The sequence below is a fragment of the Artibeus jamaicensis genome, unplaced genomic scaffold, assembly GCF_021234435.1.
Source record: "Artibeus jamaicensis isolate MK-2021 breed Jamaican fruit bat unplaced genomic scaffold, CSHL_Jam_final contig_3109, whole genome shotgun sequence".
Taxonomy (NCBI): Eukaryota; Metazoa; Chordata; class Mammalia; order Chiroptera; family Phyllostomidae; genus Artibeus; species Artibeus jamaicensis.
In genome coordinates this window covers 1,492,363-1,736,155 of record NW_026521716.1, presented here as the reverse complement: position 1 = coordinate 1,736,155, position 243,793 = coordinate 1,492,363, and the positions used below count along the sequence as shown (strand labels likewise).

The 243,793-nt window shown below is 60.9% G+C and overlaps 3 protein-coding genes and 1 long non-coding RNA gene across 6 annotated transcripts in view; 1 reads left to right on the top strand and 3 right to left on the bottom strand.

Moving 5' to 3' along the window:
• Positions 1–1,403: 1,403 nt before the first annotated feature.
• On the bottom strand, positions 1,404–2,827 carry LOC119041934 (uncharacterized). Of its 2 annotated transcripts, none has more exons than XR_008391113.1 (3): positions 2,202–2,827; positions 1,751–1,867; positions 1,404–1,620 (listed from the first exon to the last, which is right to left on the bottom strand). It is a non-coding gene; the product is annotated as an uncharacterized LOC119041934 (long non-coding RNA). The 2 variants fall into 2 exon arrangements; XR_005081126.2 differs by having other exon boundaries at positions 1,404–1,615.
• A 13,493-nt stretch (positions 2,828–16,320) lies between these two features.
• Positions 16,321–26,288, bottom strand: FADD (Fas associated via death domain). Its single transcript, XM_037135306.2, has 2 exons — positions 25,816–26,288; positions 16,321–20,834 (listed from the first exon to the last, which is right to left on the bottom strand). The coding sequence occupies exons 1-2, from the start codon at positions 26,093–26,095 to the stop codon at positions 20,479–20,481; spliced, it is 636 nt and encodes a 211-aa protein (XP_036991201.2). The 5' UTR covers positions 26,096–26,288; the 3' UTR covers positions 16,321–20,478.
• A 5,005-nt stretch (positions 26,289–31,293) lies between these two features.
• ANO1 (anoctamin 1) lies at positions 31,294–154,151 on the bottom strand. Of its 2 annotated transcripts, XM_037135266.2 has the most exons (29): positions 153,912–154,150; positions 153,591–153,722; positions 99,655–99,827; positions 93,234–93,566; positions 82,898–82,996; positions 82,077–82,228; positions 80,647–80,701; positions 77,581–77,632; positions 75,400–75,465; positions 74,857–74,912; positions 71,476–71,517; positions 66,295–66,359; positions 65,323–65,457; positions 61,668–61,828; positions 57,138–57,220; positions 55,218–55,229; positions 54,565–54,636; positions 52,572–52,649; positions 51,574–51,648; positions 48,283–48,484; positions 47,995–48,106; positions 46,953–47,010; positions 44,945–45,045; positions 44,162–44,301; positions 42,403–42,555; positions 37,623–37,675; positions 36,003–36,187; positions 32,977–33,082; positions 31,294–32,790 (listed from the first exon to the last, which is right to left on the bottom strand). In XM_037135266.2, exons 2-29 carry the CDS (start codon positions 153,646–153,648, stop codon positions 32,554–32,556), a joined length of 3,114 nt encoding a protein of 1,037 aa, XP_036991161.2. In that variant the 5' UTR covers positions 153,649–153,722; positions 153,912–154,150; the 3' UTR covers positions 31,294–32,553. The 2 variants fall into 2 exon arrangements, with proteins under 2 accessions (XP_036991161.2, XP_053518881.1); XM_053662906.1 differs by lacking the exons at positions 55,218–55,229; positions 75,400–75,465 and having other exon boundaries at positions 153,591–154,151.
• Positions 154,152–242,421: 88,270 nt separating this feature from the next.
• Positions 242,422–243,793, top strand: part of FGF3 (fibroblast growth factor 3) — a 6,113-nt gene continuing 4,741 nt past the window's right edge. The window contains exon 1 of the mRNA XM_037135222.2: positions 242,422–242,638. Within this exon, the coding sequence (XP_036991117.1) occupies positions 242,422–242,638 (217 nt within the window). The remainder of the gene's footprint in view (positions 242,639–243,793) is intronic.

Below are 243,793 nucleotides of genomic sequence, written 5' to 3'. Positions count from 1 at the left end.
AGGCCCCAGGGAGAGACAGGCCTCAGGCCAGGGCTCCTTCCCCTGGCTTCTCAGCCCTGCGCCCCCAGTTCCAAAGGAAAGCAGTCAGGAAGTGGAGAGAAGGGCAAGTGCCATCCTTCCGTCACACTCGGACAAAAGGTAGGACGGCGGGCAGACTTCTACACAATCTGCGAGGTGCTGCCCTGAGAGAAGCAGGGCCCACCCGGCACCACCCGATGTTGTGACGACTGTCGATTGTATCGCCCACGCTTCACATCCCCGGGACTGTTTTCTAACAACGTGGAATTACCTTTACCTTTTTGTAAATGATTTTTGTTTAGTATTTACCTCTTATAATTCTTTGGAGAAGTAAAGTTACCAACCGACACAAGTTGGTTACTGGTTGGAAGGAAGCCATCGATCAAGTCCAAAGCGAGGGCAGGAAGTGCAGTCGTGTGGAGCTGAAGGTCCAGGTTGGCATTTCGGGAACCAGGATGGAAGCACACGGGGCAGGAGCAGCCACCGCGGGGCAGTCCGTCGGGCCATGGCCGAGGCAGGTCAGAAGGGCCCGGCCGGGCCCCCGCCCCTGCCAGCGGTGACCCACCCCCGCACACAAAGTAAATACTAATGGGTTTCTGCACACCCCGCGCTTCGCACCGGCCCTGGGACCGGCGTTCTCGGGAGCAAGTGACAGGCTCGAATTGTGCCTCTGACATGTGATTCCGCGTGGAGCTCCGAGGTTTGCTAACAGCTCGATGATATTTGAATTCCACTCAGCAATACTTGGCGGCATTTTCCAGTGAGGTTTTGTTTTTGGAAATTCTGTCGACATTTCATTTTTTTTTAGTTTCTGAATACAAGTCGACGTGTGTTGTTGTTACAGGGCTTGGGGTGTCCTGACTTCTGGTTCCCAAGCCTCGAAGGTTAGCATCTGCCGGGAACCGGGAACCTGTGGCTGATGACAGGTCGAGGGAGGAAGGTCACACTGGGCGGCAGTGCCCGCCGGCACCTGCACCCACACCGGGCTGGGAAGGGGAGCCGCCCGTCACTGGGCTGTCCCAGTACCTTCAGCTGAACAACCTCAAGTGCGAGGCAATGGCACTAACCCCAGGAAAGCTTCTTTCTTTCTTTTTTATACATCCTTAAAAATCACTGTAGCCCTGGCTGGTATGGCTCAGTGGGTTGGGCATTGACCTGTGAACTGGAAGGTCGCTGGTTCAAGTCCCAGTCAAGGCACATGCCTGGCTTGCAGGGCAGGTCCCCAGTGGGAGGTGGACGAGAGGCAACCACACATCCATGTTTCTCTCCCTCTTTCTCCCTCCCTTTCTTTAAAAATAACTAAATAAAATCTTTGTAAGAAAATCACTTTAATGGTCACAGATGATGGACAGCTGTTAAGTGATGCAATTTTTTTCTACATTCACGCCGCGAATATTTTGATCTATTTTCATTCATTTTTTTCATCGGGCATTTTCTTGTTGAGCCACTGTAGGCCAGACACTGGGCCAGGCACCAAAAACACATCGATGAGTCGAGACGCCAGAACTCACTGTCAGGGCAGAGACGCAGGCAGGCAGCGGGAAGTTTGCGGCCGGTTTGGAGATCATCTGCGCTGTGGCCGTTGACGGCTCTTCACCTGGGCTTGCATCAGCGGGACCACCGATGGTGAGAAGTAGCCTTGAGACCGCCCCCCCATGGCCTCGAGCCCCTCCTGTCATTTGGGAAAGGAGCCCAGAGGGAGGCAGACGAGCAGGCGCTCAGGGTCACTCACCACCGGATGCACGTGACCGGCCGAGAGCCCTTGTGCGCAGTGGGGTCTCTGTCCGGGGCCGCTGGTTGTCAGTCTTCACTGCTGGGACCAAGTTTGTTGGGAATCCAAGTTGTATGACTGTGTAAAGAGAAATTGAAAATGCTGGCAAACTTTGTTTTCGAGATCAGAGCGTGTGTGTACGAATCTGCTCATCGGGGGGCTCTACCAAGTCCCCCACATAGGCAACTGAAACCACAGACGCTCACGTCCCTGTCCTGGAGGCAGGAACCTGAGACGCAGACGTCACAGGGCTGGTTGCTCCCAAGGCCTCTCTCCTGGGCGTGCGGATGGCCGTCCCCTCCCTGCGTCCCCACACAGCCGTCCCTCTGTGCATGTCTGTGCCCTGATGTCCTCTTCCGGTGAGGACCCCCGTCACAAAGCACTAGAACCCACCCCAAGGACCTCACATTACCTTTGCCACCTCTTTCAAGACCCCGTCTCCACGTGTAGTCACCTTATGAAGTCCTGGGGGTTAGGACGCCAATCTGTGACCTTGGGGGACGCAGTCCTCCCTAGTGACCCCGGATGACCGGGGCGCAGACACACCAGCGTTCTCCCCGTCAGTGCGAACTTCCTGCCTCACTGCCACTGTCAACGTGGACGGTGGACCGGCCGCAGCTGCAGCGGAGGGAGGCTCAGGGCTCATGGAACAAACTTGACCTCTCGGAGAGCCCTTGTGTTTGGGAGCGAGTCTGAAGGCGCCCCGGCAGTCCGTCGCTCTCCACACTCCATTTCCGAGTTCCGCTTTCCACTGCCACTCGCGCAGACTCCCTGGACTCGGGTCTGCTTCCCGCGTGGCTAAACCTGGGAGCTGTTGGTGATGACGCGACGAATGTGCAGCTGGAAGCCGATGGCCTCGCCCTGGCCGTGGGCCTTCTCCGACTGGGGGCGTTAACACTGCGTTCAGGGTGCTGCGTGGGTTTCCCACAGGTCGCGTGCTATGGCAGGCCAGGGGCAGTGAACTTAGGTCAAAATAATTGGGCGGGTCAGACCAAAAGAGAAAAGAAAAATGTCCCCACCTCTGAGGTGACCTTGCTTCCCAGGAACGGAGCCTGGGCAGCCGGCTCTGCCCCCCCCAGCTGCCCTCCCCCACCCGTCCCCCACTGTCCCGCTTCCCCACTCTCCATGAACCTTCTCCTGGCCCTGGGATCACAAATGACGACCCACAGCCTGGCCGGGACTGATGAGAACATTGTTACATCCCTTCCAGCCTCCTCAGAACCAGCCGGCTGGGACTCGGACGGAAGAAGGAGCCACAGCGCGGGTTTCGTGGGCAGTGGGGGTGGGGATTTTTAAGTTTGGGTTGAAATATTTAGCTCTGAGCAATGCGTCCCTGAGCCAGGCCGGGCCACAGCAGCCTCCACGGTGCTGGGAAGCGGAGGGCTCGGGCGGAGCCAGGGGTGCAGCGTGGAGAATGAGGCCCCGGCTCCTGGGAGGCTGAGCCCTGATGCAGAGTGGGCTCTGCCCAGGACGGTGGGGAGACCCACGGCAGCGCTCCCGAGGCGGGTTTCCAAGAACGGTCCCGGAGGAGCGGCTGGGCGGGCTCTGGGAGCCACACGCTCCCGTCTCGAGGCTGCTGAGGCGCCTTTCCGGTCGGTGCGCAGCGCTCCGGAGTTCAGCCTTCTCACGGTCGGTGGGATGAGAACGTGTACGCCCTCCCTGGGGGGACCCCCAGGAGCTCCCCACCACGGGAAGTGGGGGGGGGATCCTCCGCACGGAGCCCCAGAGCCCGCCCTCCCCCAGGTGTGTGCCCTGAGAGGTTCTGGCAGGTGTGGGGGAGGGGCCAGCAGGCAGTCTGTCCCTCCGTCTGCCTGTCTGTCCGTCTCTCCATCCCGGCAGGTGCTCAGTCACCACGTGCCGCCCGCAGAGCCTCTGGCACCCGGTCCGGGTGGCAGCCGGGGACTGCGCTTGCCCCGCGCTCTCAGCTGCCGTGGGGAAGGCCTTCCTCATGCGGCGGGCGCCTCCCTGGGACCCAGCCTGCCCCTCAGGCCCCCGTGCACCTGCCCACAGGGCCCGCATCTCCCTGGCGGGACCTCATTCTTTCCGTCCTGATGATCTCTGGAGGGCCGACAGGAAAGAGGGGACAGGACAGGCAGGCTCCTGGGGAGGGGATAAGCCTCCAACAAGCAGTTACCTGTCCGCCTTTAATTACAGGGCGAGGCGGGCCCCGAGCAGAGGCCGGGAGGAGAGCTGACGGTAGCCAACCTACCGCACTGGGCCCCGCACGGGGCTAGTCTCCGGGGGGAGGGGAGGGCCCGTGTGCGGGTTGGGGGGCTGTGCAGGGCAGGTGCTGGCCACATTGGAACGCAGCTGCCCAGGCTCCCGAGGAAGCGTCCAGCAGCCCGCAGACGCCCCCACCTCCACCGCACTGAGCGGCAGGGAGCGGCAGTGCCAGAAGCACCCCCATCCTGCGGGGCCTGAACCTCGTCTCAAGTTCTCGGTTCACCGACTCTCATGAGAGCCGGCGCGGTCCCCGCCCACCCCCCACACAGTCACTGCAGGGTCTGACTCCTGGTTTGGGCAGCAAGTGGGCCGGCCTCTGCGTCCCCGACGTCCTTTGTCCTGTTCCTGCGTTCCTGTCCCTCTGTCCTCGAGGTCAGCTGCTCCTCGCGTGGCCGTGGCGCACAGGGTTCCGTCTGGGTCCGCATCTCTGCGTGACCCCAGGGCTCGTGGAGCCTGCCAGGCCCAGCTCTCGCCGCCGCCAAGATGGGCTCTGCCTCCAGACACAAACGGGACGTCTGGTGCGGTCGGGTCACTCTGGCCCATCCCCCTGCATTTCTGTCTCAGGTGCTGTGGCCTTCCCAGGGGAAGGACGCCAGTGACCATTCACTTCTGCCGAAGTCGTCCGTTGGCCGTGAACTTGCTGGCCCAGAGAGTTAATGTGTCCTTCATGAACGCGGCCCTGGACTTTGAGATCAAGCATCCCGATCACTCAGTAACTTTTGAGCACCTTCCTCTCTGCAGAGGGTAAAAGTGGTCCCTAAAAGACACAGCCACGTCCTGACTCCTGGGACCTGTGAGGGCAGTCTTCGTTTGGCATGAGGGTCTGCACTGACCTGATCGAGTTCAGGTATCCAGGTGAGAGGTCCTGCCTGGACCTGGGGTGGGCCCTGTGCAGAGTGGCTGTGTCCTTACAAAGAGAGAGGAGAACACACACACACACACACACACTCGCACGCGTGCGAGCCTACACGTGGGGCGAAGGGTGTGTGGAGACAGAGGCAGAGGTTGAGGTGACACAGCCACGGGCTCAGGGGCGCCCAGGGTTCTGTCAACTGCACGAAGCTGGGAGGGGCAGGCCTGGGGTCTCTCTCCACCTCCAGCAGGGGCCAGCCCGGCCCACTCCCTGAATTCGGACTCCCAGCCTCACAGAAGTGTGAGCAAACCTGTGCCTATGTTTTCAAGCCAACCAGTGTGTTAGTCTCGGAAACTGACACTCCCTAACACATGTATGCATTTACGCATGGAACCCATGCCCCACATTACCCTCCTCTGTCCACTCTGGAGCCACCATGCAGCTGGCGCAAAGCAGAAGGCCTGCAGGGAGAGGGGACAATGAAGGTGGGCCCCGGGGACCCAGGCTCCTGCGGGATGGGGTGTCGGGGTGCGCTGGGTCCGAGGCGATTGGCCCCGGCGCGCTGCATTTCTCCAGTGGGCGCCGGCACGTGGGCGCCCTGGTGTCTTATCATTACTTCCGCCTCCGCTCTTTGGTTAGAATGATCCACACAGCACTCGGGGCTCGTGTTTTGCACGCTCTGGCCTGTGGCTGGGCTACATCTCCAAAGTGCTCTGAGCCTCAGTTTCCTCATCAGTCCGGTGGGGGTTGGTGACAGTGCCCACTCCCAGCAGGGGACAGATGGGAGCGTCTGGCTGTGGTGACCGTGCTCACCAGGGAGAGGAGCATCCAACACACCACTGGTGCTTACGGCGGCGGTTCAGGAGTTTTCGGTGGGATAGAAAGAGATCAGCCCTTTGGGTCCGACAACGCAACACTTTTTCTTAATGTGACTTACACCTTCCGGGCAAGGCCTTGAATCCAGAGGAGGGCCGGCCACGCTGCTTCTGCTCCAAGTCTGGAAGTCTCATTGCATGGTGTCTCCATCCCCGTGGGTGACGGAAAAACAGGTTCCCTCGCCCTCTGCCCCATTTCCCACCCAGTGCTGTCAGCGCAGGACACCGGAAGGTGACAAGCACTGCTGTGGCCCTTTTCTCTCTGCGCTGCTTTCTGAGACTAGTCCAGGCATCTGCGGAAGGGCGAGGGAGGCCACGACCACCCCCAGCCCTGTGCCTCCCGCTCAGCTCAACCAGAAGCCTGGCTGCCAGGAGAGCTGCCCCCGCATGCCGGCCGAGTCAGATCACGCTCTGCCCTGGCTCCTGACACACTTGGAATGAAACTGCTGCTCGCTGGGCCCCGCTCCAGCCGGCCCGCTCTGAGGCCCTCCACCCCGCCGAGCTGGTTCCTGCCCCAGGGCCTTCGCACTTGCTGACCCTCCGGGACCAGAACAGGCAGGCCTGGCTCTTCTCACAGCTGACATCTCCCAGTCACTGAGTTCTCATGCCATAAATTCACCTCTCCTGGGAGGTCACCCCGCCAGGCAGCCCCTCCCCCCGGGCCCCTCTCCTGGGGGTCACCCTGCCGGGCAGCCCCTGCAGCCTGGCCTGCCTGTCCTTCTGCCCTCCCCGCATGGAGCTCTGTGCTCTGCTCCTCACTGGCCTTGGTCCTGCGGGAGAGGGAGAAGCCAGGAGCCTCAGGCAGTGGGGCAATGGGCTTGGTCCTGGGAGGGGAGGGAGGGAGAAGCCACCAGGCAAACCGCAGTCCGCTGCTGTGAGTCCGCCCCATCCTGTGAGGCCAGGTGCCCGCGACAGGGTGGGAAGGTGCTGCCTCAGGCCCCGCAGAAGCAGGGCAGCCTTTCCGGAAGAAGCAACGCTGAAGGAAGGACAGAAAGAAGGAGACTCTGTGGTGCGGAATGAGGGAGGAAGGTCCGGGCAGAGGGCAGAGCGGCCTAGAGACTTGGGAGGCAGGTGTTCGCTGAGGCCAGGGCGTTCTACCTGCCCTTCGCCCCCTCATCCCTGTGATCTGGGGGCTGCAACAGGCTCCGCCTTCAAAGAGATATTAAGCAAGAGGGAGGAGGGAGGTCCCCCTGCCGGCCCCCTCTCTGGGGCACGCACTCTGAGTGCAGCAGAGGGCCAGTCTTTTCCCACGGCCCACAGCAGGCTCCCCCTCCCCCCAGCTCCTGGGGGTGCAGGTGAGGGCCAGGTGCCACGGCCCCGCCCAGGGCCTGGCAGCAAACCGCCTGGGATAATAAGCTTCGGTCGCTCACGAGAAAGGTAATGAAGACCTCCAATAAAAATGGAAAAAACAAACTGGAGCACCTTCCCGCTGGTACAGGGGAGCCAGACAAAGCCCATGAGGACACACAGGGAGCCGGCCACCTGCCGCTGCAGAGGCAGAGGTCACAGAGGGCACAGCGGTGAGCTGAGGACCCCGAGGGAGGTGGGGAGGTCGGAAGAGGCAGGAAGGCTTCTTCTCTGGCACCTGTGGGAGAGCACGGCCCTGCGGACACCTTGAACTAGGGCTTCTGGTCCCCAGAACTCCGGGAGAGTGACTGTCTGGCTTTGAGGCACCCAGTCTGCAGCCCTTCTCAACCTGAGGACCCTCACCAGGGCCCTGGTCTGCGACCCGTCACCTCCCCACCCGCCTCCTGAGCTTCACACCCGTGCCTGTTCCCCCCCCCCCTCCGTGAGCTCTGTCCCCACTCTGGGACCCCCCCACACCAGAGCCCGGCCATCGCCCAGTCCTCCCTGCCTCTCACCCCACCACCCAGGGACTCAGCCCTGAATTGCTCCCGAGACCAAACAGAGCGACAACCACAAGGGACTCCCAGAACAATGGGGGAACCCGGCACAGACCGGGCAGCCCTGCCACTCCCGCGGGACTCCCAGCCCAGCGTGCCACCGGTCTCGGACTGACAGAGGAGATCCCAGCGGGAGCAGCGGAGGACCCGGGACAAAGCATCTCCTCCTCTGTGATCCTGCCACGGGGTTCGGCAGAGGACAACCTCCCTGTCCTGCTGTCTGTCCGGTGAGAGAAAGCAGAGGGAGCCGTGCTAGTGCCCTGGGCCCCAGGAGGACACGGTGGCCGTCACCCTCCCTTCAGGGTCCCTGCAGGGTGCGGCCTTCCTGACCAACCTTTGGATCTCCCCTGTTCTTCTGACCCCGGGGCCCGTGCCCCGCCCCACCTGCCTGGGTCCCGCGCCTTCCCTGCGTGTCACTGCTCACGCCCACGCCCTCCACCCCAGCTCCTCGTGCACCCGAGGCCAGACTTCTCTCCCCAAACTGGAGCGTTGCCGGCTTCTCCGGACCCAAAGCCCCCTAGGCCCATGCGAGCTTAGAACAAAGTTCACATTCCTTCACGGCCCACGAGGCCCTCTGCTGCCTCTCTGGGCCTGCGCCGCTCCTGACCCCACGCTCAACACCCCCTCTGCGCTCCTCCCATTTCCCTTCTTCCCTCCGCCCCCTCCCAGGGAACGCCCCCCTCGTCACCCGCCCGTTCCACCTGCAGGTCTTCACCTAGATGCCTCTCTTTTTTTTTTTTTTAAGATTTTATTTATTTACTTTTTAGAGAAAGGGTAAGGGAAGGAAATAGAGAGGGAGAGAAACATCAGTGTGTGTTTGCCCCTCATGTGCCCTCAACTGGGCACCTAGCCAGTAACCCAGGCATGTGCCCTGACGGGGAATCAAGCCAGCGACCCTTTGGTTTGCAGGCCCGTGCTCAATCCACTGAGCCACACCAGCCAGGACGAGATCCTTCTTTTCTGTAGGTCATGTGTCTGCACCGGGCCTTCCACGGAGCACGTTTAAGCCACACACTACTTACCAAAGCTCAGGTGCCGTGGGGTCAACTCAACTCTTTCCGACGGCATCTCTCCCCCACTGGACTGCTGTCTCCATGAGGGGAAGGGCTGGGACAGCTGTGTCATTATCTCCTATCCCGCCCCCCCCCCCCCCCGGGCAGAGGACATGGCACATGGCGGGTGTGCAAAAGATAACTGGTGAGCGGATGACTCTGTTGGGGCTGGACAGATGGGTGGATGATGGATGGACAGATGGGTGGATGATGGATGGATAAATGATGGATGGGTGGTTGGTGGGTGGGCGTGGACAGGTGGGTAAGTGATGGCTGGGCGGGTGGATGGGTGGGTGATACAGCACAAACAGAGGCGCCATGAGGACCTGGGGGCAGGTGTCACCGAAGGCGGTTCGCCGGAGGAGCTAAGAGGACAGCATTTGGGCGCTGGCTGCAATTTACTGCGCTTCCCTCCCCGCGGAGCCCCGGGCCGGGTGCTTCGCTGGCATCACCCCTCTTCCCCACGGCAGCCCTCGGCGTGAGACATCTTCCCCTTCCTAAGTCCCCTTCCTTGCTAACCATTCTTTTAATACAAAGTGTAAGGAAGTAACCCTTGCTTGATACAGCATTTAAAAGGTGCAGCAAAAGTACGCTGTCCCCAGGGCTGAGACCGGCTGGGGGAGGACGCAGGAGGAACTCAGTGAGACACACTGAGGGGAGAATGTCACCACAAAGAGGCCGAGACTCAGAGAGGTTTGGGCACCCGCCCCGCGTCTCAGCATCGGCCACGTCGGAGTGTGTCACCAGGGTCCTCTCCCGCAGAGCCACCCTCTGCCCTGAGGGGGCGGGTGTGGTGCGGGTGTGGGCCACAGACGGAGGCTCAGAGGCAGGAGGGTCCCAGCACATCCTGGGGACAGGGTGGAGTCTGGCCAGAGCAGAGGGTTGTGTCGGGAAAAGCTGCCCTGGGCCGGGGTGGATCAGTGGGCTGGGCTCCGCCTTGCAAAGCAAAAGGCCACTGGTTTGATTCTCAGTCAGGGCACGTGACTGGGTTGCCAGATCCGTCCCGGTCAGCGTGGGTACGAGAGACAGCTGATTGGTGTTCCTTGTTCCCTCCTCTCTAAAAAAATAAATAAATAAAATCTTTAGAAAAGGAAAGAAAATATGGTGAGGCCGAGGCTGGCAACAAGGCCTGGGACACCGGGCTGGGGAGCAGGCAGAGGAAAAGGGCTGGTGTGGTCGTTTGGGACCTGGGGGGCGGGCAAGACCAGAGAGCTGACACGGCAGAGGGGGGAGCAGGCCGCTCGCCACACCAGACTGGGCCGGACGGGCTCCCAGACAGCCGCGGTGTGCACCCTGCTTCCCGCTGCCCTTCCTCACCGGCTCCTGTCTCCCAGGAAGAATGGGTCCCCGCTCAATGCTGGGCCTGGGGGCAGAGGGGACAGAGAGGTGGCTCCGAGCCAGCAGGGGCGGTGCTCTGGCGGGTGCTGGGAGGGGGGCAGCCTTTATCCTAACGCTCTGTGCGGTCTGCCCTCGGAACTGTGCCAACCGAGGACTTAGGGGGCAACGGTGAGGAAGGGGTGGGCACCAAAGAGCGTCGAGTCTCGTGGGTGGTGAGAAAGTCGTTCCCTTTCCCATCATCCATCCACCCCTAACCAACTGAGATTCAGCCTCAGGCCAGTGAGGACTAATGCTTTCATTTTGTTTTATTCTTTTAAACAGGAGCAGGCCTCAGGTTCAGAGCCTTGAAGGGCAGCAGAATCTAGCAATAGTTTCAGAATAATGCTTTTTCACTATGTTCATTGTTACAGTCACCTCCTACTTATTGAAATTCCCAACTCACAGTGGCTTCTATGGGAGCTTATTTCTGTCACACAAATGCAGTCCTGAGGTAGGCCTTCCAAGGACTGGGAGAGGATCCATGATCTAGGCTCCTTCTAGCTTGTTGCTTTATCTCTCATGGTCCAATATAGCTGCCAGTGCTCCAGCTCTCATGCTTGCATTCCACCCAAAAGGAAGGAAGGAAGGAAGGAGGCGCTAAAGAACACATCTCTCTCCCTTTAAGAATCCCTGTAGGAAGTTCTATATGGCACTTCTACTCACATGCAGAACTTCATCAGATGACCAACCCTGGCTGCAAGGGAAGTTGGGAAGCAGCCTGGATTCTGGGCAGCCGTCCGCCCACCCGAAAATCAGGGATCTCACCGAGAGCAAGAAGGTGCCAACAGCTACTGGGGGCACTAGCAAAGTCTGCCACAAGCTGCTTTCCTGTCCTGATGGCACATCAACTCCCGTGCTGTAATGTAAAGTTAAGTGAGGAAAGGACATCCCTTTAAAGGAAAAGCTGAGTCAATAAAAGAACAGGTGGCCCTCGGCTGGCCCCGGGCTCTCTGACGTTCGGGAAGTGTGCTGTGACGACACAGAAACACAAGAGATAACATGAGGACCCAGGCGGAGCGGGGTCAGATTTCATTTTTAGGGTGAGATTCAGGCCCCGTGTGGAGAGCGGGTTGGAGCAGAACAGAAGAGCTCAGAGGCAGGGTCCCCGGGAGGGGGGGCGTGGAGCAGGTACCTGCTCCAGAAGAGAAACAGAAAGGGCCTGAGCCAGGCCGGGGAGCTGGGAGGCGGGAAGTGTGGGGAGAGGGGAAAGGTGGGCCACTTGCCTGCCGAGAAGGGCCCAGGGACTGGCCCCCAGGAAAGCTTGCCAGGCCCGGGGAGGGGGTCCTGCCACTTCTGTTTGCTTTGGGGAGTGGAGAACACCATGGGGTTTAAGAATCAGAAAGATCTGGAGTTCGGGTGGTGACGGGAAGGTGAAGAGGTAAAGGTCACAAGGTCAGAGGCCACTGTGAGGAACCAAGCCCACGGAGGTGAATAAGCATGTGGACAAAGCCCTGACCGGGGCCTGGGGAGCGGGCCCATGAGCCCAGGGCTCATGTTGTCGTCCGCACCCTCTTGTGAGGACAGAGCAGCAAACCGCCACCTGTTTGTCCCCACCAGGCACTGAGGGGAAGCTGCTCCCGTGGTCTGGGGCTCGTGAATGGAAGAGCGGATCCAGAGGGGGTCCGACTGCTTCTTGCCCTGTGCCTGGCGCCCAGAACGCAGCAGGGTGGTCCTGAAGGATGAGTGGGTGAGTCAGCGAGTGAGGGAATGAATGAATGAGTGAATGAATGAATGGAAGGGGTGTTCTCCTGTCTCTGTGAGCCAACGTTCTCCGGCAAGAGTCTCGTGGAACCAGCCACCCGTTCCTCCACAGGCAGCTCCGGGTGGGGAACGTTCACTTTTCCCAAAATAAAAGGGTGCGGGGACCGGAAGTGTGGCTCTTTGGGCTCCACCCTGGCGGCTCTGGGCGGGAAGCCAGCAGCCGGGCTCGTTTCCAGCCCGGCCGAGCTCCTGGTGGACTAAGTCTGGAGCACCACCAGCCTTATTTAGCTGGGGGGGTTGCTCCACGCCTGGCCACTCCTGCGGGTGGCTGCCTGTCCGTGGTGAGCCAGGACAATCTTCCTGGGAGGCCCAGACGGGCAGGGTGTGGGCTGGGCTGGGCTTCTCCCCACGCCCCGAGCTGGGCCACTGTCCGGGCCTGATGCACCCTGGGAGTTAGAACGGCTTGCAGGGCAGGCCAGCTCCGTCCACCTGCAGACTGCCCTCTCCCACCTTCTGCTGTGAGGCCCCGCCCACCACCAAACCCCTCTGCGCCCGTCCCTCCTTACCTGTCAGAAATGGGGAACTACCTCCTCTAACCACAGTTCCAGATTCCCATGAGGCCAGGCCAGGAGGCGCGTCCTCGGCGCGTGTGAAAAACCGCAGCCTTCCAAAACACACCCGCGTTCTGCCGAAGCGGTATTTCTCCCCTTGTAACTCAGCCCTTTAAAGTTCAAGTACGACGCTGAGTAATCTAGCGCTGTTCTGTTTTCTCATTTTCTGATAAACAAGCACGATCACTAGGTCTCTAATGAAATGAGCCACACGTTTAGTCCTGTCCTTGTCCTGCTTAAAATCTGCTGCCGCTGTTTTGTCTAGGAGATAAATCCAGGCCCTCCCTTTCCTCGCAGGCCACAAACAGTCCCCTAAACCCACTGGGCCCTGGCCCCACTTCTCTGCTTCCTGCCTCTGGAACCAGCCCCCCACTTTCATGCCTCCTGGCCCTTCACCTGCTGTTTGCTGTGCTGGAGCTGCCCGCCGTCTGGTGAACTCCTACGCATCCTGGGAAACCCAACTGAAAAGGCCCCTTCTCGGCAGCACGTTAGGTGCCCTGGAAATCGCACGGGCCTTGGAGCCGGAGGCGCGTGACTTCAGCTCTCAGCACGCCGGTTTCTCCACCTGTCATTGCCTGGAGCTCCGGAATGTCAGGTACCACACGGCATTCATCCCCAGTCCTCTCCCTCCTCCCCATGCCTAAGGCAGTCACTGTCCCAGAAAAGTAATACGTCAGCAACCAGCTTCCTGGTGCTTCAAGTTCTGCACTTCGTCCCCACCACGGCCCTGGGGGAAGGCGGGGCTCCCCCATTTTACTCACAGGAAATGCAGGGCGGGGCTTCCACACCAGCAGGCAGGGCCACGTCCCCCACATGGGACCCAGCACTGGGTGTGGTGGTAAGGGCCTGGCTGTGGGGACTCAGTGGGTGTCAGAGGCAGCCTGAGGTCACCCCCCCGGAGGCTGTGAGTGCCAGGCTCGCCTTCCCTGAGCCCAGGCTGGGAGAAAGAGAGGTGAATCAGGCCCCATTGGTCTTACAAATTGGGTGACAGAACCTCTCAGATTAACCAGAAGACAAAGCGAAACCCCAAAACCCAGATCCACCACTCACGTCATCCCTAGCCTGGGGCAAAGCCAACTGGAAAGACAGGGCTCAGCCCTGGGCATTCTGCTCAGAGGCCCCAGAGGCCACAGTGGCGCCTCTGTCTGGGAGAGGTGCCCGCCCTGCTCCCGGAGCTTCGAGGTTGGCCAGCTGGCCTGGGAGTTGTCCTCTCGGCCCCAAGCCCCACTCGACCACTAGGAGGGAGACTCGGGCGCCGGTGAACCCCTCCTGCCCGTGGCCCCAGGTTCCCCATCCCCATCACTCAGCCCGTCCTGAGGCTGGGCAGGCCAGGCTGGCGCCTGGGGCAGTTCATCCGCTTCACAGCGGTCGAGGGAGCAGTCAGTCAGCCCCGGGCAGTGCGGGGGGCAGTTTCGGGGCTCCACGCACGGCCAGGTCAGACTGTTTGGGGCTGGGCCTCAGCCTCCTGCAGTTTGAACACATCTCCAAAGGGTCTTCCTTGGGGGCAGGAGCTCCTGCTCTCTGCTCCCTGGCCAGCTCTCTCTCCAGCCCTGTGGACGCCCCTCCGTGCCCGCTGGACCCCTCCCGTTCAGTGTCACCAGAACCAAGCATCCCTTTATGGGCTGTTGCCACTGTCCACACCAGCCACTAGGCCCCCTTCCCAGGACACCATCACCTCCCTGGAAACCCCGCGCCCGTCCCTTCTCTCTCCCCCTGTTGTGCATGCCTGGCCCTACACCCCGGGGCCCATTCCTGCTCTTCCCTCTCCCACCAGCGCCTACTATCCCACCCATCCCAGGCCCCCCCCCCGCCCCCGGGCCCATTCCGGTCGGCTCCTTCTCTGGTTTCCACTCTCCCTCCTCCAGGCCCCCTGAAGCCAGAGCAGCTCCTGGAAGATGCAAATCTGATCATACTGCCTCCCACCCGTGTCTCTTCAGGGCCTTCCCCTTGCATCTGGGACAAAAGCAAACTCGTAGCAGGTTCTAGTTCAAAAGCACAGGCCCACAACTAAGCAAAGGTTGGCGTGGTCAGCGCCGCCACAAAGCGGGCTGTGAAAGGGCGGCAGACTGCTCGCTCGTGGGGGCCACCTTCTAGGGAGCTGCTCCGGGGAGCCGAGGCTGGCCCTGCCACCAGCCACCAGCAGCCCGGGCGATGGTGTCCCCGGAAGTCCTGCCTGGGCCCTGGGCAGGGTGGGTGCCTCTGCCCTGGGCAGCGAGGGTGGGCTCTGGGCAAGAATGTCTTAGGCGCCTGTCACGCGATCTCTGGAGAGCAAGTCGGCAGCAGAGCGAGTCGCTTTGGCCACTTGGTGATGTTGGTCTCTGGCCTCTCCTGTCGGCCACACATGTCCCTGTGATGCTGGAGCGGCCCCAGGAACAAAAGAGGTTGACGCGTCCTCACTTGTGTACTGATGCTCTCCCGTGAGCAAGTCCCAGGGTCCTCATGGCACCCCAGGAGGGGTGTGCCGGGACGGTCCATTTTGCAGGCAAGTTCACTTGCCTGGTATCACGTAGCTGCTAAGCAGCAGAGCTGGGCGTCGAACCTGGGTGGTTTGCTCTGGAGCCAGCCATCCCTCAGGGCTGCAGCTCTCTGGGTGTCCATTAGGTCTGCCTCATTTGCTGATGTCCATTGTGTCCACAGGGCCCCCCCGCCTCTTGTTGGCTACTGGAGGTCTGGTCTGTGCCGAGAAAGGCGAGTCAGGCTCCTGGTCTCACTGACCCATGCACACGGATTCCTTTCTTCTCTTCCCACAGCCTTTGGGGCTTGGTCGGGGCTGCGCACGCCAGTGCTGGGGCTGGGTGACCGAGGAGTCTCCTTATACACAGGTTGACAGGGCCTGTGGGCCCGGCCTGGGTCACGGGCTTCTCAGTGCGAGGCGTAGGGCTGGTCCCCCAGGGGCTCCCCAGGGCCCATGAAGTTCTCTGGGAACACACACCTGAGAGCTGCTTGCACCCAGCAAGCCGTTAACGGTACCCAGGCAGGTCGTGCAACATAGGCCGGCATGCGGGAGTAATTAAAGTGGTTACATTGAGTGACCTCTGCAGCGTACCAGTCACTCACCGCACCTCATCTCAGCAACCTGGGGGGGGGGTTCTTACCAGGTGACAAAGGAGGTTGGGGAGGCGGAGGTCCAGTGTGGGGTCACCCAGACAGAGGTAGGTGAAGTGGGCAGTCCCAGGCTGAGCCCTATGCTAACAGTCCACTGAATGAATGTAAGGATGGATGGATGGACGGATGGGTGAATGATGGATGGGTGGACGGAGCATACAGCTCCGATACCCGAGCAGAGGTGTGTATTCTTGTGTGCGTGGCATCTACCTTGCCTGGGAGAGGGCACCTTCCTGGGTCCCTGGCTGGACCACTACACGGTGTGAAGGGCAGATTCTGGGTCTTGGCCACCACGGGGAGTGCTGGCTGGGGCACTGGCCTGCCCATACCCACCCAGGAACTCTTACAGCCTGACCAGCCCCAGGCCCAGCAAAAGCAAAGCGCACTGGGGACTCCTAGCCCCGTGGATGACACGTTTTGCCCCCGACCCCCACCTGGGATGCCCGGGCCTGGCCCTTTACCGCTGTCATTTTACTTATTCGCCTGCACATCTGCTGGGCGGAGCTGGAAGCAGCAGCGAGAAGCAGCTGTAGGCCGCGGGGCCCAGGCCTGAGCCTGGTGGGATGGGACCGGGCAAGCTGCCGTCAGACTTCGGGTGGGAGAGGGGACCACAGCTGGGGCAGGCAGCCAGTGTCGCTCCTGGGCATAGTGACGCCGCCAGCTGGGGTTGGTCCCGAGGGGCCGAGACCCTGACTCCGCCGGCAGGGAGGAATTCCCTGATGCCGCTGCCTCAGTGCCTTTGGACTGATGCTTGGCTGATGCTTGTAACCCTCACGAACTACAAAATGTCAGGACAACTGCCAGTTAGAGAGAGATGCCTACAAAATGAATACAATTTATTTATTTTAAAAGACTTCATTTATTTAGAGAGGAAGAGAGGGAATCATCCATGTGTGGTTGCCTCTCATGGGCCCCCAACAGGGGACCTGGCCCGCAACCCAGGCACGTGCCCTGACCAGGAACCGAACAGGTGACCTTTCCACTCACAGGCCAGGGCTCAATCCATGTTTGAAGAGTCACAGCACCTTCTCCACACAATGCACAAAGCTCTTCTTGTGCTTCAGTTGTGTCTTTATCCTTCTTGAAATAATAAAGCATAAAATAATTAAACTGTTCAGTATTCTTCCATTTTCAATATTAAAACGGCTACACGAAAAATCACCAGTTTTGTGAAGTTTCACACTGGTAATGACAAAGACAATATTTAGGAATCTAAGGCATTTCTGTGCACCAACAACAAAACGGCAGAAACAGAAATTAGGAAAAAATCCCATTTGTGGTAGCAACAAGAAAAATAAAGTATCTGGAATAAACCTAACCAAGGAGGTAAAAGACCAGAACTCGGGAAACCACACAACACCACGGACAGACGTTAAGGAAGGACACACATGAATGGGAGCATACAGTGTGTTCATGGGTCACAAGAATTAACATCATCAAAATGTCCACATGACCGAAAGCAATTTATAGATTCAATGCAATCCCTATTAAAACACCAATGATATATTCCACAGATATAGAGCAAACACTTAAAAATGTGCATGGGACCATAAACGACTCGGAACAGCCCCAGCAACTCTAAGAGGCACAAAGTAGGAGGGATCTCAACACCAGATACCAAACTGGATTACAAGGCTGCTGTAGTCAAAACAGCCTGGCACCAGCATAAAAAGACATATGGGCCAATGGAACGGAACAGAGAGCCCAGAAACAAACCCACGTCTCTGTGGTCAGTGAATGTTGGACAAAGAGGGCATGGACATTCAATAGAGGAAAACTATCATCTTCAACAAATGGTGTTGGGAGAGCTGGACAGCTACATGCAAATGAGTGAAACTTGACCACCAACCTACACCACACACCAGAATAAACTCAACGGGTAAAAGGCTTCAGTGTAAGCCACGACACAATAAAAGTCCTGGAGAACCTAAGAAAATCTCAGGGATTCCACACAGCAGTACTGTCGTGACACGTGCAGGCTGATGAGAGGTCAAGTACAAGATCGTCCTGAACTGAGTTGGAGATGGCAGAGCCCCATGCAAGCATCTTGCAGAGAAAACAGACCTTTTGGCCGAGCCAATCGGATGTGACCCTTCTGCCACGTTTGAATGTCACTGAGCTTGCCCGTGACACTGCAACCACCACCAACCCCTCAGCTGGTGCCCCACCCATGGTAAGGGAGTTTGGTAGTACAAAGCTGTCCCCTCATGCCTACACTGTCATCAGGCAGCTTTGGGACACTGGGAGGCCTTGTGCCCACCTGGTACTGGGGTGATGCAAAGGGTCCATGGTGGTTTTCTGGTCAGGGGAGCTCTGGCCACAGTCACGTGGCTCCTTCTGTGAGGGGGGACCCCACAGAACTGGTCCGCATTCCTTGGTGATGTGGTGGGTAAACATGTGACTTTAAAAAATATATATTTTTTAGAGAGGGAAGTGAGGGAAACAACAACGTTCCCCTCATACTGCTAACCAGGGACTTGGCCCACAACCCAGACGAGTGCCCTGACTGGGAACCAAACACACGACCCCTCGGTTCGCACGCCGGTGCTCAGTCCACTGAGCCGCACCAGCCTGGTCACGTGCGGCTCTCGCCAGTGTCTTCACCAAGTTGGACTAAATACTGAGGAATTCTTTGACAAAACAGATTTCAATGGCCAGTGCTCCCCACGCCGGGCAAGTCCTGCCCTTGTGCCTGCCCACGGAGGGACATAGCATTACCTTGGGAACGCATGTGGCCCCACCATGCCTGCCTGGTCCCAGCAGGATGCACGGCAATGCTTGTGGTTGGAAGCAGTCAGCACCATGGCCTTTGACAGTGGGTCATGGAACAAAGTGGTTCAGTTAGAAGTAGTCAGCACCATGGCTTTCAACAGTGGTCATGGAACAAAGTGGTGCTAAGGACAGTCAGGGGTCTGCAGGCTGGGCCAGAGGGGTGGGAAGGGCAGAGCCTTCGCTGCCGAGAGGCGGTGAAGCTCACTGCAGGGGAGGAGGGCTGTGGCTGGGATGAACCAATTCACAGGGACCACAAGTCCTGTGGAGAACACGCTGAGTGAGGGCCCTGCGCCCACCTGGACAGGCTTTTCTGGGCACATTACATTGAGGCTGGTTCTCGTTTACTAGGCACAGGTTCACTTGAGGTGGTTCCCTTTTACAGGTAACAAAGGAGAGAATGCTGCTAAGTGCTTCAAACAAAAAGGGTGTTTGCTAATGCAAAGAGAAAGGTGGCTGAACTTGCTCCACTCCCTACTTGGGAGGTTTAGCACATATTTTAGGAAGTTTAAGACACAAAGCATCTGCTGCCTCAATCCAGGGTGAGGGAATTTAAGGAAGCCTCAAAGCAGCCCAGGTTCGATGCAGGCCTGACTCCCCCCGGGAGAACCAGTCCCTGGGCTGGGTTCCTGTGTGGCCACTTGTTCCCTGCCGGTTTTCTGAATCAGGGGCTGCGCGACATTCGCCAGGCCATGGGGACAGGTTCCCTGCAGGAACTTGCCGGCGAGGTAGTTGTGCCCGGGACAGCTGGTCCCTGCAGGAGGCAGCCCCGGTCTGCATCTTGCACCAAGGGGCAGATAGCAGCCTTGGGAACAAACTGGGCAGAGGTGGGGTGGGGGGCGTAGACTGGGGTCTGTGGCAGGCACCGCATCTGCCCTCCAGGGCCTGCAGCTCAGGCCCTGGAACCTGGGACTACGCTCTCATGCAGCAAAAGGCCTTGCAGTGAGCCATACAGATTCAGGCACCTCAGGAAAAAGGGGCCAAACCAGGGGCCTGTGGTTGGGCACCCAGAGAGGGGGTGTGCAGGGGTGGCCGAGAGAGTGGACCCAGACTGTTTCATGCAGAAGGGTCAAGAGAAGTGCCCCACGTCCCCAGGTGGAGCGTGGCTGAATAGGCACACTAGGGGTGTGGCAACCTGTGACCTCAGCAGTGTCGGTGGGGGAAGAGGACCGAGGCCAGGGAGTGGGTGGCTGTGAGGCTATGGCACCTGCGGGGAGGCAGGCAGAGGGCAAGGGAGCTGACCCTGTGCGCCAGGGACTGCTCAGCCTGATGCTCCTTGATCAGAACCACAAACATCATAGCTCTGATTGGACATCAGTCACACCTGTCAGGAGAGACGACACTCGGGACGCGCCACCTTGGAGCAGTCTCCACGTCCCTGGCAGGGAGGTGATCCGCACTGCAGGTCGGTTTAGACCTGAGACCAGAAGTGACAGACACCTGGGTCCACAAGGCACAACGGCCTTCGGACAGGCCTCCGGGTGAAACGCCGTGGCTTGTTTCTAAAGTACCTGAGAAGCAAGGCGCCTCAGGTGTGGCGGCACTTAGTGTTTCTGGAAGTTTCCTGTGTATGGGCAGGCACCCAAAAGCAAGGCCAGGACTCAACCTGGGTCCGGCTCGGAGGCCCGCCCGCCTTTGGGGACATGCCAGAGCGCACAATGGGCTGGCGAACACAGAAAGGACAGCGAGCTTGTCACCAGGACACATCGCCTGAGCCCACCTGTGCCTTTCCTGTGTGCTGCGTGTTTTCCTGTGCTTTTCCTTCCCTCCCAGAGCCTGAGTCGCTGTGCCTGCCCTGTTCAGATGGGCCTCCCGGCCCGGCCCAGGAGCAGTCACAGGGAAGCCCCCGGCCACGGGTGGGGGCTGGTGGAGTAAGTGCAGGTTTCCATCCAGCCTGGAGGCCCTGGAGCACAGGCAGGAGGCACGCTCTCGCTCACCACCTCCTGGATCTTGCAGCTCAAGATCCAAGCTTTGTTCACGTGGGATTAGGTCACATGGTGGGTGAAGGAGGCTGCTCTGGGGGGCCCAGGGGTAGCAGTGCCCACCCGGGGCAGGCCCGACGTTATGTCACACGTGGCACTGGGTGACAGGCTACCAGAGCAGGCTGGCAGCCGCCATGTGCCATCAAAGCCTCTATCGGAGCGCCTGGTCGACCTTGTGGGGAGGAACCAGAGCCCAGCCTGTGCAGAGGCCCCTGTCCCTGGAGAAGGGCAGTGGGGTCAGGAGGAGGCTCCCGAGGCAGACGCATCTGAGTCCCACGCCATGAGGGACACAGTGCCACCACCGCTCTCGCTCTGGAGCTGGAGGCTCCGGGCCCGCTGATCCTCCTCCACAAGATCCGCCAAGAGGTTCAGGCGGCAGGCCCTGAGCGCCTGCACCAGGTGGGACACGGAGGCGTGTTCCCGCGCCGCCTTCTTCCAGACTCTCAGCGACTCCCGCACCTGCTCCGTCAGGTTCCGGGGGTACTTCACCTCGATGGCGTCGATCTTGGAGTCAGACACTCTCAGCTGGCGCGCCAGTCTTCTCCAGTCCTTGCCCACGTGGTCGCATATGATGTCAAAGGCCGCCTGAAAGTCTAGGGAGAGAAAGAACAACGTGTTCCGCCAGGGGCTTGGGCGGCCCCCCAGGAGACAGACGACCCAAGCGCTGGGCCACAAGAGGTCCTCTTGGGAAGACTGAAGCCACCCAGGAGCAGAGAGGCTGGGAGGTCACAGAGGCCCAACAGTGGCTTCTAATCACACCCTAGCCAACCCCACCCCAAAACACCACCCAAGAGGTGGGGCCCGCTGACACCTGAGGGCTGGGGCAGGCTGCAGTGGAACTACCTGCTTAGGACAGGAAACTGAGGGAGGAGTGACCGGGAGGAAGGAAACGGGCTGCTCCCCTACCCTGAACCATGGCTCCGAAAGGACAAGTCTACGTACGTCCCGTCCCTGGAGCCATGTGCCGCATTACAGAGGCCTTTGCCGACATAAGTTGAGGATCTTGAGAACAGACCACTCTGGGTTATGCAGGTGGGACCTATCCAGCGGCACGTGTCCCTGTAGGACATACACTGAAGCCATGTGATGACAGAGGCAGAGACTGAAGTGATGAGGCCACAGCCAGGATGCCTGGAGCCCCAGAAGCTGGACAAGGCAGGAAGGATGCCACCTCACCCTGCCCCCACCCTTCACAGGGAGCGTGGGTGGCCCTGCGACCCCGGTTTCTGACTCTGGCCCCAACCAGTTGTGAGGGCACCCACATCTCTGGTTTTAAGCCACCAAGTGTGCGGTGACTTGCACAGCAGTCCCGGGAAACTGACATGCGCCCCAATGCTCATTTGGGAAGCTCCCCTGACCTGACCACCGGTGTTCAGCCCCGGGGCTCCACGTCCTCACCTGCTGAAGTCACTCTGAGATTGGCAAGCTGGGGATGACAGACCACGACAGGCTGCCTCTGGAACCAGGGGGCGTGCGGGGGCGGCGGAGACAATGCTGGGAGGGCTCCTGCCAATCTGCACCTTCGGCTACAGGCCACCGAGGCGCTGTGGGCTGTGCACCCACCCGAGCCCCGACGGCCCTGAGAGGTGGTCATTTGTGTTGCTACGACCATTTGTACAGATGAGGAAACTGAGCAGAGAGAGGGCCAGTGATTCCCCTGAGGACACACAGCCAGACAATGGCAGAGCCAGGGTGCAAAACCCTGGCAGTCTGGGGCGCCAGCCCACTCTGAATCTTTCATTATGCTAAATCGCCTTCTGGAAGAGTAGTAACAAAGCACCCCCATGACCCTCCCATTAACCTTCGCCTGCGCTCCCCCCGACACACGGCATCTACACAAACAGAACCCAGCCACACACACAAACCCCCGAACTGCTCCCCGTGTTGTGCACACCCCTTCTCAGTGCACCAGGCGAGCACCCCCCCCCCCCACTGAACAGCCTCGAAAACACGCGTCCTGTGTTCACTCCGGTTTGTCCGCTCTCAGGCAGAGCTGTGCCTTCAGCTTGCCACCAATAAGTGCCAGGTCTTGCGGAGTGACACCATGGCGTCACACTCATGTCCTTTTTGGGTTCAGTGACCAGACGACCAATTCCAGGCCACAGCCTGAAGACTGTAAAGTGTGTCCCCAAAGCACCTCCTACCCTCCCACTCCCAGACTCTGAGAACATGGCTGGTGATCGAGGGACCCTGCCAAACTCAGGTCTCACTTTTACCCCGGAAGCTGCTGCAAGCCCCAGGTGCAGGTGGCAGGTGCAGTGCGCGCGAGGTGCCGCTGAGGGAAGCCACTACAGGACGGACTTGACCAGAGACAAAACAGAAAGAGAAGGACACTTCATAATACTGAAGGGGAGAATCCATCAAGAAAACATGAATATTGTAAACATACATGCACCCAACACAGGAGCACCCACACATATAAGGAAAATCTTGGGAGAGAGTGACACACTTACACCAGGGGGTTTTAACACCCCGCTGTCAACCACGGGCAGATCCGCTAACAAAATATCAGCAAGGATGCTGTGGACTGAACGTTGTGTGAGGTCAGATGGACGTAACAGATCTACAGAGAACCTTTCACTCCAAAGAAGCAAAATAAATTCTTTTCAGATACACGTGAAATATTTTCAAAGATAGACCACATGATGTAGGACACAAAAGAAGCCTCAACAAATTCAAGAAACTGAAATCATATCAAGCATTTTCTCAGGCCACAAGGGCTTAAAACTAGAGACCAACCTCAGGAAGAAAATTAAGAAATATTCAGACTCATGGAGACAGAACAGCCTGCTATTAGACAACGAATGGGTTAATAGTGAGATCAAGGAAGAAATCCAGAAGTTTCTGGAAACAAATGAAAATGAACTCACAGGACTTCCGCCAAGATGGAGATATAGGTGGAGACACTGTGCTTTCTTACACAACCAACTTTAGAGACAACAAAATATTAGCAACAGAAAACACAGCCACAACACAGAAAATTGAACTTTTCGGAAGTCTGATAACAACGAATTCTTCAGCCTGACTGGTTAAGAGGGGCGAAGCCAGCAGCTGGCAGAGCATGGATGCACAGGAAAACGGTCAGACGGACTCAGGTGCGCGGATTCCAGGCGTGGGGTTGCAACAGGCGGACCCAGTGAGCAACTGACAGACCCAGCAAGGGCGCAGGGTGGTGAGAGGAGACTGACTGAGCAGGCCCCAGTGGCCAGAGGCAGCAGAGGGGGCCACTACTTCCCCGCCCCCACGTACAGCTTCACAACTCAGCAACCTCAGTGGCCCCGCCCTGGTGAACACCTAAGGCCTCGCTCCTCATACATAACAGGTGCAAACAGACCAAAAATGGCTCGAGAAGATCTCAAAGCCCCAGAGCCCATAACTCTTAAGTGACAAAGAAATAGCAAAACTTTCAGATACAGTTCAAAACACTGGTGATAAGGATGCTCACAGAACTGGTTGATTTTAGTCAGAAATTAGAGGAACACACGAAAATGAAACTAATTGAAATGAAGGGAATTGCACAGGAAACCAATAGTGATGAAAAGGAAACTGGGACTCAAATCAAGGGAGTGAACCAGAAGGAAGAAAAAAATGGCCAAACAGGAAAATATGAAGAAACAAGAATTCATAAAAATGAAGAGACTTAGGAACCTCCAGGACATCTTTAAACGCTCCAACATCTGAGTTATAGGGGTACCAGAAGGGGAAGAGGAACAGTCACGAGCGGAAACCTTATTTGAACAAATAAAAAAAGAGAACTGCCCCATTCTGGCAAAGGAAATAGACTTCCAGGAAATCCAGGAAGCTCAGAGAGTCCCAAAGAAGTTGGCTCAAGGAGAAACACACCAAGGCACATCATCATCACATTAGCCAAGATTAAAATGAAGGAGAGAATCCTAGAAGCAGTAAGAGCTAAGGGAACAGTCACCTACAAAGGAGTCCCCATCAGACTGTCAGCAGATTTCTCAAAAGAGACCTTACAGGCAAGAAGGGGCTGGAAAGAGGTATTCCAAGTCATGAAATCCAAAGACCTACAACCAAGATTACTCTATCCAGCAAAGCTTTCATTTAGAATGGAAGGACAGATAAAGTGCTTCTCAGATAAGATCAAATTCAAAGAGTTCATCATCACCAAGCCCTTATTATATGAAATGTTAAAGGGACTTATCTAAGAAAAAGAAGACAAAAAATATGAACATTGAAAGGACAGCAAACTCACAGTTATTAACAACCACACCTAAAACAAAAGCAAACTAAGAGGACAGCTAGATCAGGAGCGGAAACACAGAAATGAAGATCTCATGGAGGGTTAGCAACAGGGGAGTGGGAGGAGGAGAAGGGGGGAGAAGGTACAGAAAATAAGTAGCATAGACAGTAGGTAGAAAATAGTTGGGGGGGGCAAGAATAGTATGGGAAATATAGAATCTAAAGAACTTGAGACACATGGTCATAAACTAAAAGGGGGAATGGTGGGGGTGGGACAGTGGAGGAGAATGAAGGGGGGGAATAGAACAACTGTAATGGCATAATCAATAAAATTTTTAAAAACTAAAAAAAAAACAAAACAAAACAAACAAACAAAAGAAATAAAGAAAATAAACTCACAACAGTCCCAAACCTTGGGGACACAGCGAAGGCAGTCCTGAGAGAGAAGTTCACAGTGATACAGGCCTACCTAAAAAAAGACAGAAACATTTCAAATAAGCAGCCAACCCTACAGGGACAAGAATTGGAGAAGCAACAACGAAGACAGCCCAGAGCAAGGAGAAGAAAGGAAATAACCAAGATCGGAGCTGAAGTAAGTGTCCTGGAGACTAAAAGGACAGTCTAAGGATCAATGAATCCAGGAGCTGGTTCTCTGAAAAGATAAACAAAATTGACAAGCCTTTAATCAGATTTAAAAAAGAAAGAAAGAAAAAACCAAAACGGACTTGATCAGAGGGACAGTGTCCTGGCTAATATCACCCACTCGAGGCCATATTGCCTTGGCTTCGACCCTCGTGATCCGTTAGTGATCGGCTATGCAAGCCGGTAAACATCCCTTTCAGCCAGTCCCCTCGCCTGTAAAAAAGGAACAACGATAAAAGATAGTATGTAACGAACGAAGTTAAGGCGAAAACCAAGTAGGCACCGCGCTTTAAAACAGGAACGGCAGGCCGTAGGCCCGTTATTCACTATCATCGTTAATCTCCGAGGGCGGCGTCGGCGAATAGGGAGAACGCCGGGGCCGTCAGCAGCACCGGGTCACGCCATTCTTCTCCACCCAGACATTAGCAGCGCATTCCTCTTCCGAGTATTTTCTAATTTACTTAGACAGAGTGAGTAGTGGAGAAAATACCGGATCTGGGACTTAGCGTGAGCTCACTGTTCCGAGGTTTGATTCTCTCACGGGTCACCGGGGTTGTAGAAAACAAACGCAAACTCAAATTTGGCGAAGGCTCGGTGCCTGGCAGACTTCCAAACGCGCGCGACCGCTGGGCAAACTGGCTCCGCCTCCCCCGGCTCCCGTCCTGGCCTGTGTCCCGCCCCCCCCCCCCCCGTCCCTGCCTCCCGCACAGCCCCAGTCCCCCGTCCCACCTTGCTGCTCTTCCGGCCCCGCTCTGCCCTCCTCGAAGTCGTCTAGGAGCCGCAGCAGGTCCTGGCGCCGCAGGGAGGCCAGCAGCTCGCGCAGCAACTCGGGGTGCTCGCGGTCCAGCTCGTTCTGTTCGAGCAGAAAGGAGAAGAGATCGACGCCGCTCTGCACGCGCTCCAGCTTTCTCTTGCCCAGGCGACCCTGGCACAGGAACTTGAGGTCGCTCAGCTCGCTGCTCGACAGGCGGGTGGACACCGAGTGCAGCAGCACCAGGAACGGGTCCATGGCAGCGGGCGACGGCAGACAGCGGGCGGGAGCTAACCCGGCCTTGGGTGACCTCCTTGGCCTCAGCCCACCACGCGTAGCCCGTCGCCCGCTCCTTGATCTGGGGACCCGGGACCGCCCGGGTTCCCTCCTCACAAATCCTTCCTACTCCACCACCGGAAGTCACGCAAGGCCACCGGAAGTCACGCTCCGCACCTCGCGAGAATTACGGGGCTTGCGCATGCGCCCGGAGCCAGATCGTAGCTATTTCCGCCTGTGTGGCGCAGATTCGCCGTCGGGGGCGCCGCAGACAGGCTCCGACGCGGGGCTGGGCGGCCTATGCGCCTGCGTCCTTCGGACTCTTCCCCAGCCGACTAGAACGTGGAGGCCTCGAGAGCGCCGGCGCGGGCTGGTTGGGCGGGTCTGCGTTTTCCGGGAAATGCAGCAGTAAAGATGCTGATAATACAGGCTTTCGTTTGTGAACATTTGCGATGATTCACGTCCTTTAATGCCCCCTGGACACGTGGTCGGAAAAGATGACTCAGAGGTTTATTTAGGTGTTGAAGTTTAATTGATAATTAATTTTTAAAGTAGTTACTGATGCTTTTTAGCGTTTATTGAGCGCTTACTGAGTGCCAGACAGTAGGTGCTGGGGTCAAATTCGGGAAGTCCCCGCCCGCCAGAGCTTAGTCATCAGTACACAAGCTTCCGGAACAGATAAGGTGCAGTGTGCCGGAAGTCAGCACAGCCAGAGCCCAGAGGGGAGGGGAGGGGTGGGATGGGCAGGTTGGGTGCCGGGGGGTGTGGGGAGGGGGGCACGTTAAGTAGGTGTGAGCGGAAGCGTGTGTGCTGGGCAGGGCACGGCCAGAGCAGGGTCGAGGTTCCAGGAGCAGCAGGCGGAGGCTGGGACAGATTAGGAGGGGCCTCAATTGCCAGGGTGGAGCCCCTGCAGAGGGGCAAAGGCATCTGAGTTACCTTTATATAGATGTATGCTTTTTTAAATTGAGAGGTAACTTATTCTCCATATAACTTGCCCTTTTAAAGTGTACAATTGTTTTTTAGTATATTGCTAAGGTTGTCCAACCCTCACCATTAGCTAATTTAAGCACATTTTCATCACCGCAAGTAGGAGCCTGGTACCCATTAGTGGTCACTTCTTTTCCCTGTCCTTCCCCCAGCCCCTGGCAACTGCTGATTTACCTCCTGTCTCTTTGAACTTGACTATCCCGGACAGTTCATATAACTGGGACCATCTACCACGTGGTCTTTTGAGCCTGGTTTCCTCTCATGGAGTAGGATGTCTTCAAGGTTCATCCACGATGTGGCAGGCGTTGGGGCTCCTTGTCATGGGCCAACAGTCTTCCATTGCCCGGATGGTCATCGGTCATCAGCTGATGGGCATTTCGGTCGTTCCCACCTTTTGGCCACTGAGTTTAGTGCTGCCCTGAACCCTGAGGAGCACTGTGAAGGACTCACCCCGCCTCATGAGAGGATCCACAGGACCTCACACTCATCCCGATGAGGGAGGAGGGTGCCTGGACCAAGCGCAGCAGAGGGGATGAGGAGGGTGCGGCCGTCTCTCCATCGGGGGTGGAGATGGGGGTGGAGATGCTGTGTGCACGGGCTGACCGGGGAAGGTGCAGGCGGGTGGGCTGCGGGAGGACCCGTCAGAGATGCTGACTGGACAGGGGGATGCACTGGGCGAGGGTTTGGAGCAGCGACCTGGGCAGAGATGTGCCTTGGGGAGTATTCTGCAGACCGATGGTGCCTGTGATGGTCCATTTTACCTCAGCCTGACTGGGTTGAGGGTTTCCTGAGAGAAGGCGAAACATTTCTGGCTGTGTCTGCGAGAGTGTTTCAGGAAGATTGGTATTTGAACCAGTAGACAGAGTCAAGCAGACGCCCTACCCGCCACCCCCACTATTGCGGGTGTGTGGGCATCATCCAATATGTGGAAGGTCTGTGCAGAACAAAAGGGCGCAGCAGGGCAAATTGCACTCTTGGCTTGAGCTGCCCTCGGGCCCCACGGCAGTCCTGGTTCCTGGTTCCTGGTTCCTGGACTCAGACTGGGACTCACACTGCTTGCCCCCAATTTTCCCACCTGTAGACTCACACCAAGCTGCACCACTGGCTTTCCTGGTTCCCCAGGGAGCTGATGGCAGGGGGAGGGACTTCCTGGCTTCTGTAACCACACCAGCCAATTGGGTTAACAGATCTCCCTGTTTAGGTCTCACTGGTCCTGTCTTTCTGGAAGAATGCAGTGTTGAGTCACTATGGAGGGAGGGCAGAAAGACGAGGGGACCAGGGACTGAGAGCCCTGGGGGTATCCACTCACCTGACTTGTCTGTGGAAATGTCTGTTCAAGTCCTCTGTCCCCTTTTATTTTATTTGGAGGTTTTATTCATTTATGTTTAGAGAGAGGGGAAGGGGGGAGAAACAGAGGGAGAGAAACACTGACATGAGAGAGAAACACTGATGGGTTGCCTCTCGTCTGTGCCCCAACCAGGGGTTGAGCTACAGCCCAGGCCCTGGCACGGACTGGGAATCAAACCCTTGGCCTTTTGGTTTGTGGACGTTGCCCAAACCACTGACCCACTCGGCCAGGGCCCTCTGCCCATTTTTAGTTGGGTTGCTTGTCCTTTTGTTGTTGAGTTGAAGGGGTTCTTTGTGTATCCTGGATGTGAACCCCATGTCAGATATGTGACGTGCAGAAATCCCCTCCCATTTTTCAAGCGGCAGCCCCACTCTCCGGGCTGTGCCCTTTGATGCACAGATGTGTTAGGTTCTGACGGAGGGCAGGGGAGGTATTTTTGCCTCACTTAGCACGTGTCTTTAAAGGGAGACAGGAAAGCCCCGTTTTGCTGGTTTCGTGGCTGCACATTGGCCTTATTTGTGCAGCTGATCCGCAGTTTATTTTCCCATCTTTTTCTCTTTGGGTCGTCTCCACGCTCCCTCTGCTCTTTTGTTTTCCCCTTCCCGTTTGTTCCTCTCCCTGTTTGTTTCCAGTCCCTCTCATTCATAATGGCTGTGGGCTTTGCTTGGGGGTAGTGTTTTTCCTGCAGCAGAAGTCTCCGTGCTGAGGCACTGGGGTATATGGTTGCTAGAATAATGCCCGCCCCCAACCCCCTCCACAATGTCCACATCCAAATCCCCACACCTGGGACTAGGTTAGTTTCCCTGGCAGAAGCAGCTTTTCAGGTGTGATGAGATTAAGGATTTGGAGATGGGGGGTTATTCTGGCCTAGTCACGGCGTGGGAAGGACTCCTCACCATGCCGGCTGGCAGGTTGTGGGAGGGGCCCAGCCCTGCTGGCACCCTGCCTCTCGCCCAGTGAGACCTGTGTCAGACCTTCTCCCCGTCGAACTGGAAGTTGATAACGTGTGTTGTTCTAAGTCACCGCACTGGTGGTAATTTGCCACGTCAGCAAACAGAGAGCCAGCCCCTGCGGACTGGCCAGGGCTTTTCCGGGTGCTTTCCTCCCAGCGTGCTGCTCTCACAGGCAGCCAGCAGAGGGCAGCAACCACCCACGAGCCAAACCGGAGAGGAGCGTTCCAGAGATTGGCAGTGGGGATCAGCTCAGCTGGTGGGGACCCTGGTTGCAGTTGGGGGAAGAGGGGTGACCAGAAGGGAGCACCAGCTGAGGCTCCTGAGGTGCCACGACACTCTGCTTCTGAGTCCTGGCTACACGGCAGTGGTTTCTTGGTTTTTGTTTCTTGGGAGTTGTACGCTTAAGGCATCCAGTTTTCTGTATGTTATACTTCCATAAAGCTGGGAGGGGGGAGAGGGCGGGGATGCGGAGCACAGTGAAGGGGAGCATAAGCTGGGACACAGGGAATAGATAACGGCAGAGCGGGGGGAGCCAGGCCTCAGTTTGGCGAGGCTGCCTTTCTCCCAGGCCCATCCTGCAAGACACAGGCCATCCAGCGAGTGGGGCTGCAATGCCCAAGCTGGGCCAGACCAGGGCCCCTGGGGCTGAGCTCCTCTGCCCAGCGCTGTGGGGGCCGCAGGGGCAGAGGCCCCACGCCTTTCCTTCCACGTGCCCCCTGACCTCCGCCCCAACTCCCTGGCCAGCTCCCACCCAAGGTCCACTTGGCCGAGGCAGAACAGATCGGCTGTCTGTTTGCCTCCTATTCACCCATTCCCTTATCCTTTGGGGACTGAACCCACAGCCTTTTGGTGTTTGGGGTGACGCTCCAGCCAGCGGAGCCAGCGGCTGGGGCCCGTCTGCCCTCCTTGTGGACGTTGTGTGAATGAATGTCCGTGCCGGTCTCTAGATAGTCTTGGCTTAGGTGCTGAGGAGCCTTGTGATGTGGGGCCAGTCACTGCTCTGGCTCTGATCCTGTTTCCTCACCTACCACGGTGGAGGGGCCCACTGAGAGCCCTCAGGCTCCTGGGAGGACCCAGGAGGGGAGAGGGCCCTCCGACGCGGCCCGGTGCTGCCCTCGGGTCAGGACTAAGGACCATGTGAATAAGCACGCAGGGAGCTTGCGGTTTGCTGAGGATTTCTCGGGGCTGTGTGGACACAAGTGGGTGCCTGAGGCCTGCTGCTGGTTGGCCAGGCTCTGGAGGTGGGCCACCCCAGCCACCTGGGCACTCAGGAGGTCGGTGTCCCCAGCTGACAGGGCTGTGCTGCCTGCTGATGTCCCTCATCAAGTGTCCCTTCCTCCAGGAAATGCTGGTGATTCAACTGAGTGGTGGTGTAGAAATGGGTGTCCCCACTTACCCAAATGAGAACGCTGGTGACTCTAGGTTGTCCCCAAAAGTCTTGGGGGAAAGTTTAGGTCCATGAAACCCCAGGACTACTCTGTTGGGTGGGTAGGATCAGGGGTCCAGAGTTGAGGCTTATGGAAGAGGCTGTCCGGGAGGTGTGACGCCCCCCACCCCAACACACGTGGACACACACACGTGTGTGCACAGACACAGGCCCAGGCAAACACGCCAGCAGAGACTCAGAGAGGAAGTGCCAGGAACACTTCACATGTCTGTTACCAAAGGAAGTGGATGTCTGCAGGTCCCTCCTGAATTCGCAGCTCCACCGTGGGGCTTGGGGACACTGGGGACAGCCTCAGGAGCTTCCTGGGGCAAATGCGGAGAGTGTTCAGGGGGGAACGCCTCGCGCACCGATTCATCCGGCGAGATGTCTAGCCACGGCCCTTTGGGTTTGTGCACGTTCACTTAAAAAATGGTTTCCATAAGAGGAGTTTTGGTAATCACCTAATCTTTAATACAATATTCACACACAGAAGCCCCGTTCCGGATGGCTTCCTGCACGAGAGAACAGAGGCATCGGGTCGCAGACTGCGGCAGACCCCGGAACTGGCTTGCGGACTCCACCGGGGCGGCAGCTCGGGGGCGTGTCAGCATCAGGCCGGCAACAGCACGTTCGGGGCCATGGCCGTCTGCCTCCTCCCGCCCGCGCCGAAGCGGGTGCTTCTAAGCCTCCCTGCGCGCCCGAGCCGCTTCCCAGCGGTATTTCAGGTTCGCCTAACGGCTGAGGTTTTCAATCACCCATCTCACCCGCGAGACCTGTTCGCACAAGCTTTTAAAATCATAATTGTCCAACAGTAACATTCCTGTAAGTAAAAATATAGAGAAGAGTTACCAAAATAGAAGCCTTTATTAATAAAAATCTTTGGTAGTAACAGGATTTTAAAGTCCTCTCCATGATATTTGGTTAACTAAAAAATGAGAAATTCCTTCCACCTCTGAGCTACAGAAAAAGAAAAAAAAACAAACAAAACCCCCTCAAATCCACTGTAGAACTGATTTAAAAAGACGACTCAATAAATATCCTATGGCTGCGAATGTACCCCCTGGGGGGAACCCCAGACTTCTCAAAACCCTTGTCCCCCCTAGAAGGGCCCCCGGGGGACCCCCTCATTGGCAGCCTGGCTTTGCCCCTTGAGGAAACCCAACAATGGGGAGGTCAGCTCATGGCGGTGGGGAGGGGCGTGGCTGACTGTGGGGACCCCACACGTGCCGCTCCCACGCCCTCTGGCGGCCAGGCCTCCCCTCTTTCTGACCAGAGGGACCGGTTGACTCTGACCTCACCCGCCTCTCCGGCCTCCCTCCCGGTCACAGGTCCCACCAGCGTGTGCCCGGCACCTCGGAATGCCTGTGGCTTCACTGGGCACCAGGAGCACTCGAGGGGTGGCCCTGCTTGCCGATGTCCTGGGAGGAGACCCGGTTCCCCGGAGCTGCCTCCGCAAAGGAGAGTAACCACCCCACCCCCAGCAATCATTCTGATTAACCTTGAAAAGGAAAGATTAAAAATTCCCTGCATATGGTTTTGTGCAAAAACAATGGGGAGGGGGACAGACAAAACAGAAAAGACCAAACAATAAAAATAAAAAAGGTTGTCCTATCAGAAGGTGGCCTTCAAGGTTTGCTGCAAACCCAGGAGCCACCGGGCGTGGAGGGTGGAGGGGGCCCGTGCTGCCTGCCCGGAAGAGGTGTCCGTCGGTCGAGGCGCAGCACCGCTACAGCGCGCCTGCGCGGTGCGCCGGGCCGGTCGGGTTGGGGCTGTGGTTGCTGAGCGGCTTGTCCTCCGCGGGGCCCTTCTCCATCCAGGTGCCCAGCAGCTGCTGCTTGCCCTGCTCCTCCCTCATGAACAGCTCCACCAGCAGCACCTTCTCCTTGTGGGTCTGCTGGCTGATGTCCTTGGGGATGTCGGGGATGACCCAGTCCACAAAGTCGCTCATGAACATGACCAGGTTCTGCGGGGAGAGGCAGCGTGTGGCGGCGGCAGGCCCGCCCGGGAGACCGCCCCGCACCACTCTCAGGGCGGACTCTGCGGCCTGAATGCTGAGGCTGCCAGCCGTGGCCGGCCGGACCCCCGTTGGAGCCCACCACTCTGGCCCAGGGTCCCACTCTCAAGATCCCGGACACAGGGCCCGTCTTACCTGGAAGACAATGACGAAGGCCAGCCGTGCCGCCAGGACGGCCCAGAAGTCCTTGGAGATGTCGTACTTGTGTTCTGACCACGGGGGCTCGCGGTAATCTTTGTACCTGCAAGTGCCGGTGGGAATTGGGGGTCTGCGAGAGGAGCCTAGGGCTCTGCTCGGTGCTGTGAAGCTGCTGAACCCCGGGGAGCCTCAGCTGGGCAGCTGCCCAGGGGGACCTGGAGTCTCTCTCTGGGTGGGAGGGAGGTGGCCAGGAACCCAAGGGGCCTTGTGGAAAATGAGCACCCCAGGAAGTGTTTCACAGAAGTGGGCTCTGGGACCATCTGGTGAACCCCTTTATTTAAAAAGAAACTGCCAGTTGGCCACCCAAAGCAAGTGGGTCCCCCTGGCTGACATGGGGGGACGTTCTGGAGGCCTGGCTCCCCCAGATCCCAAGCCAACCCCTGCTGCTCAGAACTGCAGATGGGGTGCCTGGAACCAGTCTGTAGGCCACCTGTCCAGTTTCTCCCCTCTTTGCGGGGAAACTACTGGAAAAAGCTAAATGTTTTCTCAGCGAGGTTTGTGGAGGAGGTTAAATGGACTATTGGTGTGGTCGGGCCCTGCCCGGCAACTGCCCCAGGGGTGTAGTGTCCCAGGCACCCCTCTCCCCGCTGTGACCTGTTAGCCGCCACCTCCCTCTCTCTGCACAGTGCCAGCCCCCTCCCGGACACTCAGGCTTAGATGCTGCTGGGAGATGCCAGCTCCCTCACACCCCTCCCCCCAGGCCCCGCCTCTGCACCTCTTGGGGCTGTGAACACGATTTCATTATCCGTATTTACTCTGTCCACCCCACCACCAGAGGGAGCACTGAAGGGCTCCTCCTAAGCTTCAGGTCTCTTCCACCCCTTCCTCCTCCATGGGGGGGCCACAGAGGCCCGGGATGGAGCCTGAGGTCCTGTCCCACCTAGGCCCACCAGACTTCTCCTTAAATTTGGGGGGATGCTTGGGTTTAAGGGGGCTGACCCCCCTGTGCATTGGAAAATCTGTGCAAATCAACCCCTGGTTCCCAAGTGTGGGGCTGCAGGGGTGTCCCCGCTGGTCCCTGAGAAGCTGCTGCCCAGGGGGAGACCAGGAGGGGTGGTACCTGGCTCTCTTGGCACAGCAGCCCAGGCCTGGACCCAGGACCAGCCACCGCCCGGCCTCCCTGGGCCTCTGTCACTGTTCCCTCCCTCCCTCCCTCCCTCCTTCACACCTCGGGCACGTACTGAGCAGCGGCCATGTGCCAGGGCCCAACCCAGGGTGCGATTCCACAGGGGACACACAGCCCGGGCCCCTCCCCCACACAGCTTTAAGTCTGGGCTGAGCTGGATGGGAGGCCGAGCTGCCAACCCCGGAGACGGGACTGGGCTGGGGACACACGGCCAGTGCCAGCTGCCAGCACAGTGACAAGCAGGTTGCACAGCCAGAGTCCGAGAGGAATTGGCAGCCTGTGCTCTCCCGGAGCCAGACAGCACACGCATGCATCCTCCCTCTTCCTCCTGTGCGCAAGGTCCGCTCTATCGGAAGGGGCAAAGTGTGTGGTCACCGGGCAAACTCCTATGCATCCTGCAAAGCCCACTTACGGGCCCGGATGCCACCCCTGTACCGACCTCTATCAGAGAGGATTGTATTTTTTTCCCTTGCCTAGCTCCCCGTGGCCACCTGCCGGCTCGCCGGGGGAGGGGACAATGTCCTCTCTGGGAGCGGCTGTGGATGCTCCACGAGACCAGGCCTGTTTCAGTGCAGGGACAAATGGTGGCCAGCAGCGCCCAGGCTCTCCGCCCTGCTGGGCCAGCTCCCTCACACCCACTGCCCCAGGCCCGGCTCGGCGTGCGGCCCACTGCCAGCTCCTCCTGGAGCAGGGCAGACGCAGGTGTGGCCGCTGGAGGGTGGCATTCACACACCTGCAGCCAGTGATCAGGTGATCACACCAAAGGCTGGGGGAGGGGAGGCCTTGGCTACCAGCAGGTTCCCAGGAGCAGGGTGGCTTGGCCCACCGTCTTCCACCTCCCTGGGGGTGGCAGCCACTGGACCCTTAGAACAACGGGGGCCCTATCTTGTTGGCCTCTCCCCAGTGTGCCCGGTGCAGCCCAACCGACCTGCGGCGTGGGAAGCTGCTTTCTTAACCGAGAGCTGCGACCCAGCGCCGTCTCGTGGAGCCCACCGCTCTCCCTGGAAACATCGGCACAGACACTCCTGAGGGGGCTCCGACCTGAGGGCCCTGCACCCCCTGCCTTCCTTCTTCCTAATCACGCTTCCCCCCGAAATTCAGTTTTAGTAAAGCAGGTCGAACCAAGTGTGTTCTTGGTGCCCCATTCACACCACGCCAAGGTGTTGTGCACCTGACCAGTGGGAGGCCCAGGGCTTGGCACCCAGTTCACGTGCCTGCGGCGGGACCTTGGGAAAGGACTGCTGCCCCTCTCTGTCCCCCAGCTCCCAACGCAGAGTCCTCCCCCAGGGGGATGGGGGAGCGGGTCCTCCTGCTGTCCCCGGGTTTACATGTCTACCTGTGCACGTTCAACTGCAGGCCCCTCCCTGACACAGGGCACAAAGGCCACCACGTCACTCTTCTCTGTCAGTCGGGGCCCGTGGGGAGAGTCTCCTGCTGCCACGTCCTCAGTAGTACCCACAGAGTCCCATAGACTTGGTCCTGGCGCCTTTGCTTTGACGACTGGGAAAGACATTTTTGCCACTGGGACTGCTATGTGGAGAACTGCTGGGGGACCTCTGTGCCCCGGGAAAATGATGCCTGCATGCAGGAAGCCAAGCTGGGAGGCAGTGCCCCCATGGAGCCTGATGGCAAACTGTGGCACCTGGATCCAGCTGTGCCTGAAGCTATGTATATCAAACTTCGTAGTTAAAGAAATGAATAGATCAACTCCTATCCCCACCTAAGGACCTTTTTTCTGGAAGGTGAAGCTGTTCCGTGGCTCGCCCCTGAGAGAATTCCGCCCCAGTCTGGCTCTCCCAGAAAGCCAGCGCACGCAGCTCCCCGCTGAGGGCAGTACCTGCAAATGTGCACCTCGTAGCCCAGGTCCAGGGGATCGTTGGGTGCCGTGCCCTCCTGGAAGTCGCTGACGTTGAAGGAGGAGAGGGTGTGGCTGACGAAGCCGTGCATGGTCCCGTTCTTGCTGTACATGTACAGGTATACCAGGCGGGGGATGAAGTCGGACGTGAAGGAGATCACAAATGCCTGGGTGGGGACGGTGGGGACAGCGGGTGAGTGCCGCCTGCTCCGCTTCCTGTGAGGTGCCCTGGGGTCAAACGTCCAGCAAACACGGGAATGGTGGGGGGTGCTCCTGCCAGCTGCTGAGGCAGCCCAGGGGCCTGGGGACACGTGGCCCCGAGTGGGGAGGAATGCTGGCAGTTGCCTACTGGCTGTGTGGCCGTGGGCAAGTCACCCAACCTCTCTGTGCCTCCCTGTTCTTCTCGTCACATGGGGCTAACGACAGCCACTGTGCACCCCTGGTGCCTCGCTTTCCTGGCTGTGTGAGAGGGATTGAGGGGGCTGGCGGGACTCTGTCACTGGAGCTTGGCCCCGGCCCGGGGGCAGCCGGTGTGGGGCCGCTGTCAGCACAGGGTCCCGGAGCCTCACGCCTGGGCTGCAGCCCAGCTCCGCCCCTTTGTGGGCACGTTGCCGGACCACTCTCTGCCTCAGCTATCTCACCTGCAGCATGGGCAACACCTCCCGGCCCCTGAGGGCCGTGTGCACACTAGTGGGCGGGTGGGCTGTAGGCACTCAGGAGGGCCTGGAACCTTCTAGATGCTCAATACATGGTAGCAGTCGGCATTACCATTGTGGCGGGGCCCAAGAGTTCCCGCTCCTGGGCTGAGCGTTACATTCTGTGCACTGGGGAGCGAGTCCCAGGGCCTCACTGTGACCCTGACCTGTCCCATGAGGAGCCGCCTGCCTCGTCAGCTCCAGGGGCTTGGGCTCAGACTGTGGATGGAGGGGGTGTCCCAGGGTGGCACTTGGGGTGCACCATGGCTGCCTAGGGCTTTTGCATCCAGGACACAGCCTTGGGGGGTTGAAGCACCTGGTGGGGGCCCACCAGACAGAACTCAACCCAGGGGGTCCGGGCCCTGGCCATCAGAGGGACCTCGACAGGAGGCCGGGGGTCGGTGGGCTGTGACGCCCCTAACCTGCAGGTCAGAGGTAGGGGAGGCAGCGGGGGGGGGGGGGGGGGGAGGCAGCCTGTCCTCAGCAAGCTGGGCCTGTGTGTGCACGGGGGAAGTGCTGGCAGGTCCCTCCCCTCCCCCTGTTTCAGTATTTCCCAAAGCGGGAAGTTAAATTTGAAAAAAGAGCAGAGCCATTGCCTATGAGGAATCTCTCTCAATGTCTGTCTGTCTGTCTGTCTCTTATTCATTCTCAGGACTCTGGGGAGAGAGTGGACTCTGGGTCAAGGTGGGCCTGGTGGAGAATTTTGCTCCAGGTGGTAGATAATTTGTTATCCCCACCCAGAGCCCCCCACGACCCCCAATATGACCAAGGGACACTTCTGAAGAGGGGATGCTCCTGCCGCTCTTGGCCGCCCAAGGTGGGAGGCAGAGGCCAGCCCAGTGCCCCGGAACAGGGGCCGGCTGCCCGGCAGCCGAGCCAGGGAGTCCGTCTGCCCGAAGCCACTTACGTTGATGATGACGGCGAGTTTCCCAATGCCTCTGAGGATGTTGTACCAGATTCCTGGGGAGAGAGACGCAGGGCGCTGAAGGCCTCCCGCCGGAGGGCAGGGTGGACACCTGGCAGCGCCGGAGCCCGTGGCGGCCGGTGCGGGTTCATCGGCTGTTTGTAAAGCCATCACGGCTGCCGCCAGAGGTGCTTAGCAACGCTGGTCCCTAAGAGGCCCTGAACCGTCTCCCGTGAGCCTGTTTATGTAACTAATTGGCTCAGGTGATGCCTTTTCTCTGGAAAGACAAAGATTCCATTTGGAGGTGGCTCCTGCCCCAAAGGGCCCAGGACTTTGGGGTCTCGGACTGTTCCATAGCCGCTTTTCTGTCCCTATACTCGGGGACAGGCCAGAGGTAGTGCCGCGGTCAGCGAGCAGAGCCAGGGACCCAGCAGGCAAGGCCGGGTCCTGTCCTAGGCGCACTGGCTTGGCAGCAGTGGGGGGTAGGCTGTTCCCCATGACACCTGAGCCCAGGTGAGCGCCTGGAGAACCCCAGGTCCCTCCACGGGACTCCTCAGCAGCTGGGCCCAGCAAGGGAGCCCCTTAGCCGAGGACCAGAGCAGGCTCTGCTTGTCGGGGCCTCAGTGCGCGCCTCCAGGGAAGGGCCAGCGCCCCCCTGACCCCACCGCACCCTCACCGAGTCCTATCAGCGTCGCTGAACCAGATCTGGGTGGGTCGACTCGCCTTCCCAGAAAGGGTACGAGAGGGCCGAGGCCCGTTCATGTGTTCGTGTCATTATGCAGAAACAAGGCAGGCGGAGGCCGCCTCTGACCAGGAGAGCGGTGAGCCCCAGGGCGCCTCCGTGGCCCCGTTCTGGGGGTGCACACTGGTGGTCTGCAGAGACACACATTCAGGCCTGTGTGGCCCAGAAGTTCAAAACCACAGGCAGCAGCCAAGGTCAGCAAGCGAGGTGCCGGGTTCTCAGTCCCCAGCCCTGGCCAGTGAAGGTACGGGGACAGCCACACCCATTGCCCACGCCGGAGCAGGTGGTCACACCCTGAGTGAGCGCTGAGCTAACCCGAGAAAACAGTTCACTGTGGTTCCCTCTGGTGGGAACCATCACGTGGCTCGTGGCCGGGAAAGCAGCTCTCACGTGCTCGGCCCACCTGCGAGGCCTGAGTGGCAGGCTCACGCTGGGGTGCCACAGGTGAGCCCGGGTCGGCGAGGGCCCCCGCGGGAGGGAGCACCTGAGCTCAGCGGGAGGAAATGGGTCCGTGGCTGGGCCAGGGGGCCGCCCAACCAGCTGAGCAAGCGATGGGGGACTCAAACGTTGGAAACATTTTAGTTTCAGGTGATAGCTAACAGGCTGAGTGAACAATGCACGGGAAGGCTGTTCTTCCAGGAACGGAAGGTGGGACCCGCCTGGACTCCAGGAGACCAGAGGCAGTTCCGCCCTTGTTGGCAAGCCCCGAGACGGAATCTGAGCCGCTGGGCTCCAGGGGGACGTGTCCCAGCCCAGGACACAGACAAAGACTACAGCCCAGCGCACAGATGACCCAATGCTGCAACTTTTATCTGATTACCGTATTTTTTGGACCATAAGATGCAACTAGGTTTTAGAGGAGGAAAAATAGGAAAAGAATTTTTTAAGCAAAAAGTGTGGTAAAATATTAAATAACATAAATAACATAATATTTCACCAATGTAAATGTAAACAGAACTCAACGGCAGTGTTAACAACCATTATTCCTCCCAAGTTTAGGAGGGAAAAAGTGCATCTTACAGTCCCCAAAATACGGTAACTTCTCCCCTGAATTCCAAACCCCTTACCTACACTGACTTCTCCTTATAAAAAGGGTCAGTTTACAGCGGAGTTCAGGATGTTCGGGTACAGCACAAACGCACCGTCTTCTCAGCTCCTGGCGTCTGAATAAAGTGCCGCAGAAATTCAACCCCCCCCTCCACCCCCGTCTCTGCTTATGGGTCTGGCGAGTGACAGGCAGCATGACTGCTGGCTTTTCTGGGTTCAAAGGGCACGGTGGGGACTAGTCTGTGAGGGTCCCCCCGGAGCTGAGGGCTCAGCCAGTCCCACAGGGACTGCCTGTGTTCACGGGGTGGTCGGTGGTCCTCAGTGTGACGCCCGCACCAGGACCACAGGGCTGTGTTTCAGTAAGGCAACACTGGGGACTCCAGAGCAGCCCCTCTTCCCGGATACTCGACTGCACACTCCACGGGATGGGGGGGGCGTTGCTCCGAGGGCCTCCAGGAACTGAGTCAGTGGGGAGAGGGGGAAACATCTCCGGGAGCTGTGTCCTTCAAGGCACCGCTCCCCCCAGGGACGCTGAGCCCCATTTCTAAGAACATGGCAGGAGATGCTGAGTGCCCGGTGCTGAATGCGGGCAGAAGCCTGTTACAGGGAGTTGGGGGGGGGAGGCACTGCAGAAAGAGGCTGAGGGCAGGAAGCATGTTAATCCCGTGTCAAAGGTCAGGGCCGGAAGCTGCAGCGGTTCCCACGCACAGGAGGACAGGGCTGGGTCCCCTGCAGGGACTCGCCACACCCCTCTCTCTGTGCCCGGGCAGGGCCATTGGGCCTTTGTGGTGGAACTTCCCCCTGCTGCTCCATCCCGGGGGTGCAGGTCCAGGGGGCCACCGAGTCCTCTGGGGCCCCACGCAGGTCACAGGAGGAGCACACGAGCCTCTTCTGGAAAAGATTACAGCGAAGGGGCCGCAAACGGCGATGGGAGGGCAGACTGCGCCTCCAACCGACTGTGCAGGAACCAGGAAGCCAGGGCCAAGCCACCAGGCCCGGGAAACACGGGCAGCCCTGAGCCAGACCGGAGGATGTGCATGCCAGCCTGGCTCTCGGTGGGAACACGGCCACTGTGGACCGTGGGGGACACAGTCTGGCCCGGCTCCCCTCACTGCGGTGAGTTTGAAGGTTTTAGGATGTGGCCGCAGGGGACAGCGAGGGCTTTGCCAAGCAAAGAGTGCCAAAGCAAACCAAGGACTCGCCCGGGGCCTCTGGGCGCCCAAGAATCGGGCCTTTGTGAGGCTGGAGTGGCAGGCGGACACGCTCTTTTCCTGGCTGTCCTGGGCACGCACGGAGCTCCAGGTTTCCTAGGCACAGTCCGGGGCACGTCCGGCAGCCACCCTCTGCCCCTTTCAAGGCCTGGGGTGCAGTGACCCTCTCCTCACAGAGGTGTGCGGCCCTGACCCACATGAGGGGGACAGGCCTAGAGTCAGGGCCAGGAGGGCTCAGAAGGCCCGCTCAGCAGCTGTTTAAAGTCACACGAAACATGGTACGGGAAATTCCAGTGTGGAGGAGCTAAAGTATCCAAACACAGGACGATGGCTGCCTACTTCAGTCCCAGCTCCAATGCTGCTTCCTGAGAAAAGCTGGGTTTCCAGGCTCCTCTCAAAGCCCGGCCTGCTGGCCTCACCCCAATCCCACAGCTTAAACACAGGGCTGCGAGTGAACCAGGCGAGATCACCGAGATAGGACCACGTTTGAGCTACGGCGATGGCGATTTCATGCAGCTCAACCCCACTGACCACAAGCATGATGGAAGCTGGCGTCCACGGCATCTCAGAGGGGGACAGTGGGGGTGGGGGTTCTGGCCACCATTGGCTGGCCAGCAGAGGCCAAGGCTCGGACCAAGGAGCCTCCTGCTGACTCGGGGCTATGAACAGGGAGGGGACGGCCAGAGGGGCCTTTGCAGAGGCCGCCCCAAGGCCTGGGGCTGCAGGAGCGCCCGAGTGTTAGCCAGATGGCCTCTGGGCCAGAGCAGCCCGTCACGGAGGGGCCCTTACTTGCAGCCATGCACGAGCGCCCTCTCTACCACGAGACTCAACCTCTGCCTGCCGAGAGCTTCCCTCACCACTGCCGTGTGAGCCAGGAGACAAAACGTTGTAATTCCCTGTCTCGTTTCAAGATAAAAATCCCAATACCTCTTTTTCACCCTGAACACGGGGTCCCCATTTCAGTGGATTGACTTTAAGACGAGATGGGCGGAGTGCTTGTTGGGGTGGGCTGGCCCTGAGCCCTGCCCCTCGATGTCCCCACCTCTCTTACCACCCCCGGATGGGCACCCACCTCTGCTTAAATGCTGCTGGTGACAGGGAGCTCACCACTCCACAGGGGAGTCTGCCCCCTGTTGTCACCTCTGACCATTAGGAAGTTACCGCCCCTGCTGCCGTGACACCTGCCCTCCCCCCAGCCCCTCGTCCCCGTGGATGAGGAAGGGACCCCTTAATGGCCTGGGTTAGAAGGCCTGGGCCCCTAAAGGCCTCTGCCAGTGGACGGGGTCATCTTCCTTCCTTTGCTTTCTTTCCCATGGACATTCAATGATTAAATGGCTCCCGGTGCGAAGGCTCTAGTTAAGCAGCTGATGAATGGGTCTGGCTCTGTGCTCTGGCCGGGGAGTGGGGGTGGGGCGAGGTGAGGGCGGCGTGGGCACAAATGCCCTGCGTGGGGAGGGATGTGGAAGACCCTCCTCCGGCCAGTGCAGCCTGCGGGCCTCCTGGGGCAGTGGGTTGTAAGACAGATACCAGGACTCTTGCCCAAATATTCTCGTGGCTGATACATCCTGGGGGTTAGGAGCTCTGGGCTGGGGGTGAAGGAGCCTCGGGGTGTTACACCGCTCTGCCCTGGGTCCCCGAGTCCCCATGCAGGCGAGGCATAGCACGGAGGGGCAGGGACCCCGGGCCAGGCCCCACTTGGCCGCCTCTGGCTCTTGCTGCCACAGAGCAGGGTCCGGATCCCAACCCCAGCACGTGCTCAGAACCCGCCACTCGGGTCACTCACCGATGTCCTTGGCTCTGACGGCCACCGGCCTGCGCAGCTCGGTGACGAACTTTTTGGCGTCCAGGCGGATCTCGATGATGTTGTTCAGCAGCGCGAACAGCGGGGCCAGGGGGAAGGACGCCACGAACAAGGTGACAAAGCCAAACTGGATGACTGCGGGGAGAGGCGGCGTCAGCAGGGCCCCTGCCCAGCGAGCCGTGGGTCCGGCCGGCGCCTCCTGTGTGCTCCCTGTACACGCAGGGGGTGGCGACCCCGGCCGGGAGGGGCCTGAGGAGGACACACACTTTGCCTGCATCTCACTGTGAATTGAACGGCAGGCATGAACTCACTTATCACACATCTAATCTTAACGTGTAATACAAAATGATACTGACTGTGACCTGCGATCGAAAAATAACCAAAATTGACACTGGGAGAAAGGCCCCCGAGAACAGCGAGGCCCAGCCTCCGTCGCCCACCTCCTCTCGTGGGCCCCTACACTCCCATCACCCAGAGGTTCCTGGACTGGGTGTCCTGCCAGCGTCTCCCAGGGCCCCCAGAGTTCCCGTCCCTCGGGCCTTGGGCAGCCAGGCAGGGACCACTGTCCGGGACGAGATGGCCCCAGCCCCACCTTTTTCTCCGAGTCCTAGTCCCGGGCAGGGCACCCTTGCCGCTTCTTTGCCTGGGACGTATGGCCAGCACAGGGCCAGCGACCAGGAGGGGACAGGGACAGGCCGCCGAGCAGAACCGAGCAGGGCGGCTGGCTCAGAAAGTACCCAGCAGGCCCCGTCCATGGCACTGGGTGCCAGGCAGTAAACAAGGAAGTGACAGAAAGTCACCGTGTGCCTGGTCAGCTGAGTGTGACCACTGCCAGCACAGTGGGTGGGGCCTCCGTGTGGCCTCTGGACCTCGGGGGTGTCTGTGGACAGCGGTCCCCTCTGAAGGCTCTGGGGGTGACGGGGCCCTCGGATCAGCTCAGCAGGCTCAGCGGTGGGGGTGGGCGCTGCTGAGGCCAAGGCTGTGGGCGCCCCACTTTCCTAGCACTGAGGGGCCAGGCTCAGGGATCGGTGGGGGGGGAGCTGGAGCCTGGACGGGGCTGGGGTGGGGGGGACACTCCTGGCTGGGCCTTTCTTCCCACGCACGGGTGCCTGTGTGCACCACGTGCCCAGCCGAGTTGGTCTCGAGGAGGAGATAGGTGGCGGGGTGGCGGGGTGGCAGCCATCCAGCCCAGAGCGCGCCCTGGTGTGAGGACGAGGGGAGAGGTCTGGGACCCTCCAACGGGGGCTCCCGGAGCGGATGCCCTGGCCCATCCCTGGTGGTACCCACTCTGCGACTCCCCTTTCCCTCAGCCGTTCACTCAGCAAACACACACTGAGCGCCCACTGTATACCCGGACCTGCTCCAGGTGCGGGCTACGCTAGAAGAGGAAGGAGGTGAGCGGACGGCGTCAGAGGGTGATGGGACACAGAGCAGGGAGGGCGGAGGGCAGCGGCTGTGCGGGGGAGCGGCTGCCCTTTCTGCGCTGTGGTCAGGGAGGCCGCTCTGGGAAGGACATTCGGAGCAGAGCCCCGCGGGAGGGAGCTGGGCAGGTGTGAGGGGACAAGGGCAGCAGCCGCCGGCTCTGGGTGGCAGTGGGGGGCCTGCGTGGCAGAGGGGAGGGACAGGGCAGGAGAGGGGGACGGAGTCGGGGAGGCCCCAGGTGGCTGCCCTGTTCCTGGCTGTCCCTTGCTCTGCCCCTGGACCAGGGCGGTCCCGGGCCGCCCCGCCGGGCCACACTCACTCATCTCCATGTACTCTGGCGTGAGGCCGGCGAACGGCTCCAGCGTGAAGTCCACCTCGTACCGCTGCTTCCTCTTCACGTGCTCGTCCGAGGGGCTCTGCTGCCTCAGCCTCAGTGAGCGGATGAGCTTCTTCATCTTCCTGAAAGAGATGCCGCACCCTCAGGCAGCCGCCGGGGGTGGGTCCCGGGGTGGGGCCCGGGGCCCGGGGCCCCGTGCCACACGCTGGCTCTCCCAGCCGCCCCATTCGCACCCTCAGCGGTCACGCTGGCCTCGACTGCCCTGGCCTCACTGAGCCCCGATGCCCTCTGCCCAGAGGTGGGGTCGAGAGTCATCGCCTTGTTTGTGACACAAGGAAACAGAGGCGCAGGGAGGGCAGTGGCCACCCGACATCTCGGGGAGGGGGGGGCCCGCAGGGGTCGGGCCCGGCCGTGCCCAGGTGCAGTCTTCGAGGCAGGAAGGACAGAGTGGATCGGGGAAAACTGCTCGGAATGTCCCTGGCCCCGGAGGGCTGGCTGCCTGGACGAGGGAAGGGGCATGGTCCCTGAAGGGTGCCAGGTGCGCACCTCCACCCGCCAGCCACAGGAGGTGACACATGGGCTCGGGGCGTCAGTGACACACAGGCCCGCTTGGCCAGTCAGGAACAGTCGCCGGCCCCTTCCCCCCCTTCCCCCCACGGTGGGGTGGTTGCTGCCCCGGCCTCCCCTCTGTTCTTGCCTCCTCCCTGTGTCTGGAGCCCCCATCTCGGTCCAGGCCCTGCCCCCCGTGGGCCGGCGGCTACTCACGGGATGCCGATCTCGAACAGGTTGTTCTGGATGAGCTGCTTGCCCAGCATGATGATGCTGAGCTGGATGCAGAGCTCCATGAGACAGCCCCCCGGGGCGCACTGTGGGGGCGGGAGGCAGGTGCGTGAGTCCACGGACCCTGGGGGGCACGGCCACAGTCCCGGGGGGGGGGGCCTCGCCCTCATGGGGGCGGCTGGAATGTCTCCTGACAGGTCCAGGCCCCCGTCCCGGCCCCTCGGAACAGGGCCCCGTTTGGAACCAGGGTCTTTGCAGGCGTGAGCGGGTTATGGTGAGGCCATCCTGGGCGGAGAGGGCTCGGAGCCACCGACCTGTGTCCTCATAACAGGGGTGTCGAACCCATTGTCACCGGGGGCCCCATCAGCCCTGCGTTCGAAGGGCCGAAGGTAACTTTAGGATTGTATAAGTGTAACTAGTCCTTAACAGAAGCCAGAGCCAGGTAGAAACAAGGTGTAGGGCCAGATAAAACAAGGGGGGGGGGTGGATTTGGCCTGCGGGCCTTGTGTTTGCCACCTGTGGCTTATAAGAAGAGAAATAGGCTCCCACCCCTGGCTGATGTGGCTCAGTGGATTGAGCGCCAGTCTTCGAACCAAAGGGTCGCTGGTTCAATTCCCAGTCAGGGCACATGCCTAGGTTGCGGGCCAGGTCCCCAGTAGGGGGCGTGTCAGTGGCAAACACACTGGTGTTTCTCTTCCTCTCTTTCTCCCCCCCTTCCCCTAAAAGTAAATAATTACTAAAAAAGAAGAGAAACGGGCACCCAGAGGAGAAGGCCAGAGCGATGTGTCTAGGTGCAAGGGCGCACCGAGGGCTGCTGTGGCCACCAGGCACCGGGGCGCGGCCTGGCAGGAGCCTGCGCATCCCCACGACTCCTTGCCTGCGGACTTCAGGCGTCCACAACCGCGAGGGGATTGGTTCTGCTGTTCTGAGACAGCAGCCCGCGTGTGGGGTTTTGTCGTGGCCCCCAGGGAGCCGACGCCCTGGCCTGCAAGCTTCGGGGCCGGGACCAGGCTTGTGAAGGGCACGGGCTGCCGGGAGTGGGCAGCGCCCGGGCGGGGTCTAAGGGCCCATGTGGCCTTGGGCTTGGGGCCGGGCAGGTACGATGGCGGAGAAGCCGAACTCGTCTGAGGAAACAGAACTCGGGGTCACGTGGGGTGACGCCCTGAGGACAGACGGCCCCTCTGAGTTCCTAGCAAATCTTCTCATATTGTTACTTGAAAGTTCATCTTAGCCATCATCTCATGAGAAAAAATGATGATATCCCTCACTTTATTCTACAAAGGCATGTCCCCAACATCTTCAAACGGTACAGAGTTTGGCAGGGCGCCATCTGTGTAAAAGGCGTGTCACCACGAGACAGCACTTGCCGGGCTTTTGAGGACACTGTGGACGAGGCCGGTGTCCTGGGAAGTTCAGGGCCTGGCATACACATTTAACCTCTAGGCCACGCCCCGCGCAGCCAGACCACCCTGCCTGAACCTGAGGCCCACCCAGGTCCTCTCTACCCGGGCCCACAGGGTCTTTATCGGGAAGACCCGACCCCTTCTTTTCCAATAAAGCTGAATTATTCTAGGAGCTGGAAATGCCCGCCGGTTCCCCTGAGACCAGAACCGCCGACGGGCTCTGCAGCCCCGACTTGGTCCGGGGCCGGGGCTCGGCGCCGTGGGCAGCGGGCCCACTAACCAGGCCCGCGGTGGCCAGAGCTCTGGGTAAGAACCTGAGGTCACCGGTGTGGTGTTATGGGGGAGAAGTGTTTTAACTTTTCCATGGTAAAGTTAAAACAAAGGGAGCTTGGTGGAGCTTTCTCCTTACCTTAACCAAAGAGGAAATACCGGACGTCTCACACGAAAGGGAAAAACCCTGTCATTGTTTTGGGGGGAGTAGGGGGAGCCAGGGGGAGCCTGTCTCCTTTGGGGGAATCTGGAGGGCCCACACCTAACACCCCGAGAGCCGGTCCACCCTGCGGCGGAGGGAGTCCCCGCGGAAGCCTCACCTCTTCCATGCGGAAGGATCGGAAGATGTAGACGTAGTCGCCCGGGCGTCCCACGAACCTGTGCGGGTAGGGGGGCAGTTAGAGAGCAGAGACCCGGCTCGGGACCCCAGGGCGGGGGTGAGCCGCGCTGAGGGGCCCGCCGTTGGGGCCTCGAGTGTCTGTGCAGGCTTCTCCCTGCCTGGTTCATCTGCAAAGCCCGACTGCGGCGTTTTCCGTTGGCCGAGTGCGTTCACCTGATTCCCAGACCCACTCGGGGTGAGAACTGTTAGAGGAAACCAAGCAACTGAGGGGTGGGGAGCAGGAGGGAGCCCAGGAGGGGGCTAAGGCCAAGCTGCTGGAGCGCGGACCAGCCACCCACCCCGGCAGGGCCGCAGAACCCGGGGACCTGGGACAGGCTGGGGTGGGGCCGTACTGCGGCCGCCTCTCTGCTTCCTGTGGGATGTGTAGGGTGGGGGCCCTCAGAGGGCCTCCCTTGTCACGGATGCTCTCAGGTGGCCAGGACCCTCGGCTGGGCTCTGGGGCCCTGGGCTGGGCAGGCAGCTACAGGACTTGCACATCACACGATGCCAAGGAAGGAGCCTGTGGCAGGGGTCTGGGGATCGGACCTGCCAGCCCCAGCCAGCAAGGTGGCGGGAGCCTTAGTGGGTGGGTCCTAGGCCCTGCCAGGCCCAGGGTGGGGGTGCAGGCGTGGGGGTCAGCTGGCCACCAGCCTGGAACAACGAGCCGGTCAGCAGATGTACTCCTTATGCCTTCTCCCACGGCCCGCCCCCTCTCGAGGCACCCGGGCCCCCGTGGGAGCACCTGGAGCTCGCTGCCCGGGGTCCCCATGCCCAGGGTCCTTGCTCCCTGGGGTCCCTGCTGCCTGGCGCCCCCACAGGAACTCGGACCCTTGCAGAGTTTGGCGGCCGTGAGAGCCACGCTGATGGCTCTGTTCTGGGCCGGAACGCCCCCACCTGTGGGACCTGGCGGGGGAACCTCCCCTGGGCTGGGGGAGCCAGGGGTGGGGAGAGGCCGAGAGGTTCCGCAGCGGAGCGGTGCCTACCTGCCTTTGAAGAAAGCCACGTAGAAGATAGGGGTATAGGAGTTGACGAACTTCAGCAGGAAGGCCTTGAAGATCAGTCTCTCCTCAAAGCTCTTCTCGGTCTTGGGGACCTCTGGAAGGGGCAAGGCGCATGCTGCCGAGGGCCCAGGCCGGCCACTCCACTCGACTCGCACAGGGACAGGGCTTAACGGGGCATGAGTGACCAGCCCAGGGCCTCGCAGTGGGAGGGGGGCGACCCAGCTCCAGGGCTCGGCTGGGGCCGTGGCCACGGGGGCGGCAGGTGCTCACCAATCTTGGTGAGCCAGCGGGCTATGCAGCCGTACACCTCGTCCAGGAGGATGATGACCACCAGATTGATGATGACTGCGGTGGCTGTGACCGTGACCCGGATGTTGGACCGCACGGACGGGGAGGAGTTCATGGCTAGGGCGGCAGCCGTGGAGATTCTGTAGATGATGACGCCAAGGACGATGGCGAAGGTCACCGCTATCTGCAGAGAGAGGGGCACCTTAGCAGGGCCACCAGGGTCTCGCTCCAGCCCAGCCCCTCCCGCTTCAGCTCCGAAGCGGGGCAACCATTTGCTGTCCCCCACCGCACGCCAGGGCTCTGTGGCATCAACTTCCTAGGCACGGACGAGGGGCTCGTTTCTGTTTTACAGAAGAGACTGAGGGCCAGAAGGGGCCAGGTAACCAGGTCCGGCCGCCCAGCCCACACGCTGGGACTGGCCAGCTCTGTGCGATGGCAGGTGGACCACAGCTCGGGGTGTCTCTGCAGCCTGGCGACGGGGCGGAGGTGACATGGTGGAGCACTGACTGTCTGGGCGGAGTGCTGACTACAGGAGGCGCTGGGGGTGTGGGGCGGTCCGACCAGGGTGGCAGTGCCCCAGGCCTGCCTGGGACAGGCAGGTCGGGTCCCGTCTCTCAACCTCCACGGGGCCACCAACACCCTTGTCCCCAGGAGTGAGCCTCTCATCTTGCCAAACCCACTCACGGGCTGGATCGGTCCATGAAACTCGGGCTGGTGGTTGCCTGAGAGACGGGTGGGGGCCATGATAGGTCTCACCCATGTGTGCTGTCTGGCGGCCTGGGTGCCTTTCCCTCTTCCTCGAAGACCTCGGCTGGGCGGGAAGAGCCCATCCTCACCCTGCCCCTGCCCTAGGAGTGAGGCCGCCTGCAAACCCCAACCCCAAGGACACACTGTGGGGTGCCGGCTCCGTCCTCTTTCCGCTCCCTCCCAGTGTTCCGTGTCCTCACACGGTGGCTCCCGTTAAGGGTGTGGCAGGCAGGCCCGGTCCCTGCTGGGAAGGTCCCTCGAGGCTCCCAGAACAGGCCTGGAGCGGCCTGGGGACGTGCCCTATGTCCTTGCAACTGGGAGAGGCTGTGGGCGGTTCGCCCCACAGGGGCCCCGCGGCCATCGGACGTGTCCTAGGAAAGCTCTTGTTCTGAGCTTCGGGCCAGTGACTCTGCTCCTGCTGGTGACTAAAGGGGGGCCCCGCCCTGCCCCAGAGAAGGTCCACGGCCACACCACGCCCCCTGGAGGGGCGGCTCGTTCTGAGGTGCGGGTGCCACTCCCCGCCCGCTCTGGGAACCAGGGCTTTCCTCAGAAACCCTGGGCTCCTGCCCAGAGGCCCCTCCCAGGGGAGACGCCGCCCTGGCCTGGGAGATGGAGGTGCAGACAGGGCGGCTGGCTGCCCCTCTGCTCAGCCAGAGGGCTGGCGAGTGCCCACGGCCCTTCTGGGTACGATTCCCCTCTGGAAGGAAGGAGCTGTCAGGGCTGAGGCTCGGCTGGTGGATTTGCCCCGGGGGGTACATGGTCGGCGCTCAGCTGAGGCTGGCTCAGTGAACGGAGCTCCTGAGCGCGGGGGAAACACTGATGCATCTGCCGGGCTCGCCAGGACATCAAGGGCCAGCTTCTTCCCTACCCACTCTCTGCCTTTGCTGGGGGTAGCGATGTGCCCACGTCCCAGCTTCCCTGAGGCCAGGGTGGCCACAGGAAAGGGTGTGACCAATGAGATGCAAGTGGAGGTTGTGGACAGGCCTTCTGGGAAGCGCCTTCAGTGAGGGGCTGCCTCCGCTGGCATCGCCTCCTTCCCCTGGGCCCTAACCCTTCTTCCTGCCTGGAACGTGGAGGTGATGTTGGAGGTGGAGCAGCCATGTTGTGACCACGAGGAGGCACAGGGTGGGTGGGAAGAAGGTCATAGGAGCTGGGGTCCATCAGCACCGCAGAGCTGCCCGACCAGCCCGACCCTGCCCACCTCCTCCCGTGGCATCGCATGAGGAGCCTAAAACTCCTCAAAGTGACAGGGAAGTGACCTGTCACCATGGGCTCCTTGCAGTGGTGCAGAAAGGGGCCCAGCCAGCCCCCAGCCTCCTGCCACTCCTCACCGGTCCTTCTGCAAGGGCACTGCTGCTTGTGTGCCAGGAGCCTACGTCTCCTGTTTCCCACACCCATCCCCCATGAGGTGAGCCCTGGGGGCTCTGGGTAGGGACCACGTGTGCCTGGAGGGGACACTCATGGGTGTGAGGGGCGTGTGCTCCGGGCCCTCAGCGAGAGCCGGGTCCACTCACAGTCTCCAGATGGCACAACAGGGGCCCTGTCGAGTTGGCTCCCTGGTCTTGGGGGTCCCCACCCTGGGTTTCTTTACATTGGCCGAGGTCCACCTCTCACTGTGTGTAAGAGCATGAGGGGAAACTGAGTCACTACTTCGCCTCTGAGTACTCGGATTAGGGGGCCTGCCCTCAGCCCAGCACAGAAAACCAAGACGAGCCCCAGCTCCCTGTCTCCAAGTTCAAACAGAGCAGCCCTACAGGCACCTGGCCCCGACACCTGCTGGCTGGTGGTCTGGGGAGAGGCCAGACCTTCGGGCCTCAGTTTCCTCACCAGCTGCAGGGGGGTGCTGCCGGGACAGGTGGGTCGTGAGGATGCAGGGAGATGCCCCCTGGGAGGCCCTCAGGCCGGCCAGGCTCCTGCCCAACCCTTGGCCCACAGCAGGGCCCCGGGGGCCGGGAGCCAGGTTACAGGGCTGGGGCTGTGCAAGACTCTAATGCAAAGATCTGGGCTGGATGCAGGGACGGTTGTGTCTTCAGTGACTGCAAGTGGCCCCGGCCTCTCGGGGAAGGACGGGAGAAAGCGCAGCTCGGCAGGGGCGGAGGCCTCCCAGGCCAGGGGCCCGTCAACATCGAGCTAAAACCCCACAGAGAGCTGAGGGGTGGCCCCGAGTCACGGCCCCAAGTCACCTGGGTGGCATTGTCCTGAGTTTTGTCCTATCTGCGCATTATTCTTTAATATTGAGTCGTTCTCTGTAAAAGCATCTCAGCTTTGTCCGAAATGCTCTCTGTGAAATCTGGGTTCGAGCAACGTGTCACTTAAACGTGCCATGAAAGGTGTGCATCAGGGACCCCACGATGTCACCTCACAGACCCCACGGCACGTGGAGCCGCCTTGGGGTCACTGGGGAGCCCTGGGTCCTTCCCATTCTCGGGGCACCGTCCCACATGGATCCACCTGCCACGGTGACGGCCAACCCCCAGCCAGGTGCGGCTTCCCTGGGGCCCTCCCGCTGGGCCTTCCGGAACTTACCATGAAGAGAATGGACACCAGGTTGGTGAGGTAGGCTGGGAACCGATCTCTCCAGGTCAGCTTCACCCTGTCGGTCTACGACAGGAGACAATGCAGGGTCACCCATGGGAGCCACCACGGTGGGGAGAAGAGTGTGTGTGCACATGAACTTGGACACACTTAGCAACACCTTAAAAAAAGGTGGGCAGGTGACGAGAGAGTGCAAACATCCTGTGTTCCGAGGAACAGTGGGGTTCTCGTCACCTGGGGAAGGAGGTCCTGGGGTAACAGCAGTGACAGCCGTTTAAAAATGGGAGTCTTCCGTGTCACAAGAGTAATAATGCCAAACAGCCACGCCTCTGAATCAGATCCTTAGACCCTGTCGGGGAGAAGCCTGCACCTGGTGCCCCTTCATTTGGCAGAAAGTCTCACTTCTAAGGCTAGAAGACCCAAGGCGCTTCGCCCACCGCGCCCCGGGGAGCCCGCCGCCGCCCACCACAGCAGCCTTTTTTTCCTCGGCTGAGCGAGTTGAAACAAGCAACCCGCACCAGTTCTAAGGCCGGCCGCCGCGCAGCCACGGCGGACCGTGGCGCACCCTGGTCCGCGGGCTCTCTGGGTCTGGAGGGACCTTAAACAGAAGCTTGTCCCTGACCCGGGACGGTTCCAGAACCGGGTGGGTTTTTAAGTGGGAAATGCAAGTATTCGGTCAAAGAACGCTGCCGAGGACATGACCCGGGGGCCGCTGGTTCCGGGGCGGGTGGCATGCGTGTTAACGAGAAGACCGAGACCCGCTGGCAGGCAGTGGTGACGAGCACGGCTGACAAGCTCCCCCGCCCACGGCCCCACCGCCATGCAGTGACATCTCCGCACGCCCCGCAGCTTGCTGGGTGTGGCGGGAAGGCAAGAAGCATGGTGGTGAATGTTAACAACACACAAGAGTCAGGGTGTGTCCAGGGGAACGCAGCGGACCGGGCGTCGCCAGCAGTCAAGAGCGGCATCGCCCCAGGACAGAGAGGTACCAATTTCACCCCCGCCATGGCTGTCTTAACCCTCTGCTTCCATTTGTTTGTGGACTCTTCTGGAGCATTCCGGCGCTTCTGGGGAGGGGGAGGGAACAAGAGAGCACCACGGGTGAGGCATGACCGCCCCAGGCCGCTGTCGCCCCCTTCCTTGGCTGCCAGGGCTGATCTGGGTTCTGGGCGTTTTAAACCGGGGCTGGCAGAGCCCCGGGTCCCAACAGAGAGGCCGTGACACAGGTGAGGGGAGCAGCGGGCCAGGTCTCAGGTGAGACCCCACGAGCTCTGTCACGCCCATGCTCCAGCCAGCGGCTGCTGGGACTCACATGGTTCGTTTGTGCAAAGACTCCGGGTGTGCCGGGCACTTGGTGCCGACACGGAGGAAGCCGCAGCCCGAGCGGTCCATTCACGTACCAGTGACGTGGTGGGTCGATTTTACCAGAGGAATCGGTGCCCCCACTGGGGGGAGTGGAAACCATCAAGACAAAGAAATGGAGGAGAAAAGGAAGGGAGTGCGGGCCAGAGGCAGGCGGAGCCTGGGGGCTGCACAGCCTGCAGAAATGAGCCGGCACCCTGCGGCTCACACGTGATCAAGGGCCTCTGGGCAAAGCCGCGAGACCCAGACCCACAGCTGGGGCCTCGTGAGTCCCTGGTCTTCAGCGGAGGGATGTGTGCTGCTCAGCCTTCGCTCCCCCCGCCCAGAGGAAGGCAACACCTTCCACGCCCACACCCAGCGGAGCCGCTGCGAAGCCACGGGGTGGGCTGTCCTGGGGCCACACCTCTCGATACCCGCGTGGGGCTGAGGATGCCGTGCCGAGCACACAGTAGGGCTCTGAGGCATGCGTAGCCTCGCCTGCCCCTCAGGAGGGGTCACAAGGCCCAGAAGGGGTCACGGAGCCGTTCACGGGCACACAGGGGCTGCTCAGGGGGCAGCACGCACTGGGTGGCGTGTGCATGTCTTCCGATCTGCTACGTGAAAAAGACACCCTCCTGATCTGGGGTGATGACGAGCTTCTGTGGCTGTTCTCTTTGCACCCCTGAGCCCCGCTCAGACTTGGAGCCTGTGTTCAGAGAGGTGCACCCCCTTGCCGGTTGCAGGAGGGCTCAGCCGAGTCCGAGACCGGCCGTTTGGAGCACCAGCCTTACCCCCTAGGTGGGGAGCTGGCGACCGTGGCCCCCGGTCACTTTGAATCAGCAAAGGCTGTCCATGGGACACAATGACAAGGCAAGATAAACCCAGGGGACTATCCTGACCAGCCGCAGAGGCCGAGGGCAGAGGGGACAGCGCACACTGGTGCTCAGGCGGCACCCCCGGCGCCCTGGCCTTCCGGCACTGAGGTGCACTGCCCCAGCCGCCGTCAGGGGCCCAGGTCCGGCACCAACGCCTCTAGAGACTCGTGTGAGCTCAGGCCGCTCACAGGAGACCACCGACTCGAAGGACAGGTTCGGGGAGAAAGAGAGGCATTAACGCCCACAGCGGCAGGCCTCGCGGGCATCACCCGCACAGCACCGCTCACCCTCGCTCTCGCTGTCTGAGAGTGAACCAAGGACCCCATGGTGGGTGCCCCGGGCTGGGCAAACCCTCCCGTGCCACCAACACAGGACGCAGCGGGTGGCCCTGGCGAGTGTCACGGGCACTGCGAACCCGCAGCAGGGCCCCGGGTTCTGGGTGTTACAAGGTTGGCTGAAGCCGGAGGCCGCTCTCAGGACAGATCCGGGAGGCGGGGCTACCGCAGGTTTGAGGAGCTGTGGTCTGCGGCCGACCCGGCTCCTCTCGTGTTTGTAATCACGTTTCATGGGCACACGCCGGGCCCCCTTGTTACCCTGTTGTCTGGGGCTGTTTTCGAGCCACAGTGGGGGCATGACTAGCTGTGACCGGGGCCTGTGGGGTCCACACGTTTACCGCCCGGCGTCTGCAGGCCGGATCCCTGTCCCCATGGCGGACGGTCACCCAGAGCCTCACCGCTGGGGAGGCCACCAGCAGTGGCCACCGTACCTCTTTGTCCTTGGACTCCTTTCTCAGCGACTTCTGCAAAACTCGAGCTTCGTACTCAGCTCTGGGATGGCCCTGTGAAGGGGACCGAGGGAATCGTGAGTTTGGGGTGCTCATCATGGGCGCGCACGGCCAATTCAGTCCGCACATTTGCCCTGGGTGCCCCTTGGGGCCAGTTCACAGCTGGCTGTTTGTCCCATTTCCAATCCAGAGCCCGCCGTACACGGTCTGGCCAGGAGTGTGCCCCTCGTTCGGGACCCTGGCCCCTTGGGAAGCCCGCAGAGCTGGGCTCTGCGAGCTGGGGGCAGGTTGGGCTGTGCCCCGCGGCCCGCGTTCCTGCTGTGAACACCCAGCCGTGAACTGGCCCTGAGAATGTCCTATCAGGAGCCGTGGGGGTCAGAAGAGGTGGCAGTAGGTGGCAGCAAGCGCGGCAGACCAGAGGCACCAGGCCTTGGGGGAGATCAGAGCAGGTCAGCGAGAGGCGCTAGAACGGAAGAACGGGGTTAAGGGCCCGAGGGCGGCAGAAGCGGAGACCCCGGCCGGTGGAGGAGCTGCGGGAGCTGAACTGGAGAGAGAGGTGGCGAGGGGCGCAAGAAGGTCCCTCGCCCGGGGAGACAGGCTACGGGAAGACAGAGGAGTGACAAAAAGTTCCAAACCTTCACCGCCTCCTTCGGGGAACCAGACACGTAGAAACAAAAAAACAAAAAGACCGTGTTACTCGTGCTGTTTAAGAGACAGGCCGCACCCTGCAAAGAGACTTTCTCATGAACCAGGATGGAACCGACCGATGTGTGTGGACAAGGAGCCCTCGGGCTGGAGACCCACTGCTGGGCGTGGCCACCTTAGTGTGACCGTGTGGTCGCTTTTGTGGCCCAGGGATTTTGAAAATCCCCGGGTGAGTGCCGCACAAACTGCCTCCATCTGTCTCGGCCAAGGGGCACCCGGGCCGAGTGAGGGCACACGGGCCCCTCTCTGCTCCCAGAGCCAACACCTGGGGCTCTGGCTTCATGGATTGGCTGCCTTTTTGACTCAGGGGGCTCCTTCCCCAAAGGGTCCCCAGTCAGCCACCCCAAGGTGGTGGGGACACTCACCCTGGGGACCTCATTCCGTGCCCTTGGCCTCATGCCCAAGGGTTCCAATGGCCGCCCCAAAGTCAAGTGCCTCATCCGGGGCAGGGTGCAGAGCTCAGGGAATGGGTCCCCCAGGGCCTCAACAAATGGGACTGGCCCCTCGCTGCAGCAGTCCCCAGCCACAAGGACATCATGAAAGGGACATTCTAAGCCTTCTTCTAAAATGAGATGACAACTGCTTTTTGTTGTATGGGAATTTCCTCATTGACACACAAGGAAAGAACCTGCCCGGGAGGGAGCTGGCTGACCCAGACTCCGCCTCGGGGGACCAAGGGGCTCCACGCCCGGCTCACCATGGAGAGCTGCGTGTCCAGTACAGGCTGCACAGGTCTTGGTGTCGCCATGTGTGACATGGGACACTGTGACCTCTGCGGAAGAGGGCTGAGCCCAGAGGCGCTGGCCCTGTGACCCGCCATGGGGGGCTTGCTGGTCCTGGGCCCTCCTTGCTCTGAGTGTGCTCTCTCTGCTGGCCTGCTGAGACCCCTCCGGCTCTCTGGAGGGAGAGCGGTCCCACCATCCGCACTTGAGAACATCGAGGCACAGAGAGGTTAAGCAACTGGCCCCAGGTCACACAGCACAGGCAGGGCCGAATCAGGATGGAACCCAGCAGCCCGGTGCCCTGAGGCTCCTCCTGCGGACCACCCCAGCCACCCCGCCCTGAGTGCTGGGCCCCGTCCAGTGGAACCCATTCCCCTCAGCCACCGACGGCATAGTGGGCCCAGCGCCCGCATGCCGACCTCTCTGACTGCACTGGGTTTGGTTAGAGTGTGGCCAGCAGCCTTAGGAGAGAAAGCGCTGCATGGGGGGTGCGCCCGGAGTGTTAAAAACACGAGGGGAGAGACGTTCACATTCCAACGAAAACCCACGAGGGCTTAAAAAAGAAGTGTGGCATTTGATACAATACAGTGGCGAGCAGCGGGGCCACGCCTTACAGCTGGACTCTGCACAGCTGGCTGTGGGGACTGCCCTCATCATTCCCACTCGTCCCAGGAGGGGCGGGGCCAGGAGCCCCGGGGAGAGGGCTCACCCCCATCCGGGGGCCCTGGGTCCTGACCGGCCCCCTCCCGGGCGGTGGGTTCCCCCTCTATTAGGAAAGGCTCTGCTTCCGTTCCCAGTCACACCAGGTCACTGGCTCTGAGGAGTCCGGCTTTGGCACTCGGGGCAAAGGCTCCCAGCCGCTCTGGGGGACCTGGCCTCGTGAGCGGTGGTGACTCCCTCCCAGGCCCCCCCGGCCTCCCCCGGATTCGATGAGGTCAGGGCGGTGAGCCATCCTGGGCTGTGCAAGTGGGCGGCACGTCCCTGGGAAACACTCCGACAGACATCAAACAGTCGCCCCGGCAACCAAGGGTGAGTCAACCGCCAGGGTGGTGAACCAGGGGAGCAGCTTGGTCTGGGCCTCAGGACTGCGGGCTTCCTCTCGGGGTGGGAGGGGGGCCGCTCACTCACCTCCTCCTCCTCGAAGCCTGTGAGGTCCCAGCGGTAGTTGAGCCGCATCTGCTTCCGTTTCCAGTGCTCCATGAAGGTGGCAGCTGCAGGCGGGTGGGGGGGGGGAACCACAGAGTCAGGGGCTGGCGAGCCCCAGAACCCCGCACGCTCCTCTTCTGCACCATGTGCTAAGTGAGGGTGACAACTTGCTGGACTGAGAACATCACACAGATCAGACCCTTCAGCCCTCCACCCCCCCCCCCGATGCAGAAATGGCCACGGTCCCATCTGATGGATAAGGACACCGAGGCGCACGGAAATCTCATTCTTGCAGAGGGTACTCCTCCAGCTGGCACGGGGCCAGACAGGCCGGTCCCACAGCCCGTGCTATTAACCGTCCTGTCCTGTCAATCCTGGGGACCCCCAGGGCACAGGTGGAGGTCCTTCAGTCAGAAAGTGTGAGGGGTGGGCCCAGGCCATTCACTCAAGCTTCACATGCACACAGATACTCGCCGCTACATCCTGGTTTGTGTTCCCCACAGTTCAAATGCCGCCTCCTCCAGGAAGCCTCTGGTCATCCTCCTCAGTGTCAGAAGGGAGCTAACTCCTCTAGGAGCCTCTCCTGCTTATGGCATCTACACTGCCTTCCACCGCCACGTCCAGTGGCCCTTCTGGTTTGTGGGGCAGGGCCGGGGCCTCATTCCCTGGGACCCCAGTGCACAGCCCAGCGCCTGGCAGGGACAGGAGCTCCATCGAGAGCCCTCACTGAAGGAGGAAATGGCTGTGGGGAGCACACGGCCTGCTTGTGGAACGGCCCCAGGCTACACCCTGTACCACGAAGCTCCTCCCCAGCAGCGGCCGGGGGCAGAAGGGTGGGTGTCCTGAAGTTAGAGCCCGGGGATCTTGAGCTGTCACGTGTCAGGCACATGCAGACAAGCTGCCACACGAGTGCGAATCTCATTTCAATCTGCCAGTGACCGAGGGGTGGAGGTGGGCTCCATTCTCCCTGTTACAGAGGAGGAGACCCGCCTGGCCCGGTAAGGGGCGGCGTCACGTCGCAGAGTGACGGGGACAGACCTCCCTGTGTGTTCACCACCGTGCACCGGAAAGCAGAGTGGATGGGCTGGGTCGTGCGGGCAGTCTGTCCGTGTCCCTCCTGGGTTTCTTGGGGCGCAGGCCTGGAACTCGGTGCCAGGATCTCCCGGGGAGCATGTTAAAGTGCAGCGTCCTGGCCCCACGGACGGTGTTTGGGACAAGCTGTGTGGGTCGCCCCTGTGCACAGGCGTCTAGAAGGGCTGACCTGCCCACCCCTGTCCGTCCTTCTGTCTGTCCCTATTCATCCCCCCAGGTGCACCCTCTTCTGCCCTTTGCCTGGGCCGGGCTCCGGTTTCCCTAACTCCGACTGCCTCCTCACTGGCCATGGAACCTCTTTCCTGAGCTCCTCCCCATGAACACTGCAACCCTGACCTTGGCGTGACCTTGCAGGCTCCATGAGATGCCCTTGGCTGGGCCTTCCAGCCACCTTCTGCTCCAGCGGGGTCTTCCGAGCCTCTCAGCGGCCCCGACCCCCCGGTGACCCTGGGAGTGGGTGGGGCTCAGCCACTCGAATTCCGTCAGGGCCGGGGCCCCGGCCTCCTTAAAATGCAGCCCCGGAGAGTGGGACCAGCTCCTTGTGCACAGGCTCCCAGCAGTCCAACGCCTGCTCCTCACACGTCCCTTTTCTCAGAGTCGAGAGCAGGCACAGGTCGACTCCAGAACCGCCAGCGTGGGGCCGGATCCTGCCAGCCAGCGCCACAGGGTGGGCCCAGGCACAGAGGCCTCTAGCCTGCCCTTGTCTCCTGAGTCACCAGGCACCCTCCTCATTTACCCCTGAACACGCGTTGGCTGGTGACCCTGCCCCTGGCCTTTTGACTCCAGCAGAGCGTCACTGTCCCTCTGTCCCCACCTGGCTCAGGGCGACTCAGCCAGGCCGCCTGTCCACTCCACTCGACCCCAGGGATGGGTCTCAGTCGTGGCCCTGCCGTTCCATGGAAGCTGGGACCCCCTTTCTCTGGCCTCCAGAGGCAGGGCTCAAATCAGACAACCTCCTTTACTCTGCGACACACCGCCCAGCAGTGGAGAGACCCCTTACTATGCCGTAATCTCAGACAACAGATCCTGGAGGACAACTCAGTGGGGTCATCCTTGCTCCATGTGACACCTTATTTGAGGCTTTGAAATGTCAAAATTCCAGGAGGCAGGGAGCTGTGGTGTCTGGGGACAGAGCCACCATGGAGTGGGTGCGAGATTAACGCAGCGGGCAGCAGGCCCTCCTGCTGGGGACACAGCCTGCTCCCCTCCCGGCAGCGACTGGCTTGGGGCTGCTCCCTGGCCCTGTGTGGACAGGCGGCTGGGGGACAGAGACGGAAAGGACTCGGGTGGCCAGGACACCAGTGGGGAGATGACTGCTAGTTACCTTTGACAGCGGGAGTGAATGGCCGGGGGACAGAGGGGCCGTCCCCCCTCCCCTCCTCCCTGCGCAGGGGCTGCCGGGGAGTGCCGCACGCACACCTCAGCCCAGCAGGCTCTTCCCTGCCGCTTCCACAATAACCTCCTTTTTCCTAAAGTAAGCGCTCTGGGGAGTTATTTCTTAGCCCCGAGGGGTAACGCGTGGGCTGCACTTGCATTTGACTTTGACAGACAGCGAGTCTGTGGTCTCCCGTCTGGCGGTGGAGCGGGAGGAGGCCTGGGGCAGACAGTGAGACAGCTCTGCCTTTTCCCTCCTGGGGGCCGGGGCGCGGGGTGGGACCACTTATTTTTCTCCCAAAGATGGGACTGTTAGTAAGGGCTGGCCAGCGTCTTTGAGGGTGTGCCGTGGTACCGCCTTGCACACGGTAGGTGCTCAATAAAGAAGTGTGACATGAGCACACTGGTCGCATGGAACTGGCTGCACTAAGTTTAACACATTTAATCAAACTTCTGCTGGCTGGAGGGCAGCGTTACTGCCGGGCGACCCTCACTGCTGGCTCTGGGCGACTCTCTGCTCCCCAGGAGGGCACAGAGCTGGGCTTGGGGGAGGTCTGGGTGGGCAGGTGTGACCTTGGGCATGTCCCTTAACCTCTCTGGGCTTCTGTGTCTGCCTCAGAGAACACGCACGGAGGCCCCCGCCCCCACTGCACCTGGCGTGGACTCACTGGGATAAGCTGTCAGAGCCCCGGCCACAGCCAGGCACACACTCGGTCCCCGGCGCAGCTTCCAGAGGGGAAGGCAGGCGTAGTGGGGACAGATGAGGGAGCTAGTCCCGCATATATGTGAGGTGGCCCTGACAGGAAGGAGCCAGGCAGGCATGAAGCTGCGTGTGGCCAGAGCCAGCCAGGGCCAGCAGCGCAGGGAGCAGGAGGCGGAGTATCTGGGGGTGGGAGCAGGCTCTGGGGTTGTGTTTCACTCTGCCTTGTATTAGTGGGGTCAGTTTGGGAAAGCCCCCCCCCCGGGTGTCCACCTGCCCACCAGGGTCATGAAGATGCCACCTCTTACAGCCACTGGGGGTGGTGCTTACAGTGGGGCCCAGCACAGCGCGCAGCCCCGCTTGTGAGGCTGGTGCTCTTTCGTCAAGACAGAGTCAGGTGGTCCACAGAGGGCCCCGGACATACCCTGGAGGCTCCATCTGGGCTCTGATTTCCTGGGGTCTCGGCCGTTCTCACATTTTCAAAAAGCAAGCGCTCACTGAGCGGACCTCCCAGCCCGCACGGCATCACAGCTAGCTCCCGGCGCGGCCCGAGGGACGGCCCGGGGGGACGCAGCTGAGGTTCCCAGCCAGCCTGTGAGGGGCACTACCACTGTCTCCACTGGACAGGGGGAACCTGGGGCCCGGGGAGTAGAAGTCCCTTGCCAGAGGTCCCACAGCTGCAGGGGACAGGGTGGGGGTGACACCTGAGTCTGGCCCAGGGATGGGCACTGTCCTGTGCACGGCCAACCCAGCTGAGCCGGCCAGGGGTCTGTACTGCCTGGTGGGCCTGTGCCTGGCCGGAGGCCCTGCCAGTTTGGCAGGGCACCCAGAAGCCTCAGCTGGGCTTCCTGGGCCCAGACCAGAGAGGGGCGGGCAGCCTCTGCTCCGAAAGATGGGGGCTCGGTTCCTGGACCGAACCTCTCTGTCCTCGCCTTGGCCGCTGAGGAGTTGAGGGACCCTGGGCACCCCAGGGCCCTCCGAGGGGCACACAGAGCCCACAGGGCACTCTGAAAGGATCTACTGAGACATGCGCGTGGGGTCAGCTGAGGTCAGGGAGGAAGGCAGAGCCCCAGGCCCTCCCTGTTCTAAGCAGCTGCCCTCCTGGGCCAGCAGATCCTGCTCCCGGGAAAGGGGTCTGTTTCCAAGAGCAAAGCACCCTCCCAGGCGTTGGACGGGGCCTCCCGGCGCACACGTCTGCATGTGCAGCACAGCCGAGACCCTGGGAACGGCAGGTAAGTGGGGGTTTGTTTCCACGCCCCCCTCCCTGTCCATCCCCAGCACACACTGCCCGTGGGCCTCCCAAGAAGGAAGCGAGGGGCCCACCCGTGGGCGGGTGCTCTGCTCACCCCAGAGGGCCATGAAGATGGAGAAGAAGACGGTGGCCGGGTTGTCGAAGAGGTGGCTGGCCCGGGCTGTGGCGCAGGCCGAGCTCATCCTCCAGTAGCTGCAGGTCTTGTCGCACAGCGGGCACATGGTGATGTTGTGGGACTGGTCGCACATCTCCCTGCTGGAAGACAGGGGGCGCCGAGAGTCCCGGGCAGGGAGGAGCAGGGGCTCGGGGCCCACAAGGACAGGACGCCTCCTGGGAGGCGTGCTGGGGTGAGGGGAATTGCTGGGACCGAGCTGGGGGTGGGCGGGAGCCCCTTGGTCCCCACCACGGTGGACACAGCCATGGTCATGGCCTTGCTCTGTGCCCGGGGCCAGCCTCAGAGCCTGGCCACATGCGCCCTCACACTGGGGCCCACGCTCGGTTTCACACTGTGCTTTACCGCCTTAAAAGCCTTCGTGACTTTTGAACAGCGGTCCTGCCGCTGCTGCAGCCAGGCCTGGGTGTGACCCGCCCAGAGCTGCCGCCTGGCCAGAGAGGGGCCGGTGGGTGAGCGGTCACCTCGGAGGCGGACCCCTGGGCTGCGGCACCCACAGCCTGCGCTGGGGTCCCCTCTAGGAGAAGCTGGGGTCCGGGCCAGCTTCCCTCGAATAACCGGGTGCCGTCAAGGCTTGTGCGGTTCCCACAGTGAGGGCTGTGCCAGGCCCTGACACTGAAAGAGAAGGTGGCAAAGCTGCAAGGACGCCGCCGCACCTCCCCGAACCCCTGCCGTGTGCCGGACTCCCGGGCAGGGGCTGAGCCGCTGTGGACGGGCGGAAGAGGGGGCTCTTCGGACCCAGTGGCTCAGCTCCTCCCCACGCCCAACACTCGGGCTCTGCCCTGGTAACTCTGAAAACCCCCCACATGGAAGGCCATCGGCTGGGTGAGCAGCAGCCCGAGCCTGGCTCGGAACAGCTTCGGAAACCACTTTCCCCGCTTCACAGGTGAGGACACAGCCCAGAGAGGGTTAGTCACTTGCTCAGGGCCACACAGCAGAGCAGAAACTGGGCCCTGGTTCTGTATTCTCAAAGCCCGGGGGCCACGCAGCTGGTCTGCTGCTCAGAGGCCACAGGAGGGCTCCCTGCTGAGACCAGGAGGCTCCAGGGCCTGGGCCAGGCCCTTGAACCCCAGACTGCTCCTCCTTCTGGAAGACGAGGGGCGGGGCCAGACGAGGGCCCACCAGCTCCGGCCCACCAAGCCCTCGCCCAGGACTTGTGGACTTGGACCGGGATTGGCATCATCAAGGAACCGAGGCAGGAGCGCCCACCCCCTGGTGGTGGTGGGGCGTCACCTGGGAGAAACCTGGCCGGGGGGGGGGGGCGGCGAGGGTGTTGTTTTTTGTTTGTAATTTTGATGCCTGATTTTATGGGCAGAATCATGCCTGGCCCATGACGGTCGGTGTTTAGGGAACATCTGCTGACCGGCTCTGGGGGCCTGGTCTCCCGGCAGAGTGGCCATTCCAGCCAGGTTCTGCCCTTGTAGTTGCTTATTAAAAACTGTGCCAGTGGACGGCAGGCAAGGCTGCTGGCTCGGAGCCCCTGGGGAACCGTGTGTGCGCATGTGAGTGCACATGCAAGTGAGTGAGTGTGCAAGGAGAGGGCCGGGTGCACGTTAGCAGTGCAGCGTGGAACCAGCCAGCTCTGATTGGAATCTCAGCTCCAGCACTTGGGGTCTCTGTGCCCTCGGGCCTCAGTTTCCCCATCTGCAGCAGAGGGTGCTGAGAGCGAGGAGTGCCCAGGTTACTGCTTGTCGGGAGGAGTACATGGAACACACATGAAGCCTGGGCATCCTGCTGGCACCGGGTGCCACGCTGCCGTCACAGGGATAAAGGCACCAGGCAGCGGCAGGGCATTTGGACAGGAGGCCCAGGAGTCTCCCCGAGGGTCCATCTCTTGCCCTTCCCTGAGCTTCCTGTCTCCTGGGGGCCCGTGGGAGGGGGGCAGAAGGAACCCGTGTGTGAGGGCCCAGGGCCGCACCTCTGCCGCTGTGAGCCCCGAGACTGCCAACGACCTCCTCCCGGCCGACGTGAATGCCAGCCAGACAAAAAACCTTTTTCCTGTTGGTTTGAAACCTTCTGCCTCCCCCTGCACCACCTTCAGCCAAGATAAAGACAAGGAATATGATGGCCTGCTCTTTGGAGCCAGCGGAGGGCGGGTCAGACTCCCAGCGGGGCGACACCTCCCTCAGCTCTGAGACACCGACCGGGCGGGCGGAGGCTGCGGTCGGACGGGCCTCAGGGCTCCCCAGGAAGTGCTGCCCACCTCTCCATGTGATGGGAGGCCACGCCCGGGCAGCTGCTGGCTCTGCCCCCTGCCAGGGGAGGTGGGGAGGTGCAGTCCCCAGCAGCTACCAGGGGGACCTGAAGGCTCCCCACCTTCCGCTGGCCATATCCCTTGGGGTGCAGTCCTAACCATGCCTTTGCCACTGTCGCCTTTGCCACAGTCCCACCCAAGCACAGTGACCTCACCTCACATTAGCAAACAGAGGGACAAGCTTCCTCCCGCCTGGGCCCAAAATAGCCCTGGAGGGGACGTTAGCCAGATTCCTTTAGCGTTTGATTCTGAGTGGGCGGAATATTTTAGGTGTTATTCATGCATTAAAACACTATTTACACAGAGGTTCCCCGGGTATGACTTTTCTGCGCTGCAGGTTCCAACGAGCCAGCCTGTTTGTCAGGGGAGACTCCCGGCTCCTCACACACTAGAACGGGGGATGCCTTTCCCAAGTCAGGGCTCTGCTTTGGAGCCTCGGGCTGAGTCGTCGCAGATGGAGCCGACCTGGCGTCTCAGGACTTTTCCTGAGAGACCAGCAGCTCCTGCCGTCGGGGGGCCAGCAGGCTTCCCCCCTAAACTTGGGTTTGCCCCTGGGCACTGGGGCTCACCGCCCTCACACACAGCACACTTATCTTGGGGTCCACAGTGGCGGGTCTAGGGGACAACTAGAAAGGACAGGAGGTGTCCATGCACACCAGGACAGCATCTGGACAGAGCCTGGGCCTTCACCCTGGAGCTCCGCGCCTGTGCAAGCCCTGGGTGGCCAGCCCGAGCGTGCACTCTGTGTTCAGAAGCCTGGTCTGCGAGCCCCAGGGGTCGAGGCCGAGAGGCCCGGCTGACTGAGTCCCCCGACCCAGGCTTCCGAGTGTCACTTGTCTCACTTCCTAACATCACAAGGAGGCAGTGAATTTCCCCGTCACTTTGAGAAAAACTTCGGAGGACGAGAAGGGGCTGGGTGTCTGTGTTGTCTGCTTTCAACACAAACATGTCTCCCAGGGCAGGGTCCCTGCCCTCTGGGCCTCGGGCCAGTGCTGGTCCAGGTCTGTGAGGAACTGGGCCTGTCGGGACCAGTCCACACAGCAGGAGGTGAGTGCACTGGACTCGCTTTGAAACCATCCCCGACCACCGGTCTGTGGCAAAACTATCTTCCCCGAAAATGGTCCCTGGTGCCACAGCGGTTGGGGACCGCTGTCCAAGGGCGTTCGTGCCAGAAAAGGAGACCCACTCTTTATAGATGGCTCTGGGCCCCTTGTCCTGACCGCACGAGCTGGCCTGCCGCATCCTGTCCGGGCTGAGCTCCGTGCGGAGGCCTGACGCCCGGCATGGAGGGATGGGGTGTGCTCTGGGACAGGGCTCGCCTACCTGGGGATGTTTTCATCAACGGTGGCACATCCGTACAGGAAAACGATGACACCAACCACAGAGGCTGGGATGAGCATTTGGGTGTACACGCCCAGCCAGGCGAAGTACAGGCCGATCTTCTCCCCAAAATACTTCCTGCACCACGGGGCAAAGCCAAACAGAGACACGCGTGCTCTCAGTCTATACCTGTGGGGAGACATGTCCCATCCCCTCCCCCTGCAAGGAACAGCTCAAATCGGGGCCACTAGTTCTCTGGACCAAGAAGTGGGGAGTGGTCGGGGCTCTGAGCTGACCACCAGGTTTGTGGGTGCGCTCTGCTCTCCTACGCCCACCCCTCGCCTGTGCCCTGGAAGGTGGTTTGTGGCGCCCATGCCGGTGGGCATGAGGGACAGTCTGCGAGGCTGCCCACTCTCTTCCAAGTCCCGTTCAGCTACGAAGTGACCCTACTCCGGGAGGGGTCAGGAGAGCGCACCGCTCCGCTTACTCAGCACGTCTGGCACTGTGATGGGCTTACAGGAATTTTCACGGGCTGGGTTCTGGTCTGCATGTCCCCAGAGGACACACATTTCTTAATCTGGTCCTTCCCTGCTGCTGCCCTCGGGACAGAGGGCCCCTGCAAGGGGACACGTTCTGAGGCAGCTCTTTTCTGCCTCTCAACTCAGCAACCGGAGACTCAGCCCTGTGAGGTCGCCCAGCTGAGTCTACCCCGGCTGCACATTTAGGAGGAGCCGGCAGGCGGGAGGGAGGAGCCCATCCTCCGGTGAGTGTGAACAAACTGCTTACACCAGGGCCCCCTGGGCTTGCCGAGAGGACAGGAGTCCTCTACACAAGCCCTTCAAGTTCAAGCGGGTTCCCAGGTACTGGGCAGTCAGTGCAGTTGGAACACGCGGGGACGCTCGTCCAACTGACGCCCAGCTGGGGCCTGGCCTCCCACAGCCGTGGCCTGAGGGGCCAGGCTTGCCCCCGTCTCACCTGACCAGGTCGATGGGCTGGTACTTGTAGAAGACCCCATAGCTTGCCCACTCTTCGTACAGGAGCTGGGGAGAGAGTGAGGGGTGAGCGGCAGGCGAACACCCGCTGCCCTGGTTCCTGCCCCGGAACACGGGGCCGGTGCTCTCAGCTTGCAGCGGCTGTGTTCATGCCTTCGATGAACATTCACTGGGAGTTGGCTGAGGGCCACGTCCCGTGCCAGGTGCTGGGTTCGCCTGGCAGACACAGCCCTGAGCCCCGGGCTCCCGTTCTGGTGGGGGACAGGGATATGGAAAGACTGGGCCCCAAAGAAGCCACCCTTGGTGGGCACAGAGCTGGCACTGTAGTAGGCCAGCGAGGCGGCAGCAGCTCCCCGAGCAAGAGCACGCCTCCGTTTCTGGGCGAAGGTGGGGCTGGGAGGGGCGCCTGGCAGCTTCACGGGATCCTCACCCTTCCTGACCTGATCTGGAATCGCCTAAACTACCTGATACCATACTGCCTGGCTGTTCCCCGCAGGGTTCCCAGTTGCCCCTGTCACACAGTGAGCCGTTGCGACAAAGGACAGAACCCAATGGGCTTTGGAGCAAAGAAATACAAGTGGCAAGATTGGTATTTGGGATACAAAGAGGTTGCCGTTCATCTCCTGAGATGGGCTGCCTGATTAGCCCGCTCCGTGAAATAAATGAAGTCTACGCACACCCCACCTGCCCCCGGGGCTCTGGGCAGGGACGGTAATGAGAGCAGCGGCTGGGAAGCCTTGCACGAACACGCACAGGGTGTCCTGGGAAGGCACCGTGCTGGGGCTGCTGGTTTAAGAATGAAATCCCAGGCGCACGGGTAATCAGCGCTTTTCCTACTGTCGCTCACAGCCCAAGGTCACACGCTGGCTGGCGGGGAGGCGGGACCCACTAGGGCCTTCCCTGCCTCAGCCCCCCCTTCTCTGCTGGACAGGAAGCAGGGTTGGGGACACCCAGGAGCACTCACCAGGGTCCCCTGGTCTCTCCCGTACACCAACTGCTTGCCCTGCATCCGTTTTTCTTTTCTTAATATTTAAATAGAACAAATTTGGGGGGTGTTTCCTATGCCCAATTTAAAAAGTTTAGGGGTCTCCTACGCTTCGATTTTGCTGTGGCCCCACAAACACATGCACCACCTTCTAGTATCGCCCCAGAGCTCTGCTACCGACCCAGCGTTGGGGAGCCCACAACCCTGTTGAAGCCCCACCCCCAACATGACTCCTCCAAAGATGGGCCTGTTCAGGAGGTGATTAGGGTGACAGGGGGTCATGAAAGGGGGCTTTTGCTGTGATAGGACTGGTGGCCTCGGAGGAAGAGATACCAGAGCTCCCCTTCTCCACGCACACACAGGGCACAGGGGCCACACAGCGGGAGGTGGCCGTCGGCCAGCCAGGACGAGAGCCCTCCCGGGACCCTGCCCCGCCGGCGCCTCCATCCTGGGCTTCCCGCCCCCAGAACTGGGAGGACAAACACACGTCTCCTGTCTGCGCTCCCAGCTACAGAGCCTGGCGACAGCTAAGGCATCCTCGCCCACCGACTCTGCGTTTCTGCCCGCAAACACGTCCTCACGTGCGCCTTTGAAGGTCAAAAAGGTGGAAGAGGCTCGCTGGGCGTGGCCAGCTTCCAGGGACCAGTGGGTGAGGGGCCCTGGAAACCTCGCTCTGGCGAATGTCTCCGTCTCCTTGGGCTCCGTCTGCAGCTCAGGGGACACAGGCCCTCCCTGTGTTTCGTCAGCGGTCAGCACTCAGGCCTGCGCCCGGGGGGGAGGGAAACAGCTCAGAGGAGCGAGACGCAGTCTCCATGACTAAACGTGGGCCCGGCCGCCAGAGCCCTGTGCTTCACCCGCGATGCTCGTTGGATGAGGAGCTGCCTTCCGACCTGAAGTCCCTCAGGGGTGCCACAAACAGGATGTGTTTGGGCCTCAAGTTCGGACCCCGAGTTCTAACAGGGTGAGGGCAGGCTTGCTGCTGGTGGCAGGAGTCTCTGAGGCTTCCAGAAGGGCCTGGCATGCCCGGGCTCCCTGGCTGCGGGGAGGGCTCAGGGCCCAGCAGTTGGCGTGTCCCCTGTCCTGGGAATGGTGGCTCTGCTGAGTCTGGAGCGGCGTCCTGGGCAGGCCCCTCTGAGCCCCTCGTGGGTGGCCCCAGGCAGACCCTAACCACCGTCCTGACTCCTAATGGGAGTCCTGGGTCAGGCTGTCCCCTGCGAGACCCGGGGTGCATCCAGGGCCCTCACCCCCAAGCCCCATTGCCTCCTTGACGCTGAAGGACGCTGTCCTTCCTACGAGGCACAGAATGCAACCCGCAGGGCTCGGGCGCAGGAGAGAGCTCTGTGACCGGCACAGTGCTGGCCCTGAGAAGGGACGAGAAGCCCATGGTGCACTCTGTAAACGGGGTCGGCTCCGCCAAACCACCAGGTTCGGTGGGATCCCACGGCACCTCTGAAAAACCCAAAGGGCCCGGCTGTCCCGGCAGCTTCCTCCCTGAGACAAAAGTCGAGTGACTGACTCATACCACAGACAGGCTGGGAGGTGCATGGGACAGAGGGAGGGGGGGACAGGGAGATCCCGGGAGGGACGGAGGAGGAGGACTGAACTGGGAAGGGAAGGCAGGCGGGGAAGGAGCCATGAGAACCTCCTGCAGGCAGGACCGTGTCACGCCGGTCACCGTGTTCCCAGACCTGCTCGGGGGAACTGGGCCACCGCCCACTGACAGCCGTGACAAATGGGGGCACACCCGGCTTTCTACATAAGCCACTTCTCCTCGGCGGAATTTTCTTCCTGCCAGGGATGGACGGACCATCAATCACGTCGTTATAGCTGCCACAATTCTGAGGGTGCCTCCCAGCCTCGAGAGGGGGCTGGGACGCACCAGGGCCCCAGGTGGGCCCAGTCACAGTGACCCAGCGCCCAGCCCTCTGTGAGGTCTCGGCTCAGCCTGCCAGTGTCCCTCCGGCCCAGACCCTCACTGGGCCCCGTGCTGGGCGCTGACACCTTCCTTAACGGCTGTGCACATCCTGGCCCCTGGCCGTGTCCCCCCAGAACAGGGGCCCCAAGAAGGACAAGTTGGTCTGGACTGCTTGCTCTTCCCTGATACCTCGACCACGGCCTAGAGAAGCCGACAGGTTTCCAGTCAGGAACTGCTGGAGCGGGGGAGGGAGGGAGGGAGTTGGATTTGGGGCCGGTGGCTCAGTCCAGCCCAGGACAGACCAGCTGCCTCCACACCCAAAGGAGGCAATGGGGCGCGGAGGGGGAGCCGCACCCACCCCGCAGCGCGGGCTCTGCCTGCCTGCGCTTGTGCCCCTGCTCCTCCAGCGCGGCACAGGGCAGGCCCTTGGCCTGCACGTCCCCCTTCCTGTCCTGTCCCTGGGGTCAGGCTCCTGGGGCCCCTGCCTTGGACGGGAAGCCATGACTCGCACTGGAGCAGCGACAAACTCAGAGACGGGTCAGGTGAGGCGGAGGCTTCGTGGGAGAACGAGGAGGTCTCAAAGGTTCTGAATCAGGTCCCAGACACCTGTCTGGGGTGCCCCCCTCCCTTCCTGCCACCCGCCCACTCACCCATCTAGTACTCCCCGACCACCCCCACGGGCCAGGCCTTGTGTTCATTGCCGGGACATACAGTTAGAGAGGGGGTGGGCAGAGTTCCAGGCAGGGAGCCCCCGGGTGGGGTGACCCTGGCCCTGCATCTGCTGGCCTCACACGCAGTTCCAGGGGAAGGCACCGAATGGGGTGGTCTTGGCACTGACGTGCCCACCGGCCGAGTGGATGAGCAAGGCACCCGCTGTGGTTGGAGCGCGGGGATTGGTGCAGGGCCTGGAGTGGAGGGGCCAGGACCTGGAGGGTGGACTCAGGCCAGAGGAGGTCTCTGGGGCCACAGGGGAGCAACGAGAGGCCACGGTGGGCCAGGCTGGGCCCGTGGATGGGATGGGGGGCTCTGTAAGTCGTTAGGGTCTCAGACGAAGACCAGATGTTCCACAAAAAATAACCAAATCTGCTGACACCGAAAGCATCTCCAGCTGCGTGCCTGAGCAGACAGGTTGTGTCAAGTACCAGAGGTTTGAAACCACAGACGGGGCTGGCCGGAGGCGGCAGCGGAGAGCACGCCGGCCCCGCGACCTGGGACAAGGCCCCTTTGTGAGGACCTCCGTCTGGGAGGTGCCTCTACCCATCAGCTTGGAAGGACCCGCTCTCAGGGGTGAGAGGTGGAACGCGGGGCTGACAGGGACACAGGGCCCGGGGTGGGGGGCCGCTCCCCGAGTGGAGGGAGGTCCGAGCTTGTCTGGGGAACCCGGGGGAGTGATAGGAGGGCACCTGGGCGTGGGCGCCCGTGCGGGGTGGCGGGACAGAGCCTTCCAGAGCAGGGTGTCCAACTGGGGCCTGTAGCCCCATGCAGCCAGGGTGGCTGTGAATTCTGCCCAACACAAAATCGTGAATTTACTTAAAACATTATGATAGTTTTCTCGGGATCACGTGTTGCAATGTATTGAATGTGGGGCCCATGACAACTCCTCTTCCGGTGTGGCCCCGAGATGCCAAAGGCCGGACACCCCTGACCTAAAGTGTGGAGGGCAGGAGGAGAAATGGCTGTGGGGGGAGATGCTTACACGGGGGGTGCGGGCACAGAACTTTCTGGAAAGCCCAGGGGGGCTGGAATCAGGAACCCCCGCAGCAGAATACAAGCATCACTTGGTGTTGCCCGAGGTGCCGCCCGCAACCTCTAGCTCAGTAACTCGTCCGTGAGGAAGGTCAAGTACGTTTGGGAAGCACTGGGTGGACCGCCATCCAGCAGTTTCCCCAGGGTGCTGCTGGGGCTGGGCCTCTCCGGGCAGGTGGCCTCCAGGTCCCCAAGCTCATTGGCAAGGGGGTAGGACAGGATAGGGCTGGAGGCCGACAGCTGGAGTGACTGTCCGGGTTAAGATGGTTGAGATGCCAGATCCACGGCCTCTGGGGACACACACAGCCTTTCACACACACACACACACACACACACACGATGACCCACTGCCGCCACCGCCGCCGAGAACCAGGGGCACAAACACACTAACCGCACGGAGCTCACGCGACCGACGCTATCCCTCACAGGTGCGGGCAGACGCTGGGGACCGCAGGTGCCCCTCCCGGGGCCCCTCCTGGCTCTGCCAGAGCACCTCCTGGCCCTCCGCAGCCACTTACCTTCCTGTCATTGAACTCCACGTTCTCGCCTTCATAGTCTCCCTGTTGGGAAAGAGAAAAGGCACAGTCTCATCCAAGGGAGCTCTCGTGAGGCTGACTCCCCGTTCCTGACATTTCCAAATGAGCTCGCCAGCAGCAACACGGTTAGGACGACCCTGAGACGCCAGGGCACTCGGCACAGCAGGCGGGCCCAGCCTGCCCCCTCCAGGTGGGTCCTCTGTGCCGCCTGCCCGGGTGCCCTGCCCCACCTGCCCCAGAGGCAGAGTCCGGGAAAGGACCCCAGTTGGGTCCTTGGGACCGGCCTCGGGGTGGGAGAGTCCCACTCTGCAGGGCGTTCCCGGTGCCACGACCCCAGTGTCCTGTCCAGGACCTTTCGCTCTCAGGTGGCCCAGGAGGGGCGATAAATGACATGGTCCCTGCACACGGACATTGGTGAGCCCAAGTCTCCCATTTCACAGACAGGCAAAGTGAGGCTTGCTGACTTCACTGAGGGCAGAAGGCTGAATTTGACCCGACCTGGGACTCGGGTCCCGTCTCCAAGTCCAACGGAAGAGGAGGGTCTAAGGGTCAAGAGTGAGTCTCACGTACCAGCACTGACACCAGGGAATCAGCAGCGGCCTCAGGGGAGGGGCCAAGTGAGCGCCCAGTGGGAGTAGCCGCGAGGATCGCCGGGCAGACAAAGCTTGGAGGCCTCGGGGTCTGCCCGCTGCCCATTCCACTCACCGGCTGCTTCCACAACCCCGGCAGCCTGGCCAGCCCGCTCTGGGTAGGGAGGGCCTGACCACCAGTCCAGCAACCCAACACCCTGACCTTGGGATGGAGATGCTCCGAGGATCGTTGAGACAATTTCCTCCAGAGTCTCCAAAGAGCCTCCCGCCCCCGGCCGGCACTCTGGCCTTGCCCGGTGGTTCTGCTCTTGGCTGAGACAGCCACAGGGGTCTGGCAGCACCTCCTCTACCCAGAGGCCAGTCAGCAGGTGACTGCAGGGGGGGGTAGATGCCAACCAGGAAGGAAGCCCGAATGCTGCTGAGTGGCCAGCTGAAATGCCGAAGTCCTCCGCCTGCAGCGGACATGCCGCACACAGCCCTCCCAGCAGTCCCACTCAGAGCACACGCCTTCTTGGCAGGTGTCCTCCGGCCGGCACCGGCACCCAAACCTTGTGGACACCTGTTCTTGCTGAATGAATGGATGAGTGAATGAATGTGAATGAATGAGTGAGTGAGTGAATGAATGAGTGAGTGAGTGAAGGAATGAATGGATGAGTGCAGTTCAACCTGGGCTCAGCGGGTGGCAAGCAGTGACCTTGGACAAGGAGCCGTGAGCGACATGGGTGAGGAGAGATTCAGAGGTGGGGCTACCTGGCGTCTGCAACCAGGAGCGAGGGTGCGCCCTCGCTGTGGGCAGCATTCTCTGTGTAAGAGCACAGTGCGTGCCTGGCCCCGCTCAGGGTGACGTGTGGTCATCGGTGTCAGTACGCAAGGACATGGGTGTCCCCCGATGGCATGGAAAATTCACGGAGCTGAAATTCTGCACTCCCTCAGGACGCCCCAAGTCCATAATCTGTGTGAAAGGAACCCAGAAGTCTGGGGTCCGGGCTCCGCTCCTTGGCTGTCCACCCCAGTCACTCCTGCCTCAGTTTCCCTGTCTGTGAAGTGGGAGCAGTCGGCTTAAACTGCAGACAGGCTCGACTACTGGCCAAACGTGGTGGAGACGAGACGAGGGCCCACTTGGCCTCCAGGGACAGAAGCGAGTGCAGGGTCAGGGGCTGGCTTCTGGCCCTGGGCCCCTCCCCCCACCCAGGGGCTGTGTGACCTCAGGCAAGTTACTAAATCTTTCTGAGTCTCCAAATCAAGTAAGATAAAGCTCCTACTAAATTTGGTTCTCTGCGCACAGTAGGTGCTCAGAAAGGTTGACTTCTCCCCTTTCCCTTTCAAGACTTAAAGGCTGGCTCAAAACAACAGGGAGGCTGACACAGTTGAGGATGGTGCTGGGCAGGGCTGTGTTCCTGCAGCCCGTGGACTGAGCTGCCCAGCTGAGCACCTGGCCACAGGGCGGGTCAGTTGGGTGAGCGAGACCCCTCCTGGGCCGGCTTTGTGGGAGGAGCCAGGAGTGATGGCAGAAGCTGCTGGGCTCTAAGCCCCGCCCCTCAAACATTCATCCAGCCAAGATGAGGCAGCTGGACTTCATCCGGCCCCACATCCACAACTCGTTTATCCCGCACTCACTAGATGCCAGCAGGGGGCTTTCATGAGACGCACATGCAGTGAATGGTGGCCACTAAGTGGTGTCTTGGTGGGACAGGGCACATCAGAAGCCCAGAGGAGCAAAGGAGAGACTGAGGGTGTGGGGGACAAGGGGAGCAGGAAGGCTCGGAGTAGACATGCTGGGTACGCCTGGGGAGGGGTGAGGTGTTGGCCAGGCTGAGGGGACGGGCAGAGCGTGACAGGCAGAAGGAGCACCTGCACAAAGGCACACGGTGGGAAGGCTGGTCAGCCTCAGATCCCTGCTGTGAGTGGCAAGGGGACCAAGAGCATGTCCTCACCCTCGGCCATCTGTGGGGCCAGCACCCTCAGCTTGTCCACTGCTGCTGAAAACCCTCTCATGTGTGTGTCCACCCTGACAGCCACACGAGCCCCGGCAATGGGCAGGGTGGACACACTGAGGCTGGGGCAGAACTGGGGACTGTTTCCCCTGAGGGCTGCAGACGAGTGAGGGGCCCGGCCTGAGGTCTGGCCCCTGGCACCCCAGGCCCGCCCCCTCTCTCTCTTGCTTCTTGGACCCCAGGCTCTGCAGCAGCAGACATTTGGAAAGTTCGAGATCCTCTGTCCGGGGTTCCCACACTGCTCAGGCCCCACGGCCCGTTCCCAGCGCCCCGCTGAACTCCGGCCCCCGTTTCCGTGGCGACAACAGGAATCATCCTGCTCCCTCCACCCCAGCCAAGACAACACGGGCCTCGGCCACAGGCTATATTTGTCAGGGGCTCCCAGGGGGACTCGGAGGTCCAGCTCAGGAAGCTGGCCGCCCGCTCTGCAGAGATAGACACGCACGGAGCCCTGGCCACTCTGCCAGAACCGGGCGGGGCGGGGCGGAGAGACCGAGGCAGGGGGACGTGTCGTGGACCAGCCGGCCGCAAGGTTCAGACAAAGCCAGGCCAGTCTCTGCCACAGATGTTTCTGGTGGCACTGGTCCACAAGAACAGAGGGTCCCGTCACTTCTTGGCCCCCACTTGGGGGAACAGAGAAGGCCTGTGCGCCTGACATTTAAAGAAGGGCCCAAGCAGGAAGCCCAGACCGCAGGATAATTAGAGCTCCCAGGGGCGTGTCCCATAGGGATTTGGGGAGTCAGGTGACGCCAGAGAGACTGCATGTCAAGGTCACTTACGTCGTGCAGGGGGTAGGCCGCCGAGTAAACGCCATTGGCCAGCAGGCTGGTGATGCCTTAAAAACAAAGGCAGAGAGAGGATTATGGATCGAACAGGTGTCCCGCCGCTGGGTGTCCCGTCAGAGACTCCGGGGACTGTCTCGGCCACCGGGGACTTTCTCAACTCGAGCCACCGCCACCTGGCTGCACAGCGCCCCGCCACCTGCCGCGGGGCTTCCTCCCCGGGTCCGACTAGATGACAAAAACATGCTCTATTGGCAGAATTAGGGAGGGACAGAGGAAACACCATGAGGAAGTTACGTGGAGGAGGGAGGGGGAACCCCAAACCTGCAATTCACCGACTACCCCGCCTGCTGGAAGGCAAGCCTGCAGACCGGAAAGATGGGTTTTAAGTGGTTAGAAAAGCTGGATCATGAGGGAAATATGGACGGGCAAATGGACGGCGTCAGAAACACACATACAATTTGGAATTAGGTTTTAGGTTTGATTGGAAAAGCCAGAGAGGAGGCCTGCAAGCCCCCGCGCGGGGGCGGAGGCACTTACCGTACTGACCACATTTTCGCCTTTTACTTAGAAGGGCAGAGTCCTTCTTTCTTCCCTCTCCTTGCCCTGTTTACACACCGACTATTAGTTACATGCAAAAGGGCCTGGGAGGGTCAGCTCAGAGGTACGTTTGGGGGAGAAGGAGCCCTGCGGGCCGGTGCTCCTGTTTGTCTATTTGCTGGCCCCAGGCCCTGCTCCGCCGCTCAGGAACAATTACTGCACCTGGCCCTCCTGGACTCCGGCTCTGGGAGGCGCCAGGGAGATGGGAGGGCAGAGCCTGGCTGTGCCGGGGGGTGGGGGAGTGGGGGACAGGGGCGCCTGGCACTCCGGCTCTTTGCACGCTTCTGTGGGATCCTGCACTCCTGAGAGGTATCCATGAAGTCCCTTGCTGGTCACAGAGCCATCTGCCTGGCCCAAGGGGCTTTGTAGGTGCTAGATGGGTCAGATTTTTCAGTGGTCCAACTAGCCTCCCTCTGACTTAAAGCTGACCGTGTCCTCCATGAGTGATCTGAGATGGTCAGGGCGCCCAAGGGACGTTTAGGAGTCGGGACCAGGGAGAGGAGGGAGCTCTTGCGTAAAAGCCCTTGAGTTCATCTCAGTAAGGCAGGGACCTGGAGTCTGGTCCAGGACACGGGCCTCGTCCCTCGCCCTCACTGCCCGCAGGCCTGGGCCTTCGCCAGCATGCCCTGCCCCCACCCTCCCACCCAGGCAAGGCCCGGAGACCTGCCGGTCTGGTTGATCATGCCTATTCTCTCCCCCAGAACACAGAGCCCTGGAGGCAGGGCGCACCTGGGACCCGGCAGGGACAGACTCCTCACTTGCTGAACCGGTGACTTGGAGCCCAGCAGGGCTGCCGGAAGTGATAAGGGGGTACAAAGGAACCCCCAGTTCTTCTGCCCGGACATCGGGGGCTGGGAGCTAGCTCAGAGGGCCCACCCCAGGGAGCACCCCGGTGGGCGCCCGGGGCCCGTACTCTCTTAGCAACCGTGTGAACTTCCCCAGGGAGAGTCCCTAAGGGAGACCGAGCTCGGGGGGGGGGGGTTGGAACCACGGTCCTCCCCCGACTGGGGTGCCGGGCCATTCTGGGGGCTCTTGTTCTATGGAAGCCTGGCTGGGCCTGTGGGGAGGGCTCTCCTGGGTTCCTCCGGGCCCGGGAATAAGGCCCCAGTCCCTTTAACTTAGGACACGGGCTTAGAAATTTCAGGCCCAGAAGGGTGTCCCTGAGGCTGGGGGACCTGAGTCAGCTGGGGGACCAGGTTCACCCTCTCCGCTCGCCCTGCAACCTGGGCCTGGCCCGGGCCATCACCAGCCAAACATTTCACTCTTCTCCTGCCCCTGCCCCGGCCCTCCACGGTTCCTCCTGGGAAGCAGGTGAGCCCAAACTCTCGCTCCCGGATGCACAGACTCTGCTCCTACACAACCTGCCCAGCGGCCCGAGCCACTGCCTCGGACCTCAGGAGCTCGTCCGGTGTGACCCTCTGCGCTGCCCGCACAGCTCTCGGCGGGCTCGGCGCAGCTTGAGAAGGGCAGGCGGCTCTAAAATGCCGCTGGTTGTCAGCTGGGCCTGCAGCTGTGTGTGGGGGGTGCCCCTCCCCGAGCTTTAATCAGTAAGGTGTCCTATCTGTGGCCTGGGGTGTTCTGTGTGCTGGCCCCAGGAGCCCAGCTGGGGTGGTTCTGTGGCAGATTCTAGAATCAGGCACCCGTTGAAGGGAGCGCCTTCCAGCAAGGCCAGGTGTGGGTTTGCGTGGGCCCGGTGGGTGCCTTCCACCTTCGGCCAACTTTGAACCTGTCTGGCTGCCCGTGGCCTGGGGTGCAGCTTGGGGCCAACTGCCCTGCTGGACCCCTAACTACGTCCTGCTGGGCTGTGAGGGTCAAGTGAGGGTTAAGACGCCTGGTCAGCCCACAGCAGCCAGGATTACCTCCGGAGGGGGAGGCCGCGGACTCCACCAGAAACGCCGGGGGCCAGAGTCAGACCTGGGTGCCGAGGAGTGGCTGCACGGCCATAAAACTGCCCCTCGGGCCCAGGCCCGGGACGGGTCTCCTTTTGGAAACAGTCACCCAGGCTTAAATCAAACCCTCTGAAGACGCCCAAGCCGGCCGGCCACCCCCCACGGAGACGATGCCCAGGCGAGATTACCGGCAGGAGCCGGCGCTGATGTCAAGCCCCGGGAATGTCCTTACCCATGCTGTACTTGGCTTTGGTGCAAGTCGTCCTTTTCAGAATTTCGTAGACCTGGTGCGGGGACGAGAGGAGGGTGGGCGGTTACTCCAGCTGCAGGGGCGTGTGGGAACGGCTGTGTGGTCGCCGAGAAGGGACGGGGCCCAGACGGCCACCCGTGGCGACCTCCTCCCTTCTCCAGGGGCTGCCGCCCGCCCTTCTGAGGATGTTCCGTGGACAGTGTCGGACTGGTGTGCTTGGGGATGAGCAAAGTGCTGCAAAGGAGCCCCATCCCTCACTTCCCTTCGCAAAGCACCGACTCCCTGCCATGCTGTCCCCTGCGCCCTGCTGTCCGGTCACTGTCCCTTTAGCTGAGAGCTGGGCTGGAATTCAGAGGCATGAGGATCCAGCCCATAGGACTACTCCTGGTGTAGCCACGAATGTTCCAGAAGCCGGGTGGGCAGGTCTCAGGATGCCACTGGACCCAGTCAGGATGCAGCAGAGCAGGGGGTGCCCTGCAGAAGCCGCCCCGAAGGTCCCGCCGCACCCTGGCTCGTGAGACGTTTACTAACAGAATGCTTCACTTGGAGGCCTCAGGAGCCCCTGCCTGAGTCTAGGTCTAGGCCCTACCAGTGGCTGGCTGTTGGGCAAACTACCTCACCACTGCGTGCCTCAGTTTCCCCAGGTGCAAAATGGGATGAGAACGATGGGTCCTACGGCACAGACGTGCGGGGCAGAGAGCACCAGTCGCCCTCCCAACCCTCCTCCATCCCACTCCCTCCGGGCAAGGCCAACAGCAACGCTCCAGCGGCCCCTCCGCCTGCCCATCGGGCCTCCTCTTCCCATCCTGTCCGTCCCAGTGAGTCCGGCCTCCCGGCCGCTCCTCTCACCCACTGCACCCTGACCCACAGCCCCAGGGCCGCCACCCTGGCTGTTTCTCCTGCCACAAGCGCTCGCCCTGAGATCTAGATTAGAGGGACCTTAACCACAGGCCACAGAGCACCAGCCATTCCTGACACTCTGCCTTCTCACCGCTGTCTTGTCCCGGAGTGCATTTCGCCGCCGGCCCTGTGGCCCTCCCCCTGCCTCCCAGTCCTGGGGCGGGCGCTTGCTCACTGTCTAGTGAACAAATAAACGAACGAATGAATGAAGGCCCAGTCAGTGGGCTCCCTCCCTTCACCCCCTAATCTAGTCAGTGGCCTCTTCCTGACCGAGTGGATTCTGCTGTAAACGCCTCCTCCCATCCATAAGCCCTCACAGTCCCCGTTCATAGCCACCGCTGAGACTGTGCAGCCACTTTCCATCTGCCCTCCCACGGCAGCCACGGGCGGCAATCTTGGACAAATCGACCTCATCTTAAACCGTGCTCCACAACCTTCTGTGGCTCCCTTGGGCCCAAAGGCTAATGGTCCAAGGCCCAAGGCCAACACAGCGGCTCCTTCCCTGCTGTTCCCAACTCCTACCCGCCTACCACGACCTCATTCCAACTCCAGATACAGTTGGCACTCAAAGACCACAGAGCCAGGCTGACCAAGGGCAACATTTTGAATCACCGAGGAGTTCCTCTGGAGCGTGGGCAGCTTTCAAACTGACCTTCGAGGTCTCTGGGAGAGAGTGACCCCACCCCAGAGGTCACTGGAGTGGTGGATGGTTCATTTAACACTAACCCCTGTCAGCATGGCTTCCCCGGCCTTGGGGACCAGGGATGGAACTCAGTTCTACAGAGATCCGCAATGAGATGGGAATGAGGGCTTCTGATTCACACGTCCCCCCACCCCCACCCCTGCCCGGCCCCACCACGGCCGCCTCCCCGACAGAGAGAGTGAAAGCACAAATCTGCACCTGCCCTGTGCCCCGGGGCATTTTGACAGCCCCAGATAATGTACAAAGTCGGGGTGCACGTGCGTATTGAAACACAGGTGCGTGACTCAGTTTACCAGGCTGCTGTAGGAAGGGAAACCGTCCAGCTTAAAGCTGGAGGGTCTTCCCAAACAGTGGGCGCCCCAGGGTGGGGGCTTCCCTCTGTGGACACACGGCAGCCCGAGCCACACTGGTGGCTGGTGTTTTTAACGACAAGATTTAACGGCTGAAACTGACCAGTGACGCAGTGTTCTAAATAGATCAGGACACCAAAAGTCACAGCGGTGGCTCTGTCCCCACACTGGGGGCCAGTGCCCCTCAGAGGGGGCTCCCTCGGCCCTTGGAGCAGGAAGCCGGCGCGGACCTGGCTCCCTTGTGGCCTCAGTGACTCCCGGAGCCACGAGTCTGGGAGGGAGAGGAGGGTGGATGGGACTGGATCTGCAGCCACCTAGCCCCTGACGCCAACGTGGCCTGCAGCACTGTCTGTCGCCCGGCCACCTTCCAGTTTCAGGGTGTGTGGGGTAGCTCTCTGGTCAAGGTCAAGCCCTGCCCCTCCCCCCCGCCTGGCTGGGCTCTCTGGGCAGGGAGGAGCGGCAGAGTGGCCAGGCTCAGCGGTGCTTGGCTGAGAGGCTCAAGTCCTGTTTAGATAAAGGTCGGGTCCCAAGTCACACAGCCCAGCTTGGCTGGCGGACTGGTTGGCGGCCTAAGGAGAAACACTCACCCAATACCTTGAACAGGGCAGGGTGGCCTGGTCAGATCTCAAACCTCAGTGCGCGCATCTGGCAGAGAGTCCGCTCTCCACCCCAACCAGCAGTGCGGTGCCACCACCGCCCGTCACTCCTGCCTGGCCTGCCGGCTGGGCGACCTCTGGGCCTGGCGCCGGGTGACCGCCAGGAACTGCCATTCCACTAAGGGGGGTGGCCAGGGGCCAGCGGGAAGCCACGCAGGGAACTGGGGCGAAGACCAGACTCACAGAGGGGTCTGGAGTCCTGGAATCCCCCTCCCCTCTCTCCTGCTGGTCCCCCCCCAACACTAACTGCTGGGCTGGGCGGTCCCTCGGGCCCCCAGCAGCCCTCTCGGTTCTATTATTCTAATTATTTCTGTCGCAGACAATTAAAGCCTCTTCCACCTGGGGAGTTTTTCCGAAATGAAATTACGGTCGCTTTTCCTCGGGCCACCTCGCTGGCCAGCCAGCGACTCCCCGATGCCCGCAGCTGGAAGATACTCACTATTGTGCTTCGGGTTTTGCTGTCGAAAAAGGAATCCTTGTCAGACAGGTCAAATCTGCAGGAAAGGGAAGGAGAAGAGACGCAGGTCACTGGGGTCGGCTTGCCTGCGCTCGGAGACCTTGCGAGCCGCATGCGCTGTCCCTGGAGCGGTGGCCGGGAAACTGGCACAGCTGTCCGCAGCCCAGGTGTGACCGGACCCAGGGCATTTGACACAGTCAGTCCCCCAGCCCCTCATAGCACCCCCACAAAATCCTCCAGGAGGCTGGGAGACCCCCAGGGATGGCGATCTCCCCGAGGGGACCCTGCTTGGTTTTGAGGACACCCTCTGTGTGCTGGCTGCGGTCTCTGCTGGAGCTCTGCTGGGGGCGGGGATGGCATTGTTTCACTGTGATGCTCAGTATTTAAGATCACCTCCCTGCACCTTCCGGGTGGCTTTGGTCCTGGGGTCTTGGAGACCACCTGGAGATTGCCTAATGCTCTGAAGGCATGGAGCCGTCTGTGGCATAGGTGAGCCACTCCCCAAGCAACAGCTGGGAGGGTGTGGGGGGCTCCCTCCCCTCGGAGCCTGGAGGTGAGCCTGGGCTGGCCAGGCAGGGGGTGCCAGGGAGAAGCAGGGCAGGGGGTCCTAGGAGGAGGGGTCCCCCTCTTGTGCCCCGGAGCTCTGTCCCGAATCTGGCAGGAGTTGGACTGGGAGTCCTTCTTCAAAGAGAGGAGTTCTCTCTTTGTTCTTGTTTCTTATCCCCGGGAGTGCGGCCCTGTGACTAATACATATGCCAGGTGGAGGCCCAGGTCTCCATGCCCCATGAGGACAGGGGTGACCCGGAGGCCTCATGCTTCGATAGCTGGCCACCAAAGCCCCACCGTGTTCCCGAGCCCCCTCTCATGCTCTGCCCAGCGAGGTCTCATGGAGGCCCGGTGGCTACACCCGGAGGGAGCGGAGGGGGTGGGATTTCCAGAACAGGTGCTGCACTGCCAGGCAACCCCGCTGGCTGGGGCTGCGGAGTCCCCGGGGCCTGGGGCCTCCAGCTGGGGCTGCTTTCCAGTTTCTGCCTCCCAGAGAGACTCACAGAACCTCCTCGGCCGGCACACCCTCTCCTTGGCCACGTCCGGAGAGGGACCAAGCGGGTGGAGGGAAGGGTGCCCAGACCGCTGCTTTGGGGCTGAGGTCCAAGGCCCACAGGCCCTACTTGTGACCTCGCGAGTATTCCTAAGTGTCACCAGGCAGAGTGACAAGACTCTTTGCCCCCTGATTCCTCAGTTAGCAGTGACCTTAAAAGGCGTTGCCCAGGGTCTCCCTGTGCTGCAGGCCCCAAGCTCTTCTGAGGACAGGCTCTGAGGGCGGAGATGCGCCTCCTGGAGGCCATGGTCCCACAACCCGTGTCTGCCCCATCCTGTGCCGTGGCAGGGGAGGGGCCGGGGTCCCCACTTACAGGTGCTGCTTCTCCCTGGAGAAGGGGTAGGACAGCCTCTTCACCGTCTGCGGTCTGTGCTCCGCCACCCGGGGCTGGATGGGGGCCGTGATTTTCTGGAGCACGGAGTTGATCTTTTTCAGGAGGCCCCGGGCCTCGTTCATGTGATACAGCTGCAGACAGACCAGGGGGCGGGGGGACCCGCGTCATTGGCTGAGCCGTGACCCTCGTCTCAGCGGGTCCCAGAGCGGTCCCACCCTCTGGAGATGGCCCAGCCCGAGAACGCATGCCGGGACCCACTCCTCAGCACGCCCGGGTTCCAGACAAACCCGGAAAGCCTGAGGTTCCAGGGGAGGTCTGCCGAGAGAGCGATGATGACAGGGTGCAGAAAACCTCCCCCGAAGAAGTGACCCAAGGACCCCCGTGGATTTGGGGTGCCAGGGCAACTCGGTCCTGGTGCGCTTCCCCTCCTCTGTCCTCACCCGGGAAACCCCGACACCCAGCTAAGCTTCAGGAGCTCCCCCCCGCCGTTGGAGCTGCACAGGGGCTGAAGCCTCAGCGTTTTGAGATGAATGAAAAAACGCCCAGCCAGCTGGGAGGTGCAACCACAATGATTCTCATGGACCAGCTGAGAGACCGTGCACCCGAGACACCAGAGCGGACGGTGAACCATGTTCGAATCACACACAGCACGGCCCGAGGCGCCCGCCTGTGCCAGCTCCGGGGCTTGGGCTGAGGTCTCTGCAGGGACGAGAGGCCACTGGCTTCCCTAGGGACGCAGAGCCTCCTGCCGCGCAGCCCTGACCCGGAGACCAGACGCAGGGCAGACGCGTCCCACCAACCTTCTTGGTCGGCATCTTCAGCTTCAGAAACTCCGCCTCTCTGCACAGCACGTTCCAGGGTGCGTGGATCTTCACAAATCCAACCCCGTGGATTTTCGTCTGGGAGAGGAGAGGAGGCCTGAGTCAGCCAGGATGGACATGGCCGGACACCATTCTTACAGTTGCAGGCAACTGCAGTTGTCGGGAGCTGCCACACCGAGCGGCTTCCTCCTGTCCCCTCACTGGCCCCTTTGCACAGTGCTCCCAGTCCCCTCTTTGCAGGTGGCACAAGAGAGCGCGGTGGAGAAGTCTCATGGAATGACTGAAGGAGGGCCAGGAGGGCCTGGAGGGAGGTCCCGGACCCCAAACACCTGGAAGAGTTTCAGGGGGCTGAGCCAAGGACCCCCAGAGCAGTGGCCACAGAGGAAGCCCTTGGAGAGCACAGAGCCCTCTGGCCCCCACCCATATGGACTCAGAGCCCTCTCTGCCTGGAGCAGGGACGAGGAGGTGGCGGGGAGGATGGCTCCTCTGGGCACCTCCCCTCCCTGGGGTCAGGCCACACCTCTCTCTGCACGTGGCCTGGCCTGTCCTTCTGAGCGTGAGCAGCCTGGTGCAGGGCCCGAGTTCAAGGCTGCTCCCCAACTGAACTGCTGTGAGCTGGGACAAGCCCCTTCTCCTGGGGCAGTGTGTCTGAGTGACAGGGATGACCAGAGCTGCCCAGCCAGGGGCTGGGAAAGGCCCCACCATGCATGGCCCCCTTCACAGATGGGAGCACTGAGGCTTGGGGAGAGCGCATCGCGGCCTGGGCTCCTCCGAGCATGAGAACGAGGAGGACCACGCGAGCCGGCAGCCCCACTGCCGGGAACGCGCGAGAAGGATGAGAATCTGGACCATGAAGATGTACCCGCACCGCCATGTCCACAGCAGCGCTACTCATAGCAGCCAAGAGGTGCAAGCCACCCAAGTGCCCACCGACAGATGAGCGGATGATAAAGTCTGGTCCATGCACACGACGGGGTACTTCATAAAAGAAGGAGGAGCTGCCCTCTGTGACAAGGTGGGTGGGCCTGGGGGACATGATGCCTCAGTGAGATAAGCCAGAGAGCGAAAGGCAAATCCTGTACGATCCCACTTATACGTGAAATCTCAAAAAGCAAAACAAAACGAAGGCCGATTTCCTGGGAACAGAACGGGGGTGGAGGGGGAGAGGTGGGAGCGGGGGGGGGGGGGGGTAGAAACATCTGAAGGTCAGTTACGAGAAGGTTAAGGTCTGAGGACCTAACCGGCAGCAGGGTGACTGGAGTTACTGTGCAGCATGCGTACTTGACTGTGGTCGAAAGCCACACACGCGTGTGCACACAGGCGGCCTGTGCACACGGGCGCACGCACAGCGACACTGTGGGAGGCAATGCACACACTGATCACCTGGATCCCAGAAATTACCCCACGACGTGTGTGTGTCGAACTGCCAGGCCGTGTACTTTAAATGCACACAAATCTGTGTCTAGATGGCCCCCCGGTCAGGCTGGCGGGTGGGGCCAGCGTCGTGCGGGCAGCAGACGCGGGCGCCCCTGTTCCCGGCAGGCCGTGCAGCCCGGATGCCCTCCGCACCTCCGCTCTTCCTTTTCCCTCTGTCCCCCCATGAACTGCATGTTCAGGTGCGCAGCGTCAGCCCAGCGACGACACGCTTTCTCATTGAAGGCGCCCGGAGCACACACGGACCCCCAGCTGCCACCGGAGAAGACCGGGGTATGCACAGCACAGGTGTCCTCCCAACGAACCGCAGGGAACCACGAGGCTCCCCTGGGCCCGAGCCGGGTCTGTGGAGCCCACCGGTGCCTGGGCCCCCGGCTGGCAGGAGAGGTCAGGCCGTGAGGGCGCTGAGCCCCGTGAGTGCCCTGAGCACGGAGGTGACCTGGCAGTCCACATGCGGCGGAGACTGTCCTCTCCGCTGCCGACCAGGGTTATTTCTGTGCACTGCTCGTCCGCCCGCACGCAGAGACCCAAAATACACCCCGCCGGCCGGCGGAGATTTCTCTGGAGGGTGGTCGGGAGCTGGCGCTGTGGCCGGCCTCCCTGGGAAAACACTTGCCTCTGTTTACGTGAGCCACAGGGTCCCTCCCAGGGAGACCGCGGGTGGACTGGGAAAGGGGTCATGGGACCAGCTCACAGGCGCACTCACAGGCGTTCGGAAACGTGGTGCCCGGCTGCAGCCTGCCCCTGACTCCGGGTGACGCCGTGAGACCCGGAAGGGTGGGGGGCCATTTTCCCACAGCTGGAGGCCCCAGAGGAGGGAGGTCGTCGGTCACGACTCAGGCCCCTCAAGCTGGGGAGTTTAGAGGCCACTGACTGGCCACGGCCAGAGCCGCGGTTGTATGGGGCTCTGTAAGGGGACAGGGTCAGGGCTCGGACAGGGCCACCAACCAGATGGGGTAGGAGGGGGACAGGGTGCTCCCCTCGGCACAGCACTCTCCAAGCACAGACCAAGCACGTGCAAACCTGCATTTGAGCCCCGTCGAGGAGACTGGCCTGACCCAAAAGGCCTCGGGCATTTTCCTTTCTGGAAGCAGGACTTGTCCGTGGCCCTTTTGTGGTGGTCGAGGACACCCAGCAGTCCCCTCTGCATTCCCCGGACCTTCTAAGTCACTGGCGGGACTGCATGTTCCTGGACCCATCGGAGGCCACCTACCATGGCAAAGTGCGGCTCAGAAATTGCTGGAAGGTTCAAATCAATAAGGGCAGAGCCAGACCCTTTCTGGGGGCCCTTGGAGGCCCGGGGCACCAGGCAGGACTGCCTCCTCACTCCCATCCTGGCCCCGCAGGCTGCCTTGCACCCCAAGTGTGACTTTTGTTGTAGGTGCAAAGTCCTGAACTCAGGGAATCAGGAGCCCCCCAGGGTTCTCCCCCCCCCACTGACCCCGGGTGTGACTGCCCTGGGTTAGGGTCAGGTGGGAGCCTGGGGGCGTGTGCGGTGCACTCAGCAGGGACGAAAAGGCCCTGCCGAGGCAGGAGCAGGGGCAGCCCCGGGGTCTTGTCCCCGGGGCCCTGACCAGGCTGGGGGCAAACTGCCTCTCTCGCTGTCCTCAGCTTCCTTAGTTCCCATGGAGACATGGCCACCGCCTCAGGGGTCAGGAGGCCGGAGGAGGGGGCACAGGCCTCCTCTGGACCCAGCACTTGGAACCCCCGGACCACCTGCCCGGAAGGTTCACATTCCCTACAACAAATAGGTTTTCAAGTTCCAGAATGCTCAGTGCCTTGTCCCCACTGGTCCCTCAGGACCAGGTAGGTTGTCGGTGACATTGGCATCTAGACACTGACACTGTCTTCTCCCTGACCTTGTGGCGGGCATCCTGAGCCCACTTCAACATCAAGACAAGGCACAGGGAAGGCCCGCAGTTCCCCCCTCCCTGGGGGGCTCAGAAACGCCCGCGCCACTCTGCCCCCAGATGGCTTCCGGGGTGGGTGACAGGAGATGGTCCCAGCCGGGGGCCGGGGTCTGTATGGAGAGGCCGCCCGCTGGCCTGGTCTACGCTGCCGAGGCGAACCAGCTCCCCACCGCCCAGGCACTGGCACACCAGGCATTGCCACGGCGTCATGGCACCCTCTCAGCTTGTCCCAAGAGAAACTGGGAACTGACAGCCACTGACTCTGCAGGGGCCCAGAATGGGAGCAGGGACCGTCTGGGGCAGCTTCACCCCCCTGCCCTGGGCCCGTGGTCTGGCCCCTGAGGCCTGGCTGGTTCAAAGAATAAACGGTAGGCAAATCAGCAGTCACTACTCCCTCACGGCCCTGCTCTGGGACAGGCCGGTCAGTTACCCAGATCCACCTCCCACGGCAAACGATAAAACATGCTGGGCCGAATAAAATACATAAATGTAACCAGTGTCGTGGCCTTGATGTCACTGAAGGGCTGAGAAGACAGAGGGCTGCCACACCCCGAGGACGGACCCAAGGGCAACTGGTGACACAGCTGTCCAGCGTGGGGGAGGGGACGGAGGGTTCAGGCCCAGGCCCACGAAAGGTGGGGCGTCTAACAGGAGACCCCACGGAGCTGGGCCCGACGCGATGATACTTTCCGGTGACCCAGGGGATTGTAAGGAGGACAGTGGTCCTGGTGTGAGCAGACCAGAAAGGAAGGTAGAAGAGGGGGTGACAGCCACCCACGAGCCTTAACCCCCAAAAGCCATGGCCCCACTATATCCAGAACCTCGGCTCGAGGTGGTTCTGTCTGGAATGCCCTCAGCGTGGGGTGACTACATGCCCGAGTCTTTCTGATCACGGGCACCTTCCTCCCGGGCTTTGGGGACGTCCCTCGGGTTTTGTGAGGGTGGTGACCAGTGGACAGGAGAGCCAGGGCCACCCGGAGCCGGGAGACGGCCTTGGGTTCTGGAAGTGTTAGGTGGGTGATGAATAGAAAGGCTCTATGAAGGGCGGGAAACCAGGACAGCACACAGCCAACTTGCAAATGCACCTGACAGAACTTCCAGAAATAAAGTGTCACCACAGACAGGAATGACAAACCCAACAGGCGCGTTTGAAAATACTCAGCCCCCCCCCCCCACAAGGCCAGGGAGACAGGAGGGGTGGAGTGGGGGGTGGGGTCACCTTCTTCTCCAGAGAGGAGAAACCAACCCCGGCCCGGGTCCCCAGTTGCTGCGTCTGCCCATTTCTGTGGTGTAAACAGTCTGGTGGCCAAGTGCAAGCCACCAGAGGGGGAACAGTCAGCTGGCAGAACAACTGCCACCAGAGTGGCCCAGATTTCGTCGCAGCTCAGTGGGGACCTGAGTGGAGCAGCACAGCCATCTCTGAGGGGCTTTGAAGACTTGGCTTTAAAAAGAACGTCCAGAGTTCACTCTAAGAGAAACGTGTTCCCACAAACCAAGACTAGCCCAGAGGAAGTCAGGTGGGTGTGGAAAAGCCTCAGCAGAAGACTCAAAAGACAAAAAACCTTCAGTGCCAAAGAAATGAATGTGTAATGGTGGAATTAGCAGTGGTGAACTGACAGCTTCAGGCCTGGACTAGCCGCCCCTAACATCCCACTGTGGGAAAGGCCCACCAGGGAGGCTCGGAGCCTGGCAATGCGGGGGGAGCACGAGGGGGCAGCTGGAGACCGCTCGGTTCGGGGCACAGAACACGAGCTTAGCAGCTGGGACCCAGGTGCCAGAGCTGGTCCCGCCCCTGGCAGGCCCTGTGGGCTCGGCCTCCTTGCTCCACCTCTCACAGCCTCAGCTGCTTTCTTTCCATCTTTACAGGGACCGGCCCCTGGACTGCCCACTCACAGTGGGGTTAGGCAGCTCCCACGGGGCGGGGTGGGGCTTACTTCCAAAGTGACAAGTCCCCCCAAAACGCTTGTCGCTCATTTGTTCTTATGGATGGAGATGTTGGGATGAGACCAGGCTCCTTAAAGTCGAGGACCCCCTGACCCCCAATGCTGGGAGGCTGTGAGGAGGGCCCGCCCCACCCCCTGTAGTGCGGAGGGCCTGGCTTGTCACCACAGCCAGACGAGTGCCAGCTCTGCCCGGGGCTCCCGCCCTTTTGCTCAAGGCTGGAGACTTGAGCCAAAAACAACCCTGCCTGCCCCTGCCCCCTGCCCCTGCCTGTCGTCTGGCGGTGTCCCCACCTGCAGGGAGACCCTTCCCCCAGATCTGTCTGCCAACTCCAGACAGGAGGGAAGGAGGGCCGCAGGGGGAAGAGGCCCTCGCCCGCCGCTCCCTGAGGAGGGACGCCCCTCACCTCCGCCTCACAGATGGGGGAACCCAGGTCCAGGGTGGGGGGAAGCCCCTTGTCCGTGGTTGTTCAGCCAGAAAGTGGCCGAGGGGGCCTGAGACCGAGCGGGGCCTCCAAGCCCGCACTGCACCCCACATGCGCCCGCACACGAGGCTCGGTCTGGCAGCCGCCCCACTCTCTCCCGCTCGGCTCCTCACTCGTCCCTGAACAGGAACGCCCACCACAACAGAGATGAAATGTAGATGCTGCCCAGGGGCCACGCCGGCTCGGCGGGGGGGGGGACCCCGAGCAGCCAGCCGGGCGCCCACTGGGCCCCGGACAGCAGCGTGAAGGCGGACAGACTTCACAGGGTTGTAGTGTCCGCGCCCTGTGCGGTGCTGCCAGAGCGGGGGTCAGGGTCACCCTCAGGGCAGTGTGGGCCTCGCCGCCCCCGGCACCCGCGGCCGGGGTGTCGGTGTGTGGCCTTCCCGGCAACGGCCCGCGGACATAAATAACGTCCAGCGGGCTTTGTGGCTGGACTTGGAAAACGCTGATGGGTCCCAGGTGTGAGCAGACAGGCTGGCTGCACGCTGTTCCCGTCCGTTTCGGGGGGCCCCGCTGCTGGGGGCGCCGGGCAGGGGCAGCGGGGGTGCTTTCCTTTAGGAGGGACGCGGGGCTCCTGCCTCAGCGATGCTTTCTTCCGGGCATTCCCCATCGGGCATACTGTCCTGGGGGGTCTCTATGTGCGACCCCTCTGAGACCCTTCCTGTGTGAAATCTTTGGGGGCTGTCCTCTGGATCAAGGTCACAAAGGGCCACCCAGGGTCTCTGTCCTCCAGGTGTCTGGCTTCTACGAGCACACAGGGCCTGGGCAAGAGTGGTGGGGACAGGGCGGATGGGGGACCCGTGGTCACAGCCATGGGCCAACCTTTGTCTGCACACGGGGGCTATCGACAGTGCTGTCCCTAAGTGTCCAGACACTGTCCCTCCTACTCCACAAACTCTCGGCTCAGGGCACCCAGGGCCGGGCTCTGGGTCCAGGCCACCTCTGGGTGCCGACAGTAGGTTGGGGGCTTGCATGCCAGGAGGCGTCTGATGGCACGTGCAGAAGATGGCTAGCACACTGCTCACGCTGCCGAGTGTGGCCCGGAGGGGGGTGGGGCAGCGGCCTCCCTGAGCCCTGGGAGCTGGCTAGAAATGCCGTCCCAGGCCCACCCCAGGTCTGCTAAGCAGTCCTGCACTCTGACAGGGCTGCAGGGAGGTCCTGTGCCCTTGCTGGGTCCCGAAACCAAGGCTGGACCCCACCCCTGGACCACCGTCCGGCTCTGCCCCCGACCACGACCGCCTGTCCTAGACAGCGCGCCGGGGACTCGATGGGACCTGATTTGGAAATAGGGTCCTTGCAGATGTAGTCACGTTAAGATGACATTGTGCTAAAGAGCGTGGGCCCTAAACCCGACGATAGAGACCCTCTGAGAAGAAAAGATGAACACGGAGATACACGCGGAGCAGTGTCCCCATGTGAAGTGTCGAGGCCTTGGCCCGGGGACGCCTGGAGCCCTGGAGGCTAAAGGAGGGAGGCAGGAGCCTCCCCCAGACCCCGGCCCTCAGAACTAGGAGAGAATATGGAGAGTATACCCATGCCGTCCTGCACCTCCCTCCCCAGTCGGTGGTCTTGTTATGGCCGCCCTGGGATGTTAACAGTGTGAGCTCCTAAACACCAGGCCCCACTGCACCCTGGGCCAGCCTGTCTTCCTTCATCACGGATGCCTTTGCCACACCTCCTGACTCAGGGCAAAAGGCTAGCACGGGGCGGGGGGTGGGGGGGCCCTCTGCAGGGGTCTTACAGCCCATCCTACTCAGGAGCAGCGGAGCACAGCACACCCGGCCCCTTGGGGAGTGAAGATGGTCCCGTCCATGCCTCCGGTGACCTGCACCACGCTGCCAGGACTCGGCCACAGAAGGCAGGGCCGGCAGACAGCTCGGAGGGGCTGCCGTGGCGCCCCGGGGGCCTTCTTGGTTGGTCCCACTTCTTTCCTCTCAGCTCCCCCTTTCTGCTTTGTCCCCTACCCCCAGTCTCTAAAGCAGGGCTGCTCAGTATTAGCCCCCAAGGAACATTTAGCAATGTTTGGGGACTCCCTGTGTTGCACGATATGGGGGTGCTATTGGCCAGAGAGAGGCCAGAGATGCTGCTAAATGTCAGATGCTGCTAATAGTGTGGAGGGTGAGACACCCGCTTCAGAGCCCTATGCGCCCTCGTCTGCCGGCGTCCCTGACCGGGTGAAGACCTCCCAGATTCCACGGATCTTCCTCCCCAGGAAAGTGAACGGAAGCCCCAAGTTTCACTGCGCATCAGGTGAGACCGCGTGAGCGGCTGTCTCAAGGCTGTCTGGCTCCCCAGACCGCAGAGCCTCTCGGTCTTTGTAACTCGAGTGCACCAGGCGCTTCAATGCCAAGGGCGTCTCTCCCTGCCCCTGAAATAAACTCAGCATGGCTCCCCACTAAGCATGCTGGCAGGAGCCCGCACACACCTCAGAAGCTGCTGGGCTCAAGCCTTGGCCTTTGCGGGGGCTTCCGGGGCCCTGCCCCGGGGCAGCTGGTGAGAGCAGCTGATGAAGGCATCTCTCAGCACCTGGCCTGCTCGTCTCTGGGGGCCCCTGACACTGCGGCTCACAGTGGGGCGACCCCACGGGGCCAAGGCCCGCACTCAGCTTCGGCCGCTCTGGGAATTCGCACTGCCTAGGCTGCGCCGCCTTGGCGCTTTCATTTAGAAATAGCCAGTCGGTGGTGGAAAAGCCCCTTCCAGCCACCGAGGTAAATTACGGGTGACATTTTGGGGTCCCTTATTGGGAAAATGGGATCGTTTCTTGGCGTCAGTAACCAATGTTTGCTTTTGCTTTTCACTTCTAAGTCATGGCGGAGATATGGAGGTTTTAAGAGATTCGGCTCACTCCTCTTCTCCTGCGTGGGCCCGGCTGTTTCCTGGCCCGAGGAACCGTAACCCCTGCTGGGATGTTACTGTGGGTCGGTAAGAACTTGCCACGCGCCGGACTCCGAGTCGGCCCTTCACTCATGATAACGCAGTGATGTAAACACCGCTCTACCTCCACCTGGCACTGTCCTGCAAATGGCAGGTGGGGGGCCTGGGATGGGGCCTGGGTCGGTGTGGATCACCCGACCTCGGCGGGTCCTTCCGAGTCTGAGATTTCATAGCCGTAGTGAGAGCGACAGAAAATCCCTCGGTGCCCAGACAAGGCACCCATTGCACAGAGCCCAAGATGGCAGCCCTGCACACCCCGCCCCAGCGAGCGGCCTCTCCCGCCCCATGGAGCCCCAAGTGTGTTCCTCCCGGTGGAGGGAGACGGGTTGAGGTCGGCCCTGCACAGCAGCAGCATCGTCTCCATGAAGAGCCGCAGGGCCGGCCGGGCGGAACAGTGCAGGAAGTCGGCAAGAACGACCGCCCCCCTTCGAAGGGCTGCCTAAGACCGAGTGAGCCCCCAAACTCAGAAGGGCAAGTGCACGCCCATCTGCTGCTGCTGCCCCAAGTCAGGGACAGAGGCGCTCGGCGACCTTGCCAAACCCTCGCTTCCCAACTGTCAAAGTGTTTGAAGGCCCCTCACGTGTTTTTGCAACATCCCTGCCACGGAAGTCTCCCACGCCAGCAGGCAGCGCAGCCTCCGAAGATGAACAAGACCCAGATGCTCCGTGTTGAACACACGGCTCCCGGGCGGGTCAGGGTAGAGAACGGCCCCGTGTGTTTTCATTGCTTTCAGGGGACGTCCTACAGACTTGTCACGAAACAGCACACTTCGGGGTCCCTAACTGGCCACCACAGGTGTTCTCGTCCCTGGACCCACATCATTCATTACTGATCATGGCTCTCATCAATAGCAGGTTGCTGTCGGCTTTATCTTGGGCACTGCTAGCCTCCTAAGGTAACATGCCGATGCCGTGTCCCGTCCTTAATGTGTTGTACAGGCCTCGCTGACCCCTTAACCTCACAGGACAGCTCTGCGGGCTAAGGGGCCTGTCCCTGGTGTTCATGGGAGGCAGGCCCCGTGCACAGGGAGATGGAGGGGTCGACGGGGGCGCCCCAGCAAACCAAGCCGCCAGGGCAGCCTTGCTCTCCAGGTGAGTGCACTTCGCGTTCTGCGCTGAGACAGGTTCTCGGGCTTTGCCCAGGAGCAGGGCTCCAGAGTCCTGATGGGAGAACCTGAGTCTGGAAGAAGGAAACACTCCCAGGAGGGCGCCATCCTCTGTCCCTTGACTGGAGCCCACCCATCTTCCCGGGGAAGGGAGTGACCAGAGCAGGAAAGGCCTGCTCCCCGAAGGTCATCACTAGAAAGTCAGCCCTGCCCCAGAGCAGACTTGGCCTGGAGGAGGGTGGTTCGGGGCTCCCCGGAGCCACCCGGAAGCGATTCCTACCCAACCTTAACAAGACTGGCGTTAGCATTGCCCTTCCTTAGAATAGGTTTAAAGACAAGAGAACAGGTCCCACACTTGCTTCTGAAAAAACGTTAACTGCACAGACCCACCCAACCACAACCCGGCCACCTATGCCACGCCCAATGGATGCCCCGCCCACCCGTAACCAGGCCCGCCCTCCCGACGCCCCGCCCACCCGACGCGCCAATAAGAAGCGGGATAGTTACATCCTCATCGCGCTCCAGCTCCAGACCCGCCTCCAGGAGGTTCCCTTCATATTCGGCCCGCCGGAAACGTTTGTCATCCTCGTGGAAGTCCTGCGGAGACTCCGGCTCGCTCACGCCCTCTGGGCTCCCCAGCCCGGGCAAGGGCTGGTCCTGCCTGCCGCTGCGGGCGCTCAGCGCGGAGTCCTGGGACTGGGACCTCCTGGCCAGAGTCCTGCTGCCCGAGGGCCTCTTGTAATGGTACACAAGCACGTAGTCCACCTTGCGTTTGCCATCCCGAAAGTACAGGCCATATTTGCACTTGGCGTCAGGGTCCACGGACAGCGAGTTCAGCAGCTGCGGAGCAAGAAGAGGAAAACGCACTCACCGTCGAGTTCTTGGTGACGGGCCCTTGGAGGGAGTGCGTTTCAAACGGAATCTGTCATCCACTCGATCCCTCAATCATTCAACAAACCCGGAATGCAGGCAGGCGCTGGGGCAGCCTTGACCGCAGGCCCCGGGGCGGGTTTCAGTGCCGCCAACCCTCGAGAAGGAAACAGGCTGCTCAGGACGCATGACGATGCCAAGCAGGCCACCTGCCCTCGGAACACTTATTGGTTCCAGGAGCGGGAGCAGACTGGCTCAGTGGGACCAGGTGGCTTGCCAAAGGCGACCGAGTGGACCCCAAGAAGTGCTTTTCACACAGGGTCGCAGGGAGAGCAGAGGCCCAGCGAGGTGGGGGCTTCCAAGGTGACAGACCAGCCTTGAATCCCGTCTGCATGCTCGGGGCACTCCATCCCTCCACAGTGACTGAGACTTGAGGTGACACTCTTTTTTAGCATGGAGTGAGGAAGGGGCCACGGGGGACAGCGGCTGAGCACCGGCCAGGCCCTGCAGTCAGCCAGACCCCAGCTCTAAGTCTGGGCTTGGACCCTTTCCATCTACGGGGCCTGGGGAGGTTCTCTACCTGCCCTGGGCCTCAGTATCCAACTCTGTAAAATGGGAGGGTAATAGAAGCTGCCCATGGCAGCCGGCTGGATTTTCTGAGTTCAAGAATGCCTGTGCTGGGCACAGTCTCTGTCTAAGTCCCTGGACAGGCGCCTGGAGGCCGCCAGGAGCCTGTCACCCCGCCCTTGATCCCAGTGCCATCGGCAGAGGCTCACTCCCCTGGATATCTTGGGAATGTCAGAGAAGTGCAGAGTCACAGTGAGCTAGCAGCTGAAGGTGGTTTCTCTTCCCCTGGCGAAGTGGGCAGGACAGGCAGACCCGAAGGCAGCCCGGGGAAGCCACCAGCCGGCACTTGGAATGAACCACTGCCAGGCAGGGCAAGAATGCAGGACAGGGTCAGACCACGGTGGACACGCGATCCCGGGGGGTGGGCAGGGCGTGAGGGCACGCGGCCTGCTGCCAGCATCCGGGCACTCCAGACTCTCAGTGTCTGTACGAGGCATTCACCCCTGTTTCCCGAATGCGGAACTGCAGCTTCAGAGCTAAACCAGGTGCTGTGTACAGCTCCCACTGGCTTGGGTGTTCATCCTTGGGTCCTGCGAACACCACCTTCCCTCACTTCCTGACCCCTCGATGCCCCCTCCAGCCTGCAGTGGGGCCGGGACATCCTCGCCCCCTTTGCACATGCTGTGCTCCCCACCTGCAGGCCCTCCTTTCTCCATACTTGGTGATTCTGCCTAGCAGGGAGAACTGCCTGGGCAGGGGACAAATGCCCTGTCCTCCCTGATCTGGGGGTCCCCGACTGTGCCTGGTCTCCTGTGCTAGGACTGCCTGGGAACCTTCCGTCCAGGAGCTCTTAACTCACAGGGGCCTCCAGCCAGGTGGCAGGATGCCCGAGACCAGGCCAGGAACTGCCCCCAACACATCTCCATCCAGAACCTGCTGCGCACGCAGCGGGCCCGGCACCTGCAGTGGGCCCCTACTGGCCCCTGGTTGGCTGGAACGATCTCTCCTGCCGAACAAAGTGCGCCAACAAAGCCCGAGAAACTGGGAAAACCATCCAGGAAGCCAGAGGGCGGGAAAACGGCCCTAGGGAGTAGCCCCAACACGAGACAGGAAGACTCCGGCCACTAAGGCCTGACGGTCTGGGGAGCATGGAAATACCCCCAAACGCCGCCTGCCTGGGCCGTGGTGGCACAGCGGCCCGATGGAGCAGGCGTCCTCCTGCCTGAGTTCAGAGACCGGCTCTGCGGCCACTGCCGCCTCACCCCGGGCACACTGTCCCTCTCTTTGTCCTCTGGGTCCTTCTCTGTAAGTGAGGGCCAGGCGGCCATGAGAGCTCTCCCCTCTGTCCCACTTCCCTCAAAGTGTTGTCACAGGATGAAACATGTTACTGTCTGTAGAGTGGTTACTCCCGAGTGTGGACAAAGACAGAGCAGGGGGAGGACAGTCTCATGGCCAAAGTGGACCACGAGTGGAAGATGGTGGCAGGGCCAAATCTGATTTTAAAAAGTTGTCGAAGGGAGCTGGATGCGCCGCCAGGACACGCAGACGGCCGCGCCCAGCACTGGGGCGTGTCCCGGTGCCCTGCCTGGGCCGGGCACGCTCCCAGGGAGAGTTCTTCTTTTTTTTTGCATGTTAACTTGGTAAAATGGGGGTGATCCCCTGAACGAGGGGGAGGGGTTAGCAACCTTTAAATGGAAAGCGTGGTCCTACTACACTTGACCTGGGCTGGGAGGCCCTGGGTCTGGAGAGCAACTCGGAGCTGGGCTTCGAGGGAGCTGGGGAGGAAGCCCCATGTGACCCCCACAGAGGCTGCCACAGTGGCCCCATGATGCCGCAGGGCCCTTCTCTGGAGCCGCAGAGTGGGTGCCTGTGTTGCGTCGGCCAGCACAGAAAGGTGGGTTTCACCTGCAGTGCCAGGAGGTGGGTTAGCCTGAATGCAGAGCCTCCCACCTCAGCGGCTGGGGAAAGCTCCAGAATGTTCTCCTTTCCCCTGCTTAAGAAAGAGCCAGGTGCGTCCGCAGGGAACCCCAGCTTCGTGGGTGGTTGCAGAACGAACACACGCCTGAATGAGTGACCAAGGCTTGGGTTTTACGAACTGTTCCTGGTGAGGGCCCCCAGGTGAGAGACAGAGCTGAGACCCAGCCAGGCCAGCAACTTAAACAGGACACCTCCCCCCACCAACCCCCCCTGCCCCCCCACCCCGGCTCTGAGCATCAGTTTTCTCATGTGGGACCCGGGGACAAAACACCTAGACAGAGGTCACGGGGTTCTTGTGAGGACACAGGGTGACTGACGGGAGGCTTGAACGTGTTTTGGTCACCCCCCGAATATTTAGGGGGAAGTGCTCCCAAAAGGGGTTTCCCCGAGGAAGACAGAAAAAGTGGTGGGAGAGAAGCGGCTGGCTGAGGTTCTGTGGGAAGGGTCGGGACAAAGGCCCTGCACAGCAGGAGTGTCCTGTCCCCAGCCCACACACAGTGAGAGGGCAGTCAACATCTGGGCCACACTGGCCTCTTCAGAACCCCCTCCCCAACCCTGAGAACCTGTGTCCCCAACGGGGCCAGGTGTCACCGTTTATTTGGCCTCTGACCTGGAGTTGGTGCTCTAGGAGCGGAATTCACACATTTGTGCGAAATAGCCAAAGCCCTGACGAAAGTTTCAGGGGACTTGCATATATGCACTTTATTTCCCCCTTCTAAAATGGGAAAAATGAAATCAGTGACCTGCCAAATTTCTTTTGGTTTTGAATTTCAGATGCAAGGGGGTATCACTCTGAACTTCATTTTATTCCAAAAATTGTTTAAATTCCCCCCCTCACCCCCCAATTTGAAAGCCACTAGCACTGTCTATCAGTTTCTGATGATTGGGCAACTTCTGTAAATCTCCAAGCAGATCACCTCCACCTGCAGATAAGCAGGGAAGCGCTCTTATCTGGCAGGCAGGCGGGTTCCGGCGTCAGGTGCCTCTGCGGGCTGCCTGAGCTTGTCCGGCCCACAGATGGGGCCACCGACAGACAGCCGGCAGTGTGCGGGAGAAGGTGGAAATGGTGAACGTGAATGTGTCGTTTCAGGCAATAAATTGCACTCGACTTGGCCTCTAGCCTTTGAGTCATTTCTCACACCTCATTATACAGAAACAATAAAGCCACTTTCCCCTTTGAATTTGGGAATGAGAGAGAGGCTAGGCGCCGGGAGCATCGAGTCCCAGGCGGAAACGCAGCCTGCACGGGACAGGCTCATCCTGACAGCCGATTAAACTGCGCCAACACCTCTCGGAGAGGGTGCAGGTCTGGGAACCCCGTAGGCACTTTTCGAAAAGCAGCCACGCCCTCTGGCCTTTGCAAGCACAAAGTCACTGTCACTGGCCTACTCAAGATAATGACTGGGCAACAGTGATTGGCTTCAGCTGTTCCAGGGATGCCCTGGGAGGTTCCCAGCGCCGCCCCCCCTCCCCGGCTCCAGCTGCTACTTCCAGCTTGTCTGCAGTCACCTATCCTACCCGGGGTCGGAGTCACAGCCCTCAGGCCAGTGATGCCTGAAACCTGCCCACAGGCAGAGGGGAGTGGGAAGGAAGCGTCAAGAGTCTGGCCTGCGCCTGTCTGCGTGCTCCCAGACTGAAAACCCTGCTGGAAGGACCCAGCAGCCTCTCTGCAGATTTTGTGATCTTCCCTGGGCAATGGGGCAACCTCCCCCCCCCCCCCATCCCCCGGACGTGGATACGCAAGGGGAAGGCCCTGAACTGAGACTCCGAGCCAGGGCCCGTTGGGTGAAGGGCTCCACTTGTTACTTCAAGTCCAGCCCGGTCTACCAGTGGGAAGTCTGTTCTGCCCAGGTCCTTGAATGGCCCCTCTCTGTCCTGCCCGCTGACCGGTGTTCTCCGTTCCCACCTCTGGGCCCTCTGTCAGTTGAGTGCTTTGACACCCCTCCCCCACCACGGTTCGGGGGTAACTAGCTGCTTCTCCAGAATGCCCATTCCTTCAGGAGGCCGCCTGCTTTCTTGTTTTGGCCCTTCGCAGCCCTCTTCCCCTGGGCTGCGGGGGTGCTGGGGGCAGCTCATCGGGCCCTCCCTTGGCGCCAGCTTCCCCATGGGGAGCAGCCGCACCTACCCCACAGGGGAGTCGGAGAGTTACATGAGCTGATGGGCAGCGAGAGGCCCAGTGCTGTGGCAGTGTCCCTTGCCACTGCCCCGGGTACTGTTCCCTTACTGCCGGTTCAGGCCCAGATGGGCGAGGCGTCCCTGTCTCGGTCCCAGGGGGTTGGGGGGTGCCCGGGATGCGGCCGGGCCTGGCACAGAGCTGGCACACAGGGTTTGCTGAGATGATGACTCCGGGGCTGCCAAGACCAGGGGTGCTTATCACAGGCAGACCCCTCCCTGTCCGCCCACACTGGTTCCCAGTGCTCCCCGCGCCTGGCCTCTGGGCGAGTCCAGCTGCAGGGGGACCTGGAAATGCCCTGGAGGAGGCCCAGTTGTGTCCCCAGGACGTGTGGGGCCTTCCAGTCTCTGCCCTGAGGGAATTCTGCCTGGCCGGCACCTCCCTAGACGCTAGTGTTCAGCCCTGAGGCTACAGGCAGGCCAGCAAGATTCTGGACTTGGCTGGGGCAAAGGAATGGGCCCGGGGCATTGGCACTGCCCGGGGGAGAGGGGGCCCTGGCCCCGCGGGAGGGGGCGTCTGTTCTCTGATGAGTGAGCAGTCGCCAGGCTCTCCCAGCTGGGGGTGTGGAGCTCAGACCTTCCCTCTTTGGGCAAACTTTGTCCTAACATGAAGCCATAGTCCTCACGAGGGATCCCTGTGACTGCTGGGCCCCAACTGGACAGAAGGTGGGGGCAGCGGGGACCCCAAAGAGGTCTCCAACCACGTGGCCAGCTCTGCACTGGCTCACGAGTCTGGGCTGACACCCCAAGCAGCCTGGGTACTGGGTGGAGACGGGGACCAGCATGGAAAGATGTCTCAACCCCGCCGCAGAACCCGCCTGCTGCCCCAGGCGTTGGGAGTTCCCGTTCCAGCTGCAGGCTCTGGGAACTCCCTGCGTCTTGGACAGGTGAGGGAGACTCCTGCAAGTCCAAGGCCAGACGGTGGCAGTGCGGGGTGGGGTGGGGGGGGGGGGGGGGGGGGGGGGCATATGCCTGGAGGCTGCCACCTTCCTCCAGCGAGGTGGCTCCCCTCCACCCCCACCCTGGCTGCGCCAGCCAGCACCAACAGGAAGGGAATGTCCCATCCAGGGCCCCAGCCATGCTCTCGGGCTTGGGCTCCGGGCCCGGGGCGAAGTGACTGTGAACCGAGCCGCGGAGCCCCAGGGTCTGGGAAGAGGGGCGCCGCATTGGCGGGTGGGTCCCCGGATCCTCAGACCGTGTGCTTGCCGGCGGCTGCACTCCACGTGTGTGGTGGGCGCCCCGCACGCGCCCCCTCCCTCCCCGGCAGCCCTCCCCCCGGCGCGGCACAGGTGCCTGGCCCTCCAGCTCGGTCGCGGTCGCGGCCGCGGCCGCTCGCACTCACCGTGCCCTCGGAAGGCAGGTAGCCGATGTCCTCGATGGCGCAGATGTTGATGATGTGGACGCTGCGGTCCTCGGCTGGGAGCGTCGAGTACTTCTCGTTGACCCTCATCGCGGCTGCCTGTTCGCCGGGACCGCCGGGCGGCGCGCCCTCCCCATCCACGGCCCCGGCGGCCTCTGCAAGCGGACACGGCAGTGTTCGCGGCAGCGCGCTCTCTCGCAGGGGGCCGGGCCTCCTGCTCCGCCCGCCGCCCTCTGCCGCCTGCCGGCCCCGCGCCTCGCGCGCCCACCCTGCCGCGCCCCGGGGCCGCTTGCCCTGCTCTCCTTTCCTTAAAGATATAAGCTTTCTGCGCCCGCTCCGGGCAGGGGCGGTGGCCGCGGGTCAGATTTTCCGTAGAAATTTAAACACAGGAAGAAAGTATTGCATTCCTGCGGGCCCCCTCCAAGTTTTATTTTTATCCGGGGGGGAAAAAGGCCCCTTGGATTTTTTTTTTTCTGAGGGTGGCCGAAGTTTCAAAAGTGGGAGGAAACTCCCAGCAGCCCCCACCTTAAATAAAAGTCTCAGAACCACCGGCGCACTTCTGTGTCGGCCGCCTTGCAGGGGAGAGGCGTCTGAGAGTGAGGTCAGGAATGCACGGCCTGCCCCTTCCCCCTCCACCCGCTGTCAGACTCCTGCCGTCATTCAGCCTCACCTCCTCCACCTCCTCCGGGCAGCCTCCCCAGCTTTCTGCAGGCCCGCCCCTCTGGGCTCACCCTGGCCTCCTGGGCGACTCCCCCCGCCCCTCTGGAGCCCCCTAATGTTGCCGGCAGCCCCCATTTATAGAATGCTAAGCAGTCTGTGACCGGGCACCATCAGAGTGCCTCATACAGCCCCTCTCACTTAACCCTCACAGCCTGGTCCTCCGTTGCACCAGGGGCAGGGGGCTGGAAGGCCAAGGGAGGGGGCGGGGTTTGCCCCCTTGACTGCACTCCATGTATGACTCTCTACTGCCTCCCTGAGGGAGGGCCGGTGACTCCGATCACTCTCCTCCCAGGATGAGCAGGAGCCTGGCACATAGTAGGTGCTCTCAGGACAGGTCTTTAATCCTCTGTCCCAGCAGGAGGAGGACAGTGGTCTCCAGGGGCAGTCACACCCAGGTTTAGCCTCCAGGGGCCACACTGGCAACCCTACCCACTGGGAATGAAGCCTCCTTTTGCTCTGCTTCCCTGCATCCTATTAGCTCCTCACGGTCTGTGCTAGGGCCACCTCCTCCAGGAAGCTGTCCTGGATTGTCCCTCACCCAAGCACAGGCCCCTTTCTGTACCTGCCTGTCCCTCAGCTACGGCACTTCCTTCCTTTACTCCACCTCACTCTATGGAGGGTCCACACAGTCAGCCCTCAAAAACTGCATGAAGAACGGCCACCGAGGAACACTCAGGGCCTACAGAAATGAAGGTAATGAAGCTGCCTTCCAAGGTCGTGGCATCACCGGCATGCAAAGCGTGGGTTCTGGAATCAGACAGAAGGGGGAGGGGGAGGTGGGATGGAGTCTGCTGCCAGCTCTGGAACTTCCCTGCCCTGCGACCTTGGCCAAGGTTCCTCAGCCCCACAGAACCTCTGTCTTCTTCGAGCCTCAAGCGTCCATGAAGCTGCAGCTCTGGGCCAGGCCCGGGGACAGGCTGGGCCCTGGCGGCTGCGGGCACTACTGCTGTCATTCCGTCATTGTGCTGACCTCCCCTTCCCACCTGTCCGGCTCATTTAGGCTCAAGTTTGTTTCTTGAATTCGGAGAGGGGCAGGAAGGTTACTCTGTCCTTGGGCTGGCCTTGCCCATGGGCGCTGGTGGCCCTGAAGGAACCTTTGTCTGCACCTTGGACAGGGATAACAGGTTTGGAGAAGTGCGCGGGGCGGGCCAAGTCCCCGCCGGAAGCTGCCCTCCCCATCTCTGCCATGCCCTGGAGAGGGGGCCCTAAAAGTTCACGCCGTTTAGAGCTGGGAGGAGTCAGTCCGGCCAACGCGCAACTCCGTTCTCCTTCTCGTCGGTAAACAACCACCATGGTGCGACCCTCACGCCGTCTTTCTAAATTTATTTTCAAGACCGAAGGGTCTCGAAGCTCACAAGGCATAATTTCTGAAAAAGAGTGCCTATGCAATTCCTCAGTCCTGGGCATATTGGCATTGCCCACTAGTTTGGGAAGCGACACTTGACTTCTGACCACGAGAGGGTGCTGAGCCCTTTGGGGGCCTCCAAGGTCCAAGGTGGGGGCAGCTCCCTCCCTCCTCACCTCCTGCGCCTGCCCAAGATTTTCGCCCGCTGTTCAGGACGTCTGCCCGCCCGGAGAGCGTCCCTTCTCGGCCACACGATGGGAGACGTCATTGCTGTGCCCCTCTCCCGCCTCTGGCTTCCTCCCAGCCGCTGTCCCTGCCCCCCCAGTGGGCGGTGTGGAAGTGCTTCCCCTGCCAGAGGGGAAGACTGTTTATGGTCTGGGCTGGGGGGGGGTCCTTGGATCCCAGGATGTCAGGGACCAGCCAAAGGAAAACCAACAACCTACCCAAAGCTGGGAGGGGCGACGGGATTCTCCCGGGTTGAGACGGCTTCCCAGCTAGTGGACTGGAAACGGCGGGGACAACTCCAGCTGCCTCCGTGGGGACACCTTGTCGGGTTTGGTCTCTGCCCTGAGGTGCTAACTGCTGACAGGCTGGCCCCCCTACACGGACCATTGGGTTGATCTTGCACTTTCTGGTTCTCCACTCAGGGAGTCCCATCATTTACAAACCCAAAGGGACAGACTTTGGCAGCAGGAGGAACTCCCGGTTCATGAATTAGTAAAACCCCATCTCATTAGCCTAAACCGTGCATCTGATTAGGAGAGTCTAGGCTCGACAGCTCGACATTTTAATGTCGGGTGAACAGGCACAAAGTGACAGGGGACACGGGAGCGGGCTAAGCGAGCGTCCGGGGGCGTGGGAGGCTCGGTAGCGCGCACTTTCCGGCCTGGTTGGTTTTCAGTACTGGCCTCACCTCCTTGCCTGCTCACGAGAGAGGACCCCTCGCTCTCCTCTCCGGAGCAGCGGCGCACGCGTGAGTCTGAGCGCCCGCCTGGCCCTGCGCACCTCACTGACGACGGGGCGGCCCCCCCGGGGTCTGCAAAGTGCAGCGGGACCCGGCCCTCTGACCCCCCTGCCTGGCCTCCCGCCGGGCAGGGGCTATTCCAGGGTGGTCTCTTCTAACGTGCCCACCGCTGACGGTGGGAGCTTCTAGATCAGTCCCGCCCTGGGGACTGGGCCTGTGAGCTGCAGGGGGTTTAGCAGCATTCCAGGCCACAGGTCCCCAGTGCAGGCAGCACCTCCCTCTCTCAGTGTGACAACCACAAGTGTCCCCAGACAGTATCGCATGCCCCCTGGGGGTGTCTGCAGCCTCAGGGAAGCCCTGGGGGCTGGTCTTATCACCCCCGTTTCTCAGATCAGAATGTGGAGGCCTGGGGGAGTGGAGTGCTGCGTGGCATCGCCACCCAGAAGGCCCCGTTCACTTTAGGACTTCAGTGTGCACACTCTCGTACACTCACACCCTTGCACACAGAGCTATGAGGCAGCAGGTTTGGTTTGCTCTCACAAAATGCACAGATCCCCGCCATGGCTGCCCCTGGTTGGTGGTGGGGCTGCTTCTGGGCAGTGGGGCTGCGCTGTTCCAGGTTCGGGCCACCGGGGCCCGGGGCAACTTTCTCCCCAGGACAGAGCTTCAGACTCCGGGTGCTAAGTGCATGCCGTTGACTCATGGACGGGAGAGCCCGGGTGGGGAGGGAGCATGGAAGAAGTGAGCGGCTGTGACTCAGGGCTATTGTGAGCACCACCGGCGGTCCGCCCGCTCCCGTGCTGGCTCCACGCCCTTTCCGAGTCTCCGGTGGGCAACACCAAAGAGGCAGATGACTTAACTCGCTGAAAGAGACTCGGGGGTAATTATCCCGGGGAAGACGTGCCTGGGGGACTCATAATGAGAGCTGGTGGGAGGGAGAAGGCCACTGTCATTTCCTTCCCTCGATGATGTCAGGCCTCTGAGCAGAGGCCTGTGAGTTGCAGCTGGCGGGGAGACCCCTGCGGGCATGGAAACCGCTGTCCCGCGTCCTGGAACACGGCCAAGGCGTGAAGCCCTGTATGGGGGATTGTTTTCCTCCGCAGAACCCACGCTGCTGTCTCCACACCCCGGTTTTCAGAGGCTGCTTTCTGAGAATTCCTAAGAACTCTGAAAACACGCCCGGGGTGGGTCGGCGGAGCCCGCCAACGCCAGCTCAGCACGCCACCTCCTCCCGGAAGCCTCTCTGGTCCCGGGTCACTGGCATGACTCATTTCAGTTCCGCCACCGGCTCCTGGCTCCGGCCCGGCGGCGGGGCTCATTTCTGCCCCGTCGCCCTCCTGTCTCCTGTGTTATTTCTGCGCCCAGCACCCCTTCCTGTCCTGCACATCACAGAGCACGCTTCTGTTTATGTTGAACACGCCGTGGCCCCGTGCTCGCCAAGCCAGTGCTGCGCACCATCCTCCACCAACACCGACTCGAGGTCCCGTGTCCCGAGGGTGATGGCCACCGGCTGCAGGTGGCCTTGCACCGAGACCCCGCCACCTGCCACCGCAGGCCGGGCCCCTTTCTGTGGGGGTGCAGGGGAAAGCCCAGGCTGGGTCTCAAAGAGCCCCCTCCTCCCCATCAGGCAGGAAGCACAGCACTCACCCCGACACACAGACAGACAGACAGACAGATGGCCGCCCCTCCTAAGCAAGCCTGTCCACCTGCCCAGGGGCTAGGGGACGGGTGACAGGGCTGAGCCAGTGCTGGACCAGCCTGCCCGGGACGCCGCGGAAAGCCCGAGTTGGAAAGCCTCCTCCGCTGGCTCAGTCCTTCTTCCCGGGGCTCGGAAGACCGAGAGGACTGCAGACGGCCCTGCTCTGGGGGCCAGGAAGTCCTCTCCTCGAGGCCCCACAAGCTTGAGGGCTGCACAGCCCCAGGAGAAGGGACCGCCTCCCTGAGCTGAGCCCAGCCGGGTGGCAGCCAGGACTCCCTGCCCCCGCCGCTAGGTGCTAGGTCCGTGGAGCCTCTGACAGCAAAGGACCAGGTCGCCTGGCTGGAGGCCGCGCGGGGCCCCAGGCTGTGAGCCGGGTGGAGCTGAGCTGAGCTGTTCTCACCATGAAGCCCAGTGGCCCCACACCCTTCGTGCATGCGTGTGTGTGTGTGTGTGTCGGTGTGTGTCCGTGTGAGCGCCCCACACCTAGGCCAGGAACCGTGATCAGCCCTTGGTTTCCCTAGAGACCCCTCCCCAAAGAGGTTGGACCCTGATGTCATAGGCACTGGCTGCCCTGATGTCACGGGCCATGTCACGGGCCTGTCACGGGCACTGGGGGGACCTTCCTGGACTGCATGGCCTCACTCAGCTTCCTGGAAGATCACATGAAGACCGAGCCCCTGGACAGGCTGAGGGTTCTTTATGGGAAGATGCCAATGCCTTCCTGAGCCCCTGGGGCTGGAATGAAAGGCTATTTGTGGGACTGCGACTGGCCTGTCCTGGCAACCCTGGTGCCCATTCGGTTGGGTCTCCACGGCTGTCCGACTCGGTGCCAGCATCTGTATCGAGTCAGGGCCTCTGCCAGGGCTGGGCTCTCTGTCCTGAGCCGAGCTGCCGTCCAGCAGGTTCTCTCAGGGACACACTGTGCCCTGCACGCCCGCTGGGTGTCCAGCCAAAGCAGTGGCCCGGGGTTCTCAGGGCTCGTGAACGAGCCAACAAATTGGGGGCCTCACCAGCAAGTCAGCGGATCTCCCTGACCCAGGGAGGGGGGTCATGACCTTGAACCCCCACCAGCTGCCACCCCTTGGGCCTCACACTCCTGAGAAACTTTCCCATGCGCTCACAGAGGGGCTCTCGGACCCCGCAGCGTGGCGCCACCCAACAGGACCGGTCCTGAGCCGTGCAGGTGACCCGAGGTGTTCCATCCGCAGCCACGTTACGGAGTGAAAATAACCCGGGGAAGTACTGATATATTTTAAGTCGCCTAACGTATGAAAATACACTATCTTCCCGGCATGTAATCAGTGTGAAAATTGTGCTGAGCCCTGGGACAGTCCCTGCTGCCTGGCGTGGGTTTGAGAGCGGGAGCGGGTTCTGCACCGACAGCACATCCCGGCGCAGGCCAGCATCCCAGCCCCGTGCGGCAGGACCACGGCCGCCTCGGGCTCTGCGGCCGGCAGCCCGTTGGATGGCTTTCATTCTCCGCGGCACGCAGTTCTGTGTGTCCAAGGCCTGAGCACAGGCTGAGGGTGACCTCCAAGGGCCCCGCATCATGTGGGCGGCACATGTCCACGGCTGCCTGACCGTGTGTACATGGAACTCCATGCTGCCAGCGTAGTCCGTCTGGCTTGCTGTGCCAAGGGCCACCTCCCCGAGGACCCCTGGACTCTGGGGTCAGGCCGGAGCTCCAGCACATGGGGGGCCCCACGAAGCCCAAGAAGGAGCTGCCTCAGGCTCCTGCCTCTGGCCCTTCTGAGACCCCCAAGCCGGCTGGCCGGGGATCTGTTCATTCACTCACCCACAGTTCACTCGCACATTCACTAACTCACTCATGCACTTGGCCCACTCCCCGGTTTGCTCACCACCCACCATTGGTTTGTGACCAATGGCAGCAGCTGGCCTCCCACCTGGTTACATAGCCTCTCCTGGCTTCTGGGCCCCTCGGAGTGTTGTTCTCGAGGGTGGGCAGGTGTTTCCCCCCGGAACTAGCAGCGTCCAGGGCCAGGGCTGAAAGGGCGTCTGTGATGTGGGTGCCTCCTCCTGCTGCGAGCCTGGGGGCTCAAGGGACCTTGGGTTCCCCGCACAGTGGACTGTCCCAGTGATGGGCCGGCCTGGACCCTGCCCTCTCCACTCACCAAGGAGAGGGGGTGGTGCCCTGCCTTTGGCCCTGACACATGGCAGTTGCTCCCAGGTGGACGTGGAGGGAGTCATCCCAGAGGCCTTCAAGAAGTCTCTATCATGGGAACGGAACTTTCCAGAGAACCCAGTGACAGTGCCAGGCACCGGCCTCCTCCCTCTGAGCCCCTGCATGCCCGCGGCATTGGACACATTACGTAGGGTCTGGGCAGGGGTCCCATGTGTAACGCCGGCTCGGCGCCCGGAGGTCACCTCTGTGAGGTCACCGCTGTGATGACGGGAGGAGCTTGGCCTGTGGCTGTCTGCTGGCCATAGCTGTTTATCGGACGGTCACCACAGATGTGGGGTGGGGGGCTGCACCCAGCCACCCGGGCCAGCGACTCCCAGCCCGGCCGTCGGCGCTCGCTCCGTCAAGGAGGACATTCGTTCATTCTTCGACCGAACCCCTCTGAGCAGCGGGCGCAGGGCAGCCTCTGAGAGGCCGGCGGAGGGAAGAGTCCCCAGGTTCCCACGGGGTTTACTTTCCAGTGGGGTGGGGGTGGGGTGGCCGACAAAGAACAAACTCACTGGTAAACAGGAGTGTCAGAGGCGGGGACTGCGGTGGGGGAGGTGACGCAGGAGGCAGGCTCTCTGTGTGGGGGTGGGGCTCGGGGTGTGCCCTTTAGCCAAGGGCCCCTCAACCTGGCAGGCTGCCCCCAAGGGGCCCCAGTCGGACAGAGAGCGCATGGCCTTGGGGTTGGCGGGGCGCGGCTCTGCTCGCCTCACGGGGAACCTGCTGCACAGCACCGGCCCTCCTCCTGGGCTCCAGCTCCTGACATGTGACCGGGAGTCCCCAGGGCAGCTGGAAGGACCGCCCGGAGGGCTGTCCAGGGGTTTGTGTCCCCCCCTCTGCAAGCCGCGAGGGGGCCGGCCTGAGCGCCACCATACCGACCATACAACAGCCCACGTGCTGGAAAAATGGCGTGGGCTGCACCCCCGCGCACGCCCCAGCCCCACTCCCAACTTGTGAGAACCGCTCTCGGGGCGTAGAAGAAAGGAAGCCACAAAGGCAAGGGGAGGAAACAAAGAAAGGAGAGGAGAGGGAAATAAAGACAGAGCAAGATTCACGGGGAGAGAAGCCCCTCGGGCCGGTTCGGGACCCTCGATGTCCTACCTTGATACTGGTGGTGGCCTGATTTTGATTTATCAGAAAATGACCGAAGGGGGGAGGGTGGGAAGACTTGATAGGAACGGGTAGTGTTTCCCCAGAACAAACGGGGCTCTGAAGGCCGGGGGGCGGGGCATGCGGTGCCCGCTCCCAGGAGACTCTCAGGGCGCGCTCCGTGGACGGCATTCTCCTTATCACGGTAAGGGGACACCGAGAAACCAGCGGGGGAGATGCCTGTGGCCGGCTGGGTTTCCCCGCCACAGGCAGAGCCTGCCCGTTGGGACTCGCGTCGATACAAATTCAGCCTTATCTTTAAGAAAGGCAGGAACCCCTCAGCTGAAATGCCTCTGTTTGCTGCAAGGCCACTGGTCAGCAGCCCAGTGAAGGGCAGTGTGTTGGGCAGTGTTTATCAGACGAGGGTCCAGACAGTCCTGCATCCCGGGGACGCTTTAAAACCGCAGCTGCCGGACTTCGGGTGCAGAGATGGGCCGCCACCCCCAGGGGCTCCGAGGCAGCCAGGTTGGGACCCGCCTCGTGCGGGTGCACAGGAGGAGACATGCATGCAGGTGGCTGTGGTGCCAGGGGACCAGGAACCCCTTATCTGGACAGGCGGGGAGTCCGTGGAAGCCCCCAGGACAGGATGCTGGACAAGGCTCAGGAGAGAAGGCAACTTCCTGACCCCCCACCCGCCTCGCTCCACCTGACCTTCCGCACACACCTTCTGTGCACCCTGTTCCCAACTGTCCCGCCTTTGCGTGGTGGGACAATGGCCTTCGGGTCCTCTAGAAGGCCCCACTGCATTTTCTCTGTTATGAAGGAGGCCACTTCCTGTCCTTTCTGCACCCTTGGATGTGTCCCAGCGGCTCACCCTCCCACGTGGCCTATGAGGCGCACGACTCAGGTGGCATCAGACCCACTTTGCAGATGAGGAAACTGAGGCCCCGGCAGGTCCGGCCGCTCGCTCCAGGCCATGCGGTTGGGAGCAGCAGGGGTCGGGACCCTCCCCTGTGCTAGGCCCCAGAGCAAGCCTTCCCTCCGCAGCTGGCCTCAAGGTCCAGCCCTCACAGGCCCCCTTGGAAGCAGGAGGGTCCGCAGCACAGGAGCTTCGCTTCCACACGCAACGGAGCAGCAACTGAGTCGGCCACTCTTTCTGTCCGGAAAAACCAAAGAGGCCGGAGGAAAACAAAAGCAGAAACATGTGGGTGTGGGAAGGACTTGGATGGCAGCCACGGCGGACCGAACTCAAGGGCCAAGATCCCAGGGAGGGAGGAACCACGGAAGCGTGGGCTCCAGGTCCTGCTCAGAGGCCTCCTGACGCCCAGGAGGCAAGAACTGTAGCTGAGGGCCCGCCGGGGGGCTGGGGGCTCCGGTAAATCCTCCACCTTTTTATCGAAAGCCCTAAAGCTACCATCCGGAAAGAGACCAGCCTTCCTCAACCCTGAGGTCTAGCCTCAAATCACCCCCAAACCCGACAGAAGCAAGCTGCCCCACTGTATTCTGCCCGCCAACCGAAACGAGACCGTCTCTGGGGGGAGCAGGCATCATCCAGAACCCCTCGCCCCATTTTCACCCCAAGTTTCAGTGAAAGTTGACCACGAGAGCCGGGGAGCAGGGCCAAACAATAAAAAATCAAGTGAAACGAGCGAACGACAGTCGGAACAGACGGAGAGTGGGTTCGGATGTGCGTTCCTGTGTTGGAGAACCCGATGAACGGGCGGAGCATTTCACCGGAGACCCGGGACCTGCCACGGCTGTCGAGTGGAGAGTCTAAAGTCAGGCACAGAATTCAGAAGATGGGCAGATGGCTGGGGAGGAGACCGGTCCATCGGAAACGAGTTTGGGAGAAAATACTCGATCTAAAGCACGGCGAGGACAAAAAAGGACACAAAACAGACGAACAGGGTCACACAGACCTGGGTGGGACTTCTGGAGGAGGAGGGGAGGGAGGGGCAGAGGCAATACCGGAAAAGAGTGTGATCAAGAACTCCCCCCACTGGCGAAGGCTACCAGGCCCTGTTTCATTTGGGATGTGAGGAGCTCTGAAAGCGCAAGTGGACACATGTGCGGAAAACCACAGGTCCTCACTGGTGTGGCTCAGGTGGCTGGAGCCCTGGCCTGCAACCAGAAGGTGGCAGGTTCGATTCTGCTGAAGGCACATGCCTGGGTTGCGGGTTCTGTCCCCAGTCCGGGTGCGGGCGTGCGAGTGACTCCCCATCTGGAGGCAACCAATCAATGCCTCTCTCTCACAACGATGTTTCCCTCTCTCCCTTCCTCTTTCTCTAAAAGTGATGAAAACATGTCCTCGGGTGAGGGTGAAAAATAACTAAATAAATAAATGGATAAGAAAACCACGTGGAGGCATGTCACAATGACACTGGTAAAAACAGAAAAGAACCTTAAAAGCAAACAGATGGCCCTGCCTGGTGTAGCTCAGTGGATTGAGCTCAGGCCTGTGAACCAGGCAATCGCAGTTCGATTCCCAGTCAGGGCACAAGCCTGGGTTGCAGGCCAGTTTCCAGTGGGGGATGCACGAGAGGCAACCGCACACTGATGTTTCTCTCCCTCTCTCCTTCCCTTCCCCTCTAAAGATAAATAAATAAACCTTTTTTTAAAAAGCAGCCAGATGGAGTGAGAAGGAGCAACAATCATGGCCGACTCAGCGCTCCGTACCCAGAGGACGCCTCCTTCAAAACCGAGAGAGTGACTATGCAGGCAACTCCAAACCATTGACTGTTCAGAATGGCAACGATAATGCCTTGGGCGGGGCCGTTAAAAGAGAAACAGAAATGATACTTGACAAAGGGTAGGAGGGGCCTCGGGGAGGGGGGGGAACACAGTTAGGGTGTGGGCATTACCCAAAAGCAAGTGGTAAAAACGCCATTTGAAGACACACTCTAAAACGATGTGTTTGAGCAGAATAATAAAGGCATGCATAACTAACCAGGCAACAGAAGACAAGTTGGAATTAAAAATTGGACTAAAGGAAGAGACGTTTAAGTTCAAACAACAGTGGAGACAAATAGGAACCAAGAGTAAGATGAAGGGTGTAAACTCAGCTAGAAACAAATAATTATATTAAATGTAAGTGGGCTAAATACTCCGATTCAGCGACACAGATGTCAGACCAGATGTTTAAACGCTTGAACTTTATGCCGTTCACAGAAGACACACTTTGATATAAAGACTCTGAGGACCAGCTGGACGGTGGAAGAAACACACAGAGGGCAGACGTAATCGAAAGCTACACTAATATCAAACAAGGTGGATTTCAAAGCGTGACATTTCCCAGAGATAAAAAGGGATGTTCTATAATGGTACCGCGACTCAACAGAAAGACATAACAATTCTAAATTGTATTTACCTCCAAAAGCGTAAAACAAAAATGGACAGAACTAAAAATCCATAAATCATCATCATTGTGTAGTTTACCTGTCGAAATTTAACACAACTCTTCATAAAATGGTAGAATTGCAGGCAAAAGAAATCGGCCTGAGTCACAGACTCCAGACTCCAGAGCACGCTGACCCTTCACCTCGACCGCCAGCGTAGGGGTCGGCAGGTCTCGGAGGACCGAACTCGGCCCTCTGATGGCAGCGGAAACAGAGACAGTAACCAAACATACCCATAAAAATACCCGGGTGTTTGGGAATGAAGTGTGACTCTTGTAAATAACCAGAGATCTAAGACGAGATCGCTGGGAGAATTCGAAGGTCTTTTGAACTGGGTGTAATGAAGACACGGTATCTCCCACCGACTTGTGTTTCCATACACAGACAAGCCTGTGCTCAAAGGTCCTTGAGGAGAATCGGATGCACCCATCAGCAAGCAGAGGGCTGAACACCAAGGATCTAAGTGCTCAGGTCGAGAAGCAAGGGGAGAGCAACAGCATCTCAAACCCAAAGCAGAAGGAAGCAAATCTGCTCTAAACAATGGGCGTCGGTGACTTGGAGAACGAATGTATCGCGGAGAAATTAGTGACACCAAAAGCTACTTCTTTGAAAAGACTCGTAGTATTGATACACTCTCCGAGGACCCAGGTCTGCCCCTAACAAGAGCGGGCCACACGCCCCGCACCGCATACACAGGTCATACACCAAGCTTACGAACTTAAGTAAAATATTCTCTGTTCACCTATCTTGAGAAACACGCCTTCATATAACAGGGGAGGAAGGCTCAAATTTAGAGGCTGGGGACCCCTCGGAGATCTGTGCCCGCAGCTGGGGAGATGGGGGATGGTGCCTGCCCCCCACCCTTGCCGCCCCAGCACCACCGTCTGGCACCAGGAGGGGCCTGTGCACCCCGCTCCGAGCACAGCCCCACAGGCTGCAGCCCCTCAGCCGCCCACGGGGCCTACATAGCGCACACAAGCTCTGCCTCCGAGAGGGCGGCCCAGGATGTGTGGTGCAGGCTCTGGACCCGGCCGGGCCGGGCTTTTAGGTCCCGCGTCTGGAGCGGAGTGTCCAGGCACGGCGGAAGCTAACAGGGCGCGGCATGGGCAAGGCCAAGCGCAGCACCACAGGGAGGCCAGCGACAGCTGGGCATGTGTCCCGTTATTTGACACACTGCAAAGTCCCCACTGGGTGGAAGGATTGTCTCTGGAATCAGTGACTGAGTGGCCCCCTCCCTCCCACCATACACAAAGCCAGTCCCAGGTACGGCAACTCAGGCGGCAAGGCTTCTAGAAGATACCACAGGAGAGGGCCTTCGTGACGCCTGGAACAGGACACAGAAAACGTAAACCACGAGGAAAAGATTCATGGACTCCGTCAACCTTTGGAACTTGTGTTGATCCAAACGCATCACCAAGTGCGTGCCGAGGCGCCTTGCGGCACGGAGAAGACACTCACAGCACCTATACCTCCAAGGACGTGTGTCCAAAGGACATGTATAAAAAACCCTTATGAAGAAATTAAAAAAACACAAACCCGATTTTAAAAGGGGCTTGTTCAAGCAGCCCCCCGAACAGGCCCTCCCAGTGCCCCGTGCGACATGCTGACCCGGGGGCAAATGACAGCCCGGCTCGAGTCCACGGCGCACTCACCAGGCCGGCCCCGAAAGCAGAGCGAACGGGCAGTCCAAACTCCACAGTTCCGCGTGTCCGGAGGGTGCAGGTGCCCTGCTGTCTTCCATGCCACCCACAGACACAAGTCTCAAATCGGACATCCACTCTGGGAATGCTGGCTGTCACGGCTGATTTGGGGGAAGTGGGCACACACAGACACACCAGGGGCGGCGGGCATCCGAGGGGACACCGGGTGTCCGTGGGGGCACCGGGCTGGGCTCAGAGCTGATCAGGGGGGACCAGAGGAGGGCGGCTCCGAGTGCCGGCCAGGCAGGACCCGGGGCCCTGCCTTCAGAGTAAGGGGGGGCCTGCAGCTGAACTGGGAGCTGCCCTGGCTCCACGGAGGAGCCGGGCCCTCCCCGCCCCGGGCCTGTGCTTTCCAGAGCTTCTGTGTCAATAGCCCTGCAGTTCAGACCCCACCTGTCACGGGGACAGAAAGGGCTGTGTTGTCACAGCTGCCACAGACCCGAGGATCAGGCAGGTTTTGTCCTTACGTCTCTTGCAACCCAAGCACCTTACTGCTGGTTTCCACGTTCAGGGACCGGGGCCTGGAGGAAAATCTCCAGGTCACGTTCAGGTGATTGTCCCAGAATGCAGTCCGTCCTCCGCAGGGACGGAGGAATCAGCCCGAGACGGGCCGGGCGCCGAAGCTGCTGCTCACAGTACGGACAGCGTGTGTGTTTGCAGGAGACCAGGCGGACACACTGCTCATTCTCTCACACGCTCACTCCTTCCCTCCCTGGAATAGTCGTCCCGCCCCGACCTTTTAGCATTTGTCTAGTGAGGTAAATTCAAGACTAGTATTTAGAAACTCCACACCCAGGGCCCATAACAGTGTGTGGGACACTGCTGGTTCAGAGAGCCACCTGCTCAGGGAGCGAACCAAGTACCATTCACCGAGTGCCTACCACGTGACCAGCATCGCCCCTATACCTGTCGCTGGTCATCTTCGAGAGAATCTTTAGGCAGGGACTCTTGTCCCCATTTGACAGATGAGGAAACCGAGGCACAGCGAGGCAAAGGAACCTGGCCAAGGTCACCCGGCTGTAAACAGCCGAGTCAGGACTTGAAATGGCAGAGCCAGAGTGCCAGGCCAGAGGCCGCAGGGTGCCTGCTGGGTGGCACGGGGCGCGGCGACAAGTCCAGGCAGAGGGACTGAGGTCCCCGATCCCACTGCACGCTGGATCACGGCTCACTGTGCTGCGCTGGGCTGCGCTGGGCTCTCGGCACCTTGGATTTCCACCTCCCAGGTGCCGCAGCCAACTCTCACCCTCCGCCACCCGAAATCCATCACAAGTGACGGCTGGGACAGGCGGTCGTGGTTCAGGAAGAAAGCACATCCTGCTGGTCCGGGAAGCGAGTGAGTGAGGGCGTTCATGAGCACACATTCCAGCCCGAGGAACAAGGCAGAGCCCTGCCCTGCAGGAAGAACCTGTTTCCCCTGGCAGACCCGGGGCCAGGGTCCTGCCCGCCCACTTTCTGGCATGGCCTCGAGTCCCAGGTATACCATTTCCTGATGAGCAAGAGCCAACTGCCAGGTGAGAGGGCTAGGAGGTGCGGAACAACACCTAGTGGCTGGAAAGGGAACTGCGAGTCACCTCTGGGGTGGGGTCCGGGGACGGAGGGAGGGAGACAAGAGAGAGAGAGAGAGAGACAGAGAGGGAGGGAGGGAGGGAGGGAGAGGGAGAAAGAGGGCAAGAGAGCAAGAGCAAAAACCAAGGACAAAGTTTACTTCAGATCTTGGATTTCCCGGCATTCAGCCCTACATCTAATCAATAAACCACACCCCACTCTCTGCCTAAGCTCAAGACCTTGGTTAAGCACAAGCAGAAACGGCTCCTGTAACCGTTTTTGAAGCAAGATGGGAAAGAGAAGAATATAAACTAATCTTTAAAACAATATTCTCCATGAACCTTAAACTTTATTCAACCTCAGAAGAAGCTAAAACATCTAATAAACTGATACAGTTTAGAGAAACTAGAAAGATGATTAAATAGGAAAATGTTTACTATGCTTCAAAAATTCAAATCCACCAAGTTCATCCATTGGGTAAATGTTTAGCCGAAAGTTCAGGGGCAAAGTTAAACAGTTGAAATAAAATGGAATTAAGCCTTAATATTTTGTTTTACTTTGAGTACAAATGGAAGACAAAAATAATATCTCATAAAACGGAAAGTTTCTATTTTCACCAAAATATTTGGGAAAGCGATTTTATTTTTAATGTGGATACTTCGATTCGACGTAACTTTTTCAAGGGAGGTTTCAGTAGGACCCTGAGCTGGGCTGTACCTGGGAACTGGCTTTGGCTATTATTTAAAACATTTATTCCACGAAGATACATTTTGTTTCAAAAAGTGTCAGACCAGCCAGAAAAAGCAGCGGCTTTTAAACCAGACAGCTCAGGGAGAAAATTCCAGGCCTCTCAGTTCCTCACACCAGTCCCCAGGAAGCAGGCAGGGCCTCCGCCCCGCACCCCGGGTGCTACCCCTGCCTGTCAGGTCCTCCCCATCTGAGGGTTTTTTTTTTTTTTTAATGAGAATGATCTTACACATAATCATCAGAATTATTTTAAAGAACGCCATTGAGAATGTTGAGTAACAAGAAAATGTCGTTAGAACTCCAAACTGCTGACAATTTTATCTTTCGTCTTTGTTTCCAGTGTAAGAAAGTCTTCGGGGGACTCAGGAAGTAAACAGAAGTGACTCCTAGGAGCCCTCCTGTGGTCTTTTCGTCCCCCTCCCTCAACGGCAGAGAAAGCTCTCTCCCCCTTTTCTGTTTTCTTCACGCTCCATCAGGTCTGGGACTCTCCAAGTCAGTGTCCTTCCTCTCTGGCGGTCGGCAGGTTCTTACACGATGCGTTTCAACCTGTCGTGGCCATTATTCTGATTTTTGTAGAATTATCTTTTTTAGGATAGTTGTAGCTTTATACAACCGCTGAGGAGACAGGACAGAGTTCCCCTGTCCCCAGAGCCCCACTCCCCCTGTTACTGACACCTCCCATTGTCGGGTACGTTGGTTACAACTAATGAGCCAGTATTGACACACTGTTGTTAAACGGCGTGTCAGATTTTAGTATCGTTGTCACTTAATGTCCTTTCTTTTTTAATATATATTTTTATTTTATTGATTATGCTATTACATTTGTTCTATTTCCCCCCTCCACTCCCCTCCACCCTGCACACCCCTCCGCCACCATTCCCCCCCTTTAGTTCATGAACATGTGTCTCAAGTTCTTTAGATTCTATATTTCCCATACTATTCTTACCCTCCCCCTATCTATTTTCTATCTACTGTCTATGCTACTTATTTCTGTACCTTCTCCCCCCTTCTCCTTCTCCCACTCCCCTGTTGCTAATCCTGCACGTGATCTTCATTTCTATGTTTCCACTCCTGACTTAGCTGTCCTCTTAATTTGCTTTTGTTTTAGGTGTGGTTCTTAATAACTGTGAGTTTGCTGTCCTTTCACTGTTCATCTTTTTTATCTTCTTTTCCTTAGGTAAGTCCCTTTAACATTTTATATAATAAGGGCTGGGTGATGATGAACTCCTTGAATTTGATCTTATCTGAGAAGCACCTTATCTGTCCTTCCATTCTAAATGAAAGTTTTGCTGAATAGAGCAATCTTGGTTGTAGGTCTTTGGTTTTCATGACTTAGAATACCTCTTTCCAGCCCCTTCTTGCCTGTAAGGTCTCTTTTGAGAAATCCGCTGACAGTCTGATGGGAACTCCTTTGTAGGTGACTGTCCCCTTATCTCTTGCTGCTTCTAAGATTCTCTCCTTCATTTTGATCTTAGCTAATGTAATGATGATGTGCCTTGGTGTGTTCCTTCTTGGGTTCAACTTCTTTGGGACTCTCTGAGCTTCCTGGATTTCCTGGAAGTCTATTTCCTTTGCCAGAATGGGGAAGTTCTCCTTTATTATTTGTTCAAATAAGGTTTCCACTCATGACTGCTCCTCTTCCCCCTCTGGTACCCCTATAATTCAGATGTTGGAGCATTTAGAGATGTCCTGGAGGTTCCTAAGCCTCTCCTCATTTTTTTGAATTCTTGTTTCTTCATCCTTTTCTGTTTGGTCATTTTTTCCTTCCTTCTGGTCCACTCCCTTGATTTGATTCCCAGTTTCCTTTCCATTACTATTGGTTTCCTGTGCATTGCCGTTCATTTTAATTAGTTTAGCCTTCATATGTTCCTCTAATTTGTGACTAAAATCAACCAGTTCTGTGAGCATCCTGATCACCAGTGTTTTCAACTGTGCATCTGAAAGTTTGGCTATTTGTTCGTCGCTTAGATTTATTGGCTCTGGGGCTCTGAGTTGTTTCTGAACCATGTTTTGATCTGTTCGTGCCTGTTACATATGAGGAGGGGAGCCTTAGGTGTTCACTAGGGCGGGGCGACCCAGGTCACTGGTTTGTGACGTTATGTGTGGGGGTGGGGTCCAAGAGGGAGCAATGGCGGTCCTCTCCGCCGGTCAGGTTCACCTCACCACTTGCCCCCGCCTGTTTATCTGAGCACAAACATGCCAGCCCGCGGCCCTGCACCGGGGTCTGGGGGTCTGTCTCAATGCACGTCTCCTCACTGGTTTATCTGCGCAAAAATGCGCGACCAACCGCAGCCAGCCAGCCAGCCGCACCGCACCTTCCCTGGGTCTGCCCGTAGCTACCCCGCACCTGGGATCCGCGCCCTCGGCTGCCTGCGCACCGCCCGGGTCGGGGGATCTTTTTTGCCCGACCCGCTCCGCTGCTGTCTTCGCCCCTCTCACCGGTTTAGCTGAGCGGTTCGTTATTTTCGGACTCCGTATTGTTCGATTTTCTGTGTGGTTTGGTTGCGTTTATTGTTGTTAAAGCTTTATTGTTTTTAGATTTGGTTGTGCGAGGATGCAAAGTGTTTCCACCTACGCCGCCGTCTCGGCGGAAGTCTCTTCATGTCCTTTCTTAGGTTGATTTTCTTAGTCTTGCTCAGTGTCCTTCCTCTGCTCCAGGGTGCCCCCAGGACCCCATGTAATATCATGTCTCCTTCCGATGTCCTGGTGGCCTCATCTCTGGCCAGGGGCTTGCTGACGCACCCATTAAACTGAGAGCACTTCTTTGCCATGTGGCCCAACCAGGTGCTGCAGGCTTGTTTGGGTCCTTTCTCACGCGGACCTGGAATCAGCCAGGTGGTCTCCTGGCCCTTGAACCGCCACGTCCCCAGAAAAGATGGAGATGAGAACACGCCACGTTGTGCTCCCGCCTCTCCAGTGTCTGAGCTGCTCTGACGCCTGCTCAGCGCTTTCTCGCCCCCGGGGACGAGCCACTCAGCCCTCTGGGACGCAAAGGGCCCGGAGCCACAAGCCCCGTTCCAGGGCTCCCAGATGTCACCTGATTGTTTTGCTTGCTGGCTGACACTGGAGTAAGTCAAACAGAAACCGGTCACCTGCTCCACAGGCGACCCCAGAAGGCAAGGCAGCTGGGCCCCGCCACATTCTCCCAGGTGCCCATCACCCCTTTCTCGAGCTCCGGTCCTTCTGCGCCTCCTGCGTGGCCACGATAGCGGGCATCACGGCCACACTCACTCGAACAGAGGGTGCCAGTGATCTGGGGGCACCAAACTCCCGGTCCCCATCTCACTCCTGGCTTCCGAAGCGAGCCGTCTAAGTTAATGCCACCTGTCCCTATCGAAGGACCGGGGTGGGGGCGGCCAGTCCCCGGGGGAGCGAGGACCTCACGCCTCGCACTGTCCGGTTCCTGTGACGTCACCCACGGCGCCCCGCTCTGCGGCTTTGCCCCCAGGAGGGAGAGGCATCTCGGGGTGCTGTTCCCGTGTGGTGGGGGGGGGAGGGAGGGGGACGAGAAGCTCTCCCTTCAAATCCCTCTCACGTGACGTGAAAAAACCTGCGTGTCTGTCGTGGACGACCTCACACCAGGGCCTCAGAAGCTCTGTCCGTTGACAGGTGGCTGAACGCCCACCCGGCGGCCTGGCCTGCAACCTCACTCATTCTTCAGTGTCCCGACCCTGGGGTGTCAGGGCCACGCGGAGGGCGGCGTGACCACCTTTGCTCTCAAATGGCCTATTTGTTCCTCAGCTTTGCTTTTGTTCTACATGAACACGGCTTCCTAACGTGCAGGCAGCTCCAGAAATTCTGCTTCCGGAGTGCGTTTGGGATGAACTTCCACGTACAGGAAAGGGAGGGTCAGCTCCGAAGGCTTGGGTTGTTTTTTTAGCCTCACCTGAGGACGTGTTCTTCACTGCTTTTAGAGAGAGAGGGAGGGAGGGAGGGAGGGAGGGAGGGAGAGAAACATCAGGAGTCAGCAGCCCCCCCATATATATACTGGGACCAGGGGTTGAACCCCCAAACTAGGTATGTGCCCTGACTGGGGATCGAACCCGTGACCTTTTGGTTATAGGACGATGCTCCAACCACTGAGCCACACCAGCCAGGGCTAGATTTTTTTGTTTGTCTTTGTTTCACTTTGAAAACAATTAATATTTAAAAACTTCACATACAGAAGTGGCGGGATGGTTCCAGAACGGCGGTCGCCTTTGCCCCAGACCGACTTCTCGGCCTCAGTGTCCCCTCTGCCCTCACCGGCACCCCCGTCTCTGTCCCTCTCACCCCTCCGCGAGCACCTACAGTGCATTTCTTTCCTGAGCCAGATGGAGGCCAAACGCACCAGGAGAAAAGGCAATCCCATCCACTGCCACAGCACGGTGGCTGACACCAGGACGGTGGCCGCCGACACCAGGCCACCGTGTCACCCACAGCCTCCACTCGAGCTCCAGCCACTGGCCCCGAGACCCGGAATCCAGCCTGAGAGTGAGCGCTGAACCCCGATCCAACAACCCCCCCCACTGGCTTTCTCCATCCCTCTGGGCCGTAACCATGACGCTGCTTCTTCCTTTGTAACCCGCAGAGATGTGTAAGGAGCTTCCTTACCCTGTGTAAATGCTAGTCCTCATCAAACGCTCTCTCCCTGCAGTGGCTTGGCTGCTTCCATAGTTACTGTCTGGTGTGCCGTGCATCCTCTCTCTCTGCCCCTCCCGCAGTGGCCTCGGAGCTCCTGCTTTATTCCGTGACCCGCGGTTGCTGCTGTCCCACTGACTCTGAAGCCCCAGCCATCTCAGACGTGGCCCACCGAGAGGCCCCTTTAAGCCGCTCTGCTCGCCTGGCTGTTTTTGATTAGACGCCACACAGTGTGGCTGCACACAGCTGGCTGCAGGGTTCTGTCCTTGATTCCTTTACCGAGTCGGACTCTGACCCGGGGTGCAGCTCTGTCGCTTAAATCGGTTGCTGCCTTCCAAGATTTGACAGCGCAGGGCCAGAGCAGCCCTGAGTCCAGGTGACTCCCTTCGGAGGAGCCCGCTGTGGCGCCCCGTGGATTGCGGGGCCCCCGACTTCAGCTGGTGGGAATGTGAGCTGCTCCCCGCCACCTGTGGGTCCCCAGAGGCGTCTGACCCAGTGCTTTCTGGTGGTTTCCTCGGAAGCCTGGGAAGGTCGTACTTGGCCAAAGACCGAGGGCCCTCTGCAGGTCCCTGCGCCTCCTCGTCTGTCCGTCTTTCTTCTTTGACATCCTCCACTCCACAACGGCGACCCGCCCCGGCCCCCTTCAACTCTGATCTTTGCATCCTTAACTCGGCGAGGCTGCTGGGCTGTTGGGTCCCCGCTCTGCGCCCTGAGCCGCAGCCTGAAACGGTCTCTAGGAAGGAAGGCGAGGGACTCAGCGGGTTCCCCTTTGTTCGCTTCCCTCCGACCAGGAATCCGAGTCCTGAGCTGTCCTGGTCCGGGGTCCAGCGTCTGGAAGGCAGTGTCCCCCTGCTCCGGCCAGCTTTCCAGGCACGTAAGGCCGGGCAGGGCCGACTGGTCCGGCAGGCCGCTCCACTGCCGTCAGAATCACCCGCCCTCCCTCATCTCCCCGGAGCCCGTCTCCCTGTCCCAGCACGGGGACCGGCCATGTCTCTGAGAAGCCAGGTCACCGTGAGTGGGGAGCGGCCTTAAAAATAGAGAGTGAAGACCCAGGCAGGGGACACCACCAGGGGCCTCCGGAAGCCCCGCGTTCCTTTTCCTGAAAAGAAAACCCTGCCGGGCGGGAAAGTTTCTTCGGCGTTTGTTCTCCGCTGACAGAGGAGGAGGAGGAGGAGGAGTCGGGGACCCTGCGCCCCACAACTCCGCTTGGCGACCTGCCACGCCCAGGTCCATCCGGGATGCAGAGGGCCCTGCGCCCACGACCCCCACGTCCCCACCGAGGCACTCACACAAACAGCTACTTTGTTGCTCCTGAGTGTCCCCTTCCTTCCTTGACAGCAAACGTGGCCACTCTCAGCCAAGTTAACCATCGCCGAAGCACGTGAGCATTGAGCCCTTGGCTGCGAGGCAGCCGGCTGGGCGTGTGCGAATAGAAACTTCAGATTTCAGGGTTACATTTGAGAAGGAGTAAGTGTAACTCATTCTGGGGACTGGATCCTGAGCGAACAGAGTAACCATGGTCGGTCCTCGTGAAGAGGACCTGGTCGGGGAGGGGTCAGGGTTGACCCTGGGCGTCGATAAGCTTTCACTCCTGTTTGTGACCGAGGCGCTGTGCCGACAAAAAGCCCTGTTCTGTGCCATCAAAGGGACAAGTGAACGCAGGTGACACTGGTGACCGAAGGAAGGGGCATCTGGGGTGGGCGCCCCTCCTCCACAATGCCACAGCCACCGCCACGCGGAGTGAAGCCACCCACCTGGACGCTCTCCCCAGGGCCCTGGCCCCTGGCCCGGACCCCCACCCAGCGCCTGGGACGGCCCCGCTGACCGAACCCCCGCCGCCGTGAGGTTTAGAAGGTTCCTTCCCGGTTTACTCACGCATTGGCTGACGGCTCCTTCATAAGGTTTGCCTGCCCTCCGGCGTCCTGCTTTCGGGGGCCAGGGGGGCACTGGCGGCTGGTTCACAGTTCATCCTCTGGGCGTTCCGTCCCCTCTGTCACGGGGGCTGTGTCGCTGAGACCCAGCAGTCTCCGCGGAACCTGGTTCTGAGTCCCCCGTGTTCTGCCTTCGGAATGTCGAAGTGCCCTGACCAGGCTCCGGGCAGCCACACCAAGGCACCCCCCCCCCCCCCCCCCCCCCCCCGGCAGCACCGGAGGCACCGCTGCTTTCTCCTCAGGTTGGAGCCTGAGGCTCTGTGACTCAGACCAGTTTCTTAACTGCCCCTAACTGCCTCAGTTTCCCCCTCTGCCAATGAGAGGGACCCTGCTCCCGCCCCCTCCGCAGTAGGCGCTTGGCAGATTAGGCTCCAGACGCTGTGCTCTGGGTGTGTTGCTTCGAGCCTCCAAACGACCTGTCCAGAAGCAGCTGGACCAAGGCAGCTTGGTGGGCGGGGCAGCGCCCCACAAACCAGAAAGTCCCCGTTTCACGCCCACCCGGGCGCATGCGGGGGTCGTGGGCCACGGCCCGCTGGGGGCATGTGAGAGTGGAGACCAGTGCTTCACACATCGGTGCTTCTCTCCACTCTCTCTTCCACCTCCCTCCCCCTCTCTCTAAAGAGAAATACGTCAAATCTTTTAAAAAACAAAACAAAAAACGTGGTAGCAGGCTCAGAGAGGCCAGGCCACGTCCCCAAGGTCCCACAGCTCACCTGACCCTATTTGACCCTAAATCTCTTGCTTTTCCCACTAGGCCACAGCCTGGCAGTGTGGCTCTTCCCCCGTCCTTCCTGGACGTGGTGCCCCCAGGGCTGGCCCTCCTGTCCCTCCCTTTGCACAGTCTTTCCGGGGACCACGGCTCCCCCAGGGGCCTGGCCGCCCCTGCATGTGTATCACACCAGCTCCAAACCCTGCGTCGGCATCTCTAGGGCTCCCGTGACCCCCAAGCCGAAGTCCAAGGGTGGACTGCTGAGAGCCCTCCTCCGGGTCCCGGCAGGGTGCTGGGACGGAGGGTGACAGACGGGAAGGGAAGGAGCCTTCCCCATCACCCACCTGCCCATTCACTTGTCCACCGAACAGGGGGCCAGCAAGTGCCAGCCACGGCCCTAGAAGCTGGGACACAAAGGTGCCCACAAGGTGGCTCGTGGCCGCTGAGAGAGAAAGCAGGTCAAAGCCAAAGGCAGCCCCAGGTCAGAGTTGGTGCCGGACTGGCCCTTTCTATCTTCATCCCCAACAGAAGGAGTCACTGGCTGTGCCTCACTGATGGGGGGGGGGGCCAAGGGTAGAGGCAGCGGGCTGGACAGCGGCCCCCCAAAGAGGTGACACATTCTGGCCCCTGGAACTTGTGAAGAGGACCTGAGTGGGAACAGGGGTCTTTGAGGATACAGTTCAGTTAAGGATCTTGAGATGAGACCATCCTGGACCATTGAGGTGGCTCTGTGTCTGATGACGGGTGTCCTTATGGGAGACACATGGGGAAGACACGGGAAAGGAGAAGGCAGGGTGGCCGTGGAGACAGAGGCTGGGTGACGTGGCCACGGCCCAGGAGCTCAGAGTCCCTGCTGCAGGGCGGGGCAGTGGGGACCCTCCCCTGTAGCTTTCGGAGGGAGCACAGCACGGAGACACCTTGGCTGTGGGCTTCCGGGCCCCAGAACCACGAGGGGATAAGTTCCTATTGTCCCAAGCCCCTCGGTCTGTGGCCAGGGTAACGGCCACCCCAGGACTCTGACATGGAGGCGTCATGGTAAGTGAAAAGGTCCCCAGCGGCAAACTCTACGAGAAGTGGACACGAACCTCGCGCAGACCGGCCCCTGGACACCTTTCCCACCCCGTTGCCAGGCAGCTCCGCGGGGGCACAGCCTTGGGCCGGCTGGAAGGTGGACCCGGTTCCCCTGTCCCCGCTGTCCCTCTGCACAGCTCACCTGGAACTCACAGGGACAGAGGAGAGGAGAGGCCAAGGGGGTCCGGGCCCGAGGGACCCCGGCCCCTCAGAGCGTCTGGAACCCCTGAGCCCCACAGGGCCTGACTCTGGAAGCTGAGAGGTGGGTGTGGCCAGCAGCTCCCCTGGCCCTGCCCCTTCCTGGTCTGGGATGAGCTGAGGACATACATTGGTCACTTCAGCAAATATTGACTGAGCAGCAAAGGATGCTCTCTGGGCCCAGCCCCGCCCACGGCCGGAGCTTTCCTGGCTACGCTCCACCCCTGTAGAAATTCACCTCGGGGATGCAAAAGCCCCAGTATTTTAAGCCACTGCCAGTGCCGAAACTCAGGCTTCTCCGGTGCACCTGTTGGGAGGAATGCTGCCCGCTCCTCCTCTGGGAGTGGTCCCTTCGTCCCGTCCTTCCTTAAAAGCAGCCCCTGTCCTGTGGCGAGACCACCCCTGCTGGTGGCTGTGGCCGCCAAATAAATGCCCGGGGAGGATGCGGAGATCAATGCGTAATTGCTCTCCTTTTCTTTGGCCATGAATAATTTACGCCGGGTTTGGACACAGCATTGATCAGGGGAGAAGGGAGGCTGACTCCAGGCTGACGCTGTCTGGGACCACATGCCCCCCCACCCCCAAACTCTGGAGGCTGCAGAGGCCCGGAGGGACTTCTCTGCCCTCTGACCCCTGCCACGCTGTGCCAGCCCTCCCAGGTGGCACCAACGCTTTCTCCCTGGAGTTCCTCACGAGTTGGGTGCTCGTCTTATTTTCCACACTGGGCCCCAGCCACCGTTTTCTGTAAAGGACCAGGCTGTCAGTAGGGGGTGAGGCGGGGCAGGTCGGGGTGAGTGGATGGGGTGCTGCTCAGATTCCCTGGGAGGCCAAGGTGCTGCTAGAGGCAGAAATGAAGTCTCCGGACCCGCACAGCCCTGCCGGGCAGCGGAGCTGTGAGTCCGATGCATCCCAGGCTGTGATGCCCAGGGACCGCAACGCCCCAGAGTTGGCCGGGCACCCTGGCTGGGGCTCAGCACCGCGTGGCTGCTCGACAGACGCCTGTGATGCCGGCCCCGGCCACCCAGGGCAACGAAGGGCCTTCGGAGAGTCTCTGAGTCCCCAGCCCATCTGCTCGCTCCCCTCTGTGCACGACTTCCCGCTGTAAAAAATGAGAAAGCACACCTTCCCCCTCTGCTGGTCTCGGCCTCCTGGGACTTCAAACCCTGGCTTTTGAGAGCTTGCCTCAGAGGGGCCTTTCTCCTCTGTACCTCTTTCTCCTGTCCCCATGGGTCCCTTCCATCAGGAGCAGTGGCTGCAGCAGATACTGTCCCTGAAAGTGTCTCTGTCCTAATCCCCGGTCCCTGGGAATATGTTCCCTGATACGGCAAAGGCCCTTTTCAGATGCGATGAACCTAAGGGGTTGCTCTCGATCACCTGGGCCTTACTCGCCACCACAGGAAGGTCTGTGAGAGGACAAACATCTGCTGTCCTCAGGCGCCAGTTTGCAGTCGCTTGTTCCGGTGGCCACAGGAAGCCAGTGCCCAGTCCCAGCAGAGGCCCATGCCACAGCCGTGACCTTCGCAGCTGTGACCTTGCGGGCTGCGTCACAAACTGCCACTGTGGTTGTGACTGTCCTCTAGGAGGGTCTGCTGGTGGCCTCCGGTGGCCTTCCTGCCCCTCCCCTCCCATGAGGGCTGACCCCCATCCCCGGGCCCTGCTCAGGGCCCTGTCCTCTTGGGCCAGGGGTCTGTGTGCAAGGGAGGGGCGGGAAGGGCAGAGGAGGAGTTTGTGAATTTGAAGGAGGGAGCACCGCACCCCTCAAGTGCTCCGAATGCTGACCTGAGTCAATCACCCCACCATGCACACATCGAGCCGGAGGCTATGGGGAGCGAGCACTCCTGCCCCCAAGAAGTGGAGCACTGGAGGGCCCCAGGCCCCGCACGCTGCTCTGGCCGGGAAACAGACGTGATGCTGGAGACCCACCTGTGTCTTGGAATGGTGCCCGGGGCCCACGGAAGGCGTTCATTGAGACTAAACTCTGGACTGTACTGCATTTTGCAAATTTTTAAAACAACCCCAAGACAAAGACACAGGGGGCACCCTGATGGGTTCCAGCTGCTCGGGGACATGCGCATGTGCAATGTGCACACACACATTCACACTCTCACATGTGAACTTGGCCCGCTCCCTGCCCTGCAGCTCGGCCCAGCACTCTGGAAGCCAGAGAGAGGGGGCGGTGGGCGGGGGGGTGGGGGGTGGGCGGGAGGGCAGTGGGCCCCGCAGGCCCCGCAGCCGAAGCCCAAGCCCCGGCCAGCCCGCGAGTTGCCCGGCTCTCGGGCCGTCATGTCTCCACCCCGAGGGCTTCCCCGCACGTCCGCCTCTCTCCAGCAAATGGGTGTATGGTTCCGACACAGTCCTCCCGAGAAAAGTTAGTAGTGCCTTCCCTTTCGATGAAACAGTCTATTTTTTTAAGCAGAAAAATACTTTCTATCCTAAACAAACTGACCGACCAGGAGAGTGTTTCATGACTTTAACTGCACAGGAAAACCACAGAGGCACAGAAGCCAGACGCCCTGGGGGGGCCACGAAGGCCAACGTGACGTTGTCCGGAGACCAGACTTTCACAGCGTGTTTACGACAAGGTCCGGGCAGCGTGCAGCACCCGGAGTCCAACCGGTTTCATCGGGCACAGCATCCCGAGGACCCGGAGGCCGTCGGTACGTGCACCACCCGGCCACCGCCCATCCCCACAGGGGCCATTCCCCAGCAAGGTCTGTGGGGTCTGCCTCCTTGTTTCAAGGTTACAGAAGCGACAGCTGCTGCTGCTTCCACCACAAACTGTGGGCCTACTACGTGCGAGACACACTTCCATGTGCCAGGGAGCAGAGCCCGACCTCCCTGCACTTGCGAGTCTATTGACAGACAGCCGACCGGTCACCTGCTCTGTGGCCGTGTGGGGGTGAGGACCCCCCTGGAGGAAAACAAAGCAGGGAAAGCCCGTGGCAACTGTTCAGGGGGGCGCAATTCGGAGTGTTGCTGTCACACCGAGAGGTGTCAGGGGACACCCTGCTGAGGAGGGGACCTTTGACCAGAGACCGGAAGGAGGGGTGGGCATGAGCCACGTGGATGACTTGAGAAAAAGTTTTCCTGCACAGAGGGGACAGCAGGTGCAAAGGTCCTGAGGTGGGGACACACCAGTATGTCTGACGGACTGCCAGAAGGGAAGACGTTCTTTCCCCGTGGGGGGACCCGGCCATCTGTGTGGGGCCCGCCGCCTGGCCCCTGCTCCCTGACTCCTGCTGTTGGCGCTTTGCTTCCATGAGGAGCTACCGCTGTCCCCTGGAGACCCATGTGGCTGAGGGACAGTAGGTTCTCCCTGCGCTCAGGAGTAGCCCCGGGGTCTGCTCTGGGCCAGTCACGGCTGGGCGTCCCCCCGGGCCATGGCGACTCACTGAGAGATGGCCGTAGCCCCGTGTGCACACGACCAGGGCCAGACTTGGAATTCCCACTGGAGGGCCCAGGACACAAGTGCACTCTGTCCACTGGGGCTGTGGTGCAAGGTGGAGGCCAGGGAGTGTGCCAAGGGCGGGCCCAACCCAAGAGACAAAGGAAGGTGGGAATTTGGAGACATTGAGCCCCTGGATCCAGCCATGCCTGAATTGGTTTTCTGCTGCTCATACCCCTAACATTCCTGAGCAGCGTGCACGGGTTGCCCCGGGCCACTTGCACCTTCTCGTTCAGTCTCCGCATGGCGAACTCCCCAGAGTTAAGCACAGACTTTAACCTCGGGCCCGTTTCCTTCCTCATCCTCCTCCCAGACACAGCCCGCAGTCAGCCTGGGAGAGAGACACACACTCCTGTGTGAATTCTGGGAGGTCAAGTGCTACGTGGCTTCGTCAACAGAGCCTTTATTACTGTAAGGCATCTAGCAATGGTTTAAATATTTGGCGTTTCTTAAAACAAACCGAGACCGTCCCAGATGGGTCGTCTCACAGTCTGGGCGCGAGGCTGTGACTCCAAACCCGGAACGGGACCAAAGCTGACCCCCACGTGCCCTGACATCGGCAGTGACCAGGTCATTGAACCTGTCCAGCCTCCCCCCTGGAGGAAAGCCAAGGGACCCTCCCCCCTCCCACAGGGCCCTGAGGTCCCCTACGTTTGAAACAGGCTGAACTCGGTCTCTTCCTCATGGGCCTTGACCGCGCACATAGCAGTGAGCTGTGCTGCAGAGAAATGGAAGCCAGGCCCCCACCCTGGCCAGCTCCCCGCGGTCCTGGGGCACGAGGCACTGCAGGACCAGGGAGCCTGGGGCGCCTCTCCCCTCCATGCCCGATGTTGCGTGAGTTTCCTGGGCCGGTTAACAAATCCCAGAACCTTGGTGGCTTAAAATAACACACATTTATTGTCTACGGTCCCGGGAGCCCGGAATCCGAAACGGGCTACAGTCAGGGCACCGGTGGGCCCGGTTCTCCCAGGAGCTCCCGGGGGACCCTTTCCTGGCTTTCTCCAGCGTCCAGAGGCCCCTGCAGCCCTTGGCTCGCAGCCCCTGCCCCCGTCTGCACAGCCAGCCACACTTCAGGGTGACCCCTGCTCCGACTCTCATCTCGGACCCCGAACCCCCTGCCACACGAAGGAGCCTGTGGTTCCACTGGACCCGCCGAAGCATCCTGGGTAATCTCCCACGTCAAGGTCAGCTGATTAGCCGCCTTTTATCTGCAGCCTTAACTCCCCTTGACCTGGGGAGTAACAGAGTCCCAGGCCCCAGGGCTGGCACGTGGGCATCTTTGGGGACCTCATTCTGTCTGCCACACCTGCCAAGTGTGACCGCCTCCAAGTGGCGGAGGAATGAATGGGGTAGAGGCTGGGCAGGGCCAGTTCATTCACACATTCGTTCCTTCAACAGGTATGTATCGGGGAACACTGTGCCCTGGACCACTGTGGGTCCCGGGACACACAGCAGGGAAGAGGCCAGATCAAGTCCCCACTCTCCTGGGGTCTTTTGTGAAAATCAGGAGGTGATGTGGCCCCGACCTGACTTCGGCCCCGAGGGCCAGCTGCCAGGCTCACTGTCCTGGGCCAGCCTGGGAGGTCCGAGTTCCTCTCTGGGGGTTCTGCCTCCGAGTGCAGTGGCCGAGGGCCCAGAAGGGGTGAGTGGAGGGAGGGGGCGCCATCTGGGGAAAGCAGTGTTTTCGCAGGTGGGGTTGGTCAGACACCGGGCAGCTCACCTGTTCTAGGTTCTGCCCTGTCCTGTTTCCTGACATTCTGGGCTTGGGGGAGGAAATGAACCCTGGTGAGATGGCAGCTCGGATTTAAACTCCCGGAGCACTCCTCCCGGTTTAGTTCACACGCTCCCGGCTCGGGATGTCAGCGTGGCGGGAGCAGAGATGGCGGCCGGACTTGGGGTCAGGGTTTCACGGGCTCTCACTGCGAGTCTCCGGGGCCTTCCTGGGCCAGCGCCCGGCTCCCAGGCCTCGCCCGGCCGCTGGCCGGTGTTTAATCCCACTCACCGCCCGGAGTTCTCAGGCTATCGACATGGGAAAAACCGAGGGGCGGGTGGGCGGGCGGAGGAAATGGATGCATTAAAAATAATGAGGCTGCTTTAAACGGACACAGGTTCCGGGGAGAATGCGAACCAAGCCGTGGGTTTATTTTAAAATACACTTTCTTTTCCATCCTGTCTCTGTTTAATCTCTTCTGCTATAGCTAAAAAAAAAAAAAAAAAAAAAGTCCAACCCCCTTTTTATTCTAAAAACTGATTTACAAAGAGCTTAAAAAAGAAAAACCGGGGGCCAAAATATAGCTCAATATAGCTCAAAATAGAGAGGCGCTCCCTCTGCACACAGAGCGGAGCGAAGGTTTGTCGGGGCAGCGAGCAGACCGGTACCTGTAGTTTATGACGAGGCCCAGAGCCTGGGCCCCACACGGGACCCGCGCATTCCAGAGTCCCATCGTTTCCCTTAACCTTTCCCCGGACCGGTGTTTTTAAAAAGTTTTCGAGATAATTCTGTGGCGGCACGGTGAGCATGAGCGCCAACTTTGGAACCTGGAAGATGAGGGTTTGCCTCCTGCTCCCCCGCAGCCGCCGAGAGGGCCTGGGTGACTCTTGCTGCGTCTCTGCCACACCACCGCCACTTCCCACGGGCGCGCCCTGGTGCCGACAGACAACGCCCTGGGAAAGGAGGCGCTGAGCGTGTGACTGCGGGATGCTCATTACCATTAGCAAGGATTGTGCTGGGACAGTATTAATAACCTAGCCTGTTTCCTGATGAAGATAGCTTTCAGCTTCTTTGAAGAGTCGAGCCTTCTCGAGCACAGATGACAGTCTGTTTCTGGGCCTTGTCCCGACTCACACTGGCAGCCTCCGCTCAGACACAGCCGGCTGAGCAGGTGACCAGCCACAGGTGGATGACCGGCACCCAGACCTCCAGAGGCTGGCAGAGACTCCAGGAGCCTCCTCAGGGGCTTGGCCCCATTTCCCGGGTTGGCGGAGGGTGGGCCAGAGAGGAACTTGTGCTTCACAAGTGTCCCCGGCAGGAGGCTGGCAGGGGCTGTCCGGGTGGTGGGCACGGGCTGGGCTGAGCAGGGACTGCCCCCGATGATGACGGCAGGAGGGCGGACGCGGGAAGGCTGTCAGAGAGGATCCTGTAGACCAGAAGACGGCCCTGGGAGGGAACGGCCGGGGTGAAGAGACCCCTGCGTCGCTAAGGCCTGCCTGTGCCTGGGGGCTTCGGGTGGGATGTTTTCATTGCACCCGGGTCTAAAAACCCTCAGAAGCATCCTCAAAAGAGCAGCTTCAAACATCTACCCCAGCCGGGAGATACCAGCCCACCGAGCTCCTGCCTCTCGGCCCTGCAGGCTCCATCCCCTCGACCTGCCCTCGAGGGTCCAGGGGCTGGAGACCCGGTGGAGTCTCCACCGGGAGAAGAAGCACAGCAGAGTCGGGAGGGCAGGGGCCGAACGCCGGTCCCCGGGGAGGTCCCAGCCGCAGCTGCTGGGCTGGTGCGGGAGAAAATGCTGCCACCACACAAACTCTCACCCAGAACGAAACGTTTTATTTCTCCCTGTGAGAACTCATGCTTTTGTGACCGTGCAGGACTGGGGGAGCTTTTATTATGACAGTGACCAGAAAGTCACGGGGCCTGCCCTGGAGTTACCCAGGGGCGGGGAAGAACCAGCTCCAGACAGTGGTGGGCGGGTCTGCTGGTTCTTGGGAACAAACAAATCAGATCTGATTTATAGTGTTTGCGGGTTACGTGATGTGCACATTCCCACCACAGCCGAATTCAGGCTACCAGTGGGACATCGAAGGGGCAGAGATGAGCTGGTGCAAGCTAGTGTGAGCTGGTGTGAGCTGGTGCAAGCTAGTGTCAGCTGGTGAGAGCTGGTATAAACTAGTGTGAGCTAGTGTGAGCCAGCGAGAGCTGCTATGAGCCGGTGTGAGTTGGTGTGAGATGGTGAGAGCCAGTATGAACTGGTGAGAGTGGGTATGAGCCGGCGAGAGCTGGTGTGAACGGGTGTGAGCCGGTATGAGCTGGTGTGAACTGGTGTGACTGGTGTGAGCTGGCTTCAGCACACCCTGACAACGTGGGGAGAGAGCGCGACCTCTCTCGCTGGGCCTCTGGAGTCCTGCCCCTCTCCTTCCTTTCGGAACGCTCCCACCCACGTTTCGTGCGTGCGTGTGTGTGGGCCTCCGTTCTCCGCCCTGCTCCCCAAAGTGCTGGAGAGCAGGTGCATGTTGTGGTCCCTGACTAACCCTCCTGCACAGGCTGCACGAGCCCGGCTCTCAGCATTTGTTGAACGAATGACTGACTGAGCAAATGGGCCACCTCTCCGAGAAGCCCTCCCAGACCCGCCACGGGCCTTCGAAGCTGCCGCACGCCGGCACAGCACCGTGCCTCCGCGGCGCCTGGTGTGGCAGTGTCCGGCAACTCCGCGGGCTCCGGGTGTGTCCGTGCTGCTGTGAGACCTCAGGGGGCGGAGGTCACGGTGGCCGTTTTTCAGCCGCATCCCGGCGCGGGTTCTGTGCCCTGCATTTCGCAGACCCCCACGAAACACCCCTGAACGGGCATAAGTGACATGTTAAGTGACACGTGGCCTTTCGCTGGCATAAACCCGGCTGCGGGCTTCCGCCTGAGCCCACGTGGGCCCGCGGTCTTGCCATCGCCGGGGCTACTGATCCGACGGGCAGATTCTGCCGTGTGATGAACGAGCCGGCCCCTGGGGCTGCGCACAGTACTTCATTCTCGCTTCTGCTACCAGTGCCCAGCACGGCGGGGGCTCTGCTCACAGGAGTCACGCAGAGTTCAGGCGGGCGGGGCGGCCGACACCCCAAATGTGCGCCAGAGGGACGAGAATGCGGTGCAGTGTGGAATCAGCCAAGGAATGCTCCTGTCTCTAAGGGCCCGCTGTCACTGTCACTTCCCCTCACTACGGGGGAGCCAGGCTAGTCACTGCCCACCCCCCAGGAGGACCCCGAAGTACGCCCACCCCCGTGTCCGGGAACGAGGGAGACCTGGGAAGGACCGTGGGACAGCACCCTCGCTGTCTGAGACCCAGGCAGGCCTGGAGGGGCCCACGGAGGAGGTCTGCTCGTGGGGTCAGAGAACCGCAGGGCCCTGCGGGGCTGCTCACGGGCGCGTCCGGCGCAGGCATGCGGGGCCCTGGATTTAATCCTCCACGGTTGCCCTCTTTGAAATTCATCCTAATGTTTGGACAGAACCCTACATCTTCACTTTGGAACGGGCCCCCCAAATTATGCAGCTGGACCTGAAGCAGTGACATCGCCGTAGCGTCTGGTGTTTCAGGAAGGGGGGGCCATGGTGACCCCGCAGCACCTGGGCCTCAGCTGCACCCTGGGCAGGGCGGAAGGGCTGGCACGCAGACCGTCCCTGCCTGGGAGCCGCTGGCACACGGTTTTACACAGAATCAGCTTCATGAAAAATGGGAAACAGCCCTGGCTGGTGTGGTTCAGTGGACTGAATGCCAGCTTGTGAATCAAAGCATTACAGGTTCGATTCCCAGTCAGAGCACATGCCTGGGTTGTGAGCCACGGCCCTGGTGGGGGCGTGTGAGAGGCAACCGCACATTGATGGTCCTCTCTCTCTCCTTCCCTGCTTCTCTCTCTAAAACTAAATAAAGAAAATCTTTTAAAAATGGGAAGCATGCTCAGAACTTAAAAAGAGGCCTGTCTGGCTCCTGGAGAGCTCGCTCTCAAGAGTCAGTGTGTGGGGTTGGGTGGGGCAGCGAGAACAGACGGCAAAAACACTCGGCTCAGGTTTACCAGGAAACACCCCTGGGCGCCGGCCTCTGTCTCGCCGCGCCAGGACCCACGCACACCTTGGACCGCGTGCGGCTCATCCCCCGAACAAGGGTGGGCTCAGCCCAGCGCACGTCCGGAATCAGGCCGTGAAGAACACGACTCCGGTGCCCGCCTGCCACAGGCGGTGCTCTCGCAGTGAGAAGGACCAGGAGCAGGAAGAGGGAACGAGGTGAGACGTGCCCAGCGAGAGGCAGGGACAGGGCAGGGCGGGGTGCCGTCCATCCAAAATGGGCGCCGGGAAGGGCCTGACTGCTGGGGGAACGCGGCACAACCCCTGTGTCGCCGGCTCCGTCTGCGCTCCTTTGCCTACCATGTCCAGGGCACAAGTCACTTGGAAGCTCTCAGCCCTGTGGGGGGGCCTGGCCTGGGTTTTGTCCCCTTTGATGCTTCGGCAGGCCCGACGGCCCGGGGAGAAGAACATCGTGCGGAAGACAACTGAGGCTGCCCTGTGCCCCAGGTGGTCCCACGCGGGAGCTGCCCAGCGGGACCCTAACGATGTCCCACTTCTGCTCTGTGCAATGTCCCCTCCTCAGGCCCAGGCCTGCCTCCGTCCTTCAGTGGAGATCAAATAAGCAAAGTGGGACGGGGTGGTAGGGGCTCGGGCTCCCTGTCCTCTCTGCGCCTCTGAAGCCGGGGACTGGATCCTCCCAGACGTCAGCCTTGTCTCCGCTGGAAGGCACATCGGAAAAGCCGTGAAATAAAGCCAGCCTTCCTCTGCCTGCCTCGGACAGAGGCAGGCCTGGGCCTGAGGAGGGGACATTGCACAGAGCAGAAGTGGGACATCGTTAGGGTCCCGCTGGGCCGCACCTCCAGGGCAGGCGGCTCGGAGGTGATATTCTGCCACCTTCCAGCCACCTCACGAAAAGGGACAGGAGAGAATGTGTCCTCGGAAGGGTCCTCGCCACTGTGTGGCCCTGCACACATCTCCTGACCGCTGTGGGGTCAGGAGGCCCCACTCTGTTCCCTGTCCCATGTCCTGCGTCCTGGTCCTCAAAGGGCTGCAGGACGATGGGGACCCCAGGGTGTGACAGCTGCCGTTCCCCTCAGCGCTGGCACCTTCCCTGTGTGAGCCTAGGGCACGGCAGCGAGCTCAGAATCTGCTTGGCACCGTCCAACATGCAGAACGGAGAAGACGGAGCTTGAGCAGAAATAGCTCACTGGGTGCTGGGGCGGGGACATGGGCGCTGTGGCCGGGTGTCACCAGGACCCAGAGGCACGGCGAGCTCAGCGGGAGGGGCGAAGAGAGGCGAGGTCCCATGCACCCTGGGGAGCGCCCAAAACGTGGCCCTCTTGACGCCCCCAGCCAGGGTCCAGCTCCCTCGCGGTCAGTAAGCGGCACGCACAGAGATGATGCCCAACTTTGGGGGGCCACGCATGGCCTGGCCCTTTGGTCCCCTGGTTGCCAAAAACACACCCTGCACCTGGCAGGCCCTCACTCAGTCAGTGTCTCGTTACAGGGAAGTTAACTCCCGGGTTTTTAGCCTGCTTTTCAGCTTGGCCTGAGGATTTTAAATTTCTAAGAAAACAGCCGCAATGACAAAAACTCAACAATGGCTCCTAGACTGGGACAGTGAAAAGACAGACGAGATGAGTAGGAGCCCCAAACTCTGTAAAGTCTGGGGAAGCGAGGCCCAGCTGGGAATACGGCGCACACAGCCCTGGACACGAGGCTTGCACATGGTCACGGGTCCACGGGTCTGGGTCCGGTGGCCACGCCCCTTCTCCCCGGATGCCGGAACCGCCCCGCCCCAGACCCCGCCCCCATCTGGCTGCCTGCTCTGCGCACAGCCAGCAAAGCAATCTTGTAAGAAGGAAAGATGGACGGATGGAGGATGCGGAGCATCCGGAATTCCCTCACGGTGCATGTCTGTCATCAGGAGGGCGGGTCAGGATGTGTGGGGTGCACGGTCGCAGGGGGGAAGGGCGGAAGCGAATGGCCCGGAGCAGCACGGATGGCCTCGTCGCGCTTGGGAGTGACAGCCAGATGCACAGCTTCTGTTGTTTCTTGGCTGTCTGTCTGTCTAACCGTCTCCCCCACGAAGGGGTGGTGACTGGAAGAGGTCATGAAGAGGGTCTGGGGGGGTCACACCCTTTTTAATCTGGGTGCTAGTACACGGCATGTTCGCTTTCTGAAAGCCCACTGAGTGGCACCGTTGCGAGCTGAATCGTGCCCCCCTAACTCACGTGTCAAAGCCCTGACCCCTCACGTGGCTACATCTGGAGATGGGGCCCTCACAGAAGGGACAAAGGTGAAATGTGGGTGTGAGGGTGGCACCCAACTCCGACAGGAGGAGACACCAGAGCTCTCTCTGCCCGCACACGGACAAGGGCTGTGCAGGGACCCAGAGAGGAAGTACCCGCCAACAAGCCCGGAAGAGATTCCTCCTAGGAACCCACACTGCTGACCCTGCTCTTGAACTCCCGGCCTCCAGAACTGTGAGGACGGACATTTCTGTCGTGTGAGCCCTGCGTCTGTGGCACTTCGTCTCGGCCACCCGAGTTCACAGCATGTGCTGGGACACGAGTGCTCTCTCTAAGTGCGGACGTCCCGTCTGAACTTGACTTTAAAGAACCTGGTCACAGTTCTGCTCTGTTTGCAGTTTCCCCCGGACTTCCCATGTGTTCTTCAGGTCAAGTCCAAATTCACAACGTGGTCTGGAAGACCCAGTGTGACCAAGCCCCCACCCGGCGGCGCTGACTGGTCTGTTGTGCAAACACACCAGGCTCCCCCGCCTCGGGGCCTCCGCCTGTGCTGGTCCTCTGCCTGACGCACCTTGTCCACCCTTGTGCCCGCCCCATCCCATCCTCCCCATCCTTCAGGTCCAGCCTAAACAGGGTTTTTCCTCAGCCAGGCTTCCTGAACCCTGAGCGGGGCCGGATCCCTGTGGTGTAAGCTCTCGAAGTGCCTGCCTTCTCCTGTCCCGCACCCACCTCGGTGGGGAGTAAACGGTGAATGAAAGGGTGGGTGGGCGGATGGATGAACAAGTGGATGAACAGATGGAAAAATGGGTGGATGGATAGATAGATGGATGGATGGAGGGATGGGTGAATAGACAGAGGAATTGATGGATGAATGAATAGATGGACAAATGGATGGATAGGTAGATGAGTGGATAGATGGGTGAATACATAGATACTTGGATAAATGGATAGATAAACAAGTAGATGAACGGATGGAGAAATGGGTGGATGGATGGAGGGATCGATGATGGATGAACAGATGAATATGCAGAGGGATGGATGGATGAATGGATGGCGGATGGATGGATGCATGGGTGAGTGGGTGGGCAGACAAATTACGAACAAGTGGTTGGGTGGGGGGATGTCCATCCCCAGCGAGGCCGCCCCCACCAGGCAGCAGCTCCGGCCCGGCCCTGGGATGAGCCGCCTCCTGAGCCTCGCGGGCGCTGCGAGATGAGTCAGCGCTCTGCTGACCATGAGAAAGCATCTTACGATGCATCTCTGAGGCTTCCATTGATGGGACGAATGGTGGCCTTCTTTAAATACTTATGTCTCTGAAGTGCTAAAATTTGGAAACACCTGGAAAGCACCCCCCGCCCCCCCGATGCCCTGCCTTGGAGTGCCGACTCGAGGCCGCGCAGGTCCGGGGGAGGGGAGAACGGTCTTCTGGAAGTGGGTGGAGATCACCGTTTCCCACCCCAGAGGAGGAATGTGAGAAAAACTCTGGTGCGCACTCCCTGTCGGGGCCCAAGGGGCTCTCCGCTGAGAACTGCGAGGTGGGACCCGGCTGCTGTGGCTCAGTGGATGGAGCGCTGGCCTGTGAAGCAAAGCATCGCCAGTTCGATTCCCAGTCAGGGCACATGCCTGGGTTGCGGGCCAGGTCCCCAGTAGGGGGTGGGTGAGAGGCAACCACCATTGATATTTCTCTCCCTCTTTCTCCTTCCCTTCCCCTTTCTCTAAAAATAAATAAATAAATAAAATCTCGGTGGGGGGGGAAGACCTGCAAGGTGAGACACGCAGAGGTGGGGGCAGAAGTGGGGGTGGGTCACCAGCTCACGAGGCACTGAATGTTCCGACACCTGTGTAGCTCCCAACCGTCACTGTCTACCCCGCCCCCTCCACTGCTGTCCACCAGGCAGACTCCTTGTCTTTCGGTCCCTCCAGCCTGCTGTCTCCCCTTCAGGCCTCTGCACCTACTGTTCCCTCTGCTTGGAACGACCTTCCTGCACCTTTCAGCCTGGCAAACTCCTATTCACCCTGTGCATTGTCAGCCGAAAGGCCACTGCCTCCAGGAGGCCCTCCTGAGATTCCCCCCAACACATCACATCAGCCTCTCCTTCCACTGTTCTCTGGCACCTTGCTCTTCCCCTGCACATTCCATCTGTACTCAGAGAGCGCCTACTGTGCACAGGACGGGACGCAGTAGGACAGCAGTGAGCTGATGTTCTAGTGAAAGAAATAATGATCTCCACTAAAAATATAGAACGGGATGCTGGGAAGGCCCTTGAACTACAATCACCCAGCCCGGAGAACCGGGCTGCACAGGGGCCGACCCGTGGGTGGTCGGGAAGGTGTTCGAGGCTGTGCCGTGAGGCGTGAGCTGTGCAGACCCTCAGGGGGAGCACGTCCCAGGCAGGAGGGACACGAGGACCAGGGCTCAGGATTGGAGGGACGAGGAGGCCCCGGGCCCCTCCCACCTGCTTCTGTTGTTGCTTGGCTGTCTGTCTGTCTGTCTAACTGTCTCCCCCACGACAGGGCAGTTCCCTCTGGTCCCTGCTGCTCTGTCCTGGCCAGTGTGGCTGCCCTGGGTTGCCGGCCCGCCACTTACACAAGGAAGCCCCCCACCCACTCTGGTCTTGGCCGAGAGTTCCTGCCATTCCCTTTCCTGTCCCCACCCTGCCATGCAGACGGTCCCCTGGGGGGAGGGAGAAGGAAGCCACTTGCTGTGGTCAGACCTTGTCAGCAGCAGCTGCAGGAGGACCGGGGTGAGGCCTGCAGACCCCCCAAATGTGTGTCCCCCCAACTACAGGCCCTGAGAGGCAGCCCCAGGTAAGTGGTTGCAAAGGGGTCAGTGAGTGGTGAGCAGCAGGGCTCAGAGGATAGGTGTCTGCGTGGCTGAGCTGTGTCCCCTTGAAAGTCCTATGTCAACATCCCAGCCCCCAGCTGTGTCTGAAGGTAGAGCCTCCAAGGAGGCGAGGAAGGTAAAAGGAGTCACCAGGGTGGGTCCTCCATGGGACGGGGGTCCTTGTAAGAGGACATCAGGACCCGGACACACGCAAGGACAGCCATGTGGGGACACAGGGAGGGGACAGCAGTCTGCACACCCAGGAGAGAGGCCTCGGGAGGAACCGGCGCTGTGGCGCCTGGATCTCAGACTCCTGCCTCCAGGACGGGGACGGGGACTGTCTGTGGCTCAAGCGACCGTCTGGGGGTCGTTGCTACAGCAGCCCCAGCAAAGCCACGCATTGCCCTTTAAGGGACAGACAGACATGAAACGCAATGCTTCCCGAAGGCTGAGGAAACACTCCTGGCTCGAACCTGTGGGGACAAAGCCGACGGTCCCGCGCTCCTTCCGGAAGGCTGCAAGTGAGCGGGCCAGGGCTCTTCCGGCTCTGGGGGCAGCACTGTCACAAAAGCATGGATTTGTGGGGTCCCTTCCCCGCGTGTCAACACCAGCCTCCACGAGGGGACCCCCGACTCCAGCTCGTACTCCAGGAGCCGGGCGTTGGGCCAGTCACGTGAGAGGGAAGCAGAGCTGGCCCCTGCTGGCCCCACCTCGGGCTCTGCCACTTCCCTAGACGTGGCCTCCCGGAGCTCCCCTGTCATCCGCAGAGATTTTCTCACGACCCTTCTGGCAGCTGTGCCGGCCCCTGGGAAAGAGCCGTGGCCCGCACACCCACGTCCGGGGCTGCTGGGGACGACTCCGCTGCCCCCAGGGCTCTGGCAAACACAGACCCTTCCCACTCAGCCAGCCCTCACTGGCCATCGCTCAGTCGCAGTGACACAGGGAGCCGCTCCGCTGTGCCTCTGGTCCTTTGGCCCCCAGTTGGCGTCAGTCCTGCCGGGTACTCAGAGAAGGAAATCATGAGACCTGCCAGGGCGACGGCATCGTTCCCAGACGTCTGGGGCACGTGTGGGAAATGCCTGCGGTGTCTGGCTCCGGGGGAATGTCTGGGTGCCTGGGCCCGCGGCGAATCGCCCGTGGAATGTGGCTGTGACTCACTGCAGACCCTGTGGCTGGGCCAGGCTCCCCGTCCACTCTCTGATGTCCCCTCACTAACGTGTGCAGGATGTGGGATGCTGAGTGCTGCACCCACGTGGGCTTCCTGGAGGTGGTGTCTCTGCTCTCGGGGAAGGGAGGGCTGGGAGACACTGCACCACGGACAGTGACCAGGACAGCGTGCAGGATGGCATGTGGGATGGGCTCAGTCTCCCTTTGCAAGGTCTCGGTGGCCAACAACAGACACCAAGTCCAAGGGCACCTGCTTGGTTTAGGGTTGGAGAAATGGTGGGAGCAGGTGAACGTATCTGCTGCCAAAGACACAGGCAGACACCGCGGCTTTCAAAAGAGCCAGTTGATTGTCGATGGCATGACAGTGTGTAGAGGGACACCCAGGCCTTGGGACAGAACAGAGAGCCCAGAAATAGCCCTGTGTGCACAGCAAAATGGCCTTTGACGGTGGGCCGGGACCATTTGGGGGTAACGGGCGGTCTTGTCAGCAAACAGACTAGACACCCAGATGTCCACATGCAAACGGGTGACCCTAGGCCCTGCCCTCACCCTGCGTGTGCAAACCCACTCAAAAGGAGTCTGAGACGTACATATCAGACTCAAAACTTTAACACACCAACGAGAAAACATTAGGGGAAAGCTTCACGCCGTGGGGACCGGAGACAATTTCCTGCATATGGCAGCAGAAGGAAAAACACACCAAGTGGGACGACGGCAAAGTTAACGCTTCTGCGCACCAAAGGGAAGCGGCGGCGGAGAGAAAGGCGACCTGCAGCCCACTCATGTGACAAGTCACAGCGGTGACCTGCGGGGGTCGATATGCAGATTACGTTCCAAAAACTCCTACAGCTCAACAGCAAAAACCCAAAGAATTGGATTAAAAGGCGGGCAGAGGACCTGAATACACATCTTCCCCAAGGAGACATCCAAATGGCCAACATGCAGACAAAAGACGCTCAACATCGGTAATCGCCAGGGAAACGCAAATCAAAGCCACACGCGAGGTTGCCTCCCATGCATTGCCACGGCTGCAGTGAAAATATCAGAAAACAGCAGTGTCGGCGAGGCTGTGGGGCGGCTGGAACCTTGGGTGCTGCTCGTGGGGCGGTGACGTGGTGCAGCCACCGGGAAAGGCAGTATGGAGCCCACTCAGAAAATTCAACAGAGCCACTGCACCAGCCAGGGATCCCATGGGTGGGTGTTTGTCCAAAAAACCGATAGCAGGGTCCTGGGGAGACAGTCGCACACCCGAGCTCATTGTGTCACCACTCACGGCAGCCAGGAAGCGGATGCCACCCACACATCCCTCCACGGATAAAAGGCTAAAGAACACGCGGCCCATCCGCCCGATGGGCTCTCACTCCGCCTGGACACGGGAGGGCATCTGACCCTGCTACAACGTGGGTGGACCTAGAGGACATTGTGCCGAGTGAGTAAAGCTCGACGCCGGGGGACGGATCCCACACAGCCCCATTCACGGGGGGATCTAAAGTGGACAAGCTGTTGAAACGAAGAGGAAGAGAGTAGCACTGGAACTGCGGGTGGATGTGGGGGGACGGGCTGTTCAGTGGGGACAGAGTGACAGTGTTGCAAGGGGCAAACATTCCAGAGACCCCTGCGCACTGCACACGGTCCAGACAGCACAGGTGAGGTTATGTGCTTTTCATCCCGATAAAAAGAGCGAGCTCCAGGCTCTTTGGAAGATCGTGTTTATTTGGAAAGGGTGGTGCACGGGGGTGGGGACCAGGAGTGGAGCTGAGGAGGGGCAGGTGGGGAGCGAGACATGTGCCGGGCCCAATTCCGAGATGGTTTGTGGACTCGGGCAGAGCCCGTTGCTCCTGGGCTCAGCAAGTACTACGCTGGGGTCAGATGAGGTCCGAGTGACCCAGGAAGACGGAGGCAGGCGGGAAGCAGCCGCGGGGGTGAGATGTGTGGACAGGAGGGACAGAGCAAGCCTGGTGACTGGGACACGGGCTCAGCTGGGAGAAACTAAGGGTGTCAGGTCGGACGCGAAGCCCTGAGCACCTGTATGAACCGGGTTAGGTGCACAGGTGGCAAGGGAGCCTGCGGGTAGCAATGACATGGCTCAGGGGACAGGTGGACAAGGCTAGGGACGCGGGCTTGTCTCCATGGATATGGGGTCTCAAAAGCATCTTTGGTTTCTTCATTAGTGGCCGGGGCAGCCAAGAGCCGCTGCAAATGTCCCCCCAAGTTTGCTGGAAGTTTGCAGGTGGGCTTCAACGGCCGAGGGGTCAGGGGGCTCGGGTGCCTGGTACAGGGACGGGTCCGCTCTGAGGTGGCCCGGAGCCTTGGAGGCCTGTGCTCTGCGACCCCCTATCGACACAAACTGGTTCACAGACCGAAAAGTGGAAATGGACTTGTCGCTTGGTCTACAACTGTTCGGATGCTTTCCGTTAAAACAGCCCTAACGTGGTAGCCCCTTCGGGTAACTATCGTTAGAAAGGATCGGAGCCCGGGACCGGCTGGGCGCTGCCTCCGAACCTGCCCCTGAGCTGCCGGGGAGCGGGACACACAGGCCTGTCCCTTCCCGGTGACTCACGGGAACTTTCCATTTTGAGTTCTGTGGAGCTGGCGATCACCTCTGATTGGTCAACCGATTTGTGAATCGTGCACAGGAAGTAAGAAGGGGGGAGGGGGCCATGGCTTTATTTATAGAAAGTTCATTTTTGCTATTTATCAAAAAATAAACACAACCCACCTCACGCTAAAAATACACATCTGAGGATCAACAGTGAGGCCGTTTGGCTGGCTGCGTGGAGAAATGGGAGTTTCGAACCGGAGGATGTTCTCCCAGACGTTCCTAGCTTGACGGGGCCGCAGTTTCCGAGAACGTTTGAGGCTCCATCCACCTCCTTCCTGACCCTGAAACTGGCCCAGAAAAGCCTCCTGCTCCGATTTATCCACATGAGCTGTGTGACCCTGGCCGGCTGACTCAACCTCTCTGAACCACAGCTTGTGTGGAATGAAGGTACTGACAGGCGCCCCTCAGGAAGGCTGTGAGGAGTAAAGGAGAAAATGAACCCGTAATAAAGTTCTAGACCCAAACGAGACGCTCCGTAACCAGTAGCAACAATCACTACGCACCGTGGTGAGAATTTCTGTCACCAGCTCTAGTCCCCCAGTGGAGGGCTAGTCACAGCCGTGCTGGTGGGGTCAGCCTCCGGTGGGACCCCCACGGTCAGCCTCTCCCAGTGGCACCGAAAGACGGGTTGCTGAGTCTGAGGGAGCCGGGGCAGGCCCATGGCTCCGAGGTGACTTTCAAAGGCAGAGCAACGGAACCCTGGCTGGAGCGGCTCAGGGGGCGGGTGTCGTCCCGCACAGTGAAAGGTCACAGGTTCAGTTCAGGGTCAGGACACAGGCCTGGGCGGTGGGCCAGGTCCCCAGTGGGGGGTGGGCAAGAGGCAACCGATCCACGCTTCTCTCTCACGTCAGTGTTCCCCACTCTCTCCTTCCCTTCTCCTCTCTCTAAAAAATAAATAAATAAATAATTTAAAAAAACAACAGAGCGAGGGAAGAGCCCGTGGTTACAAGCCCTGAGAACAGAGGGTGCTGCACAGCGCCCCCACGTCACAGTCCCGGCCGCCCTCCGCAAGGGGGCCCACAGCGCTGCCGTGTATGGTCCTGCTGCCGGGGCGGGGGTGCGGGCCGAGCTGGGCACCTCCTGCCGGTGTGACCTCGCTGTCTCCTCCTCTGTAAGTGGGGGGACGAACAACACCCCTCGCCAGGTTCTGTGAGTGACGCACAAGGAGATGGCCCGTGTGAAGGGCAGGCAGGATCGCCAGGGGTGGGGTCAGAAGCAGCGACTCCCGGCCGTGCTGAGTGTCAGCGGTGATGGCGCTTTAGAATCTGCTCTTTCTCTCCGCGTAAGCCCATTGCTCTTAAGTTTACTCCTAGACTATTTCTATTTTTTCTCCTGCCTTTATGAACTGGATCTTCATCCATTTTAGACTCGACAGTCCGGAAAGCCCGTTCAGGCTGCACGTGGCCTCGGGAGAGGCGCCACAGCCCGGCTCCCTGACCCCGCCCCCGGCTCCCTGACCCCGCCCCCGGCTCCCTGGCCCCGCCCCCGGCTCCCTGGCCCCGCCCCCTGCGCGGCAGCAGGTGCTCCCGATTTCTCAGGGAGGCCTGTTCCACCTGTGATCGGTGATCTTGTTATTGCCCTCTTTCAAGAGCCATAATTATGACTTGTCCAACAGAACATTCTAGAACTTTCTAGAACTGGTAAGAGCTGATCATGGCCTCCTCCACATGTCCCCGATGTTAATGAGGCCACTTTTCCCTGTCACCACGCACTGTGGTGGTGATGTCTCTTGGCTTGTAGTAGATACGTTACTTCTATTACAAAGGTATCCTTTTTTTTTTTTTTTAAGAGCTCTGAGTGGAGACATCGAGTTCTAGTGAATGTCTTTTAGCATCAGGTCACGGAGGTCGCGAGTGCCGGGTGTGCGGCAAGGCCCCCATTCCCCGGCGCCGCCTGTGTCCCCACCCTTCCCTGCCCCCCTACACGGCTTCCAGCCCCGGCTGCTTCGGCACCTCAGGTCAGGCTGCCTGTGCTCGGTCTGGCCGGCAGAGCGAGGTGCAGTGGCAGGCCCGTGTGCGCCCTCCTCCATCCTGGACCCTGGTTCTGCCCCTCAAACCAGCCGGGCCAGGCTGCCAGAAGGGGCGGCAGCCACCGCCATTATCCCAGCCCACTGCTGGCTCATCTGCGACTCTGTGGCCACCCTGCACCAGTCCGCCCCCCGGGCTGGCCCACACTGTGCGAAATGGTTGTTGTCTGAAGCCACCGAGGTCCAGGGTGTCTGTCACACGGTGATGGGAAACTGTGCCACAGCCTCTGCCTCCAACCTACTGAACTGAACTGATTTGCTGCCGCTCCTGGTGCTCGTGGGGACCCCACATGCGGATGCGCCCCGCCACTCTGCCATCCCGCTGAGTCACCCAGTCCTCGGCAAGTGTGACCAGGCCCTCTGGCGGAACCGGTCGCCTGGGCCCTCATACAGTTTAAGGCTCATCCACCAATGTATTACTGCCCGGACCCCGACCCCAAGTGGCCCTACAATCAACTCGGGGCGGGTGGTGGGGGGATGAGTGTAGTCTGTGGATTTGCCCACGGGCCTGGGCCCCGGGTGTGCCCTGGTCAGAGGAGCACGAGTGTAAGGTCCTGCAGGGGGACCGGTGGCTGACACCCAGGAAGTCAGGCCCCCCGGGCACTGGCCAACCAGTGGAAGCCACCTTCTGCCTGGGCGGGGTCTGGGAACGGTCCGTTCCATCCCGGGGTTGGTCACAGAATCTAAGCCAAATGGAGCCCCCAGGATACTGCAGTCCCTGCACTTGGCATTGGTGGTTTTAAACAATGTCCCCAAGTCCCCTGAGATCCCTGTGCTGCAGTGGGGCCCGAGCTCATTCCCTTGCGGGCACTGGGCTCAGTGGCCGGCTTCCGAGTGAGTGAGAGGTGACAGGGGGACCGTGCGTGTCAGCCTCCTCCTCACTCTCCCAGGCCACTGATTTCGGGGGGGGTGCCAGTTGCCCCACTGTGGGGACGACCCCACAGCCCTGTGGAAGGGGACCCCGGCCCCGTGTGCCCAGGCCGACACTCTGGCCACAGCTGGCCGGGCCGGGCCGGCGAGGCTGGTTCTGAGCCTCTGGCCCGCGGGGAGAAATGGAGGTAACACCACACACTCATCTAAGCCACTGGGTTCTGAGGTGGTTTGTCACATGGTGCAAGATGACCAGGACACTTTTTGTGGGGGCTCTGCATGGTGGGCTCACCTGGGTCAACATGCCCTTGTTCGTCCCCTCGAGGGCCTGGCACGGTCCCCTCACCTCCCGCCGGCACGGAGTTCTCAGTTTACTGGCACTCGGCTAGAACGTAAGCAGACGGTGTGCCGGACTCGGGTGGAGCAAGCCCGGCTTTCCCAGCCCGGTGGCGGTCATGGCAGGCAGGCCCTGACTATGGCCCTCACACAGGACAGGCTCCTGGGGGCTGCCGGGCTGGTGTTCCAATGGCCCCCGCGTGGCCTCTCACCCTTCCGCAGCGACTGGGGTGCACTGAGCCCTGCGGGAGTGGGCTGAGCGGGGGACACTTTCATATACAGACAGAGCCACACCAGTCCACGGGGGCCTTGGGCCGCAAGGACGCTGTCCTCCAGAGCCACCTTCGGTGCCTCAGCAGGGGTGGCTTCTGGCACTGCCCTCCCTCACTTGTTAAAGACACGTCCCAGAAGTGCCACCCGCGTAGGTAAGTCCACACTTAATGTGCTTTCGAAACACACACCTGTCTCGGCCCCCACGCCTCCCCTCACCCCAGAGGGAAGCCACGGTCCAGGTTCCTGTCTCAGCAGGCACTGAGCTTGTCCCCGAGTGTCACGGAGACACTGTGCGCACCCTGCCCCCCTTCTTCGTCACAACCTCTGTGATTCTCTCCCCACATTGGGAGCTGTGGTGTCGCTTCAGCCCCACGGCTGTGGGACGAGCCGTGGTAGGAAGGGGCCACCCCCCGTGCATCCCGGGGGCCACGCTGCCAGGGGTGCCCACTGTCTGCGGGTGAGCAGGCATGTGAGTCCAGTGGAGAATCCACACACAGTGGCTGTCCCGGGGCCCTGAGTCCACCGGGGCCTGGCGGTCGCCGATGCTGCCTATCGGCTTTCCAGAGTCCTTTCACTCCGCACCTCCTGAGGGCCGGGGACCCGGAGCCTCTCCTCTGCTTATCGGGGCCCTTGATTCAAAAGCCTTCTAACGACCCGACACGGTTTTTGCATTAATGGGAAGCCGCCTCTTGGGAACAGGCTGATAAGCGTCCCCCTAGAAGCAGGTGACACGTTCCATTTTCTTCCTCAGCCTGGGGCCCAATCACTCAAATGAAAGTCCCAGCTAATTATTGACAGAAAGGGGGCGTATGGGACACTTTCCCCCTAGGACTCGTTCTGCAGAGCTGTCCCGGCTTTAATCTTCCCCTTCGACGGGTCACCTCCCTTCGCTCCAGTCACAAAAGCTGTCGCCCACAGGCCCGTCCCCCGAGGCTTCTCGGTACTCAGAGCCTTTCAGAATGCGACAATACGGGCCAGGCCTCCCCTGCCCCTTTCTCCTGGGGGAACCCTCCGCACAGTTATCAGACACCCGGGCCGCTCCTAGTGGACGTGGGACAGCCCTCTCTCTATCTCCACGTCCGCCGCAGGGTGGGGGGCGGGGGCCCTGGCCCATTAGCAGGGGAAGCTACAGGGCAGGTGTTTCCCCCCTTCGGCAGACGTGCGGGGCGCTGTGCGGGGCGCTGAGGGGGGCGCTGAGGCTAGAGGGGTGAAGCTCCTGGCTCTCTGTGGCTCTGCCCTTCGCTTCCTTCATTTTGTCTTTCACCCCAATGTTCCAATATGCCCTTTTCTTATGTGTTAACCACATCCGTAAGTGGACTGTCATCTTTTATCTGTTATCTGGGAGATGGGAGGACAAAGCTGGGTGTTATTTATTTTTGTTTTTTTTAAATATCATTTTTAGAGAGAGGGGAAGGGAGGGAGAAAGAGAGGGAGAGAAACATTAATGTGTGGTTGACTCTTGTGGGCCCCTACCAGGGACCTGGCCTGCAACCCAGGTATGTGCCCTGACTGGGAATCGAACCAGCAGCCTTTTGGTTCCCAGGCCTGTTCTCAATCCACTGAGCCACACCAGCCAGGGCAGAGAGCTAGGTATTATTTTAAAATCAGAGTTCAGGGTAGAGTGTGAAGCAGCCTGGGTGTGCTCTGGGGCCCACCCACACTTTCTGTGAGGGGACAGTGGACCCCTATAAATTCAACTGCCACGGCTGCTCCCTCCCCCAAGGGGAGGGGGCGGCGTGTGCCCACCCTGCCCCAGGAGCCCAGTGGGGTCCGTGAGCCCCCCTCATTCAGGCCTCACGCCTCTCAGCACACGGGCATCGCCCATTCCCTGGGTTGCCAGCCTCCCGGAGCTTCGCACATTTTCTGCACTAACTGGCTTCTAAGGCGCAACTTCAGCTTCAGCCGGAGAGACAGGTGGCGCTGGACTGATCTTAAAGGGTGGTGTCCAGGGCCGCCTTTGGAAGGGACTGTCACGTGGGGGCCATCCTCATGCACCAGCCTAGAGTAGGGAGGAGGGGAGACAGCACCAGGCTCGGAGTGAACCCAGGCGGGCTCTGGTGCCATCTCTGCCGTCACGCCGCTGTGTGACCTCAGGGACAGCACTCAACCTCTCTGAGCCCCAGGTTCCGCCTGTTACCTGGGGGTTGGCCCTGGCTTTCTCAAATCCCGGCTTCTCTGAAGGAAAGACGGGACCTTCATCGGCTCTTTGAATGGCAGAAAGGCACCTGTTCCAATGGATGTTTATGAAAATCAGTGACAATTATTTGAAGAGCTCCCTTTGAAATAAAAGTTGGAGAACCTTTGCATGTCCATGAGGTGGTCAGTTGAGGTCAAGACTTAATTTATTGCTCAGCTGAACACTTCTAACTGCCCTGGAACACTGGCCAAGCGGGAGTTTTACATTTGTATCCTTTGTTGGGGATTGTTTAATTTATAACCGCACGGATGCTGATGTTACAATATTGTTAATGAGGAGCCCAGTGTGGTGGTAACTCAGCACATTCGGTCCAGCGCGGCTTTGTAAATTGATGGCTCCGATCTAAAACCCCCTACGGTCCATTAATACATCTGCAGAACTGCAAACGCCAGCGGTCAGGAGAGGGACAGGTAGCGCCCGGCCGGCGAGCGGGATGGCCATCGCAGGGCGAGTGGCCCGGGGAGCGTGCGCCCTGATGCGAGGAACCCCTCACCCCGGGGCTCCCCCCACACCCACAGCCCCAGGCTAACGGTGACAAAAAGGTCCAGTTAGGGACGTCCCACAAAAGCGCCACAGGGCCCTGAAAACCGTCCAGGGCCTCACAGCCCTCAGAACCTGCCACGGCCCAGGGGCACTGCAGGTGACACCCACCGAGAGCAGTGTGGGTCCTGGAGGGGCCCCCGGACAGAAGGGACACCAGGTGAAAGCCAAGGAAACGTTCGTGGAGGGTGGACTTCAGCAAGTACCGACGTGTCCACGTCGGCTCATGGGTTGTAACCACGTCCGCCGTGGGTGCACCGTGTTACGGGCAGTGGGGACCTGCCTCGGGTGTTTGGGAACTTTCTGTACAGTCTTTGCGATAGCGCTGCGGACCTGAGACCATTCTGAAGGGAAAGGTTTATTTGAATGGAAACAGAGTAACGATGGTGACAGTCATGCGGATGTGACCGGCAGGGATGTGACCGGCAGGGAGCGTGCACCGCTCGCCCCCCCGGGCTCCTGGTGGGGGCGCTTGTGGGAGACAGTGGGCACCCGCCCTCTCAGGGCGCAGAGGCAGACTCAAGGCACGGAGCGTAGAAAACCCACCGGCAGAATTCTAAAAAGCATCGTGCCAGGTGAAGAAACTGGTTTGGAGCTGTTTTTTAATGGGATAACGTGGCCCCAACTCCGTCATGGTGAAGACAAATTTCAATTCACTTATTTATAGAGAAAGATTGGATATCATACGGAATCATTATATAGAGACCCACCCACGCACCCGCCCATCCGTGTAGCCGGTCTGGGATACCACCCCAACACCCAAGAGGAAGTGGCTTTCACTTACAACCGCGTCTTGCTCGCAGTGCACGCAGATGAGACACAACAGTGAGTTCCACTCCCAGAAGCCCTTCCAAGAACATCGAGAAAGGGTTTCCTGAGGCCCCGTGGGTGACGCTGAACGAGAAGGGAATCCGAGAGGCCGTGAGCCCACCTGCAGGCCCAGGGGGGAGGGGTGGGGGGGCACAAATGGCCAGGATGGAGGCAATGGTGGGTGACAGGCATGGGGAGCAGTGGGCAGATCTGAGAAATGCGCAGGCACAGGCCAGAATGTGGGGGTGCAGAGAGAATGGGGAGCGACCACAGCGCGCAGCACAGTGACTTCCGCAGACGTGGCGGCGGGAGGGATCTGGGCCCCCAACACAGAGGACGCGGCTGGGACTGGAACGCTCCAGACTTCAGCCCGGGCCACCTCTGGAGCGGGGCCTCCGCCCGGCCCGCTCCAGTCCCTGCCATTAGCAGCCCAGGAGGCACAAGGCAGTCACCACTGTGGGTGGACTCCACCCCTGCCCGGCAGCCCCCAGCAGCGGCTCGGCTGCCACACAGACAGGAGTGTGCAAACTGGGGCCTTCAAGTGCCCTGTCGACGTGTGACATCGTCACGACACACCCAAGGCCGTGCACCAGCCGTTCGGCTGAGTGTGCAGGGAAGCACCGAACTTTGGGAGCCCAGGGTGCTGTGTGCATGGCACATCCAGCAGCAAACGGCCCGTGGGCCGGGCTGTGACGTCCGGGCCTGGAGCTCCGGTGTGCGCGGGAGCCCAGAGCCCAGCCCGGGCTCGGGGAAAGGCCCAGAGGGCAGCAGAGCGTGTCCCTGGGCTGCAGCCTGGAGCCCCTGCCAGGGCTCCGTGCTCCCAACCTGTTGCTTGTCTACCTAGTGGCTACGAGAGCGCCCGTCAAGTGGGATTCCGAGGGCGGAGGGTGTTCGGTACTTCATTAAAGAGCGGAAATCGCTGAGGGCCGTGACTGATGGTCAGGGGGGCCCAGCCGCTAGGCAGGGGTCTCCTGAGCCTCCCGACTCCCTGCTCTTGGGCTACAGCAGCAGCAAGCCCCTACCCCCGGACCTGGGGGGAGCAGCTGGGGAGGCAGCAGCTGGATTGGGGGGGACAAGGAGAACGGGCTTCGGGGGGAACCCAGTTCGGGTCCTCACCTGAGTGTCCTCTGGTCTAAGTGTCCAGGTTCCCCCAGCACAGCCAGGCATGCCCCGCCCACCCCTCGTGACTGACAGGGAGTCCTGGCTGTGAGTGTGGGCATGTTACTTGCTCTCTCTGTGCCTGGGCCTCCGCATCTGTCGAAGGGGCTCGTAACACCACCACCTGACCAGCGAGCATTCAAGGATGTAACACAAAGGGCTTGCCACAGAGCCACCCTCCCACCCATTCGCCTGCCCGCCCGCCTACTCTTCCACTTAGCCGCCAGGTCCCCATCCCTCCCTCCCCAGCCAGCCTGCAGCCCATGCCAGGTGCTGTGCTCCGCCTGGAGAAACGAGTCCCTCCAGGGAGGCTGCTGAGATGGACGCAGTGAACAGAGGCCTGGCCTGCTGGGCGCTGTGAGGGAAGCGGCCACCGAGCACCCACGTCAGCAGCTGGGAGGCGAGTGGGGGCGTCTGTCAGGATGTATGTGGCCCCGAACACAGGGCTTACTCAGCCAGAATCAGGAACCTTCCACAATGCAGATCACGGTGTAGCTCTATGCCGGCCGCAGACCATGACAGCAAGGACGGTGGCCACCCTGTCCCTCCAGCTCCTGGCTCCGTGACCAGCCCAAGGAAGGGGATGACCCATGGTCTGCTCATGTTGAGCGGGGCTGGTCATTCACGGCAGGGGGACGAGACGGTCTGCTCAGGGTGTCCCAGCCAGAACAGAGTGCAGTCCGTGTGCGTGCGAGGACAGTGAAGGCACTGTAACAGGGGCGAGGACGCTCTCGCGCGTCATAGAACTGGCACAGTGAAGAGCCTGAATATATAAAGAGCTCCTACAATTCAACAACAAAAAGACCAACCACCCTTAAGAAACGGGCCAAGGAATGAAGCCAATGTACAAAGAAGAGACGCAAACAGCCGATGGGCAGGTGCAAAGAGGCTCAAAATCATTGGCCACTGGGCAAAGGTAAGTCCAAACCAGAGCGAGGCACCGCCTCACACCTACCAGGAAGGCAGCCGTTAGGTAAAGACACAAAATGACAAGCATGGGTTGGGACGTGGAGAAGCCGGAACCCTTGCACCCACGGGAACCGGGGCTGCGGCGATGTGGAACGGTGCAGCCGCGGCCCCCGTCTGGCGGTCGCTGAGAAAGCGGCAGATGGGACACAACGAGCCCACTTCCAGGGGCCCCCCCAAAGGGACTGAACCCTGGGGCTGGGACACCGCATGCAGCACCAGGGACAGCCACCCAAGGTGGGGGTCACACCCATGTCCACCGGCGGATGAATGGATAAACCCCCTGCATACACTGGAGTGTCACTGGGCTGTAAAAAGGGACGCAGCCCCGGCCCGGGTGGCTCAGTCGGTTGGGGCCCTGCCGTAAGGGAAGTGCTGCGGGTTTTGTTCCCGGTCAGGGCACACACCTAGGGTGCGGGCCTCGGACAGGGTGTGTACAGGAGACAACGGATGGATGTTCAAAGGATCAGAAAGGCAACCCCGCCCCTCCCCTACCCAAACCTGTTTGTCCCACGTGACGCAGACGCCCCTCTTACTCTCGGGCCCCCCAGCCAGTGCCTTCCAGCACACACACAGCCTCTGCCTGCCCCCCACACCCGTGGGTGCAGCATCTCAGCCTGGACACCGCCTGAGCCTTGGAGGCAGCTTCTGCCCTCCCCACGCAGCCTGCTCTCTGTGGCGAGGCCAGAGGGTGACCGCCCCACCCTGAGGCTGCTCCCGCCCCCCTGCTCCAGGCCCTCCCGCAGCTCCTGTCTCACCCGGCCCAGGTCCCCACAGTGTCCGGAGACCCAGCCCAATCCAGTTGCCCCTGCTGCTCCTTCCCATCCCCCCTTCTCCCCAAACTGTCCCCGTGACCCCCCCCGCCCCCTGGCATGTTTCAGGCACTCCAGGCTGTTCCCCCTGCAGAATGCTATTCCCCGCTTCCCCCAGGAGGGCGTGGCCTGTGTGGCATCCCCCCCGTTCCAGTTCCACTTTTCTGCATGAGACACGTTGCTAAGCCAGCAAATGAGATATTTAATTAGGTATTTCTGACGGTCAAGAAAGTCCCGAGGGCCACGCCTTTGTCTGCTCTGTCCCTGGCTGTGTCCTAAGGCCTGAGGACCCAGGGTCAGGCACCCAGCTAGCTGTCACCGCTGGTGAGGCAGGCGAATGGAGGATACAGGAGAATGAGCCCCCCAGTGTCTGCCCCGAGGGATGGGAGAGCAGCGGGCCCCGTCTCCGGGTTCTGCCCCACTCGCCAGCAGCTGGACGTCCGGTGACTGCTCCGTGCCTCAGCTTCCCCACCCTAAACAGGGACGACGTCAGGGCCCACCACAGGCGGTGATGAGGGCCGCAAGCACACCCACGGGCGAGCTCTCTGCGCTCTGCTGGTCTTCCCCCTGGGCCTTCCTCTTCTCCTTCATCCCTGCCGCCCTCCAAGCCCAGGATGCCGTCAGTGTGGAGACGCCCCTGGGGCATCCCACCAGGGTTTTGCGGGATAAACAGGAGTGCGTTAGGCGGAGGTCCTGCCGCCTCCACCTGCCCCCACAGGAGGTACAGACTCCGGGCTTGTGAACCAACGGTTTCTCAATAAATAACAAGGGAGCCGGTGGAGGAGCCAGGATATGAGGGGCAGGGCTGACCCTCGATTGCTCGGGGGAGTATTGGTCCTGGGTCTGTTTTGGAGCGCCAGGTGCGATGCACTTCTGAGTCTCTCCGACGTGGCTTATTTTGAGGAATTCTCGTGAGAGGGACGCTCTGGCCCAGCTTTCCTGGCCGGCTCCTCCAGCCACCACTTTCCTCCAGCGCCCGGCTCTCCCCTCTGCCCTCTGGCTGGCGGGACCCTCCCTCTCCCTCCTGGGCCCTTAATCCGATGGGTACACAGGGTCACTTCTAGAAAGAAGCCAAACTGGGCTGTTTATGAAACAGGCACCAGGCAGAGATTCTCTTTGGAAATCCAAAAAGAAAAAATGGGGGTGGGGAGGGGAGAGGGAGAAAAAAGGATGAACAGGAGGGCTTCCCAGGCTGAGCGGGCGGCTCCGGGGTGAGGCGGCACTGTGACGGAGGGGCACGGGTCCCCACCTGGGTGCTCGGGAGGGTGGCCAGCAGGGCCAGCTCAGTGACCAGAGCCCGCCTGCTCCCAGGTCTACTTCATAACCTCTGAACTAGGAGGGGGAAATTGTCCAGGAAGCATGGCTCGGGTCATTTATTTTAAAATTATTGGTATAAAAATATCCAGGGTCGTGATTTATGGGCAGGGAGAGGCCCAGGAAGCGAGGGCGTCCCCCCCAGCCCGTCCCGGCCTCATTCATCTCCACCCCCCCACCGCGTTCATCTGCTGTTTCCATTATGACTTCGAGTCATAGTAGTTACTTTGTATCGCAAACAAATCTCCAGAAGAGCACGGAAATATTATGTGTATTAATAGCGCCTGTAAAAACATCCGAAATCCTTCCATCCACCCGGCGGTGGACGCAGGACGCAGCACGGCCGAGGGGTGCTCTCTGGGGACTGGGAAAGCTCCAAGGGCCCCAGCAGTGGCCCTGGGGGCACGCCGCCCCCCAGGCTCCGGTTTGGCTGCCATCTGTCTGCTTGTGGGTGCCCCCAGTGACCTGGGACCAACAAAGTGCACTCCTCACCCAGGAGGAGCGCAGGGACATCCTTGCCAAGGAGACGGCTCCCTGCCTCCCACCCCTGAGTGCCCCTCAGTCCTTGGGAAGCCGCCTGCCCAGGGATGCGACCCTCCTCCCCACTCCCGCGGCTCTCGCACACCGCACGCCCCGATACTCACGGGCTGCAGGGTCTTCCTTGGGAGACAGCCCCTCGAGGCCGATGTCGCTCTCCAGCATGGCCGGGCTCACGGCAGCTCCGGCGTGCCCGGACGCACCGGGTCCAGGAGAGGGGTGACTGGTCTTTGGGGGCCCTGAGGGTTGGGGTCCGAGCGCAGCTGGTGAGGGGACAGCCCCCCTCCTCTCTAGACGCAGGACACGAAGAGCGGCGCGCGCTCGCTGGAGCCGAACTTGGTCGCCCTGGCGCACCTCCGCGCCGCTCCTCCCCCTCGGCTTTTTGGGCTGGGGGTCCCGGGCCAGCCTCCCGCCCCCGGGGGGCCTACCTGCGGACGCCGCCCTCGCCCCGCCCCGTGCAAATCGACTCCCCCGCGGTCACCCAGGCACGGAGCGAGCACAGGGGACTCCCGAGACGAACAGCCTCTGTGCTCGGCCCGCGGGTCCGGCCCGCCCCCGCCTTCCCTCCGCGGGCGAGTCTCCACCGGCTCCGGGCCGTCTTATCAGTCGCGGCAGCCAGTGGGGCCCTGGACAGCCATGTGAGGAGTGCCTTTCAGCTGGGCCCCCAGGGAAGGATGCCTGCTGGGGAAGTGGCGGGGGTATCAGCCGAGCCCCTGAGAGGCACAGCGTGGGGCGATGCCGTGGGTGGCCCATCTAGCGTCAGCGAGGGCACTCGGCCCCCTCCCCCCGGTGGCAGGACCCTAATACCTCCCCCTCTCAACTTGTCAGGGAGGAGGCGGCAAAGCCCTTGCACGGCAAGGAGAACTAGAGGTCACAGGACAACTGCCAGCCTGAACTTGAACCCCAGCCCGGGAAGCTCTTGGAATCTGAGTCAAGAGAGAACTACCCCCCAAACCAGAGAAAAATCCTGTGAGAGAAGGATTCTGGTTAAGTGAGGCTAAGAAAACTCCACGGAGGTGGGGGGGGGGCAGGCAGGGGCCTCTGACCACATCCTGCCCTGGCCCTGCGCTGGCGGGAGGTGCCACCGCCCAGCCCTGTCTGCGTGCAGAAGGCTGGGTCGGGGCCATTCAGCATCCGCCCTGGCCACAGAGATGCAGGGGGGTGCAGAGTGCTGCAGGGAAGGCCCCCCGCCCCCGCCGGGTCTGCTCCAGCCTCACACCCAGGACACCGCAAATAGATCCAATAAGTGCTGAGCGGCGCTGCCCGCGAGAGCTCGCTAAATTAAGCCGCTCCTCAACCACAGCACAGCGGTGGCGGGATGGGGGCAGCCCGCATGACATTTCAAAAGGTCATCTCACACTTTCTGCACCACCAGGAGGAGCTAGGCTGGTGCGGGCGCCCTCCTATGCCAGGGACCCCTGAGTCACCTGCCAAGTTGACACTCCCCAAGCTACCAGCTTTAGCTGGCCCCTGGTGGAGACAGACCCAGCCGCCCTGTGGGGACAGGCCATCTCCACACGGAAGGGGTCTATGCCTGGGGTCTGTGGGGGGTGCCCACCTGACCCACCCAGGCCTGCTGGCACCCGCACCATTGCCGGGCTCTGGGCAGAAACTCCTGGTCGCAGCAAAACCACGAAGAAAGGCCTCTGTTCCAGAACGTGCTTCCCTGCCCCTGACCCGGTGTGCTGCGTGGGGGGAGGAGGCTCCAGTGCCCTGCCTCCCCAGGGGTCAGGGAGAGAGGCGCCTGCCCTTGCCAGTCCCCTTCCGGTCTGGACTGCTCAGGAGACCCCAGGGGGGGCTCCTTGGCCTCCAAGGAGGAAGCTCACCTGTGAGGGGTCTGCGGAGGAGCCCCCCCACCCCCCCGCGCTGCCCCAGGAGGGAATCAAGGCACCGCTGCGTGGGAATCGAGATCAAAACCCATTTTTCTTGGGAAGGCCAGATAGCCAGCGTGATGCATCGCGGTAGCTCAGTTGTGTAAATACACAGAGAAAATTTTAGAATTCTAACCCCCGGAATGATGAACTATAAACCGAAAAGGCTCAGGGGGAGAAAAATGTAAATATGTCCTGGGCTATTTTAAACCACTATTGTTTACCTTTTTGGGCCAGAGATGGGCTATTGTACATTTATCCAGCCTTACTTACAATGCCCATTGTTGAATGCATTCTTATTAGCAGAAATATGCTAAATGGCCACTAATGGGTGTTAGGTCATCCCAACGGAAGCCATCTTTCTTCCTTTCGGTTTCTTGGCTCTCCCCAGCCCTGCGGCCGAGCCCCCGACACGCAGAAGAGCAGCCGTGGACCGAGGCTGTTTCGGCAGCCGTTTCACGCCATCCAGTTTGAAAAGATATTTTAGTAAATGCCCGAACCAGCTCATTTTTGCAACGATTGGTTTCAGCTGCTATTTTGGTGTGTGCGGCTGGGTGAGCAGGGTGCCAGGCCGGGGAGAGTTGGGGCTCCCACGTGGCCGGAGCGAGGACAGAGCCCTGGCAGGAGAGGGAACGCCCAGGCCCGCCGGGCCTCCAGGGAGCCCCTCGGGGCGGTCAGAAAGGGCCTGCGTGTGCCAGAAAGATGTTTATGCCGAAGGCAGGCTGACCGGGGCAAGTGGACTGGCGCGGGGAGGCGGCCCACTTGTCCCCCGCGGCCGTCATTACAGGACCCAGCAATCACTCCACACAATGCTTATAATCACGGGAAATGGTTCTCCTTTCCGAGAGGCAGTGAGTGGGGGAGAGAAGGCAGCTCCTGGCGGTCGCACCCAGGCCCGGCCCAGGTTTCACATGGGCTTTGCTGGGCAAGAACACCAGGCCTCGTGGAGACCCTGCTGGCCCCTGACTCAGAGCCACCAGCAGCAGCCCCCAAGTCACCATGGTGGCACCCCACCGCCGCTCAGGAGCCAGTCAGAGGCCGGAGCTGACCCAACATGCAGAAAAATGTCACCAAGCCGCCCCCTGCAGCCCTGGCAGTGCGCCCCCTGCGGTAGCCCAGCCCCTTGTTAGGCCAGGAAATGAACCCCACGCCCCCCACAGTCAACCCCCAACCCCTCCCTCCACCCCTCCCCCACGGGCTTTCTGCCGGAGGATTGGTCGGTTCAGACAGTTCACGGAACCGTCTCATGCAGTCTCCGGTCTCTGTGCTGCTTCTCCCTCAGCGCTTTTTCTTCCCTAATGTATCACGTGCCCGGCGTCCATCCCCACCACAGCACGCGTCGGGGCCTCACTTCCTTCCGCGGCTGCATGGCCACAGCTGTTCACCGGTCGGCGAGCATTTGGGATGCTTCCCAGGGGTCCCGCCAAGCGTCCTTCAACGACCTGAGGGTCCCTGGCAAGGCTGGGCAGAGGGTGCAGTGGCTGTGCCGTGCAGACGGCCAAGGAGGAGGGGACGGGGAGCGGGCAGTGGGCAGCTGCTCAGGGCTGAGACCAGGATGGGTGGGTCGAGGGTGTCGGAGCGAGCCGGGCCCGCACTGCTGCGGAGAACCGCCGTGAGTCCGCAGGCTTTGCCCGTGGGGGCTCGTGGGCGAGACCCAAAATCGCCCGGGCTTCCCCTCAGGGCCTGCTTCTGTGACGTGAGCTTAGCCAGCACTCCCCTGCGTGCTAGGCGGCCCTCGGCACTCCGCAGCGGTGCCGGCATCGCTCCCACTTCACAGAGGAGGAAGCCGAGGCTCGGGGAGGTGGAGTCGCTCGGGCCAGGTGACCCCGGGCGCAGCGGGGGAGCTGGGACTCAGACCCAGGCCCTGGCTCCAGAGTCTGCGGCCGAAGGAAGACTTCCCAGCGTCCCAACCAAAACTCTGTCCCCATGAAACTGAAACTCCCTCCCTTCCGCCGTCCCCGGCCCCCCGCACCAACCGTCCTACTTTCCGTCTCCACGACTCTGACTCCTCCAGGGACCTCCTGTGAGTGGGTCACACGGGGCCTGAGTCTGGCGCTTTTCGCAGGGCTCAGTGTGGTCACGTCCATCCACGCTGCAGTGGGTTTCAGAAACATTTTTTTTAAAGCTCATCAAACTTGATGTTCCAAGAACCCAACGTTGGTCTTGGACACAGAAAAATCAGAACCACTGGCCACAAACAAGAGGTTGGCTCCACAGGGCACAATAAAAATGCAGCAAAGTGCCCTTCTGCCTGGTGCTCTGCCCAGAGGCGGGTGCTGACACGGCATGGTGCCACTCGGCAGGAGACTTAAGTGGCAGCGTGGTGACAGACCCCCTGACCCCAAGCCGAGGCCTGGCCATTGACGTGGCCGAAAGTCCGCGGGAGGACCGGAAGCCGGCCCCCTGCACCCTCCAGCGTGCTGCAGCCCCTCTGGTGGCCGGGGCCCCTGTGCCCCCCGAAACACAGAAGGCGGCTTGCAGAGCACTGGAGGCTGGGGGCACGTTTGGGGAGACACCCAGAACAGCAAGGACCCCTCCTGAGTGACCGGCAGACCTGGGAGGTGACCCTGTGGCCTGTCACATTGGCTGTCTCCCCTTTTAGATGCGGGGTGGGGGGCTGCAGGCTCACAGATCTGGGATCAAATAACCATAGTGTGTTAGTGTCCTCTGTCACCTCCACCACGTGGGGTGAGATTTGTCGCTCCCACTTCCAGCCGAGGAAACTGCCACCCGGAGAGAGGGGAGGGCTCACCACCGCACACACAGCTGGTTTGTGGCAGAACCAGGGGTCAAGTCCAAGAGCGGCTGACCCCAGAACCTTCCTCTAGTCCACTTGGGAGCCCCTCCCGCCTCCCCTTAACCTCTGTTTGTTTCTCTGGAGGACACACGAGCGCAGATGGGCCCACACGCCGGCTGCGGCACGTTAGGGCAGGAACAAGGGGAAGGTTATGGAAACAACAGGGAAACCGCATCGCGTCCTCTTGGTTCGTGCATCCGAAGTCTGCGCTCAGGGCCCCTTGGCCTCCCCGGAGTGTGTGTCTGCCGGGTGAGGACTCAGCCCTCGGCGTTCCGGGGATGACTACCGTCTCGCGGCCCGTGCACCCTGCGGGGCCGCCCAAATGGCTCCAGTTTTTGGAATTCAGGGGGTCTCATTAAGGGGGCAGAGCCTGAGGCTCCGAGCTTCGTCACGGGAGGCACGGCCTGGTTTACTCAGAATAAACGTCGCCCACGCCAAGGCCTTGGCAATAAACCGGAGGCCAGACGACGGACTCCAGATAAGTTTTCAAGATCCTGGAGGACGGTGGGTTTCCCCCGAAAGTCCCTTCTATAATTCGACACGCCTGCGGCTTTGTTCCCCTAAAGACCGAGGTTCTATTCAGCCTTTGCAGCGGGGCAACCTCAGGCTTCCTTCAGGAGCCGCCCGAGAAACGCCTCCCCAGAGAAGCTTCGCTTTGCCTGCGTTTGTTTAAAAGTAAACAGCTGTGCAGCCTGTAATCGCCGGGGCGATCGGCTGCCCAAGGCTGGGGCCTTTCTCGGCTGCTTTGCCAGTGAAAAGGTTAGACGCTGCCACCCGAGCGGGGGGGGGGGGCTGCCTGGGAACGGGGGGCCATCCAGCGGCGTGGGCGGCCCAAGGGGGGAGGGGCAGGCCAACGGGGCCTTTTGTGCAAGGGAGCAGTTTTGCCCCAAATACCTGACTTGCCCTCACCTTCCGTGTGGGTGGATGGGGTGCTGAGTCCCAGAGAAAGAGAGCTCAGGGTCAGGCCACCCTTGGGGACGCCGCTGCCCACCCCTGCTCCCAGGACCCTCCACACCACTGCTCGGGTGTCCCTCTGACAGCGGCCCCTGGGGAGCGGAGGCAGCGGCTCCAGGAGCAGACTGCGCACACACCCGCCTCTCCGGCGAGATAAGGCTTTCCCAGACATTCGGAGGGAACCCGAGAGGGGAGCTGGCCTCGCCCCCATTGTCTCCAAAGGGCTGGGAGCCCCCCCGCCACCACACCCACGCGCTCTGAGTGTGGGGTGCACAGAGCTGCAGTCATCTGGGGGGGCAGCCTGCCAAGGAGTAGGTGTCCTTTGTCCTTGCAAAGCACTGGGTGAGTCCCGTCCCCAGGCCACCCCTTGCCCCATTTATGGTGCCTTTGGTTTAAAACTCGCACTCGGCGCAGGGCTGCATGTGCCCGCCCGCCCTTCCAGTTGGCTGTGGTGGCCGCACGGGCTGCGGCGTGGCCCCCGGGAAAGGGCGACCCTGCCACCCACCTGCTCCCCGCTCAAGCCTAAAGCCCACTGTGTTTCGGCCTCGCGGGGTTAGGGTGCGCCTGGACTGCAGGCCACGCTCAGCTCTGGCGAGGGAAGCTGTGGCAGGACCGGCCACCCGGGCTTGTCTCCGGTTTGGAGCGTCAGCCGACTGTTGGCGGCATGGTTTCCCGGTTCCACGGTCTTTGACGGTGGAACATCGCTTTCAGGTTGAACTACCTCTTCTAGCCTCTCCTGCACCAGCGCTGGTTTGACAACTTGGGGAGCCCCCCAACCCTGAGCTGTGTGCGGACCCTCCTTTCACTTCTACCAAGAGGACTTGGTACCATGGGGGGCACCCCGCTCTGGACGCTGAGTCCCGTCACACTCGTCACACTCCGAGGAGCGGGACAGGGTGGGGAGGGGATGGGACCTGCGTCCTGGCTGCGAGGCTCACCACGGGCCCTGCCCGGCCTCTCAAACTCGCCCGCAGTGCAGGGGCGGCAGCAGGGAGCTGCCATCTGAGGGGACCCACACGAAGTGGGCCCTTGCAAGGGGCGCTGGCCCAGCGCTGAGCCGGCCCCCACACACCCCGGCTGAGATGGGCCCGTCCCCAAACACAGCCAGGCCCGCAGCAGAGGCGGCTCACACCCTCCTGACCGGTTCCAATCAGCTGTGTCACAGACACCACCGACACTCCCGCCCCCGTCCCCATCCCCGTCCCGGAGGCTGGAGTCCGAGACCCAGGTGTCACGGGGCTCCTCCGGAGGCCTCTCCCCTGGGCTCTCCCCTGGGTGTGTGGACCGCCGTCCTCTCCTGTGTCCCCACACGGTTGCCCCTCCGTGTCCTGATCTCCTTCCAGGGACACAAGTCACATGAGATTACGGCCCTTCTCCATGACCTGTCACCTCTGTAAAGGTCCTGTCCCCAAATACTGCCACACTCTGAGGAGCCGGAGTTAGGGGGCCAACATAGGACTTTTTGTTGGTGGGGGACACAATTCAGCCACAATAGGGTGAGATGAAAGGGTGATTTCAGGGGCGTGGGTCAGGTTAGGGGAATGACAGGGGGTGGCGAGGCCCTGGGACCCTGGCAGCGCAAGAAGAGAGGGTGTGGGCAGTGCCAGAGGGCAGCCTGGTGGACACTGTGGCTTTGGGAGGGGGCCAGCCAGGCAGCAGTGGCCCGAGAAGAGACACCAGCATCTCTGTCCTCTGGTCCCAACGGCTGAGTGTGTCCAGAATTCAGAGGGTGGTGGGGACAAGTGGACGCATCTGTGACGCTTGCCCCCAGCCCAGAGCAGAGCAGGGTGGCGAGGGAGCTTTGCGCCACAAGGGCCCTGGCAGGGCGTCCGAGTGCGTGACGCCAGCTGCACGGACCACTTCATAAACCGAACACGGCGGAGCAAACTAAAACAAACACACAGATCATGGGCCGCCTGGTCCGGCCCCCAGCAGGGCCTGGATGGACCATTCTGAAGAGCACATCACCCCCCCCACACACACACCTGGTAGAGGCCCCTGCTTCTCCTTGGCTCCCAGGAAGGACGTGGGTTCCAGGAGCAGGGAGGCTGCTGGGCAGGGGGTGCAGGAGAGCTCGGGGCCCGGGGCCGCAGCCCACAGCTGCCTGAGCTGGTGGACCCCATAAAGATGCTTCTGCATGTTTCCAAGGACCAAAGGAGGGGGCCACCTCTTGGGGCCTGAATCACCCACAAGTCTCTGGGCTAAAGGAGCCCATGTCCTCCCTGCAGGGGGATTGTGGGTCTGCTCTCAGGGCCCCTCCACCCCCTTGGCACAGCCCCCCACACACACAGCTTCTCTGTGTTGGGGCCTGAGGTTCCCAGCGGCCCCCATGGGCCACTGCACTGTAGGGGTCCTGGGGGGGGCTTCCCAGCACCTAGCTCCCTTCCTATTGGAGGATCCCCCCAATGTAACGTTGGTGGGTGCAGAGCCCAAGCCTATGTAAGGGGGTGGGAAATCTTTCAGGTCCATCTCCCTGGCAACTGGACATGTGACCCAGACTTGGCCAATCAGATGCCCCTGCAGTGGCTTGACCTCTGGACCAGAAAGGGCAAGGTTAGGATTCTCCCAGGACAGCGTGGCACTGTCCAGTGGCTGTGGTGGCCGTGTGCAGTGGCAGGGGCCCAGGAAGGAGAGTGGGAAACTCGTCCTTCCTGCCCATGGCTCCCCCAGGCCGCCTTCTCACGGGGTCTCCCATCATGCTCTTTTCCAGCTGGGGTGCCAGGAATTCTGACCCACAGATGTCGAGGTCCGCATTCACACCCAGAAGCCCGCTGGCCTCGGGCACCTTCCCTCTGAGCAACTGACTCGGCCTCGTTTTGGGGACACGGGGCGGTGGACTGGCTCCTGTTTCCTCCTGGACTTGGCTGCTGTGGCGCTCAGAGATGTCTCAGGGCCCTCTGTCAGCTTGACGATCTTGGGCAAAGGCCTTTGCCTTCCTGTGCCTCAGTTTCCTCATCTGTAAAATGGGAATCCACTATCATGCCCCACACCCCCGCCACGGACAGCGAGTGAGCAAAACAACAACCACCCTCTGTGTCTCGCCCACAGTGCCTATTCAGTGAGGGCTGACTCTGGTTTTTAAACATCTTGTTTTCCCTCCGTCTCATTTTCCAGACAAAATTCCAAATGATCTTATTCCTTGAGGACTACTGGGGGCCTGGTGAGCTGCTGCAACGCCCTTCAGAACAAGGTGGAACCACACAACATCCGCTCCGGCAGAACACACGTGCCGCCTACCGCCGGGAATCACTAGTTTTCCTTCTTCAGTCTTCCAGGACCGCCGGGAAGTGCTCAGGGGCGCGGAAGGCTTCAGGAGCAGCTCCGAGAGCTGGAGAGCAAGGGGGCTTGAAGAGATGAGAAGCAGGGTGAGGGGCGGAGAAGGACCAGAAGGGAAGGGACGTGTGCACGGAGGTCTGAGTGAATCCAAGGGAGTCCCGCCAGCGTCTGGGGAAGGACATTCTGGGCCCCGGCACAGCCAAGGCCCTGAAGGCAGCTGGTTGTCACTCACAACACGTTGAACTGCAGTCGGCGTGCTGGTGCGGAGGAAGGACCGCGAATCCCCCTGCGTCCACGCACATGTCTCCAGACAAATCGCAGGTGAGTATCGATACAGCGCGTTTACACAGAAGTGTCTTACCGCAATACGGTGCGAAAGTGCCCCCCACCCCATCCGGCTGGTCCCAAGTTGTCCTACAGTGCCAGGAAGGTGACACCCCCTGTTGACAGTTACTGCATTTCCGGGTCCCCGATGGGAGGAACAACACAGAGGTGTGTGCCGGGCCTCCCCGGGAAATGAGCCGGCTCCGCTGTCTCTGCGGCCATTGTCCCCTACCTGATGTCACCTTCCTGTGCATTTGAGGGAACACTCTCATTTTGCCAGGGTTGACACACACGATCCCAAACAACTAGGTGCCCACCCACCTAAAAATAAAGTAACGAATCTCAGCACACACGGCTCACTCTGGACATCGGAGGCTGAGAGAACGCCGGCATTTCCAAAGCCAGCCTAGCGGTCAGACGCCCTGCAGTGTCTCCGAGACACTCGGTGTCTCGGTGTCTCCAAGACTACGCCTTCGCTTTTCTCCTGGGGACCGGCCATCCATTGGACAGCTGAGAGACCGAGGCTCAGTGGGGGAATGAGAAACCTGGCCCCCGGTTAACTGGCGGCCCTCCAGCACCAGGACCAGAAATCGTCCTGAACCTGTGCCACACAGACTGCCAGTTGCCACCCTCCCCCAGTATTTATTCTTTGCCTTTTCCTTAGTAAAAGAACACCACGTTTTTAGCTGCATGTGACTACCCAGAACAAAGGTAGTGTTCCTGGGTGCCCTGCGGCTCGGCGTAGCATGGGACTAGGTTCGGGTCGGTGGGAATGAGTGAAAGTGTGTGGGCAGCTTCCAGGGAGGGGGAGTGCCTTCTCTGCCTTTTCTCTTCCTGTACTGGAATGAAGGCTCGATGGCTTGAGAAAATGCAGCCATCTTGGGCCATGAGGTAGAGCCTTGACCGAGCATGGCAGAGCAGTCTGAGAAAAGAACCCTGGGTGTCTGATGCCCTCGTGAACCCGTCTGCCCATCCTGGAACCCTGAAATGCCCACCTCCAGGCTTATACAAGAGACAATTACTCCCACATTTCTAAAGATAGCTTTTTCGTCCCTTGATGCTAAACTAACAACAGGCCTTGCCTGGGTCTCCTCTCCCTACAATGTGACTGTTTATTCAACTCCTTCATGATGACAGAGATGAAGGAACGTCCCCAGAGAGGGGGCGTGAACTGTCCGAGGTCACAGAGCCCTCTTATACAAACATTTCACATCAGACCTGCATGAAATAATTGCTAAAGCAAATGATCCCTGCCTCCAGTGCATGAGCCAAGACCAAGGCCTGGAGAGCGTTTCCCAACAGGATGTTCACATGAGGACTAACTGACAAGGCTGGTGACACTGTGAGGGCCTTGGCCACGGTGGCTGCTGTCAGCCGGGCTGTGCCCTGCCCGTCTGAGGGCCTCAGGACCTACTGCAGGGCCCGTGGCTCTGAGGAAACAGGTCCCGGAGGGTCGGCCTCTGGGGCAGGGGGTGCCCCACTCCATGGTGCTCTGGTGCAGCTTCGGAGGTGTGGCCTCACCTGTCCCTGGGTTCCCCCTCAGGAGCGGGATGTCCCTAAGGCCGCCCTCCCTCCCTCTTCCCATCCGTCCACAGTTCCCACCTCCTCACGAGGCCCCCTCCTCTGATGGAGGGGGAGAGGCAGCACTCATCCCGCCACCTTCCTGCCACCGGGCCCACGGAGCTGCAAGCTGTCCCCTCCCCTAACCTCGAGCCTCGCCTGACCCACCTTGGCCTCGAGTGACCCATCATCTGGGTGAAGAGATGCCAGAGTCGAAGTGGGGTCTGATGCTTGGGCCTCCTTTGGAAGAGGAAATAGAGGCGGGTGGGCGTGGCCCTTCCCTGCTGCCAGGTGAGACAATGGGTGTCCCCAGGGAAAATGCAGCAGCAGTAACCACCTGTCCTTCCAGGAGGCCTCTGAGGTGGGGACAGACCCATGTTACAAAGAGGAAGCCGAGAGCTGGGAGGCTGGTTCATTCTGGGTCACCGCAGCCAGGCAGTCCCAGCTCCAGGACATGACCCTGCCTCAGACTGGGGCCCAGGGTCTCCCTATCACCCTTTCCACCCTGTGGGGAAGTCGTCACACATGGCCCCGAGAGAGAACCCTGGACCCTAGGTGACGGGGGTGAGCAGCTTCCCCCTGTAACTGTGCACTCCCATCCCTTGCCAGGGACACCTCGGTGGTGCCCGCACCCTGGCTGCCACATGGCCGTCCGGCGTCCCGCTGTGCACCCGTTTCCATTCAGCCGCAGGCACCAGAAGAGGCTGGAGCTCACCTTCCTTAGCCTGGGGTGTGACTGACAGACGAGGGCCCAGCTGTGTCCCTTTAGAGACACTGGCACTGTTATCCTGGGCTCTGAGAACCTGGAACATATGTGACGGAGTAACGAAAGCGGAGGATGCCTTTTCCAACAGCGCAGCCAGGGGTCCTCCCAGCCCAGTGCGAAGGCGGGGCTCAGGTCCAGGTCCGAAGCCCCGCCCAGGATGTGCTCCCGGGACAGGCAGGTGCTGCTGTTCGAGCCTGTAGGAGGCCCTGCGTGTGCCCCCCTTGGAGTTGGTGCGGGACCCCACCCTGCCCCCAGGGCCCCAGTAGCAGCCCCCAGCCCCGCCTGCCCCCACCCTCTGAGACAGCGCTCGTGTTCATCCTGAGAGTAGGCATTTCCCAGAATTCCTAGCCCCTGCGCCCACCCAGGTGCACCAGGCCGGTACCTCCCACCTGGGGAGGGACAGGCTCTGCCCAATTGATGACGATGACAGCGTGACGCCACCACATCTGCGGCTGACCAGCCAGGAGCCACCGGGGAGGAAAAGGGTTCTTGGACGATCTCAGCTTGGGGACCTCAGCGATCTCAGCATGGGGACCTAGTTGCTATTTGAGGTCTTCTCTGTAAACACGGAGTTGCTCAATTCGCATTCCTCCTCCCTCTGCCTTGACTCTCAGGCACTTTCTGAACAAACCCAAAATAAAATATAGTCCTTTTCCAGCTAATTCATTCATTTCTCAAGTCCTCACTCTGTCCCCCTCTGCCCTTGGAACTTGTGTCCCAAAGGAGGCCAGGGGGCCCCAGAGATGGAGGGTCATTCCTGGGGGCTGTTCCAGCTTTGGCCAAGGAAGTCTCTGGGAAGGCAGCTAACCTCTAGACTCTGGCCTCTGGCCTCTGACCTGTGACCTTAGAGGGGGAGCAGGGAGGGGGACCACCGAGAACCACCCCCTGCCTCCTCTGTCCTACAGGAGAGGACACCACAGCTCCTGCCCCGGAGTTCCCTTTGGAGCGCCAGGGGGATGCATCAGCTCCTTCCTTCCTTCCTTCCTTCCTTCCTTCCTTCCTTCCTTCCTTCCTTCACTTATAGCTAAAGTGGTATCATTCATTCACAGATGGAGTGGCATCTCATTCATTCCCTTGCTCATGGATGGGTGATGTCATTCATCCATTTATAGATGGAGTGATGCTATTCATTCATTCATGAATGGAGAGATCATTCATTCATTCACTCACTCACTCATAGATGGAGTGATGTCATTCATTCACTCATTCACTTACAAGGACCGAGGCTGGGGCTGGTCTTGGACTTGGTGGCTGAATTCTCGTGAGACAAGAGGAGGACTCTGTTTTCAGGAGCACCCTCTGCCCTGCTCCAAAGTGTCCCCAGCTGGTCCCCGATGCCAGGAAGGCCCTCTGAGCACTACCCCCTCTCCAAACAGGGTCCCCTCTCGAAGGATGAAAGCAAGATGCTAACAGCTGGAGACCAGCGCAAGTAGCTCACAGGTGGCTCAATGGTTGCAAGAGGGGGCTCAGGAGAGAGGCCATCATCAGCCTGATGCCACCAGCTGACAGGGGGGTGACTTCCCCTCTGGGCCTCAGCATCACCCTTACGTGACATGGGACCGAGATAGTGCTGAGAGGTGCCGGGCCCTGTGCTCAGAGCCCTCAGCAGAGCTTGGACGCGTCCCCAACCCAGAGTCCTTTGGGGCAGACACTACCATTAGCCCGCTGTCACTGATGAGTAAACCAGGCCCAGAGAGGTGAAGCAACCCTCCCTAGGTGGCCCAGCTGGGGAATGAGAGTGGGGGTCCAGCACAGGGTCTGGCCCCGAGCCTGGCACTGGGCCGACCTCGTAGGGCCGACCTCGTAGGGCTGAGTGAGGCTCAGAGGCGGCGGCGCCTGCAGCCTCACCCTGACGTCCGGCACACGCGTAACGCTCAGCACAGCAGTGTGGCGGCTCTCAGCGGAGGGAGGTGGCTTGTGCCTTTGAGGGACACTGGCAGTGTCTGGAGACATTTTTGGGTTGTCACCCAGAGGGTATGGTGTTATTGGCCTCTAGTGTGAGGAGGCCAAGTTCACTGCTAAACGGTGACGGTGCCCAGGGCGGCCCCCATGGCAAGAACAATCCAACCCCGTGTGCCGGCAGCTCCGAGTTGAGAAGCCCTAGGTTGCTGCCCAGAAGGCTCCTCTCACTGACAAGCCCACCGAAACGAGACTCCCCCCCCCAGGGGTGCCTTTCCCCCGCAGGCTGGTCCTGCACCAAGTGCCCCAGGTCCTCCCTGCAACCCCTCCCAGGGTCCCAGGGGCAGCTCCCTCGGCCACCACCCCTGTGGCCCCCACCACTTCTTACTGGCCAGCAGAGAGTCCAGTGCAGTCTCCTCCATGTGGACACCTCCTGCGCCTGGGCCTCCAGTGGGTGCCGCGTCCCTGTGGCAGGTCAGACACTGGGTGGCACGGCACCTCTGTGTCAGAATCTTGGGCAAGGTGGCAGAGGTCACTCCCGAGGGCCAGCAGAGTTTGCAAAATGAGTCAGCAGGCTAGAGGGTTCACAGCCAGGTGTTGCACATGGGTTAATTGTTAACGTGCAGTTAGGACACTTCCCCAGGGTCTCCGGGTGGCATCTCCCAGCCTCAGCCTCGGCCCTGGGCCCTGCTCGGAAGGGGAGGGTCAGCGCCCAGGGACCCTCCCACTCCTGGGACAGTGGGATGGAGGGCCACTCGCACTATCCACACGGCTTCAGCTCTGAAAGGTTAGGGTCTCTGAAGGGGAGCGGTCCCATTTCACAGCCCACACTAACCCCATGACCAGTGACAGGCCATTTGGGTCACCCTGCTGTCCCTTCCCAAGTGCCTCTTCTGTCCGCCAAGCTGTGCCAGACACTTGACATGCATCTTCTCCTTGAATACAAAGGCCTGTTTGGAAGAAGTCCAGCCATTGTTAATATAATGAGAACAGTTAGCGTGACATCAGTGTAAGCTGGCAGCCGAGGAGAGTGGACGGAACGAGCCTGTGTGAACAATGATGGCTTCACTGTCCCGGTCAGTGGGGGTGGTAGATGCCGCTGAGTGAGCATGTGTGCTGTGAGGCTGTCGCATTCAAAACGACTGAGCGAGTGGAGCAACGAATCTGCATCAGATTTGGTGTGAAGCTTGAACATCCCTCCACGGAAGCTGTTCTGGTGACTGCGAAGGCCGCAGCCATGGGCAACTGGGGATCGGCAGCTTCATCCCGACAGCACACCTGCTCGTGCATCACATCTCATTTAGAGTTTTTTGGTAAAACATCAGATCACCCAGGTGACTCAGCTCCCCCCACAGCCCAGATTGGGTGCCCTGTGACTCCTGGCTTTTCCCAAAATTAAAATCACCTTTGAAAGGGAAGAGATATCAGACTGTTGATGAGATTCAGGAAAATGTGACGGAGCAGCTGATGGTGATTGGGAGAACCGTGTGAGGTCCCAAGGTGATCACTTTGAAGGGGACTGAGGTGTCATTGTCTTGTGTACAGTGTTTCTTGTATCTTCTTCAGTAAATGTTTCTATTTTTCATGGTAGGTAGCTGGATACTTTCTGGACAGACCTTGTGTTCTCACCAACCCTGCAAGTGGGGGATTGTGGCCCCACGTGCTGGGGGTTGGGGACGAGGCTTAGGCAGGTGGCTGTCCAGCAACAGGCCTGGTTAACAGCCAGGAGGAGAAAGAGTCCATTTCTTAAGGTCTCTGCTTTCTCGAGTGGCACTTGAGCACGCAGGAGTTCGCACGAGGAATCAGGGGGAATCGCAGAGAAAATGGGAGCAGAGATAGATCTCTGCGCACACAGTAGGTCCTCAATAAATGCTGCTGCTTCTCTCGTCAGTGGCCGTGTCTCGAGGCCAAGGGTCCTGGCCTGCTCTGCTCACTGGGGTGCCAGCCCGTGGCAGGTGTTGGGTGAACGGTCCCGTCGGGTGACTTGGCCCTAGCCACAGGGCAGGACGGAGTCTCGGGCAGGCGGGTCTGACTCCCGGTGACGTGCCTTAAAACAGAGATGCATTCGGGCCCCCAGATATTTTCCACCCCCTGGGAAAGTGAGTCACCCTCCCTTTAGGTGAGCGGGCGGGACAGCAGCCGCCCAGGATGTGGCCACAGGGCTCCATCCACTTGGGCTCCCGGCCGGCCAGGCTGCCTGATGTGCCACCACCGTGCAGATGGCAGCAGAGCCCTGGCTGTGGGGGCAGTGCGGCCTCGTGGCATTCGCTCGCGTTGCTCTCCTGCTTGGAGGAGGGGTGTGAGGTTGAGAATATGGGGAGATTGGTGAGCTGGGGGGAGCTCCGAGTAGCAGGGGACGTTTAGGGACGGCAGTTGGCCTCCCCAGAAGTCAACTCAGGGCTCAGGTATTTCTTTCCAAAGCTGCTCCTGGCTGGCGCGGCCGCTGCAAACCCATTATGCAGCCTCACGTGACAGTCAGGGAGGCGGATCTGAGGCTGCCATTGGAGAGGGATGCGAAGACCCATGCAGTGAGTTCATTCACTTACTCACTCACCCATTCATTCATGTCCTGTTTTACTCACTTACTCGCTCATTCATTCACTTAGTCCTTCACTCCTTCCCTTAGTCTTTCATGCCTTCATTCACTCACTCACTCTTTCCTTCATTCATTAATATTCATTCTCCCTCCAGGAAACAGGCTGAGCACCCAGACACCCAGACTGGAAGCTCTGGGGCAGGGAACACAGGTGAAGGTGATGGGTCCCCGACATTGAGCAGTACCTGGGGCGGCGCCAAGGGTGGGGACAGGGGCGGTTTGAAGAATCCCGGTTGGAAGGTGGGGCGGCCGCTCTCCCAAGGTCCCTCCTGTAAGATCCGCCCCCTCTGGTCTCTGGGTGCTCATGCAGGTGGCGCCGGCCCTGCTGAAGCCCCCGGCTCAGCATTTTGCTCGCTGTAGGTTGGGTGAGTTCACATCCGGTGCACAAATGCCAGCAAGTTGAAGCTTTGTTTAGTGCTTAAAGCCTCCTAATGGGTTTTCAACATTTACACTTGTCTTATTATTAACACCAACAGCTAAGACTCGGCCTTGGCAACTGTGTGCATTGTTTTATAAATACCGTCGGGACGGGAAGGTCGCCCACGGCTCTTAGCGGCAGCAACAGTCTTATGTGCGAAAGAAAGTCTGGAATAAATTCTCGGGGCAGAGAAAGGCACCTCACCAACGGAGCTCGGAGGGGTGCCCTTGAGAGGAGCCCCTGCTGTAGCTCGAGCCCAGCAACGAAACTTTTAGGGGCTCTCCCCAACGTTAAATCACGTGCGTGGCCGTGTGGTCATGCAAAGCCAGGCTGTGCCAGGGCCAGCCGCGCGGGCTTCTGTTTAAAACGTGACAGGTGGTTGTTTCTGTGAGGCGCTGGTCGCAGCCTCTGGGCAGAGCACCGGCGTCGGGAGGGGAGAGGCGGGGAGCACTCCGCTTCTCCGGCGCTCCGAGCCGCTGGCTTGTGGGCGCTGTAAACAGTGACATGTAATAATATTGCCTTATTTGGTCACAGAGCCCAGTGATCACTGGCAGTGGCCTCTTTGCCTTCAACTGTGTGAGAAAGGACCAGGCAGCAGGAATGGGGGGCTGCCAGGGCTGACCCTGAGCGGCTCCAGGCCCCCACCCCGTGTGGACGCAGCCCCCCGGGTCTGGCGCTGATGGGCTGCTTGTGCTGGGCACTGCCCGAGTCAGGCAGGGGCATGGTCCCCGAGTCCGGGCCCCCGGGTGGGCCGTGCAGTGGACAAGGCGTCTGTTGCAGGGACTAGACAGCAGAAGCCCTGGTTTCTTCAGGGTTCGTGGGGAGTTCAGACAGACTTTAAACAGCCAACTCGATGGTCTTGAAGCTGCGCGGGAGTGAGGAACAGCGGTGCCCCCAGGTTTCAGGGGTATCAATGCCCCACACACGGCAGGGACAGCAAAGCAGGGTGTCTGCTGTGGCGGGGTTGCTGGGGAGCCATGCATCCGACAATGCAGGGAGGGCGGTGGCCGTGCCCATGGAGAGGACAGGCCACAGACTGCTCAGCTTCTGTTAAAGTCAGGGTGCTGGTGTCCGTGGGCTTGAACCCGGCCTGGTGACAGCCGTCACACAGAGGGTACCCAATCCCTCTCAGGGACAGCCCATAGAAATGCCCCCGTTCAGCCAGCTGCCTGGCATCCGGGGCTCCACCCACCCACCTGGGCTCCAGAGGGCTCCGCCCGCCCACCTGGGGGAGGCTGGCTCCCGTGGGAGGGGCGGCCACCTGCCCAGGTGTCGCTCTCCATGCCTGGTGTTCCCCAGAGAGGCGATCTGGGGTGGGCCCGGCACTGAATCACAAGGAAACAAAGAGAAAACGCAAAGGGGCTGTGCCTGACCGGGTGGCCCTGAGTGGACAGGGAGCCCCAGTGCACAGAGTGGGGTGGGGTGGGGCCAGGCTGGGCTACACGGGTTGCGAGGGTCAGTGGGCGTTCTCCAGGGGAAAAGGCAAGTTCAAAGATCAGTGAGTTGAGGTCTCGAGTAGCCCTCCAAGCGTCAGGCTGGCTGCTCCCTCGGCCCAGCCTCCACCCCCACCCGGGGCTCCCTGTCAGATCCAGGTGAGCAGATGACGCTGCCTGGCCTGCCCCTTCCAGCGGGAGAGGCCTGGTGCTGGCTGTCTCGAGCAGGTGACAAATGAGGAAGAGGCCCGCTGGGGACCCCTGGAGCTCGAGGGACTGTCCTCGGACACTGACGTCCTCGGCTGTCGAAAGGAGAAGTGATGGTCCTGGCTCCTGGGGACGTCTCGGTGCCCGACCCAGTGAGACGCCTCAATGCACGGCCTGGCTGGCCAGTAGGGCTTCGGGGGAGGCAGCGCAGCCGGACACAGCCCGGTGGGTGACCTTAGCACGGACACCTGCCTCCGGGCCTCCCTGTCTGCATCCCAGCAGGGCGGCGCAGGTGGCGGGCGGTGGGTCTCTGTGAGCCTTTAACGGGCCCAGGCCCTCCACATTCTCATCCCAGGTTTAAACCCGTGAGTCCTGCCTGGCTGGTGGAAAAACTGACATCTGAAGAAACTGAGCGACTCCACTGAAGCCGCCGGACCTGGGCTCAGCTCTCCAGGGTGGGGGGTCTCAGTGCTGAGCCTCTGGGAGGCCCAAAACCACCCCTAGTCAGCCTGGGCTCCTTCTGGGTGAGCAGAGGAGACTGAGTCTCTAGAAACATCTCTCTGGAAAGTTTTCAAAGTTCCTGTCATGAAGCAGTTTGGTGGGTGTGGGCGGAGGGCCAGGCACGATGGGAACCTTGGGTCTGAGTGCTGCTCCTCCTCCAAAAGCCCTTCCAGTGACTAAGAATAGTGGGTTTTATTCTGCCCATTAAACCTGAACCCCACTCATCACTTTCTGACACGCTAGCCTGTTATTCTGACTTGTCGGCAAGAATTCCTGCCTGAAGCGGCAGGCGCTGGCGGGTGTCCCACTGGGCACTTTTGTTTGGGCCTAGAGACAGGACCGCAGCTGCCTGACAAAGCCACGAAAAGACAGGAAAGGAGCGGCGTTTCCCGCTCTGAGATGTGTTCTGAGCCTGCCCTGTGGGCTGGCTTCCTGGGGGAAAGCATGCACGGGAGGCCTTATTTGGGATTACCGAGTTCCTCGGGTTTTGTGGACACCACACGCTTGCTCTCAGTGCGGGGCCTGAGCTTCGGTTTCTGCAGGAGGTGGTGGGGGGCTCCTGGGAGGCCGCATGTGACGGGCAGAAGCTGGCAGGCCCGGTCGCTGGTGGGGCTGCTGAGTGGCTAGGCAAAGCCGCTTGACCTCTCTGAGCCGTCTCCTCTCCTGCAGGTGGTCGCGGTGACAGCCGGGTCGCAGGACGAGATGAGATGCGATGCTCTGAGGAGGAGGGGCAGAGGGCACGCGCCAGCCTCTAGCGCTGAGCCCGACCCAGGTGGCTCAGGTGGCCCACACAACAGTCCCATTGGATGGGTGAGGGAGTGAGGCTCAGAGAGGGCTAGTCACTCCTAAGGGCACACAGCCTGCCAGCAGTCACTCTGCGCAAGCTGCTCCTGCAACCCCCTCTGCTGTGTGTGGGAAGCCCCACCACCCATGCCAGGGGCTGCAGCATTGCCGCTGGTCTCCCAGCAACAGGCTTTAAAAAAGCAGCCCTTTGGGGAACGAGAAATGGGGCGGCCTCTGCAGGAAACAGCTTGACCCCTCAGTGGGTCAATCAGAATGAGCGCCCCACCCAATGATGCGGCTCCTGGGGGCTATGCCCCCCAAAATCGAAAATGGGCTTGAACAAAGGATCACACGCAGATGGTCCCGGTGGCATCCCTCACGGCCACCAAAGGTGGGGACAGCCCAGGGTCCCACCACTGCTGGTGGGTGAGCAAATCATGGTCCTTCCAGACCATGGAATGGTACCCGTCCTCTGATAGGACTGCAGTCCTGCCACATGCAGTGACATGGGGGACCTGGAGGACGTTCTGCTGAGTGAGAGAGGCCACCCACAGAAGACCCAAACTGTGAGTCCGGCTACGTGTAGGTCCAGGCAGGTCCGACCCACAGGACAGACGGGTGGCTGCCCGGGCTGAAGGACAGGCCAGGGAGCGGCTGTTCAGTGGTCAGGGACTCCCTTGGGGTGACAACGAGGAGCAGGACCTGGATGGTGGGGGCACTGTGGGACAAGAAACTGAGGCTCCGCCTCGCACCAGCAGCAGTTTGGGGGAGGCTGGTGACAAGCCTCTCACGTGCCCCTCTGAGAGGGGGTCTCAGGACTACACCCCTCCCCATGGAGACCTCGGGGCCCGGGCCTCCCTGGAGGGACAGCCTGGGCGGGGCTCCTCCCAGCCACCTGCACCTGGGTGACCTTGGGCTGGACTATGGTCCTTGAGACCTCTGTGCCCTCACCTACAAGCTGGGGACCGTGGTGTCCAATACCAGGGGCCATAGTCCTGAGTGCTGCCAAGATCTTTGGGCAGCCTGGCCAGCTCCTGGCTCCCTCTTGGACCCCCTCCTGCCTCGGTTTCCCCATCTGTAAAGTAGGGTTCATACTACAGCGCCCGATTCCTGAGGCCACAGTGCAGCAGAGTCTGTGAGTGGTAAGTGCTCGGCACAGCGGCTGGGTGACCCTTGGTGACCAGTCAGCTGCCACTGGCCCCTGGCTGAGCCCTGGTGAGGACAAAAGGGACCGACAGGGAAGGCACAGAGGCGCCTGCTGCACGCGGGTCCTTCTCTCCTCCCCACCCCCAAGGTTCCAAGAGTCCAGGGTGGCTGGGGCTGGCCTCCCTCCTAGCAGGCTGGTGCACCCCCAGTGCCAGCCGAGCCCGCTGCCCTGCCCGGCCCTTGGCTGTGATGCCAGCGTCCAGGAATGCTGAGTCCCCCAGCCTTCGGCTCGTCTCTGGGAGCTCATGTATCGCAGCCGACAAGATAAATAAATGCCGTAAGTGGTGCTCCGCTGCCTGCCACGCCGATTGGGCCGCTGCAGACAGACCAGGCTACCAGCCCCGCGCCAGCACCGTGCAGCAGACCTGCCGGCTCCCGGTTACAAATGGGGTGTGAAGGAGCCCCACGGAGGGCCTGGGGGCGGGGCACCGGCCTGACCCAGCCTGACCCTGGCCTGGAGAGTCTGGGCTCAGGGGACCCTGGATGGCCCCTCCACCTGTGCCCCCTCCTAACCCGCTCCTCCGTCTCTCCCCGCCTCTCGCCTCCTCTCTCTCTGTCTCCCCATCTCTGTCTCCGTCCGCCTCTGTCTCTCTCTGTGTCCTGGTCTCGGTTACACCCAAACGCCCCAGAGACCTGGGCAGCGGCAGCAGTGGCTATGCGCAGGTTTGCCGAGATGGCTGACGGAGAGAGGACAGAACACTCTCCTGCTCGTCTGCAGGGGTTTGGATGAAGGCAGATTTGAATTAAAATAAGACCTGACTAAGTCTAGAAACCTTGATGTTAGAAAGGAAAAAAAAAAAAAAAAGGAAGACGTTAAATTAAATCTGTGCCCCTAATTTTATCCCGGTGGGAGGGAACTGCGCTCATTAATGAAGGAACGTGTCCTCCGCAGGACTGTGACCTAGATAGGCTCCGAAGGCACTCAGTCTGGAGAAAACCAGCCAGGCCCGGGGTGCCAGGAAGCGGTGGGGCGAATGTCTCCTTCAGAGCGGGGACTCCAACCATCCCACCGACCCCTGCACTGCGGTGGGCCCACGCTAGGCAGCGTGGTGCCCGGTAATGGGCCCTCCCAGCCCCCAGGGTGCGCACTCGGCCTTAGGGAGGAGGCGCTGCTGTCTAGGAGGCCACGTGTCCTGCCCGCCCGCCCACCCGTGTCACTTCTCGGCATCGTCCACCCTTGGGGACCCTGCCACCCGGACGGAAAGGGGAAGAAGTGACGCGACACCGCCGAGACCCGTGTGCGGCCCTGCCACTGGTCTCGTAACCACAGAAACGCACCTGCGCGCTGAGTTACGAGGAAGCGTGGGCGGCGTAACTTGGGGATTCCGCACGCACGTGCGGCGCTCCAGTGTTTGCGTTCAGAACCGGCACTGCTCAAGGTCCTGGTGAAGCCAAACCTCTCCCCTCCCGTGCCCCTCTCCCTGCCTGTGGACCCTGCGCCCCCTGGGCCCCCACTCAGGGCCCCTCTAGGATGGGGCTCCAGCAGTCTCGGTCACTGCCGGAGTCCAGCCCCGCACTGCAGGGTGTCGGCGGGAGGGAGTGTCCCGTTTTTATGGAGGGTAAGGCTGGGAGGGGCTGCCCGCTTTCCTGACCGTGTGATAGAAAGGGCGGTGGTACAGACCAGGGGCCTGTGAGTGGGCTCTGGGCGGGGGCGGGGCGGGGGGGACTTTTGTGGCTTGACCACCTCTTCCCGGAGGTGGGCACCCACGGCCTCCTGGTGTGGAGCCCCAGGCCGGGAGACACTCTGGGGTGGATGGGAACGGCCCCAGCGGAGCCCGGGGGGGAAGCATCCTCAAAGGGATCCTGTCGTTTAGCTCCTCACACGAGTGGACAGTGAGAGGGCTGGTTCTGCCAAGCTGTGGTCCTGAAGGAAACAAGGACGGCCTTTTATTTTATTTTATTTTAATTATTTTTATTGAGTAGGCTATCCTAGAGCCTTTGAGCCCAAGCACGGGACCCCCAAGGACCCAAGTGGGCCTCCCCGGGCAGGAGCTGGGGTGCACGGGACCGTGTCCAACAGGACCCTGCGTGGTGGCAATGGGGCTCTGGGAACTGGTGGCGCTGTGAGTCTAGGCCCTCGGCTCCCCTTCCCGATGGCACCCGGACACCCGCTACGAGTGGGCTTGCAACTGCGACGAGCAGGGGAACAGGCGGCCTTCCTCACCGGGAAGGTGCCGGTCGCGTGGGTCGTGCCTTCTCGGGGGGCTCTGCCCTGATGTGTGGGGTTGGCCTGGGCCCTTCACCAACACTTGGGCACAGAAGCAGGAATTTGCTTTCCCTCTTGAGAAAACAGCCCTCCCGTGACCTGTGGCATCCGCCAGTGAGGCCCGGGGCACTTGTGTGCCTCAGGGGCCTGAGCGGTGGGCTGACCAGCCCAGCCCCTGCCTCCACTGGCTCCCCCGGGATGGTTGTGGGTGTCCCCTCTGCACTGCGGCACCCAGATCGGGACTCTCCCAGTCTTGCGTGGGGAAGGAAGGTTCATTAGCTCTCAGGAATGCCAACCCCCAGTGCCTCCTGATCCCTGCCCAGGCTTGTCCCCGAAGACCTGCCCTCACTCCAGGGCCGTGTTGGTCTGTCTGAGTCACTGGATGTCCCCGGTGGGGTGCCTGAGCCCCAGTCATGGGAGCGGCTGTCACTTACCAAGTCTCACCTGAACCACAGGCCTGATGGCCACATCCACAGGCGGCACCAAGCACACAGCCCCCCACACCCCCCAGAGCTGGAGTCTGTGCTGGCATCTTGCACCCACAGGGCCAGGACTTGGCTCGTTCTAAATTTGTCCCACCATCAGGCATGACAGGTCACCAAGACCCCCCCTCCCACTCTTCCGGACTCAGGTCAGTGCGTCCCTCAGAACCACCCATGACCAAGCCGGTGCCCAGGGGCGCTGACCCGCATGGTGGTACATGGGCTCTTGTCCTCGTCCCTGGCCTCCTGCTGGGTTCGCCAGTCGAGGGCCTGGTGGTGGTGGGGGGGGCAGAGAAGCTGCACAGCCCCTCCCTGTAGGGCTCAGTCCCTCTGCGAGGGGGCAGAGCCTCAGGGTGGCCCAACCTGCAGCCAAGGGTTCATCCCGTCTGGTGACGTGCCTCTCCGCCTCTTCTGTCTGGGGACACGGGGGCTGCCCACCCACTGCTGCCGGCGCTGGGGACCCTGGGCACCCCCATCATTGGTTTCTCTTTTCTCTGTTCACATCTATAAAAATGGTCCCGTGTGTTAACGGCTCGGATGCCCCTCTGAGAGGGTGCGCCCTCTCTGAGCCCGTGGGCATTTCTGGGGAGGTCTCAGCTCTGGGGACGAAGCTCCACTGGGGCTGTGCGAGGCTACGAAAGCGCTCTTTCTCTGGCTGTTGGAACTGCCCTGTGTCACTGCCGCTCCCTACCCCTCCGCTCAGTGCCTGAGTCAGCCCTGCAGGCGACGAGGGACCGTGCACCCCTTGCTTCTCCTGCCCTCCAGACCTGCAGCCCTCAAGGTTCCGGCCGCTCCCTGCCCGTCTTTGTTCTCCACACACCCGGTGACTCAGGCCCCTTGACAAGCGGGCCCAAGCATGAACTACGGCCCTCCCATGAGATGTCAGGCAATGTGGGGCTGGAATCTGCAGGGACAGCCACGGCTGCGGGACGGCCAGGGGCAGGGCTGGGGGTGTTCCTCCTTATCATCGGTTCGCAGGCACGGACAGGCAGGTCCAGCGGCCTTTCCCCCGACTGTCCAAATGGCAGTGTGTGTGTGGGGTTTGTCTGTCACCTCAGAGGTCCCTGCACGGCCACTGCGAGGGGACCTGCACCCCGGCTTTGCACTGGAGTCACCCAGAGAGTTCTGAAAAGTGCCGAAGCCCAGGATGCTCCTCGGTCCTACACAAGCAGACTCGCCAGGGATTGCAAAGAAACGGCCGAGGGCCCAGGGCTTGCTGCCGGGGCGGGGTGGTCATCCCTGGGTGGGCGGGGGCTGGGCCCAGGCAGGCGGCTGCCCTGAGTCAGAACACCTGAGTCAACTGGGGTGGTGCTTCCTCAGAAGCACCGCTGAGGCCTGGAGGTATTCTCATGAACTGTGATGCTTGGAGGACAGGGACTGCTTTCCAGAATGTTCTGAAATGTTCCAGAATGTTTATGTGCCTGAAGGGGACCATAAACCCCTTTGGGTTTTCACCTTTTTTAAAATAACTGTAGGAAATGTGGATACGCTGGAATCTGGTCATGTAGGTGACCCTGCACCGCTGGCCTCTGTCTTGGGTGGCAGCTTCAGGCGAGTCCGGTTTGGGGGCCCTCCCACCCGGCAGAGCTGTGCAGGGCGCAGGCCCACAAGGCCACGGCGGGCGGTGTCCCTGAGTGCACAGTGGCCCTGGAGGATGTCCCCAAGCTCTCAGTGGGAGTCTTCTGCCGCCGCTCCTCTCTCGGGGCCCGCCCTGGAGGGACGCCCAGCACCGGCTTCCGGGTTCGGCCCGGGTCAGTCCTGTAACAGCCTCCCCGTGGGACCAGGTCTCTGCCCCGCAGGAGGGGGCGGCGTGGGAACCGGCCGAGCGGCCACGGGGCGTGCTCTGAGGCAGACCCCCCCTCCCTGTGGCCCGGTCCCGGGGGGCGGGGAGAGGGAAGGGAGCCTGGCTGAGCGGGAGCTCCGTCCTCCACGCAGTGCGTGTGCCGTGGGATCACCCAGCCTCACAGCCACTCGGGCCCCCAGGCCCCACGCTCAGCAGGAGCTCCACACGCAGAGTTCTCCTCTTGCAGGGTCCCTTCTGGGCTCCACCCCTGCCTGCAGGACCTGCCTGGCCCCGCGTCCATGGGGGCTCCACAGTGGCTGAACTTGTGCAGTGTCCTTGAGGCCTGCCGTGGCCTGTCCTCTGGGGCAGGTCCTTAGTAGTAGATGCAGGGCTCAACCTCAGCACCGTCCTGGGGCCTCTGGGACCTGCCGGCCAGCTGAGCGGGCCTCACCCTCCATCACCGGCCTATGGGGGTCTCTGTGGGTCCCCAGAAGGCCTGTGGGGCTGGTGGTTAGGCTGGGCAGAGCCTTCGAAGGCCGGGGCAGCCTGGAACCCTGCCCTTGGCAGCTAGAGGAGAGGCTGCTCTTGTCACTATCAATTTCATTGGTTCATTGACCCACCAAATAGTTGTCAGTTCTGGACTCAGCCTTGACCAGTTCGGGGGGCGGGGGGGAGATGGGAGTTGATCACAAGGACACACAGAGCGATGGAAATTGACATCGGGGACCCACAGAGATGGGGAGATCCCAGGGGCCATGAGGGGTTGCCCCTCGGAAACCGGCCCTTGCCACCGAGGCCCAGGGCACCTCCCACAGAAGGTGAACTTGAGCTGAGACCTGAAGGCTACGTAGGAGGTGGGGAAGCGAGTCACCCACAGAAGCTCGACCCCAGGGGGCGCCCGGCTTGCCTTTGGAGTGAAGCTCGGATTGGGGGCAGGTCTGAGTGCAGGGGGCAAGAGCCGCTGGGCAGCCGGGCAGGTGTCCCGGCGAGAAGCAATGGGTTGTGGGAGCTGTGGGTGCGGGGGGGTGGGGAACGGGCACATTTGCAGTATTTGCGGAACTGAATGTTTTCCCTCCTGTGGCAAACCGGGGGCTGCAGCTGTGGGTCTGGCGTGGTCTCTGGTGGCGCAGCCCGGCCCGCCCGTGACCCCACCCGCTGCCCCTCGCTGCCCAGCCCTGGCTCTGATGGCTTCTCAAGGGTCTTCTCTGTGTGGGTCTGAACCCTGGGAGGAAACGGCTGCTTTTGGCTGTGAGTGCACCAAGGCTGCCCCCTGGGGGGTCCCAGGGGGCCTGCGCCTGCTGTGCCTTATTTGATGAACCAGCCCTGAGTCTGGAGTCTTTGCCGCTTTTTGGGGTGGAGGTCTTTTCCCCTCAGAGTGGTTCTATCTGAGTTATCCCTGTGCAGGCCTAGGGAGAGGCCGCAGAGGTCCCAGGCAGGTGGAGTCGGGATTCACACCTGCCCCGGGCACCTGCACCTACACCTGCCCCGCCTGCCCCGCCTGCCCCGCCTGCCCTGAGCTTGCTTCCCAGCAAGGGGCCCCAGGCGTGGGAGGCCAAGCTGGACGTCCAGAGGGACACTCCTTCTCTCTCTCCCAAGGGACAGGCGGGCTGCCCTGGGGCAGTAGTTCTCCATGGGGAGGGGGGAGGGAACGGTGGTGTTTGCCCCCAGGGACAGTTGGTGACGCCTGGAGGGGTGTCTGGCTGTCACGGCTGGGAGTGGGGGCACTCTGGGGTCCAGGGACCAGCCCCTGCAGGCAGGGCACAGGACAGCCCCCTCCCCCAAAGCGAGGAGTGTTCTGGCCTCCAACGTGGACAGTGCTGAGGGCGGAGGACCTCCCTGGTGGGCTGATCTTGGGGTTCCTGTGGTCCCCGGCTCCAGCGCTCAATCTTGCCCCTCAGGGCTGAGGCCCCGACCCACTGTTTTCCGTCTTCAGAGAAGATTCGCGTGGGTCCGAGCTGTTGGGCCGCACAGAAGAGTGAAAGGAGAAACGTGGGCAGGGACAGAGCCCGGCGCGGGGCAGCTACGTCAGAGTGGGACCCCTGAGCTGGGGGTGCTGCCGGGGGGGGGGGGCAGCCTCCTGAACGGGGGCCTGGATCTGCCCTGAGGGTGTGGCTGTGGGGTGGGCTGGACAAACCAGGGCCAAGGGCAGAGCGTGTTCAGAGGCCTGAGGAGTGAGCCCTCGACGGGTGGCCCCCATCTGACCTGAGAAACTGGAAGAGGGAGAGGGTCCCCCACCCTGGGGCCTCGGGGTCAGGCCCCACCGGGGGGCCTGTGACTGCTCTGTGGGACCCCCTGGTCCCTCCGGGGTGCCCAAGGCCCCCGGCGCCCGCATCCGTCCAGCCCTGATACTTTGCTATCTCTCAGGCAGGAACGCCGAGGGCAGCCCAGCCATCAACACAGGCTTTGAACGTGAAAGAAAGGCCCGATTCTGGGATCGCCGCCCCGGTGACTCGGCCAGGACATGCCCCATTCCTGTCCTGGGGCCGGAAATACTAACGAGCCTTGGAGTCCGCCCAGCGGCCCCGGCCCCGGCCTCGGCCGCCCGTCCTGCGGCTGCTCCCAGGGCTGAGTGACCGGCTCTCACAGCGCACAGGCCGGGGTTGAGGAGGGAGGTGCGTGTGCCCAGGGTCCCGCAGCCGCACACCCAGCAGGGTCACACCAGCAGGGTCCGACGCCCAGCGAAGGCCAGGCTGTTTGCAGATGTGCCCTCTCTCTGTTCTCAGCCGCGCCGTGGGTCTTCGAACTTGGCCATGAACTTCCCAGCAGAGATAATATCCTAGCAACCAGCTGGGTAACTGGGACACCCAGGGTTCGAGCTGCAAAGTTGTTTACATTGTGTTTTATGGCATTTGAGAGAACTTGGCTGTTTCGAAGCTGAGAGATGGCCCCTCAGAACTCCCGTCAGTCCATCCCTGGGGCAGCGGGGTCTAAGAGCAGATGGGCTGAGTTTTTAAGTCTGAGAACTCTCGACGCTCAACATGCCCCTGGGGGCTTGGCGGCTGCCGGGCGGCGGGCTCTGGGTCCCGTGGGAGAGCCAGCCAGGGCTGCGGGCGCTGGTGTGTCCGGGGTGGGGGCAGGGAGGCCTGGGGTGCAGGAGAACAGGACACCAGAGGTTCTGCCGACTTGAAGAGCCGCACTCGGCTGTAAGTGCGGCGGGAAGGAGGTGCAGCGTGACAGTTGCAGGCGAGAGGCGTGAGTGGACTTTTAATGACGATGATGATCCTGACGAGCGGGTGACTTTGTTGCTCTTATTAGTGTTTTGAAGAGATCCGGGGATAGTACGAAAAGAGAAAACCCAAATAAGTAAATGAGAAAAAGAGAAAGTTCTAGAAGAGGAATGGCGGCGTCAGGTTGGCAGACGCTGTCCAGTAGGTGTCTGCCGATGTCAGGCCGATGGGCCCTCGGAGCAGTGATGAGGGGGTTGCTTCTCCGAGTCGCCCCCCAGCGCCGAGCGCTGGCCCCTGGGGGTCTGCCTGGCAAAAACACGTGGTTTTCCTATGTGGGGGGATTGCCATCCCGCAGGCACGAGGGCTCAGCACACACCCTGCACCCGTCTCCCCCAGGTCCGCACTTGCTGAACGGTCCCAGTTTACCGTGGCTTTACCCCGTCTTGGGCTCATGGTAAAGCCACCTTGCCAGCCACGCAGTTGGTGCCTGACTGACTGTAGATTGTAAGGGGAAGTACCCGTGTCCCTGACAGTGTGAGCTTCTAATCGCCGGTGCGAGGCCCTCAGACCCTCCCTTTCTGCCTGTCACACCAGACTGGCAGCGTTTGACCTGCGCCCCTAGTGACTATGATGAGCCCCTGGCGTCCTCAGAGCTGAGATGGACGTGTCCCACTGTCACTTCAAGCCACCGCAGTTTGCCGGTTGTTTTGTTACTGCAGCATAACATGTCCTAGACTGACTAGTCCATGGAAGCTTTTTGTTCAATAAGGAGATTAGCTCTTAATCTGGGATATGAATGCCAGTTACTTTATAGTTATTTTTGACATTGTGATGTTTCTGCTATTCAAAGATTATAATTTTTATATAGCCAAATTTATCAATCTCTTCCTCATGGATTTTTTTTCATATAGGAAAGCCTTGTCTATTCCAAAAAGTTTTTTTTAATCCTTCCTGTTTTTTTCTTTTTATTTTATGACTTTATTGAGAGAGAATAGAGTGGATGTCCACAGAGCCGTATGAAGTAACCACAACCTAACTGTAGCATTAATTCACCCTCCCGAAGAGAAACCTGGCCCCCATTAGCAGTCACTTCCTGCCCCTCCCCTCCCCCCAGCCTCCGCTTCCTGGCTCGGTAAATTCTGGACTGAAGGGAATCACGCAGTGTGCGGGGTTTGCGACGGGCTCCATTACTCAGCATAGTGATTCTGAGGAGCGTGTATCATCAGTCCTGTGTCCCTTTCTGTGGCCGAATGACATCCCACTTCACCAGCTGACGGGCCCCGGCAGCATTTCTGATTTGGGGCTGCTGCAAGTAATGCCGTTATGAACGCCCCCGGACAAGCTCTTGTGTCAACATATGTTTGCCTTTCTCTTGGGCACTGGAATTGCCGGGCGAGCGGTAGCTGTACCAGCATTTGAGGTAGTGCCAGACTGTGTTGCAAACCAGCTGCCTCTTTTGCATTCCCCCCAGCCATGTTCAAGGCTCCAAATTCTCTCCATCCACACCAACACTTGTTACTCACATTGTATAAGAGAGTGCACACTCTGACCACGAGGCGTTTATTCTAGGAACGCCAGGTTGGTCTGATGAATGGCATCAGTGGAGGTGAATACACATATTGGTAGAATAAAAGCTAAAAACCCCAATTTCATCAGTTTAACAAAGTACAGCACTCTGTCGGGCTGAAAACATGAAACGAACTAGGAAGAGAAGAGAATTTCTATTGTAAACTTGGGTGAAATGGATTTGAAGCAAATGTAAATGATGGAACTTAACCCCCACTTTTAAAACGTGAGGCGTCTGGGTGCGTGTGAAGTTGTCTCCCACTGTGGTGTTGACTGGCATTTCTCCCATGAATCATGAGCTGTAGCATCTTTCTATGTGCTCCTTGGCCAAGTTCCTATGCCTTCTTTGGGAAAAGGTCTATTCAGATACTTCGCCTGTTTTTAAACTGGGTTCTCCGCCTCGTGCTTTTGGGCTGGAAGCGTTCTTTGCACGGTTTACGGATCTTCCTCTCCTGTCCTGGGGGTTGCGTTTTCATTGCTGTGAAGATGCTGCCCATGGCAGCAGGGCTCGGTCTCGACAGAATCCAAGTTGTCTCTCTTCCTTCCGTTGCTCGAGCCTTTGGTGCTGTTTCCAAGGCTCTGCCTCACCCGCAGCCGTGAAGATGGGGTGCTCTATTCTCCCCTGGGGGTTTTGTCTCAGCTCTCACGGTTTCCGGTCAACCGATGGCTGTGTGCGGTGTCTTGAAGGGTCCCTCTCCGTCCTTCTGCACGCAGGTGTCTGGTCACCCCAGCACCGTGTGTTGGAACGATGATTTTCTGCCCTGAATGGTCTGGGTGCCCTTGTCAAGGTCAGGTGACTGCGGTGTGGGCATTTGCTTCGAGACCTCCTGTTCTGTTCCCACGATCTCCAACCTGTCCTCGTACCAGTGCCACTCTGCCTTCTGACGGTGGCTTTGTGACACGTTCCATGTCAGAAAGCGGGACTCTCCCAACCGTGTTCTCCTTTTCCAAGTTTGTTTCGGCTGTTCGGGGCCCATGGGAGAAATAGGGTCAGCTGGTCGTTCTGCAAAAACCAAAAACGAAGCCTAGCTTGGATTTTTAAAGAACACTGTTTCATTATTTTTTGTATCTTTTTAAAATCCTTATCGAAGGATGTCTTTCCATGGCCTTTAGAGAGAGAGGAAGGGAGAGAGAAACGCATCCATGTGTGAGAGAAGCCTGGATCGGCTGCCTCCCGTACAGGCCTGGACCAGGGATCGAACCCACAGCCCCTCGGTTGCAGGCTGGTGCTCCAGCGAACTGAACCACATCAGCCAGGGCTCCAGCTCGAATTCTGATAAGAGTTACACTGAATCTGTGGCTCGGTTGGGGGAATATTGACATTGAACGATGCCAACTCTGCCGAGGCATAAACACAGAATGTCTTTCCATTTATTTAGATCTTTACTTTAATGTCTTACATTTCCACAGTGTTCCAGCTCACAAGTCTTGCACTTCTTTTGTTAAATTTCTTCCTAAGTGTTTCATTCTTCTTGCTGCTGTTATAAGTGGGGTTGTCTTCCTCATTCTATTTTTAGATTAGGGATTTCTGGCATTTTGTTTTTGGTATGTAGAAACACGTTTGGCTTTTTTGCATATTCATCTTGCTTCCTGGCATTGATGATGTAGATTATTAGTTCTCATATTTTTTAGTGGATTTCTTCTTCCTGTGTGCAAGATACCACATCATCTCGTCTGTGAGTAGCGGTAGTTTTTGTTTTTCTTTTCTGATCTGCATGTCTTTTACTTCTTTTCCTCGCCTCACTGCTCTGGCTGGAACCTCCGGTATAAAATCAGTTGCGGTGGTGAAAGTGGACATCTTTGTCTTGCTCCTGATCTCAAAGCGTCCAGAGCTCCCCTGTTACGCTCAAGTTAGATGTGAGCTTTCATAGACGCCCTTATCAGGTTTCTGCCTTCTGTTCTAACAGTGTGAGGTCTCACGTGGGTTGATTTTCATGTGTGAACCCGACCTGGCCTCCTGGGATGAACACCATGTGGCCACGGCGTGTAAGCCTCTTACACGTTTGATGTGTTGCTGAACTGGGTCGGCCAGTGTTTGCTTGAGGCTTTCTGCATCTGTAGTCCCAAGGATTTTTAGGGTTTGCTGATATGCGATGTCAGATGTTTGCACTACTATTCTTGAACCTGGTCTGTGGTTTTCAAATTTCGTTCTATCTTTATTGAGTTTGGGATCAGGGTCACACTTTGTCTAAAGGCTTTTAAGTCATGTCCACTTCTCCACCCCCTGAAACAGTGTGAGCGGTGTTGGGGTGACCCGTTCCCTAAAACTGCGCTAGAACCCCCACGGGAATCACAGCCCGGGTGCTGTTTGGGGTAGAAGAGTCTGTGTAAGAACTTCATTATTTTTTATGGTAATTTGGTCAATCAGTTTTTTCTGTCTCTTCTGAGGTTAACTTTTATAATACACGTTTTCTTAGAAAGAATCCGATTCCGTCAAGTTTACACATGTATTTGCCCTGGGTTGCTCAGAACACTCTCTGTGGTTCTGCTCATTTTCCCTGGCTGTTGACACTTCTCTATTTGCACTTTCTTGTTGTGTTCATGTGTGTATACGCACACTCCCTTTTTTCCTAATTGGGCTCCTTGAACTGCCTTTTTCCCTCCCAGGAATCTGCCTGGCTCGCCCTCTCCTGGAACGGGACACTGACCTCCAGGCTCCCCCTGCTCAGAGCTGGGTCTGCCCTTGCTCCCTCTTAGGTGTCGGCCTCCTGTGGTCCAAGGGAGCTTCACTCTGCCCCACCCCTCCTCCCTCAACAATTCCCAACTGGCTCCTGGCGACCCGATGGTTTCCTGGCTGTGATGCGGAGGACGGACTAGAAGGGGCGAGAGTGCCCAGCGGTTCTGCGGTCTGGGAGCCAGACCCTGGCCCGACCCCAGAAAGTGAGCGGTGGGGAGGAGTGAACAGTGAGGGGCGAGGCTGAGAGCTATTCAGGATCAGCACAGCTCGCATGCGACCAGCAACTGCTCTAAACGTTCCTTCCAGGATCGTGGCCACCGACAAAGCCGCAGAGCAGAAGAGAAGATGGAAATGCTTATTCACAATCGGTCAACTTTGCCTTAAACCTCCTGTCAGGTCTCCACAAAATCTTGCATGAGAAGGAAAGAGACCTGGCTTTACAGGTGACCGTGAACGTTATTAAACAGGCTGGGAGGGCCAGACCCCCTGCCGCTCCACTGTGGGGGCAGTGGTCCCCCGGGACTGGCAGGGGGTGGGGTCTGGCCAGCTCTGGTGGGGCCTGGACAAGGCCCCTGCACCCAGGATGCTGCCCTGGGAGGGCTGGTGGCCTGAGTCCACCTTCCCCCAGATGCTAAAGGAAAGAAAAATCTAGAAAACCCCAGTACTTTCCAGGGGCGCGTTGTGTTGCTTGTCTGGCTTTGTTGGGGATTCCTGGCCGCCCTATACATCATCTCCTTTGCAAAGAGAATGTTTTGATGAGACAGGATCTCTAAGGCCGTCTTAGTCACCTGGACTTCAAGCTGCTCAGCAGACAAGGACCCACGGGAGGCCCATTCGGGGTCTTCCTGCCGCCTGGGGCCCCCCCTGCACCGCCGGGTTCATCGGAGATGCGCATCAGATTCCCCGCCTGGTCTGCAGGCAGACACGGTGCCTCCTGCAGGTGCCCAGTGTCCCGGGGCCTCGAGTTCACGGGTTTAAATTCAGCCACAGCAGCGGGGCCCGCTGCACACAGTGTGCCTGGGGCGTGACTCTGAGCCCCCGGAGTGCTGGGGACGCTTTGCGGGCACAGTTCCAGCCCAGGGGACAGACACCTCACAGCAGCTCCCCTAGAGGGGTCCCCAGGCCCAGGGCCACGCGATCCCTGGCCAGCCGTCATCTCCCTCTCAATCAGCCCTTTCCGTCCCTGGGTCACAGCATGTGGCCAGGTCGGACCCTTGCCAGCTGCTGGGTGTCTGGATGAAGGTGCTCGCTGCAAGGGTGGGCCAGATGCAGAAGCCAAGCAGGAATCAGAGGAGCGGGGTCCCTGCAGGTGGGACACAGGGGGACCCAGCCCCACATACGCCATCATCTCCCGGGCTCTGTCCGTGTGCCGGCACCGATAACCTCGGACCTGGGCCTCGGCTGCTGGGAGAACGAGGAAGGTGGGGGGTGAAGGACCCGGAGGGCCCTCAGGACGCAGCACGGGCTCTGGTCTTGGCCCATCAGAGCGGGGTCTGAAACCCTGATCAAGGCCAGGAGGGTGAGTCAGACGGCGCTGGGCCCTGGCACCGCCCTCGCACGAGTGGAGCAGCTTTGGTTCCAGAGCAACACCTTCCAGATCCCTCCATCTCAGTCATCTTCCGTGGCAGCACTCCAGACGTGAGCTCGTGAAAAAGAAGAAGAACCCCGATAAGTCTCATAAATAGCCACCTTCTTTCACCCCTAATTCCGGTAGGATTAGTCCCTGCTCAGCTGCAGCCAAGGACGTGTCTCTGCAGGTGTTGAGGACATGAAACATCCTCAGACACGGTCTCCCGAGGCCCGGGGTGACAGAACGCAGGCGTCCACATGGCGAAGCCCCAGCAAACGTCAGGCCCCCGCCTGGGGACGGAGGGCAGAGGTTCCTGGACCAGCTGCATCCCTGATCCCCATGGGCACGAGCCGAATGCGGCTGCCCAGGCTCCACCCCGCTGGCCTGGACCTGAGGCCAAGCAGGGACACCTGAATCTTCACCCTGTCCACAGCCAGCCGCAGGGGACAATGAGCCAAGACAGACACACCCTGTCTGGGAAGCTGGCTGTCCAGAGGGGAGGGCAAGACTCAGCCCCCAGCCAGAAACAGCGCCCAGACCCTCTGAGGCGGGCTACGGTCCGGGAGTGTAGGCTTCCTGGGTCGCCCTGTTGCAGCCACGGTGCCCCAAGCCTCCTCAGGACCCAGACCCTCTCCCGCCTGCCCCCCGCTCCCAGGTGAGCATGGGGACAGGAGTCCGGGGTGTGACTACAGAAGGCCACAGCTGGGGTCCCACCTCCGGGCCAGGGGGCGCCGCCACTGCCACATTTGCCCTTTGAGAGCTGCGCTGGCGGGGAGCTCCAGCCCCACTGCCGTCCAGACTGACTTTCTCCCGAAACTGCCCCCCTCCCCCGGGGCTGGGCAGCCATGCTGTGTGACGTGGGGTGACGGTCGTCCCACCTGATGGGACACTGGGATTTCACCCCAAAGCCAGGCATGTGTCCGGGGGGACCGGAAGCCCAGAGCCTGGGTTCCGGAAGGAGGACTGTGCCACCCACCTGTCCCATGGTGTGGGCACCCTGTTTCCCTGCCCCAGCTCCTTCTGGGATCCAGCTGACCTGCGTGACCAGGTCGAATCCCACAGCCCTGGGCCAAGGCAGGAGGTCAAAGCCGCCCCGTCCCCTCTGTGGGGACCAGGGGTAAGATCGGTGCATCCGGGGCCTGGAGATGCAGCACCGGGGGATTCTCAGCAGAAGAAGCACCCTCTGCCTCACTGTGGGGCGTGGATAGGCCACGGGTTCCAGCCAGTCTCGAGGCGTGACCCCCCCCAGTGGTGGCAGGAGGAAGCCATTCATCATCACAGAACGGTCTGGCCGCTGGCGTGTTTATCTGGAGGAAGGAAATGGACTCTTCATCTCTTCCCCGAGGCGTCTGGCCTGCTTGCCGCCGCTCTGTTGCCGGGGACTTTAAATAATGCGTGCACATCTGTCCGGGCCTGTTTTGTGTCTCCCGAGGAGCCCTCGGCTCGGCACCCCCAGGGTGTCGCGCTTTATTGCTCCTTCCTCCTTTAAATAAACTCTGTCATACATTTAATTCTTGTTGGAGTTGCATCTAGACGTCCGTCCAGGCCCCAGGGGCTGGCAAGGCCTGGCTCTCTCCTTGGCTGGTGTCCCCAGCGGACAGGCGATGACACCTGGGGTCCGCAGGGTGCCCCTTCGGGACGGCTGCTGTGGTCCAGGAGGCGGCTCACCCTCCAGATTCCCAGACCAGGGAAGAAGTGGTAAAGAGCACCTCACCTGCACCTGCGGTGGAGCCTGCGGCCCCGCAGCTGTTCCCATCTGCACGCTGTTGGACCCTGGGGTCCCTTGGCCAAGAGTGCCTTCGAATGAGCAGCCACACCAAAGGCCAAGGGACATGGGGGCGAGACCACAGGGCAAGCGGCCTCCCATCCATCCATCCATCCATCCATCCATCCATCCATCCATCCACGGAGTCTCCGTCATTTCAGACGTCTCCATCGGCTGATACCTGGCAGGCTGAAGGGAATGACGCCCCAGGGAAGCCCTTGGCTGTGGGGGCGGGGCCTCGGTCTTAGAGTGGCAGGGGTTCGGGGTGGTGGGGGCAGCTGCCAGGCTGTGCCCAGGGGGAAGGGGGCTTGTTCGTCTGCAGCTCTTGGGAACCACGGCTCCAGCCAGCATCCTCCCTGTGGTCACCAGAGCTCAAGAGCAGGGGGGTGGGGCTGGGCTCCCCAGTAAGCCGAGGGGCCTCTGGTGGGGAAGGGGCCAGGCCAGGGCACCCAGCCCCGCCTCCCACTGCCCACCTGTGGCTCCCACAGGCTGTTCCCGGAAGCCTCGGGCACCCTGGGCCTTGTGGTGCCGCACTTCCAGAACCAACCTGAGGACCCTGGTCCTGGGCCCGTTTTCCAGGCCACGTTCTGCTGGCTCTCAGGCAGGTCCTCCAGCGGCTGATCGGGGCTTTGGGAGCCAAGTCCTGAGCCACCAGCTGGCCTGAGAAGTGGGGGAGGGGAAGGAAGACAGCCGATGAAGCCGCATACAGGAGACACGGGGCTGGGCAGACACCAGTCTGCCCAGGGTCTGCCTTCTGTCTTCCTGGGGGCTTGGGGCCCAGATGGAGCCCTGGGGACAGAGACCAGCTTTCCACACCCCCAGGTGGAAGGACTTGCTCCAAGGTGGGGTGAAGGGGGGGACATGACGCCTGCTCCCTGCCTCACTGCCCAGCCTCTGTCCACGCCGTGCCCTGTCCTCCCAGGAACGTGCTGTCCCACCCCTTCCTGTGGTCAAGCTCCACCCAGCAGGGACCCCCAGGGTCCCCAGACACACGAGGGTTTGCTGGTGCCTTGAGGAGGCGCCCCAGAAGTTGGCTGGCGTGGAGGTGACTGGAGAAGGGCACCAGGCAGGAGGGCTCAGCAGGGAGCCTCCAGGCGTCTGTGGGGAGGGGTGACTCTGGTGGCAGCGGGGGGAGTGTTGTGTGTGTGCACACACGTGTGTCCCCGAGTGTGTTTGTGCAAGTGTGCACACGTGAGCGGGCATGCAGGCGTGTGGACAGGTGCGTGTGTATAAGTGTGTACATGTGTGAGTGCTCATGAACATGGGTGCAAGAGTGCCATTGGTGTGTGCACATGCATGTAAATGTAAGCAGATCTCTATGCAGTTGTGTGTGTGTGAGCTGTACACAGGTGCACTCACACCTGTGTGTCCGCACGCAGCGTGCCCAGGCCTGTGTCTGCGTGCGCCTGAGCCCCGAGTCTGTGGAGCCGCAGGGAGCGCAGGAGCTGGGAGACCCCCTGTGGCCTGGACATCACCCTCCCAGGTCCATCCCCCTCCCCCACAGTGGGGCCTCCCAGGGCTCTGTGTCGGGTGTAAAGGGGGCACCGTGGCCTGGGAGAGGAGGGAAACCGGGGGGCGAGTCACAGACGGTCCGGCGGAGGAGCACTGGTGGGCTTTCACTTTAGGCCCAGGCTGGGAGGCTGGGCCGCATGGCCTTTTTCCGGGTGTTCGTCTTGGGAGCCTCGCCTTAGGTTTGCAGGAGCCGGAAGCGGGGCCTGGGAAGGACCAGGCGGACTCGCACCGCCCCCACGCGGTGCACCGAAGCCTCTGCCCTTGCCCTTGCCCGGAGTCCAGGAGCCTGGGCCGCCGAGAAGACGCCGAGGTGAGAGGCGATGCCGCCCCCTGGTGGTGGGCGAGCCTGCCTCCTGCCGGCGGTCGTGGAACATTTTTTACCGCACAGCTTTGCAGCTAAGGCGCTTAGGCTTTGATGGAAGGGGCATTGTACCCCAGACCTTCCGCGCATTGGGGACGGGGGAGGGGCACACAGAGCTGCTGTTTTTTCCCCACAAACCCTCAAAGACAGAGGCTGATTAGCTATCAGCTGATAGCTAACGGAATCCAGACTTGAACCCCAATCCCTCCACCGGTCCACTCATCGCATTTTGGAGCAGGGGAAACTGAGGCTCGCGGGGCGGACCGGCCATCTCGGTCACCAGCATGGGAAGATCCCCTGTCCTGAAGCCGTGAACCTGGTGGTTCAGGGCCCCGGGAATCGGGCCACAAAGCGATGCCCCCTGCGGGACGTCCCGTGAGGTGCGGGGACACGCTGCAGGGGCTGAGTTCACCCCCGACAGGGAGAGTGGAGGAGGTCCCGCGTGCATGTGTGGGGAGGGTTGGCGTTCCCGCAGCCGCGCCTCGGCCTGGCTGAGCGCCCTTTCCCCTGAGGTCAGGACCACCGCAACCTGCCTCCCCCGCTGGTGTCCTCGGAGGGGCAGGCCCTGGCCCTGGAGGAAATGATAGACCTCTCCGTTCAAACACGTTTCCTCCTATTTTTAAACCATCACCTTCTTTCCCATAACTTTTAGTGTTGAAAGGGGCTGAGAACGGCACCCCCAGTTGTCTGAAAAGATCTTGGCGGGCACAGAGCCCTGACCCTTCGTGCCCATGGCCTCCCCCGCCTGGCAGGGACGACTCTAGCCCCAGTTTATGGAGGGGGACAGCGAGGCTCGGGAGGGGAAGTGACTCGGCCCGTGTCACTCGGCTGCTGGAGCTGCAGGGGCTGGATCCAGACCCAGGTGCCCCACTGAGCCAGCCTCTGACCTTTTCCGACGCCACCCTGCTGCCCCCCCACCCCCCACCCCGGAGGTGAGTCCGGTTTTCAGAGCCTGCGAGGCTGCTGCCGGGCAGGGCGGCGTTGGGAGCGCCCCTCCTCAGTTCCCGCGGCCAGACCCAGAGCTGGGTGTGCAGGCTGGGTTTGTCCGGGAACAGGGTGTATTGCTGGAGTGTGGCCAGTCACAATGTGGGGTGACGGGGAGCTGGCACCCCTACTATGTGGGGGATGCGGGAGGGAGCAGAGTGAAAGCCCAAGGACTCTGGGAGCTGGGCCGCAGTTTATTTCCATAGCGGGGCTTAACAGCATGACAATGACGCCTCGGCTGGTGTGGCTCAATGGACTGAGTGCTGGCCTGCGAACCAAAGGGTCACTGGTTCAATTCCCAGTCAGGGCACATGCCCGGGTTGCGGGCCAGGTCCCTGGGTTGCCTCCGTGGGCCAGGGGGTACACGAGAGGCAACGACACATTGATGTTTCTCTCCCTCATTCTCCTTCCCTTCCTCTCTAGAAATCTTTTTAAACTATGACAATGATGGCTTCGTGTCTTTGCTTAATGAAATGTCCTACTGTGTGCAAGGCCGGGACCCAGAGCAGAGAGTGGCCTCACGGTAGGTAGTGCGCAGGGCCCCAGAGGCCGAGTGAAGGAGGCTGAGAGGCAGAGGGTGAGGGAGGAGCTAAGCCCACCTGTGCGGGAGAAGCTTTCTAGGCAGATGAAAGAGCGAGTGCAAAGGTCCTGAGGCAGGAAATACCACCCCCCCCATTTGAGGATCAGCAGGACAGTCGGCGTGGGCGCAGGGTGGGGCACACCTGGGGTGCAAGGTAATGGAGAGGTGGGCTGGGCCAGGGTGGGGTGGGGCCTGGAGGCTGTGGCGAAACGTGGGCAGTGGTTGGGGCTCCGCGGGAGGTAGTCAGGCGTCTAGGAGGCCTCTGGAGCTGCAGGCTCTCTGGGGTGTTCAGATCTGGGAGGTCCTGGTGAAGGCAGTCTTCTTCGACTTTGGGAAAGTAGGCTTATTGCCCCAACCCTGCCTGCAGTACTCAAATTCCCACAGCAAGGAATCCGACCTCCTGCGGCTGCTCATGCTTTTCCCACTGAAGGCAGGCTTTCGACGATGGAGTTCCGTCACCTGGTGCTTTCTCGAAGGGCAGTTCTGCTCTGGCTGAGCCGCCGTGAGATTCCTCGTGCCTCCTGCCTGCTGCGGGCGGCCCCCACCACGCCGTGGAGCCAAACGCCGCTGAGCCCTCTACCGGAAGGTGTCTCCCAGGTTCTTGGGCCACGCCTGCCCCACTCCCCACACAGCCGTCTTTATTCCTCCACCCATCCTGACACCAGACGGTGAGCCTGTGGCAGACGGCAGGTTTGGAGAAAGTAGAAAGGAAGGAGAGCTCAGAGTGGGAGAAACTTCCAGTTTAAGGTCAGGCACCAGCGGTTCCAGAACGAGCTTGGGCTCACTGTGCACTTGCCACGCCCCAGGCCCCAACCTAAGTCCTTTGCCTGTATTACCTCACAGAATCCTCACGCTGGCTCTTACAGACAGGGAAACTGAGGCACAGGGGCTATCCGATTGGCCCAAGTCCAGCGGCGGTGGTGCCTGGTGGTCTGGATGGAGAATGCAGACTGCATCCGTCAGGCGCAGAGCCGACATTTGCAGGGGCTGGGCTCCTGGCCCCCTCCCCTCCCACCCCCCTCTCCATCCCCCCAGGCCGGGCCTCCCACCCTGGTCCTTAGAGGCTCTCACCCTCCTCTCTGTCCTCTTGCTTCGATGTTTGGGGACCTTGGCTCCCCCAGGACCGAGAAGCAGAGGTTCAAATATTTAATGACATGTAATTGTTTCCCTTTGCACTATTTTCTTCCTGCCTTTTTCCTCCACGGGGGTTAGGTCCCCGAGGGTGGAGACCCACCCCCCAGGATAGAGACTGCACCTGGCTTGCTGACCACAGCACCCAGCACAGGCCTGGCACAGAGTGGAGGCTCGGCGTGTGTTTGCTGAATGAAAGGGGGTGTGAACCAACACGCAGGGGCGAAAGTGACATTTCCTCTGTCTCATGCTTTCGGAAGAAACTGCGTGGCAGGGAAGGCTGACAATAGTGAGGATCAGTGGAACAATTTCTGGCGAATGTTCTAAGTGCCCGGTCTCTGGTGCCACCCAACCATCATTCAACTTCTTTTCCTTTTGCTTCGGCTGCTGGGAAGCTCGGAGACAGCTTGGAAACGAGGGCTATGATAGCTCCCTTGGGCCTTGGAGAACCTACCCCTCTCTGCTTCCCTCTGCCCTCCCTGCTCTGCGGCGGCCCTTCCCCGCCTCCTTTCTAACCACCTTTCATTACTGGCTATCTCTGCATTGCTGCAGAGGGGGCCGGTGGCAACGGGGCTCGGAAAACAGGCATGTGGGGAAGTGGTGCAGGGGGAAGGGACGGAGCCCCCCCCCGCCTCCGCTCTGGGCAAAGCCTCGGCAGCCTGGATTGTCCACCTGGGCCTCCCCGGCCTCCCGGGCCTCCCGGAGCCCGCTCTGGAATCCAGCTCCAGAATCCAGCAAGGACATACAGATAAGATCTCGCCAGATAAGGATGCATTGACCCCGGATATGAGGCAGCCGGCACACTCTCCTTGCCCCGCACTCTCCTGGGAATAAAAGGCCAGGTGCAGGAGGGTGTGGAACTTCTGGGGAGACTCCCCAGCCAGGCTGGGCTGGGGACACCACAGGAAGGTGACCAGCAGCAGGATTTTTTCCAAGCCTGGCCCCGCCCAGCAGGAGAGGTGTCCTGTGGCCTCTCCTGCCACAGGGCTCCTGCTGTGGCCTTTAGCCACGGCCTGGCCCCATGGGCCCCAGGGGCGTGTGATGGGGCCCCCGGAGGTACCTTGTGAGCAAAGAGAACTGTGCCCCTGCTGCAGGCTGGCCCAGGGGGGCCCCTGGGGGCCTCACCGGAGGGCTCCTATGCTGAGTGGACGGGCGCAGCCATCTTCACTCTGAGACCCTTTGGCTCTGGGCACTTGCCCCCAGTGACAGGACTCCTCTGGCCCGGCCGGATGCCTGCAGGGGTCTGGGCAGGGGGTTGAGGCTGACAGTCACAGAGACCTGGGCTTTGGTCTCATGTGCTGGGACCATCACCCCATCGGGGGCCACTGCATCTTCTGCGCCTTCCCCGCCCCCATCCCAGAAGCGAGGAAGGGCCCGAGCTGCCAGCCCAGGTGCGAGTCCAGCCCTCGCCCCCGCACCGGAGCGGCCCCAGGGTGCAGCCTTGCAGCCTCCCCTCCCGCGCGTCCCCGAGCCCCTCCGCCTGGCCCAGCGCTGGGCACACAGGGCGGGTGAGCAGACGCATTTGCCTGTGAGTGCATGTTGCTGCTGGGGGGCTTCCCACACCCCAGAGAGGGGGGCCCCTGGGGTCTCAGGGGGTCTGAGGACTTTTTTGAGGTCCCCTGGCAGTGAGGGGTCTCGGGTGCTCACTTGGGGGTCTCTTGGGCAGTGGCTGGAAGCCTGCTGGAACAGAGGCCCCCGGGAGCATCTCCTCTGGCTCTAAGGACCCTTGCCCAGAGCCAGTCCCCTGGCCACGCGGTCCCGAGACTGCCCTGCAGGGGGCAGTGCCTGCCTGGGGACCGGCCTTCGGGAGGCCCTGCTCCTCCTGCCTGGCCCAGAAGGGTGGGACCTCCAGAGTGCTGGGCCTTCATGGACAGGCTGGTGGACTCTGTCCCAGACCAGCAAAGGGGCGTGGGACATGTCCAAATGCAAGTGCCCAGAGCCAAAGGGCCTGGGGACTCCTGGGGCGGCACCCCTCTCCCCACTCCCAGGCTTGGTGGGGGTCGGAGGGGAGCCAGCTCTGCAGGCCAGAGCTCCCCTCCCACTGCTCAGTCTGCGGTCTGTCCAGGGCGGGGGTCGGCTGCTCCCAGAAGGAAGCCTGCCCTCCAGGCTCAAGGCCCCTCCCGCTCTGACTCTCGCTGGCCCCCTGGGCCTGACCCCGTGGTCCCCTGGGCTCTCTGTGTGTCCCCAGCTCACACTCACACCTGCGTCTCGTCTGCCTGACCCGCTCAAGGCCCCGGGGGAACCTTCACTCTCTCACCTTTGCTCGCCGGGTCCAGGACCCTCCTGTGCTACTGGGCCCGAAAGGGGGACCCGGGTGGCCTGGCTGCCCCGCCCCTGAGACAGCACCTCAGCCCCACCAGCCTCTCCACTGAGGTCCGGGGGTGGCGACCCTCAGTCTCCCCACCTGCTCCGTCTGCTCCCCACGCAGGTGGGCGGGGGACTGTGCTCTGTCTGCATGACCGTCACCGAGCTCGTCACCCACGGCCCTTGGAGGGGGTGCCCGCGGGGGCTTCCTTCCCCTGGAACTCCTGAGCTGGTTGGACTTTCCCGACGAAGGGGCAGCAACTCGGGGACATTACTCGACCTCGCGGGGGCACGGAGGGGCAGACGCAGGGCCTGCCCAGGCCGGGGCTCCTAGGCCCCGGCCTCCTGTCCCTCCCCCGGGCACAGGCCGCCAGCTGCCCGTCCGGCCCTCTGAGCAAGTCACCTCACAACATCCATTTGGTGACCTCAGTTTCTCCCACTGGTGAAACCCACCCACTCATCTCTGGGCTCCAGGTGAAGGCTCTGGGCCCAGCTTCAGTGCAGCGTCCTGGGGTGGCCATAACAAGTGACCAGGTGTCGGCCAGATTAAAGCATCAGAGGTGGATCTCTCGACGGTTCCAGAGCCAGGAGTCCCGTAGCGGGTGTCACAGGGCCACACTCTCCCTCTCTGCCTCCTCCGGCACTCGGGCCTTTGGGCGTCCCTGGGCTGGTGGCCGAGGCCCTCCAGCCTCTGCCTCCGTCCTCACCGGCCTCCTCCCCATCTCTGCGCATTGCCTCTTTTCCCATCTCTAACGAGGACACTCATTGTGGGGTGGGGGGGAGCCCCCCAGTCCAGGATGAGCTCATCTAGAGGCCCTGACCTCAGTCACGTCTCCGAAGAGCCTTCCATTGAAGTCACCTTCGTTCCAGGGAAGAGGAGTGGACACCATTCTCACCTTGTAGGCCGCATCGGTGCCGTGGCTTTCTGAGTTTGGACACACGGTGCCCCCGTGGTGTCGTGGGTGAGCCGTGGGCCGTGCCGCGCAGGTGTGCATGAGTGCCCTCCGGGACACCCACACGGGGGCATCGACCTTCTCAGCAGGTGTCCCCACCTGTGACATGTCTTGTGGAGAAGGGAAGAATGCAATTCAACCCACTACACCATGGTCACACGATAAACTCAGTTGAAGAGATGTTTGCGTTCCTGGGCGTGTTATTTTTTCAGTCCTCACCGGAGAAGGTGGGTCATTGATGTGAGAGAGAAACTTCAATCGGTCGCCTCCTGTATGATCCCCAACCGGGGACTGAACCCACAACTTTTGGGGTTCGGCATGATGCTCCAATCAGAGCCACCTGGCCAGGGCTGTGTATTTTTAAAAACACTTTTGGAGCACTTTCTCTTCTCATTGTTCTCTCTCGTTCATCCTGTCCCTTGCAGACTCGGCCTGCAGGTCAGAGTGGGGTGAAGCTGAAATGAGAACCGGCCTTTGAGACACACCACACTGCACCCGCACGTGGAGAGTGATCAATAACCAATGTCCCAGGAGGTCACTGTCATGCACAAGCAACGAGGGGTCTTGGAGAAGGAGGGACGAAGGGGCAGGGACCCAGGCCTGATCTTAGGGCCCTGGGTGCGTCTGCCTGGAGATCAGCCGAGTGCCCCGCCCCCCACGGCCCTGCTGCGGAAGGAGCCTGCAGAGCAAGGGGACGTCCCCTGAGCTGCCCACAGCAGGGCCGTCCTGCCAGCATCACCGCCCGACACCAGCCTCTGCCTCTCACACAGCGTCCCCGGCTTGGGCGATGACTTCCATCTGGCTGGCAAACTGTGGGCCGTGGGCGAGACCTACCCACCGCCCGCTCTCGTCCAGCCCACGAGTGAGGAGGGCGTGTGCGTTTTTAGAGGGGGGAGGAACCCAGGTCATGGCCCACAGAGACGACTCCAACCCCAGAGCCGGTGCCCAGAGGTGACCGTCCTTGGCACACGGACACCCAGGTGTGGACTCCGGTGCCGCCACCTCCTCACCACAAGGCAGGACATGGCAGGACTGTGGGGCCTCAGCCCGGAAACACTTCCCTCCCTGGGCCTTTGTAGAGCGTTTTTGGGGCCCCGACCTACATGTTCTTAACAGGGAGTAGGTCTTCACATCAGATGTAGACATGAATACCGTCGAGAGGGTACGGCCGCTGAGCATGGGCACTCCAGACACCGTGCCAACGATGGGTCACTGCTGGGCTGGCCTCGTGGCTCAGGGCGCAGGCTCTGGGGTCAAGTCTCAGCCTGGAGCCACTCTGCGGCTCATTTCCCCCCTCCCGAAAGTGAGATCAAAGGGGGCTCTAAGCAGAGGCCCGGGAGACTGGGACACCCCAGGGTCTCCCTCCCAGAGGCCCCACTTCCTGTAAGCTCCCTTGGCTCTGCGCCCACTTCTGGGCTGGTGACTCAGGTCCCCACCGGGCCCGTCCCTTTCCAAGGAAGAGCTCTTGGCCGCCCCACCACCAGGCCCCTGGGGAGAGCTCCCACCTCCCCACAAGAAACGAACTGCTTTCGTAAAAGCATAAACCAGTGACTGGCCTTGAGAGGCGCTGCTGATAAGAAGGACATTTATGACCAGATAAGCAGACAAGAGCATCTGGCCCCTGGTTTGGCCTCGACCAGGCCCAGGGTGCAGCAGGGCCCAGCTGGGCCTTTGAAAGATAAGAGGGCAGAGGTGGGCTTCCTGGGCAGGCCCTTCCCAGGGACAGGGGCGGGGGGATGGGACGTGGGGCCATGGGCCCACAGCAGGACTCTGGGGCGGGGGGGGGGGGGGGGGGGGGCTGGGCTGGGGCAGAGGCCGCCTGAAAGCTGGAAACATCTGTGGTGACTTCTCGGGGCGGGGCACTCGGGGCCCCGGGGAGGACAGCCTTCTCCCTCACGTGTCTGTGAGAGCCCCAGGAAAGAGGGCACCCCTGACCTCCAGGTCAGGAATGCACCCCACCCCGTGGCCTTCCTGGGCATGGCACAGGGACAGGGAGGGGCAGGCGGTCCCTCCAGGTCAGTCAGGGCACAGGCAGGAGACGGCACCTCTGACTGCCAAGCAAGCCGGCCTCAGATTGAGGCCGGAGGTGAGAGACGCCCCCAGGGAGTCAGACCTGTGGGAGTGGCTGGAGGAGGGGTGGCTGGCCCTGGGTTCGGGAAGACTGTGGGTCAGTGTTTGCCAGGCGGCGCTGGGTAAGGGTCATTGTCCTATCTGAGCCGAATTCTTCATCGATGGCATTCAAGGGCTTACAGCCTTGGGGTGGTTCTCAAACTTGGGCACCTTGGGACCCCCCACCTGGTTCTCATTCTGCAGTAGATTTCTGACTCTCGGCCCGAGAGGTTCATGTTAAGCGTGTGTGTCTGACTAACGGCACCCTGGGGGTGCCCTCGAATCACCGGTGAGGGGCTCTGCCCGGCCATTTCTTTTTCTTCCTATTCCTTTTTCAAAGGGGACGCCGTGGAAGATTCACAGCAACCAGCCCTCACTTGCGGGTGGGGCCGAGGCGTGCAGAACAGAGAGCAAGCATTTCTGCCAGCATCCTGGGGGCAGGGGGCACTGCCCCCATTTTCAAGAGAGGCAACTGAGGACGGAAAATTAGAATGATGTTCCCTTGGCCCCTCATTTATACAGGGTGCACTTGGGATTGCGCCCAGGGCCCGCACATTGGGACCTGATTGGGCATTGACCTTGCATGTCCCAACCCCACCCCAACCCGTCGACTCTAGGAAGGGAAAGAAAGCCCTTCCTGGGGCTGCCTGACCAGCGGCCCCTTACCTGGCTCCCAGTTGCTCTGTCAGCACGGGCACGGTTCTCAAGGGCTCCCCCTAGAGGAGGCTGAGGGCACAGCAGTGCTGGAGGCAGGCCTTTCCAGCTTGAGGGAGGTCATTCTATGATTTATGGAAAGTAAATACTTTTTCTAAAAGGGCCAGAAGTAAATAAACTAACAGGTTAAAATGGTAAATCCTGAGTGGGGATCTAAATAATTGCTACTTTTTACCCAGTTCCTTTCCGAAGTAGTCAGATTTTAAAACATACTGTAATAGGTCCCCACCCCGGTTCTCTGTAGGCCCCCGCTGGCTGCCCCCGGGGTTAGTCCCTAGAGACGGACAGGTTGTTCATTAACCAGACCGTCTGAGCAGGGAGCCCAGCCAGGGTCAGGAGTGTCCTTATAGTGTGGCCCAGGAATGCCTGGCTCCTGTGACTCAGCCAGGCCTTCCAGGCACCTGGTGGTGGCCAGGAACATGGCCCGCAGGTCACTGATCCCCACCAGCCACCCAGGAGCTTACTGTACAGCCACCTCAGGGCCAGCCCCGACGCTGAGCCAGTTCTGCGGAGTCATCCTGGCGAACTCCTGGTTATTGCTGCCTGACCAAGGCCGCAAGGAGGTGTCGGGGGGCCAGGACTCGGGCGGGGCGTGCCCAAGCCAGGACAAGGGGCATTTTGAACCTTTCCTTTCCCAGGGCTTCTCTGAGTCATTGGCTTGCTCTCTAGCAGAAGTCAAGCGGGAGCTTCAAGGCAATATTACAGTTTCTATAAGCCGCGGTGAAAAAAAAAGTGAGTAAAAAAAGTAGGTTAATTAATTGAAACAGTATATTCTGCTTAATCTCACATATCCAACAGGTTGTCCTTCTGACACACAGTTGACACGGAAACACGACTCCCGGGCTATGTCGCGATCTGTTTCCGCAGGAAGTCTGTGAGACCCGATGCCTGTCTACACGCTGGCACGTCCGGCTCTGGACTTACCACGGCCCAGGGCCCCACAGCCCCAGCTGGACACGTGGCCACCACGACGGAGCCCACAGGTGCAGGCGGTCCTGGCCCGAGGGGCTCGTTCACCCCTTCCAGAAAGGACAGTGGGGAGTGGCTGTTACAGTGGGAGACGCGGAAGGTGGAGAAAAGGCCGTGCTGGTTACCCGCTGCCGGGTAACAGATGGTCCCTGGCCTCAGTGGCTGATGGCGGTCAGCACCCCCCAGGTGGGGCGGGGCCTCGGACCAGGCTCGCTCAGCAGGCGGCAGGCAGGCCGGCAAGGCTGCCCGGCGCTCTCGGGTCCTCGGCGGGGACTGGCCGGAGACGCCCTACCTCGGCTTTGCCAGGGGCCCCCGCACAGGGCAGCTCACGAGGTGGCGACTTGATTCCTCCAGAGTGAGGGCTCCGAGGGAAAGAGGGCGCAGGAAAGGGCGGACCAGACAGAAGCTACGTGTGTCATTCGCTGGAAGGAGACGGAGGGCGAAGGACCCACACAGGGTGGGAGCGGCAGGGGGCCGGGCCGCGGGGGCTTCCCCGCCAACCCGAGTCACACTTTCAGGGACAAAGACAACGGGGTCCAAGGGACACCATGAACCTAATGGAATTAACAGAGTAGACATGGCCGACGAGGAGATTAGTGGACACCACGCTGTAACAATAAAAATGATCCAAAATGCAAGGCAAAAACAGAACCCAGAGTCAGTGGGTCACGGCACCAGTAACTATATGACCTCTGTGTATTCGGGTGTGATATGTAGGAACTAGAAGTCCCCAAAAGCAAGGGGAAGGGGGGAGTAAAGGGAAAAACATTGAAGAAGTGATGACCAAAAATTGTTCTAAATTGATAAAAATATAAACCCACATTTCCAAGGAGCTTAACGAACTCCAAGAATGAGTGACCGGGAGAGAAGCACATCATCATCAAATTGCTGGAAACCAGTAATAAAGAGAACATCTACACACCAACGGAGAAAGGACACGAGGGACACAGGGGCAGGGACGGGGACGGAGCAGGCTTCTCTTCGGAAACGGTCTTGGGGAGAGGACGGCCGGCGGCAGCGTCTGCAACGCGCAGGAAGAGGAACCTGGCGGCCTGCCGTGCTCCGCCGAGTGTGAACAGCCTTCAAAATGACAGTGGAAGAAAGACTTTCTCAGACACACCGCAGCGGAAAGAACGGTCGCCAGCAGGCCCAGCCTCCCGTAAATGTCGAAAGCAGTTCTTTAGGCAGAAAGAAGGTGATACCTGATAGACTGCTGAATCCGCGTAAAGGGACGATGAGCACCGGACATGACAACTGCACGAGAAGTGTGTGAATTGTTTCTTACTCAATTAAACCCCTTTAAAAGATAATTACCTGTACAAGCAAAAACTGCACTGAGAGAGAAACGGGGTAGAAATACACCATCGTCAGATTCTTTTTTCTTTTAAAGATTCTATTTATTTTTTAGAGAGAGGGAGAGAAACATCGATGTGTGGTTGCCTCTCATGGACCCCCTACTGCAGACTGGGCCCGCAACCCAGGCATGTAACCTGACTGGGATTCGAACCGGCGACCCTTTGGTTTGCAGGCTGGCACTCAGTCCGCTGAGCCACACCAGCCAGGGCCACAAAATTCTTCTACTGAGTGATATAATGTCAGATGAAAGTAGGTCATGGTAAGTTTAAGACACATACAATCAACTGTAAAGCAACCACTAAAATTACAAAAAAAGGAGTTAGAGCTAATAATGCAACAAAGGAGGTGAAACCACACCATTAAAAGCACTTGACTGACCAAAAAGATAGCAGGTAGGGAGGGGACGGGAAGGAAGAACAGAGGGGCCAGACAGCTGTCAGGTGGGCTTGTCTGTGATCACATTAAACATCAACGATAACACTGCCCCCGGTCAAATAAAAACCCAACTCCAGCTACACACGGTGCACAAGAAACTCTCCTTCAACAGAAAGAGGTTGGAAGTGAAAAGACCGGAAAAGACACACCACGCCCACACCGGCCACGATAAGCCCAAGCGGCTCTCTGCCGACACCAGAACGGTCAGCACGGACCAGACTTTCACCGCGACACCACCTGATACAACTCACATTCACACAGCGGTGCACCCCCAAACCAGAGATGCACCCACCTGGCCTGGGCAGGTGCGGGGACTCCGGTGGCAGGAGGTCCCCCATTGGGTGACGTGCTCCACGGGTCAGGGACCAGGGCTGCGCTGTCCGCCAGTGGAGCCCCCTGCCTGGCAGCGACACGAACAGGGACTTGCTGTAAGGCACTGGCTCTGTCCCGTGATCCCAGGGGCTGGCACATCTGGATGAGGTGGGGCGGGCCGGCCAGCTGGGCGCTGGGGCAGCGCCCCTGCCTCTCCAGGGCCCTCCATGTTTTGCTCTCTGAGCCTCCACTTGGCTGGACGGCCTCACCCCCATCACTGAGCCCAGCACCTTCACATAAAGTCCCCAGATTACCGCTGTCAGTCACAGGGGTGCACACCTGCCCCGCAGCTCCCGGACGGGCATGGGACCAAACAGTGGGCGGCTGGTCAAGGTGACTTTTGAAATGAACCATCAGAACAGTGAGCCAGGTTAGGTGGTGTGAGGGAGGGCCTGCCCGCCGGGCTCCGGCCTCCCCGGACATTGGCCTAGGTACCTATTCCTCAGCTGTAGAACTGGGGTGTGCGGAGGGGTGGCCCCCAGGCTCAGGAGGGTCCCGGCACCCACTCAGCACCGTGCTGTTGACTCTCTGCTGGGCCCCCCAACCCAGCCACCCTGGGTTCCTGCCCTGTCTTTTTGCCCCAGGAGGCTGACTGGTCACCAGTTCCTACTTCTGGGTTCCAGCTGGGAGGAGCCCGCGGCCGGTCAGAGTATTAGAGGAGAGAGGGGCTGGCGACCTTCCTGCTGGGCTGTGTGGGCAGGGTGGGGGCGTCTCGTAGCCCTCTGCCCGCGGCCACAGACCCCTGCCCAGCCCCCCGGCCCTCTCTCACTGGATTCTGAAAGGGCTCCCTCCTGGTCAGTCCCCCTCAGGGGCCCATCTGCCTCTGCCAGGACCCTGATGGACACACGTCCCCGGAACTAACAGTAACAATGGTGACAATAAAGATACAAATGCTTACAAATGTGGATTCTAGGATGGTGGGGAAGCCAGGGGTCTTCTCTCCGTGTCCGGACCCTCGGTGGGCCTCTGGACCAACACCTTGACCCCTGCCTCTGGCCAGGCTGGGTCAGCTCACACACTCGTGCCCCGGAGAGCCGGGTGTGGCCAGCCAGTGGTGGCGGGGCTGTCCCTGGTGGCAGCTTGGCCTCCGTGGCCTAAGCATTGCCCGAAAGTTACCCCGGCATTTGGGTAACATGCGTGTTTCTTTCTGTTTCGTTTCTGCTCAGACGGAGGATTAAAGGGGAAGTCAGCGGTCCCAGGGGTAACAGGGTGCGAGCTAAAGATAGCCACGATAGACAAACAAAGCAGGTCAGTGGTCAGCACCCAGGAGGCAGCAGTTCCGGGCGCATGAAGGCCACGGTTTATGGCCGCAGGTCTGGGTTGGTTGCCCGAGGAATTTGGTGCCTGAGGTAAAGGCGGGCGGTGTCCTGCTGGGTGAGGACTCCGTGCGCCATAGGAAGTCCTTGACCTCCTCGGGAGGCTGCGCCTTCCTGGCCAGGACGCCTTCCACGTGCGTTCTGGACCTGGGCCCAGGCCCTGACTCAGGCGGGGATGGGCGGGAGGCCCGGGCCGAGATGGGGCGCACTCTGCCCCGGGGGGGGGGGGTGTAGTCCGCAGCAGGAGTGCAGAGCCGCCGTCCCGATGTTCCCGGGGTGTTATCCTCCTGGACCCTGGGGGGCAGAGCTGCTCTGTGCTCAGAGGCGGGTGCTGTTCAGGAGAGTGGGCCCCTCCGCACCCCTGCTGCGGGCGGGGCTCGGGGCCCGGCGCAGGCCGGAGGACTCCAGGAGGGGCAGTGTTTTTCTCTTCAGTATCAGGATTTCAACCAAAACTAAAGGCACCAGTTATTATTCCAGGGGGTTGATCTTAAATAACCTTGGAAAGCCCATGGGAGCTTTCGGAGCCTCACTGTAAATCAAACTGGGGCAAGAGCAGAGCCTGCTTCCTTGTGCAGTTGAGAAGATTCCAGAAGATTCTGCAGGCTTTAGCGCCTGCACGGAGACTGGTGCTTGACCACAGACGCTTGTTCCTGTTTTGGGCATTTGCTATCATCTTGCAGATTTCACAGGCTTAAGGAACTCAGGGTGGATCACAAGGGCCCCTGCCCGTGGGGTGCCCGGTGGGAGCTGAGATCATCCGTCTGTCTGTCCTCGGCTTTATTTCTCAGTCCAGGCCTCTCGTTAGCCTGAGTAATGAACAGAAACGCCTTTGACCAGACAGTTAGGCACACTCCCTCCCTGGGGACCCTGGCTCTCTAGAGGGGCCAGGAATGGCCATGCTCTGAGGGAGGGGCCTCAGTCTCCCCTGGGAGCCAGGCCAGGGGTGGCCGGTGCCGGTGGTGGCGAGGGTAGGGCTGCCTGGACCGAGGGAGGGTCATGGCGCCCCTGAGCATGGCCCCAGGCCTGTGCATCCAGGGTGGCATCTGCCTGGTGTCCAGCTCCCAGCAGGGACACTCAGCTTGGGAGGGGGCTGAGGGGCCTAGGTCTGTGTGGAAGGGAACCAAAACAGGGATACTTTTGAAAGGCAGAGGTGAGCTCTTTTTATTCAAATTTGTTTGTTTGAAGCTGCTGGCAGGGACTGGGGAGGCCGGTCAGGGCCACCGGGGGAACTGTAAGCCTGCCAGACGGTCTCCCATGGACGGAGACGTGCTTGCCTGCGGAAGTGAGTGTGCCCAGGGCGTGCACGGTGTCTGTACCCTGCGTCTGCCGGCATTATCGCTGTGACTGTTTCCGGGGACTGCTGCAGAGTGCCGTGCTGCACCCGAGGGGGCTGTGTCCTCCACAAGCTGCCTGTTCACTGCCCTGCCGGCTCGGAGGCAGGGTTCTGAGACCCGTACCATCGGCTCTGCGCACCCTCTGACCAGGGAGACACTCGGCTCCTAGCCGGGGCAGGCGGGAGACGGGGAGGTCCAGGCCCTCACCTCACTGATGTCCGGGGCGGGGGCTCCGTCACCCGGATTTCAGCAGAGAAGGCGCCAGGACACGAGCGTCCCAGCGTGCTCTGATCTGTCCCTGTCACTTCCCTTCTTGGATCCTGGAAGCACACAAACCAGCGGCAAAACCCGCAGTGCCCGCCAGTGTGTCTTGGTCCCGGAGACCAGCGCCTGCTCTGATCACGGAAACCTTCTCCGGAGCGTCTTGCTGCTCACGTCAGCGCTGATTGGCAATTAGCAAATGTCACAACCTTCCTGGTAGCAAGAAGGCTGTTTCCGATGTCAGATTCCTGCTGGGCCCCAGGTCTCGTTCTCAAACCTCTTTCTGGGGACTCGGGGGAAATTAACACCGTGCCAGGCGAGAAGCCTCCTCCCAGCCGGAGTGGGTCGAGTCCTCCCGGGAGGGACTGCAGCCGCCGCAGGACTGCCGTGCGCTTGCACCCGCCGCGAAAGATTAATTGGCGTGGAGTGAATTATGGAAATGTGTGAGGCTGTTCCCACCTCCGATGCCTCCGCCACCAGGTCCCTGGTCGCAATGCTGCCCACGCCGGGCCCACAGCCAGGCACCCTGGTCCCTCTCCTTGAGGGCTTCCCTGGGCTCCGGAGGCGAAGCCCAAAGCGAAGTGTGTCCAGAACCACTGAGGGCAGTGAGACAATAGTGCAAAACCAACCCCGCCTCTGCTTGTTGGCACTTATTGTGCACTTACTGTATACCAAGTGCTGGGCTGAGCCCTCAGCATGAATTAAATTTCATTTAATTCTTCCGATAACCCTGTCGGTTCTGTTCCCACCTCGTGGGTGAAGACATGCGTGCACAGGGATGTCACCCAGCTGGCAGGGGACGGAACAGGTGTCACCATCTCAGAGAGAAGCCCTCCCCCCTCTGCCGGGTGCGTGTGAACAGGCAGGCAGACAGACACCTCTCTGCCCATCGTTCAGGCTGCTGGGTCGTCTGTCCGCTGAACAGTCATGAGCTCTGGTGCCTGCAGGCTGGGGGCTGGGGACAGGCGTGGGGAACAGAGCTGCTGCCCTGGAGCTCAGGGTGCCACTGGGCGGTGGGTGCCCAGAGGAGGTGAGGGGTCCTGCAGTCTGTCCCAGGGCACTGCCCAAACTTCCTGCGGTCAGAAGGTCTGGGTAACCCCCCCTCCTGTGTTTCTCCCAAGGTCCCAGGAGGTCTGCACTAATGTCCAGCTAATCTCTACCCAGCTCGGTGGGGACCCCCAGGTAGGTGAGGCTTCAGGCCCCTTGCAGGGCGGGTGGAGGCTCTGTGTGGTCCCAGGAAGTCCGGGGTGAGGGTGTTCAGCTCCACACACAAGGGGAGTACCCATGTAATTAATGGCCCATTTCAGGGAGCAGACAAGTGAAGTGCAGGGAGAGAGGAAGCTTCCTAAAATCCCCAGGTGGACCCAGGCCCTTGTGGGGCCAGCGTGGGCAGCAGGGAGGGAAGGGATGTGGCCCCAGCCCAGAGCACTGGACCGCTCCCAAATGACAGGGTGGCCGGGCGCCTGCCCCAGGGTCCGGTCCAGCCAGGTGACAGCCCACTGCGGAGGGGCTCCAGGAAATGCCATCCCCCAGGGGAAGAGAAGACCACTCGCCTTCAGCCTGGCCCCACTGCCACCACACGATGGCGCTCTTTCGTGAGGGTTTGTGGTCTTTCATTTGCAACATAGGAGTCTCGGGTTAGAGGAAGTTGGGTGCTCAAGTATGAGTGTGTGGGGTGTGCTTCTCTATTGCATATGCGGTGCACACTTGTGTGTTTGCACCTGTGTGTAGCTGTGTACACACATGTGTGACCCTGTCTGTGTGTACCTGTCTGCGGGTGTGCGGGTGAATGGGTGTGCATGCTTGTGTGCATGGTGCACACTCCATCCCACTGGCCTGTGTGTGCACTGTGTGTATGGACAGCTGCACGTCTGTTTGTGTATTTGCGTGTGTGTGCACATGTGTGTTGGAAGCAGTGAGGACCTTCCCGGGCTCCTCCTGGGACAGTTTTCTCCTCCTAAGACTGGGTGCGGACCAGGGCCAGCTGGGGGCCTCCCTAAGTCCCCGCCACCCAGTGCTGCCCCCATGACTGAGCTCACTGGGGCACTGGTCTGGGTGGCGTCCGACAGGCTCCCAGGTGAGGCCACGGGACCCCAAGAGGTTCCCGACTCCCGATGCCTGACCCCGTGCAGGCCTGTGTGTCTGCAGGTCTGAGCTTTCTCCTCTGGGACGGGGCGCACCTGGGGCCTAGCAGGCACCAGGCAACTGATAAGTGTTTGTGGATAGAATGGAATTGGGGTTTGAAAAAGCATCTCAAAGCCCAGAGCATTCTGTATGCACGCCCTCTCCGGGCCTCGCCTGGGAGGTGGACCAGGCGGTGGGGGGAACCCGCCGGAAAGGGAGGCGCCAGCGCCCAGGTCCCGGGACCATCGGTGGTGGAGAACCCCGCAAACCTGTCTGGGGGCCGCTCCGGCCCTGGGAATGTCCCAGTTGGTACAAATTAATGGTTTGGAGGCCCCGAGTGCTGTGTCTGGACGCAGGGAAGGAGGCAAGCTAAACGGAGACGCGTTCTGACCCCGGACTCAGAGGCATTAATTACTTAAATGAATAAGTATTGAATCAAAGACCTGGCTTCAGAAATTAAACTCAGATTAGCCCCTTGCTCTGCTTCCTGCAAAATCAAAAACAGTTGGTTGAAGAACGGACACTGGGGGGGGGGGGGGGACAAGAAGAAAGCCTGGTGGCCAGCCTCTTCCCCCGAGGCAGGGCTGCGGGTGCCTTCCTAGGCGGGCCTGCTGGTCCCCACACCCCTGCCACCCACCCCCGGGGCCCTGAATGAAAACCGACTCTGGAGAAGTCAGCTCACCAAAATGGCCTCGCGCCCCTCGCTCTGGCATCAGCCAAAACTGAGGGTGGAAGTTTCTGGAATACCAGGGCAGGAGCCAGCCAGGCTGCCAGGCCTCGTGCAGGGGCTCAGTGGGTTATCCGGCGGGCAACCTCTGCCTTGGTGTCCATCTGAGCTGGCCCTGTGGTCGCCAGGGCCCACGGGGACAGTGTTTCTGGGCCACCGTGGAGCCCGGAGGGAGCACGCCTGTGCCGTGATGGCTGGGATTCTGTGCTTCGACCCACCCTGAGCTGGTGCCCAGTGAGGGTGAGGTGCCCGTCCTGAGATCTGGTTAGAGGAGCCGGCCATCTGGGGGCTGCAGGGGGGACCTGGCCACGCAGGTGGCCTGGGAGGCCGAGGGCGAGGGCCGGCGGGTGGCCCCTGGTGTCCTGGGTCCGGAAAGCTCGTGGGCTGCGGTGGGGGAGGCGAGCGCCTGCCTGTAGGAGGCTAAAGCGAGAAAGGACAGGCCTGGATGGGGCCGGGGGCGATTTCAGGCCCCCATTTCTGCAGGGCCCACACAGCAGGTGGGAGGCTCCAAGACAGGGGAGCCCCTCTAGTGGGAAGGGGGTGGGGAACGACCCAGCCCTCCGAGAAATGGGCCCTGCCCACCCACCTCATGGCATCCCAGGTGCCCAGGGAAGGGCTGGGTTGGCCCGCTCCCTGAGAACAGCTGAGCCAGGCCTGCCTGTGACCTCAGCCCTCGGCTTCTCCTGAGACCCTGGGGAAGGTCTGGAGGTGCAACAATTCAGGGTTTTTTTAGACGAACGTTTTAGTCCCTTCAAGAACGCCGGCCCCGGATCTTTTGAAGAGCCCCCTCCCCAAAAAGGCAGACCCTGACCCTCGGAGCACCGTGAGGGGTCAGGCCTGACCGCCGAGCCCCCTGCTTTTGGGGAAGGCCTGGCCCTGGGCAGGGCAGGGGGTTGGGGGGCAGGGGGCTCATTAAGGAGACCCTTCCTGCCCCTTCTTGGGCCTAGGTCTCCACGGGATGCCATGCCTGGTGACTAGGGTCGTTCTAATACCTCCCTCAAGAGAAACGCCATTTGGTGCATCAAAGCCATTTTGTCCCTGGCAGGGCCTATTCACACCTGGTTGCAGGGCACTGAACAGCTGGAGGAGGTGCTAGAATGGGTTTATGAGGGGCAGCGTGGTTCAGCCGGGGGTCCTGGGCCCTGGGGGCCGCAGAGCTGGCACCTTTTGGAGCCCCAGGTTGGAGCCTGCCCCTCTCTGCAGGTCCCCACCCCCACCCCACGCTGGCCAGCAGGAGGAGGCCCTGGGAGCCGGCTCTCAGGATGCACCCAGGGTGGCAGGCCTGGGAAGTGGCCACCAGGTGGAGACCGCAGGTGCCACCTCTGCCAGGCAGGGGGCCGCCCCTGGTTGCACCCAGAGGCCCCTACCCCCAGCAGGTCTCCCACGGGGCAGCCAGCGCGGTCTTGCCAAAGATCACAACACCCGCAGCGTGGAGCCTTCCATCAGGCTCACAGTCCTGGCTGCCCCTGCTGCTTCTGGCCTCTCCCTCACGCCGCACCACCCAGTGCCCAGAGCCCTGCTCTGCCACCATCAGCATCAAGTCTGGAAAACCCTCCCCCGCTCAGCTGTTAGCTCCCCAGGTAGGTCTTCCCAACTCTCCCTGCCTGGCCAGCCCCCGCCAAGTCTCTCCCTGTCCAGACTTCGTGGTTTGATCATTGGCTGTCTTCCCAGCTGAAGTCTGGGCTCCCTGGGGGAGATACCCTGCTCACTGCTGTGTCCTCAGCCCCACGGCAAGCCTTGGGGCACAGCAGGCCCCCCAGAAAAGTCCAGGGGAGGGAGGGTGGTGGAGGCTGTTTGCAGGGGTCTGGATGAGCATGCGCAGATGGCCTGCCGAGCTCTGGCAGGCCGAGGGGGTGGAAACAGGGACCCTTCTGCAGAGGACCTGCCCCTTCACCAGGACAGAGCTCCCGGTTCCTGCATGAGGGCCTCCTCCAGGTTGCCCTCCACCACTGGCCCAGCCAGTGCAACGAGGGCCAGGGGGCTGTACAGTTTACACCCCCAAGGTCCCCACAAGGAGACCACTGTTGGTCCTGGCTCTGGGCGAGTCCCGGTCAGACACAGGCAGGCAGGATGTGAGTGGCCCGAGGCCCTGGGCACCCGCTGGTCTGCCTCTGGTTGTAGGTCTGCCTGGTCTTGGGCCTGGCCCCTTTCATTCAGGAGCATGTGTCTAGGCCCATCCGTGCCGTAGCCCTTTCCTTTTTCATGGCCGAGCAATATTCCATGCAGTGCATGACCCACGTTCTGCTTGTCCTTTGTTAGTTGAGGGCTGTCTGCACCGGGGGTCTCCGTCGGGTAGCTCTGTGAGCTACTGTGTGCACGTTTTGTGGGGACCCGTGTTTCCACTCCTCCGAATGGAGGTTCGGAGTCACGGAGTCGCTCCCGATGTCGCCATCTGGGGGCTTTCAGGCTGCTTTCCAAAGCAGTGGCTCTGTGCTCCTCACATCCTCACCGACCCCCGTTATCATCCACCTTCTTGATTCTGGCCGCCAGTGTGGGTGAGAGCGGCCGGGCCCTCACCCCGGCGTGGGTCACAGCACCTGGCTTTTGTCCCCGGTCGGGGTGCGGCAGGGTGTTTCTCTCCAGCATGAGACGGGCCCCCCACCCCGGCATCACCTCGGTTTTCACTGTGAGCTGCCCCCCACCCAGGGCTGGTCTCAGGAGCCTTCCGTTTCCAAGCAGGAGTGAGACCCTGACCGCCGGGTGACTGAGTGCCAGCCGAACACTAGCGATGTTCTAGAATCTAGAGACTCCGGGAACACAGGCTGGGCCTCCCCGGGGCCCTGCATGGTGGAGGGGCAGACAAACGGACACATGGACCATTTCCCATGAGGAAGGCTCCCCAGAGCCAACAGGGCCTGATGAGCAGAGGCTGTTGGGCCGGGACCGCCCGGGCCTTGGTGCTGGGGACCGGCTTGCTTGACGCTGTACGGCCAAGCTGGAGAGACTCAGCAATGTCCACAGCTCAGGGGGGCCCTGGGAAGTGGGTGTTGAGACAAAATGGCCTTTTCAGCAGCAGCTGGGCCTTCGAGCCATGGACCATACGTTCCTGGCCTTGGAGCTTCGAACTGTGAGTCCGAGGGAGGGGGGCAGGTGGGCGGAACGTACACTCAGGCCGGAGTTGCCTCGGCTGCCCCAGGACCCATGCACGAGGGGCCTCCGGGCTGGCCCGGCCATCGATTCCAGTTTGAGCCGGTTTAATAAATAGCTAAATAAAGCAACGGAGAACGCTCCCCAATTAGCCCAGATTCCTGGCTAAGTGGTAGGTGCTTTCCCCTTTTCTTAAAATAAGTTCTTTCCATTCTTTCCATGGCTGGGCAGGAGCCCCGCGCAGGACGGAAGCCCCTCCTGGCTGCTGGGACACAGCTGCCAGCCGGCCGGATGGACAGACAGACAGAAGAAAGTTCCCTGCAGTCCGAGCAGAAGACGGACCCTGGCTCCGTGAGCTCTTCGGAGTTAACAACGTGCCTGACAGCACCGAGACCTTCCTCCCCTCCGGCATCGAAAGGACCCAGGTGCCTGCACCTGCCACCTGCCAACCTGGAACCGCTCCGGGTGCCAGGGGCCCCTGTCCTGGGGGACCCCTCCAGAGTCTCCCCAGTAAATCCCACTGGCAGCGTGAACCTGGGGCGGCCACTCACCACTGGTCGGCCGCCCGGAGACCCCGGGGCTGGCCTTGGCCTTTGGGCCTGGGCTGCTGCTCTGTAACCAGGGGCCTGTCTCCGGGGCTCACAGGAGACAGGGTAGAAGACTCGTGTGGCACTTGGTACTTGGAGGCCTGAGCCAGCTCCCACCCCCAGTGTCTGCTGTCCCGACGCCCACAGGGGTTCTTGGCCTCAGGACTGTCGTGCTGGGAGTGAGGTCCGGGAGGCTGGCAGGCTTGGCCTGACGACCTCCTGGGCCTCCTGCCTTGGGCGTCTCCCAGGTGCTAATCAACACTAAGTCCTGCCTCCTCTCTGTTCCAGGTTCTGCTGGGCTCTCCTTAGCCCACTGTCCTCCCCCAAAGTCCTGTTTTGGGGTCCTGACCCCAGAGCCTCAGAATGTGAGCATATTTGGAAATAGGACTTTTACAGAGGGGGTGGAGGGAAAACGAGGTCCCTAAGTGGGTCCTAATCCAATGTGGCCAGTGTCCTTATGAGGAGACAGACACGCACCTGCAGGGCTGTCCACATGGGGACACAGGCAGTGACCCACCAAGGGCAGAGGCCTCCGGGGGAGCCAGCCCTGCGGACACCCGGACCTCGGACTGCAGCCTCCAGGATGGGGACAGTATCTGCAGTTGAACCCTCATCCTCCCTGCTGCCGCCGCCCCACCACGGCACAGTAGTGGTCAAGAGAAAGGACACGTGCTATTACTCAGTCCCCCAGGTGTGCTGACCCACACTCCTCCTCCACTCTGTGACCCAGGACCCCCCTTAAATCAGACCCCAGCGGAGAGAGACCCGGTGACCTGCCGGAGGGCAGGGCGGGGTCAGGCAGGGCTGGGAGGGCTGCATCCTCACCTCGTCTCCCAAAGCCAGCTGTCAGGGTCCCCCGTGTGGGCCCCTGTGCCTCCGCGCTGGTGGGCACAGCAACACAGGGGTTTGGCTGGCCTGGAGTGAAACTGGAACCAGAAGTTTCTAGAAGCTCGCTCTTGCCATCCCAGGACTATCAGGCACCCCAACCATGTACCCAAAAGCTATTAAGCTGCTTGCAAATGGGGAGGAGCAGCAATAATTAATACAATTAAGTGATAAGTGCCCAGGTGTGTGGAGTGGCCCGGGTGAACTTGGCGGAGGATCAGGAAGCTGGCAGCTGTGGCCCTGGGGCTGCTCCTCCGCCCAGCTCAAGGCCTGTCCCGCTCCTGGCCCCAGATTCTGTGCTTTTATTGGTTGGTTTGTTTTTAAACAATTAACAGATTATTTTAAAGTATTTTTATTGATTATACTATTACAGTTTTCTTAATTCCTCCCCCTTTCTCCCCCCTCTGCCTTGCACCCCCAACCCCCCAGCATCCCCCACCTTAGTTCACGTCCATGGGTTGTACATACAAGTTCTTTGAGTCCTCTGTTTCCTATACCATTTTAATCTCTCCCCTTCTATTTTATGCCTGCCAATTATGCTTCTTCTTCCCTGTACCTTTTCCCCACTATTCCTCCCTTCCCCACTGAAATCCCTCCATGAGATGTCCATTCTCTGATTCTGTTCCTGTTCTAGTTGTTTGCTTAGTTTTTATTTTTGTTGTCTTTTCTTTTTGGTTCATTTATTGATAGCTGTGAGTTTGTTATCATTTTATTGTTCATATTTTTATCTTCTTTTTCTTAGATAGGTCCCTTTAACATTTCATGTAATGAGGGCTTGGTGATGATGAACTCCTTGAACTTGACCTTATCTGGGAAGCACTTTATCTTCCCTTCCATTCTAAATGATAGCTTTGCTGGAGAGAGTCATCTTGGATGTAGGTCCTTGCCTTTCATGACTCTGAATATTTCTTTCCAGCCCCTTCTTGCCTGCAAGGTTTCTTTTGAGAAATCAGCTGAGAGTCTTACAGGAACCCCTTTGTAGGTAACTGTCTCCTTTTCTCTTGCTTCTTTTAGGATTCTCTCTTTATATTTAATCTTGGGTAACTTAATGATGATGTGCCTTGGTGTGTTCCTCCTTGGGTCCACCTTCTTTGGGACTCTCTGAGCTTCCTGGGCTCCCTGGAAGTCTATTTCCTTCACCAGATTGGAAGTTCTGGAACTTCCTTCGCCACATGGAAGTTCTCCTTCATTATTTGTTCAAGTAAGTTTTTAGTTTCTTGCTGTTGCTCTTCCCCTTGTGGCAGCCCTATGATTCAGATGTTGGAACATTTCAGGTTGTCCCAGAGGTTTGTTTGTAAGACTCTCTTCACTTTTTCAAATTCTTGTTTCTTCGTTCTGTTCCAGTTGGATGTTTATTTCTTCCTTTTGTTCCAAATCGTTGCTTTGAGTCCTGGTTCCCTTCCTATCACTGTTGATTCCCTGAATATTTTGCTTTATTTCACTTTAGGTATCTTTCAGTTGTTTTTCCATTTTTCGACCAAGCTCAGTCAGATCTATGAGCATTTTGATTACCAGGGCTTTAAATTCTCCATCAGATAGGTTGGCTATCTCCTCTTTGCTTCGTTCTGAGGTTTTGCTCTGTTCTTTCCTTTGGGCCATATTTCTTTGTCTTGGAGCAGCTGATAAGTTGTAAGGGGGCGGGGCAACCCTCCTTGCTGTGCTGCTGCACTGCCTGTGGGGGCGGGGCCAGCGAGGGAGCCGGGCAGCTCGCCTGCTGGTCTCTAGTGCACTTTCCAATGGACTCTGGTGTGAGACCCAGAGTTTCTCCCACTGCAGCAACCCAGCCAGAGTCCACAGTCAGCTCTGAGGCTCAGTTTTGCCCTCAGGCAGCCCCGCCCGCACAGCTCTGCCGCCTCCCCTTGGGTTTTCTGAGTTGGCCAGCACGGTCCCAACACTTTATCGGTCTGGTTGTTCTGGTTGATTTTTTCTTTAATTCCTTGGTTGTTGGAGTTCCATGCAGTTTGATTTTCTGGCGGTTTTGGTTGTCTATTGGTTTTAGATTGGTGGTTGTCCTCCGTTTGGTTGTGCGAGGAAGCAAAGGGTTTCCACCTACACCTCCATCTTGGCTGGAACTCAACAGACTATTTTTAGTACAGTTTTAGATGTACAGGACAATCGAGCTAACAGTACACAGAGCTCCACATATGCCCCGGGTCTCCTCTATTGTTAGCACCTTGCCTTAGCCCGGTGTTTGTTACAGCTGCAGAACAGATACTGATACACTGTCGTCAGCCGAAGTCTGCAGTTTACATTTGCATTCACTCCTCCAGTCCTGCTGTCCTGTGGGTTTGCCAAATGTAGGACAGCAGCACCCAGAACATTTCACGGCCCTCAGTCTCCCCACTTCACACCGTCCTCGAAGTGGGCAAAAGCCAGGCTCCAGGTGACACGGGAGCTGGCCGCTGTGTCACCCAGGCTGGCTATGAATTTCTAAAGGGGCAGCACACGCCCCAGAGGAGCCGGGAGGGAGGGCGGGGCAGCTCAGGACACACAGGTCTGGGGTCCCACAGCCTGAGCGCCAAGAGCAGCTCCGCCTTCTGTGGCCCCTGTAGCCTTGGGCCAGTCGCCCCATCTCTTTAAGCCTCAGCTACTCCAGTAACCCGGAGGGAGCACGTGATCCCCCACTTCCGCCGGCCAGGGAGGCGCTGGGGCCGGTGGGGGGTGGTCTTGGTTGTCTCCCAAGACAAGCACAGGTGGCGTTGCCAGGCATGGGCACTAGAGACGAGAGAGTAGCTGTTGGTTTTCCACTTTGTTTTGCTCTGTTTTCCATGGAAAAACAGCCAGGCAAGCAGTGCTGGGCAGTGATCGGCACTTTGGGGCGGGACCTGCAGCTCCCCCGCCCACAACACCGAGCAGGAACCCAGGTGGCGAGTCGGGCAGTGCCCGGTCTCGTGCCGACCCGCCTCCCAGCGGAGTCCCGGACCACAGAGCCCAAGACAGTGTCTGTGCTCCTTGCTTACCCCAGTGGGGGCACTGGGGAGGAACTCGAGAGCCAGGAGCAGCCGTGGCCTGAGGGATGGGTGTCCAGACTCGCGCCCTCTGCCCCAGAGCACCCCCAGTTTCCTCTGCTCTGCCTGCGATTGCCCTTTCGTTTGGGAAACAGGCCCTGCTGCCAAAGAGACACCTTCCAGCAATCATGTGCCACCTAGTTTTCAAGGGCTCCCTTTAAGGAGCAGAAGACTAAGTCTTGGAGACAAGAAGGGGCTCATCCGAGGCTCGGAAGGGCTCACGTTTGGTGGAGACCTGCTGCCTGTCAGAGTCCCTGCGGACACCTGCTCCTGGGCGCCCTGATCCCAGTGGCCCCACAGTGATGCCGACCACAGGGTGAGGTGGACTCCAGCGAGACTGGGCCCTGGGTGCGCTCTGCTCTGCCTACTGCAGGGCCCTGGGGTCCCGCTCTGCGGAGAGAACCATCTCCCCAGAGAACCTGCCCGACCTGGCTGCCTCCCTGTTCCTGCTCCTCCTCCCTTGACCTGTGGGCCGCCCCTCCCCCACTGCAGGGGCTGGGCACCCACACCCCTGGCGCCTCCTGGGAGAAGCTCAGAGCCGGGCACACCGCACAACAGAGGGGCCGTTTGGAAACTGGGTCCTGCTACACCACCCCACCGCCTGCCGTGCTCAGCTCTCAGCCTTTACCCCTTCTCTCCAGCTGCGACCACACTCTGCTGCCACGGGGCCTTGGCACGTGCTGGGTTCCCGGCCCCTCCACCCCACCTGACTAGCACCTTCCTTCGGAGACGCAGGTAGCTTTGTGTTTTGCATCCTGTCCTCCAGGGCTCTCCCCTCACCCATCTCCGCCATTACCTCGTCTCCCCATCAGAGCCTCTTGGGGTCCCCAGACGGGGGTGAAGCTACGCTACTCAGGTGGAAATAGATGCCAGGCCACAGGGGGTGAGCAGCCTGGAGCAGGGGACAGTCACCAGCAGGGCCACCAGAAGCTGCAGGCACCCCTCGTCATCCACTGGCCATCCTACAACCCTAGCAGGGTATGAATGTTGGCACCTCAGGAGTTTGTTGTCACCACTGGGTGACCCCTGCCAGCCCATGAGCCACCACAGAGCATGGGGGGCAGGTCCTGGGCCAAGACACTTGACCACCCCGAGCCTCAATTTCTCCGTCTATAAAGTAGGGGTGATGATTCTCGTCCTGCCTCAGGGGGACGATGGAGGTATCTGGGTGAGGGGGCCGGCCAGCTCCGTGCCTGGCCTCGGGAACATTGGGAGCAGTCCATAACACGTGTCCCCAGTTTTGATAAAGGGGCCGGACGCCCCGGGGCTAGGACAGCAAAGGGTGCCGGCCACTGAACTGCAGGCTGCCCAGCCCCCACCCGTCAGGACGAGGGGTGGGAGCTGGTGCTGAGGGTTTGGCGCCTGTCACTTCTGTGCTGTGATGGCCCCTTTGAAGGTGTTGAGACTGACAGTCTCTTTCTGGCCCGTGTGGGGCTTGGCCTGGGAGCTGGCACCTCGTCACCGGGGCGTGACCAGGGGAGAGGACCTCCCGTCCTTGGCCTGGGGCTCTGTGTAGGGCGCCCGCGCGCTGGCTGGGCGGCCGGAGACAATGGGGGGCTGCGGCCGCGGGGCTGGCATAGCGGGCTGGCGGGGAAGCGGAACCTTCCTGTCCTCCGCCCCCACGGGAAACCCAATCCCGGGGGAGCGGGGCCGCAGCCGGGTGGGGGGCGCCCAGCGCCCCCAGGCTGCGGTGTGCGTTCATGGTAATTTGAGGGCTTCCACTGGGGGGTTCCCGATCATTTGATGTGGCAATTAGCGAGGGGACTTTTGTCGTCCGGAAAGACACACCGCCCACTTCAATCACCCTGTTTATGCCCCGAAGAAGCCAAACAGCCCCGGCACCAATAACGGTGGACTTCAAACGGCCCCAGGTCGGTCGCCCCTGGAACCACCAGGCCGCGCTGCGCCCCCCCTTTCATGCAGCCAAAGTGTTACTTTTCCCATGAGAAACTCTGGCCTTAATGGCATCAGATGACAAAGGCAGGTGCTCGCCCACCAGAGTGGGCCCAACCCCTTTTCATGTGGGGACCTGGCTTGTGAGGTGGGTGGGGTAAGGTCCGAGTCTCTTCTCCCTGATGCAAAGGGCCTGTGGCCCCTCCCAAGTGGGGGGGCCCCCGGGCCCCCGCCCCGTGCAGGGTGGCAGCACTAGGCTTTGCTGCACGCCCACAGGGGCCCCCCGTCCTACAGTGAGTTCCACTGTGGCTCGGATATGGACGATGGCAAGGACGTCGTCTGCCTCTGGGTCAGCTGCCCCGGCCAGCACGGCACGCGAGGCCCCCCCAGAGACAGCCTCTTGCCGCCAATGCTTCAGGCTCCCAGACCCTGCTGGGGAGCTCTGGGGACACACTCGAGGTCTCGTGGGCAGCTGGAGCAGCTGGGCGGGGGAGGCAGCCCTCAGGAGTCCCTGGGGCCCGCGCCCAGCCCGCCTCTCAGCCGAGCGTCGCCCTCAGGGAAACAGCCCTTACGCCGCAGCTGGACTGTGAGGGTGTTTCTAGGGTCAGGCAGAGAAACACCTCGGCCGTGCTCCACAGTCAGTGAAGACTCTGTCCCTGTCCCCTCTGCCCCTGTCCGCCTGGGCCTTGGCTGCCTCCCTGGGGGCTGGAGCCCCAGAGCGGGAGCAGGCCCCTGTCCCGTCAGCCTCCTTCCGCTCTGCACCCTCTGCCCATGTCTGGCACCAAACCCCGGCCCCTCACAGGCCATCGCGGCCGGAGCACGTGGGGGAAGAAAGTGGCTGCTGGGACATTTGTGCTCCACCCCGTCCCAGCCGGGGACACCCCCGGGGCTCATGGAAAAGACACAGACGTGTCCTTATCGGTGGGCTAGCCCCACCCGCCCTCTGATGGACTTGCCCCTTCTGGACCAGCCAGGGTGCCATGCTTCTGTGAACAGGCTGGTGACAAGACAGGGGTGGGACCCATTCCGCTAGGAGAGTCACTCGATGGGCGACTGCAGCCCGTTACCAAGCGGAGGCCCAGTTCATCGTCACGTCCACTGGTGGAGCCGGAGACAAAAGACCCCGGGCAGGAGAGGTGGGTGGGGAAACCGCAGGAGCTCCCTGGAGAACCAGCGTGGGAGGGGTCCCGGTGGGCTTCCTGGAGGAGGTTACTGCGGCTGGGTGGGCTCCGGTGAGCAGGTTGGCTGCACCGGGGGTGGGGGGCTCTGCACAGAGGTACAGCTGGGGCTTGCTCGTCGTGCCCTGGGCTCCTCCCGCTGGGCTGCTCCTGGCAGGGCGCTCGGGCGGCTCGGGGCTCTGCTCCTGGTTTCTCCCACACCCTCCGCAGTGCTGGGTGGGCTGCGTCGGGTTCGGCTCGTCCTGCACTGACCGCCACGCCGTGTCACGGTCCGGGCAGGAGACAGAGGTGACCGGCTTGCTGTGTGACCCCGGACAGGAGGCCACCCCTCTCTGGGCTAGCAGCTTCTCTCTTCCTGACACCCAGAGAATATTGGAGGAGGTAGGTGCTGATCCGGGGCTCTGACCCCAAAGAGCCCACCCCCCATCCTGTGACAGGTGCAAGGGCTCAGTCCCCACCTCAGGGATCCGGTGCCCGCCGGTCCTGGCTTCTGTCCTGCCCGACCTGCGCCGCGCCGGCCCGTCCTGCGCACGGCTGGTTTCTTCTGGACACTTAGAAGTCACCGCCCAGAGCAGCCTTCCCTGACCTGACGTCACACCTGTCTGTGCCCTCGCCGACTCCAGCACAGCGCTCACCTGAAGGCCGTTCTCACGCCCCGACTCCCTGCCCCTGACCTCAGCAGGGCAGTGGGTGGGCGCTTCTCCACCCGTACGGCTACTCGCCAAAACTGCGGGCTCACGGATTCCACTCCTTCCCTGTCTGGGCAGCAAGGTCACATCTTGGGACTAGAACTGTGCTTTTGAATTATTTTTAAGGTCCACGACAGACGTCCCACCGGCGGTGAAAGCTGATGGACAGGGGTCGCCACGGCGCAGCCTGCCGGGGCGGGCTGCGTTCCCAGTGCCTCTGTCCATCTGTCTGTGACCGGAGGCCCGGTGCTGGGCGGACGCTGCCACCGTGCCCCTGGCTCCCGGCACACAAGCGCCAGCCAAGACTCCCTGCTCATCAAGGGGAGCGTCGGTCCATAACTTCAACAGGCCCAGCTCCCAGCCTGCCCGCTGGCCCCCGCCCCGAGGATGAGCCACCCTGAACCCCCGCTGGCAGGAACGGACTGGGTAGAAAGCTGGACAGGCCCCGCCCACCGCCACGCCCGCCCAGGTGGAGTCCACAGGAGGTGGGGTGGCTCCGCGGGGCCGTCTCCTGGGAGGCCATGAAACAGTGCAAGAAACCGTGTAGACACCTGGGCCTGGGGCCGGGTCTCGGGGTGGCTCTGCCGCCTGCTCCGTGTTGGGGCAGCTCACTGTCCCTCTCTCGTCTGTGGCGTGGGAGTGGCGCAGCTCACCTCCTGGGCGGTCATGAGGACTTGCCGTGATGACATGCAGAGAGCTCGGGTCAGCGTGAACAGGGCTGGGGCCTCTTCCCCAGTCGCTGTTGTCACCATCATCCTCAGCGTCATCCTCGCTGTGATTGTTGGGGACAGGTCCAATGCCAGCGAGAAGGGCTTGGCCGAGGCTCTACAGGGCCGTGCGTGTTCAGAGCTCCGGGGAGGGAGAGCGCCCCACGCAGCCGACCCCCCCCCCGGGCGTGGAGGACAGGAAGGGGCCGGGCCAGGTGCAGGCACCGGGCACCCAGAGGTGCTGCCCACTCTGATGCTCACAGGATTCAGCACTTCGGGTGTCCTGGGTGGGGGGGTGGGCAGCCATCTCTGGGAGCGATGCCACCCCCCACCTGGCAGCCAGGTCCCCAGGGGACCAGGGAGTTGCTGGTGGTCACTGCAGCTTCTTCAGCGATGCGCCAAGCCTCCTGCATTCTGTCCCTGGGGCCCGGCCTTTGACCCCTTCCTGGACACAGGCTGAAGGAGTTGGCTCTAAAACAGCAATTTGTCACCTCATTATGAGTTTGACGGACGAGCAGGGGACTGGGACAGCCGTCCCTTTAGAGGGGTGGCAGTGCTCCCAGGCCACCCGTGACGTGCCTGACAGAATGTCCTCGGACCGCCTGCCGGGGGCGGCGACAGGCGGCTCAAAGGAAGTGCGGCGACTGCAGAAGCGATTCAGGCTCCATCTGTGGCGCTGAGGTCGGCTTTTATTTGGTGGTTGAAGAAAGGGCCGCCGCCTCCTCGTCGTCCCCGCGAATGCCGTCCCCATGGGCCACCAGCCCTGTGACCAGCACAAGGCCTCTTCTCATCTCCGTGAGGCTTCCAAACGCCCTGGCTGTAGCCGGGGCCACCCCCGCGCCCAGAGAGGGAGGGGCTCCAGCCAATGTGGCCGCAGCCGAGAGAGCGCCGGGGGTCCCGCAGCGCCCGCCCTGCACGGCCACCGAACGGTGAATTGGGTCATGGGTTGATTGGCACCTGGCTCCCACTGAACTGTCACCTCCAGGCCTCCCCCCCTTGAGTTCTCTTTGCTGGGACACTTCAATCGGCTCCAGAGGCTCCCTCCCTTGTTCCCAAGGAACTGGGTTCTGGCCTCCGCTGAGGGGCAGGCACACGGGTCTACAGAACCGGACACCACAGGGTGAGTTTTACTGTGGAGACATTTAAGGAATGCCTCTCTCCGGTGGACCGGCAGGGGAGCAAGGGGCAGGGAGAGAAGCCAGACTTCTCTGAACACATCTCCTGTGATAGACGAGATGAAGGCCTCCCCACAGGTGCCCACACCCTGACCCCCAGGACCCGCGAATCATGACTTATGGGGCAAGAGGGACCGTGCGGCTGTGCTCGGGTCAAGGATGCTCAGAGACCACCCTGGGCATCCCAGCTGGGGCACTGCCATCCCAGCATCCTCGAGAGGAGGGGGAAGGAGGGCCAGTGCGAGAGGAGCACAGGGACGGACGGTGGAGGCCGGAGAGATGCGGGGAAGGGACCACGGACCTGGGACGCTCAGCCTTGAGTGGAGCCTCCTCCGGGAGGAGCCAGTGGGGGACACCCTGGTCTGAGGGTCCCTGGGCTCCGGGACGGGGAGTGGATGAATCTGCGTTGTTTCAAGGTCAGTTCGTGCCGTTCGTTCCAGGACCCGTAGGAAGCGCCTACAGTCTTGCTTCTAAATCTGACTTTGCGGCCGAGCGGATGGTTCACGTAATTAACAAAAACCAGAAGGAATGACAAAAGGAAGCCCCGAAAACAAGTCAAAAACAAGGTGGAAAAGCAAAGCAGCTGCGGGCACCGACCTTGCCCGCTGCAGACCATAATAGTCGGTTTGTGGGCTGAGCCCGCCTTCCCCAAGTTCAAGGCTCCGAGTGGGAAAGGCAGCTGAGGCCCCACACAAATGAACAGGCAGGGCGAACGCAGGGCCACCCACTGGGGTGACTTTGCCCTGCCCCCAGGGAAGAGGGTCCTGAGCCCACCCCCCCCACCCGGAGCAGGGGACAGCCCTGTGCCCAGCTCCTGGCAGCGCAGCTGGCTTTAGCAGACTTGACGTGCAAATGCCACATCCCTGTGCTGAGAGTCCCCTTCTGGCTAAAGGGCCACGTGGGACAACTGTGGCCTGCTGCGTGGTGGGTCTCCCAGAGGGGCTCCAAAGCCGGGCTCCCGGCTCTAGACACCCAGCTGCAGCATCCCCCTGAGCAGACCCCTCCCCCCGTGGGTATTCGGTCAGCCTCGGCTGTGTTCTGGGCCTCGGGCACAGCTGGGAGCGGGGCAGACTGAGCACAGGGGCACAGGTCCCAGAGGGGACATGGGTGCAGTGTCTGGTGTGGTCAGTGCCCGGGGCGGGCCGTGCCAGGGGCCCGTGGTGCCCACGAGGGGGTAGGCAACACGTCTCCGATGTGACGAACAAGGAGGTGGAAGTCCCCTGCCACTCTCATAGGGCATCTGCGGTTATTTTAGGGCCCACCCGGGTCATCAGAATAAACTCCCATCTCCAGGTTTGAGGTGACTGCCCCTGAGAAGTCCCTTTCACCATGTCGGGCCCTGCCCACAGGTTCCAGAGGTCAGGGCCCGGTGTCCTGGGGGCCTTGAGTCAGCTGACCACACGCTGGTGGTTGCCCCCTCCCCGCAGAAACGTGTCCTCACTGAAGGCAGGGCTGCTTCTCTTTAACTCAGTAAAGTGCACCAAGGGTGACGCCGTGGCGGTTTTCAAACTGAACATACTTGGGTTGGAGAATCGGGGGCGGTTCTGGCCCCCGGGGCCCTCCCTTGGGGGTCTGGGGGTCTGTGACGATCACTCCGATGACCTTGGGGCGGGGCCATAGACATGGGGAGCGTGAGGGGAGCTCTGGACTGGCGGACACAGCTCATGGCACCCCAGCAAGCCCCCACCCCTCGGGCCTCAGGTTCCCCCCTGCACGAGGGGGATCTCAGTGGCTCCTGGTTTACACCAAGCGGTGAGAAGTGAGGGATGGGGCACATGCAAAGCCCTGGCACAGTGTGTGGTACACAGTGGGCGTTCGGCACGTGTGAGCGTGAGCACAGAGTTGCATAAGTCATGGGAAGTCCCACAATCATCCGAGGAGCTGTGTCGAGGAGAGAGGGTGGTTGTGCGTAGGCCAAGGCCGGCAGCAGCCCAGGCCGAGCCGAGTTTCCGAGCTGCCCTTGGAAGTACCCCCAGGGTCGGTGGAGGGCAGCAGGGGTCCGCCCAGCCCCATAGCTGGAGGCCCTGGGTACTTCCCCGACCCCCACGGCTGATTCTCTCCCCTTCTCTGGTGGCCCACGGAGCGTCTTCTTGCGCTCTCAGCCCAGGGCTGCCTGATTCCGCACCCGCCTCGGGCATCTCCCACCTGGGGCCGGGGAGTGGACAGGCGAAGAGCAGAGAAGAGGGATGGGGTGTGCGTGAAGGTGAACTGGGGAGAGACAGGAGGACGGTTTCCGGCGAGGCTCACTGGCCTCCTCCGCTGGTTGGGGAGCTCTCTGATTCCACTTGCCTGACGAGAGCCTTTGCCTGTGGATTCTCCCTGTCTCCGCTGGTCTTTGTCCCCACAGCTCCTCTGGTGACTGTGCCTCCTGGGCTCCGGGGCCCAGCTGACCTGGTTGACGTCTACCCTGCCCTGGCCCCCCGGGGTCACTGACCCTCCCCCCCCACCCCGTGTGTGGGCATAAGAACGATCAGGTGTTACTGCTTTGTCATTCAAAGATTCATTCAAAGAGGAGGAAGTGAGTTTTTATGTGAGCCCATCACACCCAGTTTTCTAAATATTTACCCACAGCCGAGTCTCTGCCCCGAGGGCCTCCTGTTCCTGCTAAACACCCATTGGCTCGGAGGGACTGATCAGAGTCTGGCCGCCCCTCCTCTCCGTCCTGGGCACTCAGAGCACCGGTGAGCCTGGGGGCGCTCCTGGCCCGGCTGCTCGGGGTCGGGGCCACCCTCTCGGACCCGGGTGACCACAGATGTCTTCTCTCACCACATTTGGGTCTGGGGGCCTCAGGGTGGCTTCCGAGGGCTGGCATGGTTGTCCCCCACCTCAGTCCCGGCCCTCAGCCCACCACGCACCCTGCGGTTGCCCACACACAGGATCACAGACCTGGGGGCTTCAGTCACGACTGTTCCTCTCACCGTGGAATTCTGACGTTCCAACTCGGGTTGTCAGGGCCGTCAGTGGGCCTGTGCCCCAAGCCAAGGATGGGGGTGGACCCTTTCTGCCTCTTCCAGCGCTGCGGGCTGCTCGCTATCCTTAGCTCCATCTCCGCCTCCGCGGTCACCTGGCCCCTGCTCTTCTGTCCCCACTCATGTGTCTCCCTTCTAAGGAACCTGTGGCTGTGCTCAGGATCTACCCAGATACCCCAGGGTCAATGGCTCATCTCCTGACCCTGAACTTCATCACACCGTTCCCCGGATAAGGTGGCTCTCAAGGTTCCAGGAGCTGGGAGATGGACATGACTTTTGGCACAGTCAGCGGCACGCACAGCCCAGTGTTCACAACCTCAGCTCCCTGACCCCTGGCTGTTCCTCCTCCCCACAGCCGGGATAGCGCGCCCCTCCCTGCCCCGCCCCCGCCCCGCCCCAGTGGCTTGCTCTAGCCCTTTATATAGGACTCAGAGGTCACCTCCACTCCCTCTAAATAGCACGACCTGGCCGCTCTCCATGGCTTTCTTGGCTTTACCACCTCCCAACTTGAACGCATTTGCATGTTTATTATTTTACATCCTGTCTCCCTTAACCAGCATGAATGTTCCACAGGGCAGGGACCCAGGTGAGCACTCGGGCACTGGCCTGAGGGTCTGTGTCCCTCAGTAGCCCCGGCACTTGCTCTCCTTTTGCTCCCCCCTCCCCAACATGTGACTTCCCTTGCTGTGACCTCATGATCCAAGATGACTGCCCTAGCTCCAGCCATCCTTTTAGCATCCCAGGCAAGGGAAGGAAGACAGAAGGAAAGGCAAGAAGAATTTTCTTAAAAGCCCCATCCCATGACTTCAGCTCACACCCCATTGGCTGCAACAGCCGACGGGGCTTCCGTGACTACAGAAAGGGCCAAGGGATGGTGGTGGCAACGGGCTGACTCAGCACATCTGGGCATCTAAGCCCAAGCCATCCAATTCTGGGCACCCGCGGATCTCGGGACTCCCCCTAGGAATTAGAGCAGCTGCTTCCATTCCAGTTGCTTTTCACGGCTACATGCCCCTTGGAAAGGGCGCCAGACTGGGATCGGGAGCCTGGGGTGCGGTTCTGGCTCTGCTACCAGTAGCTTTGTAACTTTGGATCGGCCCCTCCTCTGTGCCTGTAAAGAAGAGATTGGATTGAATATTCAGCCTCGGTAGTAGCTGAGTCTTCACCATCTTCATCATCATCGTCCTCACCATCATCGTTCTCCTCGTCGGCAGTATCGTATCAGCTCCTGCATCTTCATCAGCAGCAGCAGCCCCATCCTCACCATCGTCTTCGTCATCACCATCATTATCTCTGCCCTCCTCATCAACACAGTCATACCCCTCTGCACCGCCACCATCCTGACAACACTAGCATCTTCGCCCAACTTGACCATCGCCACCACGGTCACCAGTAGCGTCACCCCCATCCTCATCCCGGCTCCGGCTGGGCACCCAGCGTGTGGAGCAGGCCAATGAGCAGCATCTCAGTTAACCCCTGCTGCGAGGGTGTCAGGAGCTGTGACTTGTCTGCCACCACTTCCACGTGCAGAGTGAGGAAACTGAGGCTCAGGAGGGGTGAGGGACCCGCCCCGGGCACGCGGCCGGAAGGTTCCCGAGCCAAATGCAAACCAGATCGCCCCGTCTCCAACCAAAGGCCCACTGTCCCGTGCCCTCGTGAGGTTCCGCCTCAGCTGCCACCCACCCTGTGCCCTGCGACCCCAGAGCTCTGACCCCACCGAAGCGCTGACAGAGCCTCTACGAGGATCACTTCGTCACCAAGGAGCCCCTCCCCGGGCCTGCCTCTTTGCCCCCCAAAGCTGGAGGCAGGAGCCCCTTCCTTTCTTCAGTGTGGATGGGAGGGCCCCTGCTTCAAAGCCAGCCTTCCCCTGGACAGCCTGCCCATTGAGGAAGCCTCGTTATCAAAGGGCCACATCAAAGCCTGCCAAGGTGGCTTTCAGGCAGGCAGTTCACAAAGCAAGAAAGGAGGCCTGGCTGTGGGGCGTGGCGGGTCCGGCTGCTGAGCCCGGCTTAAAAGTGCTGCCTAAGACGCTGGTTTTGCCGCTGCAAGTGAGAGGTCACAGCACCATGCCCCCCGCCCCCAACCCCCGCCACCCACGTAGCTTCAGACACGGGCTCTAGGCCTCTCCTGTCCACGCAGGGCTCTGGGCACCAGGAGGGGAGGCTGCTGGGTTCGTGACAGCAGGGAGCGGCTCATGGTGCTAAGCCGGCACCTGCTCTGGAGCTGGAGGGGTGGCTGCACCTCCCTCGGCCCCACTGCAAGTGTCCGTGGGTGCGAGCAGCCCCGCGGTCCCCAAGAGGAAGGCCCCAGCCTGTGGTTCTCCGCAGTGGCCATCGCGGTGCTGCAAGGTGGCTCCTAAATGTCCCATCTCCTCTGAGCTCACAGCGGGGCCCGCAGAGCTCACTCGGCCCCGAGTGAGGAGCCAGCTGCTGCCAAGGCCAGTGCCCTGGACCGGGTCCCGACAGTCGGGTCTGCGCGGCGGTCTGCGCCCTACTCGCCGTCGACGGAGGCTGCCGTTTTCTGGGAACCCAAAATAGGCAGAACATTTGAATCATCATCGTCACCGCCATCTTCACTATCACTGTGACCACTATCATTGTCACCATCATTACCACTGTCATCATTGTCACCATCACTGTCACCAACATCATCAGCAATGTCACTACCATCATCACCATCATCTTCACCATCACCACCACCACCATCCTATTATGACTGTGGCTGTGACCAGCTACGACTGTGCTTATTACTCTCTCCCACACCATCCCGAAGACTTTGTGTGGTTACGTCACTGACCCTGACAAAGCCCTGGAGGCGGGCGCCATTGCCCAGACCCCCACTTTGGAGGCAGGGAATGGAGACCCAGACTGCGGAAACAGTTTGCCGAAGCCCACTCGGCTGGCGAGCAGCGGGTCAGGGCTGGAACTCGGGTCCCCCTGACCCCCAACACCTGCTCTGCGGCTTTCGGACTCCGGCCAATGCCCCGGTGGACCCGACTCTGGGTGGAAATTTGGTCGAATGAGCAAAAACAGGAAGTTCCAGCAGAACCGCCCTCTCTCACCCTGAAAGGACGAGAGGTGTGCTCTGGCCCGAGTGTCAGACTTGGCGCCTGGTGGAGGGACCCGCGAACCGGGGCTTCCTGGGCCGCTTCGGAGGCTGCCTCCTGACCAGCATGAGAAATGCCCAGAGCAGCAGACGTGTGTGCTCGTTGCCAGGTTGGGAGCTACGGCCGGGGCTCCGGGAACCTGTCAGTTCAGTGCTTGTATGTCGATCGCTGAGAAAAATGATCGTGTGACTAACCTGTAGAGAAATGCCAAGATATATGTAAATATCTTGATCTGAGAAACCAGCTCCGGCGATCACGAGGCTGGCGAGTCTCAAACCCACTGGGCAGGCCAGCCCGGGAGTCCGAGGCTGGAGCCCTTCTGTACGGGCCACCCCTGGACAGACAGCTCCTGCGGGTGCTGCAGTGCGGTGGTCGGGGTGTCCTGGGCACAGGCTCAGGTTGGCTCTACTGGGGGCCCACCCCCTCCGCACGCCGGACCCGCCTGGTTCACCCACCAGGGAGGCAGCCCGCAGCCCCGCGGGGGCACGGGCTCTGCAGCAGGCGGCCTGTGTCCAGACTCTGGGTGCCTGCCACCGCAGCGAGGGTGGCCTCAGCCTCTCGGGCCTGGGCGGCGCCCTCCCTTGTGAGGCCCTCCGGAGGGGATGCCGCGGGCTGGGGGTGCAGAGCTGGGTCTGGCACAGGGCGAAGGCTTCTGCAGCATCGGCTGCCCTCTGCCCACACTGTCCTAAGGGCTTGATTCGGATTCAGTCACCAAATCCTGACAACGGCCCCGCGAAGCGGGCCCCCTGGTCATCGTGCCTGTCACTGGTGGGGGGGGGGAGGACTGGGCCGCTGTGGCTCCTGCTGCTGCAGGTGGTGCCGGTGCTGGTGGTACTGTCTGAGTGTAGCTGCTCCTGGAGCGGCTCTGGGTGTCGATGGCATCCCCGTGCTGGCAGGAAGCTGGTGGCCGGCGGCGGTGCCAGGCTCTGGGCGGTGCTGCTGCTTGGCTCTGCGAGTGACCCCACTGTCCTGCTCTTCCTCCCACCGCAGGGGTTCTGGAAACGCCCGGGCTGCCAGGGAGGCGGCGGCAGTGGGGGGGACCGCCACTGCCAGCGGGCGCTGTGGGCCGGCCTGGCATGCCGAGCCGCTCAAGGTGCGCCAGACTGCAGCTGGCCCCCGCCCCCGGCCCTTTCTTCTCTCTCCTTTTTGTTCAGGCCCTTTTGATTTGGGAACAAGGCCCCTTTATGTGGCACTGGGCCTGGCCAGGCCTCGGCTCCCCACCCAGGGCTGGGGATTTCCTTTTCATCTGGCACTGGGAGCCCCAAGCTTGCGGGGAGACAGCAGGAGGGATTTGGTGGTGTCACAAAACCTGGGTGACTCAGCTTTCAGTGGGGCATTGTGGCCTGGTGGCTTTGATATTTTAAGTGGGGATCGCAACAAAGGGGAGCCGGGGCCAGCGGGAAGGTGGCGCTGCTCGCGGGCTCCCGCTGGCGCGGCCTCCTCAAGCTCGCCCACTGAAAGGCGGCCCCTCTCCCAGGAGGGCTATTCCGTTTCAGTGGGAGGACTGGCCTGTGACCCCAGCCTCTTAAGGGCGACATTGAGCAGGGCTGCCGTCTGGGGAGGGCGGTCAGCCGCCGGCTCCTCACCTGCCCTTAGCTCCTGGAGCTTCCCACGGGCACAGGAGGCTGCTCCAGCCAGATGTTTCCCGCCAGAGACCCGCTTGGCGGACCCGTAGCCCAGGGTCAGTGAGCCTGCCTGGAGGGGCCGGTGCTCCGGGACCCGGGCAACTGGGGAGTCTGACCGGGAGGCAGGACCCTGGTGGGAGGCCTGCCACATGGACGCAGAGACTAGACGTGGGAATGAGGCAGCGAGGGTGGGGATGGGCTTCCCTCGGCTGCCACGCTTGCCTATGAGTCGTTCAGGGTGCGGGTGGGAATAAACAGGGACGAGACTGTGACACCCTCTGTGCCTCGGTTTCCTCACTGTGGAGTGGTCCCCTCAGGGCACGGTGAAGGTGAGAGATGAATGGCCACCCGGCACTCACAAGGCACATGAGGGTCTGTAGCATAGAAAGACTCGTCTGGGGTTGGTCGGTTTTTCCGCGTTTTTAAATCGTCCCATCTCTCCGCTGCCGGGTGTCATGCAGGACGGTCCAGTGATGCCGGGCGCGAGGCCAGGCCAGCCAGGAGCCGCCTGCCAGGAGCCTTGGGCTGTGGAGCCGGCCTTCGCCTCCAGCACCTGCTCTGCAGGGCTGGGTCCACCCTGTCCACACCGGTCCGACCGAGCTGACCGGCTGGGTGCTGGAGGACCAAATGGGGTTCTGTGAAAAGGGTGAGCAGTGAGGCCCGGCCATTCAAGGCACGTGACCCCCACGGACCGCTTCTGTGTCCGCAGGGGTGTGTGTTGGCGTCTGGTTGGTTGGAAGCAGGACAGCCCAGTGCTACGGGTGCTGGCTCAGGGTCACAGGCTCGGCACTTCCTCCCGGGGGCAGAGCGAACTGGGCCGGTCCCTTCGCATCTCTGTGAGGAGAGGTGCCGACGCCCTGGGGGGGGACGGAGGACTCCGCGCGGTCCTGGGCGTCCACAGTTGGGGAGGCCTGGGGAGGAAGGAGTCCGGGGCACACTGTCCGTGAGGCCAAAGGCCCACCTGTTAGACCAGGGGATGCTCTCGGAGGCGCACGCCTGGCTCCAAAGCGGCTTCTGGAGGCAGACAGACAGTGTTGGATCCGGGAAGGCGGTGCCCACCTGTAACCGGCGGGAGCGATGCCACCTGCCCGCCGTTGAGGGCAGGAGAGGCGGTGCATCGGGGGCTGCGTGTCCATGACAGAGCGGTGCTGAGGCTCCAGTGCACGGCGTGGCGACCGTCAGCGTCTTTACCACACACAGAGCTGCCCGGGTGAGGGCAGAGGGCTGACCGCCGGATCCCGGGAATCATTCCACAGCGTGCTCGCACGTCAAGCCATCACATTCCACCCGTTGTGTACATGCAACAGCATTTGTCGACGATGCCTCAGTAACAAAACAGTAAAAAAAGGGAAGGCACAGCGGCTGCTGCCCGGTGCTGCCCTGGGAAACCCCTGAAGAGTCACCGGCTGCGTGGGGAGAAGCTCAGGGCGCACAGTGGGGCTGCACCCTGGCGCCCCCTCCGCAGACCTCGCCGGTGACCCCCATCCAGACGCCAGGTACATCTGGGGCCCAGCCAGCTTCCCGTCTCCCCAGCCGGGTCCCCAGACATGGAGACGAAGAAAGCAGCCTCTGTCCTGTGTCCGGTCAGCTTCCTGACCCCTGGAGCCCAAGAGCCAGGACGAGGGCCGATGCTGCCCCCCGAGTGTGGGGCTGCCTGCCACGCCACACTGGGGGCTGGGACGTCATCCCCGGGGAGCACCGGAGGCTCTGCACCAGCCCTGGCTCGGCCTTCCCACCGCCGGCAACCCTGACACCAGGCGGAGCAGCCCGGGAGGAGCTGCCGGAGTAGATGGGGTCCCATGGATGGGCCACAAACGAGGATGGTGAGCACCTGAAATTGCACACTAGACCCTGTGCATACGTTTACCCAGGTTTGGATGAGGCAGGCCCACACACGGCCCCTTCCCAGGAGGGTGCACGGGACGGACTGCACGCAAAGGGGCGGCCTCAGCTTTGCAGTCCCTGCAGCCACAACCCTTTGCCAGGAGCCTCTGAAGCTCCACCCATAAGAGGTGGGGCCTATTCCCCACTCCGCCCCCCCACTGCCCCGCAATCTGGGCAGGCCTAGGACTGGTTTCCACCTACACAATGTGCTATATGGATGAGAGGTAACAAGTCCAAGGTCTTCAGCAGGCTGGCAGCCTCCACTCTGTCGCCTTGGGATGCGGCTCTGAGACCGTGTGAGGCCTCCAGTCAGGACTGGCTGCTGGTGTCTGGAGGGGACAGGAAGGGCCCCAGCCTAGACCCAGCACAGACCAGGCCCAGTGGGGGCGCAGCTCTCTGGGATCCCAGCCCCAGTGGAACTGTCTGACGGAACGAGCCGCAGGACAGACCCGGGCTGGACCAGCAAGACGTGCATCCAGACTGCCGACCCACAGAACCGCCCGAGATCATAATTTGGGGGGGTTTAACTGCCCCCCAGGACATATTTACTGATTTTAGAGAGAGGGAAAGGGAGGAGAGAGAGAGAGAAACATCATGTGAGAAAAACATCAATCAGTTGCCTCCAGTACAAACCCACTACCCCCCCGCCCCCCGGACCACAGGACGATGCTCCGACCAAGTGAGCCACACCAGCCAGGGCTCCCCCGACTTTTGCCAGCCACATGTGGGTGTGAGACCAGCCCGGTCCAGGTCTCTGCCCCTCCGACCGGTCTCGGTGTGGCTTTTTCTTTATATCCTTCGATGCAGGACTTCTGTTCAGCTCAGTGCCAGGCGGTTCTGCACGAAGGTGCTTCTGTAGTCTGTGGTCCGGATGTGGTCACGGGATGCCACAGCTCCGCATTCACTGGCGCTGCCACCTGCCTGGAAGCCCCTTATTGGACTTATTCTTAGTCACATTTTAATTAGGGCACGTGGTGTGGTTGGTCTTAGTCTTGAAAAGGGTGTGAAGTTTCCTTTGAAATAACTCTAAGAATGAAAGTCAACCTTTTTGTTCTTTTCATTGCCGCGGTGTTTAGTGGGACGTTTCTCAGCTGCTGTGAGCTCTTCTGGGGGGGTCCGCTGTGCCCCGGGGGTGACCACTGGTGAGGGAGGTGGCGGAGTCCCGGACTGGCCCAAACACATAGAAAGCCACTGCCCGGTGATTGGTCACTTAACCTTCCCTGCACTTCATCCCTCACCTGCAAAGGACAGGTGCCGGAGGGCACCGCCCTCGGTGTTGCAGGGGTTAAAGAGTCAGAGCGCCTGACATTGTTCCCATGTTCACTACCCGGGGGGCTGTTCTGAGGGGCCTGTCACCAGAGAAACCCCACGAAGCATGAGGTCTGTCCAGAAAAGTCCAGCCACTGTTGCTATAATGAGAGCAGTTTACACACCATCGATGTCACCTGGCAGCCGAGGAGAGTGGACGGAACGAGCCTGTGCGAACAATGACGGCTTCACTGTCCCGGTCAGTGGGGGTGGTGGATGCCGCTGAGTGAGCATGTGTGCTGTGTGGCCGTCGCATTCAAAATGACTGAGCGAGTGGAGCAACGGATCTGCATCAGATTTGGTGTGAAGCTTGAACATCCCTCCACGGAAACTATTCTGGTGACTGCGAAGGCCGCAGCCATGGGCAACTGGGGATCGGCAGCTTCATCCCGACAGCACACCCGCTCGTGCATCACATCTCATTTAGAGTTTTTTGGTAAAACATCAGATCACCCAGGTGACTCAGCCCCCTTACGACCCAGATTTGGCGCCCTACAACTCCTGGTTTTCACAAAACTTCTGAGTCCTGGCTGGGCGCGGGGCCCCTGCCGGCCAGCTGCCTGGCTGCTCTGTGTCTCCGTTTTTTAATTTTTTAAGGGGGCTCCCATAGCCCTCACCCAGAGGACCGTGTGAGGATTAAGTGAGTTAATATTTATAAGATGCCCGGAGGACCCCTGTGTAGCCGGCGCTCCAGTAAGTGGATTTTCACCATCCCTTCACCTCCGGGCATGGCCGCCCCCGCAGGCGCCTCCCGGCCTGGTCCTCCTCTTGCCAGCTCCTCCACTGTCTCCGCTGCGGTCTCCTCATCTGTGGAGCAGAGCTCCCATTCCCTGCCTTGTCCTTGCACAGAACTCGGGTGTCAGGTGTCGTGCAGCAGACAGTGGGTGTGAAAGGGAAGATGTGGCCCAACGTGGACACTGGGGGGAAGCGCGGTTGAACATATCCGGAGCAGCGGAGGGCACTCGACGCTGGCCCAGCAGCGAGTGGGTCCAGCGGGGAGGAGGCTGCTGCCTGACCCCGCCCGGGCCAGTTCCAACTCCCCACCGTGCCGAACAGCCTGAATGTATCACTCACCTTTGTCTCCCGCTGTCTTCCCGGCTGTAGAAGGTTGCTGGCTTCTCCGCCTGACCTCCTACCAAGGAAACAATGTGTCCCGTTCATCCTTGTGTTCTCGGCGCGTGGCCGGGCACAAAGCTGGGACTCAGAGCACTGGCTACTGGGTGAGTGCATGCGCGCAAGAATAGGCACAAGAATAGGAGAACAGGCGGGCGAACGGCAACATGTTAACCATAGAGGACTCTCCGACTTTATTTCCACCTCACAGGTGGCCTCGGACAGCCATTCCCGTATCGGCTGGGCATCGGATGGGTCTGTGGACTCGTATCAGACACTTGGAAACAGCCCAAGCCTGGGATGCTGGTCTTGAAGATGGCAACGGCCCTTTTGGGCTCAAAGTATGCGACATTGGAAGACCTGCTGGGAACGCGGCCTGCAGGTGGGTGTGGCCTCCGGGAGGGTGTGGCCTCCGGGGGTGTGGCCTCCAGGTTAGGGTTATTGTACTGCTCCAGCGGGGCGGGGAGGGCTGGTCTGACCCATTGCAATCACACAGATGAGCTGCCAGTGGTTGGAACAAACCCTCCCCAGCCCGTCTTCACAGGTGCACTCCGCAGGCTCACCCCAGAGGAAGACTTACAGAGACACGGAGGCCAGGTGGAAGGAACTAAGGTCCGATGCTTTTTTTAAAAGATATTATTTATTTACTTTTAGAGAGAGAGGAAGGGAGGGAAACTGAGAGAGAGACACGTCGATTGGTTGCCCCTCCTACGCACCCTGACCCAGGACTGAACCCGCAACCCAGGCACGTGCCCTGACTGGGAATCAAACCCGTAACCTTTCACTTTGTGGGCCGATGTCCACTCGACTGAGCCACGCCAGTCTGGGCCAGCTCCGATATTTCGAGGACATTCTTACGGAGGCTTCGTGATGAGGAAGCCGCTTCCTTCCTTCCTGGGGCGTCTGCCCGGGTGGCCTTGCACTTTCTCAGGGCAAAGGTCAGAGGCATCCGACTTGGGTCCTGCACCTCTTCACCCAGCGCAGGCTGAGCCGGGAGGGCTCCTTTGTGAGGGCGCGGGTCGCCCGTAATGACAATGCCATCACGGCTGGGACACATTCGCGGTCTCTGTGTGCAAGTCCCCAGCGGAGACACACGAGGCACCGCCAAACGGCCTGGCAGCAGCCTCACCAGCACTGTCCCAGCCTGAGGACAGCCCTCTCGAACCAGACCTTCGGCCCGTGACATCTGTGGCTAAAAGGATCTAAAATTCAGGAGGGAAACACGCGGGGGTCAGTCAGCTGCCTTCTGCAGGGTTCCAGCAGACAGGGCCAAGGCCGCCTGTGCCCTGTCGTGCCCTCTCGGGTCCAGCGGAGGGGGGGGGCTGCGCTTAAGCCCCCCCCCCAGCTTGTCTGTCCATCGTCAGCCCCAAGTCCGACCTGATTTCATCTTGCTGGGTGGGGGTTTCGTGTGTGAGCTGGGAGGCGGGCTTAGGGCCCAGGGCCTGCCTGCGAGCACATCACTTCAGCGGCCCGGGTGCAGAGCGGGGATGTCCACCGAAGGTCATCCGCCGGGGGGCGCTACTCACAGAATTTTCTGCTCACAAGTCTGTCTCTTTGACTGTGAGCAGGCAGAGTCTGACCAGCCCCCTGGGCCTCCACCAGCTGCAGCCTCCTTTCCTGGCAGAGCTGCTCCTGGGAAAGAGTCAGGGTGACCAGGCACCAGGTCAGAACCTGCTGTCCCCACCCGCTTCCTGGGAGGTTTCGTTCATTCACTCACTCGTTTGTTCACTCGTGATCTAGGGGGGCTGGCCCAGCCCCGGGGGGGCACTGGGCAAGCAGAGAAATGCGGAGCAGCTCCAGCCTCCTTCGGCCCTCACGGCCCGCTGGCCGGCGTGCAAGGTGGATGCAGGGAGTGGGGTGGGGGGACCCTTCACCCAGCCAGGAAGTCCAGGAGGGGCAAGGGTGCAGGGATGCCCCCTCCCAGGTGGGGACTTGCTCAGCTGGGTCACCAAGAAGACTCTAGACAAGCCCAAAATGGGAGCAGGAGGAGACAGTTGCTGCCGGGCTGGGATAGGCAGCCCGGTGACCCCGAGCTACGGCAGAGCTCCAGGGGGACTGTGCAACTCAACCTGGTGAGGTGGCAGGAGAGGGAGACTGAGCGGTGGCAGGGACCAGAGCAAGTCCAAGTGCAGGCCAGGGCATGGCCTTCACCCCGAAGCTGAGGAGGGGCAGCACAAGCCAAGAACACAGGGCACGGCAGGCTGGGGGGCAACAGCGGCCGCCGGCCCGGCAGCTGGCAGAGACAGAGAGGGAGCCCCGGGACCCGCGGGTGGGGCAGGGGGGCCGTCGGGTCCATCCGTCCGTCTGTGGGGCGTGAGCGCCCACCCCAGCCTCTTGAAGTGGGGGGAGGAGAACCATTTCTCATTAACGAAGTGAGCGTGCACCCGAACAGCTGGTTCCTGACCCGGGCCCTCACCGCCGCGGCTGCGCCGTGGCTTTGGGGCCACAAGGGTGCCTCCCGCACGAGCCCAGGTGGCCAAGAAGCCCCCCTCACGGCCACAGCCACAAAATCAGGGGTCTTGGGGCAGCCACATAGGAAGGACTTGCCTTCGATTTGTGGAGAGGGTGGGGCTGGGCCCCCCCACACAGAGAGAAGTGTGTCCTCGGTCAGCGCCGCCGTCCACCCAGCTCGCTGGGCCAGGGCGCTCCTCCCTGGCAGTGGGCGTGCCCCGGAGCCGGGCCCGGCGGGAGGTGTCCCAGCTCAGACTGTACCGGGGGACAGAGCACGTGGGGCCTGGTGTGGAAAGGCCAAGGGCAGGCGTCCCGTGCCTGGGATGACAGCGTTTGGGTGGAGAGACAATGAGTGTGCAGGCAGTGGAGGCTGAGGAGTTCTGGAACATTCCAGATCCAACCCCCCCCTGGGAGAGAGACCCTGACTCAGAGCCCACCTGTCCACCGACGCCAGCTGCTCTGCTTCGACTTCGAGGCCCGCTGCCCCTGGCCCCCTGTGGCAGGGGGATTAGGGAAGACCCCCAACACGGCCCCTCTTCCAGGGCACCTCGGGGGAGGCAGCAGCAGAGAAACTGGGGGACGTGACGGCGCAGGCCAGGAGCATGCCAGTCCTTGGGATGGGGGTTGGGGCACGTCTCCCTGCCAGCGCCCCCAGAGCCCTCTCCGATGTGCCCCCACCTCCCCGGGCAGCCCCCGAAGCTCCAGCTCCAAGCCTGCCTCCCACCTACCGGCTCAAGTTTCCCACCGCCCGCCCCCAGCATGGCACCGGGACAGGGACGGACAGGGCCTGCCTGCCTTCCTCAGCACACTGGCTGAACAGGAGATGGCCAACCTTGACCCCTGCTGGGGATCAAGACAATGGTGGGGGACTCTGACTGGGGGGGTGGGAGAGGTGTGATGTTCCACGGATGGCAGGAACAACACAGGTTTCCAGAAGGGAAGGGCGACCTGTGCCCCACGCGGAGTGAGCAGCCTGTGTGGAGGCCAGGACAGGGCTGGGGCAGGGGGTGACCTGCTGGGTGCAGTCTGAGTCCTTAGCCCTTGTCTGGCACTGCCAGGCCGCAGTCGGGCCGGCAGACCCCCACCCGCCCCGCCCGCCCCATAGGCAGGCTTGGGGTGCACTCTTAGCACTTACAGGCCGAGCTGCGTCCCCAGATCCTTTGGTTCATTCCTGATCCCCAGCACCTCAGAAGGTGACTGCAGGTGGAGACACGGTCTTGGAAGAGGTGACAGAGGTGACATGAGGCCACCAGGGTGGGCTCTAGTGCTTTGTGACAGGGGTCCTCACCAGCGGAGGACATCAGGACACAGATGGACACAGAAGGACGACCATGCAGGGACACAGGGAGGAGACAGTCCCCTGCACGCCCGGCAGAGAGGCCTCAGGAGCAACTAGCCCTGTGACCCCCGCGGCTGGAGCCCCAGCCTCTCAGGTGGGGACCGTGAGTGCCCGCTGTGTAAGCCACCGGCTGTGAGACCTTGTCAGGGGAGTGGGGACGACTCAGCAGCTGTGCTGTGCCGTCACCCTGCCCACCCACCTGGGTTGCCTTCCAGGGTGGTCTGGGGACTGGGGGGTGGAGCAGTAGGGGGACAGCTAAGGGGACCGGCCTCCACGGGGTGCCGAGAGGTTCTGTGACTGTATTGAAGCCGTCGGACTCTGTGTTGCAAAGGGGTGGGTGGAAGGGAACACAGGTTAGATCTCAATAAAGCTCTTAGATACTCACTTGGAAAAGGTTCAGCTTAGGCCCCCAGGTGACGAGAAGCCCTTCTCGGTCTCTCGTCCGCCTCCTCTGTGAGCCTCTGCACCCTCGGGTGCCCCGGGCCTGCCATAGCACTGGAGCTGGGCCCACCCCGAGGCCCTGCTGACAGACAGGAGAGGGGTCTTGCATCCGGGGGGCTCGCTGTCCACGGCACAGCAGTGCTCAAGCCCAGGGTTCCTGGGACCCTTGGCACCAAAGAAGCCTCCCTGGTGGCATCCAGAGCAGCCCCAAGAGGGAGCTGTGCCCCCTGCACCCGGGGGGGGGGCTCCCGTCTGAAGCCGAGACCACACTCTGCCCTTAGGAGTGGGGCGGCCAGCTGGTCTACCCAGAGGAAGCATCTACCAGGCAAAGGACTGGCCCTGGCTGTGTGTGGAGATTCAACCGTAAGTCCCACCCTGTTGCTCATGGCTTCTAACTTTGCCCCTGGCAAAGCAAAGAGGGCTGCTCAGGCTCTGGACCCCACCCTCAGCCTGTTGGGGACCAAGGACAAGGTGGACAAGGTGAGGCCAGATGGAGTCCAGTGGCCTCTCCTCGCCTCCCAGCTGGATGGCCTTCGACGGTCTCCTCGTGTCCCTGGGCCTCCCTTTCACACCTGTAAGGCAGGGCTGGGCAGGGCTGCCACAGGTCTGCGGGTCCCGCTGGCTCCGGCCGCCATTGCAGGCCTGGCTGTGGCCCGGGGGCCAGCATCCCTGTTGGCAGGCTGGGCCTGCATCACAGGTCAGTGCTCTCTGTTCTGTCCCCTCCCCCAGCTCTCTCTCCAAGGGAAGCGCCCGAAGGTGGGGTCGCAAGGTGTGACCCAGGTACCAGACAGGGCTGGAAGGCCACCTGGGGGTGGGTGCATCAGACCAGAGGTCTCGGGACTGAGGGTGAGGTGGGCTGGGCCAGGCCTGGGGGTGTCCAGGCCGGGGTCTGGAAGAGGCCAATTAGTCAAATGGTTGCAGTGACCATTTGGAAGCAATTAACAAGGTCGCTATTACCACATTACACCCCCCACCTGGTGCCGTGGGGCGGGGGAGGGCGGAGGTCACCGTGTGTGGGTTGTGTGGGCGCCTCCTCCCAGCCCAGCCCAGCAGGATTTTGTGAATGAGAGCCACGCCCTGCCCTGGAGTCAGGTCCCCCTGCCTTGGCCCAGCCTGAGCCCCTTGGGAGCCAAGCCGAGGCCCTCGGGGGTGTCAGGGGGCTTCCTGGGCCAGGAAAGACAGGGGTCAGAGGGATTCAGATGGAAAGGAAGGCCTGGGTGGGTGGGTGGCCGGGTGGGCAAAGGCCTGAAGCCTGGAGAGCAAAGCCGTGGGCAGAGGACGAGGTGCAGGCGGGCAGGCAAGCGCCCCCGCAACACCGGCCACGGGCAGGGCTGCCGCAGGGCCTGGTGCACGGGTAGGAAGCGGCTCTGGCTTGTAGACGGCACCTTGGGGCTCCGGGGCGCTCCGGGGGGCGGGGGGAAACAGGACCCAGAGGGCTCTGCTGCCTCGGCAAAGTCACACTGGGAGGGATCTGCAGCTGTGGGTGCCCACTGTCCCCACGTCACTGTCACCAGTGCCCCAGGCCACCCTCACAGCCCCCATAGCTGAGGTCCCCCACGGATGGGGCGGGCTCTGCACTGGAGCCTCGTTGTGTCCGCCTCACTGCACTGGAGGCCTTTCACCTACGAGGAGTGGGGACGCAGGGCCAGGGCCCCACGGCAAGGCAGTGGCCAAGCCATCTGTCCATCTGTCTGTTCGGTCATTCACTCATCATTCTAGGAGTAGGCACCGCTTGGCTACCTTCCGGGCGTGGCAGGCACAACAGTGCAGGAGGCCAGCAGATGCTCTGCCCTCCTGGCCTCCCGACACCCCCAGAGCCCTGCTCTACGGCAGCCCCTCCCCCAGTTCCAGGGCGCCCTTGGGGCAGCTCAGAGAGGTGGAGGCTGCAAACCCTGAGCTGGCTCCTCCAATCTTCCCGATGGGACCCGGGGAGGGAGGCGGCTGAGGCATGTACAGCGAAGGGGGTTGGGGATCCCGTCCCCACCACCAAGTTGCGCTGCCTCTCTTCCCCTCGGGGACATGAAGTCTCATCTTGTCTCCTCCTGATGAGGTCTCGGGAGGCACCTGCCTGACTTGGGAGGAGAGCCAGTGGCCTTTACGGCGCCCACAGCCCTCGCCGTGTCCCTTCCATGCTCTACAGGTAACCCCGGTGGCCAGCAGGCTCAGGCCAAGTCTGTGGGCAGTGACCGGATGGACAAGTCCCCCTCATGGCTCTGTCCCCAGGGGGCTGTCCTGTGTCCCCAGAAGAGCAGGCTCCATCATTCAGAGTCTGGGCTCCTAGCAGTCAGCAGCCTGGTCTTCAGATGGTTCTGACCAGACAGAACCTGGTACTACACACGTACCAGCAGTCACCTCCCCGGGGACTGGGGCGATGCCCTGGGGGTGCCCCACCCAGGGCCCCAAGGCACTGGCCACGCCCGTGAGGACACGTCACCCTATCTGTGTTGGGCTGTGGTAGTGAGAAATGTCCAGATGGGGAGCAAGGCTCCTGCAGTTGGAGGGAGCTCCAAGGCCTGTGTGCCTGCCCCTCCCCTGGGAAGACAAGGTCCCACATCCTGACGTAGGTGGTGGGATGTGGGGCCCCAGGCATCGCCCCCCCACCTCATCCCTGAACCTGGAGCCGAGGCTGTGGCCTAGGCCACCGGACCCCGCGGTCAGTCTCCATCCCTGCCCTGTCCCCCTGCCCCACCCCCCTTGCCTCCGGGCAAGCCCCCTGGCTGGAGGCCGAGTGTCAGTACCTGCTGGCTGACGGCTGGGGGCTGCAGGGGGGGCGGGGACAGAGGCCGGGGAACTGGAGAAGAGCGTGAGAGTGTGGCGTTTCCAAACACTCTATCCGCAGCCCCGCTCCGATGGCGTCCCAAAGAGAGAGAGGGGGCCTCGCAGGCAGTCCGAGGCCACGGGGCCATCCGCTCTGTTGCCCCCGACCCACCAGGCAGGGGGATCCGTTTCCCCCCCCTCTGGCCGCGTCTCTCCCCTCTCCTCTCCTCTCGCTGTGGCCGCCGGACTCCCCCGCTTCCCTCTGGGGGTCACTCCCGGCTTTCTAGGTCTCCTTTTCGGCTTCTTGGTTCCTCTCCTCTCGGTCACACTCTCCCTTTTCGCCCTCTCTCTCTGCCTGTGCGCCTTGCTCTCGGGGGCTCCCTGCCTCGTGCCCCTTTCGCTGGCTCTCCGGTCCTCCTCCCAAGGCCCCCCACCCTGCACCCGGCTCGCGGCAGGGACCAGACCCTTCGAGACCCCCCGACGTTTATAAACCTCGCGCTTCCGGATCTGCCCGGTTGGAGTGCGAGACAGAATAAAGCCCTTCTCGGCCGGCCGGCGGGTCCACCTGGCCTGGGCCGCCGAGGACAGCGCCGCGGCTCCCCAAGGGACCGGGGGACGCAGACACGAGCCCAGGCGGCGTCCCCCACGCGCGCTCGCGCCCAGGCCCTCTCCGCCACCGCCCTCCGGGGCCCCTTCACTACGCGCCGCCTCCAATGGGCGTTCGTCAGCGCGACTTCCCGCAAGTTGTTTTCGCGGACATCAGTCAGCGGCGGCGCCCCCATTGTGCTGGGGGATTGATGGGGGGCGGGAGGGGGTGGCAGGGCCCGGGGCGGCTGCCTAGAGGCCTCGCTCTATAATTTTCGGAGGCATAATTGGTCTGGGGGAAGGAGCGGGGGCGGGGCGGGGGAGGGACCTTTCAGAGCCCTCAGGGCGCGCGGGGGCGCGAGGCGCGCGGCGCAGCGGAGCCGCGGCTCGACGGCCGTGCGCGGGGGCGAGTGTGCGCGGGCGGCTGCCCGCTGGAGCCCAGCGCTCGCCGCGCTGCCCACGCGCCCGGGCTCCCGCCCCTCCCGCGCCTCCGCCGCGGGACCACGTCGGCCTTTTGTTGCCGAACCGTCTTTTCTTTCAGCGCTTCGCGCAGCAAGGGAAATTTCACCCGATCCTGGGTGAAAATTAAAGGAGATTCTCTCTCTCTCTCCCCCTTCTTCTCTCCCCTCCTCCTCCTCCCGCGTTTCTCCCCTCCCCGCCCCCCCTTTCCGCTCAGCCGGAGTCGGCACCGCCTGGCGCGGGAGCCGGCTCCGCGCGCCCAGCCCAGCTCCGCTGCCGCCCCTTCCATGGGAGCCGCGCTCGCCTGCAGCCGCCGCCGCTTCGAGGCGGGCGCGATGCCACGATGGGCCTGATCTGGCTCTTGCTGCTCAGCTTGCTGGAGCCCGGCTGGCTCGCGGGCCCCGGGACGCGGCTGCCGCGCGATGCCGGCGGCCGCGGTGGCGTCTACGAGCACCTCGGCGGGGCCCCCCGGCGCCGCAAGCTCTACTGCGCCACGAAGTACCACCTCCAGCTGCACCCGAGCGGCCGCGTCAACGGCAGCCTGGAGAACAGCGCCTACAGTGAGTGCGCGGCCCGCGGTGTCGCGGCCGGGGTCCCGGGGAGGGGCGGTGTCGGGGAGGGCTCGGCGCTCCAGAGGTGCCCGGAGAGTGAGTCTCTCCTGCTGCGTGAGGGAGGCTGGCCGCCGGGGTGCCCTGCCCTCCCTCCGGGTCCAGAGGAGCGCGAGGGGGCCCTGGGGTAGGGTGGGGCTCACGTCCGGAGAGGACCCGGGCGGCTGCCAGCCCGCGGCATCTGCCCCTGCCCCCTGCCCTGCTGGCTGGTGGGGGGGGGGGGGGGGGCGGTAGGCGGCCCAGGGCCCCTCACTGCAGCAGTCAGGGGCCCTGACAAGTTCGAGCCCTTTGAGTTTTTCGTAGAAAAGGCGCTGGACAAGGCATTTATCATCCTCTTTATTATTCTGACGACTTCTCCTCCTCCTGTCGACCCCCCGGGCGCCCCACCGACCCTCTGCCCTACCCGCTCGCGGCTGCCCAGGTGGCGGGCAAGCGCCGCGCTACCTCTGGGCAGAAGATAGCCGCCCGGGACCGCAGCCGCCACCAGTACCGTGTCTTCTCCCCGGGTGGAACCTGCGGCCTCTGGTCTCTACCCTTGGCCTCTGGGCGGCTGGCCGGGAGCTGACTCAGGACACGGGTTAGGAGCTCAGAGGGTCTTCCGCTCGTGCCCCGGTCCTGCGCGGCTCTGGCGCTTGGCTCCTCTGACGTCCGTGCCGGAGCCGGTGCCGTCGCTCCGCTCGGTGGGGAGCCCCGAGTTCGGGGTCTGGCCCGGCGGCCGTGAAGAGGATGGGAGGATGGCGGAGGCCTCCGCATCTTCGGGCAGGGCGTGCGCTCCGCTCCTGCGGGGCACAGGACGCCCTGTGGTGGGTGTAAGGCGGCAGCGGGAAACCGCTGCTTCCTCCAGGGCAGCCGCAGCCCTACGGGGGCGTTTTGGGAGGACTCTTCGGGGCCGCGCGGCAGAGATCGAGTGTCCCTGGGCCTTCTCCGTGCACAGGACCCGGCCGCGGGAGCTTCGAACTTGCTTCCCGAGGTCACCCCGGTTCTGCCTAAGTCCGGTCCACCCACTGGAGCCGCAGAGCATCCAGATTCTTGGGGTGTCCAACGCAGACAGCAGGGAAATGGAGGGCGCTTGTCTGCGGTCCCCCCTGTCCTGCAGCATCCAGTAGG

Excerpts from the sequence above, each read along its gene's own strand:
- FADD (XM_037135306.2), bottom strand. The coding sequence starts at position 26,095 with ATGGACCCGTTCCTGGTGCTGCTGCACTCGGTGTCCACCCGCCTGTCG. Across the intron at positions 20,835-25,815 it reads GGGGCCGGAAGAGCAGCAAG|ACTTTCAGGCGGCCTTTGAC; the intron begins GTGGGACGGGGG and ends TTCTCTCCCTAG.
- ANO1 (XM_037135266.2), bottom strand. The coding sequence starts at position 153,648 with ATGCTGGAGAGCGACATCGGCCTCGAGGGGCTGTCTCCCAAGGAAGAC. Across the intron at positions 80,702-82,076 it reads TCCAGGGAGAAGCAGCACCT|ATTTGACCTGTCTGACAAGG; the intron begins GTAAGTGGGGAC and ends CCTTTCCTGCAG. Across the intron at positions 71,518-74,856 it reads CGGCCTACCCCCTGCACGAC|GGAGACTATGAAGGCGAGAA; the intron begins GTAAGTGACCTT and ends CTTTCCCAACAG.